At 47.6% G+C, this 283,228-nt stretch overlaps 1 protein-coding gene across 14 annotated transcripts; it reads left to right on the top strand.

Moving 5' to 3' along the window:
- The first annotated feature begins 85,704 nt into the window (after positions 1 to 85,704).
- CASZ1 (castor zinc finger 1) lies at positions 85,705 to 277,545 on the top strand. 14 transcript variants are annotated; one of them, XM_085558391.1, is made up of 22 exons: positions 85,706 to 85,845; positions 121,887 to 122,030; positions 180,462 to 180,521; positions 204,848 to 204,950; positions 235,548 to 236,114; positions 242,686 to 243,526; positions 246,287 to 246,355; positions 250,678 to 250,768; positions 252,765 to 252,929; positions 255,395 to 255,567; positions 256,274 to 257,142; positions 259,606 to 259,747; positions 260,889 to 260,952; positions 263,563 to 263,723; positions 266,724 to 266,846; positions 267,363 to 267,698; positions 268,401 to 268,599; positions 269,137 to 269,308; positions 270,167 to 270,315; positions 270,598 to 270,832; positions 272,216 to 272,509; positions 275,727 to 277,121. In XM_085558391.1, the coding sequence occupies exons 5-22, from the start codon at positions 235,592 to 235,594 to the stop codon at positions 276,986 to 276,988; spliced, it is 5,868 nt and encodes a 1,955-aa protein (XP_085414517.1). In that variant the 5' UTR covers positions 85,706 to 85,845; positions 121,887 to 122,030; positions 180,462 to 180,521; positions 204,848 to 204,950; positions 235,548 to 235,591; the 3' UTR covers positions 276,989 to 277,121. The 14 variants fall into 14 exon arrangements, with proteins under 14 accessions (XP_085414520.1, XP_085414514.1, XP_085414517.1 ...); XM_085558394.1 differs by lacking the exons at positions 121,887 to 122,030; positions 204,848 to 204,950 and having other exon boundaries at positions 85,705 to 85,845; XM_085558388.1 differs by lacking the exons at positions 121,887 to 122,030; positions 204,848 to 204,950 and having other exon boundaries at positions 85,705 to 85,845; positions 180,462 to 180,547.
- Positions 277,546 to 283,228: the final 5,683 nt, after the last annotated feature.

Here is a 283,228-nt window from a genome sequence, read left to right as displayed (position 1 = left end):
AAGAATTAAACCCTGAATTCTGCCCAGATTCTCATCCGTGGATGTCATCTCAAAACCTATGACATCAAGACTCTGCCACACCTCTAATGTCTGTTCATGAAACTGAAAGACACTGAAATTTGAAACAACATTGCATTTTTGAAAGCTTCCCACATCACTTAGCCTTGACACAGCCCCCTTCCTGCTCTGTCAAAGGATGGATTTCTGTTTTCTCAGTTCCATGCATTACTGCTCATGCATGTAGTTTTCAGCATATCTCCAAAATTTGACCTGCGTGAAGAATTGTAGTAATTCTGAGCCATATCATAAATTACACCAACATGCTAAGGGGAATCCTACTGCTGACATCCAGGCTGTCTGTGCAGTCCTCTAGGCATAGGAGTGTCTGACAAGGCCCATTTATCTTTCTTTGCTGTCTTTCGTACTGTGTTTGTCCTTAACTAAAAACCAGCGCTGCCAGCAATCTCAACCCTGAAGTCAGAGCAGGGTCAGATGTTATGGTGGGCCTGCATATGCTTTCCTGCATTTGAGTTTCCAGAGGCTTTACCATGATGAAATCCAGCAAGAAAATCTCAGTGTAGTCCTGATTTATATGCAAGAGTGCAGAGGACAGCAAAAGCTTTTAGTATCTTGGGAAGTAGTTAGGGATTAAGGCCAAGGAAAGGACAGTCACGTCAATTACATCCTAAAAAAAGAAAATTCAAGAGAAAGTCCTGGCTCCTGGACTGTTTCTGGGCTGGCAAATGTTCACAGTTTCCTTGGCAGATCCTGCTGAAAGCTAATGGACCCATTTAGATCCCTCCTATACTCCATGGCATCCTTTCGACCATTCTGAGGGAGGCCTGGTGGGAGTCTGATAATTCAGCATTTTTTTCTGAAATTAAATTAGGGAATGCATTCAGTATTTTAGGATCTCTGATGCACTCTTGTCAGGAATCTCCACTGAACCCAGTGCTTCATTCCAGATGTGGCTGACGGAATAAAACCTTATGTGAAGTGCAAGGCTGACACCTGGAGGGACTGGAGAGGCAGACGGGGAGCCTGCAGCAGCCACACATCCTGCAACACAGCTGGGTGGGGAAAACTCAGAGGGGGTGGCACATCCCAGGATTTGAAAGTATGCTTTCCTAGTGAAGGGATGTTTTCAATATGCTTCTGTCTCCCTTTTTCCAACAATAAAGAAAAATACAGATTTCTATTTCAGATTTTCCATGCCTATTTTTAGGAGCAGAGAAGAAACACAGGAGCTGTGTCTGTATCACTTCATTATTCACTTCTTCCATGCTCAGAAATATTTGGATCAAAACTTATCTTGGTCAATAAGCTGTTACAAATAATGCAAGGTTATTTTTTCTGTTGGTTGGTCTACTATATTTGAATTGCTGCATGTCAGACTTCCCACTGGTTTGCCATTTGTTTAACTCTGTGTTGAGTTCTGAAACACAGACTTGCAGAGCAATTCCTGCTGTCAAAGCTGCAGCTGGAATATTTGGCATTAGGTAGAGTTTGTTCTTTTCACGTGTGGTTCTGCCAGCACCCACAGTAAAGCTCTTCCTGAAGCTGATCCTAATTAAGGAAAGCAAAGCAGCTTGTGGGACAAAGTCTTCATGTTTTTGAAGTTTGCTTTCCAGCCTGGCAGTCAGTCTTTCATAACACTTGTTCAAATCTTTTCAGTAATCTCTCTTTGCTGCCAGGAATTGTCTCAGTATTAGTGAATGCTTCTTTTGCTTGATCTAGTTTTAGAATATGTTAATAACCCAGTTATTTACTGTTTTGGCATTATCATAAATTTAGTAGCTCGCAGACCCAAAGATTAGATGTCCATTACATATCCTTAATTCTCTTTGTCATTTCCAGTGTGGTTCCAATCATAAAATTTGCTTACCAGTGAGTAGTTGCTTATGGAAATAGGAAAAATAAACCAACAAAAAACAACAGCCAAGAGTTATTTTCATAACTCTTTTATGCAGTTCTATTATCCTATCTGCAGTATAGCTCCCCAAGTCTCACATATCTTCTCTGGTGTACATTGATACTGACTGCCTGTATTTCTTTCCGTTCTAGCCTTCTGACTCCCAAAATATCACTGATGCTCTGTTCATCCCAATGAGCATACTACAAACATTCTCCACTCAGACTAGCCTCAAGGGTGAGCCATGAAAACACTCACTCCATTCTGGGGAGCAGAAGAGAGGTGCACTGAAAGCTGAGGAGCAGCACGGGACATGGGGTGTTGCTGGGGATGCTGCTTTTCAGCAGAGAACTGGAGGTCTAATGCCATCTCTGTGGCATACTGTTTCTTCAGTGCTTCTCATTACCTGTGCCATGACTACCCAGGCAGTAACATCTTTCTCCCCTCTCCACCCAGAAATATTGCCAATGATGGACTGTCAGTTGTGCTGCTTTACGCGGGATGACTTGTGGTTACTCAGTGATGTGGACAAATTCAAGATCAAGGGTGAACCCTGGCCACTAAACTTGTTTCACTTGTGACTCATTCCAGACTTAAAACCTGGCTCTTGCTGACATTTTCTTAACCCAATTTGTCATCCTTCTAACCCCCATTATCCAACCCAGGCAAAAGATGTCCGGATAGGTTCTATGCAAATTTTAAGTAGAGCCAGGTGCCACAGCTAGATTCTAGAGGGAGTTGTAGTCATGAGACATGTGCTGGTAAAATAACTTCTATCATAGATGCTTCCAAACCCAGTGACTCTCTCTGCATAGATATTGTCTAGTCTCTCATTCTTCCAGCTTGGCACCAGTGTGGGGAAGTGTCTACATTCATACCTTCAGACCTGTGTGTGTTCCCAAAAAGATCAGCAAAGGTAAATTTAAGAACATATTTAAAGTTAAGGGAATTATCTTTCTTCAGAGTTGGAATCTCTGACTACCCCTTCCTAAGTGAGTCCCTCTGAATCTTTGCATTTTTCCAAAAATAAAGCATTGAAATTAAGAATAACTTGCTGCCTTCTAGAGAATTCATCATTTCCAGCTTGAAATCCAGGAAGCATCAATCTGCTTTGACAGTGGAGTAAAGAGCTGTAAATGGAGTAACCTGTCAAGGTAGTGTGACTTAATTTCTCAGAGAAAGATCCCTTTTTTAATAAATGAAATGAAAATGCAAGCAAAGTGAAATAGCAGGAAATGTCACACTTGATTGTCTCTCAGTAGGACAGAAATTAGATAAAAAGAAGGCAGGGTAAACGACAGGGTTTTACATTTAATGAGGGAAGTAACAACATAAACTGAGAATAATAACATCCACTGAAAATCTATGCGCAGCAACCCGAGTATGTCAAAGGGGTGTGTTCCCACAGAAACATTCATTTAATGTACGCATTTTTCCTTGAACAAAAGGCGGGTTCTGTGCTGGGAGTGCAGGATTCGTGGAGATACTATCATCAGACATATGGGGGCAGCCTTACCTGCAGATTATCACAGTTTGCAACACCGTGGCCGGGCCACTGCAGCCAGTGTGCTTTGGCCTCCCAGGTTCCCATGGCAAGCACTGGAGCTTTGTCCCTTTCTAAACAGGGGACCCATGCAGGCTTTCCAGATTCCCTTATTTAAAGGGTGTCCCTTTAAATAAACACAGAGATCTCAGTCCAAATGGGAACTGAAGCCCAGGCTACCCTCGGTTATGAAACCTCCCTTTCAGAGCTCACAGGCTCGGGGGCTGCTGCTACACTCTGAGGTTAATAATCAGTTTTAATATTCACTTAGGGGGCTGTAAAAAAGAATGAAATTTTCCTAATTTGAAAATGGACTTGATTGGCAGCTTTATTATCTCTATAAGGTGCGTGGCATTCCACACAATCAAGTCATTTTTTAAAATAATCTCACTGCTTAAGTCGTACATGCTGCTAATTGCATTTTAATAAGTCTCTTTAAAATCTTTCCATATTTTTTAATATCCTAATATTAGATAAGTGATTGCTGGGGACACTGGAGGGCACTGAGGTTTATAGAAAGAGGAACACCATAATGAAGCTTTATTGGGATGGCATCACCAAACAATTGCTGTGATAGCAACACTCCCAAGCTTGGAGAAATGCCAGCCATTCCCCCCCTAGAAATGACTCAGGCACAATCCTCCCAAGCTCAGGACTGACACAGAAAATGGATGCTTTCTGGATCATAAAATGGCCTCTTTCCGTCTTGGAAACGACTGAGGAACTGTCCACTTTGGATTTGGAAAGGATTTGGGAACTGTGTTTTCTCCATTGAACAATGACCTTGAAACACATTTTTTGTTTTGCTTGGTTGTGGCTTGAAAATAAAAGTTAGTTTGTCTTTTTTTTTTTTTGTTTTGTTTTTTGTCAGGGTTAGACAGAAGAAAGGTTTCTTTCCCAGCCCTATAGAGTAGCAGACAATGGGAAAGGCTTCCATGGAATTAGAAACTAAGACTGCAAGTAGAAGAGATGAGTCCATCTCAAAGATAAAACCCAGTTGGGAGAGCATTTGGGAAAAATGTAGTATGTTGTGGGGTTATTTAGTATCTATATCTCCTGTATGGGACAGGGAGCATTATCCAAGAACACCAGTCCAAACTTAATCACTCTAAAATTAAAAAGCAAACAAATAAAATAGACAAGCAAAGATGCCAAACAACAGGGGGACTGAACTGACGAACTACAGATTCAAGTACTCTGAAGAACAGAAAATTTCTAACTCAGATGCAACTAGGATCCCATGTGTGCATCCACAGGGTGAGCTATTGCAGCAGTTACAACCCAGTGGTGCAGACAGCTACTCCACAACATTCCATGTGCAGAGCCCAACATTTTCTGTTGGAAGTCTGTCTTTATATCAAAAGTGCTGTCTTGTCTCTGTATATAAAGCTATGTTTCTGGAAATTATGACTGTTGGGAAACTAATGCCACTTTTGGAGTAATTTAACACCATTGTCCATGAGGTAGAAATATAATCTCAAATTAATGTGTAACTGGCTTTTAGGGAACTTCACTGGGATAAAGGAACTTTTTTTGCCAAAACAGAATGGCAGTGCCAAACTTTACATTATATTGCATTTTGCCCTCTGCAATTTGTGTACTGGAACCTGAGATCAAAAAGTTATTTTGAGTACAATAATGACTTTAATGTATTGTCTGCTTTTATATGATTTTTTCTTCCCAATTCTTGTCTTCTGAAATCATACTATAATAAATCACAATGTCAGTTTCAGTTTTAAAAATAATCAAACTTCTAGCAATTCATTATTAGTAAAGGAAACCAGAAAAAAAACTGATATCTTCTTGAAGATTCAAAACCTAGGAAAGAAGTACAGGGAATCTATAACTGATTTTTTTTTTTTTTTGGTTTTTTTTTCGTTTCAAGTCTCATAATATTTAAGTAAAATTGGTTTTGGAACCCAAAAGTTACTTTTAATACTTGAAATGGACAATGCTGTTATACACAACTTGCACTAGGTTGTTTGAAAGTGAGCCATTTTCTGACTAACTGAAGCTCTGCCTATCCATGTGTTTCTTCTGTACATCAGCAGAGAATCCTTGGACTCAGTCCATTGTATCTCTAGGTCTGATCTTCCTCCCACTGAAACCCAAAGAAGTTCTGTCCCTGATTGCCAATTAAAAATGGATCAAGCTCAATTTTACCATATAGTACAAATAAGAATAGTTTGTTAATACTAAATGTCTTATTACTAGCTGTGCATCTTTTGGTTTTAAGGTGCATGAGATGCCACTGTAAAGAACTGTCAATGTATCTGACATAAGCCATGAAATAGAAAAGAGTTGTCATGTCTTCCTCTTTTCTTCTCCTATTTTTTTTCCCTTTTTTTTTTTTTTTTTTTTTTTTTTTTTTTTTTCCTTCTAAGAATAAGAGCAGAAGGTCTTGTTTTGCTCTGACAGGCTGGGAGGCACATGTTCAGCGAACTCCTGCACAGGAAGTAAATGTCCAGGTCATATTTATCCCTTTTCATGTGGTTCTTTTAATCCCCCAGACTGGGTTTCAGAAGAGTTTTACAGTTTCAGTTTTACAAAGCAAGCCTTCCTTTAATGTTGGCATTTTAAAGAAAAAGCTTCAGTCAAAACATGTGTGTTTTACATCTGCCAGATGTGATGTTCAGGGGAACAGGCCGCAATGTGGCAGCCAGCTCTCCTGCAAAAGCTGGACATCAAATGGGACCTACTAGTCCACAGCTGAGGGATCAGCCTCCTGAATCTCTCACCCAGTGATGGAACAAAAAAAAATTGAAAAAGTCCCTAAGAAAGTTACAGAACATGATCATAGCCAGCATTGCTATGATTTGCATGCCAGTATCTTGTATGGCCACATGACAGAGCACAGCCCTACTTTGTACAGACCTGACAGTGCACAGACCTGTACACCCAAAAATGTGTTCTTGCCTAAAAATAGTTAAATTAAAACAAAGCAAGAAGTTTTAATGCCAGCAGAAGTGCATTAACGTGTCCAGCACTGCACCAGCAGTCAGTGGCTACTCCAAAAATAAACACTTACTCTTCACAACTTCCACTGAACATCACTGTCTCTGTCATCTGCTCTTCCCAGGGCCTAATTATTGCCCTTTTAACTAAAAAATAATGAAACACAATCAGACTCTTACCTTTCTCTAGGACTTCTCTCACAGCTATGCCAGGTGGGGCAGGTCCCCTTTTTCAGCTGTTCCCTCTAAGTTACTGTCAGCTGTGACAGGGTAGAGACCTTTTTGTGCCTCTGAAACCCTTCCTGAGGGGGGTCTGTGGGTACTGCCGGAGTTTACACTGGAGAGGTTTTTAGCAGCCGGTGCTGTGGCTGGTGGGTCAGCAGGGCCCATGTCTGTGGGAGACAGGCCAGTTTAGGGGCCCCTGAGTCAGCTACCATTTCCTGCCATGGTTTGCCATTTTCCCTAGTCCATCAGGCAGTGCCTCAGGAGGAGCAGGCATCAGTCTCCCGCCATGGCTGCCTTTCCTCACGATCTGTACGGCACTATCTGTCACCTACATGGAGCTGTGCTGGTTCCTCAGTGAGCTGAGCGCTGGCACCCGCCCCATGGCCGCCATGTCGTGGCTGTTGGAGCCCCGAGCAGCCTCTCGGGGGCTGTTGCTGCTCTGGCTGGGGCGGTTGAGACGAGGCTGGCGTCGTTAAGGCTGACGTGTGGCAGTTGAGGCTGAACTGAGGCGGTGGAGGCTGGGCTGGGGTGGTTTAGGCTGACCCGAGGGGGTTAAGGATGAGTTGGGGCAGTTGAGAAAGTTGAGAAGAGACTTAGGCAGAAAAGGATGCTGTGAGGCAGAACTGAGGAGTCTGAGGCCTTAAAATTTATCTGACCAGTGCACGTGGCCTACTGACCCCTCAGCAGGTACCTCACGCCCCTGCCACCTCCTCACAGTTACCTGGGAAGGAGATCCCCAAGGGAGCACCTTCTGGAGACAATCCATGGAACGCTCTCTATGGTGAGCAGTAACTTCTTCCAGAAAAGCTGCTAAAAAGTGTTATACTACATCTGATGCCACCAAGAACCTGTCTCTGTGGCACAGGCAGCCATCCTGCGAGTCCTGGGAAAGCAGCTCTGTGCCTCTGTTCCTGTACCAGCAGTAGGTGAGTATTTTCTCTATTTCAAAATTAAGCTCTTTTCCTTGGTCTGTAAGCTGCAGGGCTGGTTTTTGAATTCTCTGGAATAACATCTCTGGTCTTTTGAATTGAGACCATTCATTTTTTCCTTTAAGTTTTGTGTTAATCCAAGGTCACTGGCCTCCAGACCTGGGCTCTCCATTGATCTCCTTGAATGATATAACTAGGTTTTCCACAGAGTTGCCTCCTTTCCTCACTGTAGCTAGGTATAGATTTTGTCTTTACTGTGAGCTACATGGTATGATCAGATGGCCTGCAGTAAATTTGGCAGGGGGTTAATTTAATGTCCTGGAGTCTGGGTGACTGGATGGAGTAGGACTGGAATATGTTGTTTCTCTGGAGTGAATCTGAAGCAAGTATAGTTTATAAGCTGTCCTGTACAGTATATCTCTTCCTAATATCCTGGAGGAGAGCCTATAAGACTGGTTTATTCCTTCATGGGGAGCTGGGTTGAACAGGATCGTGTTTGGGCATTGAGATTACCTGGATGTTGCGCTGGGCTGGAACAACTTCTCTTGGGAGTAAGAGAAATGCCATAAGACAAGGAAACCTGGTAAAGTTATATGTGGATTAGCCTAAAACTTTCTGGACTGACCAAAGTAAGGCTGAAGTGTCTTTTAGAGGGTTTAGCAGGTATTATATTTGGTAACACCAGATTTTGCTCTCAGAGTTGGCTAGATTTGCATAAGCATCTTACAAGTTTTTACTCAACTAGTGTGCTCCCATTTCTTTGGCTGGTAAATATCTTGATAGATAGCACAAATAAATATAAACATGCATAGTTGTGTTTTTTCTTTTGAAGTGTGTGAGTATCAAGAGCTTGATTGTTATTTATCCTTGGCTGTTCCTCTTATCTCCACTCAAGATTTTTACATCTTGATATTGCTGTCATGCTCTGCCTTGCATTTTTAAGGCACTCTGACTGAAGTTAAACTTAAGCTGATACAAGCAGCAGCAGTTTGTGAAGCTATTTTTTAGGAAGTATCAATTACCGGCAGTTTTCTCTGATTTCACTTGTATATATGGTTCTACACTACCCCTAGAAATTAGTCCTGAAAATAAAGAACAGCAAATTTAGATGCTTTTCTACCATCATCCTCTTAAAGCTAGAACATTTACTATGGGTGACTGAATTAACATTAATTCTTGGCTGAAAACTACTCTAGCAGGTGAAAGAAACAAACCCCAAAATGTTAGGATAGGAACAGAGTAATGCACAACAGTGACTCCCTTTCCAGACTTTTTGCCCCTCATCCAGCAGGAGGATAGTCATAGAGAGATTGGCCAGTGTAGGAGGAAGGGAAGGTGGCTTTCTCTCATGCCTTCAGATCACCAAAATCCATACAACTAGGATGGAAGTCAAATGTTTGTGGCAGAAGTTTAAGAAATAAAAGATTAGTCCTGACTTTACCACATATTCTCTGTGTGACTGGGTCCATTCCATTCCATTTGCCTTGCTTTCCTCTGCAACAAGCCTATGATACAGAGAGGTAATAGAAAAAAAAATCCATCAGTGGCTGTGAGGCACTCAGCTGCTGTGGTCAGATAAGTACCACAGTGAAGGAAACTCCTCTAAGTATCTATTAAGGACAGCACTTCACAGGGCTCTTGCCCCTTCTATCCAAGGTGCATGAAGCATTCCATCAATGCTACTCATACTCCTTCAATACCCCTGAGAAGCAACGCATTATAAATCCCATTTTACAGATGGGCGAACTGACTTTTCCCCAAGTCCCAGAGTGGTTCAGTGACAGAGCTGGGAATTGAACCATTAGACATTTCCCTCTTCATGACAGCTCTGTACAATCCCAGGACTCATTTATTTTCCCTATTAAAAAAGAAGTAAACAAGTATTTTCTTTTTGAGACCCACTGAGAATGGGGGATTGGGGGGAAAATGGAAGTAAAATTAAAAATAAAATTACATAATTCCCTACTGGCCCCGAGTTGTCCAGTCTCCTTTACATTCACACTTCTCTTTGTTATGTTTCCTTGAAGTTGAACCTCCCTGGAGAAGGAAACCTCAGAGTTTCTGGTGCTGGGGAAGAAATGCTTCAAGAAAAAGAAAAATAATCGCAGCTGCAATGTTAAAAATAAGAAGCTAATCAAAGGCAGCCCATGTGGGCGCCACTTTCATCTCTCATCTTCAAAGAGGTGCAAACAAACATTGTCGGCGTGCCAAGCAGCAGCCTCAGCGCCTGATGATCCCATTACTCCTCCAGCGTCCACCCTCCCTTTCCATGCTGCTGAGCCTGTAGGCATGGGACTCCAGGATCACTGCCAAGGTGGGAACCTCTAGTCATCAGAGGGGAAACCACATATGGAATTTCTCTGTGGATCCAAATCATTTCGTAACAAACATACTTGTGCCCTATAGATCATTCCTTGTACTGTTGCCTTTCTAGTAACAATAATAGCATCTCTCATTCCCTAAGATGCTGAAAAGCCTCAAGATCAGAGGTTTCGTTCTAGTGCTTTGAGGTATTTTGTTTTCCAAAAATCTGTTTCTTTAAAAAAATAATATTCAGGCTCTGATGGAATCCAGATGTACTTAGTGCAGCAGAAGGGTGTGAGTTAGCAGTTAAGTGATGGCACTTCGGGGAACTGGATGTGCTGGGTCTCCTCCCACCACTGATGAGAACTTGCCTTGAAGTCCATACACCTGATAGGTTTGTACCTCAGTTTACCTGACTCTACTTGCCTCAACACAAATCTGGCTGTTCCTGCACACCCTAAGGCAGTTCATATGATAAGTTAACTAACTTTGAACAAAGTTTAAGTATCAAACCCAAGGTACAGTGTGATGCTGTGTCTGAATTAATGCAACTTAATGTGTTACAGGGTAATCTTAAGTGTGGTAACGCTGGAGCATTGCTCCAGAATGGGGCTTACAAAGAAAACACAGATCACTGTGCTCTGTACAGGGCAGCATTGAATAATGCAGCTCAGATTAAGAGGAAGAAGGGTAAATTAGGTGATAAATAAGGTGAGGAAAAGGACTGACCTCTTTCCCTCAGTATTGAGATTTTCAGTGGATGAGAGAGAGTAAGAAAAGAGAATTCGTTCTGTGTATGTTGCCCTGCCTTGTTCAGAGCATGAGTGAAACATCACTCATGGGTACTGCCCTCCTACAGAGAGGATCCTATGGAATGAGGATGCAAGAGACCCATTAAACTCCTCAGCTCTGCCACTACTCTTGTGCATGTTCTTAGTCTGCTTCACCAGCTGCAAAACACTGCTGGTTTAGATAAATGGCTTTTAAAGCCATAGATTAAAATAACTAGATGCTATTTCTTGAAACCAAATTGCATCTTGATGTTGCCAGCACCTTGGCAGAGCAGATGCCTTTACCACCTTGTACCTGTCTGGGGCTTTCCTGTTCTGTTAACATGAGTGCAAGAGCAGTTCACTGGGGTGGTCATCCACCCACAGAAGCTCTGTGGGGCCTGCCCTGTGTTTCACAATGAGAGACTGAGAGATCGAGGGGAGGGAGTAGAATTGTAATTAGGAAATTACAACTCTAACTGGGAAAGCCTGTCCTAGCCAGGAAAGGATTCAATTATGAGGCTGGAGGAATATGGATGATACAGGGAGGGTACCAAGACATCTGGGGCTGCCATTACTGGCAAGAATAAAGGTGCTTTGCATAAGAGCAGGACACAGTCACAGGGGAAGAGCAATCTGCTCCCAAGTATCACTGATCCCCCCCTCCCCTCTACAGTGCACAACAAGATACAGATTAGACCATTACACCCAGGGGAAGCCACAGAGTCGCACTCTTTTTCATGGACAGTAGCAGGAAATCGGTGGATTGGAACCAAATGGGGAGCCTTACTCAAACCAGATGTGACCCCGGGGAGATCAGAAATGTTGAGATGTTTTTGCTTTGACATATCCGCCAGTGCTGAAGGTGGGGGTAGGCTGAGGGTGGCAGCAGCCAATTAGATACTGCTGGATTATATCATGCTGGTCATAGGCTGGCCGGGTTTTAACACAGAAAGTTAGAGGAGACCATTCTGCTGCTATGTAGTCAAAACCATGAGTGTATGCCAAATTTCAGTTGGCTCATCACCTGCTTCAGCAGCAAGACTTTGGTATGGGGCCTTCACAGCCATACTATTGAGTTAACTACATCTGTAGGCTACAGGCTGCTGACCAAAGCGCTGCTCTTTTTCCATTCAGCAGACTTCATAAAGTAACTTGAGTCTGTTTGGATGGGGAAATGAGAAAATTAAAGCATCATCATACTATGGTGACACGTGCTGTGAAATCCATTTTAAATCCCAGCACCAAAACCACCACTCTCTGCAACTGGATCTTACCTTGGCTCTTCTGTATCTAATTCTGTCCCCTTGCTTAATGGTAATTAATTTTCAAACCTCAGGAGACAGTAGTGAGTGTAGCATAGAACTGGGCGCACATTTTGCTTAAAGACCTAGCTGTAGATTCCTATGATTAGATGAGGTTATTTTTCTTACTTGCATGAGTTAAAGGCAAATTCTGACATCAGAAGTCTCCAAAAAGTCTTAAATTCTATCACTGTAATGGCTCTGAATCAGGTCAGTACAAAGTAATCCAATGTATTCATTCATTTTCAGTTCTCATGATTATAAAAGCCTGATGCGTGAGTTTTTTGCTTATTTGATTCTGGTAATAATGAAATGAAATGACGGGAAATCAGTTGCTCCCCTGGCGCTCTCACTCTGTCTCTTCCTTCATCCTCTTTGTCTAAATAAGGAGTACAAAATTAACTTCAGTTAGCATTAAATTCTTTCAGAAGCCTTGAGGACTGTGACCAGTGTGTCCTTTATTTTGTGCCAGGCCACAGGACATTTGTAACAAGAAGGTAAAAATCCCCTGACCAGCCTCTTTGCTTTTCTGCTTCTGCCTTAGAGGGAGCAATTAGTGAATTACCCTGGGTGAGAAAGAGGCTGCATTAGATCAACGTGGAGACATGGAGACCTTCTTGCTCCCATACTAGCACAAACTGTTGCTCCTTAGAGTGCTGCCTACCCTTATGCAAATACTACTGTCATATTTTATCTGTTAATTATGAATATTTCTGTGGGTGAAGATGTTACTATTTTTAGGAAGCCTGCACCAAGTTGGTGTCCACTGAAATCCATCACTGCTTATCTGTTGAGTTTTGTAGACTTTGGGACAGGAGGTTTCTGCTTAGGCTAGAAAAGAATTCTGTCCTGTTATATCTGCCCTACCAGCTGGAGGAGCTGGCTAGCCAAGGGGATCCTATCAGTTCAGAGCAGGGAGAAGCCAGGTTCTTTCTTGCTCTGTGCTCTCTAAACATCAGGCAACTGAAGGATAAATGCTCCATTGTTTTGACTGAGTAGAGCTTTGCACTCTCCTAGCGTAGGTATAAATACGAAATTTAGGGGGAGGAGTTGGGCAGACTGGAGTTGGGTGAATTGGAAAGAAGCCTATGTCTGCCTGTAGAATGTCTCTGGCATCAGAATGAACCTAGGCATCATCCAGGAGGAGTGAGATGCAGGGAATATGGACCTAATGATCCAACAGGAGCGTGTTGCTGGAGACCCTGTCAACACTCTCATGCTTTATAACTCTATCTGACCCCTCCCAGGGAGGGTGAGGTTCTGGTTTACATTAGCCCAGACAAGATGCAGTGTTGACAGGACTCAGCAAGGTTTGCATTGGAGTTTTGCTTGCTGGCTGCCCCATGCAGTAATGAAGCCATGCATGGTGAGTGTTGCCGTTGCCAACTGGGTCCCTTATAAAACAGTCTGAGAGTACAGCTTCTCAAATGATGGAGCAGAACCTCCTCCTTCTCCTTTCCCACTAAATTTACTGACAGTAGCCCACAAAACCAAAATAGCTGTCAAAGAACAAGCTGGATTTCATTTTGCTTCTGATGGTGTTTGAACGGTGTTTATCATAGAAATTGCATTCTCCACTGTGAAGGCCAAATTACCCAGTTTGTTGTCTGAGTCCCAAAAAGGATGAGTTTATAGGCACAAGAGTCACAGAAATTCCTATCTGCACCACAGAATACTGTCCTGGTCCACCAGTGAGGCAGTGGGAAGCACTGTAAAGACTGTTTCCTTGTGGAAAGGGAAGAGGGTGATCTATGTTCTTAACTGACAAATAAAAAAAAGGATGTCGTCTTACCCATTATGTTTCTAAGACCCTGGCAGACTTCAAGCCACCCTGAAAGTATGGTATGTTTCCAAAATTAGAGTATTTCAGACCTGAGGAGAGTTGCAAGAAGACTAAACAACCTGCAAATCAGTGCATTTTCCTGAAGAAAATGATATTTGGCTTCTCTGTGAAGCCCTTTCCAGCCAGTTTGTGTAATCTTTGCTTGGAAACTAAACAGAATTGACCAATTTTGATTTATGGCAACTTCCTCTGGCATATGCTCTGCTCTGTTTGCATCATTGCCATGGCAGCAAAGGAACTCTTTATTGTCCAGCTACCTCGCCACATCCTGCCCTTACATTGGAGACCTGATTCAAAAAGGCAAGGAAAGCTAGCTAGCATTCAGGAAATTTGACATCAGATGTAATTTTTCCTATTCTGCTCTTGCACATTATCCTTTCAGACTGAGAAGGGAAAGCTGAGCGTAACCTCTTTACATTTAGAAAGTTGCTTTAATCTGAGGGTCTTAAGGACTTCCTAAAGCTTTCTGGCTTTTTCTGGCCCATGTGCTCTGATGGGTTTTATGTTTATGCACAGCTAGCCAGTGTTAAATGAGGGGCACAAACCCAGGACACTGAAGAAGGGCAAGAGAAGTGGGAACTGATTTTAAGACGGTAGATGGAGTCAGCTGAAAAGGCAGTAAGTGTTCATTCTCCAAAACAAGGAGGTTCTTCCTTTAATGTGGAGTTGAAGAAAGACAGAGAGAGGTGTGACACATGAAACACAGAGACTTGAATTCAAGACTAGGTCTGGAATTCCTATATGTGTGCTTGTATTCCTTGTATACAAGCACACAATGGCTAATATAGGATGAAAATGGGGCTCACCTATGTCCAAGAGTTTAAAGTTTGAGACTTCATCAGTTCTCATCTCATCACTCTGAAATAAGAGATTTATTCAGTGGCTCTTACTTAATCCTTTGGGGTGTAATCCTTACTTAGCCTTTGGGTGTGCTGATTTTGCTTATATGATCAGGCCTTTTAATATGGCTCTTGGTTGTTGGCATAATAGCCTTTAGGAACAAAATGAAGCAAGTCTTCCTCACCAGCTGGGGTCCAAATTCTCCCATGATCCAGAAACTGCAGTTCAGTGTTGATGAGATGCTTGGGTACTCCTTTCCATGAATGGATTAGCTGGAGCAACAAGGTCAGAGCAAAAGGCTCTGTGATTCCCAGCAGTTATTGCTGGCATGGATTTTAGCATGGAACGGGTTAACTCAGAAATTCTCCACTGTTTTAAGAGGCAGACACTGTGCTGGGATAATTGTGTCAAAAAGCAGGCTGGATTGGGATGTTCCTTAAAACAGGCAGACCTGGTATCCTTGGGGAAAGGTTGATGATGGAGTCAGGTAATTCACTCTTCATGTTAATTCTTCTATTTGAAGTAAAGAAACAAGTCTGTTAAAATGTTTACCCAATACTTCGGGGCCAACCGTTGTAATTTATTCTAATACATATCCATACATTTGGTGACTCACTGATTCAAATCTACTTGACTACTTCCAGAGGAGTTTGCAGCAGGGGTGGCAGAGGAAGAGACAATCTGGTCCATGGGCTTGAGCCCTGGTGTGAGATTTCTGCTCTTTCACATACCCTTGAGGCTGGGACGGTCTGAGTGGGAGTCTGGATTTTGTGTTTGGTTTGCACTCTTGCTGCGACTTTTCAGCAAGACCTGACCGAAGTTCTTCACGGAGACAATGTAATTGGGACATAAGTGAATTCCAGTCAGTTCAGGAAACACATCCTTTCAGTTCCTGAAAACATGCTATTATTAATTAATGAGCGCAAATACTAAGGGGGCTGCACGCCTTTCGTTCCTTGGTCTCAGACTTATGTCTCTCCATTCGTCTCTTCTTGCTAAATTTTTCAGTGTTTTTAACATCAGACTGATGTTACGTATAATTACCAACTTTGCACCAAAATTATATTTGACACGGCTTGTGTGGGAAATTAGAGCATTTCAGAGACTACAAATTCACCTGGGAAGATGAGCCAGGCAAGACAAGGCAGCGCAGAGTGGAAGTAATTTGAATATTACATGTGCCCTCCTGAAAATGCCAAAATCATTTAAATTGCTAGAAAGGATATTTTCTCTAATTAGCTGTGTGTGCTGGAGGGTTCATAATAATGCACTGGATTGTGGAAGAATGGACTGGCAGAATAGAGGCTGCCTGTGCTCCATAGCGGGCAGAGAAGAACTGGCAGTAGGAAGAGCCCCCCCTTTCTTCCCTGAAAAAATAAAGATCCCTACAGCTGTTTACAATGATACCTCTCTTTTTAAATGTATAGAGCATGTGCCCAGTTACCTGGTCATGTGTGATATTAGCTACTGAGGGAACCCCGGGAGCAGTGCAAGCTGCAGAGCTGTGCACAAGCTCGGATCCTGCACTATTGCTCTTTCAGGATGCTCTAACTGCCTTAAGCTCTGCTCCACCCTCAGGCATCACTGCGCTGCTCTCTGACACGTCTTCAGTTTCACAGGGTCCCACAAATACAGTCTCAATTCCCCTCACTTTGCTCTTTTCTCCCTGGGGCTCTGCTGGTAAGGTTCTCACTTCCTTCCACAATTACAGTGATAGCCCCAGTTAGGCCAAGCCAAGTCTGTATTTTTTTATTCCTTTTTAAATTATCCTGATGACTGTAGACATTCTGGGGAGATGTATGCAGGGAGAACGAGAAGCAGACACACTCTCACGGATCTTCTGTCTTCCTGACATTGATTGTTTAAGCACTAAACCATTCGCTGACTCTTGTGACTCTAAATGATGTGGGGCTTTTTTGAGGTTTTCCTCCCCACAGCTACAGAAACCGCACTGGAGCATGAGTCGCTCTAATGTGAGGGCTTCCACCTGTGACTGCGGAGTGAGGCTGCTGCTGGTTCCATCTCCTTTTCTGCCATCACTGTTCCTGTGGTTTCTGCTTAGTTACATATTCATTTTTATAATGCAATTATCATCTTGTGGGATGAAGGAGGGGAAGACACCCTAATTAGCTGCTTAAAGCACTTTAAAACTGCATGTGTCCATGTCTTTAAAGGAGACAGATCTGTAGAGTGGATGCTGTTGCTCTGTGCTGCATGTTTCCAGTGCTGAGCATTGCAGGTAACAAAACTGTACCCACATTGTCCAACCCATGGCAGCGATTGCCCATTAACTGTCACAAGGTTTGGATCCTATTGCTTCCTTGCACCACAAGGTGTCATTTGCACTGGCAAAGGGGATGTAAATCATTACCCTGTTGAGCAAGTGGGGAGTTTTGGCTTGGGAGTTTTCAGAACTGCTTTATATGGAATGAACAGTAACACGAATTTCAAGACAGGGTAGAAATGGGATTTAAACTCCCCCTCACCCATATGCCTTCCAGGGATCCTGAAGTACTGCAGCCTAATCTCGGAGCTACAGAGACTATAGTTGTATTTCCAGTGAAATTGGAAGGAGGGGCCTGCATTTCTCTGTGAATCTATCTCTTAGCTGCATGGAAAGGCTGCTCTGTAACAGCAAAGAGGAATTAAATATTGGCCAAGGATGCCAAAGCTAATACCTGCTTTTTGGGAAACTGCCCTCATATCTTTAGTGTCCACAGAGTGGCTGGGCCCCATGGTTGAGGTTTCAGCGTGGTCCTTGGCTTGCTTCTCTTAGAAAGATGAAGAGCTGAATCGATTTGAGAACATTACTCCTGGATAGTTCATTGATTCCTTCCCTTGATTCCTGAGGACTGCAGGGAGGAGTGATGCTTGCAGTCTTCCAAAGCACACATGCCCCAGTTTGTGAACATCACAAGCCAGTAGCCTTTTCCAGGTGAGAATGTTCTTGGAGGTTTAGTAGCAGGGCTTGGTATTGATGCAGGTCCATGTGTTTGGTGGTGATGGCTATCCTTCAGGAAGGATGAAAGGTGATGAGCCTGGACAGGAAGGGAGGTGGCTCCAGGAAAATTTGAAAAACAAGAAGCATTGTTTTGTTCTCAATGTTGATCTTTTTATGTAACTTGGGCAACTGTTTACTATTCTTGCACAGGAGAGAAGTACATGAGTAATCAACTCCAATTAATAATTTTGATCATAAAGTGGTAGTTACACCCTCTCTCAGACCCATTTTCAAACAACCCATGCCCTTGATATTACTTTATGTCATCTTCCATATTCCTTTAGTGCAACTTCATTTGCAGCTCAGGATTCAGGATTCTTCAGAGGGTTTCCACTTTTGGCCTGCTCTCTGGAAGGTGTCATTGGCCATCCCACTGCAGGACAGCACAGAGGGTGTGCACCCTTGGCATATACAGCTCCACCTGCAGTAGCAAAGCTGCACTAAGAACAGCAGGTGATGTCCTCCAGGGAGACTCCATAATGCTTTCCCTATATAATGTAGCATCACCTCTGGCTTACTTACTACAAGGAGGAGTGAGGATGGCAAACATTTACTTCTGCCTCCTTGTTCTGGTTGAGCTGCCACTGCCACCCAAGAAAATTTGTAAAATTTTCTTCTAGTACCTGTCCTCTCCATCTCCAGCATGATTCCACTAGATGGTGCCAAGAACTCTCATGCAGTTGCAATGAGTCTGAGGCCTTTACTTGCTTTGTACCTCAATGAGAAGACGCCTCTAGCTTGGCATGCAGGCTTTTCAGGAACTGTTTCCCCAAGGGGCCGTTTCCCAGATTTGCCTCTAAATCAAGGAAGAGATTTATGAAGTGGAAAGATATCACAGAGACAAGCTGGCATGAGGGGAGGGAGGGGAAGATTGTCTTCTCTACTGTGGGCAGAATTTTCACAGGCTGTACAATTCATAGTTTGTTTTGTGGGATTTCCTTTATTTCTATATTTCTTTTATTTCCTATATTTTCTCTAAACAGTATACTTTTTAGTGAGAGGAAAGCAAATGCAAGGGCTAGGGAAAATGATGCACAGTGAGCTCTTCTCTGAACAGCTCCCCGTGCCCTTCAGGCCTGACCTGAAGCAGCTTCTCATAAAGCAGCCCTGTCCAGCAGCTAGTTCCATCAGTGTATCCTTGCTCTATATGTCACCCACGATTTTCTCTCAAAGGGAGGCTTCTAAGATGCACACAATTATTTTCATTTTAGGAACTAGTATTGCTTAAGACTACCTAAAATCATCAAATTCCCTATACCTGTCCTTGTATGAAAGACAAACACTTCACTGAGTCTCACTAATGCTGATCATCTCCCGAGTTCTCATTTTAAGAGCAATATCCATATTTATTTTGGTGAAGCCATTAAGCATTGTAGCTAATCTCAGGTGCTGAGAAGTGAAGCAAGTGACATAGCTGGGGATGAAATCCAGCTTCAGATGTTAACTCCTCTCCAGTTCTCAAGAGCAAATCCTCCAGAACTGTAGAACTTCTTAATTCATCAATTTCTGATGCATATCATCTCCTTAAGGGGTTTCTAAACTTTGGTTGTCAATAATTCCTTGCTCCCGGAGCAGACCCTTGTTTTCCAGATTATTTTAAATAAGCAAATAGAGAAAGTTTGATTATTTTTTTTTTTAAGCACACCTGGTTTTGCTCTCTAGTGAATATGATTCACCTCACTTACTTTTGCAGAGTAAATGAGACAGGCTCTGGAAAATGTGTATATTGTGGTTTAACACATTCCTCAACAGTCCCAGCCCGTTTGTGATTTGTACATAATCCCCCAACCAGCGATAGTTAAAAAGCTAGATCACTGCATTTTTACTTTTCCTTTTTTCTTCTTTTCCTAATATTTTTTCATTTCTGAACTTGCTTGTCTTTATTTTCTATCTAATTTCTTAGCCCACTCCTCCCAGGCCTCTGCCAATTTGCCTGCCCTCTCTTCTTTCCCTGTCCTCCAAATGATACACAGGCCACAGCACTCATATCTCCTTGACATCATGCCATCAGCAGACTGTGGCTGTGCCATGTTAGTGTGCATATGTTGTGACAAAAGCAGTACAACCAGATAGGGAAACAGGGGGATCAAGTACCCCCTGAGGCCTTCAGAGAATCACAGAGAATGGGAGGCAAGAGCTGAGTTTTTTTGACAGAAGAGGATCCAGCTGTTCTGGGGGGGTGTTAGTTCCAGCTGTCAGCTGAAATATTTAAAGAAGATATTTTCTGTAGTTAAAATCTTCTTCATCCCCCTTGCAGTGCTGCTTAATTGCAGCTCAACACACTTTCCACAATTATATTGTGTTTTTTGTATTGCTGGGTTTAGGACTGCTCTCAAAAGCAGGTGTGGCTGTAGAAACTTCTTAGAGAAAAGGAATCCCCTTTTCCTGCTGAGCAGGTAGCGTTGGAACCAGAATCTGAACAAGGCAGATAGGACCAGCTGTGCAGTTTTTATGGTGTAGGAACCCAGGCAGGGGCAAGACTGATCCCTGTCCATGAAGCTGCAGGGATGGAAAGCAAGGCAGCTAATGGAAGGTTTGGAATATGGGACAGTCTCTGCTTGAAGATGACTCTGAGATAAAACCATATGAGCAGAGATCCTCCTTACCCCCAGTAGTCTCATCAAACAAGAGCAATGGCACACACATTGTTTACTCCTGTGACAGACTGGTATTATAATGTTTGTTTATTTATGTTATGGTAATGACAAAAGATGCTGGATTTAGGTTTAGGTCTGCTGTGCAGAGAGATCAAGAGAACAAACTCTAAAAAAGCAGAAGTGAACATAGTTAAAGCAAGCACTCTAAAAAAGTAATGATTGAAAAGGCCTAGCTGAAAATCATAAATGACTCCTATTTCTGCATCTTTCCTCACTCTCTCCTAAAACATGCACAAATGTACAAAACCCATTTTCTTTACTCCTCATTCAGAAGCATGGAGTTTATTTCCCTAAATATCATCTCATCTTTACATTTGGAGTAAATTCCCACCCAGCCTAAAAATTGACCCCGTGTTTTCTTTGAAAGAGCTTCCACAGCCACCTTGTAATGAGAACTGTGGTAAACTGCTGAGGAGCCCTTTGTGGTACTCTGTTCCATCAGCTGCTCTAATACCTTTTTGATTATCTCAGTGGACACAGATATAAATGCTGCACCTTGGATCCCTCACTTGCAAGCTATCTCCATTTTTTTTTTTTTTTGCACTTTCTTTTTAAAATAAAAATGACTGCTGATGTTTATGCCCCTGTAATACATTATGTATTATTTTGTTTTAAGCGCTGCCTTTTGCATCCTGACAGTAACAATAAAATGTGAGTATGGGATTCCTAATACAGACAGACTAATGTTTCCACTGCTAGCCTTCCCTATCTCTTCTTTTTTCTTTCTGCTCTCTAAGCACTTTTCTAAAGGCTCCTTTTATATTCCTAATAAAATTACAGCAAAATATATCGATTTACTGGAAAAGAGGGTTTGGATTTTTTCCTTGGTGATAGCATTTTCTCTACCACCCACCTCTCAAAAATGCTGGTGAATATTCCATGTAAAAGACATGCAGTTTCTTCTTTTTGGGTGTTGGGCTTTTTGTTAGTTTTGTTTTGGGGATTGTTAGTGTTTGTTTCAGGTTGTTTGTTTATTCCGTTGGTTTTGTTTGTTTGTTTGTTTTGTTGTTGTTGTTATTCTTTTTTATCAGTTCCCTGATAATTTCCCCCCCTTGGTTCTGAGAATACTCTGCTTGGTGCCCCCACTATGGACCATTTTGTCTATGCTGATCTTCTGAAGTAATTACCTTTCATTAATGCATTTTAGTCATATCTCCAAATACCCGTAAATGGCTGGTCTGCTCATAGTGGGAACTGATCTGGATTGGACCTTTTTATTCCTTTTCCATCTATAGATTGTGCAATCCATATCCTGATTTCTGACTTCCATTTTAATGTAATGGATCCCCCCCTTGCCCTGCTCCTTATTTGCCTCTAAAACCAACTCCAGCCAGCTGTTTGATTATCAGAACCAACTTGGTGGTGGTGTTACACTGATGTGGGCAACCTTACCTGAGAAATTAGTCCTGGTGTGTTTGTACTGCTGGATCTCACAGCAGTAAGTTGTGCATTGGGCTCTTTATCTCCTACTAAGATTTGTGTTGATCCCATTGTTTTGCACTCTAACAGCAGCCTGCTTGCAGTTACAATAAGGGGAAAGAATAATCAAAGCCCATTGAGTTTGTTCATGCTCCACACCACTGGAGAGCTTTCAGAACCCATCACTGTGCTTTGGGGAGTTAAGATTTCTGAGATATTCACTTAGTTGTGGAGTAGGCTAAAATCTGTCATGCTCTTTTAATGAGAGAGGAGGAGAGGAAAAAGACACAGTCACACACCAAAAAAAGCAATTTTCCTTGTAACAGTTGTGTTAAAATATTGATACAGATGCATAGTCGAAAAACTTAACGAGTCGTTAGTGTTAGAAATAATGCCAGCATTAGACATCTCTTGTGTGCAGAGTTTCCAAGATGGTGTTTAGTATTTCTGAGAAAGAAATCTCATGAGAAATGTGGAATTGCTCTACCTGGATCAGACCATGACACTCCAGTCTTGTGTTTTCTCCCAAGGCATCTAGGCTGTCCTGTCTGTTACCACAGGAGGAGCTGATAGAGGCCATAGTGTGCTGAAGAGCTGTCTGTTTTTACCAAAAGCTTAGAGTAAGGTTGGGTATTGAATATTCTCAAGTGCCCTGTATACTGCATCTCTTACCAAGAGTACACTTTGAGTTCAGAACTAAGAGCTTGTGATTAAGGCAGTTTGTTGGCAGACACACCATCCAATCTTGATTCCAAACTTCTGCAAAGTTTATATACCTTAAGCACATCATTTTTTCTGTGCATTATGCTTACAAAATTCTTCTACAACCCCCCCCCCCCCCCCCGCCCTTGCCTTTTTCTTCATGTAGCATCCTTTGACTCTGCAGGGTTGCAAACATGATAGAAACATTTCTTTTCCATGTGTTTTTACTGTTTTCAGTGCTGTGATTCCCTGATTTTGATCAAGGCTTCATCTTCTCAGACCCAGATGCTCTTGCTGTTTTGGTTCTTTGTCAGACTGGGATGTCTCAAGGATTTTAGATGCTGAGCTTTCATAGGGATGGGTGTTCCCTGGAATCCTAGGGCTTCACTTTGGGTTAAACAAAGAGATGTTGATACAATGTGGATGTTTGCAGTAACAGGAACTTCAGAGTGGCCCACAAAATCTTTTCCAATGCTGTCCCCTGGTCTTGGGGTCTTTCATTGGTTCTCATGCTTGGAAAAGTCACTGAATTAATACATTCTGTAGAGCATAAACCAAACCAAATAGGATATGCTGGGCTTTGTTAATGCAGACCTCTATCCATCAGAGACTCAGCTGAGACCAGTAAATCTGAGCATTCCCTTTAAGATGAAAAAGAGAAAGGAATTAATTTTAATGAGTGATGTTTTTGCTGCTGCTTGCCCTGTCATGTATGGCCTCTGTGTAGGCAGTGTGATCTGCCATGATGTCAGAGCTCTCTGATCAAACCCCTTCCAAGAGGGGATATGTTACATGTGTTTCTGTGTCAAGTCCAGTCCCTGAAGAATGTTGGCAATCCATTAAGAGCCTGGCAGGCTGTACTGGGAAATGCTAGCATGAGCACAGAAGAAAGAGGCAAGCCTGAGAATAAGGTGGAAGGAAAGAATAATCTCAGCAGCAATTCTGTATCCATAAAGGATTTCTAGGGATATATTGTCTTTAGCTTGTACTTTGCAGAATGCTGTTCACTTTGCAGAATGGCTCACCAAGACTTCCTAGCAGGTTTCCCTTGTGACTGCAGACCATTCCTATACTGTACAGTTTGCTTGGCATCCCTGGCTCTTGCTTTCCAATACCTGGTATTATAGAGACCTGAGAAAACTATAACTATGTTGGGCTGTGCTCTTCAACAACCTGCTTCAAATTAAATGCTTGAGCCCTATTACGTACTAATCCTTTGAATATCTGGTTCTTGGTTTTACTGAAGGCAGCATGGCTTTGCATTGGATTCAGTAAGTATATTGATTCCTGGTCATAGTCAAAAATCAGACAAAAGTGAATTTTGTTTCTCTTCTATCAGACTGGTTTTGTTTATGTATCTGTCTCTACAGAGATCAAGAACAAGGAAATCCTGGTGCTGTGGTATCTATTGCTGCCCCTAGTGGGCTTCTGGCAATGGACTAGTCTGACAGCTGCCAAAATTGTTTTGTTTTACTTTATGTGGTATACTTCTAGATATATGGCTCCCAAGCAGAAAGGTTAACCTTTTCTTTCTACTGGGTGTGATGCCAGGAGAGGAGTGTTTTATAGTAAAGAAAGGAAGTGAGGAGAGGATCTCCTGTGGGCTCTGTAGTATTTTGAACCAAGGCTGGACTCAAAGGAGGATGCACAATACAGCATGAGGAGGGCTCAGTCCAGATTCCTGACAACAGTAAATGAATCTGCCAAATTCTTCTCACATTTAAAATTAATTGTTAGGGGAGGAAGGCCAGTAGCTTTTAATATAGATCATTTAACTGTAGATAGATCTGCACAAGCCCCTCCTTTGCATCCCCTTATATCAAGGTTTTAGTCTGAATTATTCCCGTTCCCCTCCCCATTACCAACAAGACTTCTGTCTTCCACTGCTGAAATCTCTGTTCATTTAAGCAGGAGGGAGTGGTAGCTCCATCAAAAAACCTACCAAATGTCCAGAGCTGGCAACAGTAATGGAGTTGCAATGTGGCAATTGAAAGGACAAGGAGCAGGGGGATTTGCTGCAGTGCTGCTTACTAAATGATCATGGGCATCATTAAATGAGTGGCATCAAGTGCCAAGCTTTCAAAAGCTGTCTGTCTCTTTCCTGGGGAAGTTCCAACCTGATTACCGAGTGCCCTGCTTGAGATGCACCTTAGAAAGGAACTATGAAAAATATAGAATCATATTTTTTTGAGAGAACTAAGGGGGCGATTTCTAGCCAATTTTCTCATATTTGCACCATTTTGAGTGAAAACTGCCCAAGACACCTGACATGTTGCTTATGAAGAGGGACTCCCAAATTGTTTCCATTCTCTTTGCTGGCATACATAAGTGAAGAATCTTTCTCTACCAGACCTACTAGCCAATCTGAGCACAACTTATCACCAGACACTTTTAATGAGAATACTGCCTGGTGTTGCCTTCTGGGATCCCAATGTGACTGACCCAGCACTGCTGTGTGACACAGGAGCTGTGGGTTTTGATGCAGACTGATGGATCTGACTGGGACTCTGGCTACACCCTGTGCTTGTGAGCTCTTCTCTTTTTGCCAGCTTCCCCTCCAAGTGCTGAAGTGCCCCCAAAAACCACATGCCCAGAGCACTCCATTCAGGTTAGTTGGCCTTCAAATCCCAGTTTGCTTGGTCCCTGAAGCAGCCTCAGAGAGCAATCAAAGCCACTGCAGTGCAATTTCCGACTGAGAATTTCCTTCCTATTTCTGAGCGAATGTGTGTGCGTGTATTTACGTGTTTAAAAAAAAAAAACAAAACCAAGAAAAAAAAAAAAACAACCCCACAACATTTTGGTTTTGTGCACTAAGCACTTTTGAGGGCAATATGGGGCCCTGTAATATGGAGGTTTATAACCTCCTCAGCTAATGCTCTCTGACACTCTGTTTTGATATCATTACTACATTATACTCACAATTTTTGAGTGAAAAAATACAGTACTTAGAAAGTCGAAATTCATAAATAAATTCATGTCAAACCGCACTTAATATTGATTTTGTTAGTGTTCAGATTCAATAATAAGGTACTGCGTGCATGAATATTTAAATATAATCATCATTTCTGCATCTCCTAATGGCCTCTGCTCTTCTACACTCAATTTAAACACAATTTAAAAACTATAATGTATTGAAAAATACTAGGATTTAGCAATAAATCACCATTGGGATACTCCAAGCCTTTTATAGGATAGCTCAATATCTGCTTCTCAAGGGACAGCACAATTAGATTCATGTTTTTAAACTTCTCAATTATCCATATACCATAATTTTATGTGAAAGTTTGTTTCTCTTCCTCCCCCCTCCACCCCTACTCCCCCTCCTCACCCTTCACCAGATACTCTCCCAGTAGGAAGCGGAGAAATCGCTAAGTGTTCTCTTAGCTGGGTTAGTATAGTAAAAAGGAGTCAAAGGTCACAGTCCTCAAACTGAATTAAATCCAGAGGCTGTCAGGCAAAGCAGAACGCTGACTCACTTAATCACATTATTTGGGGAAAAATATAGGGGGAGGAGAGATATAAAATGACTCAAAATGAACTCACCAAGGAGGAAACGGAGTTTTTATATTTATTTAAAAAGCAATATTCGTCTTTATCAAATAGACGCAGGATGGTTCGATGAGGATGGAGCTGGCCGGTCATTTGCGCAGTCGCAGGCAGGAGGGCTCTGGCAAGCAGATTTTCCCTGAACAGGATCAGTGAGGGAAGGATGCAGTGCCCTCGGTGCCTCCAGTGCCAAGCTGGGTTGTTTATTGATGGGGGGTGTTTCTGTAGTGCTGGTCGCTAACCCATCTGCAAACCACACCCTTTGAGGTAGGTCATTATCATTATCCTCATTTTACACATGGGGAAACTGAGGCACTGGTGGATGCAGTTGTTATGGCAGAGTCCCAGTGACAGAGCTGGGTCTTTGGGTTCCTAATGCTAATCCCTTTGCCCAGGCTATATGGCCGTTCTCTCTCACCAGTGTCCTCAGAGACCATGATGGAAAGAGAGATGAAAAGGATATAGTGCTGGAATCTGATACAGTAGCACTAACATTTTAGGAGAGCAGCAAATCCCAATGGCATTGGCATGGGATTAACTCTGCTGGTCCTGAGGGTGGCTTACCAGTTTTGTTCAATGTGCTGCTATCAGATGTGAGGAAGTTGTCAGTAGGGGAAGAAAGGAGTGCAGGTCTGGTGTCCAATGGAGAGGACATGGCCGTGTCACTGGGTGATGCTGGCAGTGTCACACAGAGCCCTTGCAATGCTTTATAAATCGTTATATGGGGCTGGGAGTCATTGTTGGCTGGGGATCAAAGTGTGGCTTGACCAACCCGTCCACCCTGATGGCAGAGGGAGGGCAAAGGTCTGCGAGGGGCACACAGACTGCTGACCTTTACATTCCCCAATCAAGCAGCCACAACTCCTCCAGGCCACACTCCATCTGGCTGAGTTTTTGCTTATATTCCATATTTCTCCTAAATTCATTAGAACTGTTTTCTAAAGAAATTTAGTGTGTTTCATTGGAAGTGTTTTTTATCTCATACATCTGCCAAAGCATCATCTCCTCCTGCCTCAGGATCACATCAAACCTGTGAAGTTTTGTATTGGGTGAAAACTCTAACCCAGATGAGATGTTTGAAGGTCTGTTTATTCTTTTTTGTGGGAGAGTAAGACAGACATTCCTTTCCTTGATAGGCAGGAACCACTTTCACCTCTAACAGTTCTAGAGCTCTTTTGTCAGGCTGTTGTGTTGATTTGCAAAATAAGTTTGTAATCCTGATACAAAATATTGTCCACCTTCCTGTGGGGAGGAAGGGATAGCAAATTTCTCTTTAAGAAGCAAGGCTGTGTCAAGAAGATTATTGCAAAAATTATGCAGATGCATACGGAGTTTTAATGATTTTTTTCTAGGCTGTTTTTAAGCTTCTCTGAAGTGTCAAAAAGTGGAATCAAAGTCTAATCTGAAGGAAACCGTGTATGGCAAATGCAGTTCCTTGCATGATTTCACCAGTTTTTCAGTGTATAGAGTATTAGGGAGTACCTGGATCTGTGTGTCAGGAAATGGAATATTGGCACTTGTTGAAGGTCTGCTGGCATACAGCGCTTCAGCTTGGTGGAAGCTGTTGGGGACTTGCAGATGGAGATGCAAACTCCAGAAGAGCCCCAACATCTCTCCAAGAGGTGTCAGAGGAGACAGACAGAGAAAAAGTATTGAAGGTACTCAGAGAAAAAGCTGACGGGGAAAAAGTATTGAAGGTTTTTCACAGTCGCCCGCTCACAGGCTCTGCATAGCCACACATGACACAGCAGCAGGAATTTCCTGTCCTGTCTAATGCGGTGGTCCTTTTGCATTTATTTTCCGTGGTTCTGACAAGATACGCGGTACCGCTCATACTGCAACCAGCCGGCTCCCCTGTCGGGACCATCGTCCTGTCGCGACAGGCGGCGGCAGCGGGCGGAGCCCCCTGGCTCGCTGGGAGCGGCCGTGGCCTGCAGGTGGCGCCCCGGCGCCGCGGGGCCCGGCAGCGGCTGCGGCCCCGGCCGGGCGGCGGCCCCGGGACGGGAGCGGGAGCGGGCCGGGGCCGCAGAGACCCCGGCTTCAGAGAGACACCCAGCGGCTGACAATCCGACCTCTCTCAGCCCCTGAATTATTAGGCTAGCCCAGAGATACGAGGCCTTGAGGGGAGGAACGTCAGGAGATGATGGGCAAAGATTCAAAAGAGGCTCTAACCCGATGTGGTTGTCCAGCTTCTTTATTCCATGAGATCTGGAAAAGAGGGCGAACAGGAAGGGTCATGGGCTTATCTGGGCTCTGGACAGGGAGGGCTTTCTGACTTTCTGCCAACCCTGTCAGGGCAGGAAGGAAGGACACTTACCTGATCAGAGTCACAGGGGTCCCTGGAAATGGGGAAAAACAAGTGGCTTTCCCTGCATTTGGTGCTGGCCATTAAAAATTGGTCATCCTTTTGTTACAGCTTCACTTGTGTTACTTTCCATCCCAGAGTCAGTTTTCTACAGAAAACAACCCCTCTGTGCGAGGTGTTCCAGCCGGAGTGGCGAGCCGTCTGGAGCCCCCTCTGTCTGGTTTGGCCTGGCTGGGGTGGGGGGGCACGTGTGTCTGGCTGGCATCCCCACCATGCAGGCTGGGGTGAGGATCTGGCTGGCATCCCCACCATGCAGGCTGGGGTGAGGATCTGGCTGGCATCCCTTCCATCCCCTCCACAAGGGCTGCCGGCAGTGGAGGGATGGAGGGGCAGCCCAGTGCTCACCAGCTGAACTGGGTACCAGCTGAGCATTGTTTGAAACAAGTGTGCTTGGTGAAAAGCCGCTGGTATCTGTGGCCCGTCCCAACAGATGTCACCAACAGATCTGTATTGATTCCAAGGTTGGGACCTTGTCAGTGGTGGAGGCAGATGGCATGTTGCTAATAAGTAATGAGTGCTGCTGGCAGAGTTGGGAGGAGAGTTTGAATCAGTGGGATAGTGTAGTGGCATGATGCCGTGGGCAAGTAAGGGGCATCTTTGGCCATCTTTTCCCTCTCGACTTTCATTCCTTTTTTCTGACTATGTGAACATTAAATTTCTCATCCTCTCTGAATCTTTGCTTTTTTAATTTTTTTTTGTCCAATTTCTCTTTTCTCTCATTTCTACTGCCTTTTTTTTTTTTTTTTTTTCTCTTCTTATATGATGCTCATGCCTTTTGCCTTTGCCTAGAATGTTTTTGGCTACCAGTAGCTTCCCTCTCATGTATATACCTCACTGCATTATGTTGTATAGGAGAGGGAGGAAAGACAAAGGACATTCCTGCTGGCTGTTGTAGAAGAGGGTAGGTATTACCTTGGGTCTGGAAAAAGATCTGTGCATCACTTTGAATAAGCATCTTTGATTCCAGACCTGTTGATAGACTTGCCACTGCTCAGTAGATTGGATTTCTAACTGTTATCAGACTTGTTTCAGTTATCAGAACAGGAGCCAGAACTTGCAGCACTACCATGCACAGACTGAACAGCAATAGTGGTAATACATGCATCCAAGCACATAAGCACTTTCACTCTAAGAAGTGCTAGGTACATTTGTAAGTGCTTCTGTGCACTAGGAATTAAATGTATACATCACGAACGCTCAAGAAGAGCTCCTCCTAGCTTCCCAGAGACAGGTATACCCGAATTAATCAAGGAGTCACTATTGTATGTATATAAGGCTTTTCTGCTATCTGTTGTGTGGCAACTTGAATAGCACAGTAGGCTGTGAAATACCTGCTTTTTTGATGGCAAGCAACTGGAGAGTATGGCTAAACCAAGGAGAGATTCCAGCACAATTGCTTTGCTGATGATGTTTTTGTTAATTTTATGGCCTGGCTGCATTTCTCAGTGCCAGATTACATTGTGCCTAAAGTCCTCTTATGAAGAAAGATCCCTTTCCCATTTTCTGCAGAAAGTTACTCAAGCTCGGCATCTTCAGCATCTTCATTTAGTGATGTCACATCACACAAGACACCATTCTCAGTAGTGCAGAACCTGGGGTCACATTCTTTACCCATGTGCCCAGCAGCTGGACACCTCCGTTAGAGTCTCCAGTGATACCTGCTTCTGCTTTTCTTATTGATCTCTCTGAATTAAATTTGATGTTCAGAAGAAACATGACCAAAGAAATACACTCAAGTGTGAAGGGTGGATGCCTTAGTCTTTCAGTTGTGATCCAATTATTTTTATTTCAGTACTAAAACGTAAAAAATAGTTTTGAATTTCCTTTCCTGTGATAAGGGTTTTTGACTTCTACCTAAGATGGAGCTCTCTTTGTTATTGTAATTTCTGGATTAGGGAAATAGCTGCATTCTCTTTCAGAACCTGACTATAATAGCTAAAAATCTGGACTGAGGTGAAGCTCCAGGGAATCTGTTTGCAAAGGGAAGAAACCCTAAGTGCCTGTAGAAGCTGGCTCTGCATTTGGCCTCAAAGCTTCTATTTTCCTAAAAAGGAAAGGGCAAAAAAGCCTTGGACACTGTTTCTTTGAAAGCTGTGAAAATTAGAACAGGTGTGAGCACAGGCAGCTGCTAGGGTGCTGTGTGCAGATATTCCTGCTAATGCCTCCTTAGAACTTAATCTCTGAAACCATCTGCTTGTGGTGAGCACATGTCCCGGAGGCAGGGGGGGCAGAAGCAAATCCAGCAGCCCTAAAACTTCTTCCACTGTAGCCTGAGTCAGAATTCTGAATAGCAGAAGAGGATTGAGTTGTGTGTCAAGAGGCTTTAGTCTCAGATTTTATGAAGCAGGAAAACTCCTTTGTCAGTTCCCCAGGTTCAGGGTGGTTATTGATTAGTCTCTGAGGTCAAGATTTAACTCATGACCATCTGAACAGAACACACTGACTGTTCTGCCATCAGCAGAGAACCCTATGTTCCCACAAATATGTGGGATCAATTTTTCTTATTTGAGGTCTCTGTCTGAATGAGATCAGCTAAATACTCCAGCCTGTGCATTACCCTGGTTTTCTAGTCTGAAGTCACTGTTGAGTGAGTTCTTTGGGTTGTCACCTTTAGTCCAGCTCTCCTGATATCTCCAATGGAGCCTCCAAGAGTTATCTTTGAGCAAATCACTTCCCTTCCTCATGCCTTTCTTCTCCTCCTGTTTCTTTTTTTTTTTTTTTTTTTTTTTTTTTTTTTTTTTGTGACTTTGGGAGAGTTGGGGGTCTCTTCTAGTTTTTCAGCACAACATAGCAGAGGATCAGGGATGTTACTAAGTGCTAAGAAGTGAGTCAAACTCACCCACTGCTGCCTGCTTTGCTGCTCACTCTTTACCAGTGTACATTTGTTTGCAGAGGCCAAATTGCTCTCAGCCACTGACCTGTTAATGAAAAGCTATCAGCTCTGGCAAAAGAAGAAAGTAGTATTAGCCACTGCTGCCCTGTGACTGCCAGAAGCAGTCTGGTGACAGGAATGGGTCATACTTCAGCCCGTGACTGAAGAGTCCCCAGCTTCAGAGAGACATTCAGGGACTTTCCCCGCATTTGGTGCTGGCCATAAAAAATTGATCATCCTTTGTTACAGCTTCACTTCTGTCACTTTCCATCCCAGAGTCTGTTTTTTACAGAAAACAAGCTACATTCATCAAAAATGACAGAACACAGACTTAATGTAATCATGTATGGGAACATGAATTGCAAATGCAGAACACAAGCACTAAAATGTATTTTCCATTACTGCCACAAAATGAAATAATCATGAACATTTTCCCCAAGAATGAGAACACATGTAGAGTACACTGACACCTAAAAATCTGCTGCCATTCCCTGGCCTCAGGTGCAGGTAGGCTTTGTGCTTATCAGCGGGGCAGAGATCTGCTGGTATCAGAGGAGGTGGTTATGTTATAATCCTCACCATGGAAACTTGTGTTGGTTATTAGTTATACCAGTTTCTGCAGGCTTGTTTGGGTGACCTTCTGGCTTAAGCATAACTGAGCAGAGGTGCTAGAAATACAGACAGTGCAGTGTTGCTTAATTCTAGCTTCTACTTCTAGCTACTATTGGATTGCTTGCTGGTAACATCAGACAAGTCCTCTCACCCCTAGCCTCCTTGCATAGGTAAGCTGTAAAATTACAGATGTACCTATTTAAAAATAAAATCTGTTAAATGATTTAGACTTGGTGCAAGACGACACGTATATCAAATTCTTCCTTTCCCTTGCAGACTCACTGGACTGCAGTTTTGCCATCTGAACATTTGCTATACTGCACTCCAGATGTGGCTGCCTTTCATGGACAGGTACAGTTGTACCTGTCTGATTATTATATACTATTATTAAATCAGATTATTTTATTTGTTTGTAACTTGCTTCAGTATCAGAAATGTAAATGATTGGATTGACTCTCTTGGTCAGGCTGTCCAGAAGACACAATGAGGAAGGATAATAGAATTTGGAATAGCCAATCTGTAAAACTAAATCCAGGACTCACTCAGTTATTTAGATTATATTAAACATATGCAACTTCTTATCCAGCCTGTACTTGCCACAATTCTGCAAATACAAAGCTACTAATAAGGGGTGTTGGAGCCTGCCCTGCTGAAGGATAGTTGGATATGTATCATGGTGATGTCTGGAAGGGAAACTACTAGTTTGATCAAAGCCTTGTACTCAAGACAGCGCTGAGTGCTGATGGAATGATAGAGAGAATCAGGTAAAAAGACTGCTGGTTTACATCTCATCTAGCAGAAGATGTTAGGAGGGACTTACTGATCTCTGGTTCAGCCATGGTTATGAGTTAAATGATGGGATATATTTGAAGAGACCAATCTAAGCACACCCAACAGAAGGTGCTGAAAAGAATGGCATGCTGTGCTGGGGTGAACTTTTTTCCCCTGTCATAAAGAAAGAGGGAGAGATTTTGTTCTAAATGAATTAGAACTATGTCTTTGCATGAGAGCAATTCAGATTATAAAAAATACATAAAACTACTAGAGTTGGCAGCTGTAGAATCCAAGAGAAGTCTGGATTTGGAAGAGATTCTTAACTTTTTTGTAACATGACAGTAAGAAAAAAACATTTGGTCTTAAGTATCTTTCCAGCTGTTTACACAGTCTGTGTCTTCTCTGACAAATTTGCTTAAGGGACTTCACATAGACATGTTCATATGGTCATCTAAATGCAATTTCTGTATATATAGACACACGTATCTCCACATCCTTGGACATTTGACACACTTTATATGCATGTATATAATCTTATCAAATTAACTTCCTCTTTGAATTAATGTGCTTATGAGCATATGCATCAGTATGTCCCAAGGTGCATATACGCATCTTTGTTCATATTCCCATGCATGCATGAGGTGATCAACATAGTCAAATTAAAAAATTAGGTTATTCCAAATCTGTGTTATTTCTCATTTCATTCCCAGGGGTAAATGGACTCATTTCAAATGAAAGGTAATCTTGGGACCTGAAGTTTTACATTTCAGCATATAGTGTGGTTTTAGCACCCCATACCATCAACTGGGAGCTCTTCAGGGCAGTTTGTTGAGTCCCTTCCTGTTTATGCAACAAAAGCCATGTCAGATTGTTCAAGAATTTAGATGCTAGAACACTGCAAATAGTTAATAAAAATGGTCAGATTCTATGGAAAGATTAGATGAGCTGGGCAGGCAGGACACCTAAATAACCTACAAAGCCATCCATATGAACTTGTGCAGAACATTTGTCACTGTTTTTCTTCCATTTATTTGAATTACTTTCCCTACAGCTTTGAACACTTAATCATGTCAGTGTTAGTTTTGCATGGCTCATAAAATCTAGCACATGTGGACATTACATAATCTTCTGCAGAACTAATACACATATGCATATGTACTAAAAAGCACAAACTTTTATAAACTTTCACATAATACATAACATTTCATCACCAAAAGTAGCCATCTATGTTCAACTTCTGTGGGTCTTCAGAAAGATGTGTGTCACGCATACATTTACACGGATTTTATGCTTTTAGTTAGGAGTGTGTGTGCAGGTATTCATGGAAGCAGGGAATGCAGCAGCCTGTTGGCACCTTCCAGAAGAGGGCACCTGTCTCCCGACGCAGGCAGCGCTCCTGAACCAATGGCTCCCAGCCTTTCACACCTGGGCACTCGCATCTCACCTGCCAATTTGAGGTTACCAGTGCCAGCACAGAGTGAAATATTAAGGCAGCCACTTGAAATTCAAAGTGTTTCTTTTAATTAATGGGTGGATGCCACAAGTTGATTTAATCCAGCTCTTAAATTAATCTTAATTACATAGATTTTGTAACTTTGGCATTAGCCAGCCACACAAAATATGTATTTCATAATCCTAGAAACGGGTGAAAAAGACTGCTGCTGAGCAGAGAAGTCAGCTGATGATGCTATCAGCCTCTGTGGCTGTGTCATTGGGGTGTGTCTAAGATCTTATCAGGAATACCAAATTAATTCGCTCCTGCAAATATCAAAACAAGCTTTTTTGCTGGCAAGTAGGGAATAGGCAAGAGATTCCTAACCTGCTATATCTGGAATTTCTGTGCCATCCAGTGCTGATACAGTAAAGAACAGAAGCATCAGGGAAGGGAAGCTGATGATCTTTCCTGTTTGGTAATGAGTTTTGAGAGTCTACCCAAAGAGTGCCACTCAAGCCTTTTGCTGTTCGTGGTATACTTGTGGATTTTGGGATCAGGAATTCTGCCTGAGTAGCTCAACCACTGACATGCTGTGTCAGGGGGTAGGAGGCTTTCTATCTCTGTGCTTCTGTTTCCCTCCTCTACGTGTTTGTTCAGACACAAACACACAGCTAGGAGCTGCCTCTTGGCATGTGTCCATTCAGCCCTCTATGACATGGAGGTGCTCCTGTGCTACAGATTTTGATAACAGATAAACTGAATTATCTCAGCAGAACTGGTATTTGTACTCCCTGCTAGGGATAAGTATCTGGGATTTCTCTGAGCATGCATCATGCCAACTTTAAATAGAAAACACAGCTGGGAATATATGGTCAGGGATATTCATAGGAAATGCAGATACACAATTTGCCTAACCACTCACTGCACATTCGTTAAACAGGAAACAGGGCCTTGGTTATCCCCATGAATTGGCATTCCCTTGGGATTGTCATTGCTGCTCACTGGTTTACTCTCCTGCTTCTGTAGATAAAAATTGAAAACTTATGGATAAAAATGGAAGTAAACACAATTAAAAGTTATTATTTAGTCACCCTGCTGTAAATTTGAGTCAGGATGAGAGCAGTGTCTGTGCATAGCCTGGCATGACTGGTTGTGTGGTGGTGAAAGGCCATTTGAGAGCCTTTTCTGTCCCTGGTGCACACTAAGGGTAGAGGAAGACCCATGGGAAAGCACAGCTAATCTCTTTGTGCACACCTACACTTTTTATTTGTGCCTTCATAAACATCTTCTTCTTCTTCATTTACTTTACAAAATGGAAATTTAGAGAGATTTTCCTGAAATCTTTGCAGAAATAATTTTTCTCTAGAACGGGCTTGTGAATGTTAATCTGACCCGTGTGTTCTCTCACTGCCTATCTGTGTGATATACTTTGCTGGAAGACAGTTATTCCTCTTCCTTAATCTTAACCCTTTTTGTATTTGGCTGATTTTCTATTGCTGGTAAAACTTTCTAGCAATCTTACCTTCTTTTCCTGAAGCTGCTTTACAGGGTAAGGTTAGTTTGGGTATCAATTTGAGAGGTTGTTTTCATAGTGCTTTTGGAACTATAAGTGGGAAAATGTTAAACCTCATGTCAATTTGCCTAATTGATGGGAAACTTGATCATGGCCAGGGAGGAGTGGATTTCCCTACTTCCGTTTTGTGAATAATTTGCTTATCTGGAAAGAAAGAAAATCCAGTAAATCCTACAGCCAATGCAACTCTCATTACAGTGGAGATTCTCCCAAAATACAAAGAAAAACCAGGGAAATTATGCACCCAGCTAGCTCCCTTGGAAACTTTATAATGGTGAACTTGGCTATTTGATTTCTGGTTGAAACTGGTGGAGTCTTCTGGGGACTCAAATTACTTTTAGTCCAATCTTGTCAGATTTCTTGTGCTTTTTCTTCAAAGCCCTTGTAATGGTAACAGAATCTGTATTAGACTGCTCCTAAAATACGGAATAAATTCCTTGCTCTTGAGATACTAGAACATGCTCACTTGTGCAATTTCTGATCTCCAAGGATTGCTGGATTTTGTGTGACTCGAATAGGAATGACACGGAACTTCCTCCGTATTCGAATTTCAAAACCTTTAGATGTCTGAACTCATCCAGCTGTGGGGAAGAAGCCAGCAGGCAAATGGAGAAACCTTTCCAGCTTTCAGTGTAGGTAGGAAGCAGAAGGAGTAAATGTTGGCCCAAAGGGCTACAATAAATAATGAGAGCTCTTCCAAGTATATCAGGGGAAAGAAATACAATAGAGAGGGTAAGCCCATTAATAAATTAGGAGAGAGCTGGAATCAATGGTGATTCTAAAATGGCTGAGCTACTTAAGTTTTGTTGGGGTTCTTTTGTTGTTTGTTTTTTTTTTTTTTTAATTGGTCTTTAAAAAGAAGAATATAGAAATGGAATATGGACCATTAGGAAGTAATGAGCATCTTGGCACCCTGGCTGTTGATGTAAAGCAGATAAGGGAACACTTGAAAGAATGGATAGCAGCAAATCAGCAACTCCAGCTGATGAGCATCCTGGGATGTTTGGCTGCTGAATTCACTGAACTGCTGGCAGGTGTTTGGAAAAGTTGTGGATTAAACAGGCAGGTCCTTCACTGTAAGTCCATGTCAATAGTTCTGGGACAAAACACAGCCTTACAAAGCTATCAGGAGTGATCCCTACAATTATGACTTTACACAGCCAGTGTATTCTCAATTTGAAGAGGTGCTAAGATGAGGTACATGAGTTTCAAGATGCTCAAGTTCAGAAATTGGCTGGACTCACACTGGCCCAAAAGAGGTCCAAGACTTACCAGTGACCCTTCTAGCCACCTTGCTTTTCCTTTCCTCAAGCATAAACTCAAGCTGTTAGATACACTTATGGATGACAGCATACTTTCTTCCTTACCTGCATATTAAGAGGTGAAACAAAGAACTGTTTATGTCGGAAATAAGAATTGCTATCAAGATGAAATTTGAACTTACACTTGCACAGTAACTGCTCAGAAGACTTGATAGCACTGCTGAAGTCCAGCAGTGAAGTCCAGGCATAGTTTCCATTTAAAACAGGGGTCTCAGAGGAAAAAATCATCCATTTATGGTCACTGAGGAAGCAGGTTTGGCCTATCATAATTTATTAATAAATCTCTTGTGATAATGCCCAGGGATACAAACACTGGTGTGTTAGAAAAGGCTCTGAGCAGAGGTTGAGTAGGGACACTCAGCTGTCTCATCTCTTCAGTAATGGAGCTCTGGTTCAAGGCTAAGGCTCCTAGATCCCAGTAATGAATATAATTAGTTCTAATAATGGGTGAGGTGATACTGGCAAATGAGAGACAGGAGGGTTCAGTTGGATTCTTACGGCCCTGCTCTTGTTAATGCAAAGGTCCTTTTACACCAGTCTGGCAGTGCAAAGAGGTCTGGAAGATCAGGAGTTAGGAGGTTACCCTGTGGGTCTCTGGCTGGAAAATTTGTTTGGGCACAGCTAAAAAAGCTGGAGGGAATCAAATACCAAGCAAATACAGAGGACCAAAATCTCCATAAATCAGTATTGTGCCTTTGATTGCAATGAAGCTATGCTGATCAAGGCCAGCTGAAGACTTGATCCAGGAAATAAATTATTTTTGCCCTTGGTCTGCAAGTCCAAAGTCAAGTCCTTCATATGACATGTCCCATTCAGTGTTAGAGAAGGTCATATTTTGCCTCCTTCTCTCTACCTGGGCTGTCTGCTCTCCTCTGGATAAACAGTATTTCCCCATTGCATTCCCAGTCCCTCACGCTTCACCAGAATTAAATTCATCATTCATTTTTTATGGTTTATACATAGCAGTAATTTATGTTTTCAAATATATTGAGGTCACACTTTAGCAGAAAAAGACTGTTTCACATTTAAATTGAAGGCATGTTCATTCCATTAAACAGAGCTGTTTTGGATAATTTTAAAAGGCTAAAAGTAGTATAAAGTAACATTAAAATAAAATTTGAGAGATGTAATTACACCTAATCCTACCATAAAATAATCAATACTGCATTACATTATTTCTGACTTCCCCAATTATAGCCTTTTTTTTGTTAAGCTTTTGAATATTGATGAGGTCAGGGTGTCACAGTCAACTCTTTGAGGTCTAATGGAGGTGGAATTAAGGTGATGTCCTCTCCTATTATGTCAGCACGAGGAGGTGCTCTATACTTTCTCAAACTGGAGCGATTACATGGCATCAGACGAGGATACCTTGGCAACATTTCTTGAGCTGATATTAGGCTGCACTAAGTGCTGACTGGGAAGGTGGAGGTGCTGTCTCCCCACTGCAGACCCACTCAATTATATACACCAAGATGCAGAGGAGGTGATGCTCACATCAACAGAGATCATTAACAGCTGAAAGACCAGTGTGTTTGAGGTGACAAGAACCAGTTCCTTCCAGTTCAGCCAGGGCTTTCTGTGTTTTCTCTGCTCTCTGTGGGAGATTGAAAAGGCATTTTGTTGCAGCAGTTTGTTCCCTTCTCTTCCCCTTTGGACCTACCTGTCCACATCACGTACCCCTCACTCTGCTACAACAGCCCAACCAGGTTGCAAAGCATTCACCCTTTACCAGCCTTGGTGTGTGGACATGCAACACAAGAGCAAAAGTTGGACAGCTGCTCGGATTCAGTACAGGTGACTTATTTTTCCTGTTTTCCCAGAAGGTATAGGTCTGCATCTGAGGGGGTGTCACCCCCTCCAGCTCTCAGCTGCAATGGATCTGCTTTTGACCTGGTCAATGCAGTTACTAATTAAGACATCTTGGAGTCATCAGTGGATTTTCATTTGGGAATTCTTTCTGTGTACACAAAAAAAAAAAAAAAACAAAACACCAAAAACACAAAAAAAAAAAAAAATCCCAACAACAAAAAAATCACCTACCTGGAGACAGCTGTATTTTCTTGTTTCAGTGTGTATGCTCCTAACTATTTTCATACTTTGGTCTAGGGCAGTCCAGCATTTAAAGCAAGGGATGAAATACTGGGTGGCCCATGTTCTGCAACCAAATTTCTCCTAATGTACTGTTTTGTGCCTTATTGCAAATGGTTTAGCATTTAACCTAGGGAAAGGGCTGGGCTCTGAAGAGACATTCAGCCACAACCTTTGGACTCATATTTTGCCTTCTGGGCTTATGTCTCTCCATCCATACAATGAGCATAAGAATTTTTTTACTGAGGTCTGTTTTGCACAATGGATCCAAAAAAAAGGTTTCTATGCTTTTAATAAACTTCCCGAAGAAAGGCAACTACATGTCATTTTCCTGGGTTCTGATCATAAATATTAAGAAGGATGGAATTTTAGAACAGAACCAAATTGAGCAGTACCACTGCATTATCCCTTTTACATTGCCACAGCATCCTCAGATTACAGAGCTCATAACAAAAGGAAAGATAATGAACAGGCCCCTATCATTATCATTAATAATAAAAACAATATAATGTATTTTTTAAACTTTCCTCAATGCAACACCAGCCCAGTCATCCCAAGATGCAGATTATCACATCTTCCCAAACATATATACATACACATAGCTGAAAGTGTCAGCAGGGAAAACAGGCAAAATACAATTCAGATGCTGGACCTCACTCACAAACTGCATTTCCCCAGAGGGACCAGTCCCCTCCCATGACTCTTTCCACACAGCCACTCCCCAGGCCTACTGCCTGCCTATGTTGTGCTTTCTGTTACACCTGTGCTGGCCATGGGCTCTGGCCACATCTGTGCCCCTGACCTTCCTCAATTCTGCTGTGCCAATTGTTAATTTTTTTTTTTTTTTCCTGGTACCTCTTCCCACATACACCAAACTCTCTGCTTTCTCCTTCTCTCACCCCCTGCCATTTACTCCACTCACATAATTTTGTACCTGCTTTGAAATCTAATTGTTAAAGCTCTTGGTAGAAGGTGGATATTTGCCCCAAAGCAAACTGACAGCGGCTCTCCTTCTGCAGACACAAGACAGCCCTGCTCTCCTGATTAGCCTGAATTGCTTTCAATTGACTAACATAACAAGCTGCTGCTGCTTTTTCTTTTTTTTTTTTAAATTTGAAAATGGAAGGGACACTATTAGGAAATTTACATTTGCGAATATGATATTTAATTAGCAATATTAATAAATTAATAGAACTAAAGGACCTTGTTGAGACTCCAGATTAATAAAACATGTTCTAGCTGAGTAAATGAGGTGAGCCAGGCGTATGTTGCCCATAGAGGATACAGGGGAAATTTCACTCATGAAATACCCCTTAAAAAAGGAGTGGGGGCCAATAGGGAATTGAGGAAAAGCTTTTTCTATCTTACAATATCTCTCATGCTTCAATACTAACCCTTTCCCTATTCTGCCACAATACTTTTACAAAAATTAGATACAGCTTCTCTGTCCACCTTTCTCTTTGACCTGCCAAGAAACTGAATGAGTCAGTGACAGGCAGTGAAGGAAAACCAATGCTTGGGGCTCTAAGGTAACAGCAAGGACAGTGCAGGGCAAATGCCTAGGAATATTTGGTCAGATCTGTAGAAAGCAATAAAAATCAGCATTTTCTGATCTGATCCGCTGCTGAACATGAGCACACAGCGTCACTTAACTATGACTGTGTCCAGCTTGGTGTCTCCAGGGCACTTGGAGGGTTTTGGCTCAGAGGGACCCTCAGTCTGTGGCACGCAGAGCAGGTCCAAGCAGAGCAGGTCCACGCAGAGCAGGTCCAGGCAGGAGCGATGTCTCAGGAAGGGATGCAGTGCAGAAACGTCACTGTGGCCGCAGCTGAGAAGAATGACCACATTAAGCAAAGGTCTGGCACAGCATGAGATAAATTGCTGTGAGGTTCATGGGTGTCAGACCCAGGCAGGTGTCCTGGTCTTCACGTATATCTGTCACTGCTTTGTGGCCTGGGTGCGGACCCAAACTTGGGGCCAGTCCTCTGCCTGTCACGGATTCACCAGTCTGCAGGGCACTTCAGTATGTTGTAATTTAGGCACAGCCAATTTGGGGACAACACTTCTGTGCCTGATCTGCCCTGGAAAGAACTTCTCAGAAGAATGTGGTACAGTCCTTTCTTATACTACTTCATTAGTGTGCATATGCTGGGACATCAAGACTACATGAATCCCGTCAAGCAGGAGGCTGCAGTGCCAGGTGACTTCAGTGACTTAATCTGTCACTAACTCTGGGACAGAAATAACACTGGGTTCTCTGTAGTCTATAGATGTAGGTGAAGAATCCTTTGCAGTGTGATGGTTGAGAACCATCAACTGAATGGACACGTCTTAGCTAGTAAAGTCCTATTATGTCTTTGTGCAGCAACTTCTTACCTTGATACTTGGCTCTGGAGGGAGGGCAAAAAAGAAGAAAGCCCCTCAGGAACCAAGCTAGTAGTCAAAGCATATCTCTCCTTGGGCCTGTGTGACATTGACACACATCACTGTGAAGTCACACTCTCCTGCAGGGCATAGAAAAGGTGATTATTTATAAATGTATTGAGCACTGTCCCTGTGCAGCACTTGCTGTGCTGCAGTCTCAGCAATGAAGCATTGGGACACCACAGAATTGTGGCTGTCCCTGTGCACACCAAGGGGAGATGGTCAGCTTCAGCACCTAGAGGGACCCCAGAGAAGGGCAGTGAAGCTGGAGGAGGAGAAAGCAAACACATTAATTGTCTGAAATAACTTTGATGGGTTTTGTAAATCTTTCTGCATGTTTGGCTCTTATGAATCAGCTCTAGATTCAAAACCACCCAGCCCGATGCTCCATGTGCCTTCCCCTGGAGCACAGGGTGCTTTTTATCTTTGACATTAAATCTTAGTAGGTAAATCTCAGTCTCCCTGTTCTCCTCTACATATTGGGGATATTATAACATGTGCAGCATTCATGGTTCATCCCACACTGTCACTTCTTCAGTGTAAAGTGCATGGAAAACCCTCCCAGGATAGGCTCTCAATCCAGGAGAAGCACTTTTCTTTGGTGTGAGGTACAATGACCGGCAGGGTGCAAGCAGTTTCCTTCTAAAACTGAACAACAGAAGATAAGGAGAGAGATATGACTACCTTGCCTTATCCCACGGTGGCTCAGCTGCACTACTCTCCTCTCCAGGGATGGCTTGTCCACACTCTGTGGTTTGTGCTATGCTCCTGATGCCAACACCTCCACTAATTGTGGGAAAGTTTACTATTAGAATGGCATGTACACAGGCCACCTGGAAGAGGTGGAGTCCCAGGAACAATTAGGTCATGGCATAGATGCCTGGGGACTCTGGGTTGCAGCGCCACCCTTGGTATAGAGACAAGTATATGGTAGGTGTGGCAGAAGAAGAAAAAAGAGAAAAGTTGTCTTGGGTGGGGTACCAGGAGTAGAAATGGGTAAGAAAGGCATGAATTCATAGATGTAGGCAGGACTTGAGGTCAGCAGCATGTGGATGTGAAATATGCATTGGGATCATCTTGGGATATAGGAGAAGTCCTACTGTAGGCAGTCATTAATCTTGGAGATGTGGTTCTTGATGAGGCACTCTGAATCTTAGCCCCAAGGTGGGGCTGCCTTTGATGGCACTGAGCACATCCACAGGCTGTGGAGCCATGCCTAAGGCAAGCAAGGGCACCTGTGTGGGAATTACTTCCTGCCTCACCCAACGTGGTAGGCTCTTTGGCTTTGGACGGGAAGGCTGCCTTTCTGAGGGTCCACAAAGTCACCTCTGTGGTCTTCAGGGGGAAGAATGGGGCTGCTGAAAAGCTTCCAGATCAGTGGGGGAGGGGTTGTTGGGGTTATAGGCCACTTCTTGCCAACATCTTATAGGTTTGTAGCCCTTGGACCTTGAGATATGGAGATCCAAGGCCTTTGTAGAATGCTCTCTGCAATGTTCAGTCTTGCCTTTCTTCTCTCTTTCTCATCCATGGTTTATGAAACGCTAGGAAAATTCAATAGCAGATTTGAAATACCTGGTCTGGGTGTTCACGGCCCATTCCTATGCCTGATAAGAATCCCAAGAAATAAATCCTGATCCCTGCATGCTGCCCCAGGCATTGCTGCTTTTTGCCCTTTGTGTGGGCCTGACGCATCTCAGCAAAGTGAGCATGCACCATCTGAGCTCCCACAAACATGCTGCTCTGCCACTGCACCTCCTTCCTGACCTGCTCTTCCTGTCCTGGCTCTTTCCTGAGCTCCGGCTGCCAGACAGGGTGGTGCTTTTCTGGAGTATAGGCTATTCCAGTGCCATCTTCCCCTGTGACTCAGACCGGTATCACTCATTGGAAAGACCAGGATCATAACCTTTTCTTTTCCCCTCTATCCTTTTTAATTCTCTTTTTCTGGTGACAAGCACTCAGTGAAAGCCTGTAGGAGCGTGTGGGTTTGTTCACTAGCTGGAACTCTGTCCTGGCACTTGGAATTGACAATCATGTAAATGGCAAGAGAGGAAATCGTAGGCAGAGAGTGTAGGGAGGGTGTTTCCTTGTGTAACACTTGCAGGACTGGGGAAGTGATCATCACATCCATGAACATGACTCTTGAGGCCATGGTGCTCTAAGGGTCACATCAGTTTGTCCGATGAGGCACAGCCACCTGCAGAGTCCCACTCGAAGTGCTCTGCAGGCCCACCTGAATTCCTGTGTTCATAATACTGCTGCACAGCTGCTGGGGGCTAATGGCATGATGGACTTGAAACCCCCGGTCCTCCTGAAGGTGTGCCTCCTCCAGAGCCCCTCAGCAGTCTTATATATTGCATGGGTGTAATAAGGAGAACAGCAGGGAAAAAACGAATTCAAGGCTTTCTCTGTCTGGAGAAAGCGCTGCAGTTGCCTGCCCTGAGCACTGGAGTTTGCAAGGTGTAGTAGGGCAGACCAGCAGCAGGGAATTAATTTGTCCCATTCCAGGCACTAACAAAACTCTCAATCTGTGAACAAGAGTAATTCCAGGGATGGTGCATCTTTGGAGAAAATGCTGGGGCTGATGTAGCTCGAGAGTCGCAGACCAGTAGGATTATCTATAAGAGAGACTGTACAGTGTGTACTCAATCCTTTATTGGCCATTATAACTTTTCACATTATGTGTGTGAGGTGGACTTATCCAGCTTCTCTCCACCGTTCTCTCCCAGTATTCTTTCCTCTGTATAAGAACTGCAGATTCTGGTGGGCTTAATAAACCATCTCTTAATGCCTGCTCTTTAGACCTCTCACTTAGCCGGGGCTCTGCTACCTCAAGTTCCCCAGGTGAGCGGACCCGGAGCAAAACCCACACAGCGCTGGCCCAGGCTATGAGGCGCTCTGCACCCGGAGAGCCCTGCGGGGCTGCGGCGGGGGCTGGCCCGGGGCTCCGGGGGGCTCCGGGGGCTCCGGGGGCTCCGGGGGGTTCCAGCGGGGCTCGGCCCGGGGCTCCGGGGGGCTCCGGGGGTCTCCGGGGGGCTCCGGGAGCTCCGGGGGCTCCGGGGGGCTCCGGGGGGCTCCGGGGGCTCCGGGGGGCTCCGGGGGGCTCCGGGGGGCTCCGGCCGGCCCGGGGCTCCGGCGGGCAGCAGGGGGCGCGCGGGCCACGCCGCAGCCGCAGCCGCGGGCTCGGCTCCGCTCAGCCCGGCCCGGCTCGGCTCGCCGGGCTCGGCTCCGTTCAGCCCGGCCCGGCTCGGCTCCGCTCAGCCCGGCCCGGCTCGGCTCGCCGGGCTCGGCTCCGCTCAGCCCGGCCCGGCTCGGCTCCGCTCAGCCCGGCCCGGCTCGGCTCGCCGGGCTCGGCTCGCCGCGGCTCCGCACGGTCCGTCCCGCGGGCTGCCGCGCAAGGGCAGCGCTGTCAGAGCGTTCTGCCGGCTCGGCGGAGCCGCGGTTCGAGCGAGGCTCAGCGCCGCGCAGAGCCCGGCTCCGCCGCTCTCGGCTCCCCCGGCACACGCCGCCCGGCCGCGGCTGCCGCCCCCGGCTCGCTCCGCTGCACGGTGCTGCAGGAACCGGAGCTGCCGCTCCTGCTCCCATGGTTTCTACAAAGCCTGGTTATATAAAGTTTAATTATAATACTTGGCTTCCGTGTAGCGCTTTCTATCTGCAGATCTCAAAGTGCTTTCTAAGCATTAAACAAGCCTCACAATGCCCTCTCCCGTCTTCATGTAAGAGGGTTTGCTACACCCGTTCTGTATTTATTTTAAATGTTGTCAGGAGAAACTGAGGTGCAGAGATGGGAAAAGGCTTGCCCAAAATCATCCAGCACATCAGTGGCAGAGCTGGATGCAGAACTGAGAAGTCTCCTTAATTGGTTCCCATCTTTAATTCTCTAGGAATGCTGCCCTTCCCTGGGAGCAGCTGCACCCGGGATCAACTTTTGGGGGTTTGGGATCTAACTGGCCTCTGTGCCGATCTGCAGTGAAATGCTCCGGTGACCTACACGGAGTTCATAACAAGGCTCTTCTCCTTTTGGGAGCTATTCCTCTATCCCTGCTCAGACAGCTCAGGCCAATGCCTGCCCACTGCATATGATGACTTTACTTGACTTAATTTTATGAACTACTGGGGAGGAAAGAGTGGGACCTCAGCTCAAGGTCCTGCTATCAGCAGCTGGGGAGTCCGTTTGGCTCTAGTGCATTTGTACCTCAGAAGGGACCATTCTCTGGCATCTCCTTTCCCATCCCCCTTCATGAAAGGTCAAGGAAATGAATGGGACAGCAAGATGTGCACGCCTGTAAATATTTAGCAAGCCACTCGCTTTTACATTGCAGATTTTGCTCTATGGCATGGCTGTTAATATCAGTGAGGCATTAGCTCCGAAAAGCACCCATCACACTGTTAACACTGAAAGTGCTCCATCAAAGCAGCTCGCCGTGAATTACAGGGCTCGAGCTTGCTTCATTAGCCTGGAGTTTGTCCAGCAGGAACGTCAATCCCAGACCTGCAGTGGAAGAGAAAAACCCTGGTAACAAATTAAAAGAAGGAGCATTACCTGCAGAAGTGATACTGCCCTGACAGGAGCTGGGACAGAGAGCACCTTTATCTTACCTGAAGACATCTTGCAAAAAGTTGCCCTGATCTGTTCCATCTTTATCAGAAACCACCTTACATAGAGTTTTTTGGCAGGGTGAAAGGACAGGACCATTTCCTTACAGATTTTGCCTGTGTTTTCAGAGATTTTTTTTATCTCAGGGTAAGGATGCCGAATTTTTGGTGCTGGGGGGAACCCCTCTAATCCCCAGCCCCCCAGTTGCAGCCAATTGCAGTTATGTGTTGGGCTCAGGGTCAAAATTTGACTCAGATTTCGTTTCATTTGCACAAAGACTCATTGACGCCTGGGCCTAATGAACATCAATATTCTTAATGACAAGGAAAAGATCTGTTTTATGGGACCCCAGACAGGCAGCGTCTCCATGCTTCTTCTGCAGAATCACAGGAAAATAGTCCCAATCCTGCACATGTTTGGGTTACCAGTGTTTCAAAGTTCAAGCCCCTCCACAGATAAGAGCATCTTTCTTGGGATCCTCTGTCCAAGTTTCACAGGATTAACTCCTGTGCTGCCTTCTCTGCCTGCCTTCTGTGTTTCCAATAAGCAGTCCAATTACACACATTTTTTCATTAGACTTGTGATGATACTGTTTACTGTTGATTTTCATGCCAAAAGATTCCTAGAAACATGACAGGGATTTTTGTTACTTTGTGATTTTTTTTTTTTTCCAAACTAAAAAATTAAAGATAATTATTCTGAAAAAAAAATATTGCAACATCTGAAACACAAGATTGAATGGGTTGCATTGTCAGGTTCACTAATACTTCTGTTTTGGTTTCGGGGTTTTAGGTTAGGGGGGTTTTTTCCCATATAATTTTGCATTTCTACCCTCAGCCTTTTGCATCTTTGGCTACCAGATGTGTCCCACATTGAAGAATTATTTCTCCTCCCTAGAGTGAAATAAATGCAATCAATATGAGTATTGCTCTCAGGGCCTTGAAATATTACATTAATGTTCCATGTGGTGACATTTTAGCTGGAATTTTCAAATACATTATGATGGTTCAAATTAATATTTATCAGATCAGCTTTTATATTTTGCAAAAGAGAGAGAGGAAGAGAGAGAGAGAGAGAGAGAGTAAGCATTATTAAAATACAAAATGCAGATGAATTCCAAAATCGATGGTCCATTTTACCAGCACTTTCAGAGGGCTGTGTTTTGCTTTCTGGATTTGTTTTTAAATTTATTAGTTTTACAGGCAAATCTATTTATCTTCCTTCATTTTTTTTTCACCCATCAGGGTTTTTCAGTTGTTTCTTTCTTTCACTCTTCTTTATTATCCCAAAATGTAAATTATGACGTTAGCTAGGTTTTTTCTTTTTTTTTTCTTTTCAGTGATTAAATCTGCTACATGACATCTTTGTCCTTTCTATAAATTAAATCATCTTTGCTTTCCACCTTTAGCCACTGCCAGCAGCAATACTCTGATTGCCAGCAATAAAAGTCCTCACTTTACGGTCTTTATTTCCTACACAAAGCAAACCCCCCCCTTCTTTCCCTGTGCTTATAGTGCCTTTTTAATTTTTTTATTTTATTTTACTAAAGGGGTAGTGGGACTAACTCCTCTTTTCAGCGTTTCCCCATAAACAAGGAATTTACAGAGAGAGATTGCTGAGGAAAAAAAAAAAAAATCTAAACCACATTCCACTTTATTTCAGTCATTCCTAAACAGATTGTTCTATGAGGTGGAAAATCCAGGCAGATTAATGGTGTCATTTGTTTTGCTTTTTTTATATTTGTCTTTCCCCCACCCCCCCACCCCCCCCAACACCATTCCCCTCCTGCCACTTTGATTTGGTGAAAATGTTTGAGAAGTACCTTTTTTAGACAAATGCAGCTTTAAAGATTTGTGGATTATTAGCTGAATTTATTTTTCTGAAACAATGTTGCTTGCAGAATAACTCTTCTTTCTACCCCCCAACCATGAAAAATTGTAGAAAATGTCTGGGATCTTAACACATTTCTTGAAAAGCTTTTGCAATTCATAGAGGACAATTTTTGGAAGGGTTAATATTCTGGTTTAGAGCTGAACACTACTTCCAAACTTTTCCCATTCTCAGCTTTTTTTTTTCTTCTATCTCTGCAATAGCTTTACTGTAAGAACATGTCAGGAGTTTGTGGCATACAGACTGCTACAGGAAAAAATATGTATGTATATGTTTGCACACAAGTGTGAATATATGTATATTTTTTAATATATATATATGTAAAAAAAATTTTTATAAATGCTCACAAATGCACACTTGCGTGCTCTCCCTTTCTGTCACTGGGTGTACAGATGTACATACTCCAGGCTGCCCTTCCTATTTTCCTTCAGTGCTGATCTGGGCAAAAGAACGACAGGAAACTTGAAAAAGAAAAGGAGGAGGAATCGATTGTTCGACCCGCACTTGAACTCTCCTGAAAGAGATAAAGCAGAATTTTCAATAGGTCCCCTGCCCTTTTCACTAGGAGGGAAAGAGGAGAAGAAAAACAAGAGATATTTATATGACAGGCACTGCTGAAAATAGCGTTTCAGAGCAATAAAAGAAAAAAGGCAAAAGAGATTCAATGGTAAAAACAACCCCCAAACCCACAACAACAGAGAAACTCTTTTTCTTGTGCTCCCCAACAGGCGCATGAGCAGCTCATCCTGGAAATGCATGCATGCCTCCTATAGATCTGTTTGAAATTATAGTTGTCATTGAGAGTGAATTTATGCTTCTATTGATCTGCAAAAGGAAAATATTAAATGGTTTGGTTTTGATCTTTAGCTGACCCTAGGGTCAAGGGTAGCCTAAGATTAGTATTCATAGAATTCATCACCAAATTATAGTCTGCCTCTACTTTATGCAAACATAGGGAAAACACTGAAAGATAAATACAAAGCAAAATGACGAACAATTTCACCAGCACCCACCCCATTAAAAATACAACCCTCAGACAATAAAAGCAGGGAGATACGTACATGAACAAATCCAGGTAACTGCACGCAGCATGGATGGGGAAATGGAAAGAAAATACAGGGAAGCACAGAGACAGAGACAGGGAATTACACACATGGGAAAAGACACACGACTCAAAACAAATATCAATGCACAACTATACCCAAACATGCCTGCATGAGCATCTCAACACAACTGCAAGGGAACATACAAAAAGCAAAACAAATACAGAAGGAACACTTCATATAGATATATATATACACACACACCCCTCAGGAAAAACATCCACTTCTGGGATGAAAAAAATGATGTTCACAGATTCTCACACAAAGCCAAAACCAAGAAGAAAAACCAAATGCAGTTAAACAGGTGCACAGACTGATATGTGCTGCCAAACACGAGGATACACAGTTGTAAACATGACACAGACACAAATGCAGACAATTGCATTAGGCATTGTGGATCTCCCTTGTCAGTAAATGTGATACAAAGTTGGTGAAATAATAGAGAAAGAAATATAGCCAGGTGTGAGTAAAATATGCTTGCCAAAATTCTCTATAAGTTGTCCCAGTTCAGAAATTTAGGGGAGAATGCTGATTAGAGCAGCAAAACTATTTCACTCACTGACGAACATTCCAAGGCACAGGGAGATCTGTTTACTCACAAGGAGAGTGAAGTCTGCTCACAGGCATTACAGTCCAAGCTGTAGCAGAAACACTCCTGCATGGACACAGGAAGTGCCATGTGTGCCCAAAGGATGTGTCTGCTAGGAAATGAAAGCAAACTCAAGGAGTAGAAGGCCCAGTTCCCAACCATGGAGTCATCCCAGAGGAGGCAAAAACATCAGTGACTGTTAGCAAATACCAACCCACAGCATCTCAGTTGGGCACCCCAGGCTGCTCACTGGCACCCTGGGAAGCATAAGCAAAAGAAACCTGGTCCTTTCCAGGCAGATGCAGCAAATACTGAGAGGAGAGCAGAGTAAAAGATGGTTACTGAGCTGTTTCCAGTGTTTCCATGTCCCATGTAGTCTGGCAGCTGAAAGCCAACATAGCCCCTTTGCACTTAACTCCACTTCTGTAGTCTCAGCGTGGCTGAATACATACAAAAAAATACATAGCACTTCTAAGTGGGCAAAAATTGGTGAGGCAGAACAAAAGCATTGGTATTTATGATCAGTTTCCTCACAATTATGGGTTTTTTGATTAAAGCAAATGTTAAAAATATTTTTTAAAAAAAGTGTTTCCTTTTGGTACACAAAACTGCAACCTGAGCATTCACCAAAAATATAACCTTATTTAATGATTTTTGTTTTGTTTATTTTCCCTGCTATAATTAAGATTCATATCTTAGTATGATAGCTTCAACCAACTCTGAGGCCCACTATGCTTTGTACCATATAATTGCATTGCTAGAAACAGTCCTTGTCCTGAAAATCTTGCATTGCAGGTGGAAGAGCAGGAAAAGGGAACAGGAGTATCTCTCATTTACCAGTGGAGCCCCAAGGAAGTGACTTGCTCAGGCTAGCCAAAGAGTCTTGGCAGAGCTAGGAACTGGAGCTGCATCTCCATTGCTTCACAAATGAGATCATCCTCCTTTCCTGATTTAAATATCCCTTAGCGTGGGCTACTTGTCAGTTAGTATTTGTATGATCCAGTCATGAGACCCATTGAGAACAGCACTAAGCATGAACTTCATTTGAGTATAAACTTGAGTATAGGAAGGGCTGTATCAGTGCTGCTGTGCCATGAGAACCTCTCAGCCCTGACGTCCTTACCTGGCCTGGGAGCAACTGCAGCATATACCAGTTCCTCAGAGGAAATAATATCTCTTACCAGGAGCATTATTTTGTCAGCACGACCACCTGTGTGCTTGGGCTGCAGAAGTACAGTTAGCTGGGAAGGATCCCAGTCCCAGAACTAACCATAGCTTGTACTTCCAAGTATCTGTTGGGTGGCAAGCAGCATTGGTGTGGGCAGGGATGGCAGCGAGCGCAGCTGCTCGGGCACCGCTGGTGGCAGCTGAGGTTGGATGGCGCCTGGCAGCAGGGAAGGGAGAGCATGCCAGGGAGCAGGGCACTCTGAGGAGGAGCTGGGAAATGACAGAGCATGTAAGATGAAGAAGTGGTAAAGGGAAGGGAAAGGAACAGCACAGAGATGTCAGTGGACTTCCTCTAATAGCGTGCAATGCGTATTCCTGGAAGCTGGTTCTGTAAGTCACTCACTCATCCATTGCCTGACTCCCCCAAAGTCAAGGAGTGCTGTGTGTGCAAGCTGTACAGCCTGGCCTGTCCTCAAGGACAGATCTCCTCCACCAAAGAAACAGCACTCACTCACCATGACAATAGGATGTCCTTTATTGCAGCTGCACTACACAGCTAGCCCCTTGCATGCTCTGTTTGGTGGATCACTGTCTCCCCAGACTGGTGAGGAAACTACTCATTGCAATGACAGCATTTCCCAAAATCATCTTCATAGTGGGAAAAGACTTCTGTACAGGCTAGCTGTACAAAAATGGTATATTCCTTTCCCAACACTACCTCACTAGCATTAAACTTGTCAGAGACTGGTTGTTTTGGTGTTGTGGATAGCAGAAGTGCAGGTAGGAGAACAGAGGAGCAGATGAACACATTTCCCCCTGTTTGCTCAGTGCATCCCAGTTTCTATGTTGTATTATAATCATAGTCTTGATTCATCTACTGTACTTGAATAAATATGTATACTGGGCAGCTGCTTTTCCCCAGCCTGTCACAGAGTACCAATTCAATCATGCTTTTATCTTTTTGGCAGACAGAGGAGGAGGAGTGTGAAAGAGGGAAGCAGCAAGGCACAAAGGTGGAGGCAGCAAAGAAAACTGCTGTTGTTGCTTCTGTTTCATTGTTTACTGTCTATAACTTTGTACAGCTTTTAACTCCACTGTTTGGCAAGAGAGCAGCTGGCACCACTTGCCTCTGGAGTGCATGTGCTGCCCTTAAGAGAGTCAGCCGGGTTAGGTAATGTGGGAAGAGTTGGGATCTTCTCTCAGTGAGAACATGGGCTTGGAGCTTCAGACAGGCAGTGCTGAAACTCCTCTCGGGTATGAACAAGAGCTCTCCCCCTTGTATCTCTCATCCATTCATCGTTCTGCTTCTGTTCTCTTTATGCAGGTTTATTTCAAAACAAACTCCTGTAATTTTGTTCCCCATTAAAATACCATATAAGCATCTTCCCTTTTGCCACCCATGGAAAGCCAGTACTCCTCTCTCTGCCTTAATATTGAGCCAGTTTCCATAGCTCATATGCTGTTGGCAGTGCTCATTTTTAAATGGTGTTGAAAACTAAGTCCTTGCCATTTGTCATTGTTAGTCTTCCATAGCACTTTCTTCCTGCATAACAGCTCTAACCTGGGTGTATTGACTGAATCCTAAATGGCTGATGGCCAAAAATTTCTAGGTAATTTCAGTGGGACTTGATACTCTTCATGTCTGGTCATAACTTGATCATATAATTTGGCTGTGTACTCTTAAAGAGCTGCTGTGGCTGGTGGAGTCATTCTTATATCCATAATAGTTTGTAAGGCACTTAAGGGTTCCTTTGGATGAAAAGCACTAAATAAATGTTCAGCAAGATGAAGTTATTTATCCATGTAATCACCTGTCACTTCCACCCAATTTTTGTTCCTCCCTGTCCCATCCAATCGGCCATATTATATGCTCATGCATATGGCCATGCACTCATCAATCCACCTTTATCCATATGCAGAGACACTCAAGTATTATGAGAGCTACACAGAAAGACAGATGCATGCATCTAATCCTGCTCTCCTCATCTGTCCTCATCCAGCTCCTACAGACACATAGCAACATATTTTAAGCACTTAAGTGACTTAGGATCCTAAGTTTCACTTTGGAGAGAGGCTTAGGAGTTTAAATGTCGCTGAAAGTCAGCAAGATGTGTTCTCCAGATTGGAATTCTTCAGGTCTGTAAGTGTCATATTTTCAAAGTGCTCTCTTTATCTAAATATTCAGATAGGCACCTTGTAGATTATCAAAACTGTTTAAGATAGGCATATAAATCCAAATGATTTTAATGTAGCTTGCCTTGAAAATTTTAAGACCCCTCTGGGCACTTATCTTGCAAAGGCATCTAAATCTTTGTGAAAAATTGGTACCAAGAGCCTCTAAGATCCTGTAAAAAACAGCTCTTAAGTTACTTATAACCAAACATCAGAAGAGTGACTGCTACCTTAGGTAAATCCATATTCTAGTGATGCAGTTTATGAAAAAGGTTACTCTGGTATCTTTTTTAATTACCAAAATCCCATGACCTTGTAAAAATGCAGCATGAAAATCTCTTGTCAACTCAGGCAGTAGGACCAGACCTGTGCAGCTCCCACCCACATTCCTGGAAATGGAATTCCTCTGCCATATACGAGTCTCAGCAGAAAGTTATATACAGCCCTATTTGTTATAATCATCCAAAGTCTTAATCATTAACAGGCAGAAGGGTATTCACGTGTCAGAATCCCCTGGTTGACAGTATTTCTAGTTGTGGTCAAGGAAAAACTTTATGTGGAGGGGTTGATGGCTCTGGTATTTGAATAAACTCATCACATTCAGCAGACAGTCACTGGTGCTGGTTCTGGCACCCACCACTTCATGTAGGATTCTGCAGAAAAAATCCCATAAAACAAACAAGATTTCCAGGAAAGAAAATTAAGCAGAAAATCCTTCCCCTCTTATAAATTATGTCCAAGTAGGCTGAGCTGGCAAGAATGCCTTCAAGTGTGAAGTTCTTTCCATTTTATGAATAGGAGTTCTCCAGAGACCATCTTCTTTCATCTTAGGGTTTTTTTCTCTTGAAGGTTTTTTTTTTTCCACCAGGGGTGGAGGGCAGATAGAGTGTACATGATTTGGCTGGTAGAACCAAGAATCTGTCAGCAGAAAAAGGGCCGTCAGCAAGAGAAAGTGAGCTGCAAATTGTCCATTTCTAAACTGCCTGTTCATCTGACACTTGCAAGCTCAGAAGCCACCTGTTCAGCTATCAGTCACCAAGTGAAAATGAAGCTTTCGTTAAACGAAGATTTTGACGTACAGAGAAAAATAAAAGAGAAAAAAAAATAAAAAGAGGAGAACAGGAAATTATTCTGAATTTACTCTACTGTAAAATGAGAATAGGAACTAAAGCTGAAACCCAAGGGAAGGTTTTTACTTCCCCTTCTCCCCAAACTGTAATATAAGAAGCATTTTTTCAAACAGTAGCATAAACATACAATCAAAAAAGGCAACACCTTTCATGCAACATTTTTGCAGAAATCCAAAAGTGTTTCTGAAACTGCCATCTCTCTTCTCCCTCTCCCCCAAAATAGTGGCACATTTTTGGGGTGTGACTGACTCCTTGCTAAAAGAACATTCTGAATGTTAACAAGTGGTGTAGCTCTTTGAAGTTGTGAAACTAAAGAGTGGATTAGCTGTGATACCAAGTGCAGAGTAGGCTTTCCCCTTTCCATGCAAGGTCAAATTAAGAGTGGACCAGCCAGCAACCCAAAAGTAGACCATACTAAGCAGCTGATTATTTTTTGCCCTCTTCAGGCACACTGCATTTGCCTCTGAAGGAGAATTCAGGGCAGCAGCCAGCAGGGTTGACTCTTACGTGCGAGGTTTTTCTGGCTGACCACAGAGCACATAGCCCATGCGCCTGATCAAATAGCTTGGTAATTTCATCATTTCAGACTTTTATGGTTTTTCCAGTTGCTGCTGCTTTTATAAACAAGCATTTCAGTGACCTTCCCCTCCGGACATCAGCGCATTCAGCTCTGCAAGAATCCCAAGCTCTGAAAGTTTATAAATAAGCCTTCTATCAAGTTCCACAACAGGTGTGACCTCCCCCCCTGTCCTAAAACTGAACAGTTTCAACAAGCAAATAAAGACTGCACAGTCCTGTCTTAAAGGGGAAGCACTCTGGAGAGCACTGAATAGGTCCTGATACTCTCAATGAAAGGTTTGGCCTGTTGCAAGAAGGGATTGTGTGGCCATAGCCTGGGGACAGCTGTGCCTTTTAGGTGGCCCTTTAAACAAGAGCGAGAGGCACAGAGAGGAATGGTGCTGACTATGACCTACATTAGCATGACATTCCCAGGCTGTCCCACACACTGACTCTGGAATTGGTTGTGGTGGCTTCTGAGCACTGTCTTCCTGGTTGAGAGATGAGATTACCGAGAGATTTTTGCCATAAGCAGAAGATGCACTACCAGAAGTTCTTCGCTTTGACTTGGGTTCCTGCCAGTTTGTCAATGGCACATTGGCAACACTGAGTGGAGAAGGAAGGAACAAGTTCTCCTGTAAACTGCAAAGTGGACAGTCTCATGCTTGTCTGGGTTTGCTTATTCTCCTAATTTCTGGCATGTAACAGTACATGCATTCAGTCTGCTCCTTTTCTGCTGTCTTCGCACTGTCAGAGGGAAACCAGGGTCTTGAAGAACTGAAATCTGAGATTGCAGTTTCATTCTGTGGGTGAGCACCTCAAAAGTAGAGATTGAGACAAGAATGAGGCTTCTGACTTTGTAAGAGGCTCCTATCAATGCTCTCTCCCTTCATTTAGCTCAGCCAGGGAAGGTTCAGGACATCAGGAATTATTTTTTCACTGATAAGGTAGGCTAAACATTGGAACAGGCTTTCCAGGGGAGTGATGGAGTCACCATTCCTGCAAATGTTCAAGAAACAACTGGATGTGACACTTAGTGCTACAGTTTAGTTGCCATGGTGGTATTCAGTCAAAGATTGGCCTTGGTGATCTTGGAGAAGTCTTTTCCAAACTTAATGATTCTGTGATTCTATAATCTCAACAGAAACTGTAAAACTGGGGAATTCACCAATACTATTTCTCTCTGTGTGTTGTACAAAACTTACAATATTTTCTGATTATTAATTAGATTACATTTACATATCAAAAGAAACAAATTACTTGAAGTGTCCAAGTGGTCTTCTTGGTGTAGACCATTATATCATATAAAATAGCTGTATGGTATTCAGGGAAAGATGCCATTGAGATATTAAGACAGCAGAACACAGAGGTCACTTCAGTCCCAATATAAACAGTGGCAAGAGGATCTCAGTATCATTGTGACAGCGATTGACAGGAAAATACCCAAAAAGTACAGCTGAGGATGCCACTGTGGAAAAGGAGAGAGGAAGACCCAATCTGCTCAGCATAATGAAAGGAATCAGTAAATCAGTGTGATGGGGAATACCTGGTACAATCAATATGTGCTGTAGTGTCATGAAGGCAGTGTGATGGTGTACTGTGGGACAAACAGTACAAATTCCACATTCAAGAGGTTTAATATGCTCAAGACATATGAGGAACCAGTGTAATCAATTGGAAAAGGGATTGAATGTTAGAGGGGGTGTGAAGATGATAAAGATGTTGTCAGTGGGCCATCAGGCCTTCTGGCTTTCAAACATCATGTTGCCTGTTCTTGACACTGAGAACTGCTTTGATGAATATTTGTTACTACATATAAACCCTACAGTTTGCAAAGTTGAGCACGTTGCTGTGGTGAACAGTGTCAGGTAGATGTACCACAATGAATTGTGCTTGTCCACGTGGGGCATGGGCAGGGGGAGTGGGGCAAGCACAAGTGCTAGAAGGAGTGAGGAGTCAGGTGTAGAGAACGGGTGGTGGTGCTGCAGGTCTCATGCTGCAGTCCCTTTTCTGTAGCATTATGGAAGGATTTGGTTCTAGGAACATCCTGAGTAACCTACAGAAAACAGTAAGAGCAGCCATTTGGCTCATGGTGAGCCTCGTCCCTTCTAATGCATTTGTGGTCCCCCTGGGCCACATCTAATTACTGCTCAAACACAATAGCTGCAACTGTGCATCATGCCAAAACCATTCAGAATAAGCCCCACACCGTGAGATTTGTTGTCAGTTTTAAGGGCTTTTTTTTTGTTTGTTTTTGGTGGGTTTTTTTTTGGTTGTGGTGGTGGTTTTTTGGTTGTTTTTTTTTTTTGATGGGATTTTTTTTGGTGTTTTGTTTATTTTTTTCCACAGTGGATGTAATAAAAGTTTTTAAACCCCATCCCTATTCAGGGATCTACAGCATCTGCATCTAACTGGCATCTGCCAAATCCCTAAGAGATTCTAAAGAGAAGGTTACTTCAGAGTTCCATGAGGCTCACTGAATATTTTCTGTTTTGGTGAAGAGACAGCCCCTTCCCAGGAAGTCTCTGCACACAGAAGCTTTTGGTGTGGACAGATTCTGTTCTCCACTATAAATCAAAGTCTATTCCTCCCTTTCAACTAAGTCACCCTCTGGACTGAAGTTATCTCGAAGAGTACTTTGACAGGAAGGGACAAGCTCTCTCCTGTGATAGTGTCTTTGAAAAGGCATTTAACCAGGTGTATAAACTCCCATTTGAAAGCAAACTAATGTTTCTGTTTGCTGCTACAAGAGCTGACTAAACTTTGCTCTATCTGAATCCTTTGTCTGACACTATAAGCCCTGGTTGTCATCTGCCCAGTAAAGTTTTCCCTTCAAAAATTATCATTTTTCAGGGATTAGTGTGTGGTCACTTGGAGCAAAAAAAGATAGTGTCATGTTTCATACAGGTGTATGGCTGTAAGATGGAAGCCTGCTTGTACACACGTATATGCAGGAATATATATATATATGTGTGTATATATCTATATACATTATCTGGACATTTACAGGAAGGTAAATGGATATATACAAACTCAGTCTGTGGTAGTTCAAACGTAAAGCATACCCTGGTTGAGGACTCACACTGCTTAAGACAGACTTTAATAAACTGCTGGAGTTCCCTAAGCACAAGGAGGTCCAGCACTGGTGGAAGGGCAGATGGGAGAGTGCAGTGTGAAGAAAGTAAACACACAAAACAGAAGAACTAAAGCAGCTCTGTAATATGGCTAGAATGCCATGGGTGTCCTGGATTCAGAACTCAGTGCACTGAGATCTCTGGTTACTAGCAAAAGCATCTGAAAATAAATATAGACACAAGTTAAAATTATACCATTTTTGACAAAGTAGACAGTAGTTGAAATATAATGAGGTAGAAAAATACCCCACCACCAAGTGAGCACTTGCTGGGCGGATTAAGCAGCATTCCTTCTCCTCCATTGAGTGGTGTCACAAGCTAATAAATATTTCAGAATTGGCTGTATTCAATCCAGCCCTTGTCCCGGTTGACGTCTGTTCTCTCAGTTTTCAGAAGGAGACAGGTGCAGAAGGATGAAAAGGGATTTAATTACTAAACATCCCCTACTCCCAGAATCCAAACACATGCTGTACTGTGCATATACACCACACCTACTGTACTCACAAGCACATATAATACTCATGCACACAGAGTCACACCTACTGCACTCTGCCACGCACCTTACCCAACCCACCTTGCATGCAGATTGTGTTTTGGAAGTAGAGGATTCACACTGCACTGCAGCAATGTGTTTTGGCCATTGCACACGGAAGGTACAGGTGTGTTACAACATGTATTCCTCCTCTGGGGTCACACATCTGGTTACAGAAATGTAAGGACAGAAATTACTTGTTTATGCCCTGCTTCTGGTCAGACACTAAAAGAATAAGAGTTGACTCTAGCTCCTAGCCAGCAAGAAGGCATTTTTTCTCTTCTGTTGCTGAATGTCACCATGTAGTCCCTCACCTGCAGCAAGCACACTATGTGTGACTTATTTATTAATACATGTGACTAATTTATTCTATTAATAGTTTTTGTTACACACTTTGCTCAGAAACAAAAGGCGTACAAAGGCCCTAACCACAGCCCTTACAATTTCTGTTCTCACAAGGCCAGATTTTCAGATATTTTGCACCCACAACTGAGTATGTTTTTGAGAGTTCCCATGTAGATACCATACTATAAGGGGTGGAAGTCGTGCTGCTCATTCCTTTGATATCTGGATCACTGCTCTGGGGATGCTATCTTCTTTGCCAAAGACTTCCCTGCTTTTTGACAGGGGACATCAAGCAGCACTTCTCATAGTAACAACACACTGGAAACTGTGGGCAAATTTCAATGCAAAAACCTGTATTCAACCTCTTTAAGTCTTCCTGGCACTTTCAGCTACTAACAAGATACTCCTTCATCTCCTATTCTGGTCTGTGCTGGTGTGAGTGCTCCTGTGAGCTGCTGAGCAGCAGTTGTGCTGTGCCACAGGAACAGCTGCGTGGCACAAGGAGCAGTGGTCGGAGCACGGCCAAGTCCTGGTGCCCCAGTGGGGCTCGGGAGGTAACAGCTCCTCCTCAGCTCCCTCCCTTGCCACTGGAATGACATTGGAATAACTTTCAGGCCATTTTGTGCCCGTTGCCTCAGTTTCATCATCTGGAAATGAGGCCAGTGATGCAAACTTTTGGGAAGTGATTTGAGATTTACTGAGCTAGCAGATACTTGTCTGTGCAGTCTTTGGGATCTTTGAAGGACTCCTGAGTCTACCAGCACAAGATGCTGCTGTCACTGGCTAATTTAGGCAGGAAAGGTAAAAAAAAAAGAACAGAGTTGACAAAAGGGAAAGTTGGGTGTTCCTCCAGTCCTGCTCCCACTACAATTATACTGTTGACTCCAAGCTGTAGGTAGTGACAAAGACCAAGGAAATCAAAGGTGAGGGGTAATGAAAGGAAATGGGTTTGTGTCTGGGCTAGAAGGGGTTTCCAGATAATGTATCACTTAGGTCAAATGCAGAACACTATTGGCTTTAGAGTGAGGTAATTAGTGTATCAGAAAATTGGGGGAAATTATGTATGTTTTTAAGATGGGCTATTAAAGCAAGCCATGAATTATGGAGAAGGGAAACTGCTTTCTTTGTTTTATTTAAGTTAACCTTGGAGAGCAGAGAAAGAGCATGAGGATGATGTTTTCTGGGACACATGTTCTTGTATAGGAGCACATGTGGTTGCAATATTAGGACCCCCATTGTATTTCATATGCTGCAGACACATGTTTATGTACATGTATGTGCATTCATGTATACACACAGAGCTGAGTCTGTAATCGTTTTTGCTACAGGCACAGTACAGATAGACATATGAGGGCTTCTTACCCTTTATATACAAACCTCCCTACACATTCAGGATAGAAGCAGTCAGACCTGGTATATGTCACACAAATAGTTGGAATAGTCTACTTAAATGTTGCACATGGAATGACATGTGATAAATATAGCCTGTTCCCACCATGCTTATACCACTTGAAATACTTCTGCAGGCTCTTTTAGAGATGCACAAATACTTTATTATAGTAATCTTAGGTTTGATAGGCATCCATAAATTGTAATCAAAATTCACATTATTTTTACATAAATAGTTGTGCAAATGATACACACTGAGCAAAAGTTCTGTGCAAGTTCCCATACGAACCCATGTTGTAATCTATGTTAACTTGCAAATTCTGAGCTTGCAAACTGTGCCTGTGTGTCTGCACAGACTTGGTGCACTGTGTGTTTGCATATGATGGGCAATATCCTCTCAGTGAAAAATTCCATCTTTCCTTTAGCAATCTGTGGAATTATCCATATGCTGAATTGTGCCTCATTCTCCATTTCACTGGAGGGTTTTAGGGAATTTCCAATGAACATTAAAGTCTGCATGGCTTTTCTGGAGGAAATGGTTTGCTTAGTTAAAAACAGGATTCCAGTAAAGTTGATTCTACTGTAACTCCCACTGTTGGTTGACTCTACTGTCTGCATGACCGTAAGAGTATTAATTTGATTTTATTAATTGATAATTTGGAATATAAAGTGTGTTTGTTTCCCCAAACTGCTCTGTTGGTCTCTGATGCTTCCCATACGCTCAGCACGACTCAATGGATTTGCACAGCATTACTTATTATGAAGAAACACCTCAAATTTGAGGAATCAGAGCTTAGAACTGTTCTTTTCTCTACAAGACTTCTCAGCAAAAGCACCTAAAAGAGCAGTTAATTTAAACAGGCAGATTCTCACCATTTCTCATCATTTATAGTTGAAATTTGGGAAACATCAGAGGAGCTGCAGGTGTCCAAGTAGGAAGCGCTCATCTGTGGCACTGGGGCTTTGCTGGCATGCTGCTGCTGGGGGAATTGGTGGGGAACTGGGCACCAGGCAGCCCTTGTCCTGTCTTTGGGAATGGGATCAGTGTTTCAAAGCTCTGTAACTGTCCAAATCCAAGGGTTCCATCTGCATCCTGCAGCACTGAGGGAAACACACCCGACTCCAGTTTTGATCCTTGCCCCCATTCATCTTAATCATGACCCATATTCTACTCTGCAGCTGGCAATTGGGGCTAAATCTGTGACTAATGTGGGCATGTGGGGATTGTTCCTCTGATTTCAGGGGCCAGGACAGGCCTGTGCATTGACCAAATTATTTACATTTAAATCAGGACTCTTCAGTAAATATTTGTTCTTTTTTTTTTTTTTTTTTTTTTTTACCACCCACCCCAGAAAAGCAGACCAAGTGATACAGTAAGCTACAGCTATAGATTCTCAGAAGGGATAATATGGAAAAAAATAAACACTTTGTCTTAATTTAATTGTAAAAACACCACTTTAAAATATTCCACTTTGTTAAATAGGAGTCTTCTGTGGCGCAGTTTTTTGTCCATGCAATGTTCTGTTTGGTTTTATTTTTACCTCAGAAAGGACTGAACATGTCTCCTGTTGCTGTGTGAAATAAATTAACCTTCATAAGAATAGAATTTAGAAATATTAAATTATAAAAACTTTGAGGTTTTGTGGAAATGTTCTTATGTAAAGAACAAAACCCAGAAAGTAGGAATTCAAGTGCAAGAAATAATGGCCTTAAATTGCAGCAAAAAAAAAAAAGGTTAGCCATTAGGAAAAACTTTCTTGTGATAAGGATATTTGGAATATATGGTCTAGGCAGTCTGGTACAATCTCCACCAAAAGAAGATTTTAAGAACAGGCTAGGCAAACAAGAATGATGTGGCTGTCGCTGGCCTTGCATAGAAGTAAGTGGCCAGAGTAAGTGACCTCTAGTGCTCCCTTCTAATCCTATATTCCTGTTTATTAAAGGTCTAAGATTTAGCATAGCTTAGTTTAGAGCTAGTACAGTGATATGTGCAGTGGGATGGATAGTTGGATGTTGAGGACACATATATCCTTTCTCACATTAACACTAGTCATGGTTATGGTCCATCTAAATTCCAGTGCATTGCTTAGAAAAATGTGCCCTTTAATTTCCTAATAAAACAGCTGGGTAAATTCTTCTACTTGCAGCTAAAGGAGGAAAAAAAAAAAACCAACAAAAAAAAACCCAAGAACATTTGAAATGAATTTTTAATACAGATTTGAGTGGGATTGCAGCAGGCACTTCTGATCTGATAATTGCACTGGATCAGCCACAGTCATCATCTTTTTTTCCCTTCAGAAATTTTGTGTAAGACTTTAGTGGTGAGGAAGGTTCTCAGGCTGAGTGCTTATAACATCTCCAGGTAGCTGGAGAATGGGGGAAGTGAGCAGCATGGACATGGCATGAGCAGCCAACAGCTGCCAGTCCTCATCCCTTTGCATCCAGTCAGGAGAAGGAAGGTCAAGAAAAATTCTCAGTTTATTTAATCTGTGACCTGTACTGACATTGCCAGAAAAGGTGACTCAGATGGCTGAGCCCAAAGCACTAAGCAAGAAAATAAAAACACACACACACACACACACACACACACACACACACACATAGATGTACAGATCGAGATATAGATATACATATATATGTTGTTTTGAGCACAGACACTTCTTTTCCTTTGTACTTTGCTTTCCAAAGCTGGAGTATTTTAGGAGCTGCTGTTTGGGCAGCCACTGCCTTTAAAGTGCAAGTGAGACTTGGAAAGGTTCTTCCCCCTCAGTGCAGCCTTTATGGATGGTTCACAGAGCTTATTTGCAACCTCCTGAGGTTAATCTCTCTATTCCCAGGGCAAACACAGACAGAGCCTTGTCTGCCTAGATGGCAGCTCAGAGGAGAAGCCAACCTGGTCATTGATTCCCAGCCCAGGTACTTCCTTGGGTTTGAGAGGTTCAGGCTAAAGTTCCCTAGGCAAAAGTTAGCCCTTTGGAGTACCCCATGAAAGGGTATTGGAATAATACCTGAGATGTATTTCCCTTTTTTCTTTTAAGGCCATCCCAGACTCATTACAATATCTTAGTGTCTTTCCTAATTGACACTGGAACATGTTGGCTGGTATTGCTATCAGTGCATCCTACCAGTGAGGCAGAGCTTGGATCAGCCAAAGAGTGCTTTTGTTGGCTTGGCATGACTTAAATTAGTTTCTTGAGGGAAATCAGCTATCTTGGTAAAAGCACTTTGGTTTCTGATTCACTGCAGCTACACTACAGCTTTTCGCAGTGTAGAAATACAGTTAAAAAATCATGGCCCTAATTGACATTACCATAAATAATTTCTAGCATAGGCCTGACTCTGAGTAAATGGGGAAGTACAGCAAGAAAAGTATCTGTGTCCTATTACCAGCTGCCCTAAGCCAAATCTTGCCTTGAGATCTTCCCAGCCTAGCTCCTGCAATTTCACAAAACACACCTTGTGAGACTGGTACAATCCCAAACAGTTGGGAATACAGTGGTAACCACAGAGGGAAATTTAGGCTCATTTTTTTCCCTCAGTGCAAAACCACTCCTAATAAAACAGTTAAGGCAAAGATGAAGGGCAAAGGTTCTCTTTGCCTTGCTTTTTCTTTTTTCTTTTCTTTTCTTTTCTTTTCTTTTCTTTTCTTTTCTTCTTTTCTTTTCTTTTCTTTTCTTTTCTTTTCTTTTCTTTTCTTTTCTTTTCTTTTCTTTTCTTTTCTTTTCTTTTCTTTTCTTTTCTTTTCTTTTCTTTTCTTTTCTTTTCTTTTCTTCTTTTCTTTTCTTTTCTTTTCTTTTCTTCCCTTCCCTTCCCTTCCCTTCCCTTCCCTTCCCTTCCCTTCCCTTCCCTTCCCTTCCCTTCCCTTCCCTTCCCTTCCCTTCCCTTCCCTTCCCTTCCCTTCCCTTCCCTTCCCTTCCCTTCCCTTCCCTTCCCTTCCCTTCCCTTCCCTTCCCTTCCCTTCCCTTCCCTTCCCTTCCCTTCCCTTCCCTTCCCTTCCCTTCCCTTCCCTTCCCTTCCCTTCCCTTCCCTTCCCTTCCCTTCCCTTCCCTTCCCTTCCCTTCCCTTCCCTTCCCTCTTTCTTTCTCTCTCTCTCTCTCTCTCTCTCTCTCTCTCTCGTTCCTTTTTTATTCCTTGTTCCATTCAGGAAACCCATTGGCTGCTGCCTGAGATATCCAGAGAGATGCGGCAATTAATTTTCTTTTAATCAAGGTCGGATGAAGTAAATTGGTGCGGCTCTGCAGCCCCTCATTTTCTGTTTTTGCAGTGATGCAAAACAAATATGATCAAATTATGCTCCTTCTCACCTTATTGAATTAGGAAGCGTGACTGATCCAGGAGAGCTGCGATGTTATATACTGTACCAACCCTCACCATCCCCCCTCCCTGACAAAGCCACCGGGAATCTTCCTGCAGGTTTTTTATTTCAAGTTCAGAGGGAAGTGTGGGAGTGGGTGTGGGTGGTGGGGAGAGAGTCCTATTTATTTTTCTTAGTCAGTGGGGTGAAGCTGTGTATTTCACCTTACAATGATGTGTGAGTAATCACAATAAGCAGGTCCATCTGGGTTCAAGAATAAAATCTAACAAGAGAACAAAGATGCTGAAAGCAGACCTGCAAGGAGAAGGGCCAGCAGTGGGTCTGCCATGCATGTTTGCTGTGCCCATAGGTACAGGACTGGTGGGTTTTCAGGCACTCACTGGCAGTGGAGAGTCACAAAAGCCTCTTTCCAGCTCTGCCACGCACTTCTGCAGCCTCAGACACACCAACTTGTGCCCCAGCTACCCAGGCTGTGCAATATGGGGAATGAAGTTTGCCCTGAGATTTTCAAAAAAGCATTGCAATGAGGACTAAGCTTGTTTCCACTTGGCCAGCACTGAAGACCTGTTTGGTGTTAATTCACTGCAGCGTGCCAGAGCAGAAAGAAACAAAAAGAGATCCACGCTCACACACAGAGCTATCTCATGGACATTCTGCTTCTACTTAGGTTGTCCATATAATGTAAAATGAATGTTATTCTGAATGACAGCAACCGTTTGCTCTTTGCATATGCAGAAACATTACAAATGCTCTGATCGATACCACCAGGGACATCCAAATTGCACAATATTTATACTCCTGTATCCTAGGTCTGGGAGGGCTCAGCATCCTCTTTATTTTAGAGGGCCTCTGTGTGGGGAAGGGTGGCAGGAGTAAGGCTGCTATGGTCAGAACTTGTAATATCCTTGAGGGAATAAAACATGAAGATGCAGCAGGAAAAATGCACAGTGCGTGGGCTGATGTGTATGCTCTTCTCTGGAAGAAACTCAAGGTGGTTGTGAGCTTGACCTAAAGGGAGTATGTAAAATACTGTTCTGGACATGCTGTATGTTAATAACAAATAGAGGTTCTCTAACTTTGGGCTAAGGGCTTTTGTTTGTTTGTTGGTGTTAGTTGTGGGGTTTTTGGTGGTGTTTTCTTTTCTTTTTGGTTGTTTTTGTTTTGTTTTGTTTTGTTTTTGTTGTTTTTGTTGTTTGGGTTTTTGTTTTTGTTTTTGTTTTGAGAGAGGGAGAATTGGGAGAGAATGTATTGAGACTGTAGGTTTTAATTTATAGACTTCAGGGGACCCATTTCACCCTGACCTTTTCAACATCAGGTCAGTGTTGTTCAGATCAAGCTGCTTATTCTTCTTGATCAGAGCATGAAACCAATCCTGAATCAAGTTGATAAAAAGGAAGTTTATATCATTGTTGTCTATTCATTAGATTTTCTATTTAAGTACAAGCCAACATGTTTAGCTGTCCACCTGAAATGTTATATAGTGCTGCCTATCAGTGTTGAACTTTAAATAGACTGGCAATATTGGTGTGGGGTCTCGTGAGGGATTGTTCCCCTGCCCAAGGCAGAGACAACTCCACATGCTGATGTGTTTGTGGCATTGGGTGGGAGCAGATCTGGGAGGAAGAGGACCAGGAAGATTGTCTTATGGGTGAATTGCTCAGCCTCACCTCCTTTATAGGAAAAAAGGTAAGTAGAAAAGATAGGAAACAAGAATTCCTATAGCAAACTCCTGCCCACCCCCCAAAGAAAATTCTCATCCTAGCAGAACTAAAGAGAGTGCAAAGATACAAATGAGAAAGAAAACAAGACACAATATAATACTAGGAAATATTTTCTTTTCCACAGTCTTCATTTTGAACCACCTCCCTCTTCTCGTTCATTAATCCTGCAGTCCTTTTTCTTCTTAGAAACTCTTTGCTGAGGTGTATGGCTCCTGCCTGCAGTCGGTGTTAATTGAAACTCCTCCAGCAGAAGGAAGGCCAATCTCGAAGATCCCTTTCATCTCTTATAAAAATGCTGTTCCTTCAAAGGGCGTGGCTACAAAAGGGCTTTTGAAGCAACTCTGTGTATCAAATTAAAGGCTAGAGTAGGACCCTGGTTGTAATTAATAACAATGTTGAGGGAAGGAGATACTTCTTGATATATGGTACAAGTTTAGGTTACATCCAGCAAGATATAAAGAGAAACAAGTACTGGTAGAGACTGGAGGAGCTCATTTAGGGATTGGACAAGCTATGTGCCTTCTGAGAATATCTCCTTTATGTCTTTTCTACATGTACCACTTCACAATATCAGTTGCCAACATCCATCATTGGCCCAGATATCCACTGACTGACTGATTTAAGCCACTGTAATTTCTTTCTGCAGTGTTCAGTGGAGCTCTCTACTCCTGTTACCTCCATATCCTCATTCATAGTCCTGAATCATTTTCTCTTGCACACATTTCCCCCCAGTTCTCTAATTTTTTCATCTCATCCCTGTCACACATAGATCCAATTATTTCGGGGGGCAGCAAGAAAACACAGCCCATAACACGTGAATCCACCAGCTCAGCAGATTTTACTCAGTACTGCTTTGGCATCCAGTCCTACCCATATTTCTGTGAATCACTGTGTCATTCGTGATCAGAGCTCCAAATGAAACTCACCAGGAATTTTTATTGCTCAAGAACAGTGAAGTAATAGTCTGAACTACGAATCACTGGAGCTGGCAGGATGGGGCTCCCAGGGGAGTGCTGGACAGACTTAATTGTCTTTTTTTCCCCCAGTTTCCCTGACAGTTGGAAAGGAACCACAACTTACTCCCAGCTCTCCCATCTTCTATTTTCTTTTAAGAACTCAGATCCTATAATTTCTATGTCCTGTGAAACGCTTTCTTAAGTTCTGGAATAATGCTGTCTTTGTGACTGAAAAGAGATGCTGAAATGCTTATGGAGAGAGTCTGAGTGATACAAATCATTAATAACACCTTCCACTTAGATTAGATCTCAGAACTTTGTGTGAAGCAGGTCAGGATCATTATTTTGATTTCAAAATGCTTATTACTTTGACAGAGGCAGTAAGAGGTGGGATGCTGTGCCCAGGGCCAGAGTCAAGCATTCAGCCTTGGAGGCCGATGAGGGAGAAGCACAGGAAAAGGTGTTCCTTTTTGGGAGACTTTCATCACAGCAGAGGGGTTCCCCCTGTTCTCACAGCATTCTGGCTGACATCCCTCAGCCAACATCTCTGGGTTAGGAGATGGAGGGAGTGATCTGATGTTGCTGTTGTGCTGTAAGTCCAGCTTCCCTTCCCCAAGAGGAATGCTCTTCCCTCTGCACACAGGATTTTCTCTTGTCCCATTGAGAGTGGGCTCTGTGCCACTTTATACTTTGGAGGATCATTAGTAGAAATCATTAGCTCTAGCACAACCTCCTCCATAAATCTCCCCTGCACCTGGATCATTTGTCCATGCCTAATTTCCATCTCCCTAATTTTATGATTTGTCCCTCATTTGATGAGGGTTCCTTCCATTAATTGTGTAGTAAGTGCTTCCAGATAAAGGGCTGACGAGTTGACCCCATCTTGGAAAGACATAGTTTGGGCTTTTTTCCTGAAGGATAGAGTCCCTCTGAAATATTCTTGCTCCCCTTTCAGAGGGCATCACTCCAAATCTTAAAGGCACCACAGCAGCTTCCCACAGGGAAAATGCTTCATTCAGACAAATCCTATTCATTGGAGGCACTGCAAGGCAGATGAAAGCAGCAAAGCTCAAGTCCAAGGTGTCCTCTGCCACAGTAAGTCTTGGAGGCATTATCTGTATCATTCAATTCAGACCAAGGAATAAACCTCTGCTTTTTCCCACTGGACCCCTCCTAATTACCATACTTTGAGTATGCTTTAAGTTTTGCTTTTCTCCAAAGCAATTCTGTATCCTCCAACAAAAATCTCTTCTGATGAACCTTTTCATGCTGTCTTAGGCTGCACCAAAGATCCTGAGCAATCTGTGATAACTGACAGGGAGAGAACTGGTCGAGTCACTTGAAGAAGGGATTTTGCATCAGGCCCACAGAGCTCTTTTTCCAGCTTTTCTGAGGATGTTCTGGGTGGTCCACAATAAAGCAGCTCTTTCTCCATGCCTCTGTTGCCATCTAAATAAGATGGTAATACTAGCAGTAGGGTGCCATGAGAGTTTAATTAATTAATTTGCAAATGTTGTGAGATCTTCTGATGAAATTCACTGCATCAGCACAAAGTCATTTAATCTGTATTACATACTGAGATCCCAGTAGCAGGAGCATCCCAAATGCATGGGAAAACTAAAAAAAGGGGAGCAGCCAAACTTTCTGAGCACTTTGACAGATAGTTTATGCCTCTGGAAAACAGGAACATTTTGCAAATGGAAGCATTTGTCCTTGAACTTATGACTGTGCAGGAGTGTGAGGCAGCTGCAATGGCTCACACTGGGACAGACACAAGGCACTGGAGTGCTCTTGGAGCTGAGTTTGACACACTGGTTCTGTTCTGCAGTGCTGACTGGGATTCTCCCAGCCCCATCTCCCCCAGCCCTTCCTGGTACCTGTCCCATACTTGCCATGGATGTTACAATATTCACTGAGATATTCACAGCTTGATCCAAAACTCAATCAGAGACTACAACAGCTTCCTTGAAATAACCAAGGCTATAAATGGCACGGCAGCAGAGCTCTTGGATTCTCAGCACCTCTCCTTTTCCTTTAACTGTTGATTTAATTGTGAGGGTCTGGCTGTGACATTTTTGCCCTGGAGCTCTTTTCTCTTGAGTCTCTGTCCACTGCAGGGATGGTACAAATTCAGAAGAAGGGCGCAGGAGAGGAGGGAGGTGCAGTGCTAGAAGCAGCTTGCACATTTTACAGGTAACATTATCTTTTATTGGCATCCTAAAAAGAATGTCAGGCACTAGAGTGAAGGATTTTTTTTTTTTTAATTTCTGCTTCACTGCTATTCCGTTGCAAGATTTTTAACACATCTGTGATGCCAGGAGGGGCAGGCGGTGCTCAGTGACAGAACTGGCCATTCACAAGATTTCTGGAGACCTTTTGTCACATCCTCTGGAACAAACTATGAAGATCTCAATATACTTTACCTTCTAAAACTGGAAATACTCTGAGACTGAACAAGGCACAGGCTTTTCCTGACTCTGTAGCCAAAAGGTGCCCTCTGCTAGTCAGCCAGACCTACCAAGAGACATCTTCCCATTGCTTTACAATCTGAAAAAACTTCTGCAGTACTTTACCAATACTGATATTTTTAGGAGTCATCCTGGCCAGGGAGTGTAACTGTTCTCCCTAAAAGCCAGTAAAGACATTTCTATTCATGTCTGGGTCATTTTCACATTTTCAGTGGCCAGACGTTGCTGTCTAACCCAAATTATTTCTCAGAGTCCAGGCAACTCTTCTCACTGATACATTTCATGTGAGAGTTGACATTGCTTTTATTTTCACAGTGGCTCAGTTCTCTCTGGTCAAAGTTTATGGTAAGATAAGAACTTCTAGACCAGCATCATAAACTCTCATACCAATAGACTGGCCTTACAGTATGACTTCTCTTTCCTTCCAACCTCCTGATTTTCCTTATGCCTCCCTTGCAGTGGGCAATGAAAATACAAAAATACAATCACTGCCCTTGCCAAACCCACTGAAGATTAGGTGAGTCTGTTCTCTAAGGACAGTTGTGCTGTTGTCACAGAAAGCAGGGATGAGAAGGTCTACCAGGTTTTGGACAGCTTGGCTAGTTTCAGTTGTGAAAAACAGTAGAGAAAACACTTCATTGTGACTTCCAGAAAAAACCACTGATGGTGGATACCATATTCTCAGCTTTTCAGGACACCATAGGCAGGTTAAAATCTGTTCAGCTGATGTTGAAAGTTGTAGGGAAGAACATTTGTTTCAGCTGGTTCTGGCAAAAAAAGGACACAATGGGTAGCCATATGCCAGCTTTGAGAATTTAAGTGAGTTGCTCTGAATCTCCTCCTTGGCTTTGGGACTTCACATGGCCACGAGCTGCAAGTGTGGTGTAGCTGATGGAGGATTGTGCTCCCAGGGCATGCAAAGAGCATAAATGTGGCTGGTCACAAAACCAGGAGTAGCTGAGAGAACAGCCACACAGTGTGTCCCAGTGCCAGAAAATGGGCTTGAGGCCAGTAGCAGCACCCTGCAAAGTCCTGCTCTGGATAGGAATCTGTGCACAGTTAGCCAGTCTCCTCAGCCAGGCATGCATGCAGTTCTGGAAGCATTGGTTGGATCTGCTGCTAATCCAGACTGCCTAGAAAGCTGGAGCTGAAGGGATGGGAAACTTCAAAAGTCAGGGGTTTGGTGGAGCTATTTTTTTTTTTCTTTTTGGTTTGTGATATTTTTTTATTATTGTTTGATTTGGTTTGGTTTGGTTTGGTTTTAGGCAGTCTGATTTTTAACTATGTAAATTCATATAGTTATATTCTGATGATCTAAACACTGTGGGTCTGAAACAAGTACTGGAATTCCTTTTCCAAATAAATCCCAACAACGATAGCATTGAGAGATCTGAGCTTTCTTCTGCAGTTATCACACTGTGTTTGCATTTTATGCTTTGTGTGTGTGCACAAATGAGAGTGCCATTGCAGTGCAGAAAAATGTGTAGAAATGTGAATGGGGGCAAGTGCCTTTACACAAGAACATGGACAGGAGGTTTCGTGTGTGTGTGAGCACATGTATGTGTGTGTGAGTGTGTGTGCGTGCAAGAGAGGACACACATCTACAAACTTCTGTTTATGTAGGAGTATATATGTGTGGGAATGTGTACATGTATGTAATTTTGTGCTTGTGTGGGAGAGAGGAAGGGAAAACATGGTAAAGTAATTTGAACCTGTTTGAAGGTCGGGTCTCCCCAAGGTTATCTGCTTTTTTTTCCCTTGAATCTGTAAAGTAATGGTATTCACACTCACTACTTGAGAAGTGTTTCTTTTTATAGCTCTTCCAGATGACAAATAATGCCTGTTTTTGAAGTCCTTTTTAAGTCATTGTTCCCTGGATGCAGATACCATGTTTGGGTGCAGGAGGGGAACAGAGCACAGAGCTATTTCCCCTTTCTGTCTGCAGGGAGCTTTACTGGGACTAGTGAAATTCCAGCCAGGATCATCCAAGGGGCTGCAAACTCACAGCACATGAGCTAAGAGGACCCCTCTCCTTCAGGCCCATGGTGCAGTGAGAGGACATCCTCCACAGTCCGCTGCACGCTGTGATGCTCTGGGCTGTGGAAGCTGGAAAATCCAGCTGAAATTGGTAGGTCTCCTGAAGGAAACATCCCCAAAGTGACCTGTTGAGAAGAAGCTGAACTCAGGCTTTGAGTGGACAGGTGTCTGCATCAGAGCTGCCCCTTGCTGGGGCTGGGGTTGATGAAATTTTGCCCTCTGTGGGCAGCGTGGATGTGTGGGCAGCACTCACAGCTTTCCCCACTTCCCAGGGGTGTGACCAGCCTGATTCCCACCGCGTTTCCAGCAGAGCAACACAGCACTGCAGGCACCACAGAGTCAGCCCATGCCCTTTTAAACCTGGCATCCTTTCCCTTGCCTTTCCTCAGTGTTTTGGTTATTGTCTCTGGTAGCAACACCAGCTGTCCTGTGAAGCTGTTCAGTGTTGTATGAGCACAGGAGTAGAGCAGGGAACAGTATTCAGGGGAAAACTGAGAAAACTGTTTTCTCACCTTTGCCCAGGGATAGACAAGTTGTGGTTCCACAGAGCACTCCTGCTCCTCACTGATTGTGGAAGAAGTTTTTGGTGATGGGTTTTTGCTCACCACCAATGGGCAGTGAGCTGGCCCCTGTCTCTGGAATGTGGCCACTGATTTCGTCTCCTCCCTCAGAAAAAGCTGAGCTTTTTCTGCTGCTCAGATCCCAAGGTGTGCTGGAAGCTCAGTGTGCCTAGTGGCTACGACAGGAATTTTCTGGAAGAAAACCAGGATGGATGTCTCAGGATTTGGGCCAAAGAGAATTGCAGATACCTATGAAGATGTTCACCTTCATATTAGGAAAAGCTCAGGAGAAATGGGTTTTTGGGGAAAACAGGGAGCACATTGGAAACACAGAGAACAGAAAGGGGACAGAAAGATTCAGGAAGTAATCCAGGAGAGGACAGGGAGAAAGCTTGGTTGAATGGATAAATGGGCTGTGAGCAGGAAATGATATCTGACTTAATGTCTTAGTCAGACAGAAAAATTAGATGGTGTAAACTGATCCTTCCTGCAAGGGGTGCTGAACTTTTTTGGTGACTTTAGAAGGCCATGTTTACAGTAACTCCATCTCGTGACCATGCTATAAAGGCAGGCTCTTTGGGCAGGGAGGAAGGAGCATTTCATGAACACACACACCCCCACACACACCTGCCTCCATGGGCAACCTGGCCTTGTGCTTACTGGGCTTTTTTTTTTTATTATAAGATTGTACTTTGCTTTTTAACATAGAAATATAAAATATGCATGCATATGGCTTATCAAAGATGATAACATTCACAAGTGAGGGAACATAAGTCCACTTTATAGCAATAAATTATCCTCCCCACCCTTCTGGACTGATTAGCAGCTGTGTCTCACCAAGATTTCTAGAGTTTTCCTTTTAATTTTTTACCTGAATTGTTTTCTTCATTTTAGCTACACTCATAGGGATATTTTTATGGAATTGCCTGCAAGCATTCTTGACTGTTGCTCCCCCCGAGCCCCTAAAATTACAGAGTCAGTTTTGAGTCAGTTTGATTTTTTATCAGAGGGTGTAATTTTAATAACAAGAGACAAAGTTTGCACTAGATTTCCATTCATCTACAGGAAGTTATCCCAGTTTGCTCTTAGGGAGTCTGAGGTTTAACATTTAGGGCTCTTCAGCTAAAGTTAGGATATTAAAATCTGGCTATAAGTCTGCTGGGCCCAGTTTGATATGCACTATTATATAACCCGTTTTATCATATAAACCATTGAAACCAATAAACTATTTCAGTCCATGAAAAAGCAGTGTGTCTCCAATAGCACCAAACCAAATTTATTGGTATAGGGGTATGATTCAAGTCAAACCTTAGTTTAATAGGTAACCAGTGAAGTTGCTACAATAATTATCAATGCAGTTCCAGAGTAAAATTTACTTGGTTGAACCATGCTGGTATTTATGTTGGTTCAGACAATGTATTTTACTTTGGCATTTCAAATGCTCAGGAATATGGTCAGGTCCTGTGTCTCAGCTGGAGAGAGGGGAACAATAAGGTGCAATAATTCAGCCACTTGAGATAATCTGTACATACCCTAAGTGTACTGGCAAGCTCCAAACCTTTTCTACACATATTCATGACATTATTATCTACTTTTTTAAGTACATGAATCAATTGTGGACACTCAGATTACTTCATAATGGTCCCAGAGAGAAACAGTTTAATAACAGAGGATAGGTGTCGTTTGCATAGAACCAAAAATCCATAGTTTTCTCCTAAATACAGTGAAGGGATTATCTGGGTTTGTGAATCATGATTCAGATCTTAAGAATGTGAGATACACCCCCGAAAGCAGATGGTTCAACAGTTACTCAAAACTCTTTGATACCACTTGGGACCTTTCCAGTAGTTCTGGTTAAGCAAGTGCTTAGCTACTCCTCTGCTCCCTGGCTGCCATGTGCAGCAGAGCCAAGGGACATATAAAGACACTTCCCACTTTAAATACCCTGCTGACTTTGGCAATATGAGTGGCCCAGTCTTTTTAACATCCAAAGGTTATTCCCTGATTCCTTTGGTCAAGTATTGTATGCATTCAACTTTAGCACCTTCCCTGATACCTGAATTAGAGCCAGGGCCTTGCGATGGGCCCGGGACCATCCCTGAGCTGTTTACAGTGATGGCTCCAGCATGGAGAAGGCTGAGCTGGTGTTGCTGAAGCTTCCAGCTTCTCCCAGCACTGAGAATATTGCATGGAGAGCTCGTGGAGGCTGTGCTGGGTGTGTCTGCTGCTTGGAGCAAGCTCTGCACTCACAGCAGCGGCACAGCGACCTTTGGATTTCCACAGGTGTCTCAGGTACAGCACGTTTGTGACGTTGAGCAGGAAGGAGAGCTACCTGGAACCAGACCAAAGCAGGGACAAGCAAAGTCTGCCCAGATAAAATACCCTGCGAGTGCACTAAGGTGGCTGCTTTCTGCATGGCATTCCCAGGTGGAGCTAGGACCTGGAGTTGGGTGGGGTTTCGCCCCAAATTCACAACAGACCTGTAGCTCCACATACCAGGCAGCCTGGCATCCAGTGCTGTTCTCTCTGCTTCCTTATTTCCTGCTGCTCTCAGATGTGTCTTTCACAAGGAAATTGAACTTTTAATGCCAACGGAGCCAGATTACACTGTCAGATCTGGGTGGCAGAAATGTGTGGCAAAGTCAGAAGCCTGGATCTAGGAACTGAGAGTGGGAGGGTGGGACATGAGCTTTTATGAAGGATCATTTTATGAAGGTGAGGAGGTTCTGCTGATATTGGTAGAATACTAGAGGACAAATGTTCTTTCCCTTTGATCTAGAGCCTGCTTCACCCTGTAGGATTTTCACAAGAGGATTTATCAGCCTGTACGTTTGTTAAGTTGAAGCCAGAAAGGGAAAATAGTCCCTTCAGTCTTTGCTAGGGGAAATTGCTCTGTGTGAAAACCCAGAGCACAATGAGAAATAAATAAATTGAAACCCAGAGCTGAGAAATAAACAATCCCAGTGGGAATAGTGTGATCACAGGAAAATAAGAACAATAAATTGCCCTTCTCTGAGGTTTCAGGGCTCTTAAAAAACATCAAATAAGTCTCATAGCTCCTTCCAAATATAGCAGCAGTGATCTTCTCCCCCAGCCCCTTCCTCCAATTTTACAGATTAGGATGTCGAAGCACAGTGACAAAAGAGTTGAAGTGGCACTTGCAGTGTTTAGTACATATGTACACCTCACAGTTTTAGAGATACCTGAGTAGCTTGATATCAGTAGAGTATTGCTGTATTAGTACAGTGATCTGTCTGGTATAGTTTTCCACTGCTTGCTATACTTACTCAGCAGTAGCTTAGGTGTCTTTAACCAGCATTGTACTGTGCAGTGTCGTCATACTCTGCAATCCAATTCATTTGTTCCTAGGACCAGTGTGATTTTCTCTCTGACCTCTTGAATATCATGGACTGAAGAATTGCCCCAGCCTCTGTTCTAGTCTAAGCAAATCAATCCAGATGGGAACTGGCCGTATTTTCATCTCTTCAAGTTCTAGATTCATTTTTCTCCAGAAAATGTTCCAGGCTCATTCTGTAATTCAGCTTCAGAGTAATGCTTCTTGCTTTGCTAAGCTATGTAACGCCAAGCATGGCCTGTTTTTCATAAGAGTTCAGAATATGAGAAAAATCTTCTGAAGAAGAGAGAGAAGAGAGGCTATCAGCCAAAGGGAGAAGGAAGGCAGGTCCTCCTGTCCCTGGGGCCTCTGGGGGTTCACTGTGACTGCAGAGGAATGGGCTGGGAGGTGCATGAGCCAGGCAGCAAGGAGAGAAAACCTTCAATGTGGCATTGCCAACAAGCGTGTCTGGTCTGGACTTCACACGTGCAGAAAGGGCACTGGCCTTCACCAGGTTCCAAACAATCTTTCTCTTTCTGAAGTGCAGGTTTTACTGCTGAGACAAGTGTGTGCCATGGTTGCAGGAGGTGGCTGGGAGCTCCTCAGAGGGCAGTGGTTTGTAAGCAAACTAGCCATAAATACATCAGCCAGTGGATTAGTAAGTGGTGTGGGTGGGTGTAGGACATGTGCATACATATACATACAGACATGCATACACATGCATTTCTGTCTCTGCCAAGCTTATGCTAAGTGGTATCATTGAAACAAACTGCCAGATGAGTTAGGATCTTTGGGTGAAAGTGTGTATGTTTGAAAATATGACAATAACAACATTTCCTTGGAACAGACCACTGTGGAAAGCTACCAGTGCATCGCAGAGGCTCACCAAAGAGAGCCTGGATCAATCTGTGTGCTGAATCTGGTGAAACAAGTCTGCAAATGGAATTTGTTGGTGAACTGATGGTAATTACGTTGCAGCTGAAGGCAGCTTGCAGACTTGAGGCTCAACTCAAAAGTCTGAAGCAGATTTATTTATCATTACAGATAAATAAGCAGATTTATTTATCATCACTGCTGCAAAGCCCCCTTCACTTTGAGTTGGTTTCACGCTGCTCTGAGAAGAGGGGAAGACATACATTTGGAAACAGAGGGATAAAGTGTATTGCCTAAAAATCAGCATTTTAGGCTTCCTCATTACTTGCAAGCAGTGGCTTTCATTTTTGAACACAGATTATAGAGAAATGCTGTTCTAATGGAAGAAAAAAAAAATCACAGATTTCAAAGGGAGAGGAATACCCTGGGTGTACTACAGAAGAGTAGCATGCAAAGATGTGATGCAGAGATACAATACTTAAAGAAAAAAGTAGTGAGCGTCCATGGGCTTGATCCAAATGCCTACTCAAACTGATTAGAGTCCTTCCCCAGACTTCAATAGGATCAGGCCCCTGATAGTTCATAAACACAGATATATATTTAAAATTATTTAAGAAAGTTGAGATGATGGAGAGATTGTCAACTTCCAACAGTGGTGGTTAGATAGTGTAACACCCTCCTCCTATGAGATGCTAGATCAAGATGATCAGGGAATTATGTGCATAAAATAAATCCCCAGGCTTCAAGATAAGAACACACTGCAGTTTCTTGCCATATGGTTCAGACTAAAATTTCTTGCTAGCCCAGCTCAGATTCTCTTCCTTCTCCTTCCTGATATGTTCCAGCTGAGCTCAGCTATTCCTGGGCTGGTTCTAAGCATATTAAGGAAAATCTATGTCAGTGCCTAGTGTATTTTATTTTCTGTAATCTGACCTATGCAGGCAAGCAAACCCTCGTGCTGCTTGCTGTTACACTCTGCTGTGTCCCAGTGTCCCCATCAGCACCTTGGCTCTGCCCATGTGCAGCCAGGAGCAGAAGAGGGACCTCACTCTGCTCTCTGGGGGAATTTCAGCAAAAGATGAGCCTCAACATAGCTGTGCTCACACTGGAGTCAATCTGAGCTTTGTTGTATAGGAGATTTAATATTGACTTCAGCAGAACACTGGAAAAATCTCACAGGAAATAGCTGATTAGTGAAAAGTAGTAGTTTAGGTCAAAGTGAAATTTTCTCATTCCATTGGGATAGATGATTTTGATCAATTTTTTGCAGAGGCCAGCGTGACATGTCTCTGTTTTACACGAATGAGGGAGAACGAGCTGAGGGAAGGGAAAGAGAAAGCAGTTAATTTGACTGAATAAAGATAAAAGAATGCAAACACCACCAAGTCTGCTGTTTATCTGGACATTGTGTAATGTTGCAGAATCAGATGTGGCTCTCTGGCTTTTGCACAGAAATGCCCAGGGAGAAATCCAGCCTCACTGCTACGAATAATGAGATTTTTAGAGGGGACTTCCTGATCTCTTCCCCTCCACACGAGGTATCCACTTTGCAAGCAAATTTGTGGCACTCTGGGCTTCCTAAATATTTTCCTTTGATCTGAGGAATTAATTTTTGTTTCCACCCCACTGCAGGGCAAAAAAAAAGGGCATGGAAGTGCCCGGGTGCCTTAGCACAGAGACTGTTCTTTCAGGGGAGAGCATGGGTGTTTGGCAGAGGCCAGAGCCCAGACAGTCCAAATTCCTCCAAAAAGTTAACTTAATCCTTTTTGGTTGGGATGGAGGTCTGTCATTTAGAAACAAAGGAGGGAGGAGAAAGCTGCAGAGGTTATAAGGAAGAGCAAAGCCCTGGGATTGTAGAAGGTCTGTGAGGTCCTACCAGGTCTGAATTGATTAGTATTCAGTATTTATAATATCTTCATAATGGTAAAACAAAAGAAAACAAGCCTAGAGAATGCATTTTTAATCATCAATCACTGCTCTTTGTTTGTCATGAATGAGCAGCGAGGGGAAATAGTCTCCCATAATCACCTCCCTTCACATCTCCTGCCACACAGGCCTCGCTGGGTGTGCTAAAAGGGAAATAAATAAACAAGCAGCAGATCTCAAAATAAATCCCAGAGACATGGGTGCTACGTGGGTTATCAGACCCACACACAGGGGTCTTGTTGAGGATACAAAGTGAGGGAAGGACATTTACAAAGCATAAAAACAAAGACAAAGCATGCTACGGCATTAAATGCAAGAAAAAAAAGGAGGATTGGAGTTACAGAGGGGCAGCAGGTGAAGGAGGAAGCCTTTCAGAGAATGATCAGTGGTGGAATAGTGAGCAAAAGCATGACAGAATAGGGACTACTCACGGGAAAAATGATATTAGGATGGAAAGCTTGAAAAACATCAAATCTAAAAGAATTTCAGTCTTTTCAGTATCTGAGGATCATATAATTTTAGGATTTCCACACGAAAAAAAATTATTTTTCTCAAGAATAACATTTGTGCTAAAAAGGAACTATTGAAAAGCCCACTGTTTCTATTAGGAGCCCCCGAATCCATGTCTTATCAGGGACAGCACTATGCTGAACTTCTCCAATGGGATCCCTGCTTTGATCTTGCAGCAGTTCTCACAGGGCCTTTATTGTAGTCCCAAATGCCTCTCGGGAGGGAGGGAAACATTCTAATTCTCCCTTAATAAGTGAGATAACAGGCTTCTGGGAGGGTAAGGCCCAAATTTTCTAAAGCATGGCTGGTGCCTCCACAGCCACTTGGTGTGTTTCGATGAGTGCTCGCAGCGTGCCGGGAGAGCAGAGCCATCAGATCAGCCCGTGAGGAACAGACACGCCGCATCTGAATCCTATTGAAAAATAATAAAAAGGTAATGACTTTGTCATTACTGGACATGGGTTGGTCTGTTGGCGAGGGGGGAGGAAGGGGAGGTTTTCTGCATTCAGGCTGTAAATAATGTTTCCCATTATCCCGTGCAGTTCTCCTGCATTCCTTACCCAGCCCTTGGTTTGCCTCCACCTCGCTGGGCCAGTGAGGAGCTCCCACACCACCCTGCCAGGCTGGCACTGCCAGGAGAGAGCGGGGGCCAAGGAGTCCTGGTGGCTGTGTCCCAGGGCCAGCGTGACCCATGGGGACACTGAGCAAGTCAGGGATAATCCAGGCACCTCCTCTTGCCCGGACATAGGTGCTGGTGACCAAATGGGAAGGGCTCCGTGTCAGAAAAGTCCATCAATAAATGTTCCCTGTGATACCCGGGAGAGGGAGTGAAGGGTCATTGTCTTGTAATTAACTCAGCTCCAGGCACTCACAGCATCATCTTAAGCAATTGAGACTCGGTTGCAAACCCTGGCTTTTAAGGACTTTAAACCATTTATTAAAAGGCCAAACTAAAGTGTACTAGCTCTGTCTTTAACCAAATTCAGGGCCAATATTTGCACTGTTTAGGTGGAGACTCAAAATTGCACATCTGAGTTCAGCAGGTGAGGTTTGCTGGTGAAATGCTGAAGGGAAGCACCTCAAGAGCTGCTGTGACTTGGGACTTTTCAGGAAAACTGCAGCATTTAAACGAAAAGTGTGTTTTTAAGTCAATAGCCCAAAATGTAGATGCCTACAAGGATATTTTTAAAACTGCCTTTATATAACTAACTTGATGTAATTAAGAACTGATTTAAGCTCAAACAAAATAATTCCATCTTGCACCCAAATTGAAGTCCCCACACTGAGAGTTGCATCTGCTGAACTAAATTAGTCAGGAAATCAGGGCAACTTTATGCTGTAAACAGATGTAGAGCTGTGGAAGATATTCCAGTTCTGTGTCCAGCTCTGCCACTGATTCACTGTGTCCCTAGGCAAGACTCTTAGGTTTTCCATCCATAAGTGTAATAAAATCTATGTAGGTGCCAGGTGATGTAGTGCCTAATTAATTAGTAAATTAATAAAATGAACTTGAAGGTCTGTATCAGCACAAATGAATTGTTAATATAAATTTTTATTATTTATTGCTATTTAGTTGATTATTTTCTAACACAGACAGACAATTACAAACATACGTCACACTTGAATTCCAGTTTTATTATTGTTGTTGATTATTTATTATTGTTTCCTCCTGTATTTATTTGTTACCTTTAGTAGTCTCTCTTAGGACTAAGCCCCAGACCCATGGATATTACTGAGACACATGGAATAATGCAGTCACTGGGAAATTTTGGGGCAGAACTGGGGTTAAATGCAGGATGTTTCTTGTTAAATGTCAAGTCTTTTGCTTGAACCTTTATATATATTTGAGGCAAATAAAACAGGTAAGAACAGATTCTGAGCAGGTTAGATTCTTGTACACACTCATTTACACCAACCAAAAGTCAGTATCAGTCTGCAGGCCTTTAATTAGGTCCACAAGGTTTCAATATTTATAAAACATACTTGCATAGTGATATTAATCATATGTATTTCCAAGCAAAGACATTTCAAAATGCAGAGCCTGATCCTCCTCAATATAAATAATTCTTGCCCCAGTACTGCCAGTGTGAAGCAATGACTCCTCTGCACAGAGTATTTGGATCAGGGTACAATGGGGATCTGACCAATTCCTTCTTCTGAAATGGGCACGAGCAAAAAAATAGTTGCCTGTGACAAAAAGGCACTTTCAAAAATGATACTCCTTGATTACTCGTGCCACTCCAATGATAAAATATGGAAGTGGATTATGTTGCACTTGCAACTGAAAAAATGCCTCCTCCTCCTCTGCAATTACTTTTAATTTTCCATTATGAAACTAAGTAAATACACAGACTTTTTATAGTGCATGTCTGAGTGATTTCTTCATTCTTCCAGTGAGTTGTGAAGCAGGAAAGAGGTCCTGGACAGCACCTCCTCTGCTGGGTTTGGAAAATGTCACTCCTGATGCCTTGTGGCTCTTGGGTAGTCCACATGGGAGAGGTGACTGGGGCAGTCCAGTTTGGTAGTTTGGTCAGTCTAGACCTCATCCAGCTCCTCATTTACTAGAGATTAAATGCCTCTTTGAGCAATTAATGGGGCGTGTAGGCCTGTGGAAAGCATGTCACCTGCTCCCAGTGGGTGGGAACAAGGCACCTCAGCCTGAGTACTGCCATGAGCCTCAGAGCTCCAGAACTACCTTTGCATTCCTTCCTCTTCCCTGCTACTGAAAGCAGGGTGACCTGAGGACAAAGCTAGAACCCTCATCATGTATTTCTCTGCTTATGGCATTTTAATCCATGCCCTTCTCATGTTGTTTTAGCATCATTTTTTCTTCTGTGAGTAATTTTTTAAGGGTATGTAGTTTTCTCAGGCTGCACTTGCACAGCATAACCAGATGGAGTGTTCTGGGGTTTGTGCTGGGTGTGAATAAAATACATTAACCTCTACTCTGCAGTAAAGATGCAGCCTGTGTGATGGGCCCACAGCTGTCCTGTCATCAGTCTAAATGTTGTGCTCACTTCTGTGCTGAGTGACTTGTATTACCTCCTCGTGCTCACATCCCACTGCTGCCCAGCAGCTCACAAGGGGATTTAACAAAACACCATATCCTGCATATCTACACTGCTGCACCCACCCCACTCCACAATGGAAAGGAGGGCTCTGAGCAAAAGCAAAGCAACTTCTATGAAGTTAGCCTGAAGAGACAAATTTCTGGGTTTAACCAAGAGTTGTAGACAGCAGATGACCTAACAATGAATTTGGATGCTATCATTGCTAATTGCTGAATGATAAATAGCAAAAATGTGCCCTGCAACTTCAGACCATGGAATTTAATTTGAAATATGTAGCTCAATAGAACCAATATCTTATGGTCACTAAGCTTGCAGTGTGCAGGGTGTCCTCTCCCCAAGGGCAGCAGCTAATGGCATCACTACATGCTATGGTAGCTAAAGAAAGGCTGGGAATAGATGAAACCTCTTTGGAGATGGAGGAGCACGTGGAACCTGAGCTGCCAATGATCTTGTGCAGCTGAACTGTTAAATGTTCAGGCAAGTAGGAACTATGAAGATGGGAACCATAACTGTGTAAGGACTCACAGGTTTAGTAAATGCCAGCAAAGAAAACCATAAGAGGAAAGAGATGAAAGTAATGTCCAAGATTCCTTTTGGATTTTTTCCCACTGTCATGTTGTATGCTTGAAACAGAAAAGAGCAAAACGTAGAGACATTTTCCTTAGAGGTCTTTGATTAAGGATCTTCAATCCCAACAAGAGACATGATCTGATTCAGGTTGAATCCTGAGCAGTGGGCAAGGAACCCCCATGGGCAGGAACAAAACTGAACCTGTAGTGAAGCATTCTGGCTCACCAGATACATCTCAGTCAGCTTCTGTTTGAGGTTTATTGTTGAATTTTCAAGTGCTGTTAAACCATATCATGGTCTTGCTGAGAAATTAAATCGCCTTTTAGAGGAAATCTGAATGAAATTGGGCATGTTCAAAATTAGCAAAAGGCTTTTGAGATCGCCCTGCTGATGGCCATATTGCTCCACTGATGGGCATATTGCTCCTTTCTTGGTCTGTGTTTCAGACCCACTTTTCTGAGGGATGCAGATGCCAGCACTTTTGGTTTGGGGGCAGTATTGACACAAGAACACAAAGGACTTGTGAGGGTGGTGCCTTATTACAACACTAAATTAGCTGGAGAGAGATTACTGCACCACTTAAAAGGAACTCCTGCAATGGTTAAATCTATAGAACATTTTCATCCACTGTTCAACACGGAAGTAAAATTGCTTTGGGTTGATGACAGGAAGATGCTGCATAAATAGTTAAGTATGCATCATTTGCAATTTGCTAAATTATATTCTTTCTATCTAGAACGGGCTGTGTAAGGTGTCATTACCTCGTGTTCCATCTGGCTGAGGAGCTGTGCACTCTGGGGCTCGTGGAGCGAACATCAGAGGGCTGAGTGGGCTTTGAGTGAGCTGTGGTCTGCAAGGAGACTCAGAGCTGTCAGAGGCACAGCTCACATGGGGTCTGAGCCTCCCAGCACAGGCAGGGGAGCAGAGGCAGAAGAGGATTTGTGGTGATAGACAGGACCACCTCCAAACACCTGCCCAAGTGCTCCTCCTAACTAGGCCAGCTCCACAGCACTTCAAAATTAGAAAACTTACAAAAAGAACCATCCAGTCTGTGTTCAACACCCTAGATGAGAGAAATGCAAAAACGTGAATGAGAGAAAATAGTAAGTAAGCACAATTAAAAGTAACGATGCAGGTTTAATTAAAGGGCCCTATTCTCCCAACCCTTCATTCTTCAGGGATGCCTCATAAGTAAGAATTCATAGCTTGGGACCTGCTCTCTTTTACTTTTGTAAGGAGAAGTTGGGACATTAACTTTCAGAAGCACATGAGTTTTAACCTGGCAGTGTCTCTCCAGCATACCAAACTCAAGAAGTTTGCTGGTTGTATTTTCAGCAATTTCTAAATACTGGCCACAATTATTATAACAGTTTCACACAGTCCTATTTACTTTAATAATCCCACTTTCATGTGTTTTTTTCTTGCTTTCTTACTGTGGACAGGTAAAAATAAATAACTACAAAATGACAAATCACAAACAATATGCAAATATACAAAAACTCAGATTTTGCAAAGACATTGGCACTATAAACATTATTTCCACAAAATATGTCTCTGCACTATAAGTTGGGCCTGGCTAGTAGAAGTCTAGTCTTTACAGGGACCTAAATATTTAACTCAATTGATGCATATTGCTAAACTTGACTGCTCAAAATTCATGAGTCAGACTCCACTCCTCCCTGAGCTGCCAAATCACAGGAATTTCACAAAAGCCATTAAAAATTTATTTCTTTGGAAGTTTCCTATTTGTTCTCTGGCTTCTGAGGCTTTTGACAGCACTAGGCCACATTTCCAAGCGTCCTTGTGTAAAGGCAAGTGCTAGAAACAAGTCATTCCAGGAGCTGGGGATCAAAAGAGAACACCAAATATTGGAAGACTCACAATAAAAGCTCAAGACCTGGCAATGGTCCCACACACGCTCATGTATGTGAGTCACTTTTACTCACATGAGTAGTCACATCAAAATCAGAGGAATTAGCCTATTATTATTAATTATTATTATTTATGTGTGTAGCAATAGCACACAGGAATTGTGGTTATGGAGCTGGGCCACGTTGTGCAAGGCACTGACAAATCCAGAACAAAACCATGGTTTCTGCCCCAAAGAGCTGATGGTGTAAACACCAGACAAGAGGCAACAGGTGGAGACAGACACAGACAGGGAAGCACATGGGAAGAGCAAGAAGCTCCTGCAAGGGCTTCTGTGTGGGTGTGCTGATGCCAATGAGCAAAATTATCCACGAGCGTTCAGGTTTGCCTCGCTGCAGCCCAAATCCTGCAAGCCCTACAGTGGAGGCAGATCCACCCCCCAGGCCCACAGTGGGACGGGCTGCACCTCCAAACCCCAGCTGAGTGCATGGTGCCGGCAGCCCAGGCTCTTGGCTCCTGTAGAGGCAGCCAGGGGATGGCAGAAAAGGTTTCTGTGGATGCTTCTGTGGAATCACCACCACAAAATGTGCACATGCCACTGTAATGTATACTCACTTTCTCAGTGAAATGAAAGGTGGCGCTGGGGAAAGTAGTTTAACACAGGGATGTGATGCCTGCCTGTTAGAAATTCAGGTGCATGAGAACTCTTGTTTCTGATCATGCAAAGACATCTCCCAAAACCAGCCTAGTCTACAAGGCTGCTCATAGCTTGCACATTCGTTCCTTGGCATTTTTGCTAGGATCCAGAGCCACAAAAGTTAGTCCCGTGTGCAACTGCTAGCAAAGCCAGCACAGCCAAACTGAGAAATACTACAGCTGTAGATCTGAGACAACAATTAGTTCTAAACTTGAGTGAAATCCAGACAAAAAATATTAAAAAAAAAAAAAACAAACAAACCAAAAACCAAACCAAAAACCTGAAGTTTAGAAGTTTGTAAAATAGCAACTGAACATCATGCCTAGGAAAACCAGCAGGAGAATAAAGCGGTACACACAACCTAGTTATTCGCCATCTCCATGGAGTTTAGTCTCGGGAAACTAAGGTGAACGGGGTCAGCAGACTGCAAAATAGACAATTTTATAAAATTTACAGTGGCTCTCTGGGAAGGAGGACGGATGCGTAAGGGGAACGGCTGGTGCAGGAGCAGGGTGGGGGACAGGAGCTGCGCGCGCGGGCAGGGAAACAGGGACACTCTCGCCTTTTCCCTTGCTAGGGGAGGGTGATCCAGTCCGTGTTTTGCAGGTGCCTCTCCCTTCACTGCCTGCCCTGCCTGCCTGGAGAGCGAGTCCGCTCCGTGCCCGCTCCCTCCCGCCGCTCCCCCTTCCCCACCCCGGGCGGGCCGGGGCAGGCGGCGGCGGGCTCCAGGCCGGGTTTTGCGCGACGCCCGCCCTCCTGTTAGAAATAGGAAAATTCAATAATCAAAGCAAAGGGGAGCGCGAGGAGGAAAAATCCGGGATCAGGGCAAGTTTGATGGCGCATGCGCGCTGCTGCCTCCATCCCAAACACACACACATTTCCCTTGACTTGGAAAGTCAGCCAAAGCAGCCCCAAGTGCAGGTAAGCCCGTCCGCTCGCGCCCGGCCCCGCCGCCGGCAGCCCCGGGGCCGGGGCGCTGCGCGGGCGGGCGGCGCTGCCCGGCAGGTGGGCAGCGCTCCGCGCTCCGAGCCGGTTCCCGTGGGGCAGCGCCCACCTCCGCGGGCAGCGGGCAGCCTCTGCGGGCACCGGCCGACAGCGGGGGCAGCGGCGGCCGCCCGGCCCCGCCGGAGGAGGGAGGTGCCGCGGGGGGCCGGTGGCGGCGGGGTAGCGCCGTGCCCGCTCGGCGGCGGAGCCGCGGCCGCGGCGGCGCCAGTCAATTTGCAAGACTTTGGCAGGAGCCCGGGCAGGGGACGGGGGAACACGTGCTCCCGCTCCGCGCCGAGGGCAGGTAACCGCAGCCCCGCCGCGCCGCACCACCCGAGGGTCCCGGCGAGGCACCGAGAGGTGGGAGGGGAAAGGCGGCAGCAAAGTTGGGCGAGCGGCAGCTGGAGCGCTCCGCGGACAGGGCCGGGCGCGGCGGGGCGAGCCGTGCCGGGGAACTTTCTGCAAAGTGGCCGGGCCGGGGCCGGCAGCGCTTCTCCCGGTGCCCGCAGCCGCACGGCCGCAGCCCCCCAGCAGGGTCGCGGCGGGCAGGGGCCGCGGCGGCCGGGAGCGCGGGTCGGGGCAGCCGGTGCCCGGCCCCCCGGGCGAAGCAGCAGGTTATTTTTACCCGGTGGTATTTGCAGAATGTGCAGCTGATTTGCCATCCGGAGCCAGGAAGTTTCCCCCTTCCGCCTCCTTCCCCTTTCCCCCTTTCTTTCCCCCGTGCGCGGCGGGGTAGTGGCGGGCGGGGGGACGGCCGAGCGGGGTGGCGGCGGGTGGGGGGCACGGGCCGGGACTCCCGGGGGAGCGGCCGCCCGCGCCGGAGGCTCTGGGGACGGGGAACAGGTGTCCGAGCCGTCACTCACAAGCCGGGCGGGTGGGGGGGCGCGGGGCGCGGACGGGGAAGGCGAGGAGCGGCGGCGTGCCGCGGCCCCGAGCGCCGCCGGCCGCGGAGCGCCGGTGCCGGGCAGCGGAGCAGCAGCGAGGGGCAGCGGAGCGGGGGCCGGCCGCCCGGAGCGGGGAGCGGGCTGTAAAGCGGCTCGGGCGGGCGCGGGAGCGGCGCTGCCGCTCGCCGCGGGGCCGGCGCCGGGAGCGCCTGCCTGGCTGTGCGGCGGGCAACTTGTGCGGCAAACTTTGAGGGGTGGGCTGCGGCTCCGAACCGCGGCAGGTTGGATCGATGGGCTCGAGCCCTCCTGCTCTTTGGGGTCGGAAAGGTGAAACTTCTCAGGAGCTGCACGTCCACCTTCTGTGTGCCCCCTCCTGTCCGCGCTGCACTGCACAGCGGGTCCTGGCAGCTCGCTCCCTGCAAGAGTGGCTGTCTCTCCCAAAACTTCATTGATGAATTTATTTCCTCTATTGATTTGCTGACTGTCAGCCTGGCAGAATTTCTTGCGAAGGTTTCGGACTTCTCGTTTCAGAAGTCCTGCCTGCTTCCCATCTACCTTTTATCTGCGTGTCGCTGCCACCTCGTTAGCTACCCTGAAGGTGGCTTGGAAGAGTTTATGGGAGAATATTGTTGAACTTCAGTAATCAAGTTTCCAGATCTTATGCCTCCTGTTTAATTTATTAGACTAGTTATTTATTCTGTTGATGATAATCTGTTGCTGGTTTCTATGGAGATGTTAAACTGATCTCTTTCAGAAATCAAACTCCATATGCACTAAAACGTTTAAAGGAGCAGCGTCCCCTTTTGTTTTCAGACTTTGTACCTTTTCAGCGCTTTTACTGGGCTCCTGTATATTTTATATATTAAAGCCTGAAGTTGAAGCTTTGAGCAAGACACAACTTATTATGGCTAACAGAAAGTCAGGGCTTTGATCCTTTTTTTTGCATCATCATTTAAAACAGATCATTTTTCCCCCCTCATCACACAAGATAGCAGAACCCTTTCAAGATCAAAGCGTCCAGCTAAAAACTATTGTTTAAAAAAAAAAAAAAACAAAAACAGAAAAACAGAAAAAGAGACAGTTAAATTAGGGGGATGTTTCCTTAATCTGCTTATTTTGTTCTAAAGATTTTTTTTTTTAGCTTTGTCAACACAACAACAACAGAAACTTGTGGCAACTATATTGTTATTTTTATACCTTCCAAGTCTTTTTAAAGTTAAAATAAGTTCAAAGTCAAATATCTCCAAAGATAAAGTGCTTGTTAGTGTGTTTTTAATTACTTGGTTTCTAAATGTGGAAGGTCAGAATCCAGAAAGCTACTGCATTAGAGAAGGTTTTAATAGTCTTTGTCTCATCTTAATGATAGAGCAATCTAAAAAACATTTTCCCCGCAACGTTTATAAATTATTTCAAAGAAGTCTCTCTGCATATAACTCAGTTTTCATTATTTCTTAACTTATCCATTGCATTATTACATGTGATTCAGAGGAATATCACTTTAGAACTAAAGTATTTGAGGTGAGAAATTTTTATGCTTAAAATTTGAGAAATCCCAGTAAGCTAGTGTGTTGATTAGGTTGATGCACAGTGCACACCAGTTGTGGGTTTTTGCTCATCTTTTAGAGAAAAGTTCAAAGATTTGCAAAAAATATTCTACCAACACAATGCATGTTTAACACAGTAAAAGAACCCCTTGTTGTACTTTCTTTTAGTGTATGTTCAAAATGTGTCCACTGCCTAAATCTGAGATGTTTTTTCTCTTGGTGTGCTTCTATACTGATGCTAAAAATAAAAAAAATAATCCTAGAAAAAATAGTATATGTAACCCTTATAACTCATATGTGTTTGTGTGTGTATATACATTTATATTTCATATATATGTATATATATATATATGCATAGATACATATGTACGGAAAACATCAAGTGGGTTGTGATCTATCCATACTAGACTTAAATATTTTTTCCTTATAAATTTTTTCCTTTTTTTTTTTCCCTCTGTGTATGTTTGTGTGTGTGATTTGATGTGCGGGAGATCATTTAAAATTTTTTGTAAGTATTCTGTTTATTTGTTTGATTTGAATTGCAAACAGAATTGACTCTGACAAGTAAAAAGAGGAGGGGGAAAAAAAGGAAACACTATGGCTTTAAACTCAGGAGTTTGCATATTCTCCTTGTATCTTTCCCCTTTGCTAATTATTGTGTTGTTTTCAGAGCAAATATGTCATATCCATGGCGACCAGGCAGGTTTATTGTCTTTCAGAAGCAATAGCTCACATAAGTAATTAATGACTTCTTTTTTTTTCCTCTGGCTTAGGTTAAACAGATCATTCAAGGAAAGTCATATCTCTCTCTCCTTCTCTCTCTTTTTTTTTTTTTTAGCCCAGTGACATAAGAACATGAGTTAGAACAAGAAAATACTTTAACCAAGAAGTCAACAGCTTATTTTTCCTCATTTCTTTTTAAAAGATCTAAGTGTCAGCTTTCCACACACATGACATTGTCATTCTTGCAGTTTCAGAGCCTTTGTACAGGGAAAAGCCACTGAAAGCTGGAGTTAAGTTGGTGCTGTACAGCTGAGCAAAGTGTCTCTGGGTACATGTGGCGGGATGTTATTCTTGTTTAAGGGTTTTGCTGGGTATTGGGATAAAAATGTTTCCCTCGCTTTTCTCCCCTCCCTCCAATTCTATCTGTATTAAAATCAGTGTTAAAATAAAGGTGTGTTTTTGTATCTTGCAGGTTGTAATTCAAACAGTTTCCAGGAAAGAATTAGTAATTCATTTTTATATACAGCATATATACACACATGCTTGAGCTCCACCCAAAACAATCAAGCTAGCTGGAAAAAAAACCTTATTTCCTTTTTCTTTTCAAGCCCAAGCAAACTTGCACAGTAACTTTCAAAAGCTTATTAAAAATAGCCCCCCATTTTTGCAAGGAGTTTGCTGCAGGTATGAATCTTTTTCTTTCCCTTTCCAACTCTGTTTCTTCCTATTAAAGCTGAATTTGCTATCTATCCAAGCCAGAGGCTGGTTAGCCACTATGATTTACTGAGGTGATGGTTGCCCCCTCCCACACTCCCCCCAGCACCTTCACCCCCGTTTTGGTTTTGCTAATTTCATTTTCAGAAGGATTTATACACAGTCCAGCTATATAAATTCCTTTGGAGATAAAAGCGCCACACACTTCCATAAACAAAGGCTTTTACTTGCATCCTGTCTTCCTTTTTTTCTTAAAGTAAAAAGGAAAAAAAAAACCCTAAAAACAAAACCCCAAGCCATCTGATTGAAGCAGGTATCATAAACGCATGCTGGTAATGATTCTGTATTCCACAATGCTGCTACTTTAACTTTTAAAATATGTTTCCTTTCTGGTTTGTAACATTAATCAAAGAGCCGCTTCCTTCCAAATTTCCACAGACTGGGGCTAATTAGAACCACTCGAATCATATTTTGTAAATTCCATGTGGATGTTACTTTAGGTTTCAAGATTGCGAGTGCTTCAGGTTCAGTCTGGCTAGGTACTGTTAAGGTTATTTTTATTAATGTTTCTGTCTCCCAAACCAATTCAGGGTTTCTCTCCATTTATCCCAGATAGATTTGTGGGTTCACACACAGGGGTATGTCGGAAATAGATGTTACAAGTAGGAAAAAGAAAAGCCGAGAAGGAAGGAGATTTTGCAGTGTAGTTCCAAAGAGCAACAGAGAACCTCCTAAGTAATGTGAAGCTGAGGATTCAACAGACTTGATAATTGAGCCCTTAACCTTCTGATGTCTGTATCAGAAAAACAGAGTCTAGAAGAGGGAGACAAAGAATAAAAGCAAATACTGGGTAGGAGGAAGCTGAGGAGATGAGTGAAATACTGAGGTATAGTTCAGGAGATGTATTGATCAGTATTTTGATGTTTCCTTGGGCTCAGTTTTTCCCTCTGGCGAAATGTAGCTGCTTTAAAGGTGGCTTCGGGAGAACCTGATGTTTCCAGTGCAGCCGGGAGTCTGGTGTTTCTGGGATGTGTGCAGATGCAACTTGGAGAGACTTCTCTTGGAATTTGTGTTTATGTTTCCCTCTTTCCTTTTGTTTTTGAAGGACCTCACTAGTGATTATTATTTTTTTTAATCTTTATGGGAAGTTAAACAGCTAGAAGTTGGAAGTTTTCAGGTTGTGATTACCAGGCTGTGCTAAAGGGATTTGAATTGAACCACTTCGAGCATCCGACAGGGTGACTGTTTCCATGCCCTGGTGTAGCATTTCTCTCCTGTACATTTGTTGTACCTAAATAGGGTATCTAAGAATTAGGGTGCAGTTGGCTTGCGCAGACATCTCCAAGTTAACTTGCTTTTGGTATATAAGACTGCGGCTTCAAAGAAAAGCAAGGGTGCATCATAAATTTTGCTAAAATTAATCAACCGTTTAAGAGCTCCACATTAATGAGCTTTTCCAGGCAAGCAGCTTTCTTTTCTTCTTTTTCATTCAAAGTCTGAGAGGTTTGAGGTAGAGGAGGGGGGAACATGAGTAAGAAGAGGAAAGGAATGGAATTTGAGGAGAAATAATAAAAACAAAAAAGGCTGGATTTGTATAATATAAATCCTCATGTGTCCTTGATCCATATTGTCAGGGTTTTTTTTTTTTTTGGGGTTTTTTTTTTTTTTTTTTTGGTCGGATTTGTCCTGTGTGCCTTTGACGGAAAAGGCACGTAGAGAGAGAGAGAGAGAGAGAGCGCGACAGAGGGGGAGAGAGAGACGTGTCACTGCTTTGGAGCTCATTATCATTCTTAATAAGTCTTAAGGAATAAAGAGGAGCATTGAGTGTAAATGCTGGGTAATCCTAACACTCCTCAAGGTGAGAGGAGTCTCGAGGACACAGAGAAAGAGAGTGAGGAGGAGGGGGCTACTGTGGGAGCAGGAGAGGAGATGTGCATGGAGGTGGTTTTTAGGGCGGTGGGCGCAGGTTAGTGTAGGGGCTGCTGCCTTTGGGACACTTTGGGTTTGTTCCACAGGCCTACGCTGGGGCAAGTTGTCTCCAAGTTTGCGTCCCAGAGATCTTCCAGCTCGCAGCCGAGCAGCCCGGCGTGGGGCTGCAGTGTTGGCCTGCAATGGTGCCGTGCTCTGAGGGAGATGAGCTCGAGAAGAGCGGCTGCCCGCGCTGCTCGGCCCGTGCAGCCGCGGAGCAGGGCCCGGGGAGGCGCCGGCCTGGCTGTGCTGGCCGTGCCAGGCTGGCCTGGCTGTGCTGGCTGTGCCAGGCCGGTCTGGCTGTGCTGGCCTGGCTGTGCTGGCCTGGCTGTGCCAGGCTAGTCTGGCTGTGCTGGCCGTGCCAGGCTGGCTGTGCCGTGCTGGTCTGGCTGTGCCTGCTCTGCTGTGCCAGGCTGGCCTGGCTGTGCTGGTCTGGCTGTGCTGGCTGTGCCAGGCTGGCCTGGCTGTGCTGGTCTGGCTGTGCTGGCCGTGTCAGGCTGGTCTGGCTGTGCTGGCCTGGCTGTGCCTGCTCCGCTGTGCCAGGCTGGCTGTGCCGTGCTGGCTGTACCAGGCTGTCTTTGCCTGCTCCGCTTTGCTGTGCTGGCTGTGCCAGGCTGGCCGTGCCGTGCTGACTGTGCCGTGGTGGCTTTGCCAGGCTGGCTTTGCCATGCTGGCTGTGCCCAGCTGGCTGTGCCTGCTCCCCTTTGACGTGATGGCTTTGCCTTCTCCCCTTTGCCATGCTGCCTGTGCCTGCTCCACTCTGCCGTGCTGGCTGTGCCAGGCTCGCTTTGCCTGCTCCCCTTTGCCTGCTCCCCTTTGCCAGGCTGGCTTTGCTGTGCTGGCTGTGCTGTGCTGGCTTTGCCAGGCTGGCTGTGCCTGCTCCACTCTGCCGTGCTGGCCGTGCCATGCTGGCTGTGCCGTTCTGGCTTCGCCGTGCTGGCTGTGCCTGCCCCCCTTTGCCAGGCTGGCTTTGTCTGCTCCCCTTTCCCGTGCTGGCTGTGCCTGCTCCCCTTTGCCAGGCTGGCTTTGCCCGCTCCCCTTTCCCGTGCTGGCTGTGCCATGCTGGCTGTGCCAGGCTGGCTTCGCCGTGCTGCTTTGCCAGCTCCACTCTGCCGTGCTGGCCGTGCCGCCTGCTCCCTCGGCTCGGGCTCGGGGCACCCTGTCCTTCGCTCCTCTCCTGCCGGTCTGGGTGGATGTCCCAGTCCCTTCTCTTGGCTGAATTTCCCGGAGCATCTCCCTGCGCGGCTCGGACACTAGGTGGCTTAAAGCACAGCTCGGCTCTGCTGCGCTGCCAGCTGCCAGCGTTCATTCACTCTTTCTGGTGGGCTCCCTTATTCAAACTTCAGGCTGACAGCAAAACGTGGAGATGTCTTTGAATCCGTTGTGGGTTCGGATATCGCACGACCTTCTTGGCAGTGTGTTTGCAGTCGCGTTCGGGGATACGAGCCCTTGGAGAAGGAAGAAAGAGGACATTGATGAAATTAATTCAGAGGCTGGGCTTCTTGCTTTGATGATAAAGAGTCAGGAACCTGCTGCTGTTGCTGAGTCCTTACCTCTCCAGGCATATTTCACCATACCCATTCTAAAGGGTGTGTGTGTGTTCCTTTTGGAAAAAAACATTTCAGGGTTGACATCGCCCTTTTTACTGTGCTGATGTGTAATGGAAGATGCTGAGCTTTCAGTGATGCCCACTGGCCTTTCTTTCTGGTCTCTTATCTCAACTCCAGTTTCAGGCAGAAGGGATTGCTGTAATTGGGAATTTGCCTAATGCATCCAAAGCCTAAAGAAGGGGAATGGAATAGCACTTGAATATTTTTTATCCCTCCTGCAGTCTGTGTTGTCTCTCTGGTTCAACCCTTCGCTTCTGGCTGAAGTAGGAGCTTTACCTTTTAAAAAACTATTCCAAATACCTTGGAGCAGATGGGAAGGAGGTGTGGATGCTGAGTTCTGATCAGTTGGCAGAAGCCAAATGCAGTGAGGTGGAAGTCTTGCTAAGTGTTGATTTTTCTGGGTCCAGGTGCTTGGCATCAAGTTAAAGTATTACACTGGTAATATTATTAGGTATTTAGTTATTGTAATATTATTAGGTATTCAGTTATTAGTAATGGAACTGTGGAGCTTGCCTGTACTTGACAGAGAACGGCTAAGGAACTGTATTAGGCCTGAATTCATCCTGATTTCTCCGGCAGTGTCCTTCCAGCATGCCTCAGCCCTGATTTGGAAGGAGCAGGAGGAAACTTGAATGCAGTTTTTGTGCACCACCTGTCTTTTGAACTCTTTCCTGAGACAGCCAATGAATTGTAGCAAGGAGGCTCCATTTCTTGAACAGAGGGACAGCCTGCAGCCCCTCTCACTCTCTCTGTCCCGTGGCTGTTGATGAGGTGCCAGCTGATACATTTCATGCATGATTGAGCTGGTCTAGAACAGGACCCGGAGATACAAGAGTCTGTGCTCACAGAGTTAGCTCTAGAGCCATCCAGCTGCCAAGGCCTCGTGCATAATAACTGCTGTGGGAAAAGGCATAGCAGAACTGTCAGTTCTTAGGGGCCTTTGGCTCCTTGCCCACCATGGTATTTTGGGGTAGTTTTCTCTCCAGAAGGTATCCTATTTTTGTTCTGCCACCAGTGATGCTGTTTTGAAACAACACTGGAAACAACTCCCCGATTCTAAGCCATAGGGCTTGTCATTTCAGTGACAATACAACGAGTTGCCTCAGAGTCGGTCTCTGAGGCTGCTCCTGATCCTTTTGTGTGTGAAGTCAGCTGGCAAGGTTGGTCTCAGTGCTGGGAGGCCAATACAGTGTTAGACATACCATCATCCATCAGACTTGGGAAGGAACAAGGTAGATGAACTCTACAGGTTTTTCAGGGGATTTTTTTGTTTTGGATGCTGTCCTTTGAAAGAAGAGTGGGAACTGGAAAACTTTAAGAGAGTCCCTTGATAGTCTGTTTGGAACTGTGAAGAGGGGTCTTGTTTCAGCTATCTGTTAAAATGTGTTGTGTAGTGACACTTGGGAGGGGCCTGAGGAACGAGTGCTAAGAGTGTGACCCAGACGTAAGTTTGACTGCTGGGCTTGGAGAACAGTTGACTGGAAAATGCATCCTAAAAGTACAAGATAGCCTGCTTCTGATCCCTGCTTGTATTTGAAGGTGAGGGTGGCAGTTGACTTTCACTTATGAGCCAGTTCTTTTCTTTCCTGGTTTTGCTTCTGCTTCCAATAGCAAAGGTACTGGGACATTTTATTCCTAAGCACTATGGACTGCCAGCCCTACACCTTTCCTAGTGCGGATAGGCAGAGCTTTCTAAATAAGAAGATGTGAAATGTACGTGGCATAAATGCCAACAGCTATGTGGTCACAGCCTGTGGCCTTGAGGTATCTCCCTCGTGCCCCACTCAACCCATCCCCATGCCAGGGAGAGTGAGGGCTGCACACAATCACACCTGCCTGCATGATGAGGCTGGCAGAGCACTTGGGAGGCTGGCAAACAGCTCCCAGCCTGGCTGCCTCCCCACAGGAGCTGTGTCTGCAGAACATCCTCTCCAGAGGGCTGCTGGTCATGATCCCCTCCCTCTACCAGTGCCTCAGCCTGGTCCAGCTTTATTCGAGGGGAGCAGTGTCCTTTCACACTAGTGAGCCAGCAGAATCTCTCCCAGGGGTTATTGTAACCTCTCAGCAGCGATTTGCAAACAGGCATTCGGAGATAAAGTCTTGCTGCCGAGCTCAGGGCCAGTAGGGCAGATAAGAAATGCGGCAGGTTTATGAAAGAGAAGGTGTATGAAATGCAGCCTGCATCTCCCATTTCACTGCACTATGCCAAAACACACAGTTTCTTATTTCAGTCACTGTGATCTTTCAAGGAGGTTAATTTCCATGACGAACTCTGGGCCACGTGCTTGGAGGATTTATCTAATTAGACTGACACTTTTCTTTTTTAAAAAAGAAAATTAAGCTGCACCTTGGAGGACTTAAGTATTTTAAACTGTGGGAGCAGCAGTAGGTAGTGTGATCCCTGCTCACAGAGCAGAGAGAGGAAATTTCCCCTTTTCCAGTCTCCTGTTTAAGACTTCACCAAAGGTCCCCATTTACCTAAGTTTCTTACTTGGTGACTGGGTCCTAAAGAGTATTTTATCCTGCCTGAGTCCCTAAAGCCTCAGCTGGCTCTTTAGCTCATGTAAACTATTGGTGTTCTGGGCTGTTACGTATTCAGGATGGAGCAGAGGGTAAAGGAGAGACCTACTTATGCTCCTTAGCCATGTCCTAGAAAAACTGCATCCCCCCAGGACAGTGAATGGTGTGCCTGCAGACGTGTAACGACTGAGGTAGGTATACATCCCTCACCATGCCTGGGCACCTCATGCTCCTGAATGTGTGTGCTGTGGAAGCTGGTGTGGCTGTCCTTGTCTTGTCTGTGGTCACAAAGAATAGTGAGTCCCAGGAGAACCCCCTAGCCCTTCATCCAGCCTTGTTGCAGTTGGATCATGTTTGGACTTCCTGCTAAAAACACCTTTCAGACAAGAACTGGGACTGGGACCATGCTGTAATGAAAACACAGGATCATAGGTTAAGGCAGTTCATGTGCAAGCAAGTCCTTGCCTCCCTCGGACTGGGTATTTCACACTTGCAGGCACAGTGGATGATGCTGGTTTTGTTCCCATCAGAGGGCTCCTGGAGTCCCGCTCACACTCTCTGCCTGCTGCTTGCCCATTATTTGGCAGCTCCTTGTGTTCCTGTGTGTGGTTCCAGGTTCAGATCACTTCAGGTCTGGTACTGCTCCAGCTGTTTATCCTTGTAAAGGAGGTGGAAGGAACATCTTCTCAGGGCACCATATTTGCTGCACCAAACTCAGACAACTCAGACCACACTGTCTTGCAGCCCAGGTTGGAACAGAGGAGCATCTGTTGGGAGGGAAGTGTCCATGCAACAGGGGCAGCATAAGAGTAGCCTTGTGACCTCTGGTGATAATCCATTGAATCCTGTGGAGCTTCTTCATGGTGCAAGACTCTGCACAGAGTGAGAAAAATACAGCAGCTTCATCCAAGGAGATGGTCACTGGGCATGCCTCAGTCCCCAGCTGATACACTGAGGAATCTGTAGTGGATTGAATCTGAGATTTAATTTTAATTTGTGTTTGGTGAGTAAAGGAACAAAAATAGATATTTCCTTTCCTACCCCCACTACCTAAGCAAAAGAAAAAGAGAAAGAAAAATAATAAAACCTATCAGGCACTCAGAGGGCTAACCAATAGGATCTCTGTTGGCTGGGGAGCAATCGTTCTGGCTTGGTCAGCCATCCCTAACAAGTTACGGGTTGTATAAACTCCCAGCTTACAGCTGTAAATTTACTCAATTTTGAATACAGCCACAAGCTGGCTCAGCAGGATCTGAAATTGTCTGCTCCAGTAGTCCTGCTATGCTCAAAATTCACATTTGGGGGGCCCCAGCTTTAGACACATGGAACTGTGGAGGGCCAAGTAATGGGCTGCATGCCATGCAGCTCCAGATTCAAGTAACCTCTCCGATATAAACCATGGTATTATTTTATCCTTCCTTGGTATTTTGCTTCCTCGCCTTGGGTGAATGCTTCTTGATCTCCACAGCTGTGAGTCCAGTGCCCCTGTGCCTTTTCTGTCCCTCACCTTGAAATGGGGAGCTTGGTCCAAGATACATTCCCTTGCAGAGTGTTTGCAAAACACCACCCAGAACAGCAGTGGTGGGCAGGATTTGGTCCATACACAATCCTGGGCCATTTCTGCAGTGTCTGAGGTGGAGTCAGTGGGTATTTGTTTGAGTGACTGAGAGTAAAAGGAGAGCTCTGACTTCAGGGTCTTTAGCTGCAGAAGTGACTGATCTCTCTGAGCACCTGTAGTGTTGCAACACTGGATACTCCTAGATAGCTGAACTTTTGCCTTATATTTGAGGCACTCAATCCTGCCACAAACAGCAGCATGTTATTTATATTGAAAGAGAATTTATCCCAGTCACACAGTAAACTGTGGCTACCTCTCACATGTTCAGAAATGGGGCAGTTTATAGCAGTGTAGAGAAAGAGGGACATATGTACCTGAGCCCATGTGTCCTCTTACTGCTGACTACATTTCCTCATGTTTCTAATGGGGAAGCATTTTGTCTTGGAATGAGACATCAAGTATTGTCATGTTACTCTCACTGACACCTTGGTCTTCAGCAAAAGTGAGGTGATACTTTCTGTTAGCTGGAATGGGCTTGGAAGGTAGAGATGGCTTGAGGGGTGACCAGCCCCAGACCTCCTCAACATGCACTGGGCAGCCTCTGCCCTGGGGTGCTGCTTGGCTCTGAACCAGCTCACCTTCATCTTCACTGGAGCAGAGTGGTGATGGCAGAGGTTATGGGGATCGTGTGGTTCCAAACACAGCAAGTGTTCACTCCTGAATTCAGCTCCCTACAAATAAATGAAAAGGAGTGGTTGCAAATAAAAGATCCAGGAGAGGTTTCCTCTTCTGTCTTCCTCATCTCCCCTGTGGAGTTGTGCTGGCTCTGACTCTGGCTCCCAAAGGGTTAAGGTGACTCATGCCCCTCTCACCAGATATGCTGGCAGGAAGAATTCATCCCAGCCACTAACTGGTGGTGTTTGCTCTGCACTTTCTCGCTCTGGTTTTGATGAAAACATTTAACCAGGAGCTTCGTGTGCAGAGGCTCCCAGCTGACAGCACTGGGCTGGCTTTACCAAGTTGTACTTGCTGTGTGTAAACTCAGCAGCTGGGCTTAGAGGTGACAGGGGAGGACAAACAGCATCACAGCTCCTGGCCCCTTGGCTCCACTCTTCAGAATGCTCTTACCTATGGGAATCTTTGGGCTCCAGACCCATAGCTAGTCTGCAGCTGCCTTTTTATACCTAGACAGTTGTTGGTGTTGGAAGCCAGTTCAGAGGCTTGGGGCAAGGCTGCAGAGGTGGGAAGAGAGGTCCTGGTAGGTTCCTTGGGGCCTGGTCTTACCTGAGAGCAGGGGTACGACTCAGTAGAGCTTGGGAGATCTGTTCCCAAGACCATCTGGCTGCAATCCTGGGGGATTCTTCCCCAGAAAACAGGCTCTGACTGGCCCTGTGCCACAGAGTGGTGAAGCTACTGGTTCTTTTATGTGGAGATGACCTAACCATTCTTTTCTATGCCACTTGGAAGCATGCGCAGGACTTCCCCAAGACAGTCTTGCATTGGAGTTGTTTCAGGTAATAATAACCTGCTCATCTATAGTTTTTCTAAGGGGCTTCTGAAGAAGTCTGAGATGGTTTTCATTTTTGCCATGCATTTGATAGAGAAGTTGCCATATCCTTATGGAGTTAGTCTTGAGAGTGGGCATGTCCAAGCTCCTCAGTTCCTGCGTCACAGAACCTGTAGGCAGCAGCAGAAACTGAAACATTCCCCAGGGGAGATGCCAGTTTATCTGTGCTGCTGCTGGAAAATGCATTCAAATTTCTGCCCAAACAGGAGATTGTGACATGCAAGAAATTCATCTGACCCATCAGGGCTGCCACTGTGCTGATACTTCTTTACTTTTCTCTCCTTATCTCTGGTGATCTACCATACGAACAACAAAACAAATACAGATGGGAAAATTTATAAACCAGAAAATCTGGATTCCCTGTTCTTGGAAAAGCACGATGCCTTGTTCTCAGCCGCCTCCATGTGTCATGGGGTCTGCCATGAAGAGATGCCAGAACTGTTGCAAGAGGCCAGGCCTGTGTCTGCCTTAAGGAAACTGAGCAGCAGCATAATGCCCTGCATGAGTGTGGATTTCCAAAGGAGATGTGCTGCCCTGGGGAAGTAGGATTTGCCCTCCTAAGAGTTGTTCAACAAAGGCATTTGTTCTTTTTCTGTCCATTTCAAGACCTTGATCCACAGCACGCTGAACTGATTATGTCTATTGAGGGAAATTTTCTGCCTCTTCCCTCTCCCTGATTATTGATAGTCTGGAACTAAATACATATGTCTCATTAAACACAAAAAGAGCCACTCCAGGCCACCACTGCACAACGTGCTGCCTGTTATCAGCCTGCAGAAAGGGAGCAAACAGGTGTAGGATAATAGTGCAACTGAGAGAGACCAAAGTGCATCATAAAATAAACAAACAGCCAGTGCTCCAGCTCCCCCAAATGCACTGTGTAGTTCCAAGGGTCTGCAGTGTGCTTTAGAAGATGCTCTGAGCAAGTACCCACTTGGGGCATCGTTTAATTTGCAGCCAGAAATGGGTTGATAATTTTCTGCATCGTTGGGGTGTGTGGAAGCCCCGTGCCCCTTCTGGTGTGCTTGGGGCTGCAGGAGCGATGGGACCTCCCTGCCTCCAGAGCTCCCAGTGGTGGGGAAAGAGACCACTTACAGGATTGACCAGCTGTGGGTCTGACTTGGGTCGTAAAATCCAAAAAAGTATGCCTGGATGAAGTACTAAAGAAGGCATCTGAGCCTTCCCTTACCATAAGTAAAGGCTGTAACTTTTTACTGTGACCTTCACAGCCTTTATTGTTCTCAGGGAAGAGCCCAATCTCTGTGGTGTGACAGTCTTTCCTCCTAAGATTTCTTAGGTGAGGATATTTGTACCAGGATTTTATTTAATTTCTTTGCACCTCTTCGTGCCGTGTGAATCTTGTGCTGTCCCTTGTGTTTTGGGGCTGGCAGAGCTTGCAGTGGTGCTGCTGGTATTTCTGTTGCATTTAGTGAAGCAGTGGCTTGGCTTACTGCACCCCAGCAGCAGCCAGCGCTTTAGTGACTCAGCCCCTGGAATTATGCTTACCCAACAATACCTTTTGTCCTTTGCCCAAAACTTCTAGCCAAGAAAAAGGGAAAAAGGAGGAGGGAGAAAAGAAAGAAAAGATAAAATTCTGCATTTAGTTGTACTTTCATCACAGGTGGTGCCAGTTGGTTTTTGCTTTATTTGTACAGGGTGGGGAAAAGAGAAAAAGAAAACAAGGTGGAACTCAGACAAGGCCCAGGAAATGTTTGAACCTGACAACAAACTTCCTTTGTTCAGGGGAGCAGGGGAAAGAGAACAGAAAAAAGGGACAGGAGACCAGTTGAAACCAACCTGAGCCTGTGCTCTTGGGCAGGTTTCTTTTTCCTACTCTTTATTGTTTGGGGTCTTTTGTATTGCTTGGTGTCTTGTGATAATTTTATTTGCACAAGGGCTTTTGTGTACTGCCTTCTAGAAGGTGGACAGATGAAAGGTTTCCTGGGGACACATTTGTTATTTGGATGGGAAGGATTTGTCAGTTGTTCTGTCATTTATCTGCCATTATCTGTCATTTATTCATGCTTTGCATGATCCTTCTCCTCCAGCTATGAAGATCAAGATGGCTAGAGGGAAAGCATGAAGGACCATGCTTCTCAGGAGGAGAGACAGATGAGCAATTTAGGGGCTAGGCAGACAAATCCTGATTAAAATGCAGAAACCAGAGGGTTTTGTTGAGGAGAAAACGAAGAGAACCATGAGGGCAGCTGTTAGGGACACTGCCGGGGGGACTCCTGAGTACCACCAAGTGCTGCGTCCAGACCACCCTTTTTTTCATGTTGGCACAAAATCTCTTAATGAATCATCTTGCAGTGTTATTCTTCAAAAAGGAGAATTGGGAGTTGTGAGAGAGCTGCCCAAGGAGCACTGGAAATTAGAGTAATCTGCTGCTGTGTGGGACAGAATGGACTCTGGTGGGGTTAGGTTTCAGCAGGGCCATCACAGCCAGATCACTGGTGGTGCAGGATGGAGTGATCAGGGCCATGCAGCACTCTTGGAGCTTGGTTGGAACACTGGAGGTGTTTTTCCATCCAAACAGGTGATGGCAGCTCTCTCTGTCAGGCAGTCCACATGTGTTACAGCTGGCCTGGGCAGGGGTTACACTCAGGGGATCTGTTTCTCTGAGGAGATCTGGTACCTGGTACCTTCCCAAATTGCTTCCCAAATACTTCTCAGCTGTTGGCTGTGCGGTGTTGTAGTGGTCAGGTAATGCTGGAATGGCTGGGTAGTGAGGAGACTGGGATGAAAGGCTGCTCAGTCCTTCTTGCTGAGCGTAGAAATATGTTACACGATGCTCAGTTAGTCTCTGCTATCTCATTTGGGTATCACAAAACACTGTGTCAAAATGAGTGAGCAGTTGTGGGTATCACCTGTATTGCAGATGCTGGCCATGCTCTCCAGAGCAAGATTAAATATTTTCATGTGGCTTAAAGTGGGGAGGTGTCCAACTTCCAGCACACAGAAAAGGAAGAAAGAGGAGGCAAGAATGAAAGTCTACCTCTGGAGCTGGGCTGATGTGGGACTTTCCTACGGTGTCCTGTGGAAGTCTTTCCATTCTTTTGACAGTGGCAAAATCACTGCCATGCCTACTATGTTAAAGCATCAAGAGATGCTGTCAATTAAAAACTTGCCCTGATGTTGGGGACGTGGATTCTCTGAATTGCATTAGTAGGAATATGGTCCTTTCTTTCCAGTGCAGGTTCCCTCTGAGTTTCACCAGGCAGCCCTGGAGCTGCTCTTTTCCTGACATCACTTCTAAGCCTGTGCTGCAGGACACAATCCCACTTAACTCGAGAGCAGGGTCTGAATTCAGTGAGCCCTAGGTGAAAGCTGGAATACTTCCACTACAAAATAGCTATTCCAGTTTTACACCAGGAGCAGCTGCATTCTGACTTTGGTCCTCAGTCTTTGCCTTAGTTATCTCTACTGTGGAGATAATAAAACTTGCCTACAACACGGCTTGTAGCTGAGAATTAAGGAACAGTTTCCAGAGCTGGATTGAAGGCAGCTGTAGAACTCAGGCTGTATTTTTGGTGCTAGTATATTTGTCTGGAGTTCAGAAATTAGGGCCCGAGTGAGGCTAAGAAAGGCAGGTGAACACCCTTGCTGTACCTTCTCTTCAGAGATGTTCCAGGGAAACCTGCCCAGGGGTCTCAAGGGAGGAGGCTGCTACTGGGGTGCTGGCAGCAGGAGTGGCAGTGGCGAGTGAGCAGCTTTTCTGCCGTCCATTCCAAGCACAAGAAGGACTGTGGGGAATGATTTCAAAGCCACCACTATGGAGATTAAGGGGATGAGAATGTAAATCTCAAGTAAAAAGGTAATTGAATGTAATAGCAAACACTGCTCGGTCTATGTTAATTTTAGCTCTTCCCCTGGATACAAGGCGCTGTATTAGTGTTTTATTACCATTTTGTTTGCACTAATAAAATAGTAAAATTTATTTCAAGGAAGTTGAAGGATGGTTTTACAATGCAAATTTGAAGAAATTGGACTTTTCATTTACACCACTGCTATTTTAAACCCTGAAGGGTGTAAATTAGCCTTCTGTGCCTGGGTGAAATCCACTGCTTCCACAAGCAGGGGGAGGATTTAGTGTGGGGGAGAAGAGAACAAAACCAAATCATCTGAATATTTCAGAGAGACGGAGATATCTGATGAGGAGAGGGAGAAAAAATCTGACTGCCTGTGTCCATTGAGTGGAAGGCTGGAGCAGAGTGGGAAGAGCTGGTTTGTGCTGGTGAGCAGCTTCAGCTGCCATGAGCATCAGGCAAGGGCAGAAGAGGGCATGGAGGTTCCAGTGGGCATGGTGTGCCCTGCCTGTGCTGGCCGTGTGGTTCCTCTGGTGAAGGAGGTGCAGCAGCTGGGGCTCATCTGATCACCAGGTACTGGCAAGGACAGATGGTTCCTAGAGTGTGAAAGCCTAGGGCAGGTTTTGCCTTCTGGCTCAGGGGACCCACACTTCCCAGGTTGCCTGTGCCTCTCTCTGGCTTGGCTGTCTCCATCTCCCTGTCCCATCTGGCTCTGCTTTCCCCTGAGTCCCTCCTGCAAGGGAAGGTCCTCCAGCCCAAGAGGCTGCTTCAGTGACCTCCTCCTTCACCTACAACTCCTCTGTGCCATGAAATAGAAAGGGATGGGCTGATTATCTGGTCCCTTTCACCTTTGTAAAGTTGTTTATAACAGTGCTGTTCTCATCACACTTTTGCCAGCTCTTGGCCTTGACATAAATGGATGCTGTAAAGGCTGAGCCACACAGAAGCAGGTCCAAAGAGCCTTGCTGGGTTCCAAAGGTCCTGCACTGAGCTGACCATATATCTCCTGGAGGGGGGTGTCTCAGGGTGTAGAAGCATCCAAACATAGTAGCTTTCTTAGACTTATACTGAGTTTCTGCAACAGGTCTGAAAATCTCCTGGGGTAACTTTGAGGCCTTTATTCTCTTTGTGCAGAGGAAGATGTGGAACAGGAGGTGTAACATCCCTTTTTTTCAAATCCCAGAGGTTCCATTCCCATGCTGGAGAAGGCTTTGAGTTATTGCCTTATAGTCATGTTCACCTTGCATATACCTCAGTCTTCACACAATACCAGCGTTGAAGGGAGCCACGCTGAGGTTCTCCTGTATGGGAGAATTAAGATATTTTTTTTCTTCATCTTGAGTGAAATTGTACATTTGTTCATTGTCCTGAGATGGTTGTTCGAAGCAAGTCTGTGTGTTGTATTATGTACCCCTCCAGCCCTCATCAGGCTTTTGACAGTGACAGGGGAACTGATTTGGGAATGAAGCCCTCAGAACCCTTTTCCCTCTGCTGTCCAGGAGCTGATGAGCACTCACACGATGCTTGTTCCTAGACAGTTTCTCTCTGGCAGTTTAGTGATTTTGCAGCTAGCCCAGTCCCACTGCTGTGGGCTGCTGCTTCTGTGGCATGAATTGCTCAGGTACCCCTTTGGTTTCTCTGCCTAGTCTGGCTGTTGCCCTGCATTCTTGGCCAAGTGGTACTGAGTGAACTAGAGAAGAAAAACCTGCTCCAGTGATCTGATTGTGCAGAGGTAGATCTCCCACAGCCCTCCTTTGGACTGTGAATATATCATCTGTTAATTTTATCCTCAGGAGGCCTTTCAGGAGAGAAGCCACTGTTTACCCCATGCAAAGGCTGGATAGGGCTTTGACTTGTTACTATTTATGGTCTGGATAGCAGCAAATTTACTGGGAAAGTTGAGGCCAGGCTCCAGGTCCTTAGTCCGTTTGGCTGTGCCCCTTCTTGTAGTGTCTGGGCATTAAGGAAAGCTTTCAAAAGCTTAACCCTCTTGCAGGTTCAGCTTCCAGCACAGTCACCAGCCATGAGTGGTATCAGGCAGCCCTCTTAAAACTCCCTGCTTCTTTGGTGGGTGTAGCAGAGGCTGAGCCAAGACTGAGGGCGTTACCAAAGAAAGCAAAGACTTATTTTTGGCATTGAAATGGTTTCCTATTCCAGGCGAGTCTGGGGAGCAGCTTGGTTGTGTACCCAAGGATTTAAACAGTGCATTAAGCAGAGGGGTTACACTCCGGGTGGATTTCAATCAAAAACTATAATTACATCAAATAGCAAACGGAAATGGAAAAAGGGGATTACTGACTCGACCCTGAGTGCTGTTGGCTGCTGAACCTGCTCCATTATTTACACCCCCTCTATTGCCTGAGGTGGGGTGTGTATGTGTGTAGGCAGTAAGGCCCTCCTCCTTTTTCCATTTCCTTCATGCATCTGATGAAGTCAGAGTCCCTGTGCTGGTATCAGTGCTTGGAGGAAGATTGGAATTTGCATGGCTTGGATTTGGGACTTTGCAGGGCAGGTTTGATCTCCCTGGGCAACTCTTCCTGGCTCCAGGCAGGAAGAACTGCTCAGCTCAGGCAGTCGTGGGAACCCCCAGGCCTACGAGCTTTCTCTCTTTTTCTGTTTTGCTATCAGACCAGTGTTTTGGACTCTTAACTGCTCATCCTTAAGAAAACTGAAAAGATCCACGCTGCAAACAGGAAGTTCTTTCTAACATAGAGAGCTATGTTTAAAGCTGCCCTTGAGGTAGTAGAATCATTCTGTGCCTGTCTTGTTTGGTGTGACCAAGCCAGTACTACCTAGCTGGGGAATTTACCACACACCTGCACTCCCAGTTCAGGCTCCCAGCTTTGCTCTCTGGTTCAAGCTGCTTCCTGCAGTACTTCAGAATACTTTGTGGATTCCAGTTTGTCACTTCTGCTTCTGGCACCGCTGTACCTGTCACCTGCCCTCTGGTCTTCATCGGCCTCGTTTCATTTGTCCTGTTCTCCCAGTTCCTCCTTGTATCTCCTTTCCTTCTTGTCATCGACAGATGTGTCCCTGCACATCTATTGGGCACCTGAGTTTGGGAGGATGTGTAGTGAGTGTGCTGAGATGGCTGGAACTGTGTACCAGACAAGAAGGATAAGGAATGCAATCCCCCACTGCCTTCCCAAGTCTTCAAGTGTTTTTCCAGATGTCTAATCCCAGGTTTCATAGCCCAGCCCAGCTCCTGCTTGATGGGATCTCTTCTTCTCTGCTCATTTTAAATGGGTGAGATTTTGTGCTGAAATGAAGTCTCCATTTACGCTACAGAAGACCCTTGCTTGGTGGTGTGCTGCTACAGCATCTGCTACATCTTTGCCAGATGTGTTGCCCCTTTTTCATCTGTGGCACATTCAGAGCTGGAGGATGTAATGTGGTATGTAGAAGAGAAACCCCAGTGCATTCATGGTTGGTTTACACATGGTTTGAGAAGTACTGGAAAAGGACAGTACTCTTTCCCTGCTCTGGATAGTGGCAAATCCATACAGAGTGAGACTTTACCAGTGCTGGCTGCACTTTCGTGGCACTGACTTCACCTTATTGTGAACACTTGGGGAGGAAAGGTGCCTTGTAAATATAAGAAAATATTCTCTTCTTATAGACAGATATTTGATTTTGTAATACAATACAGTGACCTAAAAAACCCCCAAACCCTATCCAAATGTAGATTTCACTGAAAATAATGTAAATACAGTAAGGAAACTGTTCAAAACTGAAATCTCTTTTGGCAATTAAGTGAAAGAGTAATGTTACTGATTAGACCAAACTGTTATTTGTAATATGAACAGGTAAAAAAATTCTTCAGAAGAAAAGTATGATCTAAGACACTCTTCCAGTTCATTTTTTTCTTCAGCATTTTGCTGACTTTAAATTTATTTTGCGCTTTCTCTGCAGTATTTAGAGTCCTGATATAGTGGCCTAGGGGAATAATTCAAGAAAACCAAACCCTTGAACAAACTGATTATCTCACTGTTCAGAAGAGTTACAGTAGGAAAAATACATGGTGACAGGTAAATTCTTACGTGAAGCATTCTAAAATTAATCCTGATTTTAGATTTGTTTTGTTATACACTCTAGAAGATAGAAAAATCGTAACAGGAAAAATGTTGTAAGAGACACAGGAAAACTGGACTTGTGTTACTTTGTGCAAGCTTGGATTTACTCCTCACTGTGCAAAGTCCTGTTTTGGCAGCCGTGAATGAGCTGGAGCCAGTGGAGCTCCCTAGTTCAGGCCCTTAATGGCTTTTATGATCCAACTGTGACACTTGTGCTGCTTCCTTTTTGCCTTTCCTAACTATATTTTGGAAATGACAGCCCATTTCTGTTCCCTTGTCTTTGTGTAAACCCCTGTTGCCTTTCATCAGATAATATGACCCGAGCAGATGCTAAATAAAAGATTTCTTTTAAAGGGATGTCATTTGCAGGTGTGGAAATACAAGAGCAGAGGGAGAGTGTCGGAACCCCGGCCTGGTTCAGGGGCTCTGTGTGGTGGAAAAGTCTCTCCTCCAACCCGAGCTTCCAAAGAAAACTCAGCAGTCTCTGTTGTTTGGTCTCAAGGCAGTTTATTGCGAGTTATCTAAAAGATTTTCTTCTCAGGCTGCTGTGGTTTGCTCACAGCTCAGGCAGAGGCACACACACACCCTGACATCCTCTCTGACTGTGTCTTCTTCTTCTCCCTCCCCACCCAGGGCTGCTGCTCTCTTTTATATGATATATTACGTGTTACATGTTTACAGTTTTTCCCAATGCCTATTACCTATATTAAATGCTGCTTTTCTATGTTTTATATGGTACATTATGTTTACATGTTTACAGTTTTTCCCCTATGCCTACTACCTATATTAAATGGTGCTTTTCTACTCTAAACCAATCTGTGAGTGCCAACATCACCAAGAACATGGAGGTAAGGAAGAAGATAGAGGACGAACAGGACTGGCCTACATTCCTCCATCTTAAAACTTCTGACCCCCATATACAAAGTAAAAACCCCCCTGTACAGGTGCTAAAACCCCCCTGTACAGCACTAAAAAAATCTCCCTCTACTTTGTAACTACTTCTACTATAATATCTAAACTTTTGTGACTGCTTGTTCCACCTTCAAAGTTGGTAACTCATTCCATGGCTCAAACTCAAAATCACAGCTGTTTGCAGCTGCCTGCCAGGTCTAAAATGCTTCTGACCTGGGTCTGGAACCTCCAAAAATGTCTGAGAGACATTTTGAGTTCCAACAGGTGAGGTTGAAAGAGAGGAGCAGCACGCTGGGATTCAGGCACCCACGGTGGAAGGGTGTTTAACACTTGGAGCTGGAGCTGAACGTTCCCAAGCTGCAGGTAGCGAGGCCTTTGGGGACTCAGGTCTGTATGTTTGATACAGCAGATGTGTGTGAATATTTCAGGTTGCTGAGCCATCCTGTGCCTCTCCTGCTGCCCGAGCTCTCCTGAGCTCTCCTGTTAGGCACCAGCCGTGCTGCTGCTTGAGGGGCTGGTGTTGTACCCCCCGAGAGCAGAACCCCTGGAGCAGGCATCTCACCTCGGGCAAGTTTTATCAGCTAGTTTTATCAGCAGTCCATCCTTTTCACAGAGATGGAAGAGAGGGGAGACATTCCATCTGCTGGGGTAAAGAGGTGGAATTCATTAGGAAAAAATTGTTTACGGCACGGCTTTAGCCAGAGGATCTTCCATTTTAGTGTCCTGCCTTTTTATGATAGATTGTGTGAAAGACAAAGCAAGCACTAGGGGCTGCTTGATGTTTTTGTTTTTATGTTTTCATTAAAGTTTAATTGTGTGACTTGTGTGGTGTAACTTCTGGAAATGCCTGTTGCTGTTGGTGGCAAAATGATTTTTGATTTGTTGTGTTTGAATCAGGTGCAGGAGTGTTAAACCTCAAAGAGGTATTCAGACGTGCATGTGGAGAAAAAATATATTTATCTATACGATAGCTTTTGATTAATGAAAGAAAGGAACTGAAACTGCTGTGAGAGAAGAATCTCCTTTATTTGAAAGCTCTTCTGTTCCATCACTAGAAAGGAGAGTAAGGGTCTTTAAAATTAGTTTAACTATAATTTATATCCACCATAAGGATGCTCTTGCCTCCTGATCAGTAATGGAGTCTTAAATATAAATGGATCCTTATCTTGCAAACACTCAAATATTTTCTTTACTCACAGGAGGTGTCAAAGGAAAGAGTTCTATAAGGAAAATGGGGCATTTGCATAAGTACCCACAGCATCAAAGAACAGAGAATTTGTATTGCATAAACAACAACAACCACATTAAAATCATACTGCTTTAATAGTTTAGAAAAAATATAACAAAAACATTGAAACTGTAATAGATGTTGCTCTGTGTATCGGTATCGATTTCATAATTTGTGTTGCCTTAATCTTGGGTGGGTGAAGATTAAGAATCTCCACGTAGAGTTATGTGTGTGCAATAAGTGGGAACATTGTAAGCAGCTTTCCTTTGCGTAGAGATGATTTAGGGCAGAGTGTTTTCTCTATAAAATCTGGGGTTTAGAAAAACAAAAGGGGATCTTTATGGATAAAAATCTTGAAAGGAAAATATCCAATAAACAATGAACAGGAGGAAAAAGCACTTTAAACAAGTTTTACAGACTTGGTGTTGCAGACATGAGAGCAAAGTGACCTCCACATGCACATGTGAAACACTTTTTTCACACTGTCCAACACATAGTTCCCAAAGGAAATTTGGAGCATAAATGGTGGAGATGAAAATGTTGAAGTTTTGTTTGTGTTCTATAATCTAGAGCTTTTTATGTATGAAACATTTATACCCGTTTCATTTGAGGTGTGGTAGTTAAACTGATAGTCTGCACTGAAACTGCTTTTTTGGCTCAGTTCAAATTAATTGGTAACAACCTTATTTTTATTTGGATTTTGGAGAAAAGAGGTAGCTCTATAATAAACCATTGCAAGTTTGTATGAAGTGTCTTCCTATGCACCTTTTTAGAAATCTGTGTTTCTGAAATACTGTTAATGAAGGATGAAAAAAAGAATAGAAGGAAATTCACTCTGTAGAGCATTTGTGAATGAAGGTTAACATGCTCATAAAATGATGATAAAAAATTAGCAATGGTCACCTTCAGCTTTGGTTGCTTTGAAACAGAGCTGAGCCTCATCAAAGTAAAAAGCAGTTCATTCAGACTTGGGGAAAAGAGTCTCACCTAAAACTTTCCCAGCAAGTGGTAGGGCTAAACTGCTTTTGCCTGGAAAGAAGTAAGGCTTTCTTGCTCAGTAGTGAGAACTCATTTTCCCCAAAACTGCACCCAGAACTTACAGCTGCTTCCTGATCCAGGTAAGTACTGGTTAGTAAAAAGACATGGACTTTTTTACTCATCATCCTTGAAAAATTCCCTCTATGTTAATTTCTTCTTAGCTGCTCTATTTTTTTAACAGATTTTTTTTGCAGATTTTGTAACTGTACATACTTTGTACATTTGTTTTGTATGTAAGTAGCTTATTCTGGTCTGTAAATGCACACAGCAGAGCAGGCAGGTCTAGAGCTGGGCTCTGTGCTGCTTCACAGAGCATCTGTGTGTTAGGCTGGTACCCTCAAACTGTCTTGCTATTTCAGGAGGCAGAAAATGGTTTCTTTTCTTGCTGGTCATTCTTTCAGTGAGTCTTTATCTGAACCAGATAGTAACTGAAGTTGGTTCTTGGATTGATCCCCTGCTAAGCAGCTTCCCTGTTGTAGGCTGTCATCTTTAACAAAAAATAATAAATTAACTCCCCTCACAAAACACTAGTCATTAAGTGGAAATAGCACTTTCCCCTTAGACTGAGAAGTTTATTTAGCAAAAAAGGGGATAACCCAGTGGTTAGGGAATAGACAGAAATCTTGTAGATTTGACTAAATTGCTGTTTGAGTTTGGTCTGGTTACATTAACTCCTTGTTTTCCACCTTCACTGTGGAGCAGAGAATTCCCTGTGGCATGCAGTAAAGCTGGAATTTTGACTGGGCAGCAAATACATCTGCATATATGCAGCTTTTAGGTCAGAAATCTGAGGATGTCTCTGAGTTCCCATGCACTTGCTCATTTTTTTTTTTTTCAGTGAACCAACGCTGGCTTTTAGAACTAGCAAAAGCAATTACTTCAGTCCAGGGACCAATAGGTGGAAACATGTAATTTTAAAAAATGGGTTTGGTGGTGGGGATCTCTGGGGCTTTGTGTTAGGCTGGAATATCACTGCTGCAAGCGATGGGGTTTGTTCTGCCCTCTGAGAGCACCAGGGCTGGCTCAGGCTGGGCTCCTTGTGCCATGGGTATGACAGCAGAAAGCTCTGCTGCACATCACTTGAGCACAGGCATATGGGTGAAATGGACCTGTAATGCATAATTGTAACAAGTAACTAGAATACTGCCTATGCACTTCCAAAATTGGCTGGGTTAATAAAACGTGCTGATTGCTCCCTCAGGATATCAAGGGACTGGATGATATTAGTAAGGGTCACCAGTTCAAATCTGGGGCAAGTTAGCAGTGACTACAAGAGCCGTGTTACAGCGTGCTTTTCCGTCAGCTCGCAGGCAGGGATCTCCATCACTGCTGTGTTGGCAGCTGGATTAAAAAGGAGGATGGCTCTGCATGGTGCTGACACAGGTCTTCAGAGATGGCAGGCAGTGCTTTCCCAGTTCTGCTTGGGATTTCAGTCTCCTTTCCAGTGTAAGTTTAAAGCACGAAGCTGCTTATCTATGTTCTCTGGATTCACAGCCCTTAAGTCCCACATCTTTCAAGTCTGTCACCTAATTTATGTAGCACAAAGAGCAATTGGTTTGATTATTTTGTTCTGTTTTTTAAACAAGGGTGGTTGATTTCCAAGTTCCCATGAGAAAGGAAAGGTGGGAATGTTAGGCTGTTGCTCATGCTACTGCTGGTTGTGGGGATTCACTCTGTCCGTCTGACAGAGGGCATTTCTACCTTGAGAGGTAAATTACCATCACTATACCTGCACAGTGGTGTGCTACATAATTTTTTAAGTAATGTCTTGAGCAATTATATTGTACAAGATTCCCACCTGCACCTCTGGGTGAGCAGAGGTTTCCCTGGGATTGCAGCTTATGCCTCCAGGTTGATGCTGTGCAGGGGTCTGGAGAGGGTGTCAGTATGCTGGTGTGTGTAGGAAATTGGTGGTTCTGGCTAGGCTCTCTGCAATATCCTGCCCCTTCAAGACACATGGGAAGCTAAACAACATGACATGCTGAGAAGGAGGGCAGCTTCTGGTCAGGCACTTGTATTTTTGCTGCCTTAGCTGCTGTTATAAATTCCTCACTCTGGCCTTTCACTTCTGATATTTTTCCCTTGGCCAAATCAAAGACGGTTTTGTTACCTCCGGCTCCCTGCAGATGCGGCAGCTTCAGGCAATGAAATATGCTGCAGCCTTTAAAGGGAGGACAGGGAACCTGCTGCTGGGAATCTCAGATGGAGAAGGGTTCCCGGAACACGAGCGAGGCTTTTGCCTTCGTGCAGCCCTGGCTGCATCCATGTGCAAAACCAGCAAGCCTGCCAGTGTGTGCCGGGAGGATGGATCCAGGTGTTCTGGGGTGCTGTAGGATTTACAGTGGGGATTGAAAAACACACAGCAGCGTGTGTAGGTGGCACTGAGACATGATTGCCTCTCCTTGCCACTCCCCAGTTGGGCAAGCAAGGTCAGCATGACTCCTAAATTAATACATTCTATAATGAAATTGATAGATTTGAGATTAGTTGTAGTATTTCTGCCCAAAAGGAAGAAGGGAAGTAGCTGTGTTTGTTTGAGCTTCCCCTGGAACTAAATATGGAGGAGTACAGTCTTAGTGACGACATGGATTTTTATGGTAAACGTGAGAATGTGTTTTAGGTTCCTGCAGCGTTTCTCTTCTTGTTTTACCATCGGTGTTCAACAAAGTTGGGACTTCAGATTTTTGTTTTCAAACCATTCAAAAGCTTGAATGTATCTGTAGGACTGAGACCCAGATGATAGTGCACAGGAGGGAGAAGAGATGAGTGTTTTGCTGGAGTGATGCTGTGGAGTATGCTCCTGTGCTTCCTAATGTTCAGTGTCTGGGAATGGACAGTACTGAGCTCATTTGCAACTGTGTGACTGCTCATGAAACAGGGAGGCCAAAGGTGCTTTTTTGGTCTTTACTGTCAGTGGTGGGAGCCCTGAAGGGCTACAGTGCAGCACAGCAGGCTCTTAACTCAGGCAGTTCCTAGGGGAATCCCTCTTCTTTCCCCATGAGTGACTGTGCTCATGTCTGGGAGAAGAGGAGCATAAAGCCCCGCTTGGCTGAGAGACATGCCAGGGATTCTGGAATTACTGTGATGGGTTTAAGTAATTCTTCATATCTGGCTACATGAATATCATATCCCCATGGACCTGGTAAAGGGTCATAGGACTTGTTTGAGAGCTGAGAATATGAGGGATGGTCTGGAGGCTCCCTAGGGCCATGGGGTCAGGGCCCTTTGCAATCTGTAGGAAATTCCTTTACCCCCTCATGTACGTCTTCAACTGTGGATCCAGCAGCAGCTGTTTGAAGTTGGAGGAAAGGGTGGAAGTTTATCCTGGAGGGCCTGCCCCTGTCAGCAGCCTGGGGTGCACGGAGGAGGGAATCTGGCCGGTGAGCAGGTGAATGCACGCAGAAATGATGCTGGAAGCCAAGGCTAGTCCTGCTGATGTGGCCCTTTCTCCTGCAGCGGATCATAAAATATGGCTCAAATTTTCATTACGGCCTCTATTGATTACCTTTTGGGACAGATGAATTATAGGGAACATTAAATTAAAAAAAAAAAGGGAAATATTTGAATGAGTTTGGGAGGTCGATGCCAGAAAGGCTGACGCACCAAGCCTTGCCGACATTTTCCTGCTTTGTGGATCTGCTGGGCCCTTCCCACGGTCCCTCCTGGGGGAACCTGACCAGGGAGCTCCCCTGGTTCCTTCCAGCTGCCCTTGGGGAGCAGCGGGCTCTGCAGGGGCCATGGGCTAGGCCAGGGGACAGCTCAGAGGTGCAGAGTGGCTGGAAGTCTTGGGTGCTCTTCCAGAGTCCTGCCCCAAGCCACAAGTTCTGCCTTCTCTGGGAGGTCACCCCAAGGAACTTCCACTTAGACAGCAATTCACGAGTGTCTGTCTGGCACCTCCTTTGGGATTCTTGAACAAAAGGGGAGAATGAAGGGCTGGGGAATGGCCAGGGAATCAATGGGAAAAAGCCAGGTCATTGTATTTGGTGACACGTTTGGATCTGATGTAAATACATGTGTGGAGGCCAACAGGAATCCTAAAAGCAGTGATGGGCTTTGCAAGGTTTCCCTCCTTCCCTGCACCAAGGGAAAGGTCATTGCCTCATCTCTCCTGTGCTGAGGGGTCAGTACTCCTCTCTGCAGGGTTCATGGAGCATAGGAAGTAATTCTTGGTGGGGTTTGTGGTCAGGAACCTTTGGCTTCATGCAAGAGAAGTGTCAGGATTGAATCATCCCACTGTTAGTGTGAAGCACACTGAAGTCAAAGCAGCCAAAGAAACTTCTGGCTTCTCACCTGGATCTGGCCAGTTCTGGTTTTGAGGATGATCCTTGAACTTTGTTCCAGTGGATTTTCTATGCCTGCTCAGTTTCTCCAGGTTGTACCATATGTCACACAATGCTCTGTCCAGGAGTTGGCTTGGTAAGGCTTTGTCCTCTGCTCACTTCCCTGTGTGTGTTCCATGAGAGTGTTTGAAATCCTGTAACCTGAAATGCAGCTTTCAGCAGCTGGCAGTGGGGAATAATGGATGTTGCCCCTTTGAAAAGAACCACAGTTCAGAGCACTCTTCCATTCTCCCAGTGGTGTCTGGAGCAGACACACAGGAGCTGGGGTGGCTGTAAAATCCCTTCTTGGTGCTTTGTTCCTGGATTGTTTTCTGTCAGTCAGGCCAGCAGCCAGTGCTCCTGAGGAATTCTCTGTTTTCTTTTCTAAGACTGAGAAGAATGCAGCCAGGGTCCCTCTCCAGCCACCCACAAGACAAACATCTCCCTCCCAAATGCTCATCTGTGTCTGGACACGGGCTCCTGTGTGGCACAGTCCTCATATTCCACTGCTGCAGAGAAATGTGGGGGGACACCCCTTGTCCCCTCACCTGCCACCACCACCAGCTGCTCTCCTGCGGGTCAGATCGAGCACCTAAAGCATGATCTCTGCTTTTGGGATATTTTTTTTTTTTTGCTGCAGGGGTGCCCTTTTTCACTTGTGCAGGCAGGTTCCCAGTCGCCTGGTCAAAAAGCCATTTGGGTGAGTTCTGCCAGTGCACCGTGCTGGGCAGCACTGCCCTGCTGACCTGGAGGTCTGCTTGGAGCACCTTGTGCCTTCTTTGGTGTGTCTGTGTGACCTGTGAGATAAACCAGCAGCGCTCAGGTGTGGGCATTGGCCCTTGCTCGTGGTGCTGGGGAGCAGGAGCACCGCTCTGAGCGCCGAATGCACAGTTGCATGTTTGTGATTCACTTCCTTGCAGATCCCTGCTGATTTCACAAGACATCCACCAGGCTTTGGCTTCACCTGGGCAAATGCAAAAGGTGGTGGTTTCCATGGCTCCGCAGCCTCGCTCGGCCGGCACACCCTTTTTGTGTAAGCTGGCTCCCTGGAGTCGATTGTTTTTTGGCAAACAGCTTCATAAACTCCTCCAACAATTAAACTGGAAAGAAAAAAAAAAAATAACCAAACCAAACACAACAAAGCCCATGTATTACGGCGTGAGACTGCAGACAGGTTGAAGCAATTCCCCCGCCAGCTCTGTCCCCACCAGCTCTGTCCCCTCCAGCCCCCTGGGCCAGGCAGGGGAGCAGCCCCAGCTGCACTTGCTGGACTTCGTTTGGGAGGTGCCTGGGCTGCCCCAACTCACCGAGCTGCACTGAGCTAACAAACATGAAGGAAAAGGTCATGTTATTCACTTTTATTTTTTTTCAAAGCTGCAAACATCCCTCTCTCTGGGAGGGGAGGCTGCACAGATGCCAGCTCAGATTAATTTAAATATTTACCAATCCCTTTTTTTTTTTTTAATTGTGTGTTTGTGTTCTGTTTGTGTCCCATAAAATACCTGGTGTTTTGGGCGTACCCCGTTTGCAGGGTGCATGAGATCACACTGGAAAAATGCAGTGAAAAACATTTTCATGCCACGACACATCAAATAGGATTTTGAATTAAGATGAAGATTTTTTTTCCCTCTCTTTTTATCTCTGAAGTTTGGGTGAAAGGGTCTTCTTTTTCCGTTTCTTTTCAAAATTCTTTTATTTAACTGGGAAGAAAAAATGTTACGGAAATCCTTTAAAAGTTACTTTTGCTTTATCTCACCATGTCAAACATCAAAGGCAGCTGTTGGTGCTGGTCACATACATACATTAGTGTGTGTTTCTGTGCTGCTGGCTGGCTGGTGGTGTGTTCCAGCAGGTAGGCAGTGAGCAGGGAAGAAATGCAGAGTCTGGAAGCCAGAGCCAGCTCTGGGCTCCCGAGTGTGTGACAGCGGCTCCTTCCCTGCCTGTCATTCCTGTCTGTCAGACTTGCTTTGGGTGCTGTCTTTGCTGTTTGTGCAGCCCTGGCACAGGAGTCTCATCTTGTTCAGAGTGCTGGGTTTCTGCTCTGACACTCCCAGGTGAGTTTCCCACTGAGTTTTTCAGGGCAGTGACCCTTTGGTGGGTGTCCCAGCACCCCAGGGCACAGATGCTCGTGGATTTGTGTGCCCCAAGGGCTGAGTATGGCCCAGGATTCAGTCTGGAGGCATGTTGTCCTCTTTGGTATGGGATTTTCTATATGCTTTTTGGCCATGGAGACCCCTGGGAGGGAAGTTTTCTTTGTGGATTCAAGTAATGAAAGCACTACTGGTGTTCATGCACCTCATTTCAATTGCTTTCCATGCTCATTGGGTCATCATCTGATCCCATCTACATCTGGGAAAGTACAGAGCTGTTCTGTGGAAAAATGGAGCATCTCCAAACAGAATGGTACTGCTGGGATCAGGATCCAGCCACCTCCTCTCTTGGCCCAAAGCACGAGTCTTCTGCAAGGGCTTTTGCACCTGTAAAGGATCCCAGCTCAAGCCTCCCCACTATGAGCAGCAGGTCTGGAACCTCTGGGTCATGAGAGACTTGGGGGTGATGGGGCAGAGGCAGTGACACCCCTGCAAGCTCCTGGACCACTGGGAAGTTGGCCCACAAGCCAGATGTCAATGCTGGGACGTTGGGCACAGCTGCTTTGTTAAAAGCCCCAAGGCTGTCACTGGGGCTGGGTAGGATATTTGTATGGGGATTTCTGTGCAAGGGGGGATTGGCACTGCTGCAGTGTGAATCCTGTGTTCCTTTATTCCTGCTCTGCTGTGCAGAGTGGAGAAAAGAAGGGGAAGAATCAGAGTGGATGTGCAAGGAGGGCAACAGTTGGCTTGCCTGAGCCAATAGCCATAATTTTAAATTGGACCTGTTACTTTTGAGGAATGTAGGGCAGTGGAGGAGAGATGTGTGAATGTCAGCTCTTGCCTTGGTGTCCTAGGAAAATGTCAGAGCACAGGATGGCAAGGAGCAGTACTTACCCCACAGCTTCAACCCCACCACTGCACTCTTTGATCAGTTTTTACTTTGCTATTCCTTCTGCTTCTTGCTGTAATTGTTACAAAATCTCTGTGCTTTGGGAGGGGTCCAGGACTCCAGGGCCCAATTGCATCTGCCCTGATTCAGAAAGTGGGTCATGCTGCTTGGTCTGGGAAGAAGATACTCATCTTGCTTAGCATGATATTTATTAGGAGATAGAGGAGGGAACGCAACCACGCTGTTGCCTAGAAAATTGCTCTGGGGGGATAGCAAAGGACTTGTGAGGGCAGAGCATGTAAAGTTCTCGTGCATCCAGTGCCTGCTGCAGCCTTGCCGTGTTCCCTGTGCCTGTAGCGCCTGGGACCTGGTGGGGGTGGCAGGACAGCAGTGGAACTGGGGGTGAGGAAGGGATTTGTGGCTGCTCACTCAGCAGCTGCCAGGCAGTGATGGGCTTTTTGCATTTCTTGGAGGGTAGAGAGAGGGAAAGGCAGTATTTAGTTTCTTCATAAAGCCATAATGTTTCACAGTCAACCCAAACTCACTGGGGTTTGCTTCTGGACGAGCCACCAGCACCCTCTCCAAATACTTGGCAAAGTGTGACATAGTGCCCTGTAAAGGCAAAATCTCTCCTGCAGGAAGCAAGTAGAAAGCCCTGATGGAAAGTAATTTACTCTGTGCTGTGTCTATCTTTAATTAAGCAACAGAGAGAAGGAAACTCAGTAGACAAAGCAGATGATGATGGGTCCAGCATTGTTGCAGCAGGGTCTCTCAGCAGGGACAGCCTGACTTGGGGCAGGGAGGGTGGAGGGGTAGAGGGGAGGTAGGAAAGCACAGCTGATCCTGCCAGGCTGGCTGGGCCTGTGCTGCTGCTTGCTGTGAAATCACCCTCAGGATTATCCAAAGGAAGAACTGGCAACTCGAGTAACTTGGAGGGCCGGATCCTCAACTCATTTAAATTGGCATGACTTCACTAAAGCCACCGAAACTGCGTTGATTTTACACCAGGTGAGCAGCTGGTGCAGAATCTGCTGAAAGAATAAGACAAAGAGGGCACAAAACAGAGGTTAGGTAGAGCCCACTTACAAGCCTGGGGACTCTTGGGCTGTGCTGAGTGGAGGGTGGGTCAGCACAGCATTTCCAAATGTCTTGGACAGCTTGGAAGGACTTTGAATTCTTGTGGCCATGCCAAAACACTGCTCCCTCAGGGGGGGAGGCAGACCCTCCTCTTTGCTGTACTTTGGAGCACGTGTTGGCAGGAACTGGTGAGAGTGTCAATGAGAGTGTCACCCTGCTCACTGACACTTGGTCACCTGGCCTGTCACGGACCCTCGGCGCATCCTCATGGCTGCTCTAAACCTGGCACATCTTTTCCTTTACATCCAAAATCACTTGTATCCCTTGCAGCGTGTAATGCCACTGACAAAGGCTGACCAGCAGCTGTGGCTCAGCCTCACATCACTGCCACCACAAGTTCTAATTTTGCCAAGCCTGTGAGACGATGGAAGGAAAGTTCTCGCTGTAGCAAAGGACAGGAGGCAGTGTCCATGTCCCAAATCCTGCTCCATTGGGCAATGTTTGGTACACGCGTGCAGAAATTGTTGGTTCCTGGTGTGGTAGGGCAGTTGGAAGCACCTTGTTCTTAGGTGGGGTGTTACGGGATGTACACAAGCAGGTATGCTGTCACATGTTTTTTAGAGGTTGTTTGCTGAAACACCAGGCTCTTGGGACCTGTTGGGATGCCCAGAATTCCCTCCATGCACTCACGTCCGGGGTGGATCTGGATAGAGTTTTAGCAACTCCCATTGAAGCAGCGCAGGGCCGGAAGTGAAGAAGGGATAAAATATCCAGCTGAAACTCCTGTAGGATGTAATTACCTGAGCTGGAAGCTGGCCAGGACAGCAGGCACTGTGCATCATCTGCTGGTGCTATCAGAAGCACCCAGCACTGCAGGAAAGGGGGTCAGGAGCAAGGAGTGATGCTCCTGTGAGGACAGGACTGCTCCTGGAGGCTGCCTCTGTGGGCATTCAGCAAAACCATTTGTGGAGTCACTTGGTGTTTGTTACCATTTCTGTTCTGTGCAGGTGCCATGGTGCCTGTAAAATGCTCTTGGGAAGCTACAGCCCACAGATGGCTAGCCTTATCCTGACACCCATTCAAATGCTTCTACTTTTCCATTTAAAAGAGGAAAGAACCTTGAATAAAAAAATCAAAAAACAAAACAAAAAAAAACCCCCACCCCAGCAACAAAACAAACAAACAAAACAAACAAAAAAAATTAAAAACCAACAAAAACTGCCACCACAACAAAAAAAAACCCAAAAAAACCCCAAAAAAAACTGTCCAGAAAAAAAAAAACTCACAAAAAAAAAAGGAAATTGACTTCCCAAAAATTACACTAAGCTAACACTGGAGGCCTGGCACAAATCCATGGCAGCCAGGAAACTCAAAATTAACCAGTGCACTCCCATGGCTGCTAGGAAGGGCTGTATTCCAGCAGGACAGTCTGAAGCTTTCACACTTGGGGATGAAAGTCCTTCATGTGTCTCTGAAGTGCAGCAGAAGGTGTTTTCATGCACCTCCATGCATGCCAAACATCCCCCCTGTCTCCAGCCCAGCATTAGATGCAGGGGCAGCTTTATTCTTTGGGGAGAAGGTTAGCAGCAGGCTCCTGCTGCTCGGATGTGCCAGGTGACAGCAGTCCCTGCCTAGGGCTCCTTCCCCTGGACTTTTCCCCGTGGGCTCCGTGTTGGTGGAGCAGGGATGGAGAAATGCAGCCGGGACCTGCAGGCTGCTGCTGAGGGCATTTACAGCCGAGCCCAGGTTACAAGTGAGGACAAGGTTGACTCTTCATTCTCCCTTGCACATGAGGCAGCAATCCATAAATCAGCGTGACTGACGGCCTGAGCTCGGCTGAGGCAGGAGGACGGGAGGAGAAGCGGGTCAGGGCAGGGGCAGCTCTGGGGCTGGGTGAGCTGCTGGCCCCGAGCCTCTCAGGAAGAGCCTCCCAGCAGAACCTGCAGCTGGAGTGGCAGCTCAGAGGCAGCCAGAGTGGCAGAGTGGCATGGAAGGAGCCTGGTGGAAAACCTGCTGCGGGCTGCTGGGCCTGGGCTGATGCTCAGCGCGGGATGGCTGCGGCTGCTCTTTTCACTCATCAGTGGAAAAGCGTGGAAGGAGCTCCTGGAGCTGCAGCTGTGGGGGCTGGCACCGAGGGTGTGCCAAAGGGCCAGGCAAGCCTCTGTGTGCCCGGCTCTCCTGGCTTGCCACCCTGCCTTTGCCATGGCTTTTCACAGCTTTGGGGTACTGCAGACAGCAGACCTCATGACAGAGCATTGATAGCATCTCATTGCAGGGGCTGGGGGAGGTCAGGATGTGTTAAGGCTGAAAATATTTACAGGTTTTGAAGTTGAAACACAAACAGGAAAAGCCCTTTAAAAAGTGAGTGTAGTGGATATTCAAAACAGGAATTGCCATGGAAACGCCACAATATTTGCCTAAATTGACACAAAGGTTGCTGGTTTCAGGGTTCTGACTTCTTTGGCTCCATTTTCTTTGGCCAGACACCTATCACAAGTTGATCTCAACAGCCCTCTTTTGTTTTGCTTCTTTTATTATTGTCCAATGGAAATTTAAAAAAAAAAACCCAACAACAGAACCTTCCAGTCTACAAATCCCACCTCATAGAAGAGCCTGAAGCTTCTGAGCTTCTGACAAAGGTTGGAGCTAAGACATTTTATAATTTTGGAAGTGAGGTAAAAGTTATTTTATTTTTATCTGTGCATTTGTTCATTTCCTTCAATGCAAGAGTAGAAGGGAATTGTCTTAAATGTCTAGGGAGAGCAGGGAGAAGGGTCAAACCTGTTGCAAAGGTAGCAATATACAGCCAAGGAGCACAGGATTTTTGCAGTCCAGCTCTTAAACCAAAATTTGAGAGATTTAGCTGTAGTTCCCAGTTCTGCCTCAGATTTGCCAAGAGAGCTTTGACAAGTCCCTTAATTACTGTGGGCCTCACTAAACTGCAAATAATAATTCTCCTTTGTCTCATCTGGTTGTATGTGTAACATTTCTGGGCATGAGATTTGATGTGGGGGTGGACAAGGAGTTCTGTGCTTCTGGATTCCCCCCAGAGGAGGGATGGCAGCACAGGCTCACGTGGGCAGGAACACTCAGCTGCCTACAGGTAGAAGCTGTTGGCTATAAGTTGCTTACTATAGGCTGCTTCTGCCACTGACTGACCTGGATTTATTTTCTGGGGAAAGTTGGAGTGCACAGCCCACCAAGTAGTCACCTGGGTGGTTTGTAGCTTGGCTTTAGAGTTTGAGTAGCACACGTGGCACGCAAGGAGATGGGATGCAGTGTGTTCGGGAGGCATGAAGTGCCTTGCCCTGCTGGCCTGTTGTGTGTGACCAAGGGCTCAGGTCTGTGGGTGGCTGCAGCATTCGAGGCTGGCGTCACTGCTTGTGCTCGTGATTCACCTGAGCTGTGGTACTGCTCAGTAAGGAATATTCATTTCCTTTTGAAACTCTCCTCAGGGAAAAGAGACTTCACCAAGTGAAGGGAGGCCATCTAATTCACACTGTCTTCACCTGAGACCACCTCCGAAACAAAGAACCTGACTTCTGTCCTGGCTTTGTACACTGGAATGGACCTTGAAGCCTGTGACTTCTCAATGCAAGGTAGTAGCTTTTTTTCTGTGCTCCAACTGAAGTAGGACTGGAGGGAGTGATTCTGGCTCTCCAGAGCTTTCATTCCAGTAACTGGGAAATCGCTAGCCTATGAAGTCTGAGAGAGCAGTGGGAAGGCAGTGGCTCAGGTGGTAAATGCATGGTGGGCTGTTGTTTTGGCTTGGGCTGGCTCACAAGCAGGGCTGGGTTTACCCCTGCCATCACTGCCCACCTCTGTACAGCCACCCAGCTGACACAGCAGGGTGCTGCTTTGAGCAGCTCTTTCTCTTCACCTCCTTCTTCCCAATGAGCTGCTGTGCAGTATGAACACTTGGCTAAGTAATCCACCCAGGAGTCCCCTGGGTTAGTATTGTGTGGGACAGTTTCTGACTGACTTGTTTCACAAAAGGAGTTTGAGGATGTCTGTGGTTACGGTGGGTAACTCAGAGCTGTGAGGGGGTGGGACTCTGTTTCTAAAAGCTCTTTTACTTTCTTCTCCGCTTGGCTGCCATCACAGCTTCTCTGCAAGACAGGTATGACACAACAGTAGGATACCAGATTTCTTCTCAATGGGTTGGAGATTTGGGAGGTACCTGTGGCACTGCCATACTGCTGCAGGTGGAAGGGGCTGAGGATCCTCGCTGTGTCTGGCCTTTGCATGACTTTATATGTGCTCTGTAGGGCAGAGAGGCATTGTCAGGGGCTATCTCCATGCCTTGCTGACATCATTAAATGCTGGTGATGCCTGAATAAATGAAGATCAGCAACTGAAGTGCCTGAGGGGATTCTGTATCATCATCTTCCTCTATTTTTTGTGTCATAAATGATACCTGGGCAAAGCAGGGTGTCCAAAGCTGTTGTGAATTGCAGGTGCAGCTGAGACCTGGACTGGAAGGGTGTGGGTAGAGGGACTGTCTTGGCTGAAAAGAGGGGAGATGAGAATAGTCTCAGGACTCAGATGTCAGCCTGGGGCTCCAGCAATCCCTCTCCATTGCTGGCTGTGTGGGGCACAGAGGAATTTATTCATGTTCTGAGTGCCCTAGCCCTACCTGAAAGAACAGCAGCCATGATACTCTAAGGCTCAGTAGGTCTTAGCTCTTGCCATGTGTTCAGAGCTACAGACCTGAGTGCTTTCAGTGAGTCTGCCAGTAAAGAGTGTGCTTCAGGATGGGATATGGGTGAGCTGTGCCTTCCCACACCTTCCTCGTGCTGAAACACCTCCAGGGTCTGGCATGCTTTATTTGGAAAGCCTGGTTTTGAACTATTAATGTAGCAAACTCTGGCCTTTATCCCTGTGTGAGCTGCTCTGGTGCTTGTGTCCCCTTTTAGAGCAGTGCCATCCCAGGCCTCCAGAGGCAAGAAAGCTTCCCAAATAGGAGCTCTGCCTGAGGGAATAAGGTAAAGGAACATGAAGAGCCTTGAGGTTTTACCAAATAAAACACAAATTCCCAGGTTTGACTGCAGCAGGTGAATTTTCCACCAAACACCCTTGTGTGCCTCTCCAGAGAGGCCCAACATCCAGGGGGAAAACACAGTGCTGAGGATGCTGCCTCATAGGTTCTAGGTGATTTTTTCATCACCAAGGAGCTTTTCCTGTGACCCCTGTCACGGGTTTCTGCTTGTGTAGCTCCTGATACTGAAAACCCTGTTTTTTTCCATCTGATCTGGACCTGGGATGAGCAGAACCTCTAAGATGAGAAGGTAAGAGGAGATTTCCTGATACATCAGGAATTCTTTAAATGCTGAAGTGATCCTTGTGGTTCAGGTTCTTGCAAATCAGTTATCCTTTTCCACATTTGTCTCCTCCCAGTACCTACTGGGTGCATTGCTGAGTGTCCTTCTGGGGCTGCTTCCTGAGGGACAGTAGCTCATTAGTGACAATAGAAATATTTCCCTGGACTCCAACTGTTTTCTGAGGTCCCCCTAGTTCTACAAACATCACTGCAGTGAAGGAGATACATTTAGCCTTTCAGGCATGTGGCTTTGTGATCTCTCGTGCTTTGGACTAGAAATCCCTGTGTTCCAGCCTTCTGCCCTAGAGCAAGTTGTATGGCTTCTACTTTCAAAACAAGCTCAATTTACTTTGGGCTACAGAGGCTGTTTGCACGTTCTCCAGAGCCCATCCCTAGGCTGTGATTGCTTTTTCACTGTTTATAAGCACAAGCTGACTGTTTAGTCCTAGAGCTATAAGGGTTGGAGGGAGTTTTCTTGTTCAGTTAATGAAGGTAGGCTTTTATGCGGGGGGGAAAGGCTAAAAAAATTGTAGGATAGGGAATAGAAATATCTGCTCTGTGTTTGAATTTGCAAAATATTCCCCCCATTTAAACCCTAAAGTAAAGCTAAATTTGTGGGTTAGCTTGGACTGATGGAGTTATTTTTGCTAGGATCCTTGGGATTACTGCATGGGCACGGCTGCAAAGGCAATGAGATGGGAACACTGCCTTCCACAGAAGTGCAGCTGGGCCAGCCCAACCAGCCCTGACGGCTCAGATCCTGAGCTGGGCTGGGGAATATGAAACAGCCTTGCAAAATCATTGTGGAAATTTACCCACCTGTGTATGAAATCCACTTGCCTACCTTTGCCAGGAGGAGTTTGACTTGCCCATTAAAATACACATCTATTTATGTATTACATGTTCTGTGAGAGAAATTTTTCCCAGGCAGTTACAAAACTCCGTCTAGACTGTCAAGTGTGGCATCTGGTGGTAACATGCCATATACATATATCTGAATATATCTCCTGCATCACCCTGCTTGGGAGTTAATAGCACATACCTGGATTACAGCGAGGCCTTTCCGTTTGCAGCACTTATCCTTGGAGAAACGCTTGGACCGGTTCCTGACAGGGAGCTGCTCTGAATGGGGCTCTGCCCAGCTTGCTTCCACCAGGGACAGCCAGGCAGGCATTTCCACGCTGCGTGTCCTGGCCCGTGGCCCCACAGTTCAGGTGGGCTGGAGGCAGCAGTTCCCAGGCACAGCTCTTCCAGCAGGGCTGAGCAGAGGGGAGGGAAGATGTTAAAAGCCTGTCTGGGTAAGAGCAGGGTTGTCACATCCATCTGCTCAGGCCCTGACGAGCAGCTGATCCATATTGTTAACATATTGCCTGCCATATGGGCTAGCTCAGCTCTTCAGGAACGCTTGGGAGACCTGACCTCTAGTGTGACAAGATGTGAGCATGAAGGACGAGTTGACAACAGCCCTTGGGTCTTGGAGTGTGAAACCATGTTTCAGCCACTTCCGCTGCCTTCCCCGCACTCATTCCCGTGCTGCCTGTGCCTCCCTCGCTCCGTCTCTTCTGTCTCTCTGGGGATTTTTCCCCTCCCTCCCCTGTTTTCTGCATCCCTGGTCTGCGCTGGATCAATGACCTTCACTCATAACCAGACTGGACAGTTCTGACTGCCTCCCCCGGGCCTTCCATCAGATGTTTCGTTGGGAAGCTGAATGGGGAGAAGTCAAAGGAGAGGAAAGAGGATCATGTGCTTGGCAGGCCTTAGAGCTGTCCTTACCATATCTGCTCTGGGAACGGGGCCGAAGACTGATCCCCTAAGATCCTTAGCACCTCCTGCTCGCTCGGATAGCAGCGTACGCTCCCGTAACCTTTTGATGGAGGGTGAAGTCCACCAGTGGGGTCTAGGCAGGTCGAAAGGTCTCAGATGTTCAGGAAAGGGCCTTGATGCCAGAATTCAAGGTGAGAACACTTAAAAGGTCTTGAGAGACACAGAATGAGTCAGTTTAGAAATAAAGGTAAGGGCAGCCCTAAGCCCTTCCAGAAGCCCTGCAGTGGTGATTTTGCACCTCCTCACGAGGGGGGATAGTTGTTTGAGGGGCAAAAGCTGAAGATGTGTTCTAGCAGTGAGGGAGTTGGCTGAACAGGATCCCTTCCAGTGCTGAACAAGGCCTGACTACAGAGCCTGAGCTGCAGTTAGGTGCAATCTCGTGTGTGGGTATGTGGAGCAGCTTAGCCCTAAGAAGCCCAGGGCTTCCCTGGCGGATGGCAGTTGCCTGGGTGACTGTCACACTGGAGACCAGCCTGCCCCAAAAATTCAGACAGATAAAGGGATGTTCAGGAAGACTGGAGGAGACAGGACTGAGGCAGGCCTTCGTGGGTTCAGACCTTGCTTTCTCTGTCACCTCCAGTCATTCTTTTGAATTCGTGATGTCCTCAGTCTCCTGGAGCTGCTGCTTATGAAGTTGGCTGTCTCCTTCCTAAGGCTTCTGTTTTCACAGTTGAAATTTATATTTATAGAGGTTAAAGCCTGGTGCTACGGACAAGCACCAGTTTTACTGTAAACTTCAGTGGCATTGGGATTTCAGCCTTGACTGCTCAGAAGGGGATTAAGATGTATCCAAATATTTTTTACCCATCAGCTCTGTCAGACCTGCAGGCATGACTCATTTGTATTTTAGTGTCCCCAAGTAAGGGTTGCCTTATTTTCACATATTTGTCCTGTGAAAATCATTCTCCTCCAAAAAGCTGAGCTTTTGCCCTGCTCTTCATAAAGGTTTTAGAGCTGTTTAGATGCTTTCATTTCTCTCCTTCCCCATATACCTGCAATTGCACTGATCTTTAATAGTGTTTATTTGTAGAGAGGAGCCCACTGAAATATTGCAAAATAAAACACAGTGATGAGTCGTGGTTTATTTACTCAAGCTTAACTGATGTAACAAACCTGATTTTATGTTAATAATGACTCAGAAGCAGAGCTGGGAGGAGAAGCCAGATCTTCTGATTCCTTTAACCATCCAACAGTATTTCTTCCTGTCCTTAGATCCCACGGCAGTTCTCTGAGCTGGGATACAGGCAGTAGTTCTGTGGCACCCTGATAAAACATCTGGCTGAAAGAATAATAACAGTGCTTTGTGGGTTTGCAGGGTTCCATTAACATTTAGGAGCACTTTCAGCTCTCGTAGCCCCTGTGTATACATTGTCTGTCTGTCTGTCTGTCTCTCTGCCAGGCAGCTCTCCAGCCAGCAGGGACGCTAACCTGCAGAGTTCCTCAAGGAAAACCAGTTGGAAAACACTTGGAGCAATCAGTGCTAAGTATGCACATGAGTGTTTGAGGGAAATGCATGTTCAAAATGCAGATCATAGAAATCTGTTGATAAAACCAAAAAATGTTAAAAATGAACAAATAGTGTAAAGTGAATGGTAGCAGTTCTCTGATGTCTTCTGCTGGGGCTCATTCCAGAGCTGGTGCTCAGCCCATGGGCAGTGCTGGAGGTGAGGCTTATCTCACTACTTGAGCTGAATATGGAAAGGCTGTTTTAGCATATTGCCTCTGACAAATTATGTGGTAGTGCTGAGGCTCTTTTTTGCTATTACTGCAGTTATATATTAACTATTAAGAGCTACAGGTGAGCCATCTGCTGATGTACCAGAGCTGCATTTCTTGTCGGCAGAACTATCCTGATTTTTGCCAGGGCAGTTTACCTGTCCCAGTGTCTTTCTTGTGATTGCTGCTGAGTTTGTCTAAGCTGTACGTTGATAGAACATGCAAGAGAAAAGGGGAGAGGACAAACTAAGGTGAGTTTGAAAGTAAAATGAGCAAACAATATTGCTAGCCTTGTCCTTTCAGAAGTCAAAAGCTACTCTCCTCCTCCCTGCAATTATAAGACTTAATAATACCAACGTTTCTATGGTTCAGCATGCACACAGATCACATTTCAGGTTGTTGTGCCCTGAAAGTGGGAGAACAGAGGGAGCAAAGGGAGGGATAGCACTGTGCACACATTTTTGTACAAAACAAAAATCTTACGTAACTTGCAAGATCTCAGACTTCAAGAAAATCATGAAGATTTACAAGGTTGACAAGAGTTGTCACATAGGAACAATTTCTACTTGGTTACCATGTCTCTGTAGTATGCTGACCTAGAGAACAGCCTGTTCAGGAGCCTGGTTGCCATCTTCCCTTGCCAGGGCTAGTTACAACAGGAGCTGAAGCCAGTTGCCCCAAAAGCCAGGAATGATTTTTTTGGTAGACTTGTTTTACCTAGGGCTATCTGGCAGTGGAATAGTGCAGATCCTACCTGAGCTGCTCACACATGGTGTGGAGCAGAGCGAGTTTGTCCTCTCAACATCCATCTTTGAGGAGCTAGGAATTGGACATCCTTGATCCCTGATACAGGAATAAAGTGAGGAGAGCTGCTTGGCATCATCTGCTGCTGCAGCACAGTCTAGGGCTCTGGCTTTCCCCACAAGAGGCTCCTTTCTTTGCCCATGAGACTTTTGTATCCCTGGCTTTTCCAGCCCAGAGGAAGCTGCTGGACCATGAGGGGTGCTTCCTCTTCCTGTCCCTGACTCCCTAAGGCTCCTAACCTGTGGGAGACTTTTCCAGGGGGAAAAAACAGTTATCCTTCCCCAGAACCAGGTAGCCAGGCAGAGCCTGAACAAGGAACAGGGGCATTTCACATGGATTTGGAGAGCATTGAGCTCTCAGGCTTTTGGTCCAAGTTTTGAAAATCCACACAATGTCCCTCCAGCAGAGTTGCTTCTCCTTTGTCAGCTGCAGAGAAAGGTGAAAGTGTTTCCCAGGACCCCACCAAGTCAGTGACCTACCAACTTCTGTCCTTGCTCTTTGAACCCTGCCACACTGGCTGTCCTCCCATTATCCTCCTCTGTTTGCTTCTTCCTCATTCCCCTGTGCCACTTTTTATGGGTTCACCAGAAAGGAGGGGAGATTTTTCTTCCCCTTGTTTGCTTCACACCATTACTCCCATCTGTTCATCCAGGCTCTTAGTTCCTTTGTTTTTCAGAGTCATGTGGATTTGGGTGCAATTTGCTCTCTCTGGGATGCTCTTCTGGACAGTGCTGGTGTGGGGAGGAGGTCTGGTTCACAGGCCAGCACCAGGGGTGGGAGAAATGTGCATCTTCAAATTAATCAAAAAGTTCCCCTCCAGAAATGCTAATGGGGGGAAAGCAATTAAAGCAGCCTGGTTTTTATTAAGTAATCTGTGTTAAGAGCTTGTAATGAAGTTTAGTGCCGTTGTGACTTGATATTTCAGCTTCATCGGTTTGAGTCAAAACAATCCAAAGTGGGAAAGGAGCAAAGAGATGAGCTGCTCCCCAGCATCTGTAGTGCTGATTCTTGTTCCAGCTCATTCTTGCAGATTCCCAGTGTAATGCATAGGAGACAACTCACTCTTTATCCTGCTCAGGATGAGAAAGGGAGCTTTAAAATCTGCCACACAAGCTGGATGACTTCTTGTTTAAAATAACCTGTTCTCAGCATTAGAAAGGTCGTGGCCCCTGTGCAACGAGAGGACAAGGGACAGCAGAAGTGAGGTGACACTGAGGAGCAGTGAGACCCCCCCCAGATCAGTGCTGCATGCCTCTGAACAGACTCATAAACCTCTTCTAATGTCTGGAAAAGTTTTAGCTGCCACAGGGTGAGGATGGAGATGATACCTGCTACTCGTGTGCTCTGCACCTGCAGGGCTGTGCTGGCTCCACTCTGAGCAGCACAGCCCTGTTACCAGGGTGACAAAGTGCTGGGGGCTGTGAGCAGCTGTGGGAGCAGCCCACCTCCTTCTCCTCTCCTTCCCCCCACTCCCAGAGAAGGCAAAGGAAAAAAAGGGACAAAGTCCCTTTAAAGAACTCCATGCCAAGCCTCTGCCGTCCTGTTTTATCTGAAGTCCAACCGCATGTTGTTCCAGGGCCGATCCGCTTTAGCTAATTAATAATCTGACAGGAGCCACCCTAGGGATTAGCTGCTGAGACGAGCTAGACCAAACCCCCAGCAAATGAGCCCCATGCTCCCTGGGGACTCAGAGGTGACTTTGGGGGGCAGGGGGTTGCACCACATGCAGAAGGGTGTCAGAGCCCTGAAGGGGATTTATGGCATCTGGGAGGGTGAAGGAGGACGTGAGGGGTTACAATTTATGAGATATAAACTAATAAATCAGTTAGTTGAAGAGGGAAGAGAGGGAAGCACCAAATTAAAAGATAACATCTTAAAGGAACAGTGTAAATTGATGGTGCTCCCTATGGCAGGGGCACTAGGAGAGTTCCCAGTGCAGACCAGTTGTAGCTTCCTCTGCGCTGGCTCCCTGGGAGAGAGGAAGAGAGGGACTGCAAAGCAGAAGAAAAATGGGTGTCGGTAGGGATTGGAAGAGAGATGCATCTTTTTGCAGTTTATGCAAACATTTGATGGTTTGGCTTTTGTGGCAGAGGGCACCTCATTTGATGGCAGAACACAGGGGCTGTGGTGCCCCTGGCCTGGGAGTGGTAGATGGGTGAGGGGGGCTTGGTTAGATTGAGTCATCCCATTCAATTAGGATTTCTGTGGGGCAACACTTCTTAAGTGGGATTTGCAGAGAGGGTCGACTTGGAGCAAGACAAAGTTACTATCAGGAAAACTGTCTCAAGAAAATATGATACATTTTTTTTCTCCAAATTTGCATCTTCACTGAGTCTTCAGGTGATGGTGAGGTTTGAAGTTTGCTCCTGAAGAAAATGCTTGGTTTTGTTCTGGAGCCTTGTAGACTTCCTGGTGGTGAAGGTCCGATTCTCTTCTGATTTCAGGAGCTGCTGTTCCTGCTGGGCAGGGCAGTGACCTTGGGCACAGGTTTTCCCCTTCCTCTTCCACTGCCCAGTCCCAAAGCTAGTTTGCCTTTCCATACCACTCTCTTTGAGTGCCTTGAAACCTCTCCTGGCCCACAGTTCTTTCTGAGAGTGTGCCCAGGCCTCAGCTCTCTCTAGGGGCTGCTGTAATGCAAATGGTAATGCAAGATGGGATTTCCAAAAGCCGCCTTAGGGGGATTTGTAATCCCTGCCCCATGACGATGCTAGACACAAGCTAATGGAGAGGGGCCTGTGTGAGCCCTCTCTGCAGAGCCAGAGCAAACCTCTGAGTCCTTGCCAAAGGCCAGGCTTTTGGCATTGTTCCTTGCAGGGGCAGGAGACCACTTTATTTCCTCCATCCCGGCCCAGCCTGCAGCAGGCCCAGGGAGCGAGGCAGTGGCTGTGGAGCGCCCAGGAGCCAGGCGAGCTCCTCCTGCCCCAGCCCAACACACCTCACCCAGCCAGGGCCTGGAGCCAGCCCAAGGCCCCGCATCCGGCACCGTGTGAGCCACAGGCGGCCCTGGGGCGCTCGCTGGAGCATCCCTGTGCTGCAGAGGTGCTGGGATCGTGTGGGTGTTGCCCTGGGGGAGCGCAGCACAGAGCCCGCAGATTGCTCTTCCAGTGGGGCAACTGCACGAAGCCAGCAAAACTCATCTGACTGCCTCGACGTATTTCCATCTGGAGAGAGCTACCTTGCAGCTTGCAGGGTCCCCCACACAGACGTGTTGAGCTCAGGTGGCTTCTTGTGGTCTCAAAAGGTAGAGGGTGGAGAGGGAGCAGTCCTGTGCCGTGCTGGAGCTGAGCTGTGACCGTGAGACACCTTTGGGGTGGGGGGGACTGCCAGAGTGGTGTGGAAATCTGCTGCCAGCCCTGCACCATCCCATCCCACCTCATGCCTCGTCCTGTTGTGCTTGGGCAGTCTCACGGTGGGAGAATGTGGGGAAGCTCTCCTGGAAGCTGGGCTGGCAGTCACACCATTGCAGCCTCTCACACGCACAGCCGTGGTTTGGCCTCCCTCCTGCAAAGCTGCCAGTAGCCCACACTGCTCCTGACCAACATCATTAGTGTGGGTATTTATATTTCATTAACAACATTAAACCAAAATGGCATTAAAAGCAACACCAGTGATAAATAGCTTATTAATAAAAAGGGAATGGGCTGTACCACGCACAAATTCAATCCCTTCCTAAATATGTCTCTACCACTAAAACCAGCTTTTTAACTCCTGCTAATCTGGAGAAACTTGGAGGATGTTTTGGGGGTGGATGGTACGCAGATGAAGGCAGGGGGTGGGGGCACACAGTGTCATATAATTTGGTTTTTCCTAAGGCAGCTGACTGGGGTGGGAAGATGTTGATTTCTCAAAGTGCTGTTGTGTTTCCATTGTTGTGTGGGACTCGCTCGGTTGTGTTTCTAATGTAATTTTGATTGTGTTAAAACAGCAGTAGTATAGAAAGCATGAAACAAAAAAAAAAAAAAAAAAAAGAGAGAGACTGAAGATTCAAGTGAGTGTCTGCCTTTGATTTTAGTGTCCTCTCCTCTGTTTCCCCTACACTCTTTCACACACCTCTGCTGGCTTGGACAGGACCATCCACAACAGCCACCAGCACAAAGGTCTTGCTTGCACCAGACCCAGTCTCTTGCAGTGATGTCTGAGGACAGCCATCCCTGTTCTCATTCCGCCCTATGTGTTTATTGTAGGAATTAAGAATGTTTTAAATGTGGCTTTTCTTGTAAGCTTATCAATCAGCTTATTATTTTTATTTTCTGGTTTTGTTTGCCCCCAACTCCTTCTGCAAAATTACTTCCTATGCGTCTGTCCCAGCCTAAGTACAAAGGCTCTTTTCTTGCTCTTCCTGCTCTCTTTTTCCACAGTAAATTAATTAACTCCAAAACTTGGATGAATCTGAAGTTGAAAGCCCCCTACAAACCACCTCCAGGTTTCTCAGCAAGGTTCCCCTCTCCATACACCTCCTGGGCACTTTTCCAATGGGGAGGACAATGTATAGGGCTGTGCCTTGCTTCACCATACTCCAACCATGCAGCACAAACTGCTGCCTCCTTTGCACCCTGTGTCCAGTTCTGGGCCCTCAGCTCAGGAAGGACATTGAGATTCTTGAGCATGTCCAGAGGAGGGCAACAAGGTTGGTGAAGAGCCTGGAACACAAGTCCTGTGAGGAGTGGCTGAGGGAGCTGGGGGTGTTTAGCCTGGGGAAAAGGATATTCAGAGGTGACCTTATCACCCTCTACAACTTCCTGAAGGGTGGTTGTAGTCAGGTGGCTTTGGTCTCTTTTTCCAGGCAGCAATGACAGAACAAGAGCATACAGTCTTAATTTTTTCCCTTAAGCTGTGCCAAGGGAAATTTTGGTTGGATGTTAAGAAAAAGTTGGTTTTTTCTTCTGAAAGAGTGATAAAGTACTGGAATCACCTGCCTGGGGAGGTGGTGGAGTCACCATCCCTGGATGTGTTTAAGAAAAGACTGGATGTGACAACATGGTGCCATGGTTTAGCTGAGGTGCTAGAGCATGGGTTGGACTCGATGATCTCAAAGGTCTCTTCCAACCCAGTGATTCTGTGATCCAGACACACTGCCCTGCTCCCAGGACACTTGGATGCCCCCCCTCTCCTGGATGCAGTGTGTGCTCCTCAGCATGGGCGCCCTCCATCCCAGGCACGTTCTCTGCAGAGGCAGCAGGGCAGCAGCGGGGCCTGGGCACGCTCCTGCGCCGTGCTGCCTGCGCAGGCATGCCACCATGCAGCTTCCAAAGACTGGGCAGCTCCTGGCTTAGTCATGCTCATCTGCCTTTGACTGAATGCACCTTAATGGCTTAGGCTGCAGTGTTTGCAGGTTTTAGACAGGAGCTCTGTGGTCTCCCTGCTTTGGACTGACATACTGACCTCTCAGCTTGTATCATGCAAGGGCTTTTCATGGAGGAGTCCTCTTCCCCAGCCTGATCATGTCCAAGTTGGCAGCAAGCATAATTTTCTGCACTTCTATTCCAAGGACAGTGGTAGTCCTGAGGGTAGGATTTGAGGTGCAGCTGGCATCTTTCTTCTTCCTCCTCCCCTCATCCTTAGGTCCTTCTGACACAGGCCAGGCAAAAGTTGGTTAGGGAGCACAAAAAGATTGCAGAGCTGGCTGGAGTCACCTCCATGACCTGTATCTTCCATATGATGGAGAGCAACCAGAACACGAGACAGGATGTTTTATCACTTGTTTGCCTGTCACATGTCTCCTGGTTAGCTGAACTGTGAAGTGTGTGCCCTGGCAGAGGCATGTAAGAGAGGAAGCTCATCAGAACCTGCCGTTCCCACTCAGCTGATTGTTGCAGGGTCTGTCCCTTAACTGACATGAGCACTAAGATAATCGGATATTCAGAGCAGGGAGGGGAGGGGAAGAGAAGGGAAAGAAACTAGGCATCAGGATAATCATGATTTCCCCAGAGCCATGAAGGGAGCTCGAAGGCTGATACCCAACAGCATGTCTTCGTCTCACTCTTACCACAGCATTGAGGGTAAATAAAAAGCACCTGATGCTGTTTACCTTCTGTGGTCCTAGTCCCAGTCCTGGAGCATCCCTTCCTGCAGGGAGCTTGGCAGAGCAGGGTCAGGGTCAGGAGGGAGAATTGGCTGTACTCAAACCCTTTTTTCTAGGGTCTTGGAAGGACTCAGAGACTGGGAGATGTGGTTTGGAAGTTGGCCGTAGCACTGGATGAACATCTTGACTGTGGATGGACAAAGAACACAGAGAGAACACAGGAACCTGGGATCTGCTTAAGTGCAGGCAGTAGAGATCCCTACAGCCAGCAGAAATGGGAGTGGATCAGACAGAAATGCCCTGCACTATTAGTAACTATGAGTTGGCAAGGGGAAGATGTCTGAGCTTTTGAGCTTTTCACCCTGAAGCTATTCCTGGAAATATCCCTGAGGAAACACTATTAAACTGTCCTGTCCACTAGGAAGACCACCCCTGCCCATGACAGGGCCAGTAAGGATGGTGTCAAGGCTGCTTAGGACTGGAAGTGACAAAAGTGGCCTCTCCCTTAGTCCTTCTCTGTTACTGTGCTTTCTTTTCATTCTTTTGGAAGGATCTCTGTTACACATGAATTACTGTCACCTGGCAGGTCTTGAGCTTTCTCTCCTCTGAATAACCAAACAAGGATGTGATGTCTTGAGCCCTGGTTTTCACTATGGAGAATAGCCCCTGTGAAGGGACTCTTAGGTGGAAGGAAGCATAAGCTTCCCCCGTCTGCTGAGGCATATGTTTCATAGGAACTTGTCACACGCTCCTGGGAGGACACTCTCTGCACTTTGGAAGGATATTGTGGAAGCTGTCTCACAGCTTATCGGGTCTGTGTCTGAGGGCTAAGAGAGCCATGTCCTATTTCATACACTGACAGTGTGAGAACAAGCAGACATGAACTGGTGCTCTGTGTCCAAAGGATGGCTTCCCACAGGGCATGGAGCTGTGCTGAGGGGGAAGCTGATCTGTACCCAGCTCCCAAAATGCTGCTATTGGTGCCCTCCCCAGCAATTCTGCAAGCTCCACATGCTGCCGGTGCCATTGCAGCCCTCTCTATGGAGTGTCTTCCCTTGGAAGGAATTTTAATCAAACTTGACTGAGGAGTGCTGAAAAACATGAGGAAGTAATTACAAATATGAATTTACAGCCTCCTGGAGTACCTCCCTCCTTCTCTCTCTTTGCATAGAGCCTGTGTTTACCCTGTTTCCTACCGTTACCACTCTCATTCCTCAAGCCCTCCTCCGCTTCGCTACCTCTGCCCAAACCCGGCGTGTCAGATTTGTGACCCTCAGTGCTGCCTCAGAGAGAAGAGCAAAGGTAGAGCCAGTTCTGGGTAAGATTGTGGCCCTCACTTTTTTCTGTGAGGCAGGAATAAGCCAGCAGGAGGACAGTCCCAGGAGGAAGTTGCAGGTTCCCTGAAGGAAATTGGCTGGAACAGCCTCCCTGATTGTCTGTGATTTCCCAGTAGATAGGCCCCAGGAGAGGGGGTAGGCTGGAGCAGGGTGGAATCAGCCTGGAAATCAGGATGGGCTGGATGCTTCCTCCATAAGGTGTTATTTTCTCATGTGTGCTGTTCCTGAGAGTCTTCCTTTTCTTTGTATTTATTTTCATGCATGCAGTCATTACTCGGGGAAGGCTTGGCTGACTGCAGGATCCATTACCAGCGCCTAGGGGTGGTCACATATTCCAGTGCCATTCACAGCTTATGTACTTGCTCCCTGATTCCAGGTTGTCCTTCCCGTTGCACATGGGCATAGAGTGAGTCTGTGTGTTGCCTGTATGGAATGGAGAGCTTTCACCCCAGGGACTGTGAGCCTTTCACAGAAGGGAGAGTGAGGAGAATTGTGTGGGTGAGACGCTAAGCCCAGTCCAGTTGCCTTAGGCAGGATTTAAGGGGCAAGGTGTGAACTGTGTGTAGGGGTAGCAGAAGAGCTAAGCCACTCACCCACTTCTTCTCTCATCTTCACTTTGCTTTCTTCTAAAAGCAGTAGCAGAAACGGCTGGCAAGTTACTGGGCACTTGGAATTCCATGTGACTGTTCAGACAGTTGCCAGCCTGTATAGGGATTAGGAAGAAATGTGATTTTTTTGGTGGAATTTAGAAGAAATGGGTACATGTGTATGGAGGACCCTTTACTTTGAACCTGTAGCTGTTTTGTTTGTTTTTGGTTTTTTTGAGGGATATGCCCTGGGGGTAATTTATTTCTCTTGGCCCTAAGGGGGCCAGAGAACCAGCTGTCCCAATGCAAATAGGGGAGGGAATTCCCTGCCTTTCTGGCAGGCACTGGTGCAGGGTTGAACAGAAGGCTCTGGAACCCCTGGGCTTACTAGATGTGTGATTCAAATCTGAATTTGACTGGCTGGTACTCTTCTCTTCTGGATAGTCAAAATAAACCAACCCCAAATGCTTTTCCCAAATCTGCTATCAAAGAGGCTGCTACCATGGCCCTACATTGGGCTGTTTGGTGATGAAGGAGAGAAGGGGGAGTAGCTTTAGTACTCCCTTGGGATCCCCTCTTACACTCTCATTTTCCTGTAACCACTTTCATTTTTTTGGCTAATTAAAGACTCTGAGCAGTTTTCAGCCTGTGGGGTTTCTTTTATTTGGTTCCTCAGCAATTAACTTTTTTACTGAACAAAGTTTTGATTGAGCTGGGGCCCATGCCTTGGTTTAAAATTTCTCCATAGCCCTGCAAATCCATGCCCTTTCCTATCCCATTCAGGGCTCAGTGCCACCCTCTTTTCCATCACTGGTAATTCTTCCCAATGCTCTTGCCTGTCTCTGTGCTTTCTTCTGCACCTTCACTCTTACCAAGACCCTTGTTCTGCAGAGAAAAGGAGGAGCCAGCAGCCTTTTTGCCCCATCTTCAGAGGGCCAGGAGCCCTGTTTGTTCCAAGTTGCAGAGGCTTCCCTCTGTTCAGAGGTTTTCCCATGACATAGTCACAGTGGGCTGGGAAGAACCTGAACTGCAAGACCAGCCTGTCTGTAAGCAGCTGTGCCTGTTCTGCTCTGGTGTCCCAGGGTTTCTGTGGGCTCAGTTCCCTCCTTGCCTGGCGCCTAAGCCCTTTGCCCAGCCCATCTGTCCCTTTTCTCACATCGAGATGGGCTATGGGCTCCAAGGTTCCCTTCGTGGTCCACGGGGCTGTCCAGGTGGGAGGCTGCCCACATGCCAGAATCACCTGCCCAGAACTCACCTGCAGTGGGACCTTGCAGGGCCTCTACGTTATCTGAGAGCCCCTGCTCTGCTCTTAGAGCTGGTGCCTGTCCTCACCTGCCAGGGATTCCACTTGGGATGACCAAGGTCATAAACCTGCACACTCAGCTGGAGGCATTGACCTCCTGTCCTGAAGGGCTGATCTTTCTTACCCTGAGCTCTTTGCCGAGTGCCCTGGCACAGCTAAAAGCACATCATGTACCTCGCTGTGTCCCAGTTCCTCCATCACCCCGCGCTGTGCAGTGACAAGGTGGCCACTTGGCTTGGAAACTCTTTGCCCAGCTGTTCTGGAGCCCCATGACCCCCTTAGCCCCTGTCAGGAGAACAAGTGTTGGACATATTTTGTTGTTCTGAGGATTAGTGCTTTTGTTGTTGTTGTTTTCCCCGAGAGCCGTTTCCTTTGCCGCTGTGCGGTGGTGTAGGCAGCTGTCCCTTTCAATCAGGAATGTCAGCACCTCCACCAAAGTGCCGCCCCCTCCTCGGGCTGGTTTCACCCTCCCTCACCCCCCCAGCCCATTGCCTGTGGTGAGTGTGCCCACGCCAGGCAGGCAGGCACGAGCTTTGGCTTGCTGGGGGAGCGCACCTGCAGCACCTGCACACACACGCCGGCGCTGGCGGCTGTGCCGGCGCTGCCGCGCACACTCCCTTTGGCTGTGCACCAGCCAGGCTGTGGGGGCGTGTGCCACTGCTTCCCAGCTGCCCATCCTCTGCCCTGCATGCTCCTCTTGACATCAGTGCTCATGGGTGTGTGTGCCCCTGTGCTTCCGTCCATCCATCCATCCATCCATCCATCCATCCATCCATCATCCATCTATCCATTCATCCATCTGTCCATCCATCCATCCATCCATCCACCGTCCATCCATCCATCCATCCATCCATCCACCATCCATCCATCCATCCATCCATCCATCCATCCATCCATCCGTGCATCCATTCATTCATCCATCCATCCATCCATCCGTGCATCCATTCATTCATCCATCCATCCATCCATCCATCCATCCGTCCATCCATCCATCATCCATCCATCCATCCATCCATCCATCCATCCATCCATTCATCCATCCATCCATCCATCCATCCATCTGTCCATCCATCCATCATCCATCCATCCATCCATCCATCCATCCATCCATCCATCCATCCATTCATCCATCCGTGCATCCATTCATTCATCCATCCATCCATCCATCCATCCATCCATCCATCCATCCATCCATTCATCCATCCATCCATCCCCCATCCATCCATCCATCCATCCATCCATCCATCCCCCATCCATCCATCCATCCATCCATCCATCCATCCATCCATCCTCTCCCACTCACCCTGTCTGTGCACACACAGGCACTTCCACCCTGCACATCCAGCAACATGCAGGGGTCTGTATAAACTTTGTTTTAAAAGGGAAAATGTTTGACTCAAAAAAAGAAAAGAAAAAAGCAAATGAAACACAGATTAAAGCCTCCAGCCTATACCTGTGTGCATACAGCAAACTTTCTATCATCTGTAGAAAATACCCAACCTCATGCCCAAATGCTGGAGGTCTGAGACAGTTGGAGTGCAGGAGGGAGAGAAATCGTGGTTTCCAAGGACTGATTAGATGGCATGCCAAGTGTATTAAATTTTGCAGACATTTTAACAGCAATATGCTAGATAGTTGGGTGTCCCCTGAGGCTGCTGGATTTTTTATATCCTTCACAGAAGGTCAAAGCCCTCTTCTGCCTGCCCCCCTCCCTCTCTCTGCTGTCTCTCTTTCATTCCTCGTCCCTTTCTCTCTGTGTCACTGTCCCTCACACTCTCTCTCTCACTTTTTTGGTGCACTTTCTCCTTCTATTTTGCTCTGTGAATATAAAATAAAAGATCAGTCATTTGTGAGTTCCCTCATGAGTGGAAATGTGCACTCCCTGTGGTCTCCTCACACATAGATGGGTATGCTGGGGCTTTCCCCTCTCTTTTCTGCACTTTGTTTTGGGGAAAATATGTTTTCCTCCCATCACTCCCCAAACATCAGTGCTCTCCCCCCTGCCCCTTTTTTTTTTTTATTTTTGTAGCAAAAGATAAAAAAAAGGGCAGGAAAAGAATCCATCTGGCATATGAATAATTGAAATGGCTCAACTCTGTTCCTGTTGCTGTTGTTTGCTCTCAGTTCTTCCTCCCCCGCCCCAACCATAGCATCCCCCCCGGGATATGGGAGTTGGAGGTAAGGATGTATTGATTCCCTCGAGGGAGGTGGTGAGGGGGGTCAGCATGCAGCTCGTGCCACTCTTCCAGAGCCCTGTCCTGAGGACAGTGTGTGGTTTGAGCCTCACAGGGGGTGGGAGGGTTGCTTTTCCCTGTGTCCGTGTCCTGGCTGGCCCGGGAGTCATTCCCAAGGCAGCTCCCAACAACAGCCCACAGTGCCGTCAGCCTTTCTGCCAGACTCCGGCTGCCCCAGCGTGCCCCTCCGAAGTGGTGACAGATTTTGGTGTCCCCACAGCGTATTCCTCTCTGCCTGCTTGCTCCAGTGCCTCAGAGACTTCCTGTGTGATCCCTGCTCCATGGCAGAGCTGGGCAGGATGGGGACCTGCTGTGCCAGCCCTCCCTGCAGAGCTCTGCAGCTCTCTGCAGCTTCTCTGCACAGCCAGTGCCTTTGCTGGGTCAGAGCAGGATCCCAGCGCTGATCCCTCTCACAGCTGCTGGCAGGGGTGTAAGTCTGCACTTCCCTCTCCTCCTGCTCCCTGTTGAGCACTGAGTGAGGTTACGGGTTAAACTTTTTAGAAGTTGTCATAGAAGTCGTTAAAAATAACATCCCTCCTTCCAGTTTAGGTTCTCCGGTGTGTGCTCGGGTTCTCCAGCTTAGCCCCAAAATGCTGGACCTGTTGCCTTTTGAGCCAGCTGGGGTACCCGTGTGCCTGGCAGCCAGGGTGCAGCTTTTGCTGTCTCTTTAAAACCATTTAGAGTAAAACCAAAGAACTTTAGGACATTAATTCTGGATGAAGACGAGTCTCCAGATGACAGCTTGATCCATATCCTTCCCCACAAAGCAGCTTCCATTTTCCTCCTCCCTGTTGCCTTCTGCCCACTCTCTCCTTCCCCTCTGTCCGTCTGTCTCATTTTCCTTGCTCCATAGAAAGGAGAAGCTGACACAAGGTGTTGAACCTTTAAATACACACATTGAGCTCCTTTTTTTTGTAGTTAGTGGGCTGCCTCTGATGAGTTGTATGTTTTGAAGCAGGTATTTGCTCTGTGTGTTTGTGTATACTTGGCAGGTGTTGGGTGTGCGTGGTGTGTTTTTGGGGGATGTTTGTGTATTGTTGGGGAGGAGTTTATATTTAGGCTCTGTTTTTTGTGGTTTGGGTAGGTAATGTATGTATGGATGAGATGTGTGTGTTTATCAAGCTGTCTGTGTGTGCTTTTATTCTGGCTTAGTGTTTGTTGTGTGGGCACATACCTCTATAGTGTGTAGATTGTATGTATGTAGATTTGTGTATGTTTTTGCTTATGTGAGGCCAGTGGAGGAGTTTGGGCTTGACTCATAAGGATTTTGTGTGTTTTAGGATACACACTCTTTGTATTACATATGAGTTTTGTATGTAGTGTTTGTGATGTTTGCAAATTTCATTAACTCTGGTCTTTGGAGGGATGGGCTTTGGTGAGTCTTGTGTGTGTTTGGAATGTGTTTTTCATGACTGTGCATTTACAAAATTACAAGAACAACACTGAAATGATGTTAGAAAAGCGATCAAGGAAAATAGCCTGCTGGAATATTCAGAGGTGCAAATGTCTCATTAGTAACATTACTGGAGTGGGAGGTGTTCATGGCCAGGAAAATTCCTACTAACTGAGAGAGGTTTTTTTTAAAAAATCTTTGTTCAAAAGAAAAAACAAACCAACCAACCAAAAAAAAAAAAAAAACCCAGGGAAAATGAGAAAAAGAAAAAAAACATCAGATTCAAATCAGGTTTATCATATATATGTAGATACATAGGTCTTTTTCTAAAATGACTCCTACACGTGATCTGAAAGTTGCATGTAAAATATTTGGTAACCCAACACTTGCTACAAATAATTAGATATTTAGATCTAATAAAACTGGTTTGATGGGGAAATCACTTTCTCCTGTGCAGATTTCCATTTGAAGGCAAGTTTCGGTCCTTGTGTTTGTTTTTTCTGACAGTAAAACCTAGGGTTTGGCACCAACAAAAGATATTCCCTGTAAATATCTAAATATCTGTTCTCTGCCATAAACATTGCGAGATGTGCCCAATCATGTCAGAGGAGCCTATTTATGCACTTTGTGCTTTCATGTTACCTGCAGTGCATTTTGTGGGGAGGAGAACACAGCAAACTCCAAATGCCGAGAGGGTGAGCGCTGTCCCTGGGCGAAGCAGCCACCTCCATCACCAAGGCTGGGTGACAGCTCTGGGGCAGAGATCCATCAAAAGCCCCTTGGCAAGGGCAGCCAGAGGCCCTGGGCAAACACCGAGGGTGGGCACAGGGCTGGGGATGCACCAAGGATTGGCACCCACCACAGGGGGTGTCCGGCGTGGCTCCTCTGGCCCCGTGTGGGGCACGCTGCCAGCTGCTCCACTCTGCCTCCTGGGGCCACTGGGTGCCCGGGCATCTTGTTGCTGTCTGGGTTAGATAAGGAAATCCCCTCTTGACGTTCCCCCCCTCTCAGCCCCCTGAATGTCAGGCTAGCCCAGAGGTCCGAGGCTGGGAGGGGAGGAATATCAGGAGATGGCAAAGATTTCCAAAAGAGGCTCTTAGCCCAGATATGTTGGTTCAGCTCTCTTTATTCTGTGATGTCCTAGGGGAGAGCAGGACAAAAGACAACGAACAGGAGACTTTGGACAGGGTGGGCTTCCCTGGCTCTCTGCCAACCCCATTGGGGCAGGAAGGAGGGTCCAGGGTTATCTGATCAGAGTCACAGGGTCCTGGGGAAGGGCCACAGAGTGTCCATGAGCTCACTGTCACACCCTCGAGCTGGGCCAGCAGCTGAGTGGCCACCTTGGCACGGCGCTGGGGCCGGCAGCAGGGTCCCTGCTGGCAGCACAGGCATTCTGCTGGGCTGAAGTGGATGGAATGCCATCCCTGGTCTCATCCAGGACAAAGTGCTGTCATGCAGCAAGTTGCCAGTTCTGCCTGCTGATCATTGTTAACAGTTTTCACCTGGAAGTGCCATGCTCCAAGGACGTTCAGCAAGGAGATGCAGGGCGGGTACTTTCTGCAGGGATGGGATTCTCATCCATGCCCAAGATGTGTAAATCTCCGAGTAACAGTGCCATTTTCCTGAGGCTTTGAACTTGATTTACTCGAGTGTTGCTGCAAAAGGAGTCTGGCCCATTGCCTTGTGGAGGAGGTAAAATTACCACAGATAAACCCCAGTCAGCAGAGTGGAGTCTGTCTGCTTTTGTTCTCTGCTTAGGCCTTGTGGCACTGGGTGTGCAGTGCTGGGGCAAGGGGCTGTGCATCAGGTAGGGCTGGGTGAGAAGTAATTTCCTGCTTCTCAATTAAAATGTATGTATAAATATGTGTAAATTTGCTTTGAGTTAAATGGAGGCAACCATTCAGATTTTACACAGTTTTGAGTGTTAGATTTTAAAACAAAATGAAATGACAGTGCTAGTGACAAGGTGGCAAAAGCAGCGAGTTTTCATTTAGACAACAACCAAATTAAATACTCAAAGGAAAATGGTGTTTCCTTCTGTACATTGAACATTCTGTACAATACAGAATTAATCTGGATTTGTGAAAAGTTTGGCTGTTCCTTCATTTACATTTTTCATCACAAAAAGTTTTGGTAAAAACTGTGATTTTGCTTGAGTGGAAAGATTTGTATTTAAAATACTTTAAAAAAATAGGAGTCATTGTTTATTTTCCTGTTGACTTTCACAGCATTGCTAACATAACCTAGCATTGCATCTGCTGGGTTTTGGAGGGTTTTGTTCACTGAACCAAGCTAAGCAGATTTTGAATAGGCTCAGAAGGTTGGTGTTGGGATGGAGACTGGTAGGCTGGGAGATCCTGTGGCAATTGTCAGTTTTTAGTGCAATTGCAGCCCCTCTAAGTACCAGGTTTTAGTTACAGCTCGCGGTCAGGATGTGTCCCTCCCACAGAGCCAGGATGTGCGTTGCTCCCAGGATGATTTTGTGTGCTGCTTTTCCACACCTGCCCCTCCAAAAAGTGAGTGTAACCTAACACACAGTATAACATCTTTATGGATGTGATGGGCTTCCTTCCACACTGGGCTTGTACAGAGGTGTGGGGGAGACTCAGAGTGAGAACAGTGTAGCTGAACCATCACTTTTAATAGCTTCTTTTAAAAAATAGAAGAAATTAATTCACAGTCTTCCCAGAAGAACAAGATCGTAGTAATTGGCACCTGGAAATGTCAGTCAGATTTCCCCTCCTTGTCTCCAGCACTTTGATGGTGTATTTGCTGCTGGATGTGACTTAAACAAAAAGTTAAAAAATTAAAAAATAAATAAAATAAATTTTAAAAAGCCTTTCCTTCATGCATATGGAGTTTTTGGGTGAAAAAAAAAAAGGTATTTTAATGCTTTCTATTAAATTGGGACTAAAAGTGGTGTCTTAATTTGCATTCATTAGCATATTTGCATATAGATCACTGAAATGGTGGAAGAGGAGAAGAGCCTATAAATGAAAATTCTTTTAAAGGCACAGGCATCCTTTTATTTATTTTCAGTCTCTCTCTCCTTTGCAAACCTCCTCTTGGCAGTAGCTGGATGGAGTGGAGTGGGATGCAGCCAGGAAGGAAGGCTGTTGGGACACAGGCAAGGGGTTTGTGGTGGACAAGCTGAGGTTTGGGTGCCTGTGGCCATCTCCAGGTGCCAAGGACAGGCTGTGGTGAGGCAGCTGGGCCCCTGCACAGGGCAGGGAATCCTGCCCAACCCTCCCCTTGTACCTGCCTGAGGAAAGCAGCGTGCCAGGATGCTGCTTGGGAGAGTAAAGCTTTGGGCCATGCATGTCCAGTGGCTTGTTAAAGAGGTTGTGTGGCTCCTTAGTCAGGAAAGATGCACTTGGGATTCAGGCCTGTTCCCTGGAAATCTGTCACTTGGGCTTTAATTTCTTTGCTCTGCTTTCACACACCTTCCCATACATTCTTTCCTGTGAAATTTTTTTTTTTTCCAGCCTAAATCAAGCAGAAAGCTTTTATAGACTCCTCAGGCTTTGCACTGATTTGCTTGTAGTCAGTTATAATAATAATAGGAACAATTATTCTTTTAAAATAAATTTCCCAGTTGTGTTTCCTTGTGATGCAAGGCACTTCCACACTACAGTTTTTGTCTTACGTGATGTGCTGCTTAGCTGTTACAAAAAGTAGTTTGAGTGGCTCCCAAGTGTTTTGTTCCAGGCTGCAAATGTTTGTAAGCTGTGGTATAGATGGACCAGCCAATTTCAGATAAAGACTGTCATGAAGACAGATAAATCAATAATGAGAAACACTCCTTCCTATGGAGTTGAAAACTGGGATGGAAAGGAGGACTAGAAACATTCCATGAGGAGTGATGGGCCCAAGGTGTGTGACAAGACAGAAATTGAGCGTAGAAGAGCTTTTCCCAAGACAAAGATACAGCGGGGACAGACTGGATGTTCACATCAAATTCTCAATCTTTGAGGAGAAATTAAGACAGTCATCTGAGATAAAAAAGGGAATTCAGGCTGCAGTTTACACTGACCCAGGCTGTTCTTAGCAGCCGTGGTTTGATCCTGGCTGCAAAGCCACTTAATGAGCTTGCAGGCCATGTCACAGGAGGTAACTCGGCTGGGCAGCAGTGTGCCAGGGTGCCCTGTAGGGCTCAGAGGGCTCTGGGGGCAGAGCTCTCCTTCTCGGAAAGTTTCCCTCCAGGGAATTGTCTGGATGTTTTCTCCCTCTCTCCCACCCACGTACACACACATATCATCACACGCAGCACAGTGAAGACGAGGGCTGATGAGTGAGGAAAACAGACGGCCAAAGGATCAAGGGTATTCGGTGTGTCCTGGTGCCCGGTGCTGGCATTCAGGCCTCGGCTTTGGCTTAGCTGGGAAGGGAACAAGAAGTCAGTTTGAAAGTCCTCAGGAGTGTCTGTGACCCTGGCGAGGTTGTGTGCTGTCCCCACTGCTGCTCCCATCTCCTGCTGAGACAATCCCACTCCACGGCTGGAAGGATGGGGATGGCTGCCAGCACCCTGAGGTGTCCCTCAGGCTCGAGGCACCCCGGAGCTTGAGGCTCGGGAGAAGGGGAGGGTGAGCAGGAGAGGTTTCCCGTGGCAGGGCGGGTGCTGCTGGCCGTGGGTGCATCCCTGGATGTGAATGGCATCGGCACAGGGAGGGCTGGGGGCCGGGGGAGCTGCGCTGCACCGCTAATGAAAATCGGAAACCGATTGAACAGCACAAGGTGCCCAGGCAGCAGGTTGTGGAAATGAGGAAGGGAAAGAGCGGGGAGGGGGGTGGTGTGTGCCTAATGGAAGCTTCTGCGAAGCGGATGTCGTATTGATTGCTGTGTGTCTATATTTATATATTATCAAGTATATAAACTTCAGCAGATGTATGGCGCATAGATAAATAAAATGCATGCTGAAAAATTAATGAAATGTACATGCAAATCCACCACCATCGATCACGCCAGCTGCCAGAACCAGAGGGGCTTTTTACTTTTAGGCTTTTTCCTTCCTTTCTTTCATATGCTCTCCCTCCTTCCCCTCTAGAAAAAAAATCCCAAACCCTAAATTCCCCTACATGAGAAATTCCTCATACAGGACTGGATGAAATGTGGCAGGATTTTGTGAGGCTCTCAGTATTTTGTCTGAGTGTTGCCTGCGAGCTGTTATGGGCAGAAGACAAGGCAGTGTGGCAGTGCAGGTGAGGAGCTGGAAACTAAGAGGGTACTTGGGAGCTGGCAGAGTGGTGTTATACCACGAGCAGATGGCCTGTGTAAGGGCAAAGAAGTCAGGACAGGCTAAGTGAAAAACATTTTTAAAGTGGAAGGCAACTGTTATTTTAGGGAAATCACCCAAGAGCCTTATACCTCCAGCCACTCCTCTGGTGGTGGCTCCAGGCAAAGTTAGCGGGACTGGGAGGGGCAAACAAACCTGCAGCGTGAGCTTTTGGGCTGAGTAGCCTGTGGGAGCTTTGTCACCGAATTCTGCAAGAGTGGCACAGTGAGAAATGTTTCTGGATGCATTTTATTCAGGGATTGTAGATGTCTGAGGAGTTAAACGTGGGAATCTCCTTTTGTGTTAGGGACTGCAGCAAGTCCTGCAGGGCTGTGGGAGGCCTTGTTGGCTCACGGAGCTGGGAGAGCAGCTCACCTGGCTCCTCCTGGTGTTAATCCTCACCTGCCTGTGCTGCGGGTATATTTTGTTTGCCTTCTGCAAACTTTCTTTTAAGCTTTTCCTCGCTCTGCTCACAGAAGCAGAAGGCAAAGGACTGTGCTTGGAGGGTTTGACTCCCTTGTGTCCTTTCCTGACAAATATGTCCCCTCTTTCCTAAGTGGACACTTCCCACATCCCCTCTCCTCCCCAGTGCCATGCTGCACTGCCTGAGCCCAGCACTGGGGCCCTGTACCAGGGTGCCTGGTGCCCCTCATCACGCAGCCTGAAAGCAGAAGCCAGGGCTCAAGAGTAGTGCCAAGCTCTTGAACATCATCCCACACTTGGGGCAGGGCTGGTTGGCAGCCAGGCTGCGGGATTGCTGTGCACCCCTTGCCATGGACTGTGGCTATCACCTGCGAGCCCCTGGGAGCCCAGAGGAGACTATCTGTGGGAGGAATGGCTGGAGCTCCCACAGGCACCCAGCTCCCAGGGCTGCCAGGCCTCACGGGGCACGGGCGGAGCGGGTATTTTTAGCCACTCTTTCTGTAGTTGCTGTTTGTTGTTAGCTGTGTCCCACTGTGAGTGGCAATGCTCCACACTCGCCAAGGGTCACCAAGAGTTTAATGGAGCAACCACACAGCTCCTCGGTGGTGCAGCTGGTGACTGACTCCCAGCTTTCTTGCAGTCTCTGCCATACTCGTCCTGCTGCCCGAGAGCAGAGCTGTTCCCTCCCAGCTGTGCCGGGGTGCCATGCTGGCAGGGCATGGGAAAGGTGTCCGGGCACGAGGGGGCTTTGCTCTGCTGTTTTGGGGTGTCTGAACTGCAGCTAGGCACTGGAGCCCTCCTTTACCCACTGTTATTTCTTAGCAGTATCACATGCTTTCTCCTACTCCCTTTAGCCCCTGATTTCAGCACTTGGTTTTTCGGTATGTGCTCCAAACAGAAACTGCAGGTGAGAATGCACCAGAGATTGCCTTCTTCTGCCTGTCCAGTGTCAGGTCAGGCTGTGCCACTCCTCAAGGCAGAAACTCTGCCAGGAATGGATTTCCTCAGTTTGACTGACTGCATTTCGTGTTGTTGCTGTGAACCAGGCAAGAAATTAGAGGTTAGGGATGTGTTAAGAGCCCAGGCAGCTCCAGTGCGACTCCAGAGGTGTAAGATGGCATGTGGTGACCTGCACCAAAGGGGCTGGGCTGGCCTCAAGCCTTCTTTGCTGGGGAAAGAAGATCCCAAAGGGTGCTGGTGGGAGCCAGCCCCTGATTTGTCCCGTGGAGAGGGCAGGGAGGTGTTGAGGGCAGGGGCAGGCAGCCCACGGCTCCGTTCCCCGCTGGGCTGGGAGCCGCCGCTCCGCGCAGTGCTCGCGCCTGGCTTCTCTCCCCGCTTCCTCCAGAAGCCACAAGGGGAAACTGAGGGAGAGTTCAGATGACAATTAAAAAGCCAAAAGAAAACCCCACAGAAGATGAGCATCAAGGCAGTGCGTTTTGTTCTTTGACACTTTCTTATTCCCCCCCTACTCTGTCTTCCTCACGGTGTTTCCAGGAGACTCTCTCGTCGGCTCAGAAAGCTGCGTAGGCCCATGGCGGCTCAACCTTTCCCTCTCCCTGAGCCCCGGTCTAATCAACCCCTATAATTTATGCAGAAAATATGATTTATATTTAATTTCACCACACTTGCATTGTTAATTTGAGATGTAATTAACCCGTCGCTATGACAACTAATTTCGTGATGCCGTAAATTACCGCCGTCTTTTCATCAAAATTCAGTTACTTTGGCTCCTGTGTGCAATGTACTGATGCAATTAGGTTGCTAAGGGCAACCCAAAAGTGTTCAATTTCTTTTGTGTATCTGCAGTGGGGTAGAAGCTCTCGTGTGTTATCCCAAAGTCCTGTTTTCTTTGGTAAAGAGCAGGGCAGACAAGACCATGGAGGAATGTGCGTGAGGGAGATGGAGCGGAAGAGTGTCCTGTGCTGGGGTTTCCCCGTGTGAGCCTCTCCACCTCTCCATGTGTTTATTTTTCTAATTGTTTTAAAAGAGCCGGGCTCCTGGTCACGCATGACCCTGTTTGTCTTAAGGCAGTGCTTTCTGTCTTCTCCCTTCCTCTCTCCCAGGCTTTCCTCCTTGATGGTGTGGGGAGAAACTAGGCAATGAGGGAACGCTTTCACTGCTGCTTTCATCCTAAATACCAGCAACATGCCTCAGTCCCTCCCTAAGTTTGTGTCCCTCTGAATTTGTGTGTGTGTGTGTGCAGAGAGAACTTGTTTATATAGATCTCCCCCCCCTTCTTTATTTAAAACAAAAACCCTCTGTGTTGCTTTTGTCACGTTAATTCCCATTTTGCCAACACCAGGGGCCCAGGCAGACGAGTTACCAAGGAACACAAAATTTTAATTAGTGTATTTTAATCATTCAGGCTTTCCGAGCTAATCCACATACCCTAGAGAATTCCCGAGATGCAGCACTGCTCTGCTTTACCATTTATTGTTGAGTCTATTATAATTACTGTTAGCAGGTGGGGACTGGGAGATGTTTATTATGAGTTTTTCATCTTTAGTATAATTACCGAAAAAAACAAAATAAAAAGATGTTGGTGCATTTTGTTTTCCTAGAGGATTTTTTTTTTTGAGGGGGATATTTTTCCCATTCCTTGCAGGCAGGTGCTCACCAATTACTGCCTTTTTCTCCGTTTTAATTTATTTTGTTGATCACTGACTCACCTGTACTTTTTCAGGGTGGAAGCAGGAGCCAGTGGCTCCTGCTGGAGTGAGTTTACCTAATTTAGGGCAAGAGATTAAGCTGGGACAGAACTAGACATGCTCAGGATTCCAGCTACTGTGGATGGATAGAGTGTGCTAAGGAGGGACATCTCCACTTGAGAGTTTGTTTGTGTTTTGCTGTTTTGGTGCCACTTTTAAGTTGTAGAATTTCATCAGCATGATTGATAGGAGTCATGAGCAGGTAGGAGAACGTGCCTGTGTGCAGTTGTAAGTGCCCAAGTGCCCCTGCTGTATGTGCAGAGGTGTAGGTGGGCACCTTTGAGTGTGTTTCTGAAGGATTCAGTGACAGGCACAGGGATATGCACAACTCTTCCAAGAGCATGGTGAGGTGCTAAATCTTTGCTGCACAAGGAGTTTCCAGTGTGAAGAAGGAAGGAGGGTGATTCTCTGAGCTCTGAAGTAAAATGCTTTCATCAGGTGAGCTTTTTATTCATCCTGGCCACTGCAGAAACAACTAACACTGCCTTTTGAAGCCAAACGTTTCTGTGTGATCCTTGTAACATGATTCTGGCCTCTTGTTTTGCAGCTGTAGCTTATACCAGGGTGAGGAGTGTCTCTGCCTGTGCTCCAAGAGCAGCTCCTTGGCAGGCAGGTACCTTCTCAAGTACAAATGCCTGGGAAAGGAGTGAGAGGGTATGCACAGGCTGCAGGCAGTACTGTTCCCTCCTCTCTGTTGTGGCCTGAGAGTTGGGAAAGGCGAGTCTGTCTGATGGCGTTAGCTCCCCGTTGTATGCCATGATATTAGGTAAGATTTTTTTATTTTATAATCCATGGAGTTCTCCAGGGATTTACACTCTCATATCCCTACACAAAACCCCTTTAGAGACGTTGAGTTTTGGCTGCTTCCATCTCTGCCTGGTAACTTCTGCCTTGTTTGATGTCTGCTCCCATGTCATTTGAGAAATCAGCTTGTTTCAGACTATCCAGAAGCTAATGGGGCCCCCCTTGCCTCTGTTCCGCTGGCTCCAAGGGTTGAAGTCTGGACTGAGAAAGCTTGATTGAGACCTCAGAGGGATTTAAAAGCTAGGTGTGTTTTTAAGCCTCTCTTTATCCATATTGAAGTCTGCAGTTAGGAATCCCCAACCAAATTTCCATGTTCAGGGTGTTCTCTGGGAAAATGCCATGCTAATTCCAGTCAGCTCTTGTTAGGGACATCCCAGATCTGTACTGTGTGTTCACTGCCTATTCCCATCTTACAGCTGAATCAGAGAAATTATCCCTTTCTCTGTCTTACATTTAAAACTCTAATTGTAAACATTTTCTTCTCCTTGATGACAATTTTCAAGTTTTCCTGGAAAATTCCACATCTCTGCATGAGGCCAAGGCTCTGGCTGGGATGAAACCAAGAAGGATTAATTTGTAAAGCTCAGTAGCTTACACAGGAACTCTGTAATATAATTAAAGCTTCTGTAAGAAAAGGCCCTGGAGTTGAAGAGGTCTGTCAGAATTGCATGGGATTGGGAAGAGTATTCTTTGAGCCCCCATGCCCCTGGCTTGTCCTTCCCCTTACTTTTAAATTCAGGACTTTCAGTGCCCCCAAGTGCCCTTTGCTTCTGAACGTGTCTTTGGTCTTTGCTGCTGGTCTTCATGCTACCAGCTTGCCCCCTGAAACTGCTCCTAGGCTCTTCAGCTGAGAGGGGCATCTGCTCCCGGGTTCAAACCTGCTGGCTTTGGAGTCCATATATCTTCTGGATTCGGTATAGCCCCTGTCAGAGTCTGGCTGTCAGCAGAGACAGCTCCTGGAAGGTTTGGGGATACGCAGTTCTTCCTTCTCCCCCATTTTTTCCCTTCCAGCTCTTTGAGTTGTATTCCTCCTGCTGCAAAGAGGAAAACTCTTTGTGTCTCCTGCCACACCTTCCTGCATCCTCCCCAGATGCTGCCATCCTGCTCTGCTGGGGAGCAGCAGCTCTGGGGGAGACAACTGCCCAGAGTGAGCTCCATTGAAACATCCAGGCCAGCTGGGGACAGATCCATCCCCAGGGTGACGGTGCTGTGAGCCCAGAGCTGCAGGAGGAGGCTTTTCTGCTGATTTCTTCCAACTTTCCCACCCTGGCTGCGGCTCTACAAAGAGGCCCTGGCCCCGTGCACGGGGCCTTCCGCATGAAGGGGTCTCGCCAGCTCCTCTTTATTGAGTCTTCAAGCGCTGGCAGGACACTCCATTAAAAAGCCATTTGCTTTTGTGTCCCCAGGCCCCCAGCCGGCTCCCACTCATGTGACACTGGCCACAGTTGTAAAACAACAACACAAATAGTTGGCAACTACTGAGGGTTTTTTCAAACCGGGGTCGTCATAGCAACTTCCCCCAGTCAATCACTGGCGAGGCAGGCTGCCAAGGGGTGCTCTGAGTGGCAGGGCAGCCCTGAGCAGGCAGCTCTCAGGGATCCCTGTCACCAAGACTCATCAGCCTGCTTCCTACGTTACTGAAATGCAGACGCCTTCACTCTGCAGAGCTGGCACAGGAGCAGAAGACATCCACTCCTCCATCCCAGAACTTCCCTGAGCTTGGACCCAGGCTACAGGGTCCCCGCTCCTGCTGGCAGAGTGCCACAGGGAGAATCCCTCGGCTCCTGGCATCCTGCCAGAGGGGCATCCAAAGCTCCCCCCAGTTCGGCACAGTGCCAGGGGGCATCTGAATCCCCCCCATGCATGGCATGTTGTCACAGGGCAACGTGACATGTCTGAGTCCCTCTGCCCGTGGCGCCGTGCCAGGTGGATCGGAACATGGCACACTGTCCTTGCAGGTGGCTCCAGGCCAGGTCTGATCAGCAGCATCGACCACTGTTGTGTCTTGCAGGATGTAGGACCAGGAAGTGACTTGGCACTTCTTTAAACTCCTGGTTTTGCAGGAGGATGCGTGAATCCCACAGGTTCTTGCATGAATGAAGGAGGTGGCACAGCTGGAAAGAGACAGCAGTGCTTAGCAAGAGAGCTGCAAGTCACACCTTTGTGGTGGCATATGGTTAGGGAAGCAGGAAGGAACCCCCCCAGTGGTGCAGGGTCCAGCTGGGAGCAAGCAAAGGATGGATCTCCTCTGCTCCTCCCATCCCATCTCTTCTTGCCTTTGGAGAACCTCAGTGCTCTTTGGCTGTTACAGCTCTGCTTTTATGATTCTGTTGGCTTTCCTTGTATGTCCTGAACACTTTATGAGTCTTGTGAGCCAGTGTCCTAGACTTAGCCCAGAGCCCATAACTGGGCAGTGCAGGCAGCCAGTTTTGGCTGGATTGCTCCCACCTGTGCAGATAGTGATACCCTATGCTCCAGAAGATGATACTGGCTGTCACTGCTGTCCCATGGCAGGGTTTCTAAGAGAGCAGACCTCGGGCTGCTGTTGTTGTCGTCACATCTCTCTACTTGAGGATCCCTGGCTGCCTTGAGTGACTCCTGGAGGAGAGGAATGTTAAAAATCCGCTCTTGTAGTAAGTTGGCACCATATCCAGCCACCGTCTGCTCTGTGCCAGGGCTTAGTAAAATGTTGGCGAGGACTGCAGCTCTGTACTCAGGCCCCCCCTTCCCCTTTTGTCTCAGTTGGTTTGGCAATTGCATGGTGGTAACACAGCTCAGGGTGGCACAGGAGCTTTGCTGCCCATATGCAGCTGGAAAGTGAAAAGGGATTTCCAGGCAGAGAAAATGATAAAGGGAAATGGAATGTGAGGGTCTATGGCAGCAGGCCAGGGGCATGGCAGGAGTTTTGCTAACCCTGGCACGTTCACTGTGGCTGGGGAGATGCTGAGGATGGATGTGCCCCATCCCGTGGCTGGAGGTGCCAGGATGTGTTGCTCCACAGGTGGCCGGATCCCTTGGCCGCTGCTGAAGTTGGGATCTGAGGGGGCTCACGAAGGCAAGTGAGGAGCTGCCGGGCTCTGTGCAAATCCTGTTTGTTGGCACTCCAGTTACAAGCATGGTAACTATTGGCTGGGGCAGGGACGAGGGATGCCGGCTCCTTCACTTTGTTGCTTTGCATCTTCGTCACTCTGTCTCAGTTCTCTCATTCATTTGTTCTTAATTATTTGTTAATTTCCTTCCCTTCTTCCTCAATTTGTTCTCTCAGTCATCTGCTCTCTCGTTTGCTTTTTCTTTCCTTTGTTGCACCTAATTTCCTTCTTTCATTCCTGTCACTTTTAGTTGTCCTCTCATTCCTTCCACTTTTTTCTCCCTTCCCTCCCTCCTTCCCTGGGCATTTTCAGTATCTGTGGCTTTTTTCTGGTGTTGTTTCTAATCCCAAGTGAGTTGATTTCCTTCAGAGACACCTCACTATTCCACGCAGAGCTCCTCAAGCTGCTGCCCCTTTCACGCTGCACTTGGCAGGTGTCCCTCACCTTTGGGCTTTAAACTTTGAAGGTGACCCCAGTCAGCAAACCCCTCATGGGGCTGACATTGAGAGGGAAGGAGAGAACCACACTCACATCCTGCCCTGAGCAGAGGTTCAAGGCCAGGGAATGGCAGCAGCTGCCCCTGCTCCTCACCCTGTGCTGGATGCGACCCTGGCAGAGGAGGGATGAGGAGGTGGCAGAGCCACGTCTGTGACCTTCACCTGGGCGATGTGCAGGTCCGCAGGGGTGTGAAGGCCCTGGCTGGCGGGGTGGGCCTTGGCTGTGGGCACACCTGCACGTGCTGCCGCGCTCATCCGTGCTGGTGCTGAGGTGCCAGCACCTGCCCCCAGCCCGCCTCCGCTCCCGCTTGCCTTCCCTGCCTGGCTGGGAGCGCCGCGCCGGGCTCCCCACGCACCTGCCTGCGCGTGCTGACGCCCGTGCGGAGGCGTGCGCCCGCGGCCTGCCCCTGGGCCCGGGTGCCGCCTGTCCTCCAGCGGCTCCCACACGCACTTACCGGCCTTGGCACACGGTTTGGGAAGGCACATGCCTGTGCACATCTGCGCTCACATGTCACCGGCGCGCACACGGCGCCCCGACATGCGCCCGGGCTGCTCCCCTGTGCGCGGGCTGCCGTGCGCTTTCCCATGCGCTCGGCTCACATGCTGCCATGCAGTAAATTATCTCCCCCTCTGCAACCCACCGCCCCCTCCCCAAAACCCAGGCCAGCTAAAGTGCTGTAACATAGTAGCTGCCTGAACTTCGATTCAAAGGTTAATATCAAAATCTGGAGCGGATTACCTAAAAATTACTTACAACACCATTAAAATTCTGAACTCTTTTTGTTGTGGCTGTAAATTAATTTAAAATGTCAGTTTTTTTGAGAAATCCAATAAGAAATTGAGCCAACGGAGCAATCTGTAAACTGTCTGGCACAGAGGAAAGTGTGTCTTTTCAATCGACAAGAAAAAATATGGGGCTTAACTGGAACCATATGGCAGCGCACTTGAGAGAAATCTGCTGAAGAGGAGGGAGGGGAGGGGGAACCCAAGCAGGCAGGAGCAGCGGGAGAGCTGGCGGCTTGTGTGGGAGAGGAGCTGAGGCTGCCCGGTGCAGGGGCCGGCGAGGCAGGTGCATGGAGAGGCCAGGCCCTGAGGAGCAGGGACAGCCCTGCAGAGACCCGCGAGCCGAGCATCCCCGGGGAGAGGAGCTGCTCCCAAGGTGCCCACAGGCATGAGGCGGGGTGAAGGGGCACTGCGTTTGGCACTGGGACTCCGTGAGCTGGAGAGGGGACGCAGGAGGGCTGAGCAGTGACGGCAAGCGGGGAGTGAGGTGTTGAAGTGAGTTTTTTTGTGGTGTCTGTGCCCCTTGCTGCCTCCTGCCACCCAGTTCCTTCAGCAGCCTCCCAGCACGTCCCCTCTGCTGGTTGTCCCCCTTGCCAGGAAGTGTGGCTGGCATGGATGAGGGGTGGCTTCTTAGCTCTGACCCAAAGGTAAGGTGGGAACTGGGAGGCTGGTGGGGAAGGGCTGCCACTCCGCATCCCCTGCCCCAGCCCCCTCTCCTTTGGCTCAGATCCTCGCAGCATTTCTTGAGCTGGTGAGAAACCCAGCTTCCCCTCTGTGTCTCCTGCCTGCCGACATGTGTTACCCATTAGGCCTTAATTTCAGAAGATTTACAACACATTAAGTAATTTGTAGGTTATTTCAACTTTAATCTGCTGAAGTCGAGAAAATCAAAATTAAATTCAAAACACACGGATCTTCAAAGTACTGGGATTGGGGATGGGAGGGGGTTGTTTACCAGCTCTTGCTTGTCTCTTCTCCAGTGTCACTGCCACAGTGTCTCATGCCCCCACCACAATGCTGCCCTTCTCACCACCTTTGCTGGTAGCAGGGGTGATGAGGGCCACAGAGGTGAGCTTCAGAAATCTGCTAGGTCTGGATGAGGGGTGTCAGTGATCACTGAATGATGCCTTGTGAGTCCTGAGACCAACTGACCACTTCCATGGCACAAGAGGGAATGCCCTGGTCCTGAGAGTTTCTCTTCTGTCTGTGATCACATCTGTCATGAGCTCGAGTGGCAGATGCACAAACGCTCCCTGGGCTCTGGAGCCAAGGACATTACCTCTCTGTCCCTCACTTTCCTGAGCTGGGAAGAGCACCGTGCCTTGTGAGAGTGGGTTTGCTGAAGTTGTCAGGCATTTAGATGCTGTGGAAAGGGAAGCTGCCAGCCCAAAGGAGCTAAACCAGAGGTGTGGACCCGGGGCAACTGCTGTGACAAGCTTTCCTGCTCCTCTTCTACATTTACTCTGTCCCTTTTCCTGTATTCCTCTTGTATTCAACAAGTATTCCTCTTGCTGAAAAGGGGATTTGGTCCCCTTCATCTATTCTTCTTCTTCTTCTGTCCGCAAGTAAGATCACAGGAATTGCATCCTTGTTGTGGATCTGTGGCTGGAGAATCCATGTGGGATTTATCCAACATTTCTATGAGCATCCTACCCATAACAGGATCAGATCATTGACAGCTTTCAGAACAGGTCTGAAACTAGTCTAATCATTCCTTTCAGTGATTAGAGAAGCCAAAGCTGAGATCTTCCTTAAACTCTTGGGGTGGGATAATGAACTAGTTGAATCACAGAACTGGGAATCTTTTCTGATGAACAGAATCTTTTCTGTGCCTGTGTAGTGGAAATAACGCTGTTGGAATAAAGTTGATAGGAAGGATGTACCGGGTGTCAAACTCCACTGTACTGAGGAGCTGGGCCTGGTGTGGCTCCTGGAGTCCCCCAGGTGGTCTCAGTGCCTCAGTTCCCCCATGTGTGCAGGGGGAAAAAAGACTTTTTTTCTCTCCCTGGACTTTGATGAATGGAAAGTGTATGTGTCACAGCTCTGCTATTTCGCACTGATCTCTCCACCCACATCCCAGACAGTTTCCGGGTTCCCAGCCCACCAAATCCCTCAGGCATCTCTTCAGGGGCCCTTTCCTCTTCCAGTCGAGTGCTGCCTTATCCCAGAGCTGGGTGGCGGGGTGCAGCAGACATCCCATTTGGGAGCAATCCAGAACTGCTGAAAGGCTGAGCGTGCTGACGAGTTGCTTTTTGTGCGTCCCTGCGTTGCAAGGGTGCGCAGCTCAGAGCTGACTTTGTTGTCTTGACTGTCTGTGAGCCAGATCCCCTGGAAGTTGACTTTATCAGGAAGTGTGTCGTTGAATTGCACTTAGGGAGACAAGCACTTTTGAGGGTGATGTCCCCAGTTCTGCTCCAACAAGGAATCTGGCCATGCAGGAAGCATGTTACACTTCATCTGCATCTGTAGGTTTTCCTGCTTCAGGCCTGAATACCTGGCTCTGTCCATTTCATATTCTTGCCTGTGCTGGGAAATTTTTATCAGTACCATCACAGATTTGTATTTTCTCTGAGATTATGCTTCACACGCCTTACACAGCTGCTCTGACCTGTTTAAAGGGGGTGGATGTGGATACAGATGTGGTGTGTGACTGTGTTTTGTACAGACCACTGGGCAGCCATCAGAGTAGTAACTCGGAGACCTTTTGATCTGGGTTGGTTTTAAACCAGATGTCAAAGCATGTATGCTGTAAAATATAAATTGTTTCTCTGGTCTCTACCGAGTTCATCTCCTGGGTCTTCTCCTTGCAAGGAGGAAAGAAAAGGATTTGTGTAGAGCAGTTTTCTATTAACCCTTATGAAAAGTCTTGTGTAAAAAAGGTTAGAATTTATTTTGATATGTATTAGCTGGTCAAGCTAAACCCTGGAGAGCCTCTCAGATTCACATTAAAGGTACAACCTGCATTATCCACACAAAGCATGTCTCTGTTGAACCAGATGCCAGAAATGGTGACTTGATTAAGACACAGATTTCACTTTAGTTTTGATGGTGTCAGGAATCTGCTGTCTTTCTTAGTGCTGACTTATCCTAACACTGTGAAAGTTAAATAAAATGTTTCTACCCACTGCTCACTCAGCTACAGGTGGTGGTGAGAATTTTTGCTTCTTTTTTTAGGGAGTGCTGGACCTGGAAGCATGCAGGGAGATCTTCCCCCAGAACTGGAATACCATTTGGCAGTCAGTCTGGATTATGGGGCTGAGATGTGCTTCTGTTACTACCCAGCCCTTTTAGCTTTCTCCCACCCCCTGCTCATGACTGTGTAGGCTGATGTGCTGAGTTGATGAAGGTTTAGAGAAAATTTAAGAATCCTGTGTTGGAAAGTGTTATAGTGGAACAAGAGCACACACCCTAACAGCCATGATGCCATTTAATTCAGGACTAGTGCCCTTAATCCTCTTGTAATGATCAGCAAAAGTTCAGATTTTATGCAAAGTGAAGGAGAATTAATTGTCCTTTTCAAGCAAAGGGGAAATCAAGTCACAGGAAAAGTTACATGAATAATTTTCAGGTGTTCATGAGCCTTTGGCAGAGCAGGGAGTGGTGCTTGAGCACCCACCTCTCAATCCTGTGCTCTAACTTCTAGATCAAACGTTCCCAGACTTTTTTCAGTGGATGGGAGGCAGCTGAATAGAGAGTTGGCCTGATTGATGCCCTTTCTGTACATAATCACAGAATCTCCCTGTGGCAATTCCAGCAATTGCTTACGTGGGAGGTAATGGCAGGAAAATACTCTTGGTAGGATTTGTATGTGCTTTGTGTTTGCTAAACCTGATCTCCTTGAAGTCCTAGAAGTTTGACTCAACACTTCAGTGCCAGCAGAATTGACCCTAGTGCTGGGCAGTTTTGCAAATTTGCGTCTTCTCAGTTGCTTTGAAAGCAGGTGGGGAGCTGAGGGAATGAGGAGGAGCCTCCACAGAAGTCACCTTTCCATCAGGTGTTATTCCAGGGCAAGTATTGAACACCAGCAGCTGGGAACCTCTGCTTTTAACACTTCTGCCTTTGGGATATGTCTTCTCTTGTGTCCTTAAGCATCTTCAACTCTAAAATATGATAATCTCTGGGTCTTCTGCTCATCAAAGGGTGGAGGGCAGAGGGACGTGCGTGTTCTCCCCCAGGGACAGCACAGCCTGTGCAGTGTCAGGTGAGTGGCACAGCTTGGCAGCCTCCTGCCTCTGCCGTGGGCTTTGACCAAGTCTAAGGACTCACAGCTCACATGGGTGTCCTCAGCAGAGCCTTTAAACCAGCTGGCCACAGTGTGAACAGCACAGACTGGTACAGTCTGATTGCCCAGGGCTCCATTCAGCTTTTCTGAAAGGTTTTGCTGCCAGAGCTGCTCAGCCTGAGGTCCTCAAGAGAACTGCAGTGTAGGTACAGCCTCAGTGACTTGCTGTGCCCTTTTCCACCCTCTTCCTCTCACCATCCTCTGTGCCTTGTGCTTGGGTGGACAAAAAGATAGTGCATACTGTAACCAGTCATTCAGTTATTTTGGCTGAGACTGAGATAGGTAATTTGTCCAGTTCAATATCCAAGGGCACATGGGAAGGTTTGGGTGTGCTCTTTCCCAGTCTGATGGTGTTCGGTTCAGTATCTTTGGACCAAAACCACTTCCTGGCTGAACTGCTAAGTTTGAATGAGTTGTGTAAGTGGAGAATGTGAACCAGGAATGCCAAGCTGGGTGGTGATGACGAGATCCCAGTTCAGTACATCTTATATGAGCACTTCTTGAAACTTCAAGGTAGCGTGATGCTTCCTAAGCACCGTTTGTAATTGTGCAGAGAGAACGAGAGAAGACTGACACTGGCAACTCCTGAGGCTTTTGAAGGATAACAGAATATCTTGCCCGGAAAGCACAAAAGGGGTCATGAAAAACTGCTTCAGATACCTCTGCTGGTTGGGTAGGGAGGGATGCAAGCTGGAGGGGCTTGACGTACAGCAGGAAGGAGGCCTCGGCTCATCCGAGCGTGCCAGGCAGGTAGCTGGTTGCCCTGTTTCTCCTTGGTGTCTGCGAGTCTCCGAGTCCTGGTTCACAGCTCCCTGCAAGCCAGGGATGGAGGAGATCCTATGAAAATGATGATATGTGACAATCAGTCACAGCAATTAGTGTTTTGGTTAACAGGCCTTTTTTGTTTTCTCTCACCCAGACAGAATGTCACAAATAAATCCTCGCCTGCATTTGCATATTAATTGGATCGGAGACGTCAAGCATCTTTCATTAAAGAAAATGATCTGCATATTTGGAGACATAAAATAGTTATTTTGATGGGTTTTTTTCATAAGATCAGGGGGTGGGGGAGGAAGGTGATGGGAGCAGTGGAAATTGAGGTAGAGTGAAGGCAGAAAAAGCAGCTTTTGTGGTTAACCCCTTGTGGCCCAGAACTAGCTGGTGCCCTACGCAAAAATAATAACAATATAAATAAATATATTGTGGGTCTCATAGCATCTTGTAGAGCACTGCACCATTCTCTCCATAGCTTTATTCTTGAGGCCACAGAGTTGCTAGGTAGCAACAAAGACACTTCCAAAATATCTTTCCTTGTCTACTCTGTCCAGCCACAGAGCTGGGTTGTTACCGGGCCCTCCTTGTCATCTCCCTTTCCTGATAGCACCTTGGCCATCCCAATGGCTGCTTCCTCTCAGGCTGTGCCAGTATCAGGCCTTTCCAATGGCAGGGCTGCAGGATCTGTGTGCAGTGGGTGGCCTGTGTGCCTGAAGCAAGCAGTGGTAATGGGAGGGTGACCGGTGCCTGGGGGAGCACCCTGGTGACAAGGGAGGGAGATTGCTATGCTCAGGTCCTGCTTCTGTTACTCCCAGCTTAGGTGAGGGAGGTGCTGGAGGGGCTGGGATGTGTTGGTTCCACACCTGTGACCTTCTTCTCTATTCTATGGTCTCTTCTGATTTGAGGCAGGGGTAAAAAATTTCCCCAGTTCAAGTCAGTGGTGGTATACGTGGTCGATAGGAGAGTCCCCTCTTTAACTCCTGATTTCTACCCCTGTGCTAGCCTTTGGTACTTCTGGCAGCAGCCCAGGGCAGGATGTAAGGAACTTGACCCTCTACTTTGGAAACTGGGGAATTTCTGTAGGCAGCATGCAGTGGCTTGAGATGGATTTTGGCTAGGACACTGAGGTTAACACTGCAGTGGTTCCAAGGGTACATTCACATGAATGTAAAGGATCATGTTATGGCAGATCAGCAAGTTGCTGCTTGTTAGCTGTGCTGCTGTGGGACTCTGAGAACACTACTTGCCAGTTGCAAATTCCAGGTAAAATGTATTTGCCTGAAACTGATGCAGACATGGATTGAGGCACTGGCTTCTCCTTTACAAGTTTCCACAGCATTGATGAGTGCCTTTGTCCAGCTGCTCCACAGAAGATTCCCTCCCTTGAGCCCAGTCCTATCCTTTCCAGCCAGTCTAATTCTGTGGACCAAGATCTCACCAAGGTCATTTCACTGAGGTGTCCCTAAAGACAAGTTGCTCCAAACCAGCAGGTGTGGCAGCAGCTTTGGTCTTACAGGTTCCCAATCCCTTTATCTTCAGAGCTGCCCTCAGGAGTCTCAGCTGAGCATTGCACAGGAACACAATCTTGGGATTCCCTGCCCAGCGCTGAGGATGACAGGAGCTGGCAGCCTCATCAAGGCATGGCAGAAAGTGTCCTCTGGCCCCAGCACTCTTGGAGGGGAGCCCATGGAGGGCTCCCTGCCATTCCTGAACAGTGGCTGGCATGGCACAGCTCTAGCTCCCCACAGAAATGCTTCCTGGGACTGAGTCAGGGAGGAGGCGGAGAGAGCCGGGCACGTTTGCAATCATGGCACATCACCTGGGTCACGCTTTGCTTTATTCCACTTTTAAGAGCTCATCCAAATCAGAAGGACCCTTGAGGATGTCTGCTGGGCTCAGTTTTTGGGATTTCCCATTTTTGTGCATTAGAAAACAGGGAATTTGGTTCAGAAAGCCCATGTGCCTTTTGGGCAGAGCATGGTGCTCACTGTGGTACAGCCTGGCATGAGCAGATCCCTCTGAGACCATGTTTTCCTGGGGGAGTTTCCCCATGTGCCAAAAACAACTTGGTCTTGAAGCTGAGAGTAAGGACAAAGCAGAGGCTCTGGTTAGACAAGTACTCCAGAGCTGTCAGTAATGGAGTGTGGGGGCTGCTGGGGTAGGTTTAAGGAAATCAGCTGGGAACAGATGAGAGATAATTTGCCTTATCAAAGTGCAAGGAGCAGGTCTCTCTGGGCTTCTGAAATCACTGCCAGAAGGTGGGGTACACAGTGCAACCCAGAGCATGTGAGTGCTGGTTTGGGGCCCAGCTTCTTTTCTTGGCTTTGCCATGACCCATTTCACCTTAAACAAGTCATCAAGAGATGAAATCACCTCTCTCAGCCTTGATTTCCCTTTGCCTGCCTCTGATATTTTAGCCCAACTGCCTCAGGCTGTCTCATCCTCAGAAATCACCTGGTGCAAGAGAGGTCAGGCGTAATGGTGCATCCATAAAGAAGGGTGCAAGGTTGCCTTTCCTCTGTGCTTAGAATCTCTGCAGGAAAGGCTTTGGCACATGATAAAATCTTCAGGACACTCTTTAGTAGGAGGATTCAGCTCCTGGCTCCAGAGAGCTCTGTCCTGTGATGATGCAGGGACCGTGTTTCACACCCCTGTACTGCCTCATTTTGCATAAAGGCCTGTAATTAGCCATGATTCCTCTTTTTACCCCACACATCAAGGCATGTTGCTGGGTTTTTTTTCAGAATCCTGATCCTAGGAAGCCATCAGTATCCAGGAAACTTTATCACACACACTCAAAATAACCCAGAAAGCTGTCAGCCCCATATTAGGGAATGAATCCCTGTCAGAAGGTAAAGCAGATGAAAAATTTATTGACAGGCTACTTTGAGTGCAGGCAATTTGTGACCCAGCCCCTTCCTTTACCTCCACCCCTCGCCATGAACAACAACCCAAAAACCCTCTTCAATCCTTCATCCTTTATATTTAGCATGTCTGGGTCCCTTGTCTCAGGTCCCAGCATTCGCAGCATGCTTGGGAGCCTTCCCAAGGGAACAAAATACAGCTGTGGGCAAGGAGGTCAGCACAGTGTCCTCCCAGTCTGCCCCACATCCAGTCCTCTCCATTGTCTCCTGTAGCTCAGTACAAACAGGGAGAAAAACAGCAAAAACAATAAAATCCCAACACCATCCAGCCTACAAGTTCTTTTTCTGAGCTCAAATAATGACAGAGGGTTGCTGTCCTCATTGCTCCAGTGCAAGGCAGGATGAGTTGGTGGTTGGAGCAGTAGGTGGATAAGAATGAGCTCCTCATTGGTTCTGCTGAGGACAGGACGTGTTAATCTTTAATAACAAAGTTTCCCCATTTGTAAATCTCTACCATCACTGCAGCCTCCAAAAGCCTTTCATGTCTGCTGGTGAATTCCTGGAGAGGTTCACAGAGCTTCTGTAGTTTCTGTTGGGAACTTGAAGCAGGGATTTGGGATACTTGCTTGTGACTTTTAACAAAAGGATTTGTTTATGAATTTTTTTTCTGCTCTTCCTTTTGAGGAAGGAGAGGCACTCAGGAGTGTCATCTGTGAAATAGCATGGGCTTAGGCGTGAGTTGCTGTAGAGATGTGAAATGTCACTGTACTATATATGTATTAGGATCTAGAGAAAAGAAGGGAAGTGTAGGATGTGCGTTAGCAGTTGAATTGCACAGGGAGATTTTTCCCTTGCAGTTCTCATGGGAGGCAGGTATCTCTCAGGCTTGTGCTGTACCAAAGCACAGAAAGGTTCAGTGTCAGACCATGGCCACCTAAAGGCTCAGAGGCTCATCTCTGAGGACAGGATTGGTTTGAGGATGACTCTGTCTCTCCAAGCAGGAGTTTGTGGTAGAGGAGGGTTTGGTGGTTTGTGGCACATTCAGCTCAGCAGACGGGAACTCCAGATTGTCTCTTCGGCACCTGCTGTCCTTTAGCAGTCGGACGGCAGCATCAGTCATATCCAGACACCATCAGGAAATGATTCCCAATCAATTATAATTGCTCTTCACCTACTTCCTGTATAAATCACTGATGTTTCACTGCAGATGCCAGTGAAACCAAGGAGCAGGAGTCTCTTCCCTCGACTTTCTGCCTATGTCTCAGGCCCACCCACTGAGTTTCTTGGGATGGCCCTGCCATTCTGAGAAGCAGCCAGTGACTGGGATTTAAAAGCACTGGCATGTTTTATTGTCTCTGGAACCTAGGGACAGATGGGAGGAGGATAGTGTGTGCTCCTCATGCCTCTAATCCACAGGAAGGTGGGGAGAGGGGCTGCAAGACAGTGCCCACACCTCCAGCATTCAGATGGCAGAGGTTTCATGCAGGGGCAATGGAAGCAGAGATCTCATTAATGCTGGATTAGGTCCTCAAATGGCCTTTCACAATGGGATCCTGGGTGGAGTTTACCAGACAGATGTTCTCACTTTCTCACTCATTCTTTTTCTCCTTCCTCTCTTTATTTCCTCTTCTTCATCTCTTCCGGGCTTGTTTGTGTGCTTAGCAAGGAGAGGGACTGGTGTTCAGAGCTGGATTTGAAGCCTACTAAAAGACCTGCTAAGGCAGGCGGCACCTAACGCTGCTTGATTTTCATGGTATCAAAACATCATGAGCTCTTCTTTTGAAATCTCAGCAGTGTGTAAGATAGAACGAAACACCTTTGGGGAAGGGAAGGTCAGAGACTGAAATATCCTTTTGGAGAAGGGCAGAAAGCCAAGCTGGAAAGGCGAGCTGCACGGAGACTCTGGAGGGGGAAGAGGAGTGGGGCGAGGGTGGTGAGGAGGGATGCCAGGAGGCCAAGGCTGGGCACGGAGCACGGCGGGGGATTGCGCGCGGCGCTGGAGCCGTGCCAGCGCAGATCCCGTTTGGCCGGAGCGGCGAGGAGATGCGTGGCCGTGGGTGGGTGGTGGCGGGAGCCCGCTCAGGCGGCAGCGCGCTGGGGCAGGCGCGGGCGGGCGGCTGCAGCGACTTCCAGGCGGATGATTATTTTATGGAGTCCTCAGAAGTCCAAAGTTATGTGTGTTTGTTAAGCGCCGTAACGCTGAGTTTATTTAATGTGGTTTTAACTGCTGCGTGCTTTTATAAATCAAAATAATTAAAAATAATAAATTTGAAGGTTAAACAACAGCCTGTGCTGTGGCAAAGGAGAGAGAATGTCTCTGGGCTGTGTTTGCTGGGAGGGAAACGGGGGCTCCCAACAGCTGCCTGCACCGCTGTCGTATCACTTGAGGGCTGGGGGCAGGTTTCAGGGTGGTGTAGCAGGGAAAAGGCAGTGCCAAAGTCCAGGCTGTGGTGCAGCCATATCCCTTCACACCCTGTCAAGGCATTAATGAGGAAAAGCATAAGGCCATAATGAGGAAAAGTGGCAATGGCAGACCCAGTTGTCCTCATGGCAGCCAAAGATCGCCGATTCTCTTCCTCTTCTCCTAGTTTTAAAGCACCTACAGACTCTTGGATTCGCTGTACTCCTCATAGGATTTTCCGGCTATCGATATTCTTGTTGTTGCAGGGCATTTCTATTGATGCCACATCTCAGCCTGCATTATTTACACAGAGCTATCGAATCTGTCCCAGTATTCAGGGCAGCCTGACAGAGCCCAGCCTCTCTCTTTAAAGGTTAAACAGGCCAGGTCCCCTCACAACATGAGCTGAGGGCTTGGGAAACGCAGGGCTCCAAACACCTACCTCCCTCTACACACACTCCTTTTTATTTTAGCTCAGAAAGGTTACCCTGAGGCACCGGGGACTGGAAGTGGAGGGTGCTGGAGAGTGTGTGTGTCTCTTTAAATGCTCTTTCTGTCAGCGTGATAAGGAATTTGATGGCTTTATCAGAAATACCAAAGCTTTATTTAGCAGGGTGAGGCGAGCGCCACTCGGCCCCTCACAATCTGCTGATAAATAAGAAAGAAAGAGAGAAAGAGAGAAAGAGAGAAAGAAAAAAGAAAGAAAGAGAGAAGAAAGAGAGAGAAAGAAAGAAAGAAATAAAGAGAGAGAGAGAGAGAGAGAGAGAGAGAGAGAGAGAGAAAGAAAGAAAGAAAGAAAGAAAGAAAGAAAGAAAGAAAGAAAGAAAGAAAGAAAGAAAGAAAGAAAGAAAGAAAGAAAGAAAGAAAGAAAGAAAGAAAGAAAGAAAGAAAGAAAGAAAGAAAGAAAGAAAGAAAGAAAAAGAAAGAAAGAAAGCATTTTTTGGGCAACATCTGGGCTATAGTACAAACCTTTGGATATAAAGGCCTCACTATTCTTTCTCCATCCCTCAGACTATGGATTTCAACAACAGGTTTGAGTTTGTTTCCTGAATCTTGTCTGCCTTACCTGGAGTTTTCCTGCCAGGTTATGTGAGTGGGAGGCACAGAAGTAAAGTGAGAAACGAGAGGTGTCTTATGGGGTCATTAGGCAGGGTAAAGAGGTGAATTCTGCAAAGTATTCCTTCTGCACCATGCAACATTCACAGCTGGAATGGGAAACAGCCCCCAGATCAGGTTTTGTCCCAGCCCACATTACTAATCCAGTTGCAAGAGGACAAGCTGACATTCGAGGGACATATCCACCCTTTGCTCTTTGCAGTCCTTCCAGTGTCTCACTGGGCTGTGAGAGGATGTTTGTCAGTGCTCACCCTGGTTCTCCTACTCATGGGCATCCCTCAGAGGGGGAGTAGACATGGTTGAGGAGCTGGTTTGTGGGAGATGCTGCTCTCCACAGCAGGGATACCTGATCTGATTTATCTATTGCAGACCCTTGTCTTGTGGGGACCTCCTGCAGTGAGGGCAAAGCCAAGTCACAGAAATCTTCCCTCAATGCACTGTTGGTGGGTTTGGTGAAGGTACTGCTGAGTGAGGAGTCTGGGATCACGACCCCATCCTGCCTGCACTGTGTAATGCTACCACTGCTCTCCTAAACAGGCTAAACGTTGATTTTGTAGTTAAATCACAGAGTTGGGAGTCAAGTGTCCTGGTCCCTAGCCACAGCTCTTCCAACTCTCCCATGGAAATCCACTGCCTTCTCTTTGTCTCTGTGGGAGCACTCTATGCACATGAGCAGGGCAGCACCTGGGTTGGCAGCAGAGCAAGGAGTGTGCAGGTTTTCCAAAGGATGCCCATTGCCAGGACTCCATCAAGGTTGAAGGAGTTGTGCTGCCTGAAAAGAACCTGGCCCTATGGTTGTGCAGCTGTCTGAGATCTGGGTTGGGAGGTGCTCAAGACAGACCCAGTATTTCTCCTGATCTGCATTTATCATTAACACATGACATCTATTATACATCATTGCCATGTTTTGTTGTTCATCGCGTGCCTGCACGCAGGCCACACACATTGTGACAGCTTTGGTCCCTTCTTGATGTCGTGCCTCCACACCTTTTCTTTCCATCTTTGAGTTCATTCTTACTCCTCCTCTTTCCTTTCTCTCTTTCGTTTGATTTTTCCTCTCCCCTCGGCTTGCACGCATGCACACAGACAAACACATACGCATACAAAGCCCTTTCACAGTTGGATCATCTGTTCTTGGCTCTCGCCCACATCTCTTTTTGATGTGGTTTCTGGAGGGTTTGGGCCAAGTCCCCCATTTCTCTCTCTGACATCAGGAAGCCTGCTGCAGCCTCTGATTCCAGCCGGATCTGGTTAACTCGCTTAGGAAACCTTGCCACCTACCAGGGTACAACCAGCACTCTAAGCCTGGCCGGAAAGGAGAAAGAGGGCTGAGTTACAGCCTGATGTTCTGGACAGTTACTCATGATTTACACTGATTTGCATGAGCACAGAACAAGGTTCTGAGCTGATGCAGCACGGGGTGTCTGGAGGCACTGACTATGGAGCTGCTCCTTTAGAAGGTATTTCCCTTGTTGGGGTTGTGTGGTTGCTTTCCCTCTGCAAAGCTGGCCACATAGGAGCGGTCCCCAGAGCTCCAGGCAGGGCTCTGCCTCTCAGCTCCCATTCTGGGGCTTGTTGTAAGGATGTAAAAACACATTTTCTCTTGGCCTTAGCCTGGGACATCTCTTGGCTTTTTTGAAGCCCTGTCTGGTGCAATGCTGTCCCTCTAGCAGGGAGGACAACCTGTTCACTTGAGCACCACGCCAGAGAGAGCCGTCCATGGTCCCTGGGACGTGCAGCTGTCAGTGCCACAGGCAAATCCTCCTCCAGCAGGCAACGTAAAGATGGTGTGATTGTGAGAGGGTGAGTAGACAAGTTTAAAGAGGCTTAACAGCAGTTGGGTCTAAATGGCTCCTCTCCTCTGGAAGGTTTTAAAGATCCCCGGTCACTTTTGGGAAGAGAGGCTTTCCGAGTGCTCGCTGTGTGATGTCTCCGTGCGGCCGCGGAGCGGCTGCATCGCAGCTGGCTGAGCTCAGCAGCGCGGTGGAGTCCCCTGGGGGCTGCGGGGAATAGCTGTGCTTTCAGCGCCGGGGTGGGACAAAGGGACAGGGGCACGGACACAGCCCCGCTCTCCTCAACACTCTTCTCGTGAACTCCTGCCCAAGCTGCCCTCGTGGCTTGTCTCAAATCCTGTTAAGTCAGCAGCAAAACTTTCACCAGCCTGGGTAAAGAGGAAACATTTTCAGTCAGGTCAGTTCCAGGGCCAGGGATAGGGTTAGGAGGGAAACACCTGAGCGACAGTTTGCTTTAATAGAATGGGGAAGGAGGTGAGAGTAGATTGCTTTGGGCATGGGTAATGGGGCATGGAGACCTCACTGACTCAGCCAGCACTGCCAACTCTGTCCCGGTCACTCGAGCTGTGGCTGCTTGTCCTCTTGTCTGAAATGAGCCCATCATCTCAGGCTGCAGCCCAGCAGGCTCATGTCCCCTGCCACAGTGCATCTTTCCACGTGGCACTAACTGACCACACCAGCCGGGAGCTGGGGCTCGAGGGGCTGTGGAGCCTGGACCCCGCTGGCTTCTCTGGCAGCTCAGTGATGACAAGTTTGCCCCATGGCTGCCCACACAGCCCACAAGCAAACTTTGCATTTTCTGATGGTCCTGAGCAAAATTTGTTCCTTTCTAAAAGGAAAATTTGTATGGAATGGGCTAAAAGGCCTCAGGCTCCCCTATTCTTGGCCTGGGGTGCTGGGATAGCACAGCTCCTCCCTGAAGCTGGCTAATAGAAATCAGTCCTGATTAGGATTAGTCCAGCCAGCACTGAGCTGGCAGGCTGATAATCTAATAAAAATTCCCAGGATTGGTTTACTCTGGGGAGGATTTGTGCTGGACGCAGGAGGAGCAGGATTAGCCCAGCTGTGTTAGGGAAGGGAGGGCAGCCCAGGGTGGGCTGGGAGGCTGCCGAGAGGGTGGGGGGAGCAAGATGGACAGCAAGAGTAAGTGGAAGTGACAGGGTCAGACCAGGCCTTTGTCCTACAGCCTGATTAGAGAGTCTGCCCCCAGTTTCTTACACTTTGGGATGTTGTCGGACAAACTGGAGCTTAAATCTGTCAGAGCGCAGTAGAGATTGGAGTTGACATCCCAGGAACATATTCCTTGCTGTGCAGAAATCCAGCCCTGCTGGGGAAATGTGAAATGCCCACCCCAGCCCCCTCTGAGTTGGAGGAGATGAGCTCAACTTCTTCCTTTGGCTGTGTTGGGTGGATGAGGCTGAGAGCAGAGAGGCTTGTCCAGAAGCCAGGATCTATCATGAGCGATCTGTGTTGAGTTCCATACTGGTCTTTCCAGCTTCAGCCCCTGATGGAGAGCAAGTCCTGAAAGCCAGGTTGCTCTCCAACTGGAATCCCCAGGCTTTGTTGCATGTAGTAGCAAAGGCACCCACCATATGTGAGTGAGAACTGGGCAGGAGATTTTTGTTCCTCCATGGAATCTTAGAGTGGGTATTAAAGATCCTTAGTATGCAGGGAGGTCTGAAGCTGCAGGCAGTGACTCTTCAGACTGGGGCTGCCAAGGACTTCTTGGGTTGCTGTTGTTGAGGAATAGGGGAGGCAGAGCAGGAAGGTAATTTTCAGGCAGTAGTAGGCAGGCCCCAGCTGTGCAGGCAGTGAGGAACAAGCTTTGCAGTGTTGTTGGTTTTTTGGCAACCCTGTGAGGGCTCCATGCCCCACGCTGGGTTGCCTGGGGAGCTGCTGGTGTGTCTGGTGCAGCAGACAGGGGTGGGGAGCTCACTCAGCTCCTCCTCTGGCTGCTCTGATGGTGAGTGGAGGGCACCCAGGCAGCCTTTTTGCTGCAGGAATTCTCGGCCTGTAGTGCCTGGAATGACTGTGGAAAACAGCAGTAACCCTGAAATGTGTGTGCCCACATGTGTGTGAAGAGTATAAGAGGGAAGAACAAAGACTCAAAGTTCTCACCTTGATGTTGCACAAGATGGTCTGTGGATTATTTCAGATATATTTTAGTGCAGAACCTAAAGGTGCCCTGACAACCTGCACTGGCTGCCTCAGTTGTTTAATGCTCCTTAGGCAAGAGGGAAAGTAGCCCCACAGTCTTCTGAATTCATCCTTTAACTCTCCCTGTTACTCCATTCTCCTCACCTTCAACTCATCTAGACTGACTTTTCTGCTCCTTGCCTGGGAATTTAATCACAAAATCCCAGACCCTCTAAATGTGTCTTATCCCTGTGGGGACACTGCAGACAGAGACCTTTTGGAGCATGGAGGGGGGAGTCCTGCCAGGAGCAGAACCAGAACAGCCACTTCAGATGTTTCTGGACACAAGGCAGGAGCTGTGTAGGATGCAAACCACTTCCTCAAGTCAGAATTTGACAGAGAAATGCCCTTGGACCTACAGAGGGTGCAGATTTTGTGAGGGGGTTTTTGTCCTTTCAAAAATCTGATGCTCCTGTGGATGGGCTGGAGCATTTCCCAGCTGAGTGGATTTGTCTGTGGACCAGCATCTTAAAAGCTCTGGGGTCTGGTGCTTGTTTGGGACACCCTCCCCTTTAACTACCAACCTCCGTCCCTGCAAAAAAGGTAAAAAAAAAAGCAAAAGCCTCTAAGATGAAACCAGGATAACTAAGTAACAGGAGCTGTGTCCTCTCCAGGCTCTGGTAGCTGCATAGATGATTGTCATCTTGATGAAATCCCCCCGGATGTAATGAGCTGATTTTCTGCTGTTAATATTGCATCTGCTGATGAAGGATTCGTTAGGATAATGGAACGAAGCTAAAATATAAATGACTCGCTGTCAAGAAGCAGCTTTTGCTGGTGTTCTCCTGACAGTTCCTTGGCCATGGCGAGGGAGTTTTGTGTGCTCTGCACATGTTTGCAAGGTGTGGGCGATTATTGGGTCCTGCATGTCCAGGGACACATGGGTGTCAGGGTGTGTTCCCTAGGAGCCCACTCCAGGGTGCCTGGAACCCTCTGGCACACCTTGGGCACTGGCAGGGTTCTCTGTGCCACAGGGACCAAACGCTGCTGCCTCAGAGAGCAGCAGCCAGGGAAGGTTGCTCCTTTGCTGAGCTGAGGCTGCCAGAAGAGGGGAGGGAGTGTGTGTTGCTGGAAAAGCATCTGTGCCTTCACTCCAGGTCATTTTCGGATCTGGCATCTCCCTTTTTCAGTTTAATTGCAAAAGTTGCTCTGTTTTCTTTCTGAACAAGAGAAATCAGTTTAAGCACATTATAAAGTAAAACAGATATTTGCTCACAAAGCTTTTGTGAATGCAGAGTATTTTTTTTTCCATTGGAAAATGCAAAAAAGATAATGATAAAAGTGCTTGTCATACTGCTGAACAGCAATCCAACATCTGGACAGAAAATCTCAAAGTTCCACTGTTGGTTTGGAGAGATGGGGATGGTTTTTCCTTGCAAAAAGTAGAAAAGAACCAGCTCTGTCGGTACAGGGATTTTAACTTTAATGCAATTTTGCACATGTGACCCCAGCACTAGTTTCTCACCCCAAGTCAGGGCTGTGCACACATCTGAGCAGGTGTCAAATCATTGTTATCAGATGTGGAAGGGGAAAACTACAAAATACCTTTAAAGAATACATTTTCAAGTATCTTTGGTATCTTTCAGTACATTTCGTTAAAACATTAACTAAAAACTAAAATTGTCAACCCTTCCTTTTACCCTGTGCCTGAGGGCATTTGGTGTTTTCCCTTCAAATCCATAGACGCAGGTCCAGTTCCTGGACCCATGAGAATCTCAGCTTTCATTGTTTGTTTGGGGGGACCTTTTCTTTTTTTTTAGTTTTTAATCACATTTCTCTCTCTTCTGATTACCAAGGGAAAAAAAAAGAGAGAATGCAAGCATGAACCATAATGGCTCAAAAATGAAATTAAAAGACCTTGTTTTCCATTATTATTTTTTCAAATCCCATTTTTCAGCCAGTAATGTCAGGGATCAGAGCAGTGATTTTAGGTATTTTTCCATAGCAGTTTTTCTGGAAGTGTGAGGCCAGCCCCTCCTAACCTGCACATCTTTGGTGAACATTTGAACAAAGCCTGGCCTGGCACTACTTTTGGAGAGTTCCTCTCATTTTTCAGACTCCTCTAGTGAGGAACATCAGTGGTTTAATTGAATCATTCTTTACAAAAGACTGTGAATATCAATGATGGAGGAGGGTGGAGACACGTGAATATGATGCTGGAAATTTTACATTGAAATGTATTTGATGGAAAACAGCTTTCTGACCAAGTGAAATGCAGAATGTGTGGTGGTAAACATACATGTACTACTTTGTCAGCCTTTTTGTGAAAACATTTATTTGCTTTTCTTCATGATAAAGACTACACGGAAGAAAATTTTCAAGTAAAAACTTATTTTCCTCAAGATATTTGTCAGGAAAAAGAATAACCTTTTCTGTCCAGCATTCTATCAGAATTTGACTTGGGCAAATCCAAGGAAAAGATTGAGATGTAGTGGCCTCCCTGGAGGCCAAATGCAAGGGACAGGGAAGCACAGGCACATTCCTGTCCCACTGAATTCCCAGAGACAACTCTGCCAGTACTCTGATATGCCAGAAAAGGCAGAACGGGGACATTTTCTAGGGGATGAGAGTTACTCCCAGTGGGAAGGTGGGACAGAAGTGGAAAAGCTTTTGTGCTTCTGCACTTTATATTGCACAAGATTTAAAATCCTGAACTCACAGAGGAAGAAGCTGGTGAACAATTTGCAGTTTCTTTGCTACTTCTTGGCGAGAGTAACACAGCCAGTCCCAGGAAATTGCAAGCTGTGAGCTGGGCTCCAAAAATATGAGATCATCCTGAAGGTTTGGAGATGGAGTAGGGAACTGCCGAAGGGCACGACATTCTTGGACCTGCATTCTGAGTCCTTCAGCCTTTCTGGGCTTTCTGCAGAATTAGCCTCGGCAAGGGGGAGGAGGTGGGCAGGGAGGTCTGACCAGAATCCGCCCCTCTTGGCATCTCTGAGGCTTTTTATACCAGTTGCTTAAGGGCAAAGAGCCAGATTCTGAGCCAGCATTGGTGTCAGCAGGGCCTCTGTGATTCACACACACTCGGGCTCTCCTCCCAGTGTCAGGGAAACTCTTTTGAGGAATTTGGTTGCAAATTCAAGCATGGCTTGGCTGGGACAGAGTGTCTGTGTTATGGGAGGGACCTCTTGGCTCTGGGGCTTGTTGTTGTTTGGCAGGCTCAACCTATAGCAGCCAGCCTGGGGGGATAGCCCAGACTGCTCAAACCCTCCACTTGGGCTTTTTCCTCCATTTCCACTCTTCTCCAGGTACCTCCAGAGCCAAGCAAGCCCTGTTACCTTCCCACGTACCAGGTCTCTTGGCCATCACTTGGAGCATTTCTGTGTGCATGTTTCTGTGTGTCACACATTTTTTTTCTAGGGTCCCCTGTTTCATCATTATCTTAATCAGTGTTGTGTTAAGTTTCATGCTTCCTTTGACCTTTATTTTTGGCCTGGTTATGCTGTTTATATGCCTTTGACACTTGTCCCCTGGTGCTATTGCCAGGGAAACTCAGCACTGAGGCCTTTCCCTTTCCCCCCCACCCCCTTGTCCCTTTTCTGTTTAATTTTTTTCTTTCTTTTTGGTTTTTTTTTTTCCTTTTTTTTTTTTTTTTTTTTTTTTTTTTTTTTTTTTTTCTTTTAACATGGTTTTCCTAAAAAGTTTTTTAATCAATCAAATTTGAGGCAGAAAATAGGCTTGGTCACGCCTGGTCCTTGGGTCGTGTGACACTCACTCAGGGTCCTGACAGCTCCTCAAAGGGGGCACCGGGGATGGGGAGGGGGGGCACAACGCGTTTCCCCAGGAAAGAGCCCGTTTCCATGGCACTGCCCCCACCTCTCCGCCATCCGCCAGCCCGACGTGGGCCCGAGGCTCTTCAAAAGGGGCGTTGGGAAGCGGGCGTGTGTGCGGGGCCGGGAACAAAACGGAGGCGCGGGGGCGGCGGCGGCGGGGGCCGCGCCGACAGCTGCCGGCTGCTCGGCCCCGAGCTCGCGGGGAGCCCGCGGCGGCGGCGGCGCAGGGCCCCAGCCCGCTCTGCATAATCAGGGCTTTTCATCAATGCCCCATTTTTCATCGCCGTCCTAGACGTTCGCTCAGGGAGAGCCGGTGACGCTGGCGTGGAGGGACAGCGCCCGGCGCTGCCCCGGCCCGGGCGCTGGCCGTGCCCCTCAGCCGCTCTGCCCCGCTGTGCTTCCCGCGTCCTCTCGGTGTCCCTGAGGGCAGGCAGTGCCCGCCTCTGCCACATGCGGCTCACGCTGCTCTGGCCGTGGCAGAGGATGATTGTCAGTGCTCAGCCCGCTTCTCCCACTCGTGGGCATCCCTCAGAAGGGGAGTAGACATGGTTGAGGAGCTGGTTCGTGTGGGATGCTGCTCTCCATGCTCTCCTGCTGGGGCCGGCATGGAGGCAGTGTGAAGCCAGCCTCAGTGCCAGCTCCCACCGTGGCTCAGCATGTGCCACCGAGTCCTGGGCACTGTCGCTTTTTCCTTGGGTCCTCCCTGATTCCTTCAACCTGCCACTTAGAAAACCACTTACCCTTCTGCTGATTGGGATTTTAAAACCCTTTTCTTCACCCTCAGCCCCTTTCTCAAGCTCTCTTCTCTCACTCTTCTCCCTCCAGTCTTTTTTTTCCCCATGCCCTTTCCACTTCTTCATTTGTGCAGGGTTTTTTACTTTCTCTCTTTTTTATAATTAATGATTATCTTTAATTGGTTTGCTTAGGCAGCCTGACAGCAAATTAGCAGGAGCCAGCCCAGGGCTGCTGAATGCCAAGTTTGGGGACTGCTATGCTTTGCAGACGCTGTGGCAGGGGATGAACTTCCTTGGGATCCCCCCTTGGCACTCCCCTCCTGCTCTGCTGTGCTGTGAGCTGGGGGTCCAGGGCCTTCCCTGGTCCTTAGTGCCATCTGTGCTGGGAAACTGGGACTGTCAGTGGCTGCTGTCCCTGCTCCTCTGTCCCTTGCCTGGCTCCAGCACTCCCAAAGTGTCCAGCAGGCACTCAGCTGCAGGGTTACCTCCGTAATGGTCTGTTTCCCTTTCCTACTGCCCAGTGCTGGTTTTCCTCCTCCTTTTTGCATGATCACCTTCATGGAGCTGGGCTCTGCTCAGCAGGTTTGAGCAGAGGACACAGGGTGGGAGGCAGGGCAGGATCTCCCTGTGTCAAGGGGACTCTCCAGCCCAGCAAAGCAGGTGGCTCTACCCAGTGCTGAAGGCAGGTAATGGGGACAGGGTGCAGAGAGAGGGGGGCTTTGCTCTTTTCCTCCTTTGCAGTGATTTCCCTTTGCTTTGCTTTTCTTTTCTTTGCCTTTTTTATAGCTCCCATTTTTCTTTTTTATGAGAGAGAAACTGCAGGGTTCTCCCAGGGCTGGGAAGAGCGTTTGGTCCCAGGCTGCTCCCAGCCAGATGGAGGGGAAAAGAAGGGGGGCAGTGGGCCCATAATCCTGGGAGGAGAGTTTTCCTAGTTAAAGAGGATTGGGGATAGAGTCTAGGACATTTCAGTGTGTTGTTTTATAAAGAAGGGGCAGACCATGACCTATTTGGGATGCTTGTGAATTTTCAGGAAAAACTTTGCTGGGAGCACTGGCAGCTGTGTAGCCCTACAACTGGGTTTGTGCTGTGCTGCTGGTATTGCCTTGTGATAGCAGCCAAAAAAGGGGGAAATGGGAAATAATAGGAGTTTCCCTCTCCTTCGACCCAGGCCTTTTCAGCTGAGCAGTCCAAGATTGGCAGGAGACAATAGCTGGGTGAGGCTGCTCAACTGGATCTATAGAGCAGCCAGAATATTCCAACCCCTCTGCAAAACCAGGAAGGTTTGTTGGGCTGGTGACAGCAGAGTATGTTTCTTGTCCCCAGGAATCCTGGACTCTCAGTTGTCCTTGCTTCAGGTGTTAAATGGGTGATTTGCCTTTACTGGACACCACTCCAACCCTCCAACTGAGTGTTAATATCTACAAATGCCTTTTTATGGGATCCAAGCACATATAGAAGTGAAATCAGAGGGATGTGCTGTCTTCCTGGGATTTCTGTCATGGAGGAACAGCCTTTTTGTCAGTCAGAGAGGTCCCTGCTGCATTCCAGATTCATGAAAGATGGAAGCCAGCGCAAACACGTCTGCTCTCGGATCTGCGTGTTGTTCAGCTGTGAGTGTACTGGCAAACACCATGCTGTGCTACCTTGCTGCAGCCTGGCCTCTTTCCCAAAGATTGGTACGATTATAGCTCACTCAGGTGACAACTCTGATAATGCATGTAGAGACTGGAGCCGGCAGGTCTCCTGTGGGGCTCAGAGGCTTTGGTTGCAGGGCTCCCTGCTCTGCCCCTGTCCCTGCCCTGCCCAGGACATATGGCTGTGCACACCCTCACAGCTCTCATGTCCCTTCCCAGTTCTGATGACACTCTTCAGAGTCCCTCGCATTGCTTTGCCAGTGTTTTGGACCTTAGCTGAGCTTTGGGTCTCTGCAGAGCAAGGCTAGGGGATGAGTTTTTCTACCCCGAGGGAGAAGGGAGAGGGATGAGGAGAAGTGTGGGAAAAATATTTGGTAGAAAAGTCATTGAGACCTTGCTGCCCATTTCAGTTTTAGGTGGCCTTGGTTTATTCCCACCGCAGATGTCTCTGCAATAGTATAAGATATATTTGATTTGTGGTAAACCTTCCATGTTCTGTGCACTTGGATAGTCTCCTTTTCTTTTTCATACCCCACTCCCTCTGAGGTGGTGTTTTAAGACCCTTTTCACTTTCCTGTTTGCATCTCACTGCCCTTCAGTGAACCACCACCTCTGCTTGCTTTGCAGTCTATCAAATTTACTGCTCTTGCTATACTGATCAGAACCTTTTCAAAACTTAGTAGTGCCACTGGAGTGTCAGGCACTGCACAAGGTAGAAGGCAGGCACAGCTTCCTCTCCAGGAGGGCAGCCATGCCTCTCCATACTGTCAGAATTGTCTCTTCCCTTCTGATTTTAGCAATGCAGGTGCCAGGATTCACCCTCTCCCTTTGCAGTTTAGGGGCTCCATGATAATCACATGGTTCTTTACAATTGAAGAGCAGCTGAGGGTCCACAGCTGTTTCACTGTAGAGCTGCAGGGGGGAAACTGAGTTGAAGGTACCTGAAGATGTCCTCAAAGCTGATGAAGTGACCCGCTGAGGGATTATCCCACCTGGGCTCCAAGGTTCTCATCACAACCCATCCCACAGGCTGCCAACACAACCCATCATTGCAAAGGAAACAAGGGGAGCACACGATGCCTCCTTGTCTTGCCCTGCTGTGCCTGTGGCTTGTCTTGCTGCCCTTCCTTCCCTCTTCTTGCTCTGGCACTCGCTGCTCCCAGCACATGCCCTGACTCCTGCCTGGACAGCCTGAGCTGGCTCCTTTAAGGCAGGCACGCCAGGGGATTGCAGGCGGTGCCAGCCTTGCTGTGAGTGCCTCTCGCGCTTCCCCCTTGGAAAGTTTCCTGCCCAATTGTTATGTGCGATCCGATCTGAAAGTTGCTCTCTAAGCTTCTTGTCACATTTTGACTTAATGAAGTGCAACTGGAGTGGGAATTGGGGTTCATCACGCCAGTCTCACTGCGCTCCCTTGTTGTCAGAAAACAGGGGCGGTTGGGGACCGTAATGCAACGCTGCAAGTCGTTATCATTCCGGTCAGTCTGTTTAACACAAAATTAAACAAAGAACTAATTAGTGCCTCATGAATTAATAAATGCGCAGTTGCCGGGTAGGAAGGGGAGGAAGGAAAAAAGGTTGTTGAAGGAAAGATACTGAAAAAGTCAAATTAGGATGTTGTGTCAAGGGGAAAAAAAAAAAAAACCTGAGTCCACTTTGGCAAAGAGTTTGGATCCACTGGTTTCCTTGGAATAAGCTCCCCTCCTCCTCCTGCATCCTGCATGTCTGCTCTGGAGCAGTGATGAACAACAGGTACAGGGAAGAGGCAGCCTTTCAGTGCTTCTTTGTGGGGGCTCACAAGAAAGAAGGGGGCAAAGTTTTTAGCAGGGCCTATCATGATTGGACAAGGGGTGATGGTTTTAAACTAAAAGAGGCACAATTTAGCCTAGATATAAGGAAGAACATTGTTACGGTGAGGGTAGTGAGACCCTGGCACAGATTGCTCAGTGAAGCTGTGTCTGCACCATCCCTGGAAGTGTTCAAGGCCAGGTTGGATGGAGTTTGGAGCAACTCAGTCTAGTGTAAAGTGTCCCTGCCTATGTCAGGGGAGTTGGACTATATGACCTTTAAAGGTCCCTTCCAACCCAAACTGTTATAGGACTTTATGATTTTCCAGTGATATTCCCTAGGAGCTGCATCTGGGGTCCAGTAGCCAAATACAAATACTTACCCAAAGCAGATGTGGGAACTAAGAGGTGTGGGGTGGAAGCCCATCACTGGAAAGGATGGAGACTTCAAAGGTGTTCATGATGAGCAAGTCTCCTCTCTTTGTCTGAAGGCTTTTTCCTGGAGAAGCCACAACTGACACAGTAACAGCGTGTAATCTCAGATTAAAGGTGTCCCAGCAGCCCTCCCCCTGGTCCTTGTCCTCCCTGCCCCATTCCCACCCGGAATGGCAGTGCTGGCCAGCCCGTGGCGGGGCTGGGCCGTGCCGGACGCCCCCTCGGCCGTTCCCACAGGTGCTGTGCCGTGCCACACTGCCAGCGAGCAGCTCTGGCACATTGTCAGGCAGGGAAGCAGAGCTGGGGGAGGGAAGAGTCCATCCTTAAGAGGACATGTCAAGTACAATTAGCGTTATCTGTCTAAATATGTACTGGGAACACAGAATACAAGAGGAGGCCTGGCTGGCTTTAATGGAGACATATGCAAGGTCATATTGCCTCATACAATCCCCCAATCTGATTTGGGGATTACACATTCTAAGTAAATTGGCGTTATTCCTCTTGCATCATTGATAAGCTGCGGCCAAAAGAAGAGGAGTAAAAAAAAAAAAAAACAATTAAAAACCCAATCCCAAGAATTGATCGTGTGCAGGGGTTAGGGAGTGAAGGCAGGAAGGCAGAGAGTTATAGGCAGAGAGCTTGGGAAAGAGGGAGAGAACAAAAGAGAGGGAAGGAAAAAACAGTGTGACAGTGGCAGAGAAAGCAGTGGAAAGAGCAAGGAAAAAAGGGAGAACAAAGGGAAGGAAAAGGTGAAAGAAGGGATGCCAGAAGGACTGAGGGTGCCAGGATGGGAGAAGCACCTCAAATCAGGGAGCTGTTACTCCAGCCATGCCCTCAGCCTCTTTAGCATCAGGATTTGAGTGAGAAAGGAAGGAGCCAGGCTGGTTATGCATCTTCCTCACCCGAGGGGCTCTGTCCTCCTGTCCATGCATCCATCTGGGATATCTCACCAGCTCCTTCCTGCTCTGGGTCCCAGCCAACATGTGACATCTATCTTTGGCAGTGGCAAAGTATAAGTGACAGGAGGAGGCCGTCCACATGCACAGAGTGCCAGGGCCCTGGAACACAGGGGTGAGCCATGGCAGCAGCACGGAGTCCCCTGAATCCCTCTCACTTTTGTCCACAAGGGACTTGAGAGGGTCTCAGAAGGGCTGAGTCTTGGCACACGCTGCCAGTGTGTGGCATGGGCAGCTGGGGCTCCTGGACACAACCATGGCCATGCTGGGCAGGACCTCGGGGCAGTTTGTCATTCTACTGCCACCTGGGCAGCTGGGAGAGCTGTTCTGGCAGGCTGCAAAACAGAGGCTACAGGAATGGGCCAGGCACCCATGCCACTGTGCAGGAAGCCACCCTAAGCTCCTGGCCACCTCCCAGCTCTGGGAGAGGGAAGACCCGGTCTGGCTGCAGTGCAGTCTTCCCCCAGTGTGAGCTCTCCTCCCACCCTGCCTGCACAGAATAACCCCCTCCAGAAGTCTCATGGCACGGCTTTTATGCTCTATCACATTTTTGGAACATATGGTTTTAAATAATTCAATTTACTTTTCATGTATTTTGCTGTGACTTCTTTTCCCCTGTCCCTTTTCTCCTTTGTCCTCACTCTCTGCATTCTCCTGGGTGGAAAATGCACAGATGAGTGGATAAGGGGTTCAGTGAGATGGGAACCAGTCCTGCACCCTGTCATCTTGTGCCCCACAAGGTGTTCAAGGGAGGCCTCACCATTAGCACACAGGCGAGCCTCTGGGAAAGGGGGGTTAGCAGAGGAAATATGAATATTGGGAAGGGAAAATCTGACATGGAGCAGAACACAACCTTAGATGTGTGGGCAAAGTACAGAGCAGACCAGCACAAGGTGTGTCTCTGGTACCTGGGGAGCAGGATTCAGACCAGTAATGGCTGCTTTCTGTATGAAATTATTCCCAACCCTCAGCAGGAGCCTCTTCTCCTGGAGAAGTGCCATGGGGTGCATGGCAGTGTGGGATACAACCAGGAGCTGGAAAGCATTTTATTCCCTCGTGGAGTCTGAACGTCCCATGCTGGACCACGTTCTTACACAGCTTTTGTGAGTCTTGGCTTTTACTCAGGTGTGCCCTTTGTGTTAACTGGATCCTTTCTTTTCTCACTCCAGAATGAAGTGAATTTAGAGCTAAAAACGAGGCAAGAAACGAGGCCTTGAAATCTCCGAAAGGTAGGAGAGACTTCAGACTGCAATGGGTATGTCACTCTGCCCTGCTGGGTTCTCTTTTCTTCTGTGTATCTCTCACACTTACGGCTGCTCACCATGGCCATGTCTGCACTAGACCTTCCAGGGTTAGACTGTTGTTACCCACGAAGAGAGATGGAAACAGAAGAAGGTCAAGTGCAGACAGGGCATATGTGCGTCCTAATCCTGGCTTTGTCTTTGTACAGCAGTTGTTCTGGGCACCTGGTTTTGTCACTGAGGGTTTTCCTCAATATCTTCTCTACTGCCTCTATCTTTACAGCTAAAAATGTGTGTAAGGATTTTGGTGAAAGGGAACTGCTTTATCTTCATGCATGTGTGATGGGGGAGATGGATATAAGGTCCTTTGACTGAATAGGATGCACTCTCCATCTACTGTGAACTTTGCTGAGCTCAATTCACATAACTCAGATGGTGATGTGGATGTTGTCCTCCTCTTCTGGCACATTTTTATCTATTCAGACTGCAGAACCATGGTGGTAGTGTGGAAGCATTTCCATGTGTCCAGCAGAATCAGGTCTTTCCTGGGTTTTCCCTTTACCTAGACCCTCACGGTCTGTCTTAGAAGAAAAAACCCCAGCTTCACATTCTCCTAGAACTTGGATGGTGACTTAGTGTGTGACTGGTGAGAGTTAGAGGTCTAGAGTCCAGGGAAATGGAAGATAATACTGTATCTTAAATGCCTTATCTCCATGTGCTGGGTAAGACACTCCCTATGCCACCTCAGATAATGGTTACTGAGAAGTCCCTGCCATGCCAAGGCAGCTCCTGCTGTCCCTGGCTCCTCTTCCTGGCCCCTGGTTCCTTGTGTGTCACCCAAACAGTTCCCACTCTCTCCCCATGTCTCTGCTCTGTACTCCCTGCATCACCAACCCCATCTGCTCCCCTCCATCACCAGGCACCAAGACAGGTGTGAGGGCAGGAGAGGCTGTGGGGAGGGTGGGAAGTGCTCTGCCCTGTGAGAAATTACTCAGAGGTGCCAGGAGCACTCCCTGTGGTGTGTGTGCTTAGAGCATCCCTGCACTGGGACCCCCAATGCCCAGTTTTGGGGAGCACAAGGACTGAGTCCGAGCAGCATCTGAGGGGCCCAGGCTGGCTGGGGTGGGAGGGGGGCCCCAGGCTGGGCTGGGCAGTGTCAGAGGTGACCGGTGGAAGGCCAGTGTTATGTAAATACTGCTGCTGTAACATGGCAGGCCTGAATGGCCCTATGCATCCATCCATCATTGCTGGGGAACAGAAGCCTCCCTTGGAGCACGGGGGGCCAGCAGTGTGGGGCATGCAGACACAGGCAGCATGTGCCCTACTCATAAACTGTTTGTTTTCTTTTTGTCTCTCTCGTTTCGGGGCACCCCACCGAGAGCAACTCTCTGTTCTGTCCTTGCAACCTCTCCCCCAACCTTCCCCCCACCACTTCAGGCCTTCCTTTTCCTCCCTTCTTTCCCCGGACCTTAAAAAAAATGGAGGGGAAAAAAAGGGGGAAAAAAGTCCCCAGTTCACATTGCGGCTTCTTTCTCCGACTTCAAAGGCTCCTCATCATTGTTTGGGATCGGCAGGCAGTGGCCCTGAAAACGTGATCACAGCCAGGCACAGTGTAGGTCACCACTGAGCGCCATGCTCCAAGTGCTGAAAGGAACAGGCAGATTCTTCCCTTTTCATGCTTCACAACCCTGGTTACAGCCCTCTGCCTCGCCCGTGTGCTCCTCGCTGCATGGCTATTCTTGCTCTTTTCTCCTCCTTTTCCTCCCGCCCTCCCTCTCTCTGTTTCTCTCAGGTCCCTCGTTTCTCCATTCGTTTGCTTTCATCCTGCCCCTCTCTGTGCCCACCATCACACACTTCTCACACTTGCTTCTCTTCTTTCTGTTATTTTTCTTTCTCACAGTCTCAGGCCCGGCACTGCTGCCACTTCTCTCTGTTACATGAATCACTGTTTTATTTCTCCCTTTTCCCTCTTCTAAAGGTCAGGTTGGAGGTTGATTTCCTCATGCTCCCTGTTCCTGTTTACTAGCAGCCTTCCTCTGACGTTTGCCCACATTTCTGTCTTTGCCTGTGATACCTCACTTGCTGTGCCCAAAACTACAGCAGTTCTGTAATTTCTGGATTAGTCCTAGACACCCTCCCTGCACAGGTGTGATCTCACTGCTTTCATGTGCAGTGGGTTTATCCACCAAAATTTAGCCTGGCCTCACATGGGGAGGTAGCACACAGTGCCTGCCATCAATGTCAGCTTCCAAACTTGCTCTTTGGCTTGGCTGGTTAACCTGAAAGAGTGAGCACATAGGGTTGGTGTTTTAGATGGATTTTGAAAGCCAGACACTGACTTCATATATATCACAGGGAAACATTTAAATCTTGTAGGTCTAATGTGGAATGTGACACTGATGGTAGTGCTGAGGGCAGAGTTAGGCAGAGCTAAGGCAGAGAAAAACAGGCCCAACAGTTTAATGGGCATCCCAGAACATTTCCTCAGTGGATTTCAATGAGAGAACAGCACTTCGTTGTGCTGAAGCTTGGGCATGTTTGGCAGCACAGTGAGCCACAGCCAGATGGAAACTCCCTGCCTGCAGAACATCCCCCAGCAATATCTGGAGCTTCATTTTGCTGCAGGTGAAAAGCCTGGGACTCTGCACCCCTCCAGCACCCACCCAAAGAACAGCTGCCCTCTCTCCACCCCTGGAAGCAGAGATCATGGTGCTTGTGCCTCTGGTGATTTGTGAGGTTGTTTTAATGCCGAGGAGCCCACCAGGACTTGTCTCTTGCTAAATAGGCATATTAAGGGACATTGCAGCAGGGGTTATAGAGTAATAATTTGTTCTAATGAGCTGGTGTCACGTTCTCCCTGGCTGAGCTGTGCCCGAGCAGGAGCTGTGGTAGGAAAGGGCTGTGCTCGCTGACCTGTCAGCCCAGGTTAATGAAGTACTGCTCTGCTCGGGGGTCAGGGAGCAGGAGTTCAGCCAGTCAGCAGTGGCTCTGGGCTGGGGGGAAGGATGGGGCTCTTCCCTGAGCTGAGTGCCCCGGGGGAGGCCTGTGCCATGCTGGACAGAGCAGCAGGATGTACGTTATGGCACTGGGATCTCCATGCTGTGCTGGTGGCCTGAGTGCCAAAACACCCTCATCAAACTGTCTGCAGGCAGGGGCGAAGCTGCTGCAGCCAGGCGCTGGCTGGGGCTTGTCCTCTGGCCTTGCAGCAGAGCCCAGGCTGACACATTGGGAAGGAGGCTGGAAAAGCACCTAAATTACAGATGTTTACAGACATGAGGGGATAGGTGCAGGGAAATGGCCAGTGGTGATGGCCAGTATCTAACTAGGAAGTCTACAGAGAGATGGTGCTCACCCTTACCTTTGTGTGCAGGATGTATGTACACAGGCAGAAGTTCTCTTTGTCCTCCCTGTTCCCTCTTTCTCCTCCCTTGATGCTTCCCCATGGCTTGCTGAGATCCTTTGTCTTGCAAACCTAATCAGTTTCTTTCATGCATTCTAGGTACCTGGGCAGAAAAGATACAGGAACTTTTGCCAGTCCCCCGTGATCACCCTTAGGGAGCAGGCTGATGGCAGGACAACCTGGGCAGCTGCAGTTTGAGCAGGGTTCTACATTCTGCAGGAGATGGCAGGAAAAGCCATAAACGGGGAGTTTATGTTAGCCTGCCTTGCTTCTGTGAATGACACCACCCCATCCATGCTGGGGCAGGATGGTGCCCTTGGCCACACCAGCACAAATCCTGTATACCATTTTTCCTCCTTTTCCTCCTCCCACTCTTTGCTCCCCCCCGCTTCTCTTTGCTTTTCCCTGTCTCCATCTCTCTCTCCCTTTCATCTACTCAGAAGGCTTTACTCTACTTCCTTGTCACCCTAATTGATTGCATTAACCTTTCAGCGTATTGGATTTCCCCAGCACCGTGCAGAGAGCACTGTGCAATATGCTTATAATCCGGGCTGTAATGGACAGGGAGCAGTCAACGAGCCCCTGCTCCAACAGGTTCTGCTGACAACTTCTCTGGGAGGGGGAGAGGAGTGGACCAGGGGGACCTGGGGCATGGCTGTCCTGCAGCCCGTGCAGACCTGGCCTCAGTGCTCCCCCCTGAGCAGGCTTGTGGTAGCCTGTGAGAGTCCTTGAAAAAGGATCCAGCTTGGGAAGCAGGGAGGAGATGTTATATTTGACCTATTACTGTAATTTTTCCTAGTGTTTGAGCACCATTCTTCTGTATCTGCTTGGTCTACAGTTTTCTTCCATCTGTTCAATACTAAATTAATGTACGCTTTACATTTAGGCACTTGTTGCTAGTGGCAGGATGAGAAGACAGTATAATGGAATCTTCCTGTTTTCACATCATGCTTGCATCTGCCTTTTCCTTTAGGATGAGGATACAAGGGAGATGGACACTTTTCCTCAGATTTCAAAGAAAAGCATAGGAATATTGTGTTGATGAGAAAGACCAAGCACCAAGGTGCAGAGAGATCAGGAGACAGAAGCCCTGAATTGTACCTCAGGCTTGGCCTTGGATAGATCCTTTCACTCTCTGATACCTCATTTTCACTGAGGATGTTGAGGTGTTGATTTGATGGGTTGGGGAAGGAGGAGGGCAGGAGGGTTGGGGAAGATGGAGGGCAGTTATTGCTGCTCACTGGGCAAGGGATGAGAAAGTGGCTGCAGACAGGCAGTGAAGCTACACAGCCAAGTGTGACTGCTCACACTGCCTGTGAGGCAGGAACAAACCCACAAGATAAGTAGCCAGGAGCATTTGAGCCTCTGAAAGGCCTGGCAGGCTGCTGGTGGTCGGGGCACAGCCAGGAGATGTTTTGGCATCCTTCATTTTAAAGGATTGGAATGATGGATCTGCCATAGTCTCCTGGCCATGGTGCCCCCTTTAAAGTCTTCTTGCCATAGGCTCAGTTCAGCACAATGCTTTGAGCACTAGGTTGAGTTTTGCTTAACCCAAAATCATTTAAGCAAGTATTTAGGAGTTCCATTTGACAAGGACCATAGGATGAGACCTAGACTCTTATAAGGCCCTTTTGTTGTTCTCCTTTTCAGATAGCATTTAGCACAAGATGGTTCTTCATTTATGGTTACAGCTCACAGTGTAAAAAACAGCAACAGTGGAAGGATTGCTGATCAGTTCATAGGTCTTTAGTTCAAGTTAGTTCATCTTGTTAGGAGCAGCATCCCAAGGGGATGTTGAGAGCTGGCCTTTAGAAACTTGGCAAGTTCCTAACACACCAGGAGGAGGGGACAGGGCCTGTACAGTGCAAGGTGAAGGTAAATCCACAGTTTTTCCAGGAAGGAACATGAAATGACAGGAGTCAAAGGGAGGAAAAACTTTATTCCAGGCAATCATTCCAAAAAGTGTGAGGTTCCTCATAAGCCAGAGGGTAGTTAGGGTAGGGACTTTTTTTTAAGGTTAAATAAAGAAGAACTAGAAGCAGGAAGCAAAGGATGAGAAATCTGAAACAAGCTAGAGAGAAAGCGTGAGGGAGAGCAGCACCTCCTAAATGGAAGGGTAAACAGGCGCTCCGAGGCATTAACTTAATTGATTGTTCTGCAACAGGCTGAATGCTGTGTTACTCTGTCACCGTGGCAACAACCCAAAAAAATTGTCAGCCTGTTTGGATGAAGTGAAGCGAAACATTCTCTAATTTGCGGTGATCCGGGTGTTTGTTTTCCTTCCGAAGAGGCGGGGGCTCTATTGATCTATTATTTGCACAGAGCTTTTTTTTTTTCCTGGTGAGACAGAGAAAGCAGGAGCCTTGGGGTGTGCTCCCAGGGCAGGTGAGGCAGCAGGGGTGTTTCTGCTGTCTTTCCACAGATCTGCCTTTGTAGGATGACCATGCAAAGCCAGCAGAGGTTCCAGTGGTAGGAACCATCCCAAAGAAGCTGGAAGACAGGGGAAAGTGTTTGGGTGTGAAGAATTTATGCCAAAAGTGTTTGGCTGTGATTAACTTGTGCCAGGGCTACTGCTTTGGTCCATCCTGTACTCATCCTTTTGGGCTCTTGCAGTTCACAGAATTGTAGAAACCCAGAGTGATGGAATATCCTGAGCTGGAAGGGATCCACATGGGGTCATCAAATCCAGCTCTTGGCTTTGCCCCAGACAACCCCAAAATTGACACCAGTTCTGTCTTTATTGCAGTCTCTGGTGTTAGGTGGAGTCAGCAACAACTGCCTCAGGGACAAGAGCAGCTCTGTCCCCCTACCAGCTCCCTTTCCAGATCCACGCTGTTCTATGTTATGTGTGCAGATCTGTGTCTATGTACAGCCTGTGCTCATGGGAACAGATCATTGCACACTTGGGGGAGTGACAGAAATTGTGTTTATCCTTATCCCACAACTGTGGGAGCATAGCGAGGTCCCCGCTTTGAGCTCTTTGTGACAGTGGAGATGAAATCCCTGGGCCAAAGAAGGAGGGACTTTGTCTCCTGGGCTATGGGGCCAGTCTGCTCCAGGCAGCTGATGGGGGAATGGGAGATGGGGGTGGCCACAGTGGGGTGGGTGACTTGCTGCAGGCACAGCTTGGGGCAGAGCCAGGAGAGCCACTGGGGTGGGAAGAGGTACCACAATCTGTGCAGCAACTTGTGCCCTTCATCAACAGTGTCTGGCCCTGCACAGCCTTGGGGGCCAGGCAGGAGCTCTTGGGGATGCCACTTGCTGTCAGCACATGCTTGGTTTCAGAGTGAAATGTCACTGCAGCACTTGCTTCAGCTGGGAATTGTTCAGTCAGAATGGCAAGGTGCAGGGACGAGGAAGCAAGCCCACATAGCCATGGGGGAGCAGCAAGGCCTTGTGCCAAGACATGATGCCAAGAGATGGGGGCTGTGGCAGGGGAAAGGTGCCTTACAGGTCTGCAGCAGGGGGAACAGGCAACAGTGGCTCAGAGCCAGTGGGAGGGTGAGTGGCAGAGGTGGTTCTGGGCCAGCAAAAGAGAGTAGAGTTTCCTTGTGACAGGGGAGGAGGGACAGACTTGACCTTCCTTGTGCTTGGCCCTGCAGAGAGGTTTCATCCTCCTGTTTGAGGTTTTCTGCACTCTCGTGGCCTTGGGCACCCTGGGGGCAATCCCATGTTTCCCATACAGGCTGATCATCCCCGTTACTCCTCGGCAGTGACCTAGCCCATGCACAGCTAGTCCAGCTGCTGTACAAGGGCTGTCCAGTTGATCCCTAAGATTTCAGGGAGAGCTGTGGAATATGTTGGTGTCAACTGCTGGAGAGTGTTGCTTTGTGGGGTATGCAGGGGGAGAACTCCACTGTGTATTCCTGTGCTCTTCCTGCCTCCCTCCCAGATCCTTTCTCTGTTGTCCTAGGGGGCTTTCCTCCTCTGTTTGTACTGGTTTTGCTTTATCACCCTTTCCCCCTTCTGTCTCTCTCTTGCCTTCTCCTCTATATCATTCTTTCCATCCAGTTTTTAACTCTTCTGCTCTGTTCCTCTTTTTTTACATTGTAGATGAGGGTTGGGGATGAGTGACTGTGGCTGGTGGGTGGGCACTGAGGTGCTGTGTCCTGCCAGGGCATCTGCCCCCATGCTCCTGGTGGGTGTGCATGGGTGGGGGCACCATGGGAGAGAGGAGTGCTGCATGTCTCTTTGGAGAGAGCCGAGCTGCCAGTGAAAGTTTGGTGCTTATCAGTGTCAGGAGAAGCTAAATAACCCTGTAACTGGTATGAAGGTGAATTCACGGTCTAGTGAGCACTGAAAATATGAAAGTGCTCTGAGACAGGCAGAGTGTGGAGAGGGGAATACAGCTCGCCCATGGCTCGGGGAGTGGTGTGTTGGCCGAGCAGTGCAAGGACATGTGCTGATGCCATCCAGATCATCAGCCGTGGCAAACCACCTTTTGTGGGGCTGGACAGAACAGGGAAGGTGCTCAGGAGTACAAGTTCAGAGACAAATGAGACATGCACACATTAACGTGGCGAGAACACCCTCAGAGAATGTCTGTGGGCAGCCACATCTGACTGCACAGCCCTGTACACATGTGCCCATGCAGTGCCACAAGGCCATGCACACCCATGTGCACAGATGTGCAGACAGCCATACCCATGCAGGCTGCCACACATCTCTGCGTGTGGAGATGCTTCCACAGCTCCATAAACACGGGGTCACGGGCACACCCAAGCTGCCAGTGCAGTGCTCTGCTGCCTGTGTCAGCTCGCAGTCACACCAAATTCCTTTTTGGTGTAACTATACTCCAGTCAGGCAGCACAGATGGATTTATCCCAGCATATCTTGGATGTCTTGTGTGGTTACCTGCTCTGAGCAGGAGAAGACTTGTGGGAAATCTCCTTCCAGCTGGGAGAGGCTGATGCTTTGGAGAACCAGAAGATGTGCAGAAAGGAAACCCCCTTCAGCTCTTCACCTGGAGCTGGTAATCTTGCACCAAATCCCTGAAAAAGGGAATTGCATTTGAAGCTCAGCCAGTGGTGATTTAGTGTTAGACATTTGGAAAAAAAGACTTTGATTAATTCATAGCAAAATCAAGGAGTCAAGGAGCACTTTGGTGCCAGCACCACATTCCAGGGTGAGACAGCGACCAAGGTGCGCGCTGGGCAGGCTGCCAGGTGCCTGAGCAATCCCCGCGGAGGTGGCAGCGCCATTCAACCCACAGCCTCTCCCTGCTTGGGCTTCTTAATTATTAATTTATTTTTCTCCCTTCCTTGGCAAAAAAATACTATTTGGTAACGACCTCAAATTGCAAAATGCTGATGATTTGGAGAATGTGTCACAGAAGCTCCAGGGTGATAAAGGGGAGACGAATCCCAGCCAACAATCCGGCTCAGCCAGTTTGCCTATTTATTAAAGAAAAAGCCCAGATCATTAACTTTTTTGTTGTTGTTCTGTTTGCGGGCAACTCCCTGCTGGCAACTTTCGGGTGCCCAGTAAATTAAACCAAGTATCGGCCTGGTTCAGGGCAACCTGAGCTTCTCTTTAGAGCTGTGAGAACAAACTGGCTTCGTTTATGTTAGCACGTGAATAAACCCTTTAGGGTACCATGCAAAAGTGCTCTCTGGCATAAAAGCAGTGTCAGAAAATCCTTACTCTTGATGCCTCGTGGAGGGTCAGGTATTGTAAGTGGAGAGCTGAGCTTCCCTTCTCCTCCCACTGCTTGTTCACACAGTTAATTGCCCCTCGACACCTCACTGTGCCATGCTGGTCCCCAGAGAAGCAGGGCTGGAAGAGAGCATCTGTAGGCACAGGCTTTGTTGGTTTCCCCGTTTGCCTGCTTGGTTTAGTTGTTGAATAAAGAACAGTTTAGGGATGGGCTTGCCTGCCTGGTGCCTCTGTGAACTCCAAGAGTTCCCTGTGCTATCAGGGAAGGGTGATTATATCCCCCTCCTCTGGAGCATCCCACGTGTTTGCTGAAGCAGTGCTTCAAGCTAAATCAGTTTGCTGAGGGCTCCAGCTTCCCTTAATTCAGTGTCAGGACCAGGCTTGCACGGCCATTATTCAAGAAGTTTTATCAGAAGCACAAAGCTAGCATCTGCCCTCCTGCTTCCCTCTGGGCATCACCAGCTCTCCTGCCCTGGCTCTGGCACAGGGAGACTCCAGGGACTGCCTCCTGAGCCCATTTACAGGCAAAGCTCGTTCCAGCTCCTAGAAAGTCTCGGCTGTTTGACTAGCTGCAGGAGCACGGTGGCTTGTCACTGGTGCCTGGCACAGCAGCTCAGAAAACCTGCCAGAACCGTGTGGGAAAAGGGAGCAAAGACACGGCTCAGACTGCTGGCCTCTCCCCTTCCCTCTTCCAACCCAGCTCAGCTGAAGTAGGGCTGGATTTTAGGTTTTTATCTCAGCTGATAGCCACACACTTTCTCCCAGAGGTAGCCACCTTCTTTCCTAGGCCTGGTTTATGTCCCTTTACACTCATTTCTCTGGTGAAGCCTGCCCAGAGCTGTGTTCACGTGGATGCTGATGGGAGGAGAAGGGTATTTTTCAAGGTTTCTGCTGGGTTTTTTTCTTCTGAAATATAAGGATGTGCAATTTTTTTAGTTTCAATTTAGCATTGGAGAATTTTATAATTTAGTAATTAAAATCTCTGATAGGCTTTAGAAATTGCAGCTAATTGAATTTAATGGGAAGATGATTTTCAATTTTATTTGATTACCCGGACCCCTGGCATTGGTATTTATGGGAAAAAAATGGGAAATGTGCTGTGTGGGCTAAGATGGCATAATTGAATTAGGGCTAATCGGATTTCTTCGTCATGAATTTCACTATAATTTTCCTATAATTTTCCATTAGATATCTAGTTTACAAATATTCACAAAGAAATGAAGCTCTTTCGGAATGGAGATTGCTGGCTAACAGGATTACAGGGACGATAGCTCGGCATTGCCAGCCCGGGCTCTTTCAGTAATGCAATCGCTGCGTCTGCCTCACACTTACCGCCCGCCGCTGCTCCCGCAGCCCGGCCCCGTGCCAGGGTCCCGGGGGGCTGTGCCAGGTCCGTGTGCCACCGGGCACTCAGTGACATCCCCTGCTCGGCGGTGTCCCTGTGCCACAGGGCACTCAGTGACATCCCCTGCTCGGCGGTGTCCGTGTGCCACCGGGCACTCAGTGACATCCCCTGCTCGGCGGTGTCCGTGTGCCACAGGGCACTCAGTGACATCCCCTGCTCGGCGGTGTCCCTGTGCCACCGGGCACTCAGTGACAGCCCTGCCCTGCCCGGCAGTGTCACTGTGCCACCAGGCACTCAGCAACAGCCAGCCCTGCCCGGCAGTGTCCCTGTGCCCTCAGGGGCACACGGATGCTGTTCTGGGCACAGGGATGCTGTGCTGGGCACAGGGATGCTTTTCTGGGCACACGGATGCTGTTCTGGGCACACGGATGCTGTTCTGGGCACACGGATGCTGTGCCGGGCACAGGGATGCTGTGCCGGGCACACGGATGCTGTGCCGGGCACACGGATGCTATGCCGGGCACAGGGATGCTTTTCTGGGCACATGGATGCTGTGCCGGGCACACAGGTCCCCACCGGGGCTGCGCGTGCCCCCGCGGCGCTGGCAGGTCCCCGCCTCGCTCGGGGGCACCGGCGGGCACGCTGGCACGTCCCCGGGGTCGGCAGCGTTGCAGCTGAGGCAGCCCCGCTGCACAGGCAGGGCCAGCCCACGCGGATACACACACGCTGCATCCCGGGCAGCTCTCGGAATGCGCCCAGCACAGCCTGCTTGCACAGGAGGGGACCCTCTGCCTTCCCTCGCTGTGCTCTGCTGAGGATGCTGCTGGCACGTCCCAGAGGAGGAAGAGCAGTCCGTGCCCTCTGTGTGCAGTCCTGGGTCTGATGCCCATTTCTTACCTCCTCCATCATCTCCCCTCATTGTCACCTGAACGAGTGAGAGACTGCTCCACTGGGGACAGTCCCTGCAGTGCTCTGTACCTGACAATCCAGCGCTGTCCTGGCTGCTGCAGGACCATGCTCAGGTCTTCCTGTGTCTGTGCATTTACATGACTCCGTGTGTGTGCACGTGGCGTGCGCTCACACTTTCATTCCTTGTCTCTGCAGGAACACAGGCTGGCTTGCTGATCCTCTGGTCGGAAATCACCATTTCTGTTTGCTCTTGCCCCATGCAGTGCAGAAATAGGTCTTGCCCAGTCTGGGACCCATTTTTGGGCAGCAGTTTCCCATCCCAGCTGTGTGCTTTGCCAAGCCCAGGCTCAGGGGCTTTGTGGGGTTCAGGATGGCTCAGGATGGTATTTGCTGGTTTTGCAGGTGAAGCACCTGCTTTTGAGTGCCAGGTATACCTTCCCTATTGGACCTGCTGCCTGGGTATAGCTATGCCCTTACCTCCTCACCCTGAAATCCCCAGGCTGCACTTTTAATTGCTGCAGTAAATTGTAACTAATTGTTAGTGCATTCAAACCCCTGCCACTCCTTCCCCCCAAGTCTTCCTGGGCCCCTGTGGAGCACATGCCGTGTACGTTCAGTGCCGTATGGCCCGTTCCCAGTACAGCCATTCCCTCTGGGCAGTGGTCAAGAGATGAGCAGCATTGGCTTCCAGCAGATGCTGGAAGCTGTGGGGTGCCTGGAAAAGCAGTAGCTTCATGGTGGGGACGTGGTGTCAAACAGTTGGAGGCCAAAGGAACAGTAAATGGCAGAATTGCTCCCAGCAGAGCCTTTCCCCAGCACGCTGAGACTTAGCACAGCTGCTTTGGCAAGGGGTTCTGGGAGCCATGTGCCAATAATGTGATTGAAACTGAATTGAGAAGGAAGAAGGGAAAGAGAAGGAAAGGGAAAGAAAGCATGGATTGTCTGCTCCTGCCGCCCAGGCCCTGAGGCCTCTGGGCACCTCCCTTGACGAAACAGAAATCAAACAAAATTACAGAAATAGGGCAGGAGCATTTGCCTAATAGACTCCCCAAGCAGGAGCAGGAGGAGGGGCACAGTACTGCCAGATCTCCAGCCTGCAATCTGAGAGCCAGCGCCCTGATCCCACATGAATCCAGAGCACAGTCCCAGGCCCCCAGGCCAGCTCCAGCTAAGGAGGGAGAAACTGCCAAGAAAATGGGCTAAGCATAAAAAACAAAGGTAGAAGAGACACAAAAAGGGGGATGTCCCACATCTCAGTGTGACTCACCCCCTGCTCAGCCCTGGCACACTGTCTGCGGGGAAAGCATTAAACTGTAATAATAATAAATTAATCATCCTTCCCCCTCCCATTGCACTTTTCATCTGAGGATCTCTGAGCACCTGGCAAACATTAATTACCAAGAGCTCCTCATGCCCCTGGGAGGGTGGAAGGGGACACAGAGAGATCTCTTCACCTGCCAGGGCAGATGTGGCTGGAGCGGATGGGGCGGCTCTCGCGTGGCACGGAAGCAAAGTTCAAAGCAGAGTGAGGGGTGCTGCCTTTCCTCGTGTACTCTGGAGAGCAGAGGGTCCAGGAGCTCTTCATGCCAGGGCACGGTCAGAGGCAGCTTTTCCTCAGAGTGGATCCATACCCTGAAAGGGGTAAGGGAGGGAGGGGAGGTGCTACCCTTATCGGCAGCACAGGAGCAGAAAGTTTCAGAGACAGAGAGAGGAAAGAACCAACTTTCCTTGGGTAAGAGGCAAAGGAGGGAGTATGGGGAAATAAAACCCGATCCTGTGACAGGAGATTGCTGAGATAGGAAATCAGGCCTTGCCATTGCATCAGCTGCAGGGCGTGGATTTCACCTGAAAAAACACCTTGGCAAGTTGTTCCTGCAAGGAGGAGTGGGAGGGACAGTGGGAAGTCTGTGGAGGGGATCCTCCAGGTGTATTTAGGTTGTGTGTGTGGGTTCGTGTGTGTCATGGTGCATGGATATGTGTGTATTTGAATGTCAGTGAGCACAGAGTATCATTTTCTTTGTGGAGGGCATATGCATGTTGCGTGTGCATGCTGGGATGGGAGGGGTGGGGACATTTGTATACTGATGTGTGAACGTGCTCAGCTCGGAGCACGTAGAAGAACAGGTATGTTCAGAGGGTCTGTGGGGCTGTGTGTGCGTAGTAACATATCCATGTTGGAAAGTGTGTTCTTCTTTGTGAGGAACTGGAGATCCAGCGGGGGCCCAGACTCTCAGGGAACAGTGGTGGTGAGCAGAACTCCCACTCCTTAAATATTAGGGTCACAGAAGAAGCAAAGATGAAGATATCTGACATAAAGTGCAGTGAACTTATGGGACCTGTCAGCAAACTCAAACCTGGAAGGAAGTGTTGAATCCAAATGGAGCTATTACAGAGCCAGCACAGACAATTCTGGTTCTGTCCATTACTTCGCAGGGTGGGATAATCCTTGGCAGGTGCTGTAGTGCCTGACTCAGGTGTAGGGACCAGGGCAGGCTCTGCTGAGGGTTGTGGGTGATGTCAGCTGGGCTGGTGTCTGCACTAGGGCCAAGTGAGGCACAGACAGGCAGGGATTTAAAGGCAGCACGGGGTGACAGTGCTGATCGGAGCTGATGGTGTGGTTAGAAACCAGTGAGTGGGGAAGTCGGGCAGTGCTGATAAAGCAGAGCTTGGCTGCAGCAGGTGGAAGGTGAGTCCCGTACAGGGGTCTGTTCAGGAGTGCTGCCTGGCTGGGCAGTCCCCAGGCAGGGCACACTTGCCTCCTGCCTGACACTGTTGTCCCCACGTGCTTCCTGGCTTGGAAGGTCCCTGGGTGGCTCCATTTCACTAGACTTTGTTTAGATTTTTCTCTGAGAGGAGCCAGAATATTTGTGGTTTCCACAAATGACTCCCCTCTCCTCTTCCCTCTCCCTGCCCTCTGGCCTGCATTGCTGCCTGTGCGTTTTTGTCCATGCAAATGCAGCACTGCTGAGGTGAGGAGCTACAGTTTGTGTTGCGTCTCTGGGCTCAGGACACTATCTGGGTGCAGCACATCCTGGTGCATGGAGCCAAACACACCTGGGCTCCTTCCAGCCCTGTGACTAACCTGTCCAGCCACTTCTGGCGAGTCACTTCCCTCACTAGTGCCTCAGTTTCCCCATCCCTAGTGGGGTAATGATGCTGGCCTCCTTTGGAAAGCACATTAAGTTCTGCTTATAAAAAGGATTTAAGAGCTGGTAAGTCCACGGACAGCTCTGTGTGAGCGCCAGTGAGGAGCCCAGCTCTGCCAAAATCCTGGAGCCAAATGTGGTGTGTTCACAAAAACAGCCTACAACCTGCTCAAAATACCTATTTAATCAGGTAAATAATCTGCTCGTTTGTTTTAAAGAAAGAGGCTTATATCTGTGTTTACCCAACACGCCTCTCAGAACCTCCCTCGCATTCTTTGCTACTTAGAAAAATAAAGCCAAAAAAAATGAGGAAATTCACCGCAAAAGGGCCCCCTTCCCCCCGCCTCCCGCGGCCCCGGCGCTCAGGGGTAGAGCGCCGTGATCTTCCCGAGGGCAAGATGCGTCCAGGGCTGTGAGACCCGCAGGTGGCGGCCACCAGTGCCCCGAGGGCTGCAGCGCTGCTCGGTGCGCGCTCCGCACCGCACGGCCGAGCCGGGACCCGCGTGGGACGGCGGTGCCGGGGCAGCCCGCCGTGCGCGGTACCCAGGGCACCGGAGCCGCTCGTCCGGTCCCGTACGCCCCCCTCTCCATCCCCTCGTGGTTTGCGGTCTGCTCCGCGCCGGCGGCTCCGTCCCCGCCGCTCCGGGGCCGCCGGAGCAGCCAGCGCCGCGGCCGCGGGGCGGGTGGCGGCGCCGGCCGGCGGCGATGGCTGCGGGACAGCGCGGCCGGGCCGGTCCCTGCGAGCGGGGCAGCCCCGCGCTCCTTCCCCGCCGTGCCGGCACCGCCGCGGGCTGCGCGGGGGATGCGCTCCGGCTCCGCCCGAGGTGGCCCCGCCGCCGCTGCCCCGCTGCCTCCCGGCGCGGCCCGGCCCGGCCCGCTCCAGCCCGGCCCGGCCCCGCACCTGCCCCCGGCGGCGGGCCCGGCGAGGGGCGGGTCCGCCGGCCGCCAGTCACCGCCCCCCGCGGCGGCGCGCCCGCCCCCGGCCCCGCTGCCAAAGTGACTCGGGGAGGACCGGCACGGCAATGACATCAGTGCTTTAAACAACTTGTTATTCGGGAGCAATCAGCTGCAATTAGGTATTAATTAAGTATTATGAAAGTTGATTATTTAAGTGAATTCGGCTTTCGTCTCTCCGACTATGGTAAGTACAGCACAATTGTCCTTTTCCTGCCCCCAGCCCCCCGCCCGCCTCGGCGGAGCCCCCGCTCGGTGCGGCCGCCGGTGCCGGTGTCCCCGCGCCGGGCGGAGCGGAGCGGAGCGCTGTCCGCCCGGCCGCTGCTCCGCTGCCCCGCGGCCGTGGCGCTCCGCGGCCGCGGGGCCGGCGCTGCGGACAGCGCAGCCTCTGGGAACGCGGGGCCGCCGCCGCTCCGAAACTTTTGTTGGCGGGTGCGCGGTGCGGAGCTGCGGGCCGGGCGGAGCGGGGCGCGGGGGCCGCACCAGGTGCGGTGCGGTGCGGTGCGGTGCGGCGGGGGGCTTGCCGGCTCCTTCACTTCGCTTCTTTCACTTGTTTTACGGAAGTTGCTCCCGCGCCCGCCGCCGCTCCGGCCCCGCTCTCCCGGCCCCGCCGAGGTGAGCCGGGGGCTCCGCTCCCTCCGTCCGTCCTTCCCGGCAGCGGGGCTCGGAGCGGGCTGGCCGTGAGAGGATGCGGAGGGGAAGTTTATGGGGGTTTTGAAATGATTCTGCCTTTGTATTTGTTGTAAGTTGTGTGGGTTGTTTTCTCTTTCATATTTTCCCCCCTCCTGAGCTCTGGCGTGTCGGTGGTAAAGGTTGCTTGTCAGGTTCCTGTACTGCCTAAATGAAAAGGAATTTAATTTATTTGGGACAAGGCAGTGTCAGATGAAGAGGCTGCTTATTACATTTAATGAGTTGTTTTTTGGTTTTATTCAGCCTGGGCATATCTGGGATGGGTTTGTTTTTGTCCTTCCATGTGAGGTGTATGAGACCTCCCCCACCCCTTCACATCATGCAGGGAGGAGGAAGGGTGGCCAGGCTGGGGCAATGTTTTGGTTTTAGATTACAGGCCCTAATATTGGGGTTGGGTGTGTTTTTGATTGTAGCTTTTTGTGGCTTGTCCACTGCTTTTTGATCAGGTATCAGGATGGGGAGTAGGTTCTGGCCTGGTGCTGGGCTGGGCTGGTGGCCCTGCTGGGTGTGATGATGGACAGGTCTCCATCAGGTTGGAGTGTGATTGCAGCCAGGAGCTGCAAGCCTCAAAGTATTGGTGGGTTTTCCAATCTTTGGACCGTCTGGATAAGAGTCTCATTTAGATTTGACAAATGTACAAATTCAGAGTTTGGTAGGAATCGATCCCTTAGGTGATGTTACCTCCCTCTTTGGGACCAGGGCCCACCACTATGGCTCCATACTAGCTAAAACAACTACACCTGCTCCTCCAAAATGGTGTAAACCATTCTTTGCCATTTGAAAACCAAATGGCAGCAATGAGCTAAACAGGCCTGTGCTGGCAATGTGCCATGGTCCAGGTAATTACTGCCAGAGAGTGTGTGTTGTTTTTTTGTTGTTTTTTTTTTTTTTAATAAGGAGTAAGATGGTAATAAACTGGTTGATGATTGACTGGGCCTGAACTATGTACTCTGATATTGTGAGCGAGAGGATAATTTTGCCGTCGTTTATTCCATTTATTTACTTATTTCTACCATTGATATCAGGAACCGAGTGGCTCCGGAGCCACTTCCACCTGTGAGCGTGAGGTGCCAGCTCTGCTTGGCTCCAGCCGTGGGCGTGTGGCTGCCTCCCTTCTAGATCAAGAGGCTGGGATGCTGCGTGGGCAGCTCAGGAGCTGAGGATGTGGTGAAACTGCAGGGGGGCGAGTGCTTCCAAGAGCAATAAGCCGTGATTTAGGCCGCTGCCATCCCGAGGAGCTGCCCGGGCGGGCCGGGCCGGGCCGGGCCGGGCCGTGCGGGGCCTGCCCCGGCCCTGCAGTGCCCTCTGCCGGCTGCAGCTGCCGCTGCCCCGGAGGGCTCCCCCGAGCCGGGCCGCCCAGCCCCGCGCCCTCCCCTCCCCAAAAATGGGACCCTCCTTCGCCCCACAGGGGTTGTGGCTGCTCAGCCCCGCCACCGCTGCGCCCAGGTAACCCGTGGGGTTTGGTCTCCACTGTGGGAACCTGGAGTAAGCCATGGGAATGAGGATCGGGGAGATCTCTTTAAGTCAGCGTTATGATCTGTGTGTGGGTGAACCCGTCTTGTCATGATCTTGGGGCAAAGACCTGCCCCATAATCACCACCTCTAACCCGTATCTACTTGGGCCAGCTTATCTCCCTCAGTCTGCCTCTTGAATTCTCTCCAAGCCCTCCGGCAGTGGCTCTCCAGAGGCAGTGCCCGAGGGCTGCTCATACCAGATGCCAGCTGGCAGAGGCAAGTCCAGAGGGGTTTCTTTCCCAGAGGGACTGCGTATGTGGGGTCTGACAGTCTGCTCTTGCTGAGGGCTTTCTCAGCCCAGTCAATCCTTTCATGGACCTTCTAGGACCAGAAGTGTTAATAATGGCTAAGGGCTGAAAAGAATTTATGGACTGAGTCCATCTGCGCAGGAATGTGGCGAGATGTTCCCTGCATATGACTTTCTTTGAGTCTGGTTTTAAATACCTTGACTGACTGGGTACTTGTCACTTCCTCTGGGAAACTGTTCCCCAGCCTAGTTATCCTTGGTATGAGATTACAGGAACTGACCTCAGAATGAGGACCAAGACGCCTATGGGAAATGGGTGGAGGAATATCCAATCTCCCGCTCAAAGGGTCATTTTGTGTCTTTGTCAAATTACTGCTGTTGTTTGAAACACCCAGTGGATAGAAACACCTGCTTTGGGCTGGTGACAACTTGTTTGGGTTTGTTTTTTTTGCCAGATTGTTTGGGAGACATTGGCTCAGTCAAGGTTGGTGTCATTCCTGAGCTCATGCTCTGCAAAAGGTTCCTAGGCAGTTGGTTTGGGTGTTCGTATCCCTTTCCAGTAATTCTATGAGATACTTGTTGGGTGGAAAGCATTCAAGGGATTAAGCCTACCAGGTGAAGATTGTTCCTTGGGAGAAGGGTTTAGCAGGATAGGGATTAACCGCCCCATAGTGTGAACAAGCAGCACCCAGCTATTACTTGGAGAACGTGCTTCAGAGCTGCTTGAAGTCCACAGGAGTGTTTCTACGGCTTTGGCACTATAGAGAGATAGCTCACAAAAAGACCAGAAAGTTGATCTCTGCGATGAACTCCTGTTTCCTCACTTGTATTCTGTCTGCTGGATCTCCTGAGTCCTTCTAAACCAGGTATGCCACTGTCAGAGTGGGGTCCACTGATGTGCACAGGTACTACACCATTCTGCTCTGAGACACAGAGTCCCAGGGGGGAGAGGCAGCTTGTACTGAAACTGGCTGGGAATGGTACAACTGGAGAGGATCACATATTTGATGAGTAGTTTCCATATCATCAGTTTCTCTTTCTGTTTTGCTAAACTGTTTATACCTCTACCCGGAGCCTGCGATTGGATCTCTGGGCTTTGCCTACACAGCCTTTTCTGTCCCACTTTTTGCTCTTGGCTGTCCTCCCAGCGAGAGCCTTTGTGGCCACTTCGATTCTCCCTCTGACATCAAATCGTACCCCTGGGCTGCTGTGCAGCCTACAGTTTAGGCACCCTCTGAAAAGTTGGTTGAAAGTGTCTGGAAAGTAATGAAAAGTCCTGTAGTAGGTGAAGATAACTATTGCCTGTGCTGCATCTCCCACCTCCACCCGGGCTCCTTCCCTCCCTCCCAGGGTTTGAAGATGCAGCCATTCCCAAGGTTTGGAGAGCTCAGGTGCCACCCAGGGCTCAGCTCCCAGAAGTGCTGACACTGCAGAGGCCACGCTAGCCGATCCAGCTGAGGTTTGGGAGAACCAATGTCCTCGTCCTCAGCTGCACTTTGCAAAGCAAAGAGGGGGCAGAGGAGGCTTGGCTGGAAGCAGGGGAGGGGCAGAACCTCCAGCCAAAAGTCCCACGCGGCACCGTCTCCTCCCCTCCGGTTCAGTGCGGACTGGATCAATTTGGACGTCTTCAGCAATAAAAAATGCCGATGTCGTCCTAATTCACTAGGCCCCGAGATGACAGCAAATTTACATTTTTTAATTAAACTAGCAGCCAGTTTTTATGAGAGGGGGCTGGGTTATGCAAATCAAATGGTTGTGTACGAAAGATTAGGAGAGTTTGGGAATAAATTCCACAAATGCTAATAAAAAAAAAGAGAGAAAATGAGAGGGGGGAGAGAGAGGGACATTGTTCCATTAGCCCCTTTTAGGCTGATTTCCCTAGGGAGAAAGCTATGGGGGGTGAGAGATGGAGGCAGCTTTCAGAGACAGGTAAAATCCATTTCGAGGATGGAGAGCCGCTTGGACCAGGACCTTGTTGCTCCCTGTTTTGTCTCCGAGGGCTCACAGGGAAGAAGGAGGAAGAAACTGGTGACAAAAGAAACACTTGCTGGTTTCTAATCCCCATTCCTGCTTGATCAGTGACCCACAGGCTGGAGCAGCAGCTGGGACTGGCTTGAGGTTGTAGAAGGTGCACAGTGCTCAGGTGCTGGAAGGGCACAGGTGGGTGAAGGGCTGGGCCAGGTCACTGGGGTGCTGCAAGGGGGTGGATGTGGCAGGGAGACAGGACAATCCCTGGATGGGCAAAGCCCAGGGGCTACGCAAAGCCTCTCTGGATAGGGTCCATCTTTGGGCTGACAGATGGTCACAGAGCAGGGCTGCAGCTGGGATTGGTACCCTGGGGCTTCATCTCCTTTGTGCAGCTCTTGTGGGTGGGCTTCTGGTCCCTGGCAGGAGCTGCTGGTCGGGACTGGCAGCAGCGCTGATCACAGGTGAGGGTCTAGACTGCTCTTCCATGTAAGCACAGGCTTTACCTGCAGAGCAGAGTGTGTTTTGGAGTGGGATGGTGATGCTTTTCCCTCACCCAAACTGTGGAGCCCCTTGTTGCCCACCCGTAGAGATCTGAGGCTGACTCCAGCTGTCAACATTTCTTTCCAATGTGTTAACCTGGCACCAGTCTTCACCTCTTCCTCAAGGGACTTTCCATCTTTCTTCATGTGATGATTCCAGAAAATAAAAGTTTGTCAACTCCTTCCTTCAGGAAGAAATGGTTAGAGTGAACAAAAACCATACGTTTCACTCACATAAAATATGTTCTTGTATAAGTTTCCCAAAGAATTCCAAGTTCTCATTTCATTTGGGAATTAGGTGTGGTGGCTAGGTACCAAAGCAATTGTTTGCTCTGCTATGGAGAAACAAAACCAGAAAATTTCTGGAGGCTGGGAAACTGCTTAAAGCTTCCAGTCCTAAGGCAGTTTCATGCTTGGAATAAAAGCTGAACAACCCATGCAGGTTGGCAAGAGAAAGCAAAGGGTGGAGAACAGGAGATACAAGGGAAAAGGATGGGAACACTAAGGTCACTGGGTGCATTTTATGACAATCCCCTGAGGATTTGGTGCCTCACTAGAGAGCTTTGCCACCCATTCCTGGTTTTGGGGTGTGAAATGATGATTCACCAACAAGCTCATGTTTTGCTTTGGAGAGGTGACATTTTAGTAGAGCCTCTCTTGTGAAATCAGTAAAAACACCGAGCTCCGGTGGCACATTTCTGGAGGTGTTCCCCACACCCAACACCTACATCCCTGTCACTCTGTCCTGAACACGCACGTCTGCCCCGGACACTCACCCACCTCCATGCTCCCAGACACTCACGTGTTGGTGGTGCTGAACTTCATGTTCCCCAGGCTGCTCTCTCAAGACATTGCCATGATGAACACTCTGGTTCTGTGCACTTGCATCATCGCTGCCACGATGAAACCTTCTTGGCAGCAAGAGAAGACGAGTATGGTGTCTGTCCTGTGTGTTGGGTGTCTCTGTGCTCCCCCAGCCTGCAGTGAAGCCCCCACTGTTCTGCTGCTGGGGCCAATGGTGGCATTGGCGTCCACAGCCTCAGACAGACGGCTGTACAGGGGATTTTTGTAACACGAGTTGCTGAGCTGAACTAGGGCCAAGTTCAGCCTAAAACTAACAAAGAGCTCCAGAACAGGTCTGTGAAACATGGCAGAGTCTGAGGATTTGGTGTAGGGCGAATAACTCCTAATCTATAAAGTGGGCATAATCATCCTCCCTGGTGCAGCCTAGAGCCAGGGCTGGGTGCTCAGGGATGGAGATAAGTGAGTGAGGCCTGGCTGCTGTCCATGGATGGGTGCGGGGGTCGGGCAGGAGCGCTCCTCCCTGCAGCTGGGGTGGGGTGCTGGGGTGTGGGAGAGCTGAGCCCGTCCCGCTTTCCGGGATCTTCCTGGGAGCTCCTGCACCCGCCTGCCCCGTGGCACCTTTGGCATCCCGGCAGCCCTGGATCCAGGGTGGGTTGTCATGGACCTGCAAGGGGACCTCTCCGGGACCTGCTGGGAGGTGAGGAGCTCCAGCTGGGCTGTTCTGTTGGAATGGTGCAGTGGTGTCAGCCCTGCTCCCAAAACTGGATGGGCCAGGGCAGAGCAGAGGAAGAACCAGGAGCTTTCAGCTTCCATACATGGGAAACTGTCAAAAGCCAGGTAGCAACACCAGCTTTTGTCTGGTATTTCCAGAAAAACCCGGCAGGACCTGGCATCCCAAGGCATAATTTATTATGGAAAAATAAAATAATAAAGTACCAATCCCTTTGAGGCCTGAGTCATAGAAGCATCTTCTCATTAAAGCAGCTCCACCTCTCTGCCTGGTGTTTGCCAGCTCCATGCCTGTATGAATCCACTCCCTGAGCTGCCTCGCCCAGGGCAGCCTTCCTCCTCCTCCTCCTCCTCCTCCTGCTGCCTGTGCTTCCCTAGCACACCTCTCCTCCAGCACCCCTTCCCCTGTCTGGAGGAGCATGAACAGTTCCACATCTCAAGCCAGATTCTCCCCAGGCCCCCCGTCTTTGGACCAGGTGGATGTTTTATTGGTGTTTGTTGTAGACAAGTATCTTCATCTTTTCACCCACCCTCCTCCCACCCCTGTGCTATCAAGTTCTCTGGGCATGCCCTGGCTCCCACATGCCCTTCTCCTGGCCATGTGTTGTGAAGGTGTGCTTGGTATCTTTCCATGGCTCGAAGCTCTTCCAAGTGGCCCTCTGCAAGCAGGGAGAGGAGAGGAAGCTGCTCCTGGAGTAATTACCATCTGCATGTCCTGAAGGCAGGCAGCAGATGTTAGCAGAGGAGGACCGGATTGGAAGAGGGTGAGGGAGCAGAGGCTGGGGAAAGGGGGTCTGATTTTTCTTCTCGATTGCATGTGAATATTTTTAACTGAAACTCAGTAGGACAAGAATCCCAGTTCTGCAAGTTGATCCATGCACTTGAAACTTTAGGGGAAAGCTCCTTTGCTCACTCTTGCTGTGTTTTCTGTCACTCACTCTGCTTTTCTCAGCCTTTTTTATGCTGCATTATTTAACTTTTTTTACTAAATAGCTTTCCTTTATGTCCTTCATCTTTTCCATATTCCCACAGACCTGTCACTCTTTGTCACTCTCCTGGACTTCCATTCTGTCTTTGATTCTGTCTTGCTTTCCCTTTCCTTCCCCCATCTTCCATTGTCTTACTCTATTTTTCATTTTCCCATTTTTCTGTGGGCTGATATTCAGATGAGCAAACTTCTTCCAGTTAAAGGAGGTCATGAATATTAGGATTTTTCTATCAAACAATGAAATATGGCTCAAATTACTCTAAAGAATAGGGCCCTTTTCATAAACCACCTGCTGTTTTTTTTTGAAAGAAAGCACAACCACTTGCCTGTATGCTCCAAGCAGTTGTCTCACATCTCTACCTCGCCAAGCTTTGCTGTTCCAATTTCTTCTGCTGAATTTGTTGCTCTTGGTGGAGTAAGTCTGCTCTTCCCAGACTGCCAGCACCCAATGAGTCTGGGTTTGGACAGGTTGGGACAGGATGGGGATTCTGGCAGAATCCCTACTACTTTAAATGTTGGTTTGTGAGTGTGCTTTTTTGATTGCAGTGTGTATATTTTGGGGTTTTATTTTTGTTTTTGACAAACAACATTCTGGTCTGAAACTCATTTAGTCTGAACTTCTCAGCTTGACTGAGAGATCTCATACAGATGTTAGCACCCAGTGAGGCATGGAAACACATGGACCCCCTCACCTTCTCCTTGTCCTGCTGATGTGGACCAACCATCGCTCCCCTGGTGCAGGTGACCTGCTCAGGCCTGGACACCAGCCCAGGCTGTGGTCATTTCCTCTTGGCTCTCATGGCCTGTCCCTTTCCTCCCAGGCACAGTTTCAGAAAAGGACCTCTGAGCACAGTGGCCACAGCTGGCTCTGGGAAAGCCAAGTTTGTGCTGCGTGAGATCCTCCACTCCTTGTGGTCCTGGCCATGCTTGGCTGGATGGTGCCGTGCCTTTGCCAGGGCAGTACCAGGGCAGCTTGGCCGTTCAGCAGGGATGTGGAGAGTGGTGGAGTTGTGCCTCAGGGAGCTGGAGAGCTGCAAGCAGAGGAGCCTCAGTGCTCCCTTGGGTAATGCCAGAGACAGGGACAGCAGAGGACACCAGTTTGTCTCAGACTTAGGTTTTGTTTTCAGTCCAGTCTATGTATACTCTTCATAGTTGCTATTTTTTCCCCAGTTACATGAACATGTCTTGTCCTCGCTGTCTTCCATCTTCCCTCAGCAAACCTTGCCATTTTCTGCATGTCTTTGCTGGGAAGCTCACAGCACCATTCCTGCTGGGCAGACACCACTTCTCTGAGGAGGCACCTCTCACTGGTGCGCTCGTTCCAGGAGCCTGCTCCAGCCCTTCCACCCTCTCCCACCTGCCTTTCCCTGGACAGAAACTGCACACGCAGCCTGGGCTGTGTGAACACGGAGTTTGTTTTGCCAGGGTGACCTGTTTAATCATCTCATTTTCTGGTGGCCGTTTATTCCTCGTTTCCACGGTTACAGCCCCATTAAGAGGAGAAGCAATAAGGCAGCGAGTCAAACAGGTAATAAAAACATTAAAGCCATGTGCGCACTGGGAGGGAGGGAGGGCGAGCAGCACTCAGTGAGACGAGACGGGCTGTGCCAGGGAGACAGAAGGGTCACAGGAGCCTGTGCACAGTGTGATGACACCCAGCCCATGCCCAGCCTCTGCAGGGGCCTGACGGCCAACAAAGTGTCCTACAGCATCCCACAGCTTTCCACCCTGCTCTGCTGGCGTGTGCTGCCACTCGGGACAGTGTCACTGCCACCGGTGTGCTGCTCTCCCCACTGCTGGGCCACTGAGGCAGAGTTGCAAGTGGACAAAAGCACTCGAAATTATGTGTACTCTTTCTGTATTTTCTTTCAGGGTTCTGACTGTCTGAAAATTCGTAACTTTCTGTTTAGTTCTGGTGATGCTAGTGGACACAGATACTCGTCCCTGTAACAGCTCTGCCATGGCCCTGGTCAAGGTACCTGCTCTTGCTGGTGTTGGCTGTGCTACTCCCCTGCAGAGCCGTGGCTCTGCATGGTTCCTGAAGCAGGACTGACTGTCCCGCAGGCTGCACCGAGGTATTCACAGCCAGCTGCCTGAGCCAGCACAACCTGGAGTACTGTGGCACTGGTTTGAGCCTTTCCTAGGTGGAAATACCCGCTTGTGGAAGGCCATATTTCTGCAGGCTCCAGGAGAAGGTCAGATGCCATGGAAACAGGACAGCCACGTCTCTGTGGGCTGGGGCAGGGGTGGGAGCTGCTCACCTGGGGGAATGGGAGTGCCTTTTGGGCCACAGGTAGAAATCAGGGGAGAGCTGTGGAGGGCAGACAGCATCACTGGGAATTAGGTCTCTCCTGCTGGGAGGAATCCCCAGGTTCATGGCTTTTCACTGTGGGCTCCTAAAAAGAAAGTAGCAAAATAAAGAAACCTAAAACAGCAGCTCTAGAGTGAGGAGAAGGCACAGCCCTGGCATCTCAAGAGAAAGAACTGTTTTCAGCTGACTTCCCTTCAGGCAGTGGTCCTCAGGGAAACCCTCAGGGCTCTTGGAAGGTGGGAACCTTTTGATACTATGTGCTTGTTATCCCAAAACTGACTTGGCCAGCAACAAGATGGTGGCCTCTCTTCCTTTGGGAAATTTTGGGCTAGATGAACTCCTGGGTGTAAACCCATGACCTGACTGGCAAAACCCAGTGAAAGATACTTTTCCCTATAATTTCTCAGTGGCCATGGAGGCCAAGCAGCATTGGAACTTAGATGATGAGATGTTGGGTTTGAGGTGGTAGGTCGCTGCCATGAAGGAGCAGGTGCCTATGGGTGAGAGGATTCTGACCTGTGAATAGGGGTGAATTTCACTGTGGATGAAAAGAGGTTAAATATAACAGTCCCATGTAAGTGTAAGTCCCATGTAAGTCCATGTAAGTGGCACAGCACTGACAGCAAAACAAAAATATTCAGAAAAGCAAACTATAAAGGAGAGCAAGAAAACAGTCACAGAGCTGCGTGAAATGGGGTGCTTTACCTGCTGGCTCTCTCTGTTGAAAGTCTGCCCTGTCACAGCCCCGTTTTGCCCTAGTGGGATTTTTTTTTTTATTTATTTCTGACATTGTCTTGGGTTTTACAGTTTCTTTTCTGCGGACTTTATCAGAAAGCATATTTGTGGTGAGAGCCTGTGAAAGGACCTGGCTTGCTGAGTAAATGTTCAACGTGGAAATGAGCTGCATGACCTTGAGGAGGGGAGAGGGAGGAAAGCTGACAGAAATTCATAAAAAGCTGAAAAAGAAAAGAACAAGGAGAAGGGAGGGGAGAGGGAAAAAGATAAAAGGCCTGGCCAGACTGGAAGAAGTCACACAAGAGAGGAATAATGGTCTTTCTTGTTACAGCAGTGACTGGACCTGTCGTATTAGGCATCTTAAAGAGGCCGATTCTAAGTTGTGCTCAGCACTGACACTTTGAAAAATAGGCCCATTTAAGGTGACTCAAGTTGGGCAACAAAAGTCAGTAGTCACTTTAGATCATCTTGGCCTGTGTTCAGAAGGGTGAATTTTATCCTTGGCGAAAGGCCAGTGGGAGGCCCTTCTGTGTTCTGTTCCTGTTCCCAGAATAGGACTTGGGGTGGCTCCTGGAGCTCGTGCCGGCCCTCTGGGGCACGGGCAGAACCCACTCTTCTCAGGTTTTGGGCTGAGCCCTCCCTGTGCAGAAGGCAGTGGTCGCTGTCTGGGCTCATGTGTCAATCCAGTTGTCTGTGGGCAGAAACTGGGCTTGAATTTATTTGTGGAATTTTTGGGGGCTGTCGGTGTCTGGAGAAGGAGCTGGATGGAGCAATGTCTCTGTCCTCAGTCCAGGAACTGAGCAGCAGTGCAGGAGGTTTCCCAGCCATGCTTGGAGTTCCTTAAGAATGTGAGATTGAGATGGAGATGCTTTAGAAAACTAATGAGGATGTCAAACGGAAAAGACCAACAAAACGCTGTTGCAAGGAAGAAACTTTGAGTGGAAAACACCCTGCTTTCACTAGCAGAGACCAAGGTGTGAAGTCCAGGCATGCTCTGGAGTTTGGCTTTCCAGAATTGCCTGGTTTGGGCTTGATGGTTTTATTTCAGTCCCACATTTAGTCCTGGAGGATCTAAAGTGGATTTTAAAATTGTGTTGTGTTGGAGAGAGATTGAGCACCAAGTTCCTGCAGGTTTGTATTCCTCTAGCATGTCCTTATTATCTGGATGACACCAGCTCCAGGAAGCCCCTCAGTCCTGCAGTCCTTGGCTCTGGTGCCACTTCCATGGAGGGATCTGGGCACAAAAGGAACCTGGCAGTCAGGTGGGCTGGAGCAGAAACCCTTGTGCTCTTCAGGGAACCAATGGCTTCTGCTACTTTTTTTGTTGTTTGAATGCATGAAAAAAGTGTAAATGCACTTAGGCTTCCATTACCACTCATTCTTTTGTCATTTTTTTGACTCCCCAAATTCTCTTCATTTTCAAGGGGGGGAAGCCTGACTTCAGTGGCATCAGCACTTCCAAACCACTGCACACTGACATAAGCAGTTCAGAGTGTGTGGCAAGGACTGTGCTGAAGCAGAGTTCTCATGTGTGTCGAAACAGGGCTGATCACCATTCTTTGGTTAAACCTGAATAGCTGCACTAATGGTCCTCATAGATACATCTTTACATTTTGGTTCATTTAGGTGGGGGTCAATTTCTTTCCATAAGCTTGAAAATTATAGAGTAATATTTTCATCTTCAGTGCTGGTATGGGAGAGCTCTACTGTGTGGAGGGGAGCGATTTTTTTTTCCAGTTGGAAATGAAAGAAATCAAACTTTTTCCAGTAGGGAAAAGTCTTATCGAGTGATGACATCAAAATAATTTCTCTAGCAGTGCTGTGTGATGTCAGACAAGACAGTATGTGGCTGGGTGGGAAGTGCAGACAGCACGGGCACGAGTGCCTGACACGGGAAAACCAACAGTCCACGGCTTTGGGAGGAACTGGAGCAAAGTCACCAGTGCAGATGCCAGAGCAAGGAACTGTAACTGTGCATTTAATAGCTTTGGATGTTTGCTTTTATGTGACAGTTGCTGCTCAAGCAAACAGATTGGAGAATTCTAGACTTGCGTGGATTTCAGGGATTTTATTTATATGTGCCCAGCACAGGACATGAGTGGGATGGGAGCGTAGGGGTTTTCTCCACAGGGGAAGGGCCTTGTACCCTGCTCCTCCGTGCCCCTGTACACCTTGATTTTATTACCTGAGCCTTCCCCTCTCAATGCTGTCTCTTACTCTTCCCTAAAGTCCCTGTCTCTCCAAACCCACCTCACTCACCTGCTCCCTCTGATCCCAGCACCCTCCCACAGTGCCCGGAGCATCCTCTGTCCTGTTCTGCTCCCTGAGGTGTTAATGTGCCCCTGCAGGAGCCCTGCCCTGTGCCCAAAGCCCCTCTGGAAGCCAAACAGCCCCGAGTGCCCCGAGTGCTGGCCCTGCCCGGCTGAAACTGTCCTGTGAGAGCGGCACGGCACAGGCATGTTTTCAGTTTATTCTCCAAAAGGAGAGCCTGCAAGGGGTGAGGGGCAGACTCCTTGCAGTGAAGGTGTTAACAAATAGCAGGTGATTAAACATGACAAGCAGTGACATTTCTGTGTGGGGTTCTCAGTACCAGCAATGCCAAGAATGAAGCTATAAACCCTGACATTTTGTGTTATGCACTGAGGTTTTTAATAGACATCTTTCTCTCTCTCACCCCTGTTTGTTTCTTTTATTCCTCTAGTCTCTTCTGTCCTCTTCTCCCTTTTCTCTCTCTTCCTGATCCTCACCCTGCCTCTGTCCCATCCCAAGTGCCCCACCTCCATTTCCCATCCCTCCCTCCCCGCTCTTATCTTTGCTCTCTTGCTTCACCAGACTCATTTGTTCAATGTCCTTCACTTTAGCTTTTGTTTCTCTCTTCCTCCCTATTTTCTGTTACACTTTTCCAAGATTTTTTTGCTCTTCATGGCATCATTCACCCTTCCTTACTCCTCTCTTCCTCCTCCTAGCTCGGGTCCCTGCCATATGCACACGCTGGCAGTCTCTCACACATATGCACTCCCACACTTTATTGCACACACACTGGCTCTTCCCGCACACTTCCCTGCTCCCCCCACGCTCCCGCTCTCTCCTGCTCTGTCTCTCACATACGCTCACACTTGCTCTTTTCTTTCTGTGCTTCCCCTCTCCTGCTCTTCTTTGTCTTTGTTACTCCCTTCTGCTGTCATCCTCCCTCTGTCTGTTCTTTTCCACTCTCTCCCCTTCTCCCTCCCTTTCCTTTCTCTTTTTGGGGTCTGATGTAATACTCCAACCATGGGCAGCCAGGCCAGTTGCTTGTCAGGGAGCAGGTGTCCCACCCCTGAGTGATGTTTTTGTTAATAACATTTTTGCCCTGACTCAGAAGCCGTCATTTTGGAGATTGGTTGGTGGGTTTTTTTTAAGGACAGGAGCTGAGGAGGCTGAGCTTTTGGGAACAGTTGCTGGGTTTGTACTAAAAGGACTGCAACAGTTGTTCTGCTGAGCAAGAAACGTTGGAGCAACTGCAGATTCTCTTCCCCCACCCCCCCCAATCTATCCAAAGGGCATTTGGAGGTGACACCCAATGCACAGCCCCCCTTGCAGCCAGCTCTAATTGGAGCTGACGAGCTGCCACTCGTTCTTGGCTTTGGAAATGGGGCACTTCTGCTGCTGGAGGTGGCCCTACCCAGCCTTCTCTATTACAAAAACCATTTCCTCCTCTTCTGCCTTCTCCTGGTGGTGTTGGGGGCACAAAATTAGAGAAATGCCAGAGTGACCAGAGCAGTCAGACACAGGGCTCTCCTCCAGCAGGTTGCCTGGTCTCCGGAGCTCAGTTCTGGCCCAGCTACGTGACCTGGACATTAGAAAGGATCTCGAGGCACAGGAGGATAAAAGGGGTCAGCAGTGGTCAGCAGATCCCTGGTCCATGGCCTCCCTGGCTCACCTTGTCTTACCAGGCTGTGATCCCTTTCCTGCAGAGGCTGAGGCAGGGCATGATGCTTCCCAGTAGGCAGGATGGAGATGGTGTGGGCAGTCAGAGCCCATCCTCTCTGCTGAATCAGCCATGCTATTGCCACCAAGGCCAAGGCCTTCCCACCTGGCTGGCCCCAGAGATCCACTCTGCAGAAGTCGTCACAAAAAGCCTCCTGGGGACAAGAGGCACCTCCAGACACTCTGTGAGCAGCACAGCGATTCCTTCTCACACGGCTGCAGAATCTCTGCCTCTTCCTGGGGAGGATCTGTAGGGAGCTCCTGGAGAATTACCAGGCATGGGGTCTGTGCTGTGCATCAGGAATGTACTGCCCATCGCTACAGCTGACACCTGTGCACTGAGAGGGTGGGCGAGAGGCTCTCCTGGGTGGGCAGAGAGGACAGAGGCTGGGGCAGCTCCTAGGGGCTTAGCAGGTATTTGAAATGAGTTCAAGCTAAACTGCAGCTTCAGTCCCAGTATTTCCTTTTCCTTGACTCTGCACTCATTCTAAAAATCAAAATACTTCCCCATAAAGAGCCACCTTCCCATAAAAGGGCCTCTCCCTCCCTTTCTGCCCAGGTCTTATTGATCAAGCACCACAGACGGTGGCTGCAGCTTCAGTTGCCAAGTAGGGCAGATCAATAGAGACTCGATAGGATGGGATTTTTGGCAGCTGGAACATATATTTGTTCCTCCTTCCGTCCCACCATCCCTCTGGGAAATGGTCGGTGTCACAGTGGAAGCAGGTGGAGCAAAGCTCCGTCCTCCCGCTTGCCGCTCACCTTGTCATCTGTCCTCTGTGCTGCAGCCCTGGGAGCAGAGGCTCTGTGGGAGCATCTGTGGGGCTGCAGAGAATGTGGGGCACGTGTGGAGACATAGTCCCACCCTGTGCTGGCTCCCTTGTCCCCCCTCTGCTGCTTACCTTTTACAATGGCCAAGTTCACCCTTTTGCATACTGGGGCCATCCCATGGGTCATTCCAGGCTGCCCAAAAGCAGTGTTTGGTCTTTATTGTTTGCCCAGTCTCTTTACTCAAGTAGTGGTTTTTTTCCCTGCGTGGATCCAGAGTAGCTCCCCTCTGCCCTTCCCTGCTGTGCCATCAGTGCTTTTGTCCTCCTTGTAGAGATGGGAGAGCAAGGCACGGTGATGGCAAGTGACTTGCTGAAGGCCAGAGGGACTTGGCGCTGGAGTTGGGGTTTGGAGCCATGTTTCTGGCTGTCCTTTAGCAGCACTCAGCCCAGTGGCCATGGGCTTGGGACAGTGCTTCCCCACGCAGAGCCTTCCCAGGCTGTCCTGTTTGTGTGAGACCAAACGCTGTGGGCTGCTCTCCAGCATGAACTGGGGGAATGAGCCGCAGAGGGGTGCACTGGGGAGGGATGCTGTGCAGATCTGTCTTTCTCCATCCTCTCTGAAGAGCAGTCAGCTCTGCCATGAGATGTCCTTAACCCTTGCTAGCCCTCCTGGCTGCCCAGCCTCTGGCAGGTGCTGAGCGCCGCGCACAGAGAAGTTAATGAAATGAGTATTTTGGGGAGGGGGGAGGGAGGCTCTCTACTGCACCCTGGGGCCCTGGGTTTATTAATGGTGACCTGCCATTAAAGACTAAAGTGCTAACCTGGTCATATTTAGCAGCTTTCAGTGGTATCCCAGTGGTCTCTGCCTGCAATATCAACTCCTGCTTTCCCCTGCAGCCCCAGCTCAGCAGGAGCTGACTCCAGAGTTTCTCTGCTACAATGAGTCTGGTGGGCAGCACTAAGAAGTCTCTGTGCTGCTGCTGCCAGACAGATTTCCACCTCCTCCTGCTGCTTCATGCAGCTTCCCCCTCTTACTGCCAGGTCTTGCCAGGCAGTGCTTGGAAAAGAGGACCAAGTTCTGGCATCTTCCTGATTTCCTTTATACAGACAGAGCCTGGGGGTCACTAGGAGAGGGAGGTGTGCCAGCATGGAGCTCAGAGGGTTTGGCCATGAAGAAGAGGCATACTCTGGCTCTGCAAAGCATTTCCACAGAGCTCTCCGAGAAGGCACTGGCAAATTATCCCTCTGAGGTGGCAGGCTGGGAAGCGAGGCAGCAGCTCTGCCAGACCTGATTAAAACAGGACTCGAGGCTAACAGCTTCAGGTCAGAGCGGGAGGGCTGCTCCCACTGCTGCTGTCCCTCTTGCTCCAATCCAAGAGAGACGTGGAAAACCCAAGCTTGGGGGGATGTCCCCTAGGGAATATCAGCAGTTGTATATTGCATTGACAGGCACTTTAGAAAGATGCTGGGAGCTGCTGCTGCTGCTGCTGGTCCAGGCAGGGATCAGTGTTAGCAGAAGAAAAAAAAAGCCCCAGAGTTTCCTTGAAGCTAATTCTGCTCTTGATGCTTCCCCAGAAGCAAGATCCTGCTGTGCTCCGTGTGCCAACTGAGATTATTGCTTTCCCTGATCACTTCTTCCTGGATTAAAACCTCAGCCCAGAGTGTTTTGCAGTGTGTTATTCCAGGATGCCCACTAGAAGCTCATCATGGTGCAGACTCTGGCAGAGATACCAGGGAATTATGAGGCATCTCCAGCTCGGGCCGCTCCTGCTGCTCAGATCAGGAGGTGGGGGTGCACCTGCCCCTGGCACTTCTGTTTGCCCTGAGGTGAGGGCACCAAGAGCAAGGCTGTGGGGATTTTCCTCTCTCCTGAGAGCCCCGCAAGCCGCAGATGCTCGCAGCCCTGCCCTTGGTGTGGGCACGTTTGCCAGTGTGGGCTGCAGGCCATTCCCCAGCAGGGCTGGCGAGGGCAGGGGCCTTGTTCCAGCAGAGCTGAGCCCTCCCAGCAGGACGAGTGCCGGTTTGGCAGCCAGGCTGGGGGCAATCCTCGCTCGCTCCTTTGGCTCTGTGCCCCAGCTGATCTGCAGCCAGGTTTTGCTGTAATCCCTACATCCTGTTGCAGGTCCTTAATCAGCTGGAGCCAGCCTAGAAAAAAAAAACCCAAAACCCAAACCCCAAACGGTTGTGGTTAAAGCTCCCCACTGCCAGGTGAGGGGGAGGGATGGGCAGCAGCCTTCCCAGGCAGCAGGTGGGAGATGAGAAGGGTTGGGAGAGATTACAGTTTCCTTGGTAGGGATGGAAGCAGAGGAAAGGGTATTTGTTTCTGCTGGGGGGGGGTCTCTCATGACCCACTCATGCTGTTCTCCTGCAGAGAGGATGGGTCTGGGTTTGAAGCATTGACTGCTCCTGTTCTCCCACTGCCAGCTCAGCTATGGACACTGGCCCTTCAGCCCTCATTGGGCAGGCTTGGAAACTCTCCGGGTTGTTGTTGAGTTGGTTTTTTTCCCATTTAATGCATAGAATAACACTGATGGGTCTGAACAGCTCCAGCCAGGCGACGAGGGGAAAGAATAACAAGCTCCTGAATGTCAGGCAAAATTATGGGCCATTGCTATTTAGGGTGAGTCTGGTGGATTTAGGGCCTCTCTGTTCTATTGTCCTGGCTGCTCTGAGCATTGGAGCAGGCGAGACACAAGTCGGGAATTTTATTGCAGAGCATGTTCAGGGGAAGGCTGGTTCCGAGTGTTTCCGGAGTGAAACAGCAGCAGTGGGGGACAGGGGACTGTTTCTGTTGGAAAGTTGGTGAGATGTGATACTGGAGGCTGGAAGTCCTGGAGAGGTGGTTATCCAGCAGAGAATAGAGCCCCTTTGCAGCCTGGTTTCTGTCAGGATTCAGCTCCAGATGTTTATCACTCTCCCCAGCGTGTAGGATTGGTCTCCATCCGTCAGACCTGGGCTGACTGTCCAGCTGCTGTGTGACCCTGCTGGTCCTCACTGCATCTCAGGGGCACACAGCTCCTTGTCTTCTCTTGTGAAGCATTCAGGAATGTAGTTCATATGAAAAACAGTGCCTGTATATTTGTGTTCAGTGGGGATTAGGGGTTTCAGTGTCATCTCCTGGTTTGCTTATTGGTGGCACTGGTGATGTAACCAGGGCTGCCACTGCAACTGCATTGCCAGGTGTTAGGGAAAGGGCCCAGCTGAGCAGCATAAGCATAGAAGGACACAGAAAGGCTGGAGAAAGGTGTTACACAGTGTGATAGAAGTGGATCATCCATGGGAAAGTGATGTCTTCACAAGTGCTGAACAGGGTGTACCCGAAGCTTCCAGATTTTGGCAAATGCATTCTGTCCCATGCCAGGATGGGGAGGAGTGGCAGAGAGCAGGAAAGCCATGCAATCCTGGCTATCAACATAGGTGTGAGGCTCAGCAGGGTGAATTCTTTGCTTCTTTGGGGCTCTTTTTATTTGACCGGATTAAAAAGCCTATTTGAGTTTCTTAAACCATTTAATCTGAAATCCCCAGGTAGATGCGCCATTGGATTCAGTTTTAAGCTTATAAACAAAATAGGTCTGTGTTTGTCTCTTCTTCATTTTGTGTCAAAGAAGAAGGGTTTGACCTGTCCTCCCTGGAGCTGGGGGGAAGTTGAGCTCTGGTGCCTCTGAATCCCCGTGAGCTTTCTGAAGGGTGGGAAAGTGCAGAGACTGGGTGCTGGTGTGTCCTTCCTGCAGCTCCAGGGTGGGTGTGCGTGTGGCCTGGGCAGGGCTTGGGCTCCACTGGCCGCTCCCCAGGGCTCAGTACCTGCACAGAGAACTGAGTGTAGGTAAAAATTCCAGTTGCTCTGCAATTATTTTGGACAAGTGGAAAAGGAGAGAACCATAGGAGATGGGAGAAAAGCATGGAATGGTATGGATAATTCCAGTTTCTTTTGAGAAGAAGCTGGTTCTCCTCTGCTCCCAGAGTGTCTAGCTCCCTCCAGGGTTTCCTCCTGCATCCATCCTCTCCACGCAGTCTCCTCCTGTCTCCTCTACAGTGCCATGTGGCTTACTGCTGCCACTCCCTGTGTTTCAAAGGAGGTTCCATTGTCCCCAGAATGGGACAGTGCAGGATTTGTTCTCAGGAAAGAGGTGCTACTGATGCCTGTGGCAGCTGCAGGAATGTCACAGGTCTGTGGCCCGCAGTGCCAGATACTCCAAAGGAAGGTAGTGAACCCACAGCAGGTAAATGTAAGATGATCTGCCCCTGTGTCTCCTCAAAGTGCCTTCCACGTGTCCACAGAGTCACTGATGCCTGCACACACGTGTGGGGTGACAGTGGCAGTGCTCAAACTAGCTGCAGTGGGAGCAGGGTCCCTTCCAGATCCTGTCCCCAGTGCTGGGAGCACAGCAGCAGCGCTGGGCCATGCAGCCCCTCGTGCAGCCATGGAAAAGCTCGCTCCAGCACAGCCAGAGAAGGGCCAGGAGGGAAGGCTGTCCTCACCTCGTGTGGTCCTTGCTGTGGGCAGAGAGGCCTCGTGTGCCCAGGGCTCTCAAGGAGATGCTCTGTGCCAGGGGAAGGTGGGAACAAGACTCTGTCCTTCCGCCTTCCTTCTCCCAAGGAGCTGAAGACAGACAGAGGGACAGGCATCTGTCCAATGGCAGCTGGAATAGGAGGGAGCCCTGTTGGCTTTGCCCAGGGAGCCTCTTTCTATATGGAAATGAAGAATTTAGGCTAATGGAGCTCAACCATCTCTAATTTTGCGATGGCAGGAGGATTTTGATTGAAAGTAATTAAGCAAGCTAGCTGTAAAATTAATTAAAGCAAAAGGGGGGGATTTTTTTATTGGATTGGATAGCGATATAGCGGCTGTCAAATGGGGGACGGATGGGGGTGACCTGAATTCTCTGCCCTCCCTCCTCCCACTCGGGACGTTTATGTCACTTTAATCTCCTTACAGCGGCTGGTGTGCATTTGTTTGAAATAATCAAGGAAATATGGTCAGAAATTGTCAGCTTTCAGATCTAATTTACCTGACAGCCCTGTGCAGACCAGTAAGCCTCTGTGTGCGTGTGTGTGTGTGGTGCAAGCGACTGTGTGGTCATGGAGGACTCCTTGTCTCCCCTCTCCCATGTTTTTGTTCATTCTGTCTTCTCTTGATTCTTAGCAAAAATACTTCTGACATATCTGGGGCCACCCAGCACCTTGCAGGAAAAAGGAACAAGTTTGACAATTTTCCTGCGGTCCCTTCTCCACCCCCACCTTCCCATCACTATCTCCTCCCAACCTGCTGCCTCATCTTTGCACCATAACCAGCTTTAGGGTTTAGGCAATATAGGATTAGGGGAGGTGGCTGTAATTCTTTATTCCAGATGGCTGGCAACTGCTAAACCTACTGTCACAAGCGCTGAGTTATAAAAATACTTAAATTAGGCCCTTTGTTTCAGCCCCTGTCCCTGCCAAGCAGCTCTCCTGGTGTCCTGCCGGGAGCTCAGCTTGCACAGAACAGGTGGGGGACTCTGAGTCCAGACTGTAATGATGATGCTGGGAGAGGCTTCTCCGGACTCACACCTACCTGGATTCCCTTGCTCAGCTCCATCTGCTTCTTTTTTGCCTTTAGCTCTTAAAGAGAGATCTGCAGCAAGAAGGAGCTGGGCGTGAGTTGGTGTGTGCTCACTTAGCAGGTGAGCATCCCAGTCCAGGGATGTACAAAGGCTGCAATTCCTGCCCATCTGACTGGGTGGCTGGGGGTGTGCACATTCCTGGCAGAAATCTCAGGCTTCCCTCTGGACCTAACCCTGCAAGAACCTGGTGACCTGAGCTCAGCATACTGAAACTGGGGAAGGAGGGCAACTGCTACAGGACTGGTGTTTCCTCGGAGCTGCCCTGGTGCCTCACATCTGTCTTGCTAGGTTGGCTCTTAGGGTTATTATTTACTATTTATTATTATTCATTAAGCACCGAGAGAGTTTGGGCTTTTGTTTGTTTTGTTTGGGTCTCCATATAGAGGCCTTTGCTGAGGCAGAGTCTGGTGCCAAGACCTCTGGCACTTTTACAATTACAGCCCGTGATCCTACCGTGTTGTTTATGTAATGACTCTCAGTCCCGAGGGATTCTGCAGCCTTTTAGACCAGAGCACCCAGCACCTGGCAGGGAGAGTGCAGGGCAAGTACTGGGCCCTGGTGCCAAGGAAAATCTCTGGGCTTTATGTCCCAGGGAATCATTTATATGTAGAGGGCTCAGGCTGGACCTGCTGTGAGGATTCACATGCAGGGGAGTTGATTAAGCTGCTTCAGAAGGAACAGATGATTCATCCCTGCCAGGTGTCTGTGGTCACAGGGTCTCTTAGTAGCTCAGACCTGATGTTCTGGCTGTTGAGTGTCTGCAGCCCACCAGTTTGTCTCTCATACAGGGAGTTGAGTTGACTGGTCTTTGTGGGCCAGCTGATGTGACCAGTCCCTGAGTGTCCCAGAGCACCCCAAACCATGTCAGCATGGGGATTTAAACTTCTGTTTGTTGAGCAGGTGTGTGGAGGGCTCCACACCAGCTCTGTAACCTGCAGGACATGGGTAGGACTGGTGATGACCAGCTGCATGGGGCTGTGCTGAGGTGGGTGATGAGCTCATCACCGTGATTCTTGGGTTTAATTCCAGCTTTGCCACTGATTTGCTTTGTGTCTGTAGCCATGTGAATGCATAGCTTTGTGCCAGTGCTTCCTCATCAGTATAATGGGTATAATTAGGCTTCCCTGATTGACGATGGCGCTGAACACTGAGTGTGCTGGCAGACTGTTTGCTTTTGTTTAAAAGTCCCTTCCAAAAAAAGGAGGTAAGACCAGATTTTAGGGTGCAGGTTCCCATATCGTATTGCATATATGTGGGTTAAGGTCTCTGACAATACCCAACCCTTTCCTTGTGGGACAGGTCTTCTCTGAAGAGTTGGCTTCTCCTAAACCTAACAGGACAGAGTTAAGTTAAGACTAAGTGCTTCTAAGTACTGTCTCCCCTGTATTCAGCAAAATACAGAATGTGGCACTGCTGATCTTCTGTGTTAATTACAAATATAACAGAATGTAACATGAAGAATAGTCTAAATAATTTCATGGCCTGTTAACCAAAAGAGAGGTTAACTTCTGGGACATGGACCAGGCTACCACTGATAATGGTATCTGAATTCAGTGGTGTCTGGAGGAAGGGTCATACCATGCTGGCTGCTCTGATTTCCCACTGTAGATTGCAAGACCAGATGATTAAGAGTGCATTAGATAATCTTCTAACATAACATTCCCTACAGGCAGTTACTGGCATTGCTGTAGAGACATCCTGAACGACGTGTTGGAAAAGGAAGTGCACAGGACAATCTTTCTGCATTGTGAGCATGTTTGAGACCCCCATGCAAAGCTGTGCTCTGTTCTGATTCCAAGTCTCCTCAGACATGGCCGAGGAAAATGCACGTGAGTGCTGACCTGGGGGCACCTTCTGTTGTTCTATTTGCACCTGCTTGTACTTACTCAACACCTCTCCCCTCTCAAGCACTGCCACTCTCACTGCAAATGAGTCTGGAGACCCTGATTCCAGCACAGCCAGGAGCTGAGAAACATCCCATAGATGGGTGAATAGCATGAAAGGTTCAGATTTGGGTGGTGTTTCTTTTTCTCTCAGTTTAGTGTGGCAGTGGAAAGGCATAAGTTCCCTTCTGTCACTGATGTGGTGTCAGCTGGGAAATGATTCTCCTAAGCCAAGCAGAGTGACATGAGCATAAGATCAGTCAGAGAAGGATCAAGCCCAGCAAGTTAAAACACAATGTGTCTTCAGCTCAAAATCTCCTTTCCCCCTTGCTTCCAACTCATGTTCTCCCTGGAGCTCCAGGCAAGTTTACCATTTTACACCCAAATGCAGTAGAATCACCAAGGTTGACAGGGTTTTGGTTTCATTAAATCTGAACTTTAACATGCCAGCCCTCCACCCTGACACATGTTTGCAGGGCTGTCGTGGCTGATGCAGGCTTCCTCATGGCTTAATAAACCAGCACCTTGGGAGCCTGGGCTAAATTCACCACATCATAGAATTGTTGAGGTCAGAAAAGACCTTTAAGGTCATCAGATCCAACCATTAACCTGGCACTGCCATGCCCACCTCACAATGGGAGTTACCCTCCAAAAAGCGTGAGCAGGCACGCTGGGTCTGTGTCCTCTCTTGGGTGACCTGTACTGGTGCCATACTGGGACTTCTGGCGATGCCTGCTGAGGTTTCCTCCTCCTGCACCCCAGCAGAGGGAAGGGAGGCTCTGGGCTCATGGAACAGCTGGTTATGGATGTCTCCATGTGTGTCCTCATGGCAGTAGGGCAGTCTCCAGGTCAGGTCAGATCCACGCTGCTTCCCAGACAGACCAGGAGCTAAGTCCTAGATTTTGGAGAGGCTCAAGGCAGCACTCCCTGAGTTCCCTCTGCACAGAAGATACACCCTCACGGAGCTGTCTTTTTATTTGCAAACTGAGCAGTTGTACTGGAAGAGATTTAGCAAACATGGGACTGCACAATGCTGTGTGTACTGAGTCACACATCAGGGCTGGAGCCAGCTAGCACTGTGAGCTACTGAGGCAAACATTTGAGAATAGCTACAATAGGCACCAAAAATATCTTTAGATGAGATCTTTCTGAGTTGGTGCACATTGGGTAACAGGGAGGGCTGATAACCTAAGCTTAAACTCTACCCACATTCTCCAGAGCTCATCCTGGGCAAGCCAAGCTACTGGAAAGGGGAACAAAACAGAGAAAAAGCAGGTTTTCTCTTGGAAAAGGGAGCTCTAATTCACCAACTTCACATGGGTTGGGAAAGTTCTGGCTCTGGCAAGGCTCTAGGGGTTGCCTCTGTATCCTGGCTCTGGCTGCATTTCAGGAGGGAATGATCTCAGAACTTAACACCATGCTGTTGGATCTGCAGGGCCAGGGCAGCATCAGTCCCTACAAGACATCATCTGTCTGCTTTTAAAGTTCCAGGCAAGGGCCTGCTCTTGGAGTCTCCCATAGAGGGTCTCTCTGTTGCAAGATTTTTCTCAGGGGTTTGCTCTGTGCTTGCTCTTTCCTCTCTACTACTCTTAAAAAATAATGGAGCCACTTGCCCAAAACCCAGCTGTGGCTTCTGGGACATGATTCCCCAGAGGCAGGTTTTTGGGGGCTTGTGCAGGCCATCTCAGCAGAATGGGAGAGCAGGCAGCAGAGCTTCTTGCTGCTTTCTGGTGTGCACACGGAGGTCAGGGCTGGTGGTGAGTGCTCAGTGTGGTCAGCATCCTGCCAGGTCACCCTCAGCATCCTTCCCTTGGCACCCCAAAGCCTCTCCTTGCATCCTGCTGCTCTCTACTCCTCGTGCTGGGGCTGGGATCTGCCTTGGCCTCGCTGCGGCCCCTTCCTCCCTTCCAGCATCTCTCCCACTGGTTTTGCAGCCGTTTTTTCTGCCAGCGCAGGGCACTGAAAAGTGCTGGCACTGCCAAAAACCCTGTGTGCACTACGACTCCCCAAACATCCCTTTATTTTTATTGTTCTGTTAATTACTGTTTAAACTTTAATAAGTCACTTCGTCAGGAGGGGGGACCTGCAGTGAGGTTTCTGTGCAAACACTGGGCCCGGCAGTGACTCTAGTGTAACATAACCCTTTATACAATGTGGGAATGTTTAGACTGTAACAGAAACTTGTTATTTTAATGACAGTTAAAGGGAAAAAAAAAAAGAAAGGAGCGAATGAAAAAGGGAAGCAAGTTTGTTGGGGAAATGGCTCATCTCAATCTCTCTGTCTGGCCTCTTTTCTCTTGGCTTTAATGATATCTGGATAAGGAGGCTTTATGGCTTCAGTTGAGGCAAGTTTTGTTCCCAGAGATGCCCTATACAAGGCAGTATGCAATCCCTTCAGTTCTGCAGGGTGAGGCCAACAGCAGAGAGATGCTGATGGAAGCACCATGGCTTGATTTTGCTCAGACACAGCAGCAGATGCCTAAAGCCAATTTGAGCTCAGTCTAATTATTCTGACCCACACAAGAGACTTTCCCCTTCTATTCAGAGCTTCTTCCACTGGTTAAGTTTTTAAGTAGCTCTGCTGACACAGATGCTGGCATATCATACATAGGAGGGTCCAACATCCCGTGGAAAAAATAGACCTTGAAGCAGGAAGATGTTTCATTTTGACTCCTCAAAATGAGGAATTGTGCAGACCTGAGGGAGGGAGAGAGCCTGGCTCACACTCTTGGCAGTGGGAGAAGAGAGGATTCACAGGCATCCTTGATTTTGGACTGTGATTTCTGACATCTGCATTGCTTTGAGGTGAAGAGTGACTGTGCAGTGGCTGCTGTCCCCGCACCACAGCACTGAAGTCACCTCCAGGTTTGGCTTGGCTATATTTAGCACTCACTATAGACAAGACCATATAGAGCGATATATATGATCTGAAAACCTTCAACTCCTGCTGACCTCTGCTGCTACAGTGAAATCCCCCAAATCTGTACAGTCTGAGTGAGAAGTGACATGAGACCAGGAGAAGGGAGAGCTCCTATGTTTTCCTTGACAGAATTCCGTGCTCCCCTCCGCAGGCTGGTCACCAGTCCCTGGCAGGGCTGGTCCTCTGGGAAGCTCAGCTTTTTCTGCCAGACCTGGGTTGTTCCCACAGGGAATGAGGGCAGAGAGGTGTAAAGAGGGTATGGGGGTGCAGACTGGGGCACAAGAGCTTTGGCAGGAGATACTGGGAAGGAGAAGGGTGGAATGGTGCTGGGAACTTGAGGAAAGAAGACGGGAGAAGAAGAGTGCCCTAAGGCCAAGGCCAGCAACTGGGATGGGAAGTGGGGCACAAAGGGCAAAACTTTGGAGGGGAGGAGAGGTTAGGAGGGTGTGGGGTGTAAGGAGCACTTTGCTGGGAGAAAGAACCTTCCTCAGGTGCCACCTCATTCCCAGGGATCTCTCTCCCTCTTTGCTAAGTTCTGGCTAGAGCAGGAGCCTGGGGGACTCCATAAAGATTTTTGGTGAGGATGAGTGTAGGGTGGAGTAGGAGAGGATGAAATCATGGGCCTCTGGGGAGTGTGTGTTTTCCCAAGTGGGTGAGCATGCAGGGAGCAGGCCAAAACAGTTCATGCTTTCCTCACCCACTGCTGGGGTTGTGATTGTTATTGATTGGGTTTGCTGTTCTCGGCACTTTGTGTTTTTCCAGCTGAGCACTGGCTGCCCCTGGAATTTTTTTTTTTTTTTACCCTCTGCCTTAGTTCAAATATGCACAAACATGGCAGACATGGCAGATGGGGCAAGTGTATGCCCAGCTCTGTGCCAGCCAGCACTGCAGGGGCTGAGCCTGCACTGGGGCTGCACAGGGCTGGGAGAGTGCAGGGATGTGTGAAAGGTACCAGTAACGTGCAGACCTGCTGTAAATTGGATTAAATTCATAGGTCTGTATTATCTCTGTCATACAAAAAGGTAAAGAAATTTGCTCTTGTGTGGCAACTACTGTCAGGGCTTCATGTTGGAGCAAATAATAGGGACATGCACAGGGATTCCCACTGTTGGGCATGTATAAAGGGTGCAGAAACTTCAACCTCAAAGCCAAAGGACTAAGAGAATGCTAGCTGCAGAGGTAGTTTTGTTTCATTTCCAACACGTGGTCATGACTTTCAGACCCCACCAAGGCCCTCACGTGGGGCTGTTCTCCCTCCGGCCGTGCGCTCGTTGTCCGTCCTCTGCAGAGCTGTGCCTGCTCATGGGGCCAGTGGCAGGAGCCGTCCCTTTAGGAATGGTATTTTCCAGGTTCCTGTGTGAGGCCAAACATGTCCCAGCTGCAAAAATAACTAGTCTATATATCCTGTGGAAACAGGAGCAGCAGCGACATATCTGTCTGGTCTGGGCAGAGCTGGCTTGTAACTAATGCCCCAGAGGGGCATCAAGAGGCTGCAGGCTCCTTGTCAGTGTGCAGAAGCTCAAAATAGAGACCTCTGGGGAGGACTAGCCCCTTGGAGGGTAAAGCTCTGCAGTGGGCAGAGCAACAGATACCTCTGAGCCTCTTGCAGGGCCAGTGTGTTCCAGCGAGACATTAATATTGACTGGCTTCCCTGGCCCAGCTCGGGGCGCGCAGGCTGCTGGCGCGGCCGGGCGCACGCATCCCCAGAGCAGCCCCAGCCCCTTGCTGGCTCCCTCCCGCCTCCCCTGTGGCCAGTGGGGTCACTTTGGTTGCAGAGCACAAGCAGAGCTCAAGGATAGAGCCCCCTGGACGGAGCCAAGGAGCCACCGAGTAAAAACGCTGAGGTTTTCCTTTTCTGTACAGCGCGTTTCCCTAAATTGCCTTTGACTGTGTGCATCGCTAATGAAAGTTTATGCCCTTGTTAGAAGGACAGGCAGGTCCATTCCAGTTAGGGCTGGGTCTATCCTTCTGCCAACTGCCCTCCCCAGCACACACACACATACACTCTCACTCACTTGCTCTCCCTGGTGAATAAGTAGAGGCTGTTATAAAAAAAAAAAAAAAAAAGAAAAAGAGAGAGAGGCAAAAAAAAAGAGGAGGGGAAAAAAATTTCCATATTTGTGTAAGTTGCTTTAAAAGCATTTTATCATGTCATAAAAAAAAAGGAAAGTACTCTCAAAAATTGATCCTGCACAAGAGCCCATTGGACAGAAGGACGTTGGGATGTTAATGGCTATTTTGCTCCAGGGTGGCTTATTAAAAAATTTATACATAAATGCTTAAAATTGCATAAATTATTTAAAAAAAAAACATAGTAAGCAATTTGCAATCCCCATCTACTTTTCCTCTTTTTCTTTCCCTCATCATTCTTTTCTTCCATTCTTTCCTACAAAAAGAAAATATTCCTTCGCACTTCTCTTACCCTTGTCCCCTCCCTGTCTGAAAATGTGATCTGCCCAAAATTGTACATGTCTGTGAGTAAAAGAAATACGATTTTAAACGGTACCTGCCACTGACCAGCAGAGCTTTCTGTGAGGGGGAAAAGGAAAAAAAAAAGAAGGGGAGAAGAAAAAAGAAAAGAAAGAAAGAAGTTTGGATATGATGAGTGTTTCTCGCAGGCGTGGAATGTCACCCACATATCCTGGAGATTGTACTGGGGAGGTTTATGATGGTTTCCCATTGATTTGTTTCCCCGACGCAGCTGCCGACCTCTATTGAGGGACAAACATAATCAGCACTGACGCAAATTAGATGGTTATTCGTTTTGAAAATTGACAGAAAAACAATAAAAAAGATGAAATGCTCCCAAATCAATAGATATAATGAAATTCAAATAATCCGAGAGATGAGGTCTCCATGGCAACTGATAATGTGGAAAAGAAAACAATTTAATAAAGGACAGACACACTTTGAAAACAGATTGGGCAAAGGGAAGGCGGGGGGGCGAGGGAGCAAGGGGGGCTGTGGGTTGGGTGGTGGTGGGAGGGGGCAGCGGGAGGAGGTGGCGGTGGGGAGCAGAGCCACTGCCTCTCCGGTTGGTTAGCAGTGCTGTAGTGAAGGATCACTGTCCATCCCAAGGACGCTTGCCATAATTAAGAGAGGCTTTCGGTCCAGAAAGTGCAGATTCAGGTTTTAATACACAAAATTATTTCAGGAGCACTGAATCGGAAAGTCGTTTGTTATGACCTTCCTGAGAGGCCTGGAGCAGGGCATGTTGGAGGCGCGGCGGCTGAGCCAGCTGAGTTATGGCATATTTGTGTTTTTATAGTGCGGAGAGGAGGGGGAAGGGGGGAAGAAGGTTAAACAGTATTTACAGCTCAGTTGTTTTCAGAAAGGAAAGAGAAATAGAGTTCATGAAAAGATGCAAGTGGAAGAGAGAGAGGGAGAGGGAGAGATCCCCTGCCCGGCACACACACTCTGCCGGGACGTCAGCTCCAGTGAGACGTTCCCCGGTGCTCTGTTTGCCTTAAGGCGTGAGGTGCAGATGGGCTGGGGGTACAGAGGGGCTCTTTGGTGGGATGGGGAGTGTTCCTGTCCCTGCTGCGAGTCTGGCTGCAGGTCCAGCTGGGAGTCCACCGTCTTCTCACTGCGAGCTGCAGAACAAACTGCATCTGGCGTGCGGGCTGCGCGGAGCGTGTGCGTGGTGTGAGTGCACGCGGTGCTCTGCTCACGCCAGCGGCTGCCCTGGTGCCTCACATGTGGCTGCCGTGGGCTCTGTGGGGTGCTGGCTGCGTGTGCGGGGCCAGGTGCAGGTGCTGTGCCTGCATGTACATGTATGTACGTGCAGATGTGGCACCTGTGCAGTCACAGCTACGCAGGCTGGTGTGCGTTAGCATGTGCATGCAGTTGTGTGTGTTTGTGTGCAGGGTCATGTGTGCCTCTGCATGTGGTAGTGTGTCTGCACAGCCACGTTTCTATACACGTGTGCCTTGCCGTGGAGGGGTGTTTGCAGTCACTGATAGCACTGGCACATGGATGGGCTCACAAGGACATAGGAGATAAGGAGATGAGCCCTAATGACCAGAAGGAAGAGCAACAAAAAGCAAGACATGGAATTAGAGTGGTGTGAGCACTGGGAAGCACAGGGTGAGTGCCCACATGGCCCGGCCGTGGGGTTGCTCTCCCGTGCTGCTCTGACAGGACTGCTGAGTTAACAACTCAGGCATGACCCACTGCTTTCACACCAGAGCTCTTTCTCCTCTGGCCTGATCATTCTTCCTAACTACACTGCACAATATTTGCAGGTCACAGACATCTTCAGGGATTCAAAGAGCCCTTGAGCTCCCAGTACAGTGTGTAATGGGTACCTGCTCTGGATTCACAAAAGAGTTCATCCCCGCTTGGGGATCAGAAACCTCTCAGGGCACTGAGTGCCCCCTTTGTACAGCCAGCCCAGAGCAGTTACCCACTCACATACAGCTTAGGCAGCAGCCAGGGGCTGTGGAGAGGACATAACAGGAGCTGGAAGGCTGAAATGCTCTGGTTTGCTCTTTGTATGCAGCCCTTGCTGAGGTTTCACTCACCTCCTGCGGGCTGACACACTGATTTACTTTGCAGGACCTTGAAAGACCACAATAATGAACTTTCTCTGGCCCTGCATTTCTTAGTGGTGCAACAAGCACTCAGGCTCCCAACTCCTATTTAGCTCCCGACTTCCCACTGCAGTTAATTAGCAGTCTGCATTCTTTGTTGGGTCTGAGCTTAATAGTGCTGAAAGGGATTGCAAATTGCTCTTAAACTGCCGACCAACTACCAAAGGGTCAGAGGGACCCTATTTTAGGAGCTGTCTCACTTAACCCCTGCCCTTGGTTAGGGATGAGCCCAGCCTGACACCAGGGAGCTCCTATGCCCTGACTTGGGTCATGGTGGTTTCGGGTTCTCTGTAAAACCACTCATTTAAGACAGTCACCAAGAGGAACTGATGAAACTTCGAGCAATTCCCTTCTGAATCTGTAGTTTAAGAGATCTGTTGTCTCTCCCTGGTCCTTTTTGTTTCCCCAGTGTCAGGTATTTGCTGCCAAGTCTGGTGTCCTCTTGATCACACCTCCGTGTTTCCCTGCACCCCTTGCCTTGACTGCTTCAGTCTTCAGAGTGGGCTCCATGCAGTGTTCCAGGGGGCTCATGCCTTGGCCTCGTCTGCATTCCTTGGGAGCTGGCTCCCACGTGAGGTAGCAGGCTTTGCTCCAGAGGCTTTCCCAGCCCTCTGCTTCCCCCAGCCCTTCCCTCCCTCTCCGCATCCACTGTGTCCTCCTGGCGAGCGCTCAGAGCGCTCCGTGCTTCTGGGCGATGGGGAGGTGAAGTTAGGCACTGTGTTTGCCTTTAGTCGCCCTGACAACGTGTCTGGCTTCACAGGGAGTTTCCTAAGGGCCACCGGGAGCCTGCAGGGACCTGAGGGTGATGAGCTATTACTCTTCACTCTCCCTTTCATGTCTCTTTCCCCTTGGTTTTCTTCACAACCTGTGGGGAGATTGATGGCAGGATTGTGATGTAAATGTTAGCAGTTCTGCTTGATTTATAGAGTTACTTAGGCTGAGTGAGGCTACTTATGCTGCTCTGGATAGTAAACCTTTTAACCGGACTAAAAAATTAATAACAAATAAATAAGACAAGGAAGAGAAACTAGATCAGAAAAGCTGATCCTCTTGGCTTTATGTGATCTGAAAGAAAGATGGTGAGGACAGAAGGCTCCCAGGACCCTGCTCACTGCATTGGGTTGCAGCACTGAGAGCAGGTTTTCATAGGAAGGAAACTGCTGAAATGTCTTATCAAAGATCCTGCATTGACAAATGGACTAGGAAGTTTGCTTCAGGACACAAGGGACTTTTGATCTTCAATCTGTCTTCTATCAGTGCTTTTCCTCTGCTGTTACTTGATTTGCAGTAGTACCTAAAATTGCAAAGGCACTGGGCCCACTAAGCTGGGCAAGAAATCCTTTCCCAATGGGTGATCCATAAAGGGAGCCAGGGCAGAAGGGGACCCTGCATGATGACCTTTTCCCAAAGAGAAGGAGCAGTAGCAGAGCAGGGAGCAAAATCAGAATTCCTTTTTTCCCCTCTTCTTTACACTTGGCTCCTTTTGTTAACTGTAGAAGCTTCCTGGGTTACTTGTATGCAGAAAAGCATTCTTTTCTTGTCCTTTGGAGGTTCCAGGGCACATGAGTGCAGAGCAAGGCAAAGGCAAGGGCAGAGATGAGGAGCTTTGCCTTGGCACTGGTGAGAAGCAGACCCTGCGTGGCTCTCTCAGTGAGGAAGCTGGGGGTAGACAAGATCAAAGCACATTTAGAGTCATTTTTGAGATCTGCCTAGGAAAAGGTTCAGGCGTGCGTTACTAAAGAGCTGGGAGGAAGGATTAGCCCTGTCCTTGCTCCAAGTGGAACCACTTTCCCCAGCAGCTGTGCCAAATGCCTGTGAGGAGCTGGAGGAGCAGCTCAGCGGTGGGTGAGCGAGGAGTGTCAGAGGAGCCAGGGGATGAGGCAGGGGGGCCAGGGGGTTTGTCCCCGTTCAGCTCCGAGGGGACAGGGGCTGGGCAGGTGAGGAGGTGCTTGTGGCAGCAGCTAAGGAGGCAGCACATTTGAAGGTGTCCATCCTGCTCTGCTGCCTGCCAGCCAGCTCGGCTCTTCAGCAGGGATTCTGCAGGCTCTGGAGGACTTTTTGAGTTGCAGCCCATTGCACCATTGCAGCAGGAGCGGCTGTGCTGGGGCCAGCTCACTCCTAGTGTGAGGTCTGCACTGCCGTTCTCTCCCTGGCCAGTGATATATGGCATAAATTAGGCCTCTGAAGGGGGATACTGCATCCTTAAGAAGAAATATGTCCTCATTTTTCTTAAACACCGTTTGCACTGAGTGAAATGTTTAGAAGGGACGCTGAGGGATAACTTTATTTCTTACTAGGGAGTTCAGAGCCGTTCAGTTAAACCCATAAAACACTGGGAGTAGGGAAGTTGACAGCCTGCCCGTGCATTAGAAAAGCCATTACTCATCTGGGGGAAGTTCACCCCATGCTGGAGCCTTGTGTTACCAATGGGGTGGTCCAGGAGAAAACATGGGATCATCTCCCTTGGCCATCTGAGGGGTCAGAGGATGCTCAGAGGTGGAAAAGTCTCTGTAACAATCCAGCACAGTGACACAGAGTGCTGATACAGAGACCCCAGAGCACGGGGTAAGGCTCACTGCTGGGTAATTGTCCTCACTCCCCTCCCCTGCGTGGGGAAACTTAAGGCAAGAAAGCTGGGGAGACTGACGGCTACACTGTGGTTGGAAACCAGGCTGGAAGCCAGCACTTCTGGCTCTTAATCCCCAGCTTGAATCACCAAAACCAAATTCTGTTCCAGAGGCAAGGAGTGAAGGCCTGGCCTCCTGTTCTGTTTCTGTCACAAAGTCCTGTTCCTAAGTGGAGCCGAGAGTCCTGATTCCATCTTCATTGCACCAGCTTGAAGCCCTTTCTTCCCAGTGGGATTTAGAACACCTCCTGGAAGATGAAGACAAGGGCTTGTAGATAATAATAATGGGGATTCCTGTCTCGGGTGGTGGTTGGTGCTGTGGTGGGCTGCATTACAGGTGGGGGTGTGTGAGCTCCTGCCAGAGCCTGCCCCTGGCCAGTGCAGGCTGCCACCATCCCCCAGTAAGTGGCTGTTCGAGAGGACAGGGCCACCCAGGGCACCCAGAGTTGTGGCAGACAAGGCACCGGCCACCAAGGGGGTGGAGACTTTTTCTTTGATATTTTATTTTGGGAGGCTTGACACCGAAAGATTTAATATTTGTTTGAAATGAGAAACAGTTCTCGAGTGAATTTGGAGAGCTTGGGAATTAATGTCAGACCCCCCTCCCCTCCCTAAACATCCCTCCTCCCCATCAACTGAGTCCCCCCCTTTCAATTTCTGAAGCTTGCTGATTTGAATATTTATAAATATCAGTAAATTATTTATTGTAGCAATCTGCTGTGCCATTTCACCAATCGCCGTTAACACTTTAGGGCTTGCTCTTCAGGAGGATGCGACTGGAGGAGACGCACCTGGGGGCTGGGGCAGGCACTGGGGAGGGGGTCCTGCCTGCCTGGCTGCCATGCCAGGAGGGGTTCTCTCTGTGGGCAGCACTGGGAGGGCTGAGATGTTTGCAGGAGAGGATGGGGATCTTCTGCCAGTACAAGGGGATGCAGGGAGAGGATGCTGCCAAAAAGGGAGGCTTTATGTTGATTGGGAGGGGGCAGTGAGGGGGTGGCCTAAGGGGGTGGGCTGTTTGTGCCCTGTGCCATGCAGGGACCTGGCCCTGACTTACACTCAGCACTCACCACTCTTCACTTGTAGTGTTTGTTCCCCTGAGGAGGAATATTCCTTCTGGTTTCTCCTGTCCCATTCCCTCCTTTCAGAGTTACACTCCTGCACAGAAAACACACGCTGCTCAGAGATGCTGTGGCTGTTTTCTGTTTGGGTAAATGAGAGGCTGCCTGTGTTCGTGAGCTCTTCTCCCAGAGAAGCCCCATCAGCAGCACAGGAGCAGGCAGATGGCCAGGTGAGAAACAGGAGCAGCCCAACTGTGCAGCCCCAGTGCAGGGCAGCAGGATCTCTGGAGCCCATGGCTTCCCCTGCTCTGGGCGTCCTGTCACTCCCTGCCCAGTGCCTGCCTGGCACTGTCACCAGGAAGTCACAGCTGAACTCTGCAGCTGAGTACGAGCAAAGGGAAGCAGATGGACTTGCTGAAGGGAATCGGTGCTGCTCTCTGCCCCTTTGGGCCAGGGCTGAACCAGGGTTCAGCTCTCCGGGAGCTGCAAATAGGGAGAAAAGTAGACCCTTGTGGGCCTGGAAATGCCAGTGTGGTGGGCAGGAGAAAGTCAGGCAGTGAGGACTGCAGGCAGATGTGCTCGGGCAGGCACTGGCTGTGAGGACCAGAGCAGAGTCCCCAGCCTTTCCTCCCCAGTTCATAGATGGGGTGTGTGGGGAGAGCCCTCCTGGCTGTGGGAAAGCAGGGAGTGAAGCTGGCAGCTCCTGGGTAAGGACACCCTGGCTGCTCACTTGGTTTCTCCTCCCACGTCTTTGATTCTCCTTCTCCTGCCTGCCCAGTGCTGAACTGGAGCCTGTCACGCCTGACTCTCGCACCGAGGGCTTTCCCCAGCTCCTTGCAGACACGCAGAGGCAGGATCCATGCTTCCAGGGCAGAGGACGTTGTTAAAGAGCCTTTGTGAACTCCCCAAGGTCAGCCAGAACAGACAGCATCCACTAATCCAAGGTCATTTCCTGGGCTAAAAGCAATAAAATGTTTTATTGATAAACTGAAGAGGGGAGAATACGCACTAAATCCACTCTCAGACATTGTGGGCCATGCCTGGGATGTTCTGCCTTTGCCCTGGCCCTGCCTGGGATAATACACAGGTCTTCATGCTGGAGGGAAAATGTTTTCTGGTAGGGGCTGAGCATTTGGCTGTCTTCCCTGTCTCCTCCCAGCATGTGGCTGGGCAGTGCCAGGGCACTGCTCCTGAGAAGTATGTTCCCAATGCTCCACTGGCCTTCTCCTGGGAAGGTTTGGCTCCATTTTAGGGACTGCCGCTCAAGTGTGAAGAGGCTCCAGTGTGCAGCATCCTCACCTCCCACCCCAGCCAGCCATGCTGTCCTCCCTGTTTGGGACTACTGGGCAGACTGGAGTCTCTCCAGTCAAGTTTGCAGCACAGTGGTTAAAAAAGAAAAGGACTGTGCATGCATGTCAGCCCTCCTTTCTTCCCCCTCCCCGCCCCAAATAATGCTGTTAATAATTAATCGAATGAGAGCTTGCAGCTCCTGGAAAGCTGGCAGTGGGACCTCCCTCCTGAACGGAGCTGCTCAGCTGGGCTTAAAACTCTTCAATAGGAATATGAAAGCTCCATCTGTTCGACGTACCCGGCCTTCTGAAGTGACAAGGCTGTCCCTCCCCAGCCAGCACCCTCTCCCCCCAGAACAGGCCCTCCTGCCCCAGGGGCAGGGCTCTGCCCTGCACCCTGCCTCTTCCCGCAGCATCAGCTCCTGCTGTTAGCCTCCACCCATGCCAGCTGGTTCATCCAGCTCCCATGCGCCCTTTTTCCAGCTGGGAGCCTTCCTCCCCTCTGCCAGGGTGTGTTTTCATTAACCCCGTGCTAAAGCCAGGCCTGGGCTCTCTCCTCCTCTCCCTGCGAAGCCGCATTATCTGTGCAGCAGTTTGCCCCTTAGCTGGCATGGCCCGTGGTCCTTTTGTTCCTGCAGGCCGTGTGTGCCCGCGGCCCCTTTGCTCCCTCGCTCAGCCGTGCCCAGCCGTGCAGCACCGCGCCGTGGAGCTGCTGCTGAGCTGGTGCTGCTGCAGGGCTGCATGGAGGGAGAGCCGGGCTCTACATGTGAGGTGCTGGCAGCACACGGGCTCCCCGGGCAGCGGGAGAAGCAGGGGCAGCAGCCTGGGCTGGCAGGGCAGCGGAATGGTGAGGTGAGCAGTGTCCACCAGCCCTGGCTGTAGCAAGATCTACCTTTCCTCCAAAGCCAGGATTGCCATGAAGATGCCACGGCGATGGGTACAGAGGGGGGGAAGAGCCTGTGTCTCCTCGAAGGGTGTGGAGAGGGGGAAAGAGGAGTAAACTCCCGGTGGCATTGTTTTCAGAGGAAGTGCACAGTGTAAATAGAGCTTGTGGGAGAGTTTGTCCTGGGCAGAGATGAAAAGTCTGTGTGACAGGATCACGTTATAAATGGCTTCCTTAGATTGATGTGAAATCAAAACATTTCTATTTAGAAGAAGAAAATGAAGGGGGATGTTTACTTAGCCTGGAATCTTTAAACAGTGATTTGGGGTGGGGAGCTCGGCCTGGGGGGAGAGTGCCTCTGCCTGGCTTCTGGGATCTGGCAGTCCCGACCTTGGGCAGATACAAGGATCCCTCATCCAGCAGCTCAGCTTCCCTCCCTCTGCCCAGGAGAATGAAACACAGGTGCTCTGGTCTCCTCCAACCTGAGGCTCATGTTCAGCATTTCTCTGTTCCTGTTTGTGGACTTGACAGCCTAAAAGAAGGGAACAGGAATGTACCTCTCTTTCCATAGACAAGGAAGTAAGGGAATGAAAAGATAAAATGTGTCCAGACTTGGAGGGAGGTGGTTGCAAGGTTGGCAGAAGAAGCTGGAAGTTCTGATTTACACCTATATTGGAATAGGTGAGATATAGAGCCTTGGTATTTCAGAGCAAATCTCATTCCAAGAAGGTCTCTGGGAGGGTTAGTTCTGTAGATCAGAGAAGTGGCATGTTCTCAGAACTTGCCTTATTTTTAGCTTAAACTTTAGGAAAATATTCTCAAAATGTTGAAGAGAAAAAATCCCAAACAAAAGAAGGGAAAGGAAAGATGCCAAGGGGCACGGTAGGAGCTGGGGGGCAGAAGCTGGAGAGGTAGAGGGGCAAAGCCAGGGTGTGTGAGATGGAAGGAGGCAGAGCAGGAATGGAAGACAAGTTGCAGGCTCCCTGAATTGCTGCATACGCGGCAAGTGCAGCTTCAGGAACGTCTGTTCCTCTTTTCCTTTGAATAAATATTTATATATTCATTTGCCAGCTGGTGCACACACTTGGCTGCTCACCTCCAGACCAGAATAATGGGATCTGCCTTCCTGGCAGAAAGGGGTAGGGCAGTGAGGATTTGGGCTGCCGAATGTCTGCCTCCCAGTTATCTCCAGCTGCGAGCTGTGCTGATCTCACCAGTTAAGTAGGGCTGCCTATCGTGAGAGCATGGACAGGGAATCACCAGGCAGTGTTTGGGAGAGAGGAGGTGATTCCATGCTGACCCAGTGCCCTGGCCTCGGGCAGGCTCCACGTGGAGGCTCCGTCCCAGCCACCTGCAGCCAACGGGGCTCTCCTGGCCCTTGGCCTGAGCCCACAGGCATGAGCCGTGGGTGTCCTGGCCAGGCTCCACTTGGAGCTCACAGGAGCCTCCTGAGATTCCCGCTGTGGTACCAGCTGGACATAGGATCAGCCTTCACTTTGTGCCCTAAATAGTGGGAATGAATTGGAAGATGCCAGCAAATAAAGACTTGCAGCTTTATGGGCATCTGCCTGTGCCCATCTGTATGTGCGAGGGCTGCAGCCTTGTGTTGGGGAATGTGTGAAAAAAAGAATGTGTGGGGGAAGACACAGGAATGTATTTTGGGGAGATGGGACTTCTTAACCTGTACATGTAGGACTGTGTTTACGGAGTGTGCCGGCGCATACACACAGCTCTTTGAACAGCTGTAATTTCTAGGTGGGGAGGTACGTGTTTGGGAGCATCGTGTGCCTTCCCTTTGTGAAAGCACGACTGCACGTAGGTGTTAGTGCCAGGGGGTGCGTTTGGAAAGTGGAGGAGTACATTTTGCCTCCCTTTGTGTGAGGGGCTGATATATTTGTCGGGGGGTGATTTTTCTTGCGGTCCTTGACAGGGAAGCATGTCTGAAGCTGTCAGAAGTTTACGCTAAGCAGCCACTCTCTGGCTGTTGGACAGCAGGTCTAAAGTTTCAGTCTGTTTGTATTGGGCTGTCATGTTAGGGGATTAGGGGCTGTCACGGTGGCTTCTGGGTGCATTGTAGGGGGTCTGATTAATCTCCCTGTGCTTCTGTGGAGCAGCACCTCTGTGCTGGTGACAGGGAGGTGTGAGCTGAGCTGCCACGAGGGAGTCCTGTGCAGTAGAGGAACCCATTCTCATCATTTGAGGTCTGGAGACATGTTCTGTTCACTCTACATGTGACTAGGCGCTCTTTCAGGACAATGTAAAATCCAAGACCCCATTTTGGAGGGACCTCCACCTCCAGCCATATCCCCACAGTAACTCTTGTGGCATGTGTGACCAGCAAATGTTTTATTGAGTGTCTTCCTGAGCCCTGGAATGCAGGGCAGGGTCTGCCTTAGCCCTGCTCTGGGGGAAGAGCCAGGCTGTGTTCCCATTGCAGCTTTCCATCCTTTAACCCTGCTTAGTCTGGGCATCTCTCAGAGGTGTCAGAAATAAAGAGAGAAATGAGACAATGCAGCTGCTTTAGAATAATTATTTTGCTTTTACTTGGGATTGAACCTTGTTAATTGTTGGTGCAATAATTATGCAAGTGACTCTGATAGAGACCATTTAGTTCAAGACTCTCCGTGACCTTGAAGTTAAGACCTTACCTTCTTCCTCTCTTCCCCCACCTCCTCTCACCCCTCCCTTTACTAGCTGTCACATATGAATAAACTACATTAAAATAACAAACTCACACTAATTAGCTGATTGTGCTGGGAAGTATGAGAGCAGAATTTCCTGTGTGCAAGAGTGAGCAGGCAAAGGGGCCTGATCAGCCAGTACCAGCCCACAGTGATTTTCTCCATAATGCTGTGAACACCAGTCTAGTTGTGGTGCTCCAGCACACACACTTTGCCAGGGCTCCTGTCCTCCATTCTGGTTCTTTTAGGTGTGTACTGGTTCTCTTCTCTGAGACTATGCACAAACTCTTTTAGGTGAATTCTACACTGTCCATAGGGTTAGGCTTGGGAAGCTGTTGTCCTTGCTAGAGATGCTTGGGTGCAGTTGCTGGCTGGTGTGATTTTGGCACCCACTACATCCAGGATAGGGACCTGAAGCAGATGGTGCTGCAGTCTGAAGGAGAGGGCAATCTGTGCTTTTAACAAACTCATATCCTGCCTCAGCCAGGAGCAGAGGTTGGTGCCACGCTCACTTGCCTGAGATGTTTGGGGTCTTTAAAGCCCAGTTCTGTCCCAGCACAAATAAGTGCCTCTTTCTTGTGGCCAGTGGCATATTTTGGTCCCAGCAGATTCAGAGGATGCTTCTCACCGTGCTCTTCTGGCTGGGCTTCCACTCAGAGCTTAAGAAGCACATAGTAGCTCCACCTTTCCAGGGATGAGACTGGCCATGCCTGAAAGCCCACTGGGTTGGCACCATCCTTTTGCTGTTTGGGTTCAAGTTGTCTGATCCCACTAATGCCCTTCCTTGCCTCTTTCTCCTCTCTCTTCCCAGCTGAAAGAACTATATGCACTGACGCAGCCTCAGGAAAACCCGCAATGGCTGCCAAGCGCAAAGGCGGCCTGAAGCTGAATGCCATCTGTGCCAAGCTGAGCCGCCAAGTCATCTTCGACCACGGGGGAGCTGAGCAGGCACGTGCGGACAAGGGGCCACAGCAGGAGAGCGGCAACAAGGACCTGCCCCAGCCTGGGACCAAAGAGCTGGGGACAGAGTTTTCAGATGGACTCAGCTGCGTGCAGAAGATCGAGGAGGACAAAAGGAGGGAGGTGATCGAGAAGTGGGTGAACGGGGAGTACAATGAGGAGCCCTTGCTGGGGCGAGCAGAGGGCAAGGAATGTAAGGGCACCGAGAGCACAGAGGTGCCCCCTGAAGGGGTTTACATGGTGCAGCCCAAGGGCTGCAGTGACGAGGAAGACAACGGGGACGAGGCAGACGCTCTGAGGGGCTCACAGGATGGCAACTTCTTGGATGACAGGGATTCAGATGGGCCAGCAAAGGACGATGCCTACCGGTCCTCCAGTGGCGAACCAGGCTCCAAGCTGGGGGCAGGAACCACCTCAGGTAAGCGCTCTCTTCCCTCCATTTCCTGACACAGGGCAGCTTCAGAGCTGTATTTTCTTTGGCACTTGGCAGCCAAGGGGAAGGGTGAGAGCCTTGATCCCCTTGCAGAAGCCTTTTGCTCTTGGGACCATAAGGAGTTTGCCTCTGGCTTAGCCCCCCATTCCCAAGAAGGGTGGTGTGAGGGTGGACATGGCTGGATAGTTCTTTCCAGGCCACAAATCCCTGGGTGGGGCAAATCTCACCCTCCAGATTCCTTCCCACCACTCAGATGGCCGTGGCTGGGATGGGTGTTGGTCTCCTGGTCTTGTATCCCATGCAAGCAAAGAGATGCAGAGAATTGTCTTGTGACAAATCCCAGGTGGATCCCGCAGGGTGGCTGGGTTATCTGACCACGCTCATGGCCACACGTGGCACCTCGACCAGTAATTCCTGGCCGTGGAAGGCCGGAGCTGGGAGAGGGCCGGGAGCTCTGGCAGGGCTGCCTCTTCCATAGCTCCTGAGGCCCGGTGGTGAGCCCTGACCCGCGGGGCTCGGGTGAGAGAGCGCGGCCCCGGGGACAGACGGACCCGGGGGACAGACAGACCCAGGGGACAGATGGGCAGCCCTGGCCCCACTGGCGGGGCTGCCCCACACCTCAGCAGGACCGGATGGGATGGGATGGGAGCAGTGGCCAGGATGAAGGTTCTGAAAGGAATGGCCACCAACATGTTCCTTGTTCCTCCAGGGACTGGACCGGATCGGGGGGAGCCTGCGGGAGGCCAAACTGAGCCAGGGCAAGGCTAGGATGGTCCCCAGAGAGCCCCCAGAAAGCCACCCCACACTGAGTGTCACCTTCTTGCTGCTTCAGGGGCTGAGGCGATGCTCTGTCATGGTGTTGCCTCCCCTCACGAGGGGCTCAGTCCTTGAGCTTTGCCCACCCTGAGCTCGGGATCGAGCTGGTGAAAATGCTGCTCCCAAGCCAGTTTCCCCCACCATCTCCTGTGTTCTTCCTCTGGCCGTGTGTTTCCTATTTTCAGATTACTTCTGCTTCATTTTTGTGGTTCATTCAAAAGCTGAGTTCAACAAGAGATGTTGGGGAAAGCCTCAAATTACTTTCTTGCTCCCTTTCTGATACCCAAGTTTTCCCTAGGTTGATTTGAGGGGGTGTATGACTGCTAAGCCTTGATAAAAGCTTTGGGTGCATCAAATTCTCTCCCCATTGTCACTCAGCTGGGCTGGATCTGTAATTGAAAGATCTTCCCCTAATCTGCTCCACCTGCACGCACCCCTCCCCTGATCTCAGCACTTTGTGAATCCATCAAACTTTCCTCCTTTTGTGTGTGCGCATGTTTTCCTCCTCCTGTTAATAATGCAGCTGAAACTCATCTCCGTCTGTCCGTTCCCCTTCTGGAGAGGCACATTCTCTAGTCTTCACGAGTTCAGCGGCAGCGCACATAATTATGCATATAAGATATAAACAGAGCTGTTTAATTATCCTTCGCCACATCAGTGACAGAGTAATTAACAAACATTGCAAGATCAATGAGGGAAAGTGTGACCTTCAGTTTCCTTTGATAGGAAAGCCCTTGTCGTTCCCAGACACAAGGTGATTGTGCCTGGACTCTGGTTTAGTTTGTTTTTATTCACACCACTCCACCCCACCTCACCATTTGTAGCTTTTACTTGCTATAAAAACTAAAAGGAGGGGAACTTAAATGTAGAAAAAAATGTTCCCAAACTAGGGGAAATGAACAGAAGCTGAGGTTTCTCACTGGGGGAAGAGATTTAAGTCAAATACCTTTGCAGGGCTCTTTTGTCAAAGGATTATGCAAAAATGGGTAACTTGGGGGGGAGCGGGGGGAGCTGAAGCTTCATTTATGTCTAAGGCAAGTAATGGCACATGAGGCATCCAGTTTACATATAGAACCACGTGGGATTTGACTTGCAAACAGACATGCTGCTGTGTCTTGAGCGTCTGCTTGAAGAACCTTGTTATAAATGTCATTTGTAACATTTTCCTGAAAGCACAAGAAACATCCCTTGCTTTGGAAAGGACAAAGTTATTTTCCTTTACTTTCTGTCAGTGTTCAGGAAATGAATTTTCAGCTGTTCATCACAGAGTCCTCTCAAGACCTGACGTTAGTGAGTGTGATCTAAACTTATTCCAGTGAGATTTGGAACTTTGTCTGTCAAAAATGAGGAATTTTTTGGTAGGGGTTGGGGGGTCGCAGGAGTCAGGTGAAAGGAGAGGAATACAGCTCTGGCCTCCCAGTCAAAGTGGCTTTGGGGGAGTCATCACAGAAACCTTGATTTGAAGATTCTGAGCACCACTTGCTCCCCATGAGAATAGGGGGTACAGAACTGACAGTGCTGAGCAGCGTTCAAAACTGAGCCCATACTTGCCTCAACTGGAAGCTTGTGTGAAAAGCAGGAGCCAAACACAAAACAAAATCCTACATCTAACAGGCTTTCTTGGTCAGTGGGAAAAGTGATCCTAATTCCATGGGGATGAGAGGGTTCCTGCTTCCCAGGTTCACACGTTGTCCACTTTCTGGGGATCCAGCCAGTGCCCATGTCTTCCACCAGCACCTCTGGTGGTCCACTGCCAAATCCTGGCCACCTTTGTGTCCTTCCAGGCTGACAGGAAGGCCGGGTGTGCACAGGGACTCGGTCACTGCTATTCAAGCCCTGTGCTTTGAAACAAGATGGAGTTTCTCTTCCAGCCTCCCCTGGGAAAAGCAGGATTTAGGAGTCAGTGCTTAGTCTTGCCCTGTTTGCCTCCTCCCTGGTCCACCTGGAAAGCACACTCGGGAGTCACAGAGCTGGTGTCGGTCAGGAGATGGCTGTCAGAAGCTGATTTGGATGTGCAGATAGGTTTGTTCATTCATTCAGGCACTCTCTCTTGTCCACTGACTGGCCCATGCTTCCCTGTGCACATTTATATATAGCAATAAGATTTCTCAGTGCAGTCTCTGACACAGATCCCTTTCCACAATCGCTCACTGACGCACACATACTCGGGCAGATTTTCCTACACATGTTCTTCACTTTGTCTGTTACATAGTGGGCTAAAGCAGTCAGAGTAGGAGCTTCCCCCGTACAAGCTTTTGGATCTGCCTTTCTTTTCTTAGCTTCTTGGCTAAGTCTCTTGGAATATTCATTGGCCCTGTTTTCAACCAGGAGAGTTTTCTCTTCCTAATTTCCTGGGGAGACTCCACTTAGGAGAGCATACGTGCCAAGTGCCAGTTCCTTGCTCATCACCCTGTGTCCCCCAGGTCTACATATCTTCCTTCCCAAGCAGAGTAAAGGACAGAGCCCTGGCTGGGATGTCCCATCCCCCAGTATCCAGACCTTGCGCTCCATTTGGGCTGTTTTGCTTTTCCTTCCATATATAGTGTGCTGCTGCAGGCTATTTTTAGCGCCTTTTTTGCTAGCTTCGGATCCTTTGTGATATGATAGCTGCTCTGAGACACACAGATCTCTGCTCTTTGGCAATGCCCACAAATGGAGAGCGGCGGCAAGGGGAGAGGGAGCCCTTTATTATCACACAGGAAAGGAGAGGAAAACGCAGCGCAGGGAAGGGGGAGGAAAACACAGGGATAATGCTTCCTGTGCCTTCCAGGACTCCTCACAGGGAGTGCTTTCCAACTGTTGTTCTGCTTCGTTTTTGTCTGTTTGTGGAGATGAGGAGGGTTTTCTGTCAGTTAGGTAATATCAATTACCTCTTCACCGCTGTCTGAAAGTGCATGTGAAGTGAGGTGGCTGAGTCTCATGCAATCCCTCTGGTGAGCCAGCTCCCTTCTGTAGGGTGCCTCCATTGGAGGAGCCTCTGTCCTTCATCTTAGGTGCCTGAGCAATTAAATGCAGCTTGTCCAAACTTCAGGGGATGTATTGGGCTGGTTGGGCTCATGCTGGATGAGTAGAGCTGCAGTTCCCAGTGGCAGAGCTTCGTCTCAAAAGTGGGTGAGGAATGACTGAGCAACACCAGCAAAGCTGTTGATCAGGGAGGGTGTTGTGATCATCTGGAACCAAATCTGAGCAAAGGTAAAGCAGAATTCAATGTAGAATTCCATGACAGTGAAAGCTGAGCTCAAACTTCACAAAGTTCAAAAGAAGTTCTGGACCACTTCCCCGTCCTTTCCCATAGGCATGGATTTTGCATCTGACTGTTTACACCAGTTGAGGTGTTGCCACTTGGTACTAAAGATGGGGCACATTGGCTTTCAGGGCAATGGCTAAAGCTAGCAAAAATTACATTTAATAGTTTAGTTTTGTATCAAATCCTCAGATATTCTTTTTCCCCTTGCAGCTTGACACAGGCTGGCTAGAGTTTTTCTGTGCAGTGCTTAGAAATCAGGGCATTACTAGGGAAGCTGGGGGTTGTTTTACAGGTCCAAAAAGAAAGGAAAGCAGATTTAACAGAAACAGGAAATTGTTAGACCCAGTAGGGACTTTATGGGTTCATTCTCTTTTCTTGGGTCATAGGGTTACACGGAAATGGAAGTGGGGGAAAGAAAAAAAAGAGGTGAAGAGGAGAACTGCTTTAAAGCAGAATGAAATTTTTAATATGCTGTGTGTGAAAGATAAAGGTGTCCTTCAGGCAAGTCCCGTTACTGGACCCAGTGAGGAGTGGTTCTGCATTTTACATCCTGTAAGATCAATACCAACCCATGAGGTTGTGCTATGCCCTGAGCCTGACACTGCAGGAGCATTGCCACCCATTCTGTGACTAACAGGGTGTTTATTCTGGAGTCAGGCATCCCAAATCCCGTGCAGAATTCTAGGCTTAAGTGCCTGGGACTGGAAGGTCATTTTGGGCTAAATCAGATGCCAGCAGGTGTGTCTTTGTCCCTCGCCTTGCAGGCTCTGGGTGTGTTCTTCACATTGCCTCCCCCAGAGCCACGTACACAGGGAAGCAGTGTAGCAGCACTTGTGCTGCAGTAAAGCAGCTATTCCAGGCAATCCTGGAGCAGGAATGTGACCTTCATGGTCTTGCCCATTTAGTGCCCGTCACAGGCAGTCTTTCCTCCATAGAGTCCTGGGAAAACTGATTTGTGGGAGCTGATGGCTATTGAACTTGGACTGTGCTCATTGACAGGCTCTTGCATGCGCAGAAATGCTCTCGTGTACGTGCCTGTCTGTGCAAGTGGCATCACTGCTGTCAGAGTCCCCACACCTTAGGAATCTTTTGGATCTACTGACCTGTTCTGTGGCAGTGTCTTGGTGCCTTCCTTTTTCACTGTGTTTCAAAGCAGTGTTGCTTTGTTTTGAGTGAGACCCCATGCCCAGAACTTCCCTTCTGCTGCCAGTGTACCCCCCTGTGCTGGCTGCCTGGGAAGGAATGTGCTTGCCCATTAGAGCCAGAGCAAGTGTTGAGTAGAGATGATGAGGGAGGTTTGAAGGACTCCTGCACACAGTAAATCTTTACTCTGCAGGAGAAAGCAAGAGGGAGAGGAGGAGGAGCGCTGTGTCAGACTGAAGCCTAAACGAGGCCAAGCCGGCGCATCAGAGCAGTCTTTATTTCCTCCTTTACACTGATATTGGGTGACCTCCAGATGTGTGTTCTTCCCATCATGGTGGGCTGTGAAACTGCCTGAGGGAGTAGGGGAGGGAAGAAGGGAGGGAGAGACCCAAGGAAGGACAGCTTTTGCTCATTCTTCCTCCCTGTAATCAGGCTCTGTTAGACTAACCCCTTCCTGCCCCTTCCCCTACCCATGCTCCAGAGCAAAGGCTTTCTCCTTCTCCCTGGAGCCCACATCAGGACAACAGCTTTCTCTCCTCAGTCTAAATCCTGATGGAGAGAAGGCTGTTCCTTACCTATTTTTCACCTGTGTGGACTTTCCCCTTTCCTGGTGTTGCTGGAAGCTGTTCTTGGCTGCTTGAGAGGCTGCCTGTAGGTTTCCATTGCATTCACTGGACTGTGGCCCTTTTCCACATGGCAAGTAGTAGCTGTTCAATTACAGGGATTGAGAGGGAAGAGAGCAGCTGAGTGAATCCTTACAAAATAGACAAGGAAAGGGAAAGGTACTCTCTGCACTGTTCTATTCTGCCCTCCTCCTGCTCCACCCCATCCATTTCACACCATGCTGTCCTGCCTGCTCTCAGCCCTGCTTGCTCTTCACCAACACACACAGCATTATCACATGGGTTTTCCCCCTTACACATGCTGCCATCTATCCTCTGTGCACCTCCTTCCATACACAAATATATACAAGGACAGATCTGTACGGACCTCGGCATATTGGCATTGGTCTCACTTCCAGTAAAATTACTTTTTCTTCATATTAGGCCAAGGCAAGAGTGCAGAGACATTTATGAAACTTTGTTTAATGTACTGAAAAGCCATCGGCTAGAACATTTAGGAAATTGATTTTCCTGGCATTGATGAACTCTTTTTATTTTACCCCAGTATTAATTACTTTTTTTTTTAAACAAATTAATTTAAGAGTCATAAAACCTAACAAGTGAGCCAAACGTCAGTAGATCATGTTCCCCTCTCCCCTTCCTCCCCCCCCCCACCACTACCATGCTGCTATGGGAGAAAAAGAAAAATCAGTGCCTTGTGTGACTCTCCTCTGCTGTTTCCCTGCAGGGGAAGCTTCATCACTGCGGGATTACGCCGCCACCACCATGAACGAGTTCCTGGGCATGTTCGGCTACGACGACCAGAACATGCGGGACGAGCTGGCCCGCAAGATCAGCTTCGACAAGCTGAACGCTGCTACCTCAGAGGCCACCGCGGCTGCCGCCTCTCTCCCCGGCGAAGACGCCATGAGCAAACGAGCCCGCTTCTCCAAGTACGAGGAGTACATCCGCAAGCTGAAAGCTGGAGAGCAGCTCTCGTGGCCCGTGCACTTAGGAAAACCTGAGGAGTTGGGCTCCAAGCTGGGTAAAGAGCCGTCCTCAATGCTGGCACAGCCCATTCGCGTGCCAGGTCCCGATGCCTCCATGCTGACGGAGACCAAAGCCACTATCCTGCCCCTGCCCTCTCCCAGCAGTTCCCAGATGCAGGGCCTGATGTCACGAGCCTCCAAGTATGACTTCTTCATTCAAAAGCTGAAGACGGGTGAGAGCATCAGGCCACAAAATGGCAACACTTACAAGAAGGCCTCCAAGTATGACCTAGAAAATGTCAAGTACTTGCACCTTTTCAAGCCTGGGGAAGGAAGCCCTGATATGGGAGGAGCCATCGCCTTCAAGACAGGCAAGGTAGGCCGGCCTTCCAAGTATGATGTGAGGAACATTCAGAAGCTTACTCCAGTAAAAGCTCCAGTCCCCAGCCTGGCCCCTGCCTCCCTCACCAGTACCCCCAGCAGCACTCCTGTGGCCGGGCCAGAGCAGTCCATCTCATTGCCATTCAACACTCCCGAGTACCTGAAATCAACTTTCTCCAAGACAGACTCCATCACAACTGGAACAGTCTCTACAGTAAAGTAAGTGTACTCCCACTTTTCTTATCTAAATACGAGTGGGGGATCATACCATAAGTCTGTGTGTGGTTCAGTGGGCAGTTCCAGGTTCTTGTCCTGTTAAACACTGCATTGTTCACATTGTTCATGGGATGGTTCTCTTTGCTCTCTGTCAAAGCATCTGCTCCTTTTTTACACCTTACATCTCTGTTTATCTGGTCTGCACTAAGGCTGCCATCAGCAGTCATAGCTATGAATCTGGAATTCAGTAGTTCCTGAGTTTATATGTTAAAATGAAAGAGGAGGGAACATGGTGCTGTCAGCACTCTTAAAGTCAAGGTTAGAACTACTTTATTTTCTTCTCCCTCTGGTTTCCTAGGCATATGGGATGTGTCTGTAGCAGAACCTGATTCTTGTTTCCATTTAGCTCAAAGGCATGACTCTGCTGACTTTACTGTTAGCAAGGTGGGGCTTTCTGTTTGTCCCAGAACTCAGAAGACATTTTGGTGCCTAATTCCCATCAATTTCCATAGGAGTTAGGCATGTACCTACTTCTGTGGGGCCAGGCCTGTGTCTTCTCAATTTGCTTACACAAATAGAGGTGATTCAATTACCCCTCAGACTGGGCAAACTCATTAGCCCAATTACCACTAATAACCTCCTGCAAATACGTTGCCAGCAGTTTCTGCAGTGATGCCATTGACTGAATGGAGGTATCTGAAGGCCTTGCCAAACCTTGGATTACTTTTTAATGTGCCTTCCAGAGATGGGAGCTGTAGAAGAGATACATATGTATGTCAGGCTGCAGCAGGGAGGAAGGGAGAGACTTCTCTACTTTCTTGTAATGGTTTGGGTTTACTTGTTTCTCCCTGTGAATCTGGGCTGTTGTGAGCTGTGAATCCCATGGGATCATTTGTAGTAAGTCCAGGGCCTTCTGTCCTGCCCTTTGGGCCATCACATACACCCTACTGCTTGGTCCTCTGATGAGGAAAAAGGCTGTTTGGTGTTTGGTATGTGGACGTAGGAGGCCTTGAGCTTGCTTGAATGCTCTTTGCAGCCCCAGCAAAGTCTTCATCACCCATTTTCCCTGTTTCCCCACATGGAAGGCAGAGCCATGTAATGATACCTCTCTTCCATGTGGAATGGTTGTTTATCAACTGCCTGCAGACATATGGGGAGCTCCGTGGTAAAGACGTCTGGGAAAGAACAGAGGATTATTAACATCTGCATCTGCTCAGGGTGCTCAGGATGAACCTCTACGTCCTACAGATGACAGGCAGGGTCTCCTATTACTTAAAAACACAGTGATGTAAATATTCCTGTAGACTCAGTGCCCTGTGTGAGGGGTGACTTGGTCTGAGACTCTGTGCCTGAAGTGTCTTGAGAACACTCAGCTGCCTGGGGCTCAGTCGCCATCCTAGAGCTGTGCCTAAAGGCACAAGCAAAATGAGCAAGCCTTTTATCTGCTGTGCTGTTGCACTGGGATCCCAGTTTGTTTTCCTTGCTCTTGCTCATTTTCTGCCTCTTGCCAGATGTGGGTTTGCCAGCACCATGGTGAGCCTTCCTCTGGCCACAGGACTTTCCCAGCCAAGGCATCATGATGGGGCTGCAGCTGGAGTAGAGGTGACCATGGCCTTCAACCTGGCACTTCCTGTGTCCTGATCACACATTGCAGTACAGAAAGAGGCTCTGGTCCCTTCTCCTTCAGGCTACTCACTTAGATAGAGGCTTCCATGATAAAAGACAGCAGCCCATTAACTGTGCTGGAGAAGGAAGTGCTGACTGTGGTATCTGGGCCGTGGCTTCCCATTCCCAGTCCCCACTGGGTTCAATAACCAGGCAGGAATTACCCTTTACTCTCACACATCTGCACATGCACCCTTGCCATGGGTTTAAACTCTCTTAGATCCAATGCCATTAACCTGCCCTGAACTCATCTACCTTTGAGTGAACTCTGTGTGAAAGTGTCCTTGTTTAAACCAGGGTGCAGAGCTGCAAGGAGGAGGAGTGGAGGTTGGGCACAGGCAAAGCACACAAGGTGGTGTGCAGCCTGTCTGGAGGTGCACTGGGGTGGCCCTACCTCTTGGGTAGGCTGCAGTCAGGCCCTGCATCTCATTTTCCCTCTTCTGAACTCACTAAGGATGTTCTTTTTGTCTGCTTCCTAACGAAGTAAAATAATCCAGGCTTATGTGACAGTTGGGGTGGTTTTCTCATTGATTAAAATACATAATCTGTCTGTTAGAGTTTTGGGGTATCTGTGAACAAAAGAGGCATTTTAAGCCCCATCCAGGGGCTGGAGCCATTGTTCCAGTGCTGGTCACAGAGCAGAAGGGCTGCTGGCCACAGGGAAATGGGCAATAGCTTACAACGTGGCTGGCAGAGAGACTCTCCTGCAGCTGAGCCAGGGGCAAAGCTTCCATGCACACAAGGGCAGCACTGCCAGGTGCCTCTGAGGTATTTGCATGTGGCCATCACTTTTTTATATAGGCAATTTTCTGTAGAAACAGGTTTTTGTGGTTATCTCTCAGTTTCTCCAGCACTGCTCTGAGTCCTGCAAACAAGGAACATGCAGGAAGGGTGGTATTCACCCTGTGTGTTTCCCTGGGAAAAGAAGGTACAGGATTTGAAGGGCAAAGGGGAGGGAATTTAAACTTACAGGTGTCTTTGCTGGTACCCTTCCCTGGGCCCTTTCTCCTGATCTGTCAGCTGTGTGTGAGTGAAGCAAGGAGTTTAAGCTGTGCCCTGTTCCTGCTAACCAGCTCTGCCCTGTGTGTCTCTCGTTAGGAATGGATTACCCACTGACAAACCAGCCGTCAGCGAAGACGTAAATATTTACCAGAAGTACATTGCCAGGTAGGCAAAACCTTTGACTTTGCTGGGGAGGGGACTGGGAGTAAAAAGACAGAGTGGTGGTGGGAGAGATGAGGTCTTGTCTGGATCAAGTGTTTAAACCAGGCCTTGGCACTTGCATTTCCCGTGGCATCTGTACTTGCTCTGTCCCCCTGCCTGGGAGAGCAGGAGCTGTGAGAGGTGTACAGTCATGCCAAGAGCATGCTCAGCTCCCTGGAGCTGTTAGACTTTGTGACAAATAGTGGAAAACTGCTTCACTGAAGAAGCCCAGGATTTAAATGGGGGTTCTGCCTCTTGGCTGTTATTCTTTCTGTCCACTGCCTTTTTCCCCTACCATGTCTGCAGGAGGCAAGCAGAGAGCATCTCAGCTCTGCGAATCTACTGGAGAGATTCACAAGTGACTGGAGTTTAGGGAGCTCTTGGCATCTTGGATAACATGGGACGTTTATCCTAGAAAAATTTTGCAGCTCATTTTTCTGAGAAACCCTCACTGAATCAGGTGCAGAGTAGGGCACCTTATCACAGCTGTGGGCATGCTTAGGTCAGGACAGTGATGCTGAGAGGAAGGCCAAGGCTGTTGTGGTGGGACAAAGTGAGTAATGCCACAGGATGATTGCATTACACCTGCCTGGTTTAGAGCTCGTGGCATAAAGGGTCCATCAGGCTTTGCCCCCGGCCTGTTGGATCCTCCATCAGTAATGTAAGAAGGCTCCCAACAAAAGCCCCTTACATCCAGACAGATGTGAGAGAAGCAAGCAAATGCTTCTCTCCAGGGAAAAACTGGAGGGTTTGCTCCCACCAGCACTTGGGCACTTATTAATGAAGGGGGAAGGGAGTGTGTACTGTGCTTTCCCACCTTACCAGAGCCCACAGAGAGACTCCTTGTGGGAGATAATCAGCTGCTAGGAAAGTAAAAGGAACATTTTGGCAGGGAAAAGGAGTGGGAACAGCACTCCCCTAGCTCAAGAGTGGAACGACAAGTGGCTTAATTTCCTCCCTTTTGCCCAAATCCCCAGATGTAGGAGAAGGGGGCAGAAAACCCCACGGGAAGGGAGGACAGTTGTGCCACCACAGGCAGCTCCTCAAGCAGCAATGCCTCAAGTGCATGTGGGAATTCACTGCCTCGGGGGACAGTACAGTAGTAGAATATATAGAATATAAGAAGGAAAGCAGGGATTTAAACCACTCTTTGCATGGGGCAGAAGGAGCAGTATCCTTTTACTTCTGCAGGAATTGTAGGAATTGCAGTGGGAGAGGAGGTGGCACCTTTCTGTCCCCCATTCACCTCTCAAGTAGAAAACTGTAAACACTTCAGCCACATCCACTGCTTTTGGAGCTGTGCAAGCCCCTTTCCCTGGGTCAGGCAGGTAGCTGAGAGAGGATTGTGAGCTGCCTCAGGGACACCACATCCTGCTTAAAAGGCTTTGCAAGCCACCCGTTGCCAGCACAGCCACTTCCCTTCAATTTACACACATTTAAAAAAACAGTTTAAAGCCTTAAAATCAAGGGGTGGGGGGAGAAGAGACACAGCACTCTTATGTCTGTACTGCATAATTAGCTTAATGAGTTTGCCAAAGCCACTGCCAAAAGCTGCCCAGGGATAATCCATTCTCTCACACAACAAAACAAAACCTCTTACTTAGCTAGTTTGGGTTGGGTTGTTTTTCCCCCTCCGCCTCCCTGTATATTTATAATTAAAAAAAAAAATAGACCACAGAAAAAATTATTATTATTATTATTAGTGCCTCAGCAGATGGTGCTTCTGGCAGCACTTGCTTAAATATTTATTTCTGTGTGGGTTTCCTCCCCCCTTGTAATTGGGGTGGATTTTTTTTTTCCTTCTTTCACATCATCGTTACAGAGTAATGAGTCTGTAAACACTCTCTAAGCATGCTGACTTCTTTATTTATTATTTTTATTATTATTTTTTTATCAACTCTTGCCAGATCAAGACTTTCTGGCCAAAGAAAAAAAAGGTGAACCGATTAATGTAAAGGAAGAGGGAGTGGGTTGTTCTTGTGCAATTGCATCTATGTGTCTGTATTGACAACTTAGGAGTTTGGATTTATATATCAGTGTGATGAGCTGGTCTGTGAGTTTCTTGCTTCAGGTGTGTGTGTTTGTGTCTGTTCGTGTGCATAGAAATTGTGGGTATGTTCAATAAGTTCAGGGGGTGTTGATGTGCTGCAGAGTCTGTGCATGTAAATGTGCACGTGTGTAAGTGTGTGGTGTGTAAGCTTTCCTGTTATGAAAAACCTAAACAGATGCTGCGCTTTAAAAATTAATAGCTTTGAACTGTTTCAAGTGTCAGAAGAAACACAGGATAATATAACCCTTTAGGAGCCCAGCCTTGCACACTGAAGGAGCAGAATTTCCCCTTTGTGCTGAGTTTGCCACTTCCCTCCTTCCCCCAGCACACAGCTTGGTGGAACACTTGTTTCTCCCTTCCTGTGCTGTAGGCACCACACACACCTTTCTGTGGCACATGGTAAGGAGGGTAGGAGTTGGAAGTGCTGGAGTGCTTGTTTAGCTGTTGTTTTTAAAACTGAGCCCATGTGTTATTCCTGCAAGGGTGCTTCAAATAACTCATCTCCTGGAATCAGATCTTATTGGTGTCTGGCCCTTCTTTTATTCCAGCTAGTATCTCTGGTCACTTTGCATCCCCATTTTTGATAATAATTTGAACTGCTTTGTGTTTGTCAGCAAGGTCTTGGCCTCCTCTCTTGGCCTAGCCTGCACTGCACAGTTCTCCAGCCCTGCACAGCCCTTTGCTCTTTTTTTCCCCAAAACATCAGTGGAAGGGAGAGGAAGCTTCCCACAGGGCACTTTCTTTCCTTGAAGAGCTGCTGGTGGTGCTGCTGACATAAAGTCCTGGACTGGCAATTCCAGTGGGTTCTGTGTGTTGTGGGGCCACATGTCCCTGGTCAGCTGCCCACAGTGGCTCTGGTGGCTGCCCTGGACAAGCCTAGCAGTCGCCCAGGCATTGAGCAGGAATCTTTCCCTCTGCTCTCAGTTCCACACCTTTGTTTGTGCAGCCAGCCCTGCTGTTTGCCTTGTGGTTTGTTTCTTCTCCGCTGCTGAGGTTTGTTCCAGTTTCTCAATCACCTGTTCTGACGTGATCCTGATTTCCTGCAGTATTTCTTCTCCTTCCCCAGGGAAAGGCATGTCTGCTCCTGGCATCTGTCCCTGTCTCCCTTTGTGAATGCTGAGGCAAAGAAGTCATTTAATTTTTTAGCAATGTCTATCTTTTCTGTCAATTAAGTCCCCTTTCCATCTCCTAGAGGCCCTGCTGTCTCCACAGTTGACCTCCTCTTCCTTACTCTGCTTCAGAAATGGCTTATTTAGTATTGCTTTTCATCTAGACTTTTCCTACCCCATAGCCTCGCATTAGCTCACTGTATTATGATCTGTAATCTTCCCTGCTCCTGCCCCATTCCTCAGTTGCCCCAGGACACCCTCACTCCTCTCATTTTCCCTTTTTATCTGTTGCCCTTCCTCATTTCTTTCCCATGCCCTTTATCATGTGCACTCCTGCTGTGTTTAGCACTTAAGTGACGTGAGGAACCTTTGAGGAACCTTTGAGCAGATGGTACTTTATCTTTGAATGTTTCCCCTCTGAGTCCCCTTCTCTCCACTGCTTTTCCCTTTCAAGCTCTTCTAGGGTCCTCTAGAATATACACGAGGGAGTTCATGGCACTGATTACCCCATTACTGGATCATCCCCGTATGCCAATTCCTGGTGTGTCTGTCAGTCAATAAATTCTGTATGCTGACTGTTTGTATTAGATATTATATGGCATTTCTGTCTTTCTGCTCTTTTTTGCCACCCTGTATGTCAGGAGTTTTCAACTTTGCTGTATGTAGTTTTTTCTGATATCCTACTAGGTGGGCTTATACTTAAAATTTAGAATCCATATTTGTCCAACATTTATTTGTCTCCTTCTGTAATGGGAGGTTTCTGAAACTTGCTGGTGTGGTATCTAAACTCTATTCTAGAATTGTGTGGTGTTTAGTTCTAGGAGCTCTCCTTCCTTATGCTTCCCCAAGTAAACAACTTAGATAACGGAGATGAATTTCAAGGGGAAAAACAGATTAGGGATGTACAGAACCTGAGTGATCCGGCTCAAGAAGCACCTTTAAATAGTGACAAATAAGCAAGGGGAGGCGCAAGGGTCACCATCCTTGGAGGGGATAAAGGAGGTGGGGTTTAATGCCATAAACATGTGAGATAAAAGCAGGAACAGGACTTAGCTTATTTGTACCTTGCTTACAGGCATTGCTGCCAGGACAGTGGCTGATTGTCTGTCCCTCTCTCCTGTTTGCAGGTTCTCTGGCAGTCAGCACTGTGGACACATACACTGCGCCTACCAGTACAGAGAGCATTACCACTGCCTCGACCCCGAGTGCAACTACCAGGTAGGGCAGCGTCGGAGCAGCAGCACGGCTCCCCAGACCTGCAGGAGCAGCCTCCTGTGCTCTCCTCTCACACGTTCTGAATTTAACAGACCTTTATTTTGCTCCCGTTTAACTCGATCTAATACCATTTAACCAAACTCGGACCACTACAACGAGGAGCCGGATATAGATCAGCTCAAGGCAGTGGGAACTGCTCCACATTTATATCAGTGAAACACCGAGAGCATAAATTGTGCTGTGTTACAAGCTGTGCCTGGAACCAGGGAGTGCTGATCTGGTACTCCGTCTCTCTCCCTCCTGCTGCCCGAGTGACTTTGTAGCAGCAGTATCTGCAGCAAAACACCCAGTAAGCCCAGCAGCAGCGTGGGATTCGTGGGGAAGGCGCAGGGGTAGGAGTGATGCTGTAATTGCTGGGAGGATTGCCAGGGTATGCACGTCACGTGCTGTGTTTGTTTACCCTCATCCCAGGTCCAGAGTTTGACACTGGCATTTCTGTGGTCAGGCTGATGTGGGAGCGGGAATCCCAGATTTGCCTCTGCCGTGCACCAGACACAACTTCAGCCCTGCCCTGGGAGACCTCTGGGTCTCCCGGGGATGAGCCTGACCACAGCAGAGGAAGTTGATCTGGAGCTGCTGGGCTTGGCTGTGGGTTTCTATTGATCAAAGGAGAATTTCTCTCCGGGATGCACGTACTGGTCCTTCGAGCCCAGCATCCAGTAATCAAGATGAGTCTGTCCCAACTGTGACACAGATATCCCTGCACCAGAAAGAGAGAGAAACACAAAGGATGGAAAAACAGAAAAACCTATTATTATGATTGGCCTCATGATTATTTCCTAAGGAGTCTGGAAGCTGCTTGCAAAGGAGCTGTCTGGTCTCACAGGGAATAAGGATTTAGGCTGCTTTTTAAAATGCAAATTATTTTATGGCTGAGATATATTTTAGAATAAGTAACGCTTTGTAATAAGTGGGCACAAATTAACAATGATTGGCAATAGCAATCCTGTATGTACGCTCTGGGAAATCATCGCTCCAGCCTCCAAGGGATTTTGGTTGAAATCTATATCTATATATTCCCGTGCCAATACCAATGAGATTGATCAGGATTGATATTATAGGAGGAAAGAGTGGAAGTGATAATCATTTGTTTCCTATGAGGCAGACTAGAAAAGTTGTTAAACATTAGAATACAGGCCTTTTCAATTACTGCTCAAAATAAATGGATATTGATTTCTTTTAAAAAAATCAGATTTACTTTCTCACCTTCTGTGGTAAATATTGATGTCTGTGGGAAATAGAAATAAAAAGCTTCATTTTAAAGGCACTTAGCCTGCTCTGACAATGGGGTACCCCTTCATTGCTTCAAGCAGGTAGAGATTGAAAAGGATATTCTGGTCATACAGATTGTGCACTGAGCTCTATTTTTCTGTAGAAAAGCATCTTTTTGTGTGAGTTGAAGAAAGTCTTGTGTCCCTCTTTTCCTGATAAAACTGTCCTACCTTCTAGGGGACAAAAGAGACTTAGAATGGGAGGACAGTGTAAAAGAGCAAAGGGTTTTTCCTGATTTCTAGTCCAACATGAATGTGGCAGCCAGTGTCTTGCTAACCACTCCAGTGAGTGACTTGGAAGCTTGGCTTAGTTGCTTGTAGGCTGTTCAGTTCACTGGTTTGCTTTCTAACTATAGCACTTCGTGAGATAGTTGCAGCTAAAATTATGTTAGAAGACCCGCAATCTTAAAGCTGCAGGGAGCAGAATCTGGGCATCACCCCAGTGTCATGTTTACTCTAGAACTTGTGTATTTACTTTCCCTTTACCAAGAAGATACATGCACACAATTCCTCTTTAATCTGATTCTCCTGGGGTGATTACTGCCAAGCTTTCAACTCCTGGTCCTCTAAGTTTATTAACAACAACAAAAGACACCCACCCTGCCCCCAGGATTACTCCCCCACTGGGCACGGTGCGTGTCTCACTGTCTGTGTCTGTATCTCTGCAGAGATTCACTAGTAAACAGGATGTGATTCGGCATTACAACATGCACAAGAAACGTGATAACTCCCTGCAGCACGGCTTCATGCGCTTCAGCCCCCTGGACGACTGCAGCGTGTACTACCACGGCTGCCACCTGAACGGGAAGAGCACCCACTACCACTGCATGCAGGTGAGCACCCAGGGGAGTCCCGGGCACCCCTCACTCTCCTGCCCGAGAGCATCGGGCTGCCCTGAGGCACAGCGGGGACGTTCAGAGCCTGTCCTGCTCACTTCTCATTCAGGAGCCTCCTGGACAAGTCTGTGCCCTGTCCTCACTGCACTTGTCGTGCCGAGCGTTGGGAATGGCAAAGGGAAGCCCCGTTTTCAATTTTTAGAAGCCTTGTCCATGCAGTGAGGCAAAGCAGGTCTCAAGGATTTCTCAAAGTCTTGGACTTAACTGAAGGAAGTCCCATTCTCTGAGACTCAGGGACTTCTTTAATGCCACTGCATGTCTCTACTCAAATCTGATCCGTCCCTCCCTTGAAACTAGACTTTCTTGTGGCACATCTGCCCTTTAGCACTGGGTTAATTTCCTCCATAATCAATTTCTAAAGTAATTAAACCTTAATGTCACATATCTGCACTTAACACCCCCGGTTCTCCATGTTCTTTGCCAGTGGCACTCATGTGAGGTGTAGGCTGAGAGCCATGTTTCAGGGGCAGCCAAGCTTCAGCAGCAGCTTCAGCCAGAGCTGGAGCTGCTGCACAGATGCCACTGTGATGCCTTCACTGTTTTAGACATGAGCACACCACATTGTTTGGGTCTCCCCCTGATCCTTCCTCAGGTTCAGTGGTGGGATGTGTTCTCGTTTTAGTAGAATTGTGGCCTAAACCACTGCCCTCAAAATGTGCAGCTACAAGCAGAGTGATCCGCTTGCCCTTGGTGGCAGATTTTCTGGTCTGAAAAGTCAGGCTGACTTCCTGACTTGTCCCAGCAGTTTAAGACCCCAGTTAAAGTCACAAGGCCTTAATCACATGCTTAAATGCTTTGCTAGGATAGACTTGAGCATGTGTTTAACTTGAAGCTTTCTGAAGTCAATGGGGCTTAAGCACATACTTAAATGTTAGGCATGCACTCAAGTTCTGTCCTGAATAGGGACTGGTTGAAGCATGTGCTTGCAGCATTTGATAAATTGGGAATTTCATGTGTCTTTCTCTTGAGGATATTTTCTGTTACCACTTCCATAATATTGATTATTTAGTTTCTTCAGCTGAGTAGGGTGGGATTTGCTTTACTTTTTTTTTAGAGCACAAGGAGTGTTTCACAGCCTTAAGCCACTCAGAGTTCAAATAGAGACCCTCGCTTACACAGCTATATATGGCTAATTCCATCCTGTGCCCACTGTCTTCCAGTAAAGTCATGCCCATGTAAGCAGTGCCTTACAGGAAAGGTGTCAGAATGTAAACTCCCAATTAAAGAAAATACTGCTTAAATGGTAGAATTTGTGCCATCCATCACATGGGTTTTTTTTCTTTATGTCCATAATTGGTGTGGATAAAATTCAGTTAGTTGTTTATATAAACTGACATTTTTTTAGGCTTTCGCACCAAGAGCTGCATTGCAAATTATTCCTAAGGACGCTTTTGTTTAATTCTTTTTTTTTATGCCATGCAAGGCCTGTCTTTTTTCAAGGTGTCAGTGTGGAGAGAGAGAGAGAGGCTCTTTTATATTGGAAATAGCTGGAGATCCTTTTTATTTTTTTCTCCGGGTATTTGTCATGGGTTTTGTTATTGCCTGTTTGAATCAACCTGGGCTGAACTAAGGGGTGGTGTTTTCCTTCTCTTCATTTCTGAGATGGTGCAGGCATTGGCACATGTTGTGCTAGAAGAAAAGAAAAAAACCTCTCCCTCAGCAGGGCTGAGGACGTTTTCAGATTCCAGTGGGTTTTTACTCAATATGGCAAAGTTGCCCCGCTTTACCCAGAGGAAAGCAGGTTTTCAGCATTCCGTCCTCATCACAGCATTCCCATTCACTGCACAAGTTTAAAATTATTGAAGTGAGAGTCTTGAACAGTGACAGGGAAAAAAGTCACTAGTTTCCTAAAGCCAGCTGAACATGGGGTTTAAGATTTGCTAGAGTGAAACCATTTATTACATGCTCAAAAGACTGTTTGGCCTCATGTTGCACCAGCATGCCTTACCTCCCAAAAGGACTAAAGAAGTAAATAACTTATTCCCACTCAATTTTATATTCCCCAAATAGATGATATCCTGCTTTCTTCTGTGTCACTCCAAGATAACAAAAAGCAGCAGCATATATTAGTGTTCTTTTCTCTTTAGGAGCAGGAACCCTACTAACTGCTTCCCCAAGCAGACATGATTATCTAGAGCTGGTATTTTATCCCTCCAGTCCTCCCTTTTTTTCTTACTAGTTCATACCCAGAGAGTTCATTTGTGTTTGGTTTTTTTTCACAACTGTTCTATGCTCTATCAGTCTTCAGATTGGGAATTAAAGTGATGACTTAATACCCCTAGGAGAAGCACACAAATGGAACTATTAAATGTACGTGTGCTACTCATGTATTTATTGCTGCTGGTAATAATGTCAGGCTGTTAAACGGCTGTGCTGATGACTCCTCTTTGGGCCTGGGCTAGGTGGGGTGTAACAAGGTCTATACAAGCACCTCTGATGTGATGACCCATGAGAACTTTCACAAGAAGAACACGCAGCTCATCAACGACGGGTTCCAGCGGTTCCGTGCCACGGAGGACTGCGGCACGGTGGAATGCCAGTTCTACGGGCAGAAAACCACTCACTTCCATTGCAGGTGAGACAGCAGGGAAGGGGAGGAGTCCTGCCTCAGAGCTGTGTGGTCTGTGTGCCTCCTTCTGCCAAGTCATAATTTCAGGAGTATGCACAGGGACTTGATTTGCCCTGCTGTGACCTTCTCAGTATTGCTTCTGGGAGAACTCGTATACCAGAGTAGATGTGAATTCCAGGATTGTGCCACAGACCACTCTGAAGGCAGGAGTATGATCTGAGGAGAGGATACCCACTAGAAAACAGAGCCTAGAATCATTTGGGAAAGAGACTACAGTGCTCTTCAGAGTGCAACTGTAGGCCATTAATACACTGCTAATGGCACTTCCATGGTAGGGTTCTCTCCAGCCAGCTCATCCCTTTTGGGGCCAGACGTAGCCTTCTGCACAGAGCTGCTCTTCTGTTAATTCCTTAGGTTCTCAGGAAGAGTAGGAAAGCACAATTTGTATCTTAGTCCCCTTTACTTGCTGTTTTGTTGGAACTTTTAGTGGAAGGTGCCTGTATTCCCATGTTCTTGTGGGAGTTCCACAGAGTGGAGTGAGCTTCCCAGCCCTCCCACAGGGCAGCGTACCTGCTTGCCTGGGTGTCCCAGGTTACCCACAGACAGCTGCTCAGCCCCTCTGCAGCTGGGGCAGTTGTCTCATTGCAGAGGGAGGTGGGAGGCAGCAGCTCTGCCATCACGGCCAACCACCCTCTCCTCGGTGCCCTTGCAGGAGACCTGGGTGTACATTCACCTTCAAGAACAAGTGTGACATTGAGAAGCACAAGAGCTACCACATCAAAGATGATGCCTATGCCAAGGATGGCTTCAAGAAGTTCTACAAGTACGAGGAATGCAAGTATGAGGGCTGTGTCTACAGCAAGGCCACCAACCACTTCCACTGCATCAGGGCAGGCTGTGGTTTCACCTTCACCTCCACCAGCCAGATGACTTCCCATAAACGCAAACACGAGCGCCGGCACATCCGGAGCTCAGGAGTGCTGGGCCTGCCTGCCTCACTCCTGGGCTCCAAGGATAACGAGCAAGAGGAGTCCAGTAACGATGACCTTATTGACTTCTCTGCCATGAGCTCCAAGAACTCCAGCCTGAGTGCCTCCCCAACCAGTCAGCAGTCTTCCGTTTCTCTCATCGTCCCAGCTGCGCCTTCCTCTGCGGCTGAGCTTGCTTCCTCACAGGCCACCAAGTCTGCCAACAGCATGACACCAGCCACAAAGATCTCTGGCCTGCTTTCCCAGGCTCTTCCTAGCAATATACCCTTGGCCCTGGCACTGTCCAACTCAGCACTTCCTGGAACAGCTGGATCCTTCTTCCCCATCATCCCCAGTCGGGTCTCTACACCACTTCCTGCCAGCTCGGCTAATCTGATGACTGCTGGTTCTTCTGGCACCAATCCAGCATCATCTGCTCCTACAGATTCCTCATCCCAGGCAGTTTCAGGATCTGGTGATCCAGTGGCTACTTCTTCGCCTGCTCCAGCAGCCTCTATAATGGAAAGGATCTCTGCTAGTAAGGGATTAATCTCTCCTATGATGGCCAGGCTGGCAGCAGCTGCACTCAAGCCCTCTGTGGCACTTGAAGCAGGTGAGTTACCTCATCAGTTGTGATAGTGGTGGGAGGCAGAGCAGTGTCTGATGACTTGGAGGAGAATGAATGAGAAGCCACCCAGTTGTCCATGGGACTGCAATTGGGAAGGGGGTAGAAAAAGAAAATAAATGGGAGAATGAATTTGGTTGTGTTTAATTAACCCTTGAGGAAGGCAGTCTTGGCAAGGTTTCTTGTGGAGCCTGGCTATGCCCACATGGCCAGAAGAGAGGCAAGAAACACTTTTGCCCATCAAGGCTCTTACCAGAGCTGAAGAGTGTTGCCATGTGTAATTTGCTATAGGCTGAAAAGAGAGAGGCACTGTATTGAAAATAGAAATGAAAAAAAAAAAAATTTTAGCCAGTACTTGCAGGCTCTACTGAGACTGTACCAAGCTTTAGCTAGGCCCGGTGTTGATGGTCCTGTAGCTCACGGCCAGTTACTTTCCTGATCTGGGGGCTGTTCTGTGCTGCAGCTTTGTTGTCCCAGCTGTGGGTTTGGGGATAGTGTTGGTACAGTCCCCAGACAGGACCTCCTTTTTGGTCAGTTCTTGCAAGTTGTGCTCCTCTCTCCCTGTGCTACCTGAGGGGAAAAGATGGGAAGGGGAAGTGCCCTGGGCCAGGCAGGGCTGTTCAGGGAGCTGGGCTGAGCCTGGAGCTGGAATAAACCCAGAGCTGGGCTGAGCCCGGAGCTGGGCTAAACCCAGAGCTGGGCTGAGCCCGGAGCTGGGCTAAACCCAGAGCTGGGCTGAGCCTGGAGCTGGGCTGAGCCCCGAGCTGGGCTAAACCCAGAGCTGGGCTAAACCCAGAGCTGGGCTGAGCCCCGAGCTGGGCTAAACCCAGAGCTGGGCTAAACCCAGAGCTGGGCTGAGCTCAGAGCTGGGCTAAACCCAGAGCTGGGCTAAACCCAGAGCTGGGCTGAGCCCTGAGCTGGGCTAAACCCAGAGCTGGGCTGAGCCCTGAGCTGGGCTAAACCCAGAGCTGGGCTGAGCTCAGAGCTGGGCTGAGCTCAGAGCTGGGCTAAACCCAGAGCTGGGCTAAACCCAGAGCTGGGCTGAGCCCCGAGCTGGGCTAAACCCAGAGCTGGGCTAAACCCAGAGCTGGGCTAAACCCAGAGCTGGGCTGAGCCCCGAGCTGGGCTAAACCCAGAGCTGGGCTAAACCCAGAGCTAGGCTAAACCCAGAGCTGGGCTGAGCTCAGAGCTGGGCTAAACCCAGAGCTGGGCTAAACCCAGAGCTGGGCTGAGCCCCGAGCTGGGCTGAGCTCAGAGCTGGGCTAAACCCAGAGCTGGGCTAAACCCAGAGCTGGGCTAAACCCAGAGCTGGGCTGAGCCCCGAGCTGGGCTAAACCCAGAGCTGGGCTAAACCCAGAGCTGGGCTAAACCCAGAGCTGGGCTAAACCCAGAGCTGGGCTAAACCCAGAGCTGGGCTGAGCCCCGAGCTGGGCTGCCCCGGCCGCGCTGCTGATGGCCCCATGCACCCAGGAGGAATGGGGGAGTAGAAGGAAGTGATCTGATTAAAGAGGGAGGGGAACCTTCACATACTTTTAAAACTATTGTTTGAAAAATTGTTTCCTAAAGCAGAGAAAGGTCATTGAGGGAACTGTTTTCCTTTATTTTTTAATAAAATGCCACTTGCTGTCTGAGAAGCAGCTCGCCGTCAGCTGTACTGCCGGAGGGTAAATTAATATTTTAGTCACTTGGGGATTGTGGAAAAAAGCTCTGCAGACATGTTTCTGTCAGCAACTTTTTTTCCCTCCTTTTTTCTTTGCCGTTTTTCCTAATTTTTTCCCTTCAATTTGTTCTCTTACATCCCTCCCCCCTCCCTTTCCTCTCCTCCTTTAATTGGAATTCTTCTTCCACGGGCTGGGCGCCGAACGTCCTCCCGAAAAGGAGCGTTCCCGGTTTTTGCGGGGACACGGGGAGGGCTGGCAGGAGTGGCCGGTCCCTCGCTGTCACCTTGGCTCGTCCCGGCGGGCAGATGCTCGGCCGGGCCAGCGCTGTCACCACGGCAACCCGGGGCTGGGGACGAGCAAGGGGGCTTGACTAGCAGTCGAAAGCTGCCACATTGCCTCAGCATTAACAGAGTCTTTAATAAACGCTTAAGAGGCAGCCCCGCAAATTAGTTATGACAGTTTGTGCAGAGAATCAGGTCTCCCCCACGCTCCTTCCGCCCTTCTCCTTTAAAGGGCCCGTAGCCTGGACAACTTTGACATAATTTTGCAATAATTATCACTTGAAGAATTTCCACACTGGAGTGGACGTCAGAACCCATCATGTCAACTTGGCAATAAACGCTGACCAGCAATCCCAGTACTTCCCTCCCCCACACACTTTTTCTTTGCTTTTTCCACTTAGGCACTGATGCCAACAATTTAACTTACTTATTTGCTGTTGTAACCTCATTTTAGACCTATGCTTTTAATTTATTTTTTTGCACTTAATTTCACCGTATTTCTTGAGCAGGTAATGGACAACCAGCACCTCCCGGACGGTTCAATCCAGTCCAGGTGAAGCAGGAGCCTGTGGAGGCCATGGGACCCACATCTGCCACCAGTCAGGACCCCTTGCAGGAGCACAGCTTGGACCTGAGTGTCAAGGACCACGGGTGAGAGAAGTGGGCAGGCAGGAACACTCAGCACTTCCCAGCATCACGCTTTGGGAAGTTTCCATACCCGTAATTCAAGAGGACACAGCATGTTGGTGAAAGGCAGCTTCACAGTGGTTGAGTTGAACACCCCAAAACTAACAGCAGGCAGGCTCACTCTGCACCCCATTCTCCAGGTGGTTTTTTGGGCTCACAGGCACCTACTGACTCTTCAACAAGAGCTTCACTTCTTCTGCTCCCTTCTGAAAATCAAGCTGCTGGCAAAGCTGTTTTCACTTAGTCCTCTTGTCAGTAGCTGACTGAAACTGCTCTGCTGCCACACCTCAGCACACTCCTAGCAGCAGCATTTGCACTGCTGTAGTCTGTTGAATCAGGGCTTAGGGAAGCACATTCCAGAGAATCTGGACACACAGAGCTGGGTGTCAGGCTCACTCTGCTCTGGGTCTGGCGTAGGCTGCTCTGCAGTTCTGGGGATGGTTGTGCAGATGTGAACGTACCTTTCTCAAAGCATGTGTCCCACCTGCCCAGCATCTCTGCTGAGAACAGGAGTGTTTGAGGATTGTGCTGTGTGGAAAAAGAGCAGAGGAACTGATCCTGGGATAAGTGAGCACCACTTTGACCTTTGTATCCCTTCCTGTCCATACCTTATTTAAACAAGCCTCCCTTTGGGAGTCCAGCACTTGGAGCCAACTGCAGAGATCCTAAGGTTGCCTTTCAGTGCAGGATTGTGCCTTGCCTTCCTTACTGCCCCTGTCCCTGGCAGCAGAGCCTTTGTCAACATCCCCCCTGCTTTTGTGGTATTTTTGTGATAGTTCTGAAAATTCTAATGGGATGAAAGGGTAAAACCTGGGGGAGGTCATGAGCTAACAAATGAAGTGTGATGCAGTGGACAATGAGGGAAGAGGTCCGGGCCATTTAGTAGTGGAAAGATCTAAATTTTGCAGACCTGAGACCCTCTTTCTGTCCCTCTTGGCTCTCACAAGCAGGCGAGTTTGGCCTGCCCAAGGCAAGGTTGGCATCATTCTTTTCCCCTGGATGTCGTAGGTGAGGAGCGAGGCAGCCTGAAGGGAGGAGGATTAATCTCAGCGCTCACAGTCCCTGTGCACATCTTAACTAAACCCTGTTGGTTTGTGTGTTTCAGTAATGAATCAAATGGCCACACAGTCTCAGCAAATTCATCTCTTTTATCCTCGCTTATGAATAAGGTAAGAGCCATCCATCAAACGCCTTTCATTCCCCCCACCAAGAGAAATTAAAGCTGCGATAGCGGGGAAGGGGGGGAAGAGATGCGTTTGTTTTTTAATGTTTTGCCTCTAATAAGATGAGTTTGTACCATTTAAATTTTGAGACCATTTTTCATCGGGTATAATTTCAGAGCCACTGCTTACGAATTAATTTAATGAACTGGCTGAAGAAATATATTGCCGCCTCTGACACCTTTTTTTTTTTCCCATCCTTTCTAGACAGAGGAGGGCTCCAAAAGCTTTTCTTTTCTTTTCTTTTCTTTTCTTTTCTTTTCTTTTCTTTTCTTTTCTTTTCTTTTCTTTTCTTTTCTTTTCTTTTCTTTTCTTTTCTTTTCTTTTCTTTTCTTTTCTTTTCTTCTTTTCTTTTTTCTTTTCTTCTTTGGAAGGGTTTTGGGTTTTTTACTTGATTTGGGTTTGTCTGTTTTTGTTTTCAGGACCTGGAAACTTCTCTCTCGCTTCCCTTTTATAGTTATTGATTTTGTTTACTTACTTAAAAACATTTTCCTTCATTTGGGGAGGGAGAGAATAATCTGTTTGTATGAAAGAGAAGAAAAATTAGAAGTTTTGAACAAAATAATCAATTTCTGTCTTTCTGGTGTGAGTAATGGTGTCTAACAGAGTCCCCTTTACTGTGTCCTAGAGTATTTATTTTAGATGATGCACAGTTTCTTTTTCCTTACTTTTTTTGTTAAATTATACATCATCTCAAATGTATATTTCTCTTTTACATGATAAATTCTACTGTACCAAGATTAATTCTGAGGCTGTATACAACTGCTCTAGAGATCAGGGCACCCTTTGAGCCATGTTTTAATATTCTGCTATGTGATAGGTTTTATAGGCATAACTATTGCCATCCCCTTGGCTCTGGGTGTTACATGCATCAAGGCCATATAACCCTCAAGAGAGGGCAAAATGACTTTGCCTGGTAATCTCCCACCTCCTTTCTTTCTTATCACTGTTTTTTTCTATGTTGTTTAATTTCTGCATTTATCCTTACGTCACTTTTCTCCTCCATTGGCTTTCTGTTACACTGAGGTTTTGATTTTATCTTTTAAACTTAATTTCTTATTTGTTTCTTTGTATTGTCCTTTTATTGTTTCCAAATATTCAGGTCTTTCTTCAGTGAGCAAATGTATTTAGTTTTTTTTATTCTGCTCTCTGGGGTCATGAGTCATTCTGAAGGTCCCAGATCAGGGAAATTCTATTTCAATCGAGGCTTCCCTTGAAAATCTCCAGGATAATATGTGATATAAGTATATGTTTAGAAAAAAGCATTTCTTTGTGTGCAGTCTGACGTAAGATTCTTAAAGTTGAGCAAAGCAAATGTAGCACAGGTGCAAACTAGGAGTCAGGTTCAAGGACTGGGATTAACCAATGAGATAAACCAGGAAAGAGTAGAACCCACTGTGTGTGTGATTGATGGAACCAATTCCAAGACTAAAGATTGCAGAATCAAATCCTTCATTGTTTTTTGAGGGAAAAGAACAGGAAAAAAAAAAAACTTTAGAGAAATGGAATTACCAGTGGAAACACACAATCTGAATTTCTGACTCCAACCATAAAGAGTTGCAGTCTCCACACAGCAGCAGGGGCTTTACCTTCAGGGGGCATTAAGAGAGCCTCAAATAACCAGGATTCCTGAAGCCTATTGCAGTTTATTTAGGGGGTTGTCAGGCTTAATTAACTGATATTTATAAAGGGCTTTGAGACCCTCAAGTGGGTGGAGTTTCCACTGCAAGTATTGGGCCCAACCCTGCATTTTATTCAGGCTGTGAAATTCACTGTTGTTACTGGAGGTAATTGAGAGCACAACAGAGAAAGAAAGAGTCTGGGAAATCATGCATTTATCCTGAAAGAAAATTTTCCCTCTAGGTAGGCTTGAGTAGCTTCATTTTTCTATCCTGCACATTATACACCTGGATCTCTAAACCTTCTCTGTGTAGATTCTGTTTGAAGCCACGCAGTGCAGATTGTGAGACCGTGTCCTGCTTTGTGGAGGATGTGTCCATTTAGCACAGAAAAGTGACACGATTTTATTATTGACGTTAGTAAGAATTTTCCAGGAACTTGAGACAGATTTTTCCCCCAGTTAAATGAGATTTTCATCCTTCTACCCCTCACACATACCTGATAGTCACTTTAAAGGAGACATCCTTGTGGCTGGGATAAGATGACTGAATAAACTGGAGTTTGCCAGTTCCACCACCAGCAATTTGTAGGAGCTACAGAGAGCTTTTACTGCTGAAGCCCACACACCTTTTGCATAGTCAGATGGGGGATGTCTCTCTTCACCTCAGTTTCCTCATGGATAAAACAGACAGGATGTTTCATTGCTTTAACAAGATCCATGAATAAATATTCAATGGACACCTGAGTGCTTCGTGATGGTTGGGTGGAAGGTGCAGAAGAATGAGGTGTTACTAACTTTTACTGATGCAGTTGGAGCAGCCTGCACAGACTTTTTGTCTTCTTTTTTAATCTTTGAAGACACTGCTGTCTGTGGGACAGTCCTGAGGGTAGCCGTGTCTGTGTGCTGGGCTTGATGCAATGTGTGTGTTCTTGTTCCAGATATCCAACACCACTGCCAGCATTGGCAACCTGCTGAACATTAAGACAGAAGGCGAAGGCAGCCAGGCTGGGGCCGGGGAGCCAGCCCAGTACTTGGGCAAGGCAGTGAAGGCCCTTGTCCAGGAGAAGCTCTCTGAGCCGTGGAAGATGTACCTGCGCCGGTAAGGACAGCGTGGAGCTGGGAACAGAGGAAAGGGGAAAGTGCTTCCTTTGCAAAGAGCCTCACTGGCTCACCCTGAACACAGAGTTCTGTAGAATGTAAAGGCCTGATTCTGCCAGACATGGATCACCTGGAGCACATCTAGCACTTGGTCATACCTACCTGCACCAGGTGTTAACGTCTGGTTAGAAACACCTGCCCATGTAGAATTATTTTGCAAAGGGGTCTTGAGAACCAGATACAAGCACAGATCTTCATGTAGTTCTGTTATCCTGGACTTCACCTTAGGCTCCTCCTTACAAGCCTGCAGTGTGAGCCCAGGGGACTCGGTGTAGCTCTTAGCACTGGGGCTGTGTGAGACCATGGCCACTTACTGCACACAGCCACTGGTGCCTTGACACGCTTCCCGGGGCATTTCAACTGAAACTAAACAAGTTCTGGGGATGCAGAGGCATGGGAGCAAGGAAAAGGGGCTGGGAGCTGGGATGATTCCTGCTGCTTTTCGTGTAGGAAAGGAGACTCAAAAAGAAAATGGAGCAGATACAAAGCTCACCCACAAACATGCCCAGACAGACACATGCTCTGAGGGCACACAGATACACCCAGGCAAACACAGAGGTTTGTGCTCTGACACAGAGACTCACCTACAAATGCCAGTGCACACTTTGTGAATCAAAGGCTTTAATGGACAGCACTAGAAAATCTTCCAGTCCATCAGCTCCTGGCTGGTGTGAGATCCTTCCCAGCAGTCCATTTGCATTTTGTCTGGTCTGGTTGTAATAGTGCCATGCAGTGTGGCTATTTTCTTGTCTCTGGGAGTATTATTCTACCACTTAATAAGTTTCATTGTCACAACCTTTTCCATGGTAGGCTGTCTGAATTCCACTTGTAGTTTTGTTGCAGTTCTGTTTATATCCCTTGAACCACAGCAGATCATCCCTCTCTGCAGCTGGAGTTCAGCCCCTTCAGACAGTCCCAAACTTTCAGCATTCCATTAACCAGGCTCACTTTTCTCCTTTAATCTGACTCTGGATTAGTCCCTTGTGCCTGCTGGTCCTGTTGCTTTCCTGTTGTTCCCTGGATGGTGCAGAATTCCCCACTCCCGACAGAACAAGCTTCCTGCCCCCAAATAGGCAGCTCAGAATTTGTTTGTATCTACACAGAATAGTGTAGAGTACCCTGGTTATCATCCTTTTTTTTATCATTGCTTTTAAAGTTGTTTAGTGAGTCCCCAGTGTATAAAACTCCCCCCATGCCCAGCTGTATTTGTTGTGTGTTTCCAAACATGATTCTCCTGTTCTGAACGTTCCCCCTTGTCTTGCCAAACCTCTCTGTGCTCTTTTTCTCCTCTTGCACTGGTATTGCCACCTCCTCCCAGTTTAGTATCTTTGTGAACTTCATAAACACACTGTTTACTGCTAGATTACTAATTAAGATGTGAAATAAACTCAGACTAACCCAAGCCCTCCTCTCAGCACTCACACGATGCCTCCTCCTCCCAGCTCAGTGTGATGCTGGTTGTCATCAGCCTTTGTTTATGGTCCCTCAGCCAGTTTCAAGCCATGAGGTGGCATTACATCCAGGCCAATTTGAATTAATTCTGAGCATATGCAAGACTGAATCAAATGCTTTACTAAAATCCAAATATATTGCATCCCTTTGTCCACTAATTTTGTAATTCTATCAAAAAAAGCAATTAAATTTGTCTGGCAAGATTTATTCTTTATAATCCTGATGCTGTTTATTGCTCATGGTTCCTTTATCCTCTAGATGTTTAATGATTTTCTCCTCCCTCTTAATATTTGTTCCATTACTTTACTGGAAGAAGAAGTTAAGGCCAGAGGTATGATAATTGCCAAAGATGGCTTGTCTTTTCTTTTCCCCTCAAAGAACCAGTACCTGGACTGTTTAATTTCCTTTTTTTTCCCACTTATGTAGTACCTCCCACTTCTCTGTGGCTTAAAAACCAGCAAATGGTAATGTAATCAGTTTGGGAGTTAATTTCCATTGCACTTCAGGACATGTATCATCCAGACTGACTTGATTTGTGCATTTTTATATGTTTCAATTGAGTCCCTTTATCTGCTCTTCTAGAAGGCATTCACTACATCCCAAATTCTCTGCTTTTTCTTTAGTTTTCTCATCCAAAGCAAATTTTATCATGCAGCCATTTTTGATTCATCACCTCCTTTTTTGTGGGAGGCCTTCTTACTAGGTTCAACACTTCTTGTCTCTGCTAAAACAGCTCCTTTAGTTTGCAATAACGTGGTTTCTTCTCTCTTACCCCACAATTACTTTCCTTCCTCTTCTCCCTGCAAGCCATAACTGACAGCACGTGTAGTATATCCACAGACCTTCCTTCTCCAGTACAAGTTTTTTCTCTTTGCTTTGCCCTCCCATTGGTGAGAGGTCCCTCCTGGGACCATACAGGCTGCTGTTTGTTTCTTGCTTTCCTGCTCATCAGAGCAACTGTAGTTTGTTGTACCTTAATTATGCAAGATTCCCTTGTTAGGTTTCAAATCCTTCCTGCCAGTGTTTCTTACTTGTTTTCTTGATTCCCTGTGATTCTGGAGTTTCCTAAAATCACATGTATTTGTGCTGCACTTAAGTCCAGAGAATCTCAGCAGTGGGTGAGCAGCGACACCACACTGAGCTGGTTTTTGCCCTCTTGGCCATTTGGTCCAAGATAACACAAGATAGATCTTGGATAACGTGGTGGGTTTTGCTCTGGGCTTTGCATGGCAGGGTTGTTGTTCTGTGCAGTATTTCTGCAGTCCAGGCTGTAATTGCTGATTGCTGCTTAGATGATGCTTCACCTCTCCCATCTGAGAGATACCCTCCTGGTCCAGGGCAGGGGGCGGGTGGATTCTGGATCTGGAATTACTGTTGTTGGTGGGAATGCTAACAGAGTTGAAAAACACAGAAAAAAAAAAAAGTCTCTTCCAACTCCACTTCTCTCCTGGGGCCTTCCCTAAGATGTCTGCTTGTCTGTTTTGGCCAGGTTTGGCACCAAGGATTTCTGTGATGCCCAGTGTGACTTTCTCCATAAGGTGCATTTCCACTGTGTGGTGGAGGAGTGTGGAGCCCTCTTCAGCACCCTGGATGGAGCCATCAAGCACGCCAAGTGAGTGGGAGAGCAGAGGCAGAGGAAGCTCTGCAGTGCACACAGCAGCTCAGCACCCTCGGGTTCCTTTTCAAGGCAGTGCAGTGTCCAGGTGAAGGCCTTCAGTGGCCATTCACCTGCCTGCCTCTGAAGGGGTTGTAGGGAAGGAGATGCTGCAAATTTTAAGGCAGATCTGCTAGCATGGTTGGGCTCTCCTGTTGGATGGTTCCCTGCAGTTCACTGTAGGAAATGTCTGGGGGAAGCTGCCCCACAGCTGATCTCAGTGACTGCAGTGATTGTGGGGTTTCTCTGATTTTAACATGCTCTGGCACCTGTCTCCACCCATCCTAAGGATTTCCCTTCTCTTCATAGGTGATCTAGGATGGCCCTAAATCTTACCTCAAAGTCCGCAGAGCCCCTTTTAGGATTTATCCACACCAATTTGTTTACAGGCTCCTGCCACATGCTTGTTGGTGTTTAATCAAATTACATGAAATGGTCAAGAATTTATGTCTGAATTAGTATCATGTTTTGCAGTTTTCACTTCCGAACTGAAGGTGGAACTGTGAAAAGCAACTCTGAGTCTCCCTTCTCAACTGCTACTGAGAATAAGGCTTCACTGGCCCCTTCATCACCATCTGCTGCTTCTGCCACCATGGCCAGTGCTCCTGCCCTTGACGTGCCCACTCCAGCTCCAGCTGCTATGCCCTCTGCTCCCACACTACTTGCTTGGAAGCAGCTGGCTTCAACCATACCCCAGATGCCTCAGATCCCAGCATCAGTGCCTAACCTGGCAGCTTCACCCTTGGCAACGACTTCCCTGGAGAATGCCAAGCCTCAGGTCAAACCTGGATTTCTTCAGTTCCAGGAGAAGTAAGTTTTAGCTACCATTTGCCTCCTTCTATCCTCCCCAGCCAACCTTTCCTCAGAGCTGAAATGCTACACTTCTGCTCACCCACTGAGAAACCTGTCTGGAAAATACTCTGGGCTTGACTTCACAGAAAATTTACTTCTCTGAGGTCTAGGAAATACTTTAAGGTTTTTGAGTGCATCTAAGAGCACTTTTAGGCATGAGTTTAGAAGATAAATAAACTTGGTGATCTATCTATCACTGATCCCTGTTTTATCCTGTGCAGAAATACAGGTATCTTTGCAGTATGTTTGACAATGAGGTTTTTGGGCCAGAAATTCATGCACTGAGTGGGGGGTGGAAGGTACCAAAACCCATTAGCTGATGAGAGGGGCAGTGCTGGTTTTGTCAGATCGGAGGAAGCCCCTGCAGTGGCCATGCTCAAGAGTTGTGTTTCCTTTGAACTTTAAATTGGGAAAGTGGCCCTCGAGGGCTACAGAACCCATTGTGTTCCAATAGTTCTAACCAAGACAGTGCAGTAGTTGGGTGGAATTGTAGTAATTCAGCCAGCCTCGATTTCCCTGAAGAGGAACATGGCTATGGGAAATCTGTGGGCCATGTTTGGAACAGAGGCTTCAGCTGGGCTCCCCTTGAATTAAATCTTGGCAAAGAAACAAACGTGTGAAATGAGTGAAGGTGATGATTGGGTTTTGGATGTATTCCAGTGATCCCTGCTTGGCAACAGACTGCAAGTACGCCAACAAATTCCACTTCCACTGTCTCTTTGGGAACTGCAAGTATGTGTGCAAAACCTCTGGCAAAGCAGAATCCCACTGCCTGGACCACATCAACCCCAACAATAATCTGGTGAATGTGCGAGACCAGTTTGCTTACTACTCCCTGCAGTGTCTCTGTCCAAACCAGGTAAGAGCCATTCCAGAGTAGTGTTCTGGCAGGACTGGGGAGAAGGAGATGTAGGATCCTGCTGAATCTCCAGCAGGAAGTGAGGCTGTGTGTGGCTTTCTTGGCCTTACTGCAGAACCGTGGAAGTCATAATTACGTGGTCTGGAAAAACATTTGGTTTTTATCAAATGGGAAATCACAATGCTTTTGTGGTTTTTTGACTCGGGTGAAGTGGACAAGGGAATGAGAATAATCTGAGAGACATTAGATGGAATAGAATAAAGATCTATGATGAATCTGTGGTGAATCCAGGGAAAGCCATGAGTAAGCTTTGGGATATCTCAACGTAGAATAGTGTATTACAGAGTACATGACAGCAGTGTAAAGAGATTCGAGAGGGAACAAGGTGCATGGCAGGTTGTGGAAGGTGAAGTGGGATGTGGAGTATCAGTGTAGGCCCCTCTGACACATCAGAAGGGACACCATTAGTAGCAGGCAGCTGAGAGTGCATTTGTCATAGACCTGCCTAAAGCACCGTGCCTGTGTGCTCCCCTCCAGCACTGTGAATTCCGGATGCGAGGGCATTACCACTGTCTGCGGCCCGGCTGCTACTTCGTGACTAACATCACCACCAAGCTGCCCTGGCACGTGAAAAAGCATGAGAAGGCAGAGAGAAGGGCAGCCAACGGCTTCAAGTATTTTACCAAGCGGGAAGAATGTGGCAGACTAGGTGAGCTGTGCTCCGTTTCTCATGTGGTGTGTCCCACGTCCATAAGTAAAGGTGGATGGATGGAGATAGATAAGTAAAAGTGAGCCTGTCTGTAGGTCCCTACCTCTGTGCATATGGCCAAGGGAGGATGGGAAACAGCAGATCCTGATCACTGATGTAGCTGTGTTTGAACTATGACAAGCCACTGTTTATCAGCTGTACAGCGTGGCTGCCTGGGATTGTCCTTCAATGGTTTGTGCACGCCTGGCACACCTGGCTGTGGCCACAAGGAGCAGAACGTGTGAAGTGCTGGATGCCAGAACCCATATGAATTGCTTGTTGTTCAGTAGCTGCCCCTATTGCACAACAGTTTTGGAGTGGCAGTAAACACTTCCTGACTCATTCCTGTCTGACCAGAGTGCACACACTGTACAGAGCTAGAGCTGATATGAGACTGCTTTTCTGAGAGCACAGTCAGAGCGGGAAAAGTTTTCATTTCTAATCTAATTATGAATGTGTATTTTGATTGTAGCTTCTGTGATACAGCTAAATGTCATGGCTTTGTTCTTGTTCTAAAAGAAAAGGCACTAGCTAAGAGTGAAGAGCATTAGGCACTACTAGATGTAATGGCAATGTTCCTTCCTTTATAATGGCACAAAGAGGGATGGGACTAGGCTGAGGTCGTAGATCTCTGTACACTGTAATCCTCTGTTGCAGTTGCCCAGCAGGCAGTAGATCATGAATTTGGGTTCTTTTCATTCAAGACTGTTCCTGAATAACCCATGACCACTGCTAATGTTCTGCCCAACATCTTCCCTCTGGTCCTGCTCCCTCTCAGAACCTTCATGTGCAACTTAAGTGTGGGTTTTGTGTCTGCAGGTTGCAAATACAACCAGGTGAACAGCCACTTCCACTGCATCCGAGAGGGCTGCCAGTTCTCCTTCCTGCTCAAGCACCAAATGACATCCCATGCCAGGAAGCACATGAGAAGGATGCTGGGGAAGAACTTTGATCGTGTTCCTACTCAGGTAACTCCTTGTGGCTGAAGCTGTAGATCCAGAGGCAGTGTTGGCCCCTTTGGTTGCAGAGCTGGTGCAGTGCCAAGACACTTGTACCCAGACTCTGAGGGATGTGTGTCTGCACTGGGGGATGCTGCTGGGCCGTGGAGTACCCCGTGACAGGGTTCCACTAAAAGCACATGCCAGCTGTCCCTCATGAACTGTGGCAGAGGGAGATAAACGTGCAGACAGGTTTTGGTCCTGCTGTCTTGCTTTTGGTGTGAAAGTCCCCATCTCGTTTTGCTGCTGCAGGTTATTGGCCACACTCCAAGAAATGAAAATCTCCCCCAGGTTGGCAGCATGGCACCCAGCCCAGCCTCATCAGGAACCCCAGCTTCCTTTCAGGGACCCCCAAGCATGATGGACACTGAAACAGAAGAGTACATGGATTACACTGGCTGCAGCCCTGGGGGCATCTCCTCTGAATCTTCCAATATGGACCGCAGCTGCTCCAGCACTCCAGTGGGCAATGAAAGTACATCAGCAGGTAAGGGAGAAGGCTGTGTGTGAAATGGATCATCAGTTGCCTGCTCTCCTGGGAGATAAACTCATAAAAAGAGGCCAAGGGACAGTTGCACCTTAAAATACACACTGTGCCAACTTCAGTAGTGCCTCACACTAACCCAGCTCTCTCCAGCACCTGAGAGAAGGGGTCCATCAAAATATACACCTCAAACATCCAGGACTTAGCAGCATACCTTTTTCCTCCCATGAAGAGAGGTTTTTATCCTGGGTCTTGGAGTTGGGTATATTTTAATAGTTGACTTTAAAAAAACAAAAAAATAATAGAAAAAAAGGAGCTGTGGGCCCCTTCTGTACTTGGAATTTTCTCTGGTACCTCTTTGTATTTTCTCAAGCAGCATCCAAAGTCAAGTACTTTATTGTTCTGGTGAAGTTCAACAGCAGATTGACATACACAGGGGATAAAACCTATCACATCTTCAGAAAGCAGCATCTAAAAGCAGCTCACTGAGCTCCCTTCCTCACCCAGAAACTCTTGTCCCACTTTGTGCAGTTGCACGGAGCAGACCCCCTTCATCTCCTCTTTTGGAAATTAAGTTCCTGCCCTGTTTGCCAGGATCATGCAGAGCCATCTCCCCCTGCCCTGCATTGCAGGGTCAACTCCTTGGGAGTCAGACACCTGCTAGGAATTCATCCATACAGTGATGACCAGGGATCTCTCAGCTGTACCTTCCCAGGGTTTAGTGGGATATTCTGCATAGGCTGCCTCAGTTTGCTTTAATTCCATACATATTTTCCTAGTTTTCTTCCCCCCCACCCCACCCCAGTTAAAGGCCATCACAGCAGTCCCACTGTAGGAGCACTGCTGGTCATGGCACTGCCCCATGGCACCTCCAGAGGGTTCTGGTGGGGCAGTGGTTCCTGGCACACTCTTCTGTGCCAGTAGTGGCCCAAATGCCAGGAAATATCCCCCACTGCTCTCCAGGTAGGGAGCAGCTCCACCTGCCCCAAGTGCCAGAGCACCCTTAAGCTGTTAACTGAAGCAGGAACAACCCTAGAGATGAACAAGGACCAGAATGACCAAATGAATTCCTGCCTGAAAGCCTGTGTCTCTTCCCCTATACCATTAAGCCACTTTAACTCCTACAGAGACAGCTCTCCTCTTCCTGGTGCTGTCAATTCCTCACCTTCTGTTTCTTCTCTGTTGCAGTTCTGTTTCATACATTTGTGAATGTATTTTCCATTTTCATCGTATTGCTTCTGCTCTTGGGTTCTCATTTCAGTTCTCTTGTTTCTTGTTTTGTTGTTTTTTGGTTTTTTTTGGTTGGTTTTGTTTTGTTTTATCGTTTTTTTCTTTCTTTTTTTTTTTTCCTCTTTTTTCTGCTTTTTTTCTCTCCACATTCTCCAGGCTGCCTGGTTCCTTCTACTGCTACTGCTGCTGCCGATGATGCCACCCACACTGCACCACAACCTCCACCACCATCTCTGCCTCCATCTTTCTCACAAGCCCTGCTTAGGTCTCCCCTCCCCACCCTCCCCTACCTCTTCTCTCCATCTTGTCTCTCGTACTCCCTGCTCAGTGCCACCCTGGGAGCCAGCAGAGGCATTGTCATGCCTGCCGCCAGCACCGCTGGGTTCTCGCCCATCATTGCCACTCCAACTCCAGTAAAAAGTGACGTTCCCTTAGTGCAGGATGCTGCAGGTAACACTTCTTTGCTTTCTCTCCATGTCCTGTGCCCAGCTCTGTCCCCACTCACCATGCCCATGGTTTTGCTCTGCACCTTTGGGTGGGTAGAGCAGCAAAGGTCGCTCTGTGCCTTAGCAAATGTCACCCAAGGGCCCATCCATGCCTGCTCCCTTTCCTTGCTGACACAGTAACCACAGCCAAAAAAACAAACACAAACCACAGCAAATCATTCATAGACGTTTGGTCTCAGTTATTCAACTGAGAGCAATTACCACCAATTCCTAACTGTGAGAAAAACCTAACAAAACCCACAGTTAACATGCATTTTCAGTGTCTTGGTAACCTCAAAGTGGCCACAGAGCAAACTTTTGCTCATGTGGCATGAATGGGACTTGGTTTTCTTGGTTAGATCTTGCAGGCCACCCAAGCCAGTGCCTGCCATAGTGTGCTGCACACATGTCAGCAGGTGAATGTCTGATGAGGTACCCAGGTCCTGTGTTTCAGCTGATTTTGCAAACTTCATTAGGAAGCCACAAAGTTCAAGGGTGCCTTCCCAGGATGAGGAGTGAAGTACAGGCAGTGTCACATAATGTCATCCTCAGAAAGTTGAGCTGTTTCTCAAAGTCATTACTTACCAAGGCTCTAATCAGCTGCAGAAAATACAGATTTCAATTTTAAGCTGCCATGATTCCCATGTGTGACTAAGATCAGAGCTGTCTCAGGCTGGGTATTCTCATTCCATCTGGGAATGGCTTTTAGGGTGTGTCTCATTTTTGGCTTCTTTTCCCACTCCTAGCTCTTTTCTAGTTAATTAAGGACATCTTTGTGCTTTAAGTTCACAATTACGAGGCTTCTGGCAGCCTACAAACGTCCCAGTCATTCTTCCTGTCAGTTGTAGTAATATGTAAATCCAAGGTCAAAGGTTGGGAGTATGGCTGGAGCACCAACTTCTCAGGTTTCCAACTCCAGTTCATAGGTTTTTCTCAAGGGACTTGGCAGAAGGATCCTTGCCTTGTCCAGAGGAGTGTGTGTCAATTAACAAAATTCACAAGAAACTCAATCTTTGCTTCTTTTTTAACTGAACTGCATGCAGCTGAAACATTTTTAACCTTGTGCTGTGCTTCCTCTAATCAAGTATTTTTAAGTGTCTTTTGTTTTTACCTTGGTATAGTTTGGTGAATGCTTACATTATAGTGGTTAAAGAAATAACCTTATGGAAGACACTTACCACTGAGATTTGGTGGGATCACATCCATTGAGGCTTGTAATCTTTCACAGGGTGCAGGAACTGAATGTTGGCAAAAGAGGAGAGTGCACCAAAGTGTCATCTCTCATTATTATGCCCTTACTCCAAAACTTCACCTGTATGAGAAAACAAAATTGGTTTTCAACTAAAGTTTTAAGCACATCTGTTTGAACTATTTTAAAAGCTGTGTAGGTATAGAGTTTTAAACAGGTAAAATTTGAATTCTACTTATTTCCCATCCAGAGTCTTTTCTTTAAGATGGGTTATCCCATATTGCCGCCCAAAGACAGACAATATGAGCATTAAGTAATTAATGCTAAGAGACTTGATGGTTTGGCTGTAATTTTATTAAAAGGAGATAATCTGGGCAGCAGCAATTTGTCCAGGCACCACTGCACTTACATGAGTTGGCTGGGAGTGTAGAACTGGATTTTTCAATACCAGATGAAATACCAGATGCTTAGGGGGGAGCAGAGAGCAAATTGGTCACAGATTCTGTTGTTAAGAGCCTGCCAATTTCAAATCTCCAGTGACAGAAAGTTATTCTTTCACTGGTAGCTGGTTAAATCAGCCTTAGCGTGCAGTTCCACCGTGTCACTCCAATGGCCTCACCATGGATGAGTGACACAGGACCTGAGCTGAGCACAAGAGCCACTAACAAGTGGTGTAGAAAAGTCCTGTGTTCTTTGCTTATCCCACAAACTGTACAGCCCAGGCATGTAGGAGAGGAGGTTCCACTGCCACTGGGAGTGTGGGAGGTTTCCTTCAGTGGTTGAAGGGCTGACCCTGAGGGGTCGTCACCTGTGATACCTGTGCCAGAAGGAAGTGACTGTCCCTTCAGCCTCCCAGAGCAGGATGCACACTGCTCTGGGTTCTTGGGCCCCACACAATGTGTGTCACAAATTGGGCCTCTTTGAAGAAGATGGCAGTTTCAGCAGCAAGAGAGTAAAAAAAAATGAAAGATGTGTTAGTTGCAACCCATAATTTCTAATTACACTCACAGTTCTGCACCTGGTGAGAAATTCTTGCCTCCAACCTTGTCTGTGCTGCATGTTGATACTGGAGCTTGTGGATTGAGTCTGGAAACAGCAAGCAGAGAAGGAAAAAAGTTAATAGATAGATTGAGGTCCTTGATGTCAATGATCCTAGGGGACATGAGCACTGGCCAGTTATGCTGGCCCTGGAATCAAAGTGGAAGATAGATGAGGGATCTTTCTTTATACTGGGGCATCGTGGAATTTTTGAGACCCAAGGGAATGCTGCAGAGCTGGTATTTTCCCTGAGTCCACTGGCTAGTGATGATGAGAATTAGCTCCACTGAACATCTGTCCATCTGTCTTTCTGAGTGCACTCATTGTAATGTGCAGGCTCATTACAGTGAGGGATGTTGCAGTCTCCTGGCCAAAGTCCATCCTGTTTCTATAAATTCCACAGCCCCCCCCTGCAGTTTTAATCACGCATGGGATCTTCCTTCACTTCCTGCCTGTCCTTGGCAATTGTGGTGTATTATAAGAGCGTGGATAGGGGAAAACAAGTGCACACGTAGAAGCTTTTAGCACAGTGCAGCTCTTTTTACCACCCCAGTGAACTACAGTAACACACCTCAGTCCTTGGACTGGAACAAGCCAGCTCCTCCCTATTAAAGTCTGATTTGAGGAAAATGGGACTAGAGATTAGGTTAAGCAGCAAGAGAAACTGTGAAAGTAGCAAACCAGAGAAGCAACAGTCAATATTTGTACAAGATCAGGTTTGCCAGAGCAGCAGTCAGAGACGAGGCAGGATATGCTGGAAGGTGAGGAAGTGATGTCCAGCAGGCGTCAGCTAGCCCATGATCTGGAGTTGAGGCTCACTGAGAGCTCGAGGGACGAGCTGCAGGGTGGGAAGAGTTGCAGCACTGTGCCTTGGCAAATCCAGGGCTTGCCAGGACGGCTGGGAGATGGAGAGACCTGGCTGTCAGCAACACCGCTCTGCGCTTTCTCTCCTCAGGGAACACCATCACTATGCCAACTGCCTCGGGGGCCAAAAAGCGTTTCTGGATTATTGAGGACATGTCCCCGTTTGGCAAGCGCCGCAAGACCGCGTCCTCACGCAAGATGCTGGACGAAGGGATGATGCTGGAGGGGTTTCGGCGCTATGACCTCTACGAGGACTGCAAGGACTCCAGCTGCCAGTTCTCTCTCAAGGTTACCCACTACCACTGCACACGGGAGAACTGTGGCTACAAGTTCTGTGGCCGTACCCACATGTATAAGCACGCCCAGCACCACGACCGCGTCGACAACCTGGTATTGGATGATTTCAAACGCTTCAAGTCTTCACTGAGCTGTAACTTCCCAGACTGTCAGTTCTCTGGCAATAGCACACACTTCCACTGTCTGCGCTGCGGCTTCCGCTGCACTGACAGCACCAAGGTGACAGCCCACCGCAAGCACCACGGCAAGCAGGACGTCATCAGCGCCGCCGGCTTCTGCCAGTTCAGCTCCAGCGTGGACTGCGAGGTGCCTGACTGCAAGTACAAACTCAAATGCTCCCACTTCCACTGCACCTACCCCGGCTGCAAACACACGGTGGTGGGCATGTCTCAGATGGACTCTCACAAGCGCAAACACGAGAAGCAGGAGCGAGGGGAGCTGCCTGCCATCTCTCCCGGCCCCGAGGGCCTTGCCCACTCCACTCTTGAGTATGACATCCAGAACTCTTCCATCAACCTGGACAGTTCGCTCAACCTCAGCACTGACAACAACAGCTCCCTCTTCTTCCTGCAGAACGCGGCGGGCGTGGGCCTCAGTGACTCCCTGGACCTCAGCAAGAAGCAGGCGGAAGCCACCGAGGGCCCGGCCCCGAGCAGAGCCGGGGCCGCGCCGCCGGAGAGGAGCGCGGGGGCACCGGGCTCCGGGGACGGGGAGGACGAGGACGACTCTTCCCAGGAGGATGAAGAGGACGATGAGGAGGAGATGAATGAAGAAGAGGAGGATGATGAAGAGGAGGATGATGATGACGATGATGAGGAGGATGAGGAGGAGGAAGACCTGAACACAGATTCTGAAGAATCGCTGCCGGACCCTGAAGGCCTGGCCACTAAAGAAGATGGAGAACCAGAGGAGGGTGCTTCTTCCACAGACCATGGTGATGCTTCCAGGCCACAGGGCGAGCCAGCCCTCACTCCAGCCCCAGCTCCTGCCCCTGCTCCAGCTCCAGCTCCAGCTGCTGCCTCAGCCTCCACCATAGCTCCAGCAGCTTCTCCTTAATCCTAGAGACAGCAACGACAGTGGTTTGGTTTTTCTCTTACACAGATTTACTGAGAGGACCCCGTATAAGGCAAGAACAAAGATGGGGATGGCAAATCAAAAACAAACTCTGTGCCACAAGTGAGAGAGAGGAAGGAAGGAAACCCCTGCTCCTCCCCAGGCCCCAGAAGAGATCGGTTCGCAGCAGGACTGGTGCTGCATCACTCCATTCTACAGATCCCAGAACAAGGGGGCAGGATGCAGCAAAAAACACCCTTTCTATGGACACAAACCCTGAGGGTACCCACTACTTTTCCTTGTTCCCTGCACGGTGCGTGGGGCCTGTGCCCATCTGGGGACCCTTTTTTATGGGTGGGGCTCTATCCCCCCAATTTTCTTTCTGGGTTTTATTTTTCCATATTTTCAGTTGTACGATAATAATAATAATCTCCACTTCTTGGAGGGGGGTGGGTGGGAACAAGAGGTAATGAATTTTAGAAATATATATTTGTGTGTGTGTGTCTCTCTATATAATGTACACACACACACATATATAAAATTAAAGGAATTGATGTCACAAAGACAAGTAGCTCAGCTTTTGCCAGTGGGAAGGAGGGGGTGAGGAGTGTGCTCTCTCTCTCTCTCCACCCTTCCCCCTTCTTTCTCCAGCATTAAATGGCATCAGACAGCCAGGGTGGGACTGGGTATTTATTGTCACATAAATGAGGATGCATTAATGAATGAGCAGGGGTGGGAATGGGACACTCCTCTGTTCTTCCAGATCCTTTTGACTGTTAATGATAATAATTTTGAATGCTATTTATATTGTAAAACTTTCTCAGTCTACACTTTCTCTGTAGGACACCTCTCCTCATCCCTGCCGTTCTGACTGTAGGGATTTAACTGAAGTAACCTGGGAAGAACACAGCAGGCAGTTTAAAGGGTCTGTCAGTCTCATTGGAGGACTGGGGTTACTCTGCCATCCAGTTCCATCTCATCCCAACCCCTAGGTGCTTCCTCTGCGGAGGGTGAGGTGTTTTTGTGGTGCTTCAGTGTCCCCATCTCAGGAGGCCGTGAGCTGCCCCTGCCCCGTGGTGCAGCACAGGGAGCACCGAGCTCGCCCAGGAGCGTCCTGGTCACCAGAGCAGCCCTGGGGAAGGGCCCTGCTCTGCCCCAGCAGCGGGACCAGGACGGTGCCAGCTGCCAGCCCTGGTGTGAGCCCTGCGCTGCAGACACGCCGCTGTGTGACAGACAGATCTCAGGTGATGCTGGCAGGGCTCTGAGCCCACCGGGGTGTCTGCTCAGCCTGGGCTGGGCAGGGACAGTCCTGGGCTGGGCAGGGACAGTCCTGGGCCGGGCAGGGTCAGTCCTGGGCTGGGCAGGGTCAGCCCTGGGCCGGGCAGGGACAGTCCTGGGCTAGGCAGGGACAGCCCTGGGCCGGGCAGGGACAGCCCTGGGCTGGGCAGGGTCAGCCCTGGGCCGGGCAGGGACAGTCCTGGGCCGGGCAGGGTCAGCCCTGGGCTGGGCAGGGACAGTCCTGGGCTAGGCAGGGACAGCCCTGGGCCGGGCAGGGTCAGTCCTGGGCTGGGCAGGGTCAGCCCTGCTCTGCAGCAGGACCTGCTCCTGCAGTGCTGGGGTGCAGGGCCTGACCCCGCTGCAGCCCCGGTGCTGCTGCAGGTCCGGGCCCTCCTCACCCCCCTGGGCACGCCGGGCTCAGGGCTGGGCTCTGCAGGAGCAGTTGAAGCCCCCTGCCCTCCCCAGCAGCCTGGGCTGCTCCAGGCTCTTCCCCGCTGCCTTTTCCTGGCCCGGCCTGGGCACACACACTACAGGACACTGTCCGGACTCCGGCAGGTGCCACAGCAGCTGTTTGACCCCAAATCCTTGCTTGAGCCTGAAAGGGCTCTACACACACCAGGGCACCAGAAGGACTAGTAGGAATTAGTTCTGATAGTTATTTTGGTGCCAGTTTTTAAGTAAACCAGATTAGTCTGAGCTTTGTCCTTTTTTTAAAAAAAAAAATTTTTTTTTTTTATACCATGCAGGCACCCTCTCCCCTCCTCAGCTCCATGAGCACTTCAGCTCTAAGGGGATCCCCAGGATTTGTTTTCACCCTGAACAGATAAAGGCTTTTTTTTTTTTGGTTATTTCCCTAAGGAACTGGTGCAGATCAGGTCTGATTTATAAACAAGCAGCTCAGCTGTGTAAATGTGGGGACAGAATGTTCAGCTAATGTTGCAAAAGGAAAGGAAAAAAAAAAACTTGTACAGTATTTTTCCTGTAAAGGTTATTACTATATATAGAACAAAAGAGAAACCACCAATGCCGAGGGGTGGAGGGGGAGGTGTCACCTGCCTTCTGGATAGCCCTTATATATGGTTAATTGTGTGCAATTTTTTTTCTCCTTTTTTTTTTTCTCTTTTTTCCCCCCCTTTTTTTTTTCTTCTCTCTTTCAATGTAGTGTATGTTTGTAGGGGTGGCAGGGGAGGGGGGGCCTTAATGCTGTGATTTGAGGCTGACTTCACACTCCCAGCACTGACCGGACCTGCACGATTCCGAACTCTAACTTGAATTTTGTAGAGATGAAACAAATGAAAAAAAAATGAAATATTATCACTAGTTTGTAGTTTATTTAATTCTTTGGAGTTCTTTTCCTCTATCAGCTATTTGTGTGGCTTTTATTTTTATAGGGGTTTTTTTTGTTGTTTGTTTGTTTTTGTTTTGTTTGGTATATCCCCTACCCTCAGCTGTGTTTTTCCTAGCACAACCCCATTCTTGAATGGAATGAAGCTCACATTCCTGGGGCAGAGTGATGAAATGATGCCCTGGAATTTCTCAAAATGGGATGGGGCAAAAAGATTTTACTTTACTAGCCTTTCCTGCAGGTTCTGTACTTGTACATTTTCCCTGTGTTCAGCTACTTAGATAGTATGGTGATGGGCTCCAGGAGGAATCCTTAGATTAACACAAGCCACATCTTGCAAAGCAGATGTGATTATTTTGTACCGCCAGAACCAACAGGATCTCTTGTCAGTGACTGTGGGAACGGGACTGAGCCCTCCTGGGAGCGTGTCCTGCCCGGGCACACGGAGCTGGTGCCAGGGGCAACCAGAGGGCTTCCTGGGGCCACTCGTGTCCCTGCTCCTGGTGGGAGCTGGGACCCTGCACTGTGACACTGTCTCACCTCTCCCGTCACATCTCGGCGGGCTCCACGGACCGAGTCACTGCGCACCAGCGGGGAGGGCAGGAGTGAGAGGAGGAAGGGGTGAGAGGAGGAAGGGGTGAGAGGAGGAAGGGGTGAGAGGAGGAAGGGGTGAGAGGTGTCCAGCGGCTCTGGCGGTGCTGGACGGACTCGCCGTGCCGGGAGCGGCCGCTGCGCCCGGAGCCGCCGGCGCGGGGCTGCGTCCCTCGTCCCGTGGGGCTGAGTGTGCCAGAAGGGCCCCAGTTTATCTATGCACACCATTTTCTCCCCCCAGGCACCCTACTTCTCCCTAAGGCCTCAGCCCTTCTCCCAGACTTCTGTCACCTCTTGTGGCGGAGCTGGAGCAGGGAATGAGAGTTCTCTGCCGCTGCTGGAGGTGACCCCCGAGCAGGGCTGACCCCACAGAGGTCAGGGGCCTGACCCCATCCTCCTCCAGCCCTGCTCCTCTAACTCCTACACTGTCTCTGTTTGCAACAACAACAAAAGCAAAGTTGAACCCGACTTTTTATTCTGCCATGTTCAGGCTTTAATTCAGCAAAACCCTTAAGCAGAAGACTCTGAGTGGGCCCAGGTTTAAGCCCGAGCTTAAGTGCTTTTCTGAACAAGGGCCTCAACAGCCCAACACCCCGTCAGAGCAGGTGGTTTGTCATTCCAAGCTCATGTCAGTGGGACTGTCTAAAGAATGACCAGAGAAAGAGAGGGAGATTCAACTGGCTCTCTAAGAAGAGGAAAGAGGAGAGAGGAAATGGAACTGTTTTGTCCAAAACAAGATAAAAACCAAACAATAATAAACCTTGAGATGGACCCTCCTGATTCTGCTACCATTCACTGCTGAAGAGCAAAAAAATTAAATAAAAACTATTGACTAGATTGTTCATGCTAGCCACAAACTCAGCTGGATTAAAGTCTGCGTGGAAGGAATTTTGTAAAGAAAAAGAAAAATTTTAAAAAAATTTCCAATGTAGCAAAAAAAAACAACTTTAAAAAACAAAAATTTAAAAAAAAAGACAATGAGGGAGGATTCTAGCCTTTTGTAATATCCATATTGCACACTAGGACTATAAGCCATTGCTAGCTCATTTTGAATTTTAAATGTGTAATTTTATTTTGTTTTGTTGTTGTTTTTTTTCTTTCCATGGGGGAGGGGGGAAAATAAATGCTTGAACCACCAATGCTCTTTTTAATGTTTTATAAATATGTATGTGTATATATATAAATATAAAAATAATATGTATGCACATATATATGTGTGTGTGTATATATCTATATGTATATACATATATATAGATATATAGATATATATATAGGTTTTGAGACAAAAATGCAGAAAGTGAAAAAAACACCCTAAACAGGATGGTGTGCTCTGATTTACTTGAATCTGGTCTCTTCAGCACCTGCGTTATTAAGAACTGAATATTTTTCCACTTGAATTTAGTGCTATTAGAAATTTAATATATGTGTTTTATTTATTTGATTTTTTTTTTTTTTGCATGACTGATGCAAGGTTTGACATTTTCACTCAATAAAAACTGGAAAAAAAAAAAAACCCAAAGTTTTAAGTGATCAAGTTGTCTTCTTGCTTGAGGAGTGGCTGAATGACCGGGCAGGACAGGCACTGTGTGCTGAGGTGCACGTCAGAACGTTCCTGTTTCACCCTTCCCCTGTGGCTCTTCCCCAGGCACAGGGAAGCAGCTCTGTGGTCCTTGTGCCTCTGCCATCGTCAGAGAACCCAGGAGCAGCAAGCAGCTCCTGCCAAGCCTGATGCACTGGCAGCAGCTGCCTCCTTATTAGCAGAGAGGATTAGACTCCTCTCTCTTTCAAAGCCCCCTCGTTGCTCTGCTGCAGCTCCTGCCATCCTGTTTTCAGATGTCATTATCTGAACATGCTCCTAATCCAACCCTGGAGCCCAGAGGTTTGTTCTCACTGGAGCTCTGCCCACAGCACATGGAATATTGAAATGGCCTTGTTTCCAGGTGGGGACGGGGGACATGAACACAATTCATTGCTGGAAAGCTTTTCTGGAACCTGATTTTTCTCAGTGGGACTCTGACTGACTTCATAAAAGAATGACTAAGCTGTGGGAGAAGCTGCAAGTTGAACAAATCAAAGTCTCACTATTGCATTTGTTCCAAGCCCTTGCAGGTGGTGAGAGTGCAGTCTTGCACCACAACCCTGCACCCACAGCCCTGCATCTACCACCCTGCACCTGGTGAGTCCTGGGAAGCAGCAGACACCAGGCAAGGTCACTTGTTTTAATGTCAAAACAAAAACGGGGCAGATGCTGCTGCTATTGTACTTTGATACCTCAAGTGTATCCCTGTAATAGTCTTTGAGTCCCCTGTGTCAGACACTCACATGGAAATCCATCACTCAGGCTCCAACCTTCACCTTTTGGGTCTCTGCTGTCATGAACAGATTCCACCAGTACCTGAAAGCTGACAAAACCTGCAATTCCTTCCTGCAAAAAACAATTCCAAAAAACAGTTCTTCCCTGTGAGGGAAAAAAGGCAGTGAGCATTTGTAGGTAAAGGAGGTGCTGGAAGGGATGACAAGTTCTTCATGCCAGCCCTGGGCGAAGGGCTGGGCTCACTGGAGTCCCTCAGACACTTCCCTTGCAGGGTCAGGCATTGCTCAGGAGATGGAAATCTGGTCCATCCTGACGCAGATGCCTTCATCTTCCCAGAGCAAGGCAGGGTGTCCTCGCCCCAGTCCTGCTCTTGCCCGTGAAGTGCCCCAGGCCCATCCTAGCTGAGGAAGGGTGGCCAATGGAGGCAGCTTCCCTTCCTCCTTTTGCTCTTTTTTGGCAGGAAAACTCTTAAACAAACAAATGAAGAAACACTGAGGATTTAAGTAAACAGCTGAAGATTTATCTGACAGGCAGACAGAGCTGTTCCTGCCCCCTTCCCTCCCTCCCCACAGGGCAGTGGCAGCCAGCAGCCCCTGCCCTGAGCCCCAGGGACCCTCCTGGGATGCCAGGACACGGCCAGGCTCTGCCTAAACGCCAGAGCCCTGCAAGTGGCACTGAACTGGGCACAAGTGAGACACTTGGTGTGCGGCCAGAG

The sequence above is a fragment of the Lonchura striata genome, chromosome 21 (assembly GCF_050655825.1).
Source record: "Lonchura striata isolate lonStrDom1 chromosome 21, ASM5065582v1, whole genome shotgun sequence".
Lineage (NCBI taxonomy): Eukaryota > Metazoa > Chordata > Aves > Passeriformes > Estrildidae > Lonchura > Lonchura striata.
Note: the sequence above shows the minus strand (reverse complement) of the source record. Positions and strands in the feature narration are given on the sequence as shown.

Bases quoted from the DNA above. Each gene is read 5' to 3' on its own strand.
- CASZ1 (XM_085558384.1), top strand. From the start codon at position 196,081: ATGAAAGTTGATTATTTAAGTGAATTCGGCTTTCGTCTCTCCGACTAT. The intron at 268,600-269,136 runs GTAAGAGCCATT...GCTCCCCTCCAG, and splicing joins AGTGTCTCTGTCCAAACCAG to CACTGTGAATTCCGGATGCG. The intron at 272,510-275,726 runs GTAACACTTCTT...TTCTCTCCTCAG, and splicing joins CTTAGTGCAGGATGCTGCAG to GGAACACCATCACTATGCCA.